Source organism: Camelus ferus, chromosome 8 (assembly GCF_009834535.1).
Source record: "Camelus ferus isolate YT-003-E chromosome 8, BCGSAC_Cfer_1.0, whole genome shotgun sequence".
In the NCBI taxonomy this organism is placed as follows: domain Eukaryota; kingdom Metazoa; phylum Chordata; class Mammalia; order Artiodactyla; family Camelidae; genus Camelus; species Camelus ferus.
The window spans coordinates 7,098,165-7,356,407 of NC_045703.1; the positions used below are offsets into that span (position 1 = coordinate 7,098,165).

At 42.6% G+C, this 258,243-nt stretch overlaps 3 protein-coding genes, 3 long non-coding RNA genes and 2 pseudogenes across 8 annotated transcripts; 2 read left to right on the plus strand and 6 right to left on the minus strand.

The window, feature by feature from the left end:
- Window positions 1-7,676: 7,676 nt before the first annotated feature.
- LOC116665530 lies at window positions 7,677-41,009 on the minus strand (annotated as a pseudogene).
- Window positions 41,010-55,260: 14,251 nt separating this feature from the next.
- Window positions 55,261-97,586, minus strand: LOC102507509 (CD109 antigen-like). The gene is given in 23 exon segments (XM_032485426.1): window positions 55,261-55,442; window positions 57,586-57,684; window positions 63,805-63,842; window positions 63,844-63,892; window positions 63,895-63,978; window positions 66,282-66,426; window positions 67,147-67,362; window positions 68,774-68,887; window positions 71,392-71,506; window positions 72,405-72,546; window positions 75,022-75,082; window positions 75,622-75,696; window positions 80,932-81,084; window positions 83,735-83,911; window positions 84,647-84,709; window positions 84,798-84,899; window positions 85,719-85,949; window positions 88,130-88,239; window positions 88,926-89,064; window positions 89,333-89,361; window positions 89,364-89,428; window positions 97,215-97,299; window positions 97,583-97,586. Coding segments are annotated over 23 exon segments (2,478 nt in total).
- A 1,687-nt stretch (window positions 97,587-99,273) lies between these two features.
- On the minus strand, window positions 99,274-105,733 carry LOC116665514. Its single transcript, XR_004322187.1, has 5 exons — window positions 105,592-105,733; window positions 103,870-104,056; window positions 103,271-103,426; window positions 102,202-102,267; window positions 99,274-99,430 (listed from the first exon to the last, which is right to left on the minus strand). It is a non-coding gene; the product is annotated as an uncharacterized LOC116665514 (long non-coding RNA).
- An 11,331-nt stretch (window positions 105,734-117,064) lies between these two features.
- LOC116665531 (otoferlin-like) lies at window positions 117,065-134,278 on the plus strand. Its single transcript, XM_032485427.1, is given in 21 exon segments — window positions 117,065-117,130; window positions 119,153-119,272; window positions 119,552-119,656; window positions 121,553-121,752; window positions 122,860-123,003; window positions 123,953-124,097; window positions 124,255-124,378; window positions 124,860-124,934; window positions 124,937-125,034; window positions 125,149-125,327; window positions 125,768-125,885; window positions 127,317-127,346; window positions 127,770-127,913; window positions 130,742-130,808; window positions 131,660-131,796; window positions 131,920-132,011; window positions 132,013-132,052; window positions 132,416-132,559; window positions 132,862-132,983; window positions 133,090-133,278; window positions 133,826-134,278. Coding segments are annotated over 21 exon segments (2,724 nt in total). The 3' UTR covers window positions 134,211-134,278.
- Window positions 134,279-156,912: 22,634 nt separating this feature from the next.
- On the plus strand, window positions 156,913-167,833 carry LOC106729559. 2 transcript variants are annotated; one of them, XR_004321773.1, is made up of 3 exons: window positions 156,913-157,714; window positions 158,379-158,446; window positions 159,336-159,829. It is a non-coding gene; the product is annotated as an uncharacterized LOC106729559 (long non-coding RNA). The 2 variants fall into 2 exon arrangements; XR_001365981.2 differs by lacking the exon at window positions 159,336-159,829 and adding an exon at window positions 166,311-167,833 and having other exon boundaries at window positions 156,927-157,714.
- LOC116665253 lies at window positions 163,333-172,924 on the minus strand. The gene is made up of 3 exons (XR_004321774.1): window positions 172,914-172,924; window positions 169,863-169,865; window positions 163,333-164,550 (listed from the first exon to the last, which is right to left on the minus strand). It is a non-coding gene; the product is annotated as an uncharacterized LOC116665253 (long non-coding RNA).
- A 10,789-nt stretch (window positions 172,925-183,713) lies between these two features.
- Window positions 183,714-208,123, minus strand: LGSN (lengsin, lens protein with glutamine synthetase domain). Of its 2 annotated transcripts, none has more exons than XM_032484431.1 (5): window positions 207,759-208,123; window positions 196,507-196,636; window positions 194,508-194,705; window positions 188,105-188,271; window positions 183,714-185,377 (listed from the first exon to the last, which is right to left on the minus strand). In XM_032484431.1, the coding sequence occupies exons 2-5, from the start codon at window positions 196,595-196,597 to the stop codon at window positions 184,178-184,180; spliced, it is 1,656 nt and encodes a 551-aa protein (XP_032340322.1). In that variant the 5' UTR covers window positions 196,598-196,636; window positions 207,759-208,123; the 3' UTR covers window positions 183,714-184,177. The 2 variants fall into 2 exon arrangements, with proteins under 2 accessions (XP_032340322.1, XP_032340323.1); XM_032484432.1 differs by lacking the exon at window positions 207,759-208,123 and adding an exon at window positions 207,385-207,461.
- Window positions 208,124-220,810: 12,687 nt separating this feature from the next.
- On the minus strand, window positions 220,811-228,003 carry LOC102504931 (annotated as a pseudogene).
- Between the last annotated feature and the right edge of the window lie 30,240 nt (window positions 228,004-258,243).

Genomic DNA, 258,243 nt, shown 5'->3' on the forward strand with positions numbered 1-258,243 from the left:
AGGCCATCACTGTCTCTTCTGGGGAGGTAAAGGTGCCTTCCCCGCTGCCTCCAGTTGTACTCTCGGGCAGAAAAGCCTGACTCTCAGAGATGGTGCATTTGTAGTAAGGAATTGAGGCTAGAAGGGAAAGTGCCCGCCGTGAAAATGCCTACTTCCCTGCAGGACCAATTTGCACCACAGTCCTGGCATCATGTTCTCCATCCCGCGGTGGGTCGGTTCTGCCCTGGAAGCTGTCAGAGCTTCTTCTCTGTCTCATCACACACCGTGGGATTTTCCACATGAGCTAAAATCCCGTTGGTGTTATTTGCAGGATTGAGACTTCCCCCTTCCCTTTCCCATAGGACAAACGTAGTGTGCTTTTCCTAGCGAACTTAAAATCCAGACATCCCTGCGAATAAGGATGATTGTAGCGGAGACTGACTCCCTTCTGAGGACAGCCTTGTCCCCTCAGAAGCACTTTGCCAGCTCCCCCACAGGACTGCGGGATGCCCAGCTCCTCAGAGCTCATTGCGCCCAGGGGCAGCTCCTGCATGGCAGAGGAGGGCCCTTTGTGAGCAGGGAGTAGAGAGGGTCTGGCAGGGTCCTGCAGACAGAGCAAGTACCCAGGCGCGGCTCTGATTCTATGTGGAAAACCAGGCCTTCACTTCCTTTCTTTCTCTGTGTTTCTGGTTCATGCAGACCATGCTTCTGTGGAGCTGGGGAAGGTGTCAGGGCTGGGTTGTCCTGCACAGAGAGGCTTCCTGTTTGGGAGGTCCTACTTTTATCAATTTGCTGGAACCTCTGTACATCGTCTCAGGCAGGACTCTCGCCTTCCTCCACTTACAGACACCGGCGGTGTCGTGTGGCAACAGTGTTTTATCCCCAAGGTCGAGTGTGTGGCCCTGTGCTGCTGTCTGGGCACCCGGTGGAGGGGAGGGTGCCCGGTGCTGACAGCTGCTGCATTGGGTTTCAGGTTCTGTAGGTGTTGTTCCTTTTGTCTGTCATCCAACACAGCTCTCTCTTCTGTCTGCAGGTAACTGTGGATTCCCGATGTCCCGGTACTTGTGCAGGACCACTTGGTGTGCCTCGCCCGATGGGACACCCAGCGTCACTTCTCAGAGGCTACTCATCACCGCCACCCCCACCTCTGTTGTGGCCTATGCGGTCTCACCCACCGCCACCCCCACCACCACCAGTTACAGCACTCGGTAAGATGAGAGCATGTGCTTCTGCTCCCTTGTCGAGTCTTTGCAGAAGGGGAGATGGCACTCCAGGGCCTTGCGATGCCTGAGGAAATCTGACTTGGGACATTGTGACGTCTGTCTAGCTTCCCAGCACACACATCTGATGGACTGTGTCATTTCCCCGTCCTGACCTGGGAAGCAGGTGTCTCTTGTATAGAACAGAAGAGACTTTTGACAGAATATCAAATGAATTTGAAGTCCCAGTTTGGCAGATGTGCCTCTTGCATGGACCATGTGATGTGCTCTGTGAGGGGTGAAGCACACCCCTAACTTCAGGGGCTCATGGGGTTGCCTCAAGGGGTAAGGGAGCGAGTGAGGGAGAGAGACATTCACAGCAGACAGCTAGTCACCATAGCAGATGTGCCCGTGCAGGGCCTCAGAGTGCAGAAGAGGGACACGTGAGCCACACAGGAGTGAATAAGAGGGTGTGGAGGGGAAGAAAGAAATTGAAGGGCTGCCCAGTGGGCGTTTGTTGGGTTCACTCAGATGGAGCTGGAAGGTCACTCCTGGCAGGGCGGGCAGCTCAGGTGGGCCGTGTGAATGCAGCGTGAGGTCCACTCAGAGCCACGTGTGTGTGCAGGGGACTCAGTGCAGCCATGCACATATCCCCTTCAGAACCCAGTGCCTCCAGAAAGCCCTCAGTTCACAACCTCATATAAAGATGATTGTTCTCTTGGGTTTCTGAAAGTTCTGGGTCTGGATGAAATCTCTGGATATCAGAGAAACTGAAATTTAGCTTGTTTTTTTCAGGGTATTTTGTGTGGCTGAAGTTTTCTTTTGCCCCAGTGATTTGAAAAGTGCAGGCAGGATTTAGATCAGCTGAGCAGGTGCCTTGCCCTTCAGCATGAGGCAGGTTCTTTGGGGGAAGTCAGGGGTGATCAGGAGACACCCTGTAGGACCCCTGTCCCTACACCCCTGCTCCCTCCTGTCACCATGCCCACTGTCAGCTTGGCATCTCCACATTTATGTCACAAGATCCAATTTCTGATTCTTTGAGTTCTTGCAGTTCATCCCCTAACACCAAGACTCAGTGGGGCCCCCACAGGGTCTCAGCGTTGTTCTCTGTGAGCCGGGGGGTAACGCTGGTCCCTGACGTCATTGTGAGGAGGGTTGGGTCAAGCACACACATTGTTTTGCAAAATGACTGGGACATATTTCTCACTCAGCATTCTCATAGTTTAAAAGAAAGTGTCTGCACACAGAATCATCAAAAGAGACCTTAGGAAGTACATTAAATTAAACTGAAGATATAAGAGCTCAGGCCCAGAGCTTACCATTCTCTGCTTTAAAGATAAGGCAAAAGGTCCCTTTCTTCTATTAAATCTTAGGTCTTACTAGTTAAAGAAGGAAATATAATAATGAGAATGTGCACATTTTGAGATCTGTGTCTGAGATGTGAAAATAATTATTTTCATTCTGTATAGACACGGAGATGCACACACAGACTACAGTGTCCGTCAGAGGCCATACATACATTAGAGAAGACAAAATCAGGAAAAAATAAGATCCTATTAAAATAAATAACTCTTTTTGCCTTACAGCACAGTCCATTTGCCAACTGAAGGGGCCCCTCAGCTGTGACAATGATGTGTTTAGAGAAGATGTCAGAGGTGCATTAAGGCCCGAATGTTTCCCTGCTCCAACCTGCCCCCTCTGCTGTTCTCTCCTATTGTCACCCCTAATGAAATTGTCACAGTTCTGTCTGTGTCAGTGTCTGCTTCCTGGAGGACCAGTGGTCACACCCTCTTGAGGGCACGCAGTGATTCACGGGCACACAACTCACAAACCAGCAGGAACTAAGATGACAGGGCAGAGCAAGGTTACCCCTTCAGGGCAGCAGTGACCACAGGGGCCCCGGGGCTCCTCCTGGGTGGTGGGTACAGCCTGTGTCTAGATCTAGTGATGGCTGTGCTGCTTCAGTCTGTAAACACTCACTGGGCATGTGGGGCCTGTCAGTCACAGGGGTGTCCGGTCGTGAGCTAGATGACCAGAATGAAGTGGCCGTGTCTCATGGTGAGGAACGGATGAGGTGCAGGGGGGCCATGGGCGTCCAGCGAGAGGCCCTGCACTGACCAGGCCCGTGCCCCCACCCCGCATCAGCTGCCCGGCAGCCCCGGCTCCAGGCAGACCCTGAGGGGGGCTGAGGGCGGCAGTGCTCTCAGTGGGCCCCATGAGCGCCCTTCATCCTCCCACAGCCTCCTGACTCTGAGGTGGGCGGGGCAGGGTCAGTGGTTGGGGTGCCACCACTGCCAGGGAGAAGGTGTTGGGTATAAAAAGAGTCCACTCCACTCTGTGCCAGCTGTCCCTGGAGCCCACGGGGCCCTCCCTCCTTCCAGGTGGGGGAGGCAGCCAGCCCTGAAGCAGCTCTGGGGTCCAGGCTGGGCCACAAACAGGTCAAGGTGAGACTGCTGCGCTGCCCGGGAAGTGGGGGGATCAGCGATGCAGCAGCAAATGCCAGCAGGAGCAGCTCTGTAACCGGGCTCCTCCACTGTGAGCAGAGCTGGGGCTGGAACATCGCTGTGAGGGTGGGAGGGCTGGGAGAGATGTGGCCCTGTGGCTCTGTGGCCCTGGACAGGGCTAGACCTGAGCTCAGGGCCTGAGGGCCTGGGGGAGAGGCAGAGAAAGACACACGCAGGGAGAGACAGTGTGTGAGTGAGAGAGAGAAAGGTGGGGGTCAAGTCCTAGAGAGGGACAGGAGGTGACAAGAGAGGGACACCAGGTGGGGGGAAGCAGAGACAAGAGGAGGCAGAAAGGAAAGAGGGAGCCAGCCCAGGGTGCGTGGTGGGGGACGATGGGCCAGGGTGACTGGGAAGGGGAGTTGGCCCATCCTTCACCAAGCCGTGTAGCTGCCACTGTCAGGGCCGCAGGGACCAGCAGCCCGCCCAGCTAGACAGGCACCATCGGCCCTCAGGAAGGGCCCTCCGGCCACTTCCAAGGTAAGGAGGACCAGGAGGGCTCTCCCCAGCACCACAGCAGCACCATCTCTAGCTTCACAGAGACCCTGTGAGCAGGCGCCGTCCCGTCCCCCGTTCCACAGAAGGGAAACTGAGGCTCGGCCAGCCAGCCAACTTGGCCCTGTCTGCAGGGTTATTCACTTTCCCGATGCTTCTTTCCCAGGCAGGCCTGTGCCCCTGTCCTAAGAAGGGGGCCTGTGACAAGCCCGAAGGCCTGGGTCCCACCCGACTGCCCTCCTGTGCTGGGTGACCTGGGCAGGTCTCTTCCCCTCCTTGGGCCTCGACTGTATGACCAGCGGCCCTTCTCCCCATCTTCCTGGGTAGTGGGACCCCAGCAGGGCCATCACTCCAGGCCTCCCAGGCCCCTGGGTGGGTGTGGGGTGAGCTCTGGCTCTCGGGGGAATTCCTTTCTGGGCGAGGCGATGGCTCACGTGCGCTCACCACTTTTTACGGGGTCACATCCTGCTATTTCCGTCTGGAATGGGACTTATCTACCATGGAGCCTGAAACTTGGTTTTCCACATTTTTCTAAATTGGCCCTTGTGCAGAAGAGTGGCTCCCTTGGCCGGGGTGACAAACTCAGTCCTGGTGAGGAGGCCCTTCTTACTCCCCTCACCTCACTGCTGCTGGTCACCCCCAAACTCCAGAGCCGTGCTCACCCCCTTGGATTCCCTGCTCCCCCCTCCCCATGCCAAGCCCAGCCACCTCCTCCTGCCCCAGAGACCCCTCCTCCTGAGGGAAGTTGTGGGGCCCTTAGGGTCAGGACTCTAAGCCCTGTGTCATGGCAGGGAACACCCCAGCTGATTGGTGACAGGCCTGGAAGCAAGGGTGGGGCCCTGAGCCCCAAGACGGGCTGTGTGGCCTTGGTCAGGTCACAGCCTCTCAGCCCAGCATCACAGCCTCGCACACCCCTCCAGGCCCACGTGCCTGAGATGTCACTCAGTCACACACACAGGCTCCAGCCCCACTCCCCACCCCCATGCAGGCACATGGAGGGCACACATGCACACACAGGGACATGTACACACATACAGGAACATACACACATGCACAGGGACACACACACAGGCTCATCCCCCAGCCACCAGGATGCCACTTTTTCATTCTTACATGTTGCTGCTGCAATAAAATAATTAAAACATGAATATTCAAATGGTAAATGCTAGAGAGGGTGTGGAAAACAGTGAACCCTTGTACACTGTCGGTGGGAATGTAGTTTGGTACAGCAGTTATGGAAAATGGTATGGAGATTCCTCAAAAAACTAAAAATACACTTACTATATGATACAATAATCCCACTCCTGGGCATATATCCAAAGGGAGCCTTAATACAGAAAGACACCAGCACCCCAATGTTCATAGCACTATTTACAATAGCCAAGACATGGAGACAGCTTAAATGTCCACCAACAGATGACTGGATACAGAAGCCATGTCATGTATACAATGGAATACTACTCAGCCATAAAAAATAATATCATGCCATTTGCAGCAACATGGATGGCCCTGGAAAACATCATTCTAAGTGAAGTAAGCCAGAAAGAAAGAAAAACACCATATGACAACACTCATGTGGAATCTAAAATTAAACAGACATAGAAAACAAACTCATGGTTACCAGAGGGGAACAGGGTGGGAAGGGATACACTGGGAGTTCGAGATTTGCAGATAGTGACTGGTAAATATAAAATAGAGCAACAAGTTTATACTACACAGCACAGGGAACCATAGTCAGTATCTTGTAGTAGCTCATGGTGAGAAAGGACATGAAAATGAATATACGTATGTTCATGTATGACTGAAGCATTGTGCTGTACACCAGAAATTGACACAACATTGTAAACTGACTATACTTCAATAAAATAAAAATTTAAAAACCTGAACATTTAAAACGACCCTTGAGAGAAATGGCCCCATCTCACCAAAGGCAGGAAAACGCTGAGACACTACGGGGAGGAGGAGGGGAGATGGCGCTGAGAGGCCGGGGGAGCGGGAGGGCAGCTATAGAGGGGCACCAGGCAGGGGGCAAACGCGGAGAAGAGGGGATAGCTGCTCTAGCCCAAGGAACGCTTGCCAGCCAGATGTGTGACATGGCCCTGTGGCATTTGGACAGGCCAGGGTGGAGCAGGGCTGAAAATGGGCCACGGGCTGACCTGGGCCTCTTTCTGGCTTCCAGCTGGGCTGGGGATGGAGGGACACGTGTGACCCAGCCTCCCCTAGCCAGTGTGAGCTGCAGACCTCCCTGGGCACAGGCTCAGCCGGGAAGGTCTGAAGCTTGGCCCCTGCCTGGGTCAGCTGTGTGCTTTCTGAATGACTGCTGGACCTCTGGTCTACGTGCCACCCCACACTGACACACGTGCGTACACACACACACACACACCCTCCCAGTAGAGTGCCTTGTAGGAGATGCTCCATTTGGGGCCACCAGGTGACATAAGCTGGCAGTTGGGAAGAGGTACACACAGTGTGTTTGTTCCATTTGTACTTTTTGTTTCTTTGGTCAGGTTGGATATATTATCATTTGTTATGCTCCTCTTCGTTTTTATGTACTGAAATTTATTTATTTTTTGAATAGAAAACATGACAATTAGGCAAGTTAAATGGCTGAGGGGTGACACACACACACCGGGGTGCATCATGAACCTCCTGGATCTTGGCTAATGATGGAAGTGGACACATGAAGGATTCCCTGGTGTGACAAGTGAATGTGAGCATCTTGAAGCCCAGTCATGTGTGTTTCTACCTTAATGTTCTTTGAAATAAATGATTGCCTCCCCATGTTCCTGCTTTACTGAATTACCCACCGCGTTGGTGAGTCAGCCTCAGATACCAAAAGCTGCAAAGTAATATACCACATCATATGCTTTCACTCATGAAAAATAAATGCACTAGCTTCCTTTTTTTGAAGTAAATCATTTTAAATTTGCATCTTATATTTGGTTATCAAGAGGCACGCAGAACCCTCCGATTTTAATGAGAACAGTGCTTTTGTGTCTTTTTATCACATATCTGCTTAATGTTAGGTGTGGTGTTGCTAAGTCAGATCCACATCTAGTTGGTTTTTTTTTTTTTTTCAGCATAATAGGAAAATCCTGCTTCACATAGGTGCATGGTAGTAAACGAAGCAGTACACAACCTGCAAGCATTGCAACGCTTGTCTACTCCTGACTCAGGCTGCTCCAAAAATCATTTCATGAAAGTTCAGTGAAATTTTGCTTCACCTGGGAATCAGATGTTAAATCAATCAGGCTCTCATAGTCCCATGACACTAATGAGGTTGGGTTAGGTTACTGTAAATAAATTTCTAACCCAAGCATTATTACCTTTTGTTACAGGAAAATATTAACAGAGTAGAATGCAAATCCCTGCGGTGCTGCACAGCGGCCCTGAAAGTATCTCCATCAACCATAGGATTAATTTCAGTCAAGTCACTGAGTGTAGGAAAACAAAGTTTTCTTTTGATGACATTTTATCAAATACTGTAAAAACTGTCACATTTTCCCCTTGCATTGACAGATTAACCTCATTTAATTTAGTAAAAATATCTGCAAGATATACAAGTCTTAGCAGCCACGATGAATTTGTTAAACAATCAGATCTTCAAAAAGCAGAATCCATGAAAACCAATCGTTCACGACGAAGCTCAAAAAGTCTTACAGGCTGCTCCAAGCTCATGTTGACGGAGTAGGGGGCAGGAAAGAAGCTGGACTGGAGGGTCTGATGGGGAGTTGGGGTCACCTCTTCCAGCCTAGTCCCTCCTCGGGCCCCAACCCCGGCCCGAGGCCTCAGCTCCTTCATGGTGTCGATGGCGGCGAAGCACGTGGACCGCCAGTCCTGCATGCTCTCACCCGGCTCCTCCTCCTCCGTCTCTTCTGAGATGCCCTTCTCCTTCTCCTTCTTCTCATCCTCATCAGCCTGAAGGGCTGGCCAAGTCCGGAGTCCTGCATACATCCCCGCACCCTGGTCATTCCCAGAGCCCTGGACCATCTGGGAGTCCCCCTTCCATTCTGACCATCTGCTCCCCGGAAGCCCTGGGCTCCAGGAGGCTCTGGGGGGCCCCCAATGTCAAAGGGGCAGGGCCTTGATTTGTGGAAATGGATGCCACGGCCCACAGAGGGTCATGACCTGCCAGCATGAACCACCAGCCGAGGCAGAACCAGCACCCGGGGGCCCTGCTCCCCAAGCAGCTCTCTCCAGCTGCCTCTCCGGGGCTGCGTGCTGGCCGGAGTGCCAGGGGCTGGGGGTGTCTCAGTCCCTGAAGCTGCTCCCCTTGGCCTGATACCTTGCATGGTGTAGGGTCTTCTCTCCCCAGAACCCCCTGTGGTCCCCACACTCACCACGTCCACCGTGATGGCCGCATCAGAAGTCTGCAGGGGGGAAGCAAGGAGACAGGGACAGGCCTTAGCCACAGGGCTGGACGTGGAGGCAGCGGCCCAGCCAGGGAGGGAGGAGGAGAGGGAGCTGACGCAGGGACGCTCCCTGTGCGCTGCGAGCGCCTCTGCTCACACAGCCAGTTCTGAGGCCGTGAAGGCTCTGCCTCGCAGATGTTTCCTCAGACCTTCCAGGGCGGTGGCTGGCAACCCTGGCTGCACATTAGAATCACTGGGGGCTTTCAAAAGTGACCGGTTTCAGGGCTCCACCGAGTCTAAATGGGGGTGCTGGGCCCCGGGATGGCTGCGCACTGGCCAGGGGATCCCTGCAGCGCGCAGGCCGCGTCAGAAGGGGAGGCTGACAAGGCACGTGGCCGGCGCTCGGTGATGTTGGCTATGGGGGGGTGCAAGGGCCTCAACAGGGAAGTGGACGCTCAGTGACACAGCTGAAGAGGATCCTGGTGACACGGCCCCACAGGAGCCCAGGGCCTGTGGGATGATGGGGAAGCTCGGGCCAGTGCCGTCCTCTGTTCACTGATGGCCTGGACACCCTCAGAGGGAGGTCAGGAGGCTGGGAGCTGAGGGGGGCTTGGGGTCTCCAGGTGCAGCCCCAGAGCCCTAGCCGTGCCACCCGGGCCTGTGGGCCAGGCCTGGGCCTCAGCTGCTCCCCTTTCCCCAGAGCCACACCTGCACTAACTCAGCTGGGACTCTCTGGGGACCAGGATGATGGGGGTAAGGGAAGGTCCTTTCAGACCCAGCTCAGGCTTCAGAAGCTAGGGGGCACCCCAGGCTGCATGAAGCACACGATGTGAGGAATGGGGTACAGAGCAAGTGATGGGGTGCTGGGGGAAGGCCCGAACTCTTTCCTCCACACTGTCTGGATTCAGGATGGCCTGTTCCAGGCCAGCCTCCATCCTGCCCTCCTTGGCAGAGGCCACCTCCACACCTGAATCCCCAGGTCTCCCTCTGGCGGATAAACAGCCCTAGTCCCAAAGGACGAATAAGGAGCTTCCACCTGGAAATTCGTCCCCAAGCCAGGCATGGGGAGGGTCTTTTGTGAATGGCTGGGAAGGAACCCAGGGACCCTCTGGAAAGAACACTGGTATTCACACAAGGAATCCAGTGCTTATGGTGTTTGTTGGAATAAAAGTAATTGCAGGCTATGACTTCACATGGTCACTGTTCTCCCTGCCTCTCACACATGCGTACCATGCGTTCAGGCATGTGTCCCCAGATGCACGCACGCACACACACACAACACAGCAGAATTGAGTCCTCCCTCCCAGGACAGTCTAGGACAGGGCTCTGTGCACATGCAGTCAGGGGAGGCCCTGTCCCATCACATGCTGAAGGGGAAGTGACTTAATGTACTGTCTCACAGGTGGACTGGCCTGGCTCTGGTAAAGTGTCACATGCAGGTGCACATCCACAGCCAGCGTGGGACTGACCCCAGGCACCTCACTGCGTCCAGCTTCACCATGGTCTCCAGCTTCTTGACGGGCACCTCTGGCTCCATGTTCACCACGACCTCCCCTGCGGGGTGGGAGGAGGACCCCCCCCATTGTACAGCACACGGCAGCCCCGGGGAGTCTGCCTGGACAGAGAGATGGACAGACAGACAGGGAAGAGCAGGAGTAATGGTGAGAGTCAGGGGTGGATGAAATGACCGGAGGTTAAAGCTGATTCTGGAGCTTTCTGAGGGGAGAGGGAGGGAGGCGACAGCTGAGGGAGAAAAGATGGGCACAGGCAGAGGACGAGGTGGCCAGAGAGGAAGGTGGGCTGCGGTGAGTGACACAGTGGAGGCTGGGAGGGGGCCTGGGTCTTCTCCAAGACCTGGCAGAGGAAGCCATCTGCCCTCGGGCATTCTAAGGACGCCGGCCCTGGCCCTTTCTGGCTCGAGAGTGAGGGGCAGCCCGGGGCAGCCTTCCTTGGCCCCTGGGTGGGTCCTCCCTCCTGGCCTCCCTGACTCTGACTAGGGGATGAGCCCAAGGAAGAAATCCTTGGAGCCCCATCCGTGGGCCTCTGGGGCATGGCCGTTCCTGTGCTGTTCCAGGTGGGGGCTGAGTGGTCTGGGGGCCGGGAGAGGAAGCACTGCAGGGAGCTGATGGCTGGGAGCCCCCCAGGGTGCTGCAGCCAAGGCCCGGCAGCCGCCACGCTGATGTCCGAGGGCAGCTGCAGGAGCTCGTTCTCCGGGAGGTCCTGGGAGTGGGGGCTGGCACGGCCTGAGCCCAGAGAAGGGCCAGAGGCACCTGGCCCTGCCCAGCTGCCCGGCTGCACGCAGCTCTGCCCAGCGACCCCGGGGCCCAGATCTACCACTTCAGACCACTTGACGAGGGTGCTGAATTTGGGGTTCTTCTTGTAATTGTGAATCAGGGGCGACTGGCACCCCCTTCCCCGCACACTCGATGTCCACCGTGGCCGGTCCACCTGGGCCAGGTTCATGTCCTTGAGGTCCCACAGGCCCCAGAACAGCACTTGCGTGAGTTGGAGGGAGGCGGGGGAAGAGGAGAGCCCCTCAGTCAAGGGCACCAGCTGTGGGTGCCAGGCCACCTGAGGAGGACTTGGCCCCTGGGTGGGCAGTGCGTGGGAGGGGGCCGGGCGCCGACAGCTGATGAGGGGCGGGTGTCCTGAAGGGGCTTCAGGGTGAGGGTGGGTGTTGGGGGCAGATGGAGGGCTGGGATAGGTCCTGGATGGCAGCAGTGTGACAGTGCAGAAGGGGCAGGCACTGGATGGGCAGCAGTCTGGGTCTGCTGCCGGCTCCTTGGTGTGACCTGGGGCCAGTCACTTCCCCTCCTTGGCCTTCATCACCCTTATCTGGAAAATGAGGCATGGCCTGAGGTTGCCGAAGACCACTGGACTCTGATGCCAACCATATAATATGTGCACAGACCCTTGATAGGGAGAGAGCGAGGGGGCCGGGAAGCCGAGCACATCAGGGCCTGTTGCAGGCAAGGACGGGCAAGGTGTGCAGTCCTCACACACCTCGTCTGGTACTTGCTGAGCATGGGCCAGATGCCAATGGGCACAGGCATGATGGGACCTCGGTCCACGTCCACTGGACCATTGATGGGCAGCAGGTCGGCCTTCCCTGCTGGTCCAATCTGGGAAATGGGGGACATAGTGTCCTAGCCTGGGGAGAGCTCCCTCTCCTCATGAGTTATTTGCCACGTGACCTGGGGAGACAGGGAAAGCTGAACAGCCTGGGTTCCCAAGAACCACATCCTCAGCTTCCATCACAATGGGCCTCACAGCAGGATGGGGAGGAGACTGGCCCCCACTCAGTCCCCTCTTCCCTGCAGCCCCACCTGCCAGAGCTCGAAGGTGGCCAGCAGGTCCCCTGCAGTGGCGCTGCCCCGGTAGATCTGGTAGGACTCAAGCGGGGGCGGGAAGCAGGGTGGGCAGTATGCCTCACTGGCCAGCTTCACCACGGGCTTGGCAAAGTTCCGGCCCATGTAGTCGGCTTTGCCCTGACACGACAAACAGCCAGGGTAGCCTCTCAGCGCTTGAATTTACCAAGCATGTTGACATCCTGGATCACATTCAGTCCCCCACAGCATCATGTAGCTGCAGGGGTGATCATCCCATTTTACAGATGGGGAAACCAAGTCTCAGGCTAGCTCAGGCCAGGTAGGTAATGAACAGCAGATGCAGTACTCAGACTAGAAACGGGTGCGCCTGCCTCTAGTCCAGAGCTCACTCGGGGCACCCCAGTCCTCCACTCCCCCACTCCAGCGCTCCTGTGGAAAGCTGGGCAGCTGACTGTGGTAGGTGTGGGCAGGGGCCGGGGAGTCCCTGGGGTGGGGGAGGCAGGGGACAGCAGGCCTTACTGACACATCTCTTGAAGATTCTGGGCCTGAGTTTGGGCTGTCTGTGCTGGGAGGCAGGATGCCCTGGCCCATCTCCTCCCTGAGGCCCCAGAGTCCCCGAGCATCAGGAAGGAGTCAGACTGAAGTGACAGGCCAGGGGACACCTGAGGTGTCCTGGAGGGGCTGCCCAACCTTCCAGCTTCCCAGCAAGCACCTGGCCGAGGGGCTCAGGGGAGAGCGGGGGAGGGGGCCACCAGTGCGGTTGTAGTGAGGGGACGTTGGAGTGGTCCCTGGTGCCGAAGCCCACCTACACCAGTGTCCTGGCCATAGATTTCAATGACAACGATTGGGGGGTCGTCCAGGAACTCGAGCTTCCCCATAGCACTCAAGGGTGTCGAACACCAGCACCTGGTCCCAGGTGGGGCACAGGGTCTCATTCAGCACCTGTAGCTCAGGGCAGGGGGGATGGGTAATCAATGGTGGTGGGTGGGCAGATACCCGAGCAGGAGTCACCCCCAGCCACTGTGGTTTCCAGGGGACTCGGGGGCGGGAGGGACATATTCCCTGACTCTTCTGGGAATCTTAAAATGAAGGTTGATGTGAGGTCTGCTCCTGACCCTGTTCCCTCAGCCCCTGCCAGGTCTTCCCTGTCCTCCATGCAGAATGTAAGTGCATTAAAGCCTCCACCATGTGGCCCGGGTCCCCAGGTATCTGCCAGGCTTCCCTCTGAGGGTCTAGGGTGCTGGCTGATCTGTCTCCCCAGGCCCTAGAAGCTCACAGGCCTCCCCCAGTGCCCTGCAAAGCCAGTGCCGCTCCCTCCTCCCCCAGCCCTCACTTCCATGCACTGACTCTGGTCGATAAAAAGACTCAGGTGAAGAGCCTGAGAGGCCACTGCAGTCAGCTGTGCAGAGGCTCCGAGCCTGGTACCTGCGGGCAAGGGGCTGGAGGCCTGCTTCTCTGTGGGGAGCACAGGCCGGGAGGCTGGGAACAGGTGGCCCTAGCGCTCTCCCAGGGTGAGGGCTGGAGCCAGGGGCTTCCCTGGGCCTGGCTGCAACCTGCCTCACTCACTGGTGCATACCAGGCTCCTGGGCAGGAGGGAGTGCAGGCCCAAACCCAGGGCCGACTGGACTCCCTCGAAGCCACAGTGCAGGCCCCACAGGAAGTCCCTGCGCTGCCTGCTGTGGCCCAGCTGCAGGCAGGGCTCCAGCCTGGCTTGCACTGCCCAGCCCACCGCGCCGAAGCCCCACTTCCCAGGCATGCTGGGGGTGGGCACAGGGTCAGCTGCTGGAGCCTGTGGGGTGAGGAAGGGGCAGGGGGCTGCAGCAGGCCGTGGTCAGAGGGCCTCTGTCCCTTCGCAGCCATTCCACTGGGCTGTGGGTTTGGGAACAGAGTGCCAAGGAGGATGGGTGGGATGGGACCAGCTGTCATTTCTGCTCTCTCCACCTCTTCTCTGAGCACCCCATCAGCTCAGGCCAGCCAGACCCGGGGTGGGCACGCTGCTCCCTCCAAGGGGAGACTGACCCCTTGAACAAAGCCCTGACCCCACCACCCTCTAATCTCGCTTCCCTTCTGGCACCTTGAGGAAGAGTGCCTTGATCTGGTGCGGTCCTCACCCAGCTCCTCCCCCACGATGGAGAAGAGCAGGTCCTGGGGGGGCACCAGGCTGAGGCCATGTGCTTGTCGTCGCTCATCATCCATATGAAGACATCGGGGATGCTGTGCGGGCCTGCGGTGGGCAGGTGGGGGCCCGTAAGGGAGAGGTCCTGCCCCTTGGCCAGCCCTGGACCCACGGAGGGAAGGACCCCTGATGCTGGGGTTTCCTTCTCCTCCCACGGATCCAGGGGTAAGAACACCCAACAGGGTGAAAGGCTTGGTCACCCCCGTCCCCTAGCGGCTGTCAGAGCAGGAGGGGCCTCCTGGGTGGTCTGGCTCAACGCCTCCTGTGCAGCCCCACTTCTGCCTCGGGTCACTTGGGTTTGGGGCTGGCATCCCCTCTGTGCATGCCTTCGGGGGGCACACCTTGTCTGCCAGGAAGTGCAGCTTCTGCAGGAAGTTCTGGCTTAGCCTCAGCTTGTCCCACACTGTGTGCCGCTTCACCTGTGCCCGCAGGGACTTTGCCTATTGCCCCATACTCTCCTGCGGGGTCATGGGGTGTATGTTGGGTTTAGTCCATGACTTGTGATGGAGGCTGGCCCTAGGGGCTGTGACTTCAGAGCAGATGTCCCCCCACCTTGAGTTCCCTTTCCACCTCCAGACCCTGCCCTGTCCCCCATGTGGTCCAGCGGCATCCGCACCAGCTCCCTGCACGCGGGACTTGAGGCACTCTCCGTCTAGCCTGGTGTGGGACGAGGAGCCCTGGTGCTTGTCAGCCAGTGAGAGGAAACGGCTGGGACAGAAAGCGGGGAACAGGGACTTAGCAGAGCCCACCTGCCAGCAGGAGGCCTGCAAATGCCTCCTTCTCTGCCAGCCCCCTCTTCTGCATGCCGCGCCACCCCCGGCCCTATTCAGCAGCCCTGTGGCTCACCAGCAGCCACAGCTCGGCTCCTCCAGGATGCCACGCTGTCGCTCAGGCATAGGACTTGTCCGTTTTGATCATCATCCAGGCCCTCTTCCTGTGAACCAGGAGTGTGAGCCCCAGCCTCCATCAGCTCCCCCAGATGTCTTACCCCGTTCATAATGGGGACAAGGGGCTAGCGCCCTAGGACCTCCCATGAGCACTGTCCCTGGAGTGTCCCATCGTCATAGGGAAACCACCAGTTTCTCTGTTTTCAGAGCCTGGAGGCCTTCATGTTCACAGGGCTTCAGTTCCTGAAGGAAGAAGCCACTTCTGGCCTGAGTCTGTGGTCTGGTGGACTCACAGGGGCTGGGTGGGACTCAGGTCTAGATGTGAGCGGTGGAAGGTGTGCAGGCCAGAGACAGAGGGATTGGCCAGCCGCCTCCAGTGATCACAGGGGCTGGGTGGCCCTCAGGCCCTCTTCCACTCTTAGGACTTGGGTGGGGACAGAAACTCCTGCTGAGGCCGTTCCTGCAGAACTTCACCCACCCGACAGCAAGCTGCTGGGCAAACAGGCCTCTTGTGTTGCGAGGGAAACTTCCAGGCTGAGGGAGGTCATCCGAAGCATCCCCCTCCCCAGCTTTCCCCTCCCTCCCCGGCCTGGCCACGACCAGCTTGTCTGCGATGTGTCCACGATGCTGGCTCTGCAGAGGCAGTGGCACTGGTCTGGCCATCAGCTTTTGATGCAGATGCAGGGCTTGCACTCCAAGTATGGCAGGTGGAAGTAGTTCCTGGGGGGTGGGGAGCAGGTGGGAGGTTGAGGCCTGGGAGCCCAGGGAGGTGGCAAGGGGAGCGGGCCATGAGAGGATGGGGGCAGCAGGCAGGGCCTCCCAGCACCCTCTGTCCCGCTGGCTCACCAGTTGGTGGTCTGGGGCCGCATGGGTGGGGTGGAGGAGACTGAGGCTAAGTCCCCAGCCTCGTCAGACTTGTCATCACTGTTGTTCTGGATCAGATCAACCTCCTTTTCGTCCCCTGGATCCTTCCGAGGCCAAGGCCGCTGAGGGCGTGACAGGCCATCAGCTTCATTCCCATAGTTGCCTGGAGGCAGAGGAGGGCTTGCGAGTACCTAGGGTCCCCACCCTGCCCTCCAGTCCCAAGCTTTGTGGAAGGGAAGAGGGAAAGTCAGGGAAAGGGGAAGGTGCTGGGGTCAGAGCCAGCACAGACAGGACAGAGCACTAGCCAGAGAAAGAGACCTCCCTGGGGCCCCGATGACCGCTGAACTCAAGGTCCCGCCCGGGAAGTGCCCCGGACTCCCACCGTCTCCTCGCCCACCTGGCAAGGCCTTGCTCCCTTCTGCAGGGGGCTTCTTTCCTGCCCGTGCTCCTCACACAGCCTAGCCCTAGGCGGAGCTAAGGTGCGCCCGGTGGGGCACTCAGGGACGGACGCTGTGTGCTGTGTGGGCCCCTGAGGACACGCGAGGGAAGTGGTCAAAGTTCCCCTCCCCCCAGGGCTGTGGCGCAGGGCCTGGCAGTGACCACCCAGCACCCCCCCAGGCCTGAAGACCCCTCTGTGAGCCCAGCTCTCACCTATGGTGACCTCACAGGTGATGGGCTTGTCTCCATTTTCCCAATCGATCATTGAGGCCTCCAGAAAGGTTCCAAATAGAAAGAATTCTCCCACCTTCCACATGCAGCTCTGTGGAGAAGGTGGTTCAAAGCATCCTGAGAACTTAGCCGGGATGTTGGGCCTGGGGCCAGGCCTCCTCCTACCATCTCACAGACAGGCCCTGGTGGCTAATGGTGGGGGATATGCTACCCAGCTGTGGAGCTGGGAGCCCGGACACTGAAGGTCCAACTCCTTTTGCCTCCCAGCCTGGATGTCCCTGGGGGAAAGGCTGCTCTGTCCAACACGAGGACAGCCACCTCCAGGAACAGGGCAGAACACCTCAGGACCTCCAGGCAGAGCAGTCGCAGGCAGTGGAAGGGGACACTGCTTCCTGGGCAGGGAGGTCTCATCCTGGGGTCCAGCCCCCGAGGCAGGCAGGGTGGCCACAGGCTGAGCCCATGCCCGGGCTGCTGGGGCAGGAAGGGGACTGAACAGGGGGCTCCGGAGGACAGCACAGCACCCCCACCCCCCCAGCAGGGGCCTCACCTCTGAGACAGGCGTGGCCTGCTCCCCCTGCACCTCTGAGGGGCCGGTGAGCTCAGGGTTGGAGGTGTCCAGGATTTCCACCCCCAGGCCCCGCATGAGGTGGGCGAGAAAGGACACGGCCTCCCCCAGGCCCTCGTTCCAGTCCTGGTGCTTGTCGGGCAGCGTGTGGTTGCGTGTGGAGCCGCACACACTCACCCAGGAGGGCCCAGCGTGGGCAGCACGCCTGCGGGCGGGGTCAGGGGGTGGAGGGGCTTGCTCGGGGTGGGGGGAATCTCTTTGGGGGGCTCCCAGCCTGCACCTCCTGGTTGCTGAGCTAAGGACCTCATGCCTGGCTCGGGGAGTCACCCGAGGCCAGAGAGGGCCTGGGGGGCGGCTTGAGGCTCTCAAGGGGCTGCGGAGAGAGCTTGTGTCTGCTGTGCGCGGTGACGGGGTGGCTTTCTCACATGCATGGGGCACTGTCATGTGTCACCTTATTCCCTATGGGGCCTGAGCCAGCGGTGGCACCCACGTACACCCACATCCAAGTCTGTGCAGCGAAGTCGTGCTGCCCGCTGCCTGGTGCCTGCTCCCGGGCCACCGACAAGCCACTTAAAGGACGGCTGTGTTCCACCACAGTCTCACCTGCTTCCGCAGACCCCTCCCCTCCTCTCCAAAGGTCCTTCCTCTCTGCCTCTGCCTCTGCCTGTTAAACGCTCTTCCCCCACGAAGACCTCCCGTTTCCTAGTCCCAACTATTTTTCTTCTGTTGGGATTTGTCATGGCTCATGTGAAACTTGGATCCAATTCTGCTTTGTGTCTTTTCTTTGGTTTTGTTCTGCCTAGTTAATAAAAAAATTACAGCATTTTAAAATTTGAGATATACTTCATGTAACGTAAAATTCACCATTTTAAGTACACATTTCAGTGTTTTTTAGTGTGTTCACTATGTTGTGCAACCATCCAGGACATTTCCATCCCCCTCAAAACAAACCCCGTAGCTTTCAGCAGGTCATCCTCACTCCCCTCCTCCCACCCCTGGGAAACCATGAGTCAATTTGCTGCCTCTATGGATTTGCTTATTCTGGATATTTCATGTAAACAGAATTGTACAATCTGTGTGGTCTTTTGTGCCTCATGCCTCAGGTTTTGCACATTTAGTAGCACATCCGTCTCCCTCATCCCCAGTGAGCACTGTGAGGACAGGATGGATTCCTCCCTTGCTCTGTATCCCTTACCCAGCTCAGTGCCCAGGTCCTAGGAGGGGTGAGACTTTCCAAGTCGCCACAAGTGTGCAGGTAGTTTCTAGGGGGGCAGTACGCATGTGTATGTGATGTGCATGTACATATGCACACATAGATAATTGTCATTATTTCATCATTTTACAGATGCGAAAACAGATACAAAGCTCACACAGCTTCTCACTGTCAGAGCAGCTGATCTTCGAATCCAGGCAGCCTGGCTCAGACAGGCCCAGGCAGCTCTGTGCAGAGCTGAGTCATGAGTTTCCACCCTTCCCCTGAGGCAGAGGCTGCTGGTAAAAGCCCTGAGCAAGCCCACTGCCGCTCCAGCCTCCAGCCAAGGTGCGGGATGGTGGGGGCGTGTGTGGGAGTCTCACTGACTCCGCCCCTTCAGCCCCACCCCCACCCCACCCCCCGGCCTCCTGTTACTCAGCTTTGTCTCTGTCATTGGAAACCTTGAGCAGGTCAGTGAAGTGGGCACCCTTGGGCACGTCGTTGACCTAGTCCGAGTCCCGGATCTGTACTTTCGTGCACTTGCAGAGTTGGGGGACAGGTCTGTAAAGACCACCCGCTCATTCCACAGTGGCTCATAGCTGCTCTTCTGCACTGAGGTCCTGCCCTGGTTGGAGGGGGTGAGAGTTTGCATGTGTGTGAGCACGTGTGTCTGCGGGTGAGTGGGTATATATGTGTTATGTGTGGCTCGTAGCAGCTGTGCACGTGTGTATGTGTGTGTGTGTGCACGCTCCTCTCCTCACTCTTCCCCCCTACCAGCCTCTCAAACACTCCTCCCTCACAGTGTCCCCCCCATTCAGCTCTTGGTCTCTGTGACCTGGGGGCAGGGAGGAATCCCTAAGGCCCAGACTGGCCTGGCCCCCAGCCCCTCTGAGCTGGAGCTCCGCTCATATCTCCTCACTTCCAGAGGTGAACGCACCAAGGTGATCGAAGTCCAGTCTGGTGGCTTCTGATTCTGCCTCATGTCTGTCCCCAGGACCCCTTGACCATCCCTCTGCACCCTGGTGCCTGTCACCCCACGCCCCAGCCTCCTGCTGCCTGTGCCCCAATCCCTTCTGGCCAGCAAAGATGACTTGCACATAGGGGTCAACCAGGTCCTTGTTCTCACCAGTGAAAGCCTTCTTCACGTCAGCCATGGGGCCTGTGTTCGTGTGGGGCAGCCCCTTTGCTCGGTAAATTTTCACGTAGAACCGGGCCCACTGGCGTTCAGGGGGCACCCCCTCAGGGAGCAGCAAGTTCCTGCCTGCGCATACAGTTAGGACTGTGGTGGCCAGACCGGGCGCCCAGACTCCTGCCCCAGCATCTGCACACCCCTGGGGCCCAGGACAGCATGTGAAGGATGGCTGAGAAGGACCACACTAGGACTGAAGATGCTCAAGTTGACGGTTCCTGGTCTCTCATGGGATCCTAGGCAAATCTCCCCAACTCTCTGAGCCTCAGCTTCCTCACCTGGAAGACAGGAATAACAGCCGCCTCCCAGGAGTAGGATAAGGCTCCCTTCCAGGAGTGTGATAAACAGGTTAAAATACATGAGCACTTTGTAAACTGCAGAGGGGGAGATCCATCCTGGTAACACTGTCCCCTTTCCTAGCTGGGTGTCACATCTTTTGTCTCCCACACAGAAACCTCACCCGTGGCCACCACGCTCCCTCCCCGGCCCACCGAAGTCATGACTCACTGGATCCCAGCACTTTCTCCCTCTGTGTTCAGACAAGGTCCCAGAATACTTCTCAACAGCCACTGTCAGCTGCTTAAAATTGGCACAGAAAACAAAATGGCTTTGCCCTCCTGGGTGTAGACTCAAGATCCAGCAGCTCTGGGAACCTGCCCCTTTTTTTCCCAAGTTTCTCACAGACAGAAGTCCAGATGTCAAATGACTGTCATTCCTGACTGTCCCCTGTGAACCCTGCCCGCCTGGCCTCAGGCCTTTCTGTCCCATATGGAGAGTCCGTGGACACTGACACTGGCTCCTTCCAGGGACAGCTGGGCCATCTGAGTGTGTGGCTGAGGGAGACAGAGGGAGGGCACAGTCTCTGGGCCAGGTCCACCCCAGGACGCCCCCTTGTGCCCCTGGAAGGGCCGGGCCAGGTCGCCAGGGGCCGGGGGAGACAGGCGCCTCAGCCCTTGATGCCATCCTCGTCCATCTGGCTGGCCTCGTGGGGTGGCTTGGTGTCGGCCCCCTTGCCCACCACGGCGACGTCACACCTCCCGTGGCCCCTCGGCCCCGCGGGGACGTGCGCGGGGGCCGGCAGGACGGCCCGCCCGCGGGGCAGCCGGGGCTCTGAGGAGGTGAGCGGGGCCCCGAGCCCGGGCCGCTCCCGCCCTCGGGGCCGCCGCGCAGCCCGGAGTGGAGCACAGTGTTGGTGCGTGGAGTCCGGGCTGTCGGGCCCAGCGGCACTGGGGCCACAGCTCCGCCTGCCTCTGGGCCAGAGGACACACGGTCCCCGAGCCACAGCCCGGTCATGCCACCGGGGGTGTGATGTGGCGGAACTGGCGCCTCAGGAGCAGGGGGCTGGGGCCTAGGCTGCTCCAGAGCGTCAGGGTCTTGCTGGAACTGATGATTGTGGCACGGATACAGGAACAGGTAGCCAGACGGCTGGGTGGGGAGACGGATACAGGGTGGGTGGGGGGCTGCCAGGCCAGCTGAAAATGTAGACGGATGGATGGGTGGATGGTAGATGAATAAATGGATAGAAGATGGATTAATATGTGGACAGGCGGGTGGGTGGATGAGTGGATACACGGGCAGGTGGACAGGTGTGCGCATGGCTGGCTGAACTGGGCGACATTTAGCAAGGAAGGAGAATGAGACTCAGGAAGGACATAAAATCTGCCTTCAAAGGTAAAGGCTATTTGAAGAGGGAGTGGGTTTATTCTTTCTGTCCTTTCATAGAGAGATCAGACTAGGTGTTTTTAAGGTCTCTTGAAGTTTCCATGTTCTATGGTTTTGTGATTTTTATGTGTATAATCTTGGGTTTTGAACTTCAGTTTCCTGGCCTGAATGATAGTTATAACGTGCACCAGCCAAGTGTCTGCTAGGGTGAACCACAAGGAATCGCCAATTTGTTCAACCTAGTAGTTTAGTGGCACCTCTGAGACACAACTTCTCTTGGCCTCATTTACCTCTTCTGTAGAATGGGGAGGAACGCTGATGCCTCCCTCACTGTTTGCTGAGGGTCAGATGTGATAGTCACACATTGTAGTGTCACTGTCAAAGGGCTAACGAGGTCCTTACTGTACCGCCAGTGACAAGTCCACTTGCAGGGCTTGGGTGGAGCCCAATGCCAGCTTGTGTGCCTGTGGTTCCTGGGCTGGCCGTGTGCTTAGCTGTTGTCTGTCAGGTCAAGGGCACTTTCTCTGCCTGGCCCAGCCATCATCACCAGCCCTCTGGGCCACCCCTCGGAGTTCCTTCACTGACCCCATGGAGGTTTGACTCCAGGTTACCATAGACACAGCACCACAAGGCTGGTCTCAGGTGGCCTGGGTCCCTTGATGGATGGTCAGTGGAAGTGTTTGAGGGCCCAGCGTCACTGCATCTGGTGCTGAGAACTTCACCACCGACCAACTGGGTGACTGGGGAAACCCGGGTGCTGCTCTAAGGTCCAGGCTCCCCAATTGTAAAAGGGGGCGATGCTGCCTACCTCGTGGGGCTCCTGTGAATCCCGCAGACTGGGTGCAGGTAGTCATTGTTTTTGTGTGCAGACAGGGCTCCCCATTGCCCTGCACACCCCATGGCTGTGTGTACTTGTGGCCCCACCCGAGTTCACGGTCCTGGCCAGGCTGAGACCAGGGGCTGGCAGGGTGGGAAGGACAGCATGCCCCACGCTCCCAGAGCCGTGTGCACCCACACTGACCAGGCCATGCGACTACACACCAGGCTGGCAACACGTGGTTCCCACGTCCATCTTGAAGGACCCCACAAGGGTGCCACTGCGCAGCAGGTTCTTGGAGTGAGTCACCTTCCAGGCAGATCCACCAGCCGCCAGTCAGGAGGGATGGGTCTGAGGCTTTCCACTGGGCAAAGAGTTGACTTCCAGTGGTGCCACCTCACTTTCTGGGGACCTGAGCTTCATGGAAGCAGGAGAGCATCCGGCAGGGCAGGGGTGGCTCTCTGGGGCTTAGCATCAGGCTGTCCTGCGTTCTGTGTTTTGTGGGCTCCCAGGTACAGGTGAACAGGTTGTACACTCTCCAGAAGCATCTGGCTGATGGAGTGAGTGGGGCCCAAATCCAGCCAGTGCTCGGCTTGCTCAGATGTGTGTCTGGGTGCAGGTCTGCTTTTCTGTGGCTGGCCCTCCCAGAGGGGGTGCCCTTTGCAAGTCTGCACAAAGGTGCAGTTGGAGCCCCACCTGCCAGGGACTGTGCGCCACTCACCGAGGTCTTGATGATCCTATCGAACATACCATCAGGGGAGATGTGGAAGTCAGAGATGAAGCGCTGGAGAGGGAAGGCCCCAGACCTGGTGTCTCTGGGCCGGCAGAGGCTGAGTGCCGGTCCCCTCCCTCCTGGCAGTGCCTGTCTGCACCCGGGCCATGTCCCATGAGCCCCAAAATGTGGATGAGCAGGAGGAGCAAGAACCACTGGACCCTGCTGACCCTGATGCAGCTGAGAGCTGTGTGGCCCTGAGCAACACATCCTCTGAACCCCAGCTTTGTGAGCTGTCAAGTTGGGGTAATGACCCACCTTAGAGTCTCGTTACCGGGCTTGATGAGGCACACGAGATGCTGGAAGGTACACTGTGGCTATCAGGGTCCCACAGACATCACCATTAAAGTACAATGCTGCCTGCACGCTGCACCCCAACTTCAGAGGTGTTAACTTTTACAGTAAGCTGAGCCTTAGAACTGAGAATGGATGAACTTACTCGGCTGTCAGTGTAAATGCGGTGGCTGTGACCCGTCCTCCCCAGCTGGGAGCTGCCACGCACAGGTGCAGCTCCCCATGACTTCTCCTGACCTCAGCATACCAGCGCTGGGAATAATGAGGGTGTGGGCAGTGAGCAGAGGGCCCACTGCTTTGGTGAACTTGTGGGAAGGAGAAGGAAGAAATGTGGTCCAAGTACTTGGAATAAATGAGAATCTTCTCCCAGCTGCTGGAGGCTCACGCTAGAGCATTGTGGGTAAAAGTGCCAACTTTAGAGCCAAAAAGCCTGAGTTTTGGGGCAAACCACTTCTATCCTGGGCCTCAGTTTACCCCTCTGTGACATGGGATTAATGATCCAGAGCCACCCTGGGGAAATGCTCCGGGGCACCATTCACGAGGTTGCTGGGAGGCGTGGTTATAAATCTAAATGAGATGATCCCAGCCAAGCACTCAGCCCAGGTCATGTCAGGGCACAGTGCATGCCAAGTGCTGTGCATAGCAGCTCTCTGCCCAGGTGGTGCTGACCACGGGGGCTGAAGCTCTGGAGAGGCGGGTGGTCCACGCATCTAGAAACACAGACGGTACCTGACCCCTTGGGGAGACACCCCAGGCGAGTAGGTGGGAAATTAGGAAAGAAGGTGGCCCAGGACAGGGCTCCAAGCAGCAGCAGCACTTGAGCAGTGGGCAGAGGGAGAAAGGCGGTGAGGACAGGAGCTGGCGAGACAGGGGAAAACGTGAGAGGGCAGGAGAGGTCCCCGGGGCGGGGGCAGCGAGAGGATGGAAGGATCTGGGCAGTCAAGGGAGAGGGGACGATGGTGGACCCTGAACTTAGGAACAGCCAAGTCTGTGGTGAATTGGCTGTTCCTAGTTTCAGGAAAGCTGGGGGTCGGGCAGACGTGACTGCAAGGAGTAAAGTGAGGGAAGTGTGGTCACTAGGAGGTATGGGGGACTGAGGAAAGGCACAGCTGGACGGACAGACAGACACACGTAGGCAGGTAGATGGACAGAGAGATGAAATGCTTCTAGCTCCTGTCCTCGAGCAGGACAGTTCTCCTCGCTGCGCTTAGACTCTGGAGTGAAAGGCCTTGCAGGCCAAGGAGGAGCCAGAAGCAGAGCAAAGGCAGAGCCGGTGATGCAGAGGGGAGGGTGTCGTGCTAGATAATCTGGGACGTAGAGAGTGATTCCAGACAAAGGGGAGGGGGGGTTCTAGGTAGAAGGAAGATGCTGGTGGGCAGGACTGGATGCACCCACGGAGAAGGGGTCTTGCTCTGGCCTGTGGACAGCCAGGTTGCTCGGGGAGAGTGATGATTGTGAGCCTCCCTTCTCGAAAGACAGGTCTCCCTTCTCGACAGCCAGGCAGGAGGGTCAAGGCCAGACCCAGTGCCCCAGAGCTGTGCCGGCCCTGGTGGAGGGAGGGGCTCAGCTAGCACTCTGAGCCATCTGCGCTCATAGTTCTTGTATCTCTGGAGCTGATTTCCCTTTTGTAATTACCTATGTGATGTTGATTATTTTCACCTCCCTCTATCATGTTTAGCGGTGTCAAAGGCAGGTTCCCATCAACTCAGAGAATTAGAAGGAAGCAGTCCACCTCTGGGACCAGGGGGATATTATAACAGGAAGAGGAATTTAGCCCAGAAAGAGAAGAAAAGGGAAAGAAAATTCCAGCTTCGGGGCTGGAAGGAATCATGGGAAGATAGTTTAGAGCTCTGGTTCTCAGCTGGGGGCAATTTCAACCCCTAGGGTGCATCTGGAAACCTCTGGACACTTCTTGGTTGCTACCCCTGAGTGGAGGATTGCTACTGGTGTCCAGCGGGTAGAACCGGGGACGCTGCTCAGCATCCTGTGATGCACAGTGCTGAGTGAGAGGAGCTCGGGGTGAGAGGAAAGAGAAATTGAATAAATCTGTTACTTGGGTTTGTGAAAAGGAACAAAAATGTGATCAGGTATAAATTGAAGATAGTCCAAAGATGAGCAGAATAAATAGTCTTAGTGGATATAAATTTAGAGTTTGGAAAACAGATTCGAGGCTAGAACTAGGAGGTATCCTGTTTGCAGCCCTCGCGTAGCCAGGCATGAGCCTGGTGCACAGCAGGTGCCCCGTGGCTGTCTGTTTCTTCATTTGGGTAAGTATCCATTTGTCAGAGTGTCACCAAAGACCTCCAGGTACATGCCAGTCCCTGGGCTGGGCTACAGCGATGCAGGAGACCAAGAGCCTCCCAGTTTAAGACATGAACGATCAACTGCAACTCAGCAATGTTACTGTCAGAGAGAGAGGAATGCCCTGATCTCTGACCTAGAGAGTGCATGGAAGGCTGCTCAGTGCAAAGATATTTGAGCTGGGCCCTGCAGAGTGAGTAGGAGTTTGCTGGGGAGCCACAGAGTGGGGAGAACAGCTCCGTGTCCTTGGAAAGGAGGAAGGCATTTGAATGAAACATGAGGTGTGTGGGTTCAGTGCAAGGTGAGCCCTCCAGTCACCCCAACATGGCCTCGCCACTATCAGATAACCACGGAAGGCTGTGGGTGCCCGTCTCCATAGCTGTTCAGGAAAATTAGACCTTATCGGGGCTGGAGGCTTTTCCAGTCAGGGATAAGTCCTGACATGAGGTCAGAGATGGGAGCCTGAGTTTCCTGGATCCTGGGAAAGTTGCCACACGGGGCTGAGGGGCATCCTGAACAGTGAGGTCCCAGTCCTGCGGGAAACCAGCTGTAGGAACAGGGCCCATCTGTGGTTGCTTAGGAGACTTCGGCCAGGCCCCGGCCATAGCCCGTGTCCCCGTGAAAGGTGGCTGCGTGCTTTCTTCCTGAAGGGGCGCAGCTGGAGGCTCCCACAGCTGCCTAAGGGACGTCCTCTCACATGTGGCAGATGGTGCCTTCCGCCCTCACCATTCCTCAGGAGACGCTGAGGCACGGGACAAGGATGCCTCACGTGGGCTGGCCTGGCTCCCCTCACTGCCTGGAGCCGCCAGGAGAAGCAGGCGGGAAGCCCCTCCAGAAAAGGGAGGGCCAGGGCCCCCCTCCCAGTGATCTCTGGCTTAGTCCGATGTGCATCAGGCGTCTGCGTGGCTTCTCTCCCCAGAGCTGACTATGATGGGTCCCTCCCGGGAGCCGAGGCACAGTGCTGTCTGGGGTGGCCTTCCAGGGTGGCAGGCAGAGAGCTGGGCAGAGACTGGACAGTTCGGGCCCTCCTCTGTCTATAATGATCTGCGATCCTGGCGCTTCCCAGATGGAGGCCTCAGTCTCCGCCCCGCAGAGAGAGGTTCAGTCACCCGTGACGACAGCGGGCAGGGAGCACATGCACACAGAACTGACTCTGTCACTTAGCACCTGGGCCAGGTCCTTCTCCAGGAGCCTCAATGTCCCTTGTGTAAAATGGGCTTGATGGTGACAACTTCTGACAGTTGTGAGAATCAGAAGACATAACGCCCTTAGAAGAATTTAGGAGATGGCACAGCACATCTCAGGTGCTCGTTATGGTTCTGGGTCCACCATGGGCCAGGGCCACCATGGGCTGGGGCCCGGGCCTGGGAAGCAGCTGGAAGCAGGTCTCACGGGAGCAGGGCTCACTCACAGGCACTGCTGGGAGCGGCGCAGGAGGCCCTGGGGCAGTGTTCCTTTCTCAGGGCGGCTCGTGCTCAGACCAGTGTCAATCTGGGATCCAGACCAGGGGTTCAGAGGACAGGGCCCTGCACATCAGTGTGCTGGGGGTTGGGCCAGGGCCGGCCGGGGTCACCCCAGCTGGTAGCCCTTTGTGACCCATGACTCCCAGCTTCTCCTGTTGGGCACGATGAGCCGGTGCCCAGCCCCGGTCACCCTTTAGAGGTCCCTTCCCCGAGGGCAAGGACACTGACCTCGTTGTAGGAGGGGCAGTTAGCACACTCCTTCATGGATGTGCACTTCTCGTCGTCCCCACCGCCCCGCACACCACGGGGTCCATTTTCAAGCCCACCAGCTGCCGGGCCCCGATCACGGTGACATCGACCTGTGCAGGTGAGGGTGGGGGGTGAGAGGGAAAGCCAGTGAGGCTTGGAGCTGGTCCTGTTGGAGTCGGGGGCTGGGACAGAGGGCCAAAGGGGGCGGGAAGCTAGCACTGGGCTTGGGTGCCAGTCTGAGCGTTGCCTCTAGCCTGCTGTGATCCTGGGCTCTTTTCCCACTGAGCTCAGTGTCCTCATTTATAAACAAGGGGTGTGGGTGGATCACCTCCCAGTCAGCGAATTACCAAGGGGGAGGGCGCGGCAGTGCTTGAAGACCCCGAGGCCCCGACCACACTCCAGACCAACCCGATCCAATCTTGGTGGATGGGGTAGGAGGCGTGGGGCCCAGCATCAATATTTGTAAAGCGCCCAGTGGATTCCAAGTGCTCTGAGTTCTCCCCCGGCATCAACGACCCGGCCTCACAGAGGACTGCAAACTTACGTCCCAGGTTTCACGCACTCAGGAATGAAGCTTTCTACATTAACATGAATTTCATTTTCTGCTCCAGCATGTCCCATCTTTGTGTGTGTGTGTGTGTGTGTGAGGAGGTAATTAGGTTTATTTATTCATTCTTAGAGGAAGTACTGGCGATTGAACCCAGAACCTCCTGCTTGCTAAGTATGCACACAACCACTTGAGCTACAGCTTCCCCTCCAGCATTTCTCACCTTAACCCTACCGGCCTCTTTTTCATTCCTGGAATTTGGCCCCCTTTCCACATTCTTAGTTTCCCCTCTTTTGGAGAGTTGGTATTTTATTGTTTAAACTGCTAAATATGATTTTACTACCGAGAATGTCTTTCCCTTTTACATAAAAAAGAATAACCATGAAAATCATCATCTGCTGTGTCCATCAAAGTCTCATAAATATTCTGAAGGCCAAGGAAAACCCACACATCAAAACTAATGATGCTTAAAAAAGAAAAATAAGCATCTATGTCTATAAGAACGTTGTCAAGCAAGTATATAGAACTGGAAAGTGAATATGTACTAATTGAAGTAACCCTTGAGCTGTGAAAGCGAGCGTTTCTGTGTGGAACTTGGCATCCCAAAGGGCATGGAGCTGACCTGGCGCAGTCATCACTGCTCCGTCAGGGAGCTTAGAAGGAGACAGAGCCAGCTCGGAGGAGTTTATTGTGAAGAAAGTAAACAGACACTAGAAGACCTTCCAGAATATGCTTAGCATAGTACATGATAGAGTTTTAATCTCTACGAAACTTCTTATACCAAAAGTTTTTAAAAATCTTATTTTTCCCACAATGAACCCATCCACTCCTCTCCCTTAAAAATAATCAAAACCAAACAAACAAAAAAACTGTTTGTAACTTAAGACTGGGAGGCAGACAGACACAGTTGGGCATTATAAGGTGCTAAACATGTTCCATCAGGAGACTGACCTTCCCAATGTGAGTGGTTGGCTGGTTTTTATGTTTTTCATCCAAAGGCCTAGCCATAATGATAGGCTTTTTGCCTCCAGTCCTTTCCAGGACCCAGAGTTTCCACCTTTCTCCACTGAGCAGAGCCAACAATGGTGGACAACCCAGGCTGGAAGCCCTGAGAGCCAAAGGGTAGGAGGTAGAGAGGGGAGATGGCAGAGTGTTGAAAGGAGAAAAGGGTGGGGTGGGGTGAAGATGCTCCAGCGGGTGATCTTGGCTGGCAGAGAGGTGGCTCTGAGGGGACTCTTGAGGGTGCATACTGGAGGTTGCTGCATGGTATTAGATGGGGAGGGGAATGCCATTCCTGCCGCCCCCCCCCCACCTGGGGTGCTATGGAGGGGAAACATATAACATGGACTAGAAATTTTTAAAAAATTCTGAGGAAGGGGATTAACCATCCTTTCCTTCCATTCTTCAGTCATCAGCAGAGGACTCGATCTCTCTAGGATGGAACATGAGGTGGCAAAGAGAGACAAAAAGGGACCAAATGACCCACCGACCCAAGAAACTCTTTTGGTAATTGGCTAGTCCATCCTCTCCTTCCAAGACATAAGGGACATAATCTCCAGGTGGCTTCATGAATGTCATCACAGGGAACAATGAGTATAAATCTATACCTCTGTCCTGGGAGAACCCAAGTCGTGGTGCTCTGTGGCCAGCCTCTGAGGGAGCTGATCATGCTGCAGGGACATCTCTGGCAGCTGGTTTGAGGGATGGTGGACCAGATAGTACTGCTCTTTTGAAACATCCTTTACCTTCCCCCATCTCCAGGTGACAGGGATAAGACATGCCCAGATTTTCATTTTGAAAAGGCCACCCCAGTGGCGGCATAGAGGATGACACAGAGGCAGCAGCATGAGGGCAGAGAGACCAGATAGGAAGTGGGTGCCATATTGCAGTTGAGTTGGGGTCTAGGGTCAGTTGTGGTGAGATGACATGGAAGTGAAAACTGGAGAGATGTTTGAAGGAAAAAAACAAATATGGTCTTGGTGCCAGGAAGAGAGGGTAGCGACTGGATTCAAGACTCCATGACCCATCAAGAACATCTCGGCCAAACTCCAAGTTTGCCCATCTGATGTTGGAAACTGCATATTCATAGGAGGAAGCTGCGGCTTCTCTCTTTTAAAATGCCAGTAATCAGGAAAACGTTTCCATATTACATGCATCCTAAACAGATGAAACAAAGGGTATAGGTACCCCATGGTCTTTTCACTTCAGGACCTCTTTTCAGTGCCACCCAACCTGTAGGATGGTTCTGAGCCCCGAGGATCCTTCCCGGATCTGGGTGTAGCTAAGCTCTCCCCCTTTCATGGGCTGAGGTCTTTCTAACTAAGCAGAGCCAAGTTCTCCAAGACAGTGAATTTCATCTGATAGCTCTTCTTGCTTTATGCATTGTACTCATTGAAAGCAAGAAAGATTCCACATTTGCATCTGCATCACTCTCTCTCCAAGTGTGTTAACACTCACACTTGAGATATCTACCAACCTGTCAGGGAATATTGTGTTACCAGGTTAAATACAATCGTTTGGTTCAATTCAGAATGTTTACAAAGTGTTTGGAGGGAGACCATTCCAGTTCACTCAATAAAATTGAGGGTGTGGCCCTGCAAAGCTGAGGATCAGGTCCCAAGCTGGGGAGGCTGCACTGGGTCCTGTTGCCCTGGGTGGCCCTCTCCCAGCAGCAGCCAGCTGTGCTGGTGCCCGGTCCTGCCTGCACAGTGGCCACACTAACAATCTGACAGTTACAAGTCTCTCCTTTTCTCAGCCATTTGGTCTCCAGTTTTAGAAACACACAAATAAAAAAATTAAGTGTTAATTTTAGAAAATACAGTGGAACAAAAAGAAGGGAAAACAAAGCATCCACATTCTCACCATCTATAAGTAGCCAGGACTGACATTACTTCCAACATTAAAGTAATACAAAATGACAATTTAAAAAACACACTAAAAATCTTCTTTTCATAGGTACTTGTATTCTAACTGCTGGAACGTTTGTGTGCGTGTTCGTTGGCCTCTTTATAGATCCCCAGCTCCCTCTCACTGACGCCGCCCGTTGCTGGACGCAGCACCGTCAGGGGGCCTGTTCTCAGGCTCCTGGCTGGGGTTGTGCTTCTCTACTTACAACACTGCTGTGGGGCCTCCCAGGAGCAAGCTCACTGTGAGAACTTGCATTCAGCGTGTGGTTCTCTGTGACGCCCAGATCCACGCCTCAACATCTAGCCGTAACCCCCCACTAGAGCAGAGCTGCAAAGGCACAAGGCATCCAGTTGCCCCACCTAGCTGGTAATCCTTGGGCTGCCCAGCACTTGGCTCCATCTCAATGTCTGGCTTGGATCTAAGGAGGAGAATGTCCTGTCAGGCTGGGTGTAAGGGGACTGCTTGCAGGGGAGGAGGAGGGCACTGGCAGTGGTTAGACCTTGGAGAAGGACAGGACAGAATCATGGTCATCAAATCCTCCAGGACTGCCAAACACAGTGGAGATTAGTTGCTCTCAGAGGTTCCAACGAGTGGCAGAAGTGACAGGGAGACAGACATTATGTCAACAGGTTCCAGTGTGGGGCTGGGCAGCTCTGTGATTTCCCTTTGCCTGGAGGTGTTCAATGATCTGGGAACAGGCCCCGGCATTTGTAGGAAGAGAGATGAGAAAGACTTCCAGGAAAAGAAGAAAGGGGCAGAGTTATGCAGGAGCTGTCCACGGTGTCTGATTCTACCCCACCCAAACTCCAGAAAGGGCAAGCTGGGTCCTGCCTGACTGGATGAAGGCAACTGTGGCTGGGGGGGCTCCTGCCCTCTCGCCGCTGTTGGAAACGTTGTTGGTGAGCGCTGTGACGGCAGCTAGAGACACAGTCAGGATCTGGCCCATCCCCAAGACGCATGGCCAGGCAGTCAAGGTCCTCCCTCTCCAGCACTGCTGGTTCATCTAGGGAAGATGAAAGGAGGGTTAGGTAGGCTGGATGATGCAATAGTGACTGTCTCTCCCCATTGGCTTTGGCATCCAGAAAGCTGAGAGTCAAATTCCAGGTTTAGTTGGCAGCATCTGCATAGAATGTCATGATCGTTATATCTGCAGTGTTTCTGACCTAATCTTGATCTTGGATTTTAATTGATATTTGATCTGGTCTTCTTTCTCTGTTTTAATTGAATGTATCCTTTGTGGAAGAAGGTAGAGAATAAAGAACCCATACTTACGTACCTCTCATTTCATTTACTGAGAGGCTACTTTGTGCCAAGCACAATACCAGGGACATTTTGCACATATCTCTAGTCCTCACAGTCACATCCTGCCAAAACAGACACTATTCTCATGTCACAGGTGAAGAAACTGAGGCTGAGGAAGGAACTCATCCATGTGAAATAGCTGATGGGATTCAGAACCTAACCCTGGACTGATGTATATTAATCCAGTGAGATAAAGAAATAATGATTCTGAGATGGTGGGTTTGGGACTAAGCCAACAGCTCAACCTTCTCCAATGGAGGAAGGAGACGGGCACAGTTGGAATTGGCATGGGGGTCAAGAGAGAGGGAGAGAGATTCTGGGACCAGTGGGACACCCAGGGGATGCTGAGGAGGGAAGCCGGGAGCCCTGAGGATGGGCGCGTGGGCCCAGACTTGGGTCAGAAAGCTACACACGGCTGCCCTTTACACTCCGTTTCTTCCCTATCTTCCATCTGTCCTCCTTGGCTGGTCTTCAACTGCTGTCTTGCCCACTCCCGCACCTCCCGTTCCAGTGTCACCAGTGCCACAGGCCACTCCATCCTTCCAGGACCCAACCTGCCTCTCTTGCCAGGGCCGTCCGTCCCTGGAGCTCGATGAGAGGGCACGATGGGGAAGAAGCAGGACCGTATGTCCAGACAGTGACCAGGCCGACTCTGGTTTTCCCCCAGAAGTAAGGAATCGGCCAAACAACTTTCGTTCTTTGTTATTCCCTCCTCTGCTTAAAAACCTCTAGCTTTCTGTGTGGAGAAGAAAAGTGGGAGCCAAGAGGGCAGGAGGAGTCCACCGGAGAGAAGGTTCTGCCCAGTTCGAGACCAGAGGAAATGCGGTTCCCACCTTCAGCCCTCGGAGCGCTCCCTTCTGGAGGACCACGGTCAGAACCTGGCTCCTCAGCCAGCCAATGGGAGGCCAGGCCCCGCCCAGGCGGCCCCGCTGGCCAATCGCAGGAGACCCTGTTGGGGCGCTGCCCACGGAGTGGGGGCCTTTAGTCCCATTGAAGCGCAGAGAGAGGGCAGGAGGGCCTGGGCCCTGCTGGGGTCAGGGATGCACCTCGATACCTTGTCTTTGGGGTTCTTCCCTGTGAGGCCGGTTCTTGCTGAGCTTCATGGCGGAGATCACGCTCCTCCCGACTCTGTGAAGGGGCCGCAAGAATGAGGTGGAGGATGGACGACAGGAGGAAGACCCACAAACACAGAAGAGCAAAACCTGAGAAAGCACGTAACAGGGAGGGAGAGCCCAGCTTGAGCCCCTCACCTAAGGGTCGCAGAATATACTGGGGGCCAAACTTCCCACATTGGGAGACATGAGTGGGACATAGCGCAGAGGAAACCCCACCACTTCCTCCGTCCCCATGCACTTCACCAGTGAGGAGCAGGTCCGGGCCGGCGACCAGAGAAGGTGGCCTGCAGAACCGTTTTCATTGGGCTGATCCCAGCCCCTCAGTCCAGTCTTGGAACTCAGAGCTCTGCCAGTGCCACCAAGCTCATCTTCCCTGTCCGTGCACCCCACCTCAGCTGGGTGGAAAGAAAGCCAGATGATCAGACACAAGCATGAGAACAGAAGGGCAGGAGCAGCACTCAGAGGGCCAGAGGCTGATGAGGAGGTGAGACGTGTGGTTGAAACTAGCTGCTTAGTTCTCTGATGGCTCTGCTGCTCAGAGCCTGCCTTGTCTTTCCCAACCTCTCCTTGCCCTGGGATTCTCCTTGGCCCCCAGTGAAAAGGAGGCGATGGGTCCTTTCCCATCTATCTTTGTTCCTGGCTTTGCTCTCTCTGCCTGTCTCTACAGAAACTCCCTTTCTGCCAACTCCTAGGAACATACGGCAGGTTCCATAGATCCTACCTCTTCTTCTGGCTTGATGTGGCCTTGTGCCCCCAGGGGAAGGGCCTTGCAGTCAGGGGGGCTGAGGTAAGGGGGCAGGGGGTCCTCACTGTCCCTTCAGTGATGTCCTGGTAGCCAAGCTTGCAGTCCCTGGTCCAGGAGGGACCAGGAGTAGGATCAGCAGGGGGTGAAGTGCGGTATTCCATTACCCCATTAACATTGCATGAGCTGGACACCGGATTCTCTCCATTTCCCAATCTCCATCCTCCCAGCTGCGGCCTGTCATCCTGCAGGCCAAGGTGGGGCCGGGGGTGGACTCTAACCCTAAGCTCACCTACAGCAGAACCCACCCATGTCTGGGGTCAGGCAACTCCCATGCACAGGCTTCGATATGGTTCCCCAAGGAACCCTGTTCTTTATGCTGGGTCATATGAGATTGGGGAAACTCTTTTTGCCCCTGTAGAGATGTCCTAGAAAACTTAGGCCTCTCTACTCAGGGCTAGGGAGCCAGTCTCATCCCCCAAACCTGGCCCCATCCTAGCTCTAGGCCTTTCGTTTATTCTTCATATGCCAGATAAGACACAGAGGGGTGTGTGTGTCTGTGTCCTGGTGAGAGGTCGACCAAGAACCACCTCTTTCATGCAGCATCAGCTCACAGTTTAGGGGACCCTGGCATCTTCATGATTTCCAAAACAGTCCCAAGGCAGGTGAAAGAAGGCTGAGGTAGCACTGACCTGTCTACATTATCCAGCTTTGTGTTATCTGGGACAGACCAGTGGGAGGAAGAGGGAGAGAAAAGCACTCTAGAAACGGGAAACGGTTGCCTTTGGAATTACCTTGTTTCTCCCCAAGATGAGACTATATAATCTTTCTCGAGGAACTAATCATAACCAAAGGCTTTGTCAGATATTTGCACATTTCATCTTCCTAGCAGTTCTGGGAGGGCCACAGGCTTCTCATTCAACCCATGAAACACCTGGGGCTCTGAGATTTGGGATCGAAGCACACAGCTCCCACCTCCCAGGCTGACAACACTCCCACTGCGCCCTCAGTGCTGTGGGATTGCACTTCTCTGCGAATGTGATTCCCATCCTGACCACTTGGAACTTTGGCAAAAAGTCTACTCGTTCCAGCACCGATTGCAGACGGGGACGTTGTCTGTGAAGAGTCCCATGGACCATGCCTATGTTTACAGAGAGGGACCTCATTTCAAAATAAAGCATCAATACATTTTGGAAGAAACTTACAAATATTAAATTACTGATGAACTAAAATGGAACAGATCAATGAGCCCATTAGAAACAGCCATGTCGGGGGGAGGGTAGAGCTCAATGGTAGTGTATGTGATTAGCATGCACGGGGTCGTGGGTTCCAACACCAGGACCTCTCCAGGACTTCTGTTTAAAAAAGTAATAAAGAAATGAATAAATAAACCTTATTACCACCACCAACCCCAACAAAAAAGGAAAGAAAGAGTCCTGTGGTGATGAGAAAGGAACCATCCTCTGACATTTCTCCCTGCCTGGTGGCCTGAAGGGGACAGGTGTCAGCTGTGCTCTGACACTTGCAGCAGGTAGTGGGCCTGTTGTGGGCCTGCTCTCCAATTCCCATCTCACTAGCAAGACAAATAAAATAATTATAAATTCAGATGGCTACTATAAGAAAAGAGAGCCCCATGATCAAGTAACAGGGCTTGGTCTAGACTGGGCCCAGGGAATATCCCCCAGGGAAGAGATGGTCACACTGGGAATGAAGGATGAGCAGGAAGCATTAAGCCCAGGAGGAAGCAGGCCACCTAGAGCGCGTGCCTGAGGCCTCCCGCAGGTGGCTTCCAGCCAAGACGGAGGAACAGGCACGGACGGGCCTGCCTCCTTGAAACAAGCAAAATGAAAACACACAAAATACATGAAAAAACAATCTTCAACACAAAGGACTTCAGGCAATGAAGGACAGTGATCCCTAAAAACACATGAAGTTCTCCCCAGTGCACAGCCTTGGGAGAATATCCAGGCTGTGACACAGGGACAGGGAACAGAGGTAGGAGGGCCCACCAGATGCCCTCAGTCGAGGTGACAAAGCAGAGAGTCGGGTGAAACCAACGCAGATAGAGATCAGAGGAGAGAGGGCTGGAGAGGAGGGAGCGGAATAGAAAAAGGCCCCTGGAGATCTGCAGTGGGGCTCCCTTGAGAATTCAACTGAGTAAAAAACAGTGCATAACAGGTGAGAAAACACTTGACAATAGAGGGTGGGTAGATACATTTCAAAACAGGAAACAGTGCATATTTCTCACGCACTTCGAGGAATAGAATCCATTCTTCTGATCAGGGGTGGCCCTGAATAGAGCACCACTGAATCAACTGTTCGTATAAGAAAGGGACATACTTCGTATTAATTACCATACTTTATTTCTTCTAAAATGTCCATGCAGCTCTAACTGAAAATATAAAATTTTGAAGGAAACAGGGACAGGTTTTAAAAGTTAGAGATGAAAACAGAAAAAATAACAACAACAAAAAACCATATTCCTTTTAATCAAATGTTTTTGACTGAATTACTGTAAAATTTAACACATAAATTATAAAAAAAGAAAAACATGGAAACAGAATGACAACTACTTCAGAAATTAGAGAAAACAAAGGTGAAGAACCCAAACGGAATCTACACAAATACAAATGACACGTTTTTGAGCTATACAGACGGGTTTAATTAAACGAGGGGGAAAAAATTAACAAAAGGATACAACACAGAATATGACATTTAATCCCGCCATATGGCATCAAGGACAGCTTTATATAACAATACAAGTAGTAAATAAATTCCACATACACATAAGATAAGCATACAAATTCCATCATCAAAAGTCTTTTTGTTCTGAAGACTTTTTCCTTTTGCAGAACCTCCAAGGGCTTTGGTATCATATTCAGGAATTACATATTCTGGCTCACTGAAAACTTCCTGTAAAAACAAAAAAAAGGAACCCCAAAACCAACCTTGAGAAACCACCCTAATCATGCACTTGGCCATTCAGTTTGTCAGTCAGTGAGGCAGGAAATATTCACTGTGTCTATCAAATCATAGGCATCATCCTGGCAACAGCTGGGAAGACACACAAAAGACGCATTCGGCTCTGTGTTGTTACCAGAGGCAGGGACATGTGAACACCCATCAGCACAGAAAAGGACAATACAGCAGCTCTACAGCCGGAGTGAACGGACAGGCAGGGCACAGAAGAGAGAAGAGTCTGGGGCAGGTGTTGGCTCGGGGAACGCTGGGAAGACCGCACCGTGTCTTCAAAGGCAGGCCGAGCGCAGAGGCGGCAGGGTGAGGGATTCGAGGAAGGGCAGCATGAGCCAGAGGACGAGGTGGGAAACGGCATGGGAAGTCCCATGGAAAACCGGAACACACTGAGAGGGAACGGAATGGGAAGACCCCACTGGCAGGACTCAGTAAACTGAGGCACCAGTCCACTCATCGAAACCGAGGAGTGCCAAAACTACAAGACCAAACGGAACACATTTGAAACCTCACCGAACTTGCACGGGGAGCTATCTATATGCAGTAACTTGGACTAACCTACCAGGGAAAAGTATTGGAAGCAAAGAACGTAGACACAGACACCGCTTTCCATAGGTGAGTGTGCAAAACTAACACAAGTGTCCTGTGCCATCGCGAGACCGAAAGCACAGAACGACTTAGTTAGCTGTGGATTAGAAAACGGCACTCAAGAATTGTGACGGGAAAACGCAAACGTCGGGACGCAGGGGCGACGCATCCATCCGCTTCTGTACTAGCGACCCTCGATGGCCAGATGTTACAAGAATAAGAAAAACAAGAAAAGGAGACGGTACCTTTTTGACAGTGGTGTGTGCGTCTTCCTCCGGTCCCGAGGGGAAAGGTGACGCTTCACCTAGAGGGTGCAGTCACACAGATATTAATGACAACACTGACCGCTTTGAACTGTACACACACACACACGTGAAGTCTAACTCCATTCAAGAACCTTTCCGTAAACTAACGTGGCCCAAAAGAATTTCAGAGGACTGAGGGATTTGCTCGAGGGAACGCCTGCTCGTGTTTGGGATATGTGTGGAGACAGTGAGCAGAAGGAAAACAAACCGCAGTACTGCATTGGGTACGTGGGCCTACAGTCCTGAGGTGTTTTAGATCAGCATTTAATTTCTTTCTTTGGAAGGAGGTCCTGGCGATGGGACCCAGGAACTTCTGCATCCAAAGCATGCCATCCATCTACCCATCAGCTACACCCTTCCCTGGCCCCACAGTAGCCTTTAAGCACACACAGGAGAAAAATCACCCTCCGTGGATGTTCACCAACGTACCGGACATGTCAGGTTGGTCTGCCGCAAGCACAGACGTCAATGTCTCGTCCTCGGTTGGCTCCTCCGGAGCACCTTCGTCAGCGACGTGCGTCTCAGTACAGGTGCCGTCCCGTTCAGCTTCTGGCTCGGGCACCCCTTCCTGTAAAAACAAAACAAAAGAACCCCACAGGCCACCTTGAGAAACCACCCTAATCATGCACTTGGTCACTCAATCTGTCAGTAAGTGCGGTAGGAACTATTCACTGCGTCTATCAAATCATAGGCATCATCCTGGCAACAGCTGGGAAGACACACAAAAGACGCATTCGGCTCTGTGTTGTTAGCAGAGGCAGGGACATGTGAACACCCATCAGCACAGCAAAGGACCATTCAGCAGCTCTACAGCCGGAGTGGACGGACAGGCAGGGCACAGAGGAGGGAAGAGTCTGGGGCAGGTGTTGGCTCGGGGAACGCTGGGAAGACCGCACCGTGTCTTCAAAGGCAGGCCGAGCGCAGAGGCGGCAGGGTGAGGGATTCGAGGAAGGGCAGCATGAGCCAGAGGACGAGGTGGGAAACGGCATGGGAAGTCCCATGGAAAACCGGAACACACTGAGAGGGAACGAAATGGGAAGACCCCACTGGCAGGACTCAGTAAACTGAGGCACCAGTCCACTCATCGAAACCGAGGAGTGCCAAAACTACAAGACCAAACGGAACACATTTAAAACCTCAGCGAACTTGCACGGGGAGCTATCTATATGCAGTATCTTGAACTAAACTACTAGGGAAAAGTATTGGAAGCAAAGAACGTAGACACAGACACCGCTTTTCGTAGGTGAGTGTGCAAAACTAACAGAAGTGTCCTGTTCCATCGGGAGACCGAAAGCACAGAACGACTTAGTTAGCCATGGATTTGAAAACAGCAGTCAAGGACTGTGACGGGAAAACGCAAACGTCGGGACGCAGGGGCGACGCATCCATCCGCTTCTGTACTAGCGACCCTCGACGGCTCGATGTTACAAGAAGACGAAAAACAAGAAAAGGAGACGGTACCTTTTTGACAGTGGTGTGTGCGTCTTCGTCCAGTCCCGAGGGGAAAGGTGACGCTTCACCTAGATGGTGCAGTCACACAGATTATTAATAGACAACACTGACCGCTTTGAACTGTACACACACACACACGTGAAGTCTAACTCCATTCAAGCACCTTTCCATAAACTAATGTGGCCCAAAAGAATTTTGCAGGGATGAAGCACTTTCTTTAAGAAAACCCTGGTCGTTTCTTGGCTATGTATTACGGTAGTTGGGAAATGGAAAAGAAAGTGTAATGGATATGGTATCTGGAGCTATAGACTTATATGTTACAATAGCTTTTGAATTTTTGTTTTTAATGGAGATACTGGGGATTGAACCTAGGAACTCCTGCATCTGAAGCATGTGACCCATCTACCACTGAGCTGTACCCTTCCCTTGCCCAGACCAGCTCATAAGCACAGATATGAAAAAAAATGAAACTCCATAAATCTTGTAATTTAACAGCCATGTCAGATGTGTCTCTTCCATCCACAGAGGTCCATTTCTTCTCATCTGTTGGCTCCGCTGGAGCACCTTCATCACCTGCGTCTGTCTCCGTACCAGTTTCTTCTTTTTGAATTTCTGGCTGTGTCACCCTTTCCTATAAAAACAAAATAGAAAACCCCACCTTCAGAAGCCATCATACTCATGCACTTGGCCATTCACTCTCTCAGTCAGTGAGACATAAAACTTCTACTGTATCTATGAAATAATAAGCATTATCCTGGGAGAACCTGGTAATGTAAAAGAAAGACAGATTTTTCTCTCTGTTGTACAAGAGGCAGGGATATGTGAAAACCAATCAGCACAGAAAACGATCATTCTACAGCTCTACAACTGAAGTCAACGGATAGTGAGGGCACAAAGGGGAGAAGAGTGTGGTGCATGTCTTGGCTCAGGGAATGCGGGGAGGCCGGGGCTGTGCCTTAAAAGAGAGGTCCAGTCCATAGGGTGAAGGGACAGGGATTCCAGGAGGGGCAGATTGATCAAAAGGCGACTTGTCAGAGGTTATACCATGTCAAATGGGAAACTAGAACAGACTTAGTCGGAATAGAATGGAAAGATCTCATTTCCAAGATTGAATAGGAGACATCATTTGATCAGTCGAAAATGAGAATTGCAAAAAACAAACGCAGAACATAAAAAAGAGAAGGATCTTCAATATACAGCTAGCTTGCACTTGGAACTATCTATATTAAGTATTTTGTACTTTGTAACAGAAAAGTATGTGAAGCACAGAATTTAGATACAGACACTGCTTTCAGTAGATGAGCGTGGAAAATTAACACAAGTGTACTATGCACTCGCATGACTGAAATCACAGAATGACTGCATTAACTGTAGATTAGAAAATATGTGAATTGTGATGGGAAAATGTAAATGTCAGAACACAAAGTCAAAACATCCATCCGCTTATGTTTTAATGAACCTTGATGGTTACGTATTAAAAGAAGAAGAAAAATAACAAAAGGAGATAGTACCTCCATATCAGGAGACTGTGCATCTTTGTCTTCTGCTGAGTAGACAGCTGATGTTTCACCTAGAAAATGTAGTCACACGTATATTAATGACAACACTGACCACTGTCTATAATACACACACACATATAGGTCTATGTCCATTCAACAAGATTTCCATAAAATAATGTTACACAAAAGAATTTCAGAGGGTTAAAGCATTTTCTTGTAGAAAAACCTGGTTGAGGTTCAGATACATATGAAGACAGCTGGCAAAATGAAAGCAAACAGTAATGGGTGTGGTAAATGGATCTACAATCTTCAGATATTTTAGACTAGCCTTTCTTTTTCCTTTTTCTATGCAGGTACTCTTGATTGAACCCAGGAACTCCTGCATCCAAAGCATGCAATCCATCTACCAATCAGCTATTCCCTTCCCTCGCCCTATAGTAGCTTTTAAGCACAGAGAGAAGAAACATCAAACTCCATAGATTTTACTAATTTACTGGCCAAGTCAGTGTTGTCTTTTCCATCCACAAAGGTCAACTTCTCATCTTTTGGATCCTCTGGAGCACCTTCATCACTTGCATTCGTCTCAGTACCGTTTTCTTGTTTCTCTATTTCTGGCTCGGTCATCCCTTCATATGCTTTAGGTCATGACCAGAGAGCCCTAATACTCAAACCTAATCTTCTTGCTCTTGTGCTCAAAATTCCCCATGGAATCCCTGCAGCACATATTGCTGATTTCCAACCTGACAGCCATTCTTTTTCTTCCTTCTTGTTGCACAATTGCAACTTTACTTTGATATCATTTTATTCCAATATACAAAGAAGGTAACCTCCCCCCAGCTCCCAAAAGAGAATTGACTATTCTAAGATAATCAGTGGAACTACTTTTCCTTCACCAGAGTCTCATTTAGGAATGAGTATGTGATATAACCCAGCCAGTAAAATGTTCGGGGAAGGCTATTGTAAGCATCTTGCTGTTCTTCGTTATTTGTAGGAAAAGAGGTAGACAAAAGCAGTCCTTCCGGCCTTTGGATATTGCCATGTGAGAATATAATGCGAGGAGCGGCTGCCAACCAGCAGACCAGGAAAGGAGACGTCAAACACCGGCAGCCTCACAGCTGAAGGAGGGACATCTGAAGGCATCATGAATCATCTACACAATCCTACTTCTTATTTTAGCCACTGCCCCTCAGAGTCTATTATTCTTTACAGCAAGCAGCATTCCGATACATTTCCCGGGGTCTACAGGAGACCTACTCTTCTCTGTAGAACTAGAAGGGCTTTCCAGAGCATGCCTGAGCTGCGCATTCACCTCGTTCCAAACCAGGCTCACGGCATCCTTTTTGGACCAACAACATGAAACTCATGAATCTTCTCGAGTTCCCTGGCACATTTTTGCCTCTGCACTGCTGTTCCTTTGGCCAAATGTCATCTTGAAAGATGTTCCTCCTACCAAACACTGTCCTTCTGTCTGCTTCCCCGGCAAACTTCTACTCGCTCTGCATGCTTACCTCAAATCTTGCCCACTTTTTCAAAAGCCATTTCCTCACTATGAACTTAAAGTATTGAGCACATATGAAATACCAACAAAAGATACAGAAGGACACTTATGAAGCCCTAGGGGCCCTGGGATACAGGGAGCAGAGTCACCGAGAGGGAATCACAAACATGACAGTAAGTGACATGCTCCTGGGGGGCGGGGCTGCGTGTTAAATGTTTGCATTTTGTAATGTCAGGTTTGTGCTTAGCACCTACGAGACACTTGACAGCCATTTACGTGGGAAAAAATGACTTAAAAAGTGGTAATAATTATCAGATAAATGAGAATGCTTCCTTTCAAAATTCTATTTAAAAAAACACAGAAAACAACCAGGGACAACTCTACTGTATTATGATTCCCTTAAGGACAAGAACTATCAGTTCCATCTTTGTGTCTCCCATAACTGGTAATGCCAACCAGCAGATGCTCTTTGCTTGCCAGGGGCCTGCTATGTTACAGGGGCCCTCACACAGCGCAGACTATGCAAGTGCCAGGGCTCTCATCTAGGCGGCACAGCCGTGTTCATGTTCATGGGAAGCATTTTTGTGCTTTTACTGGAATTTCTTAAGTCCTGTGTTGAGCTATTTGAATATTTATGATGAAAATCCTTTAACTGATGGCAACAGAGCAGCTTGTTCTAACAAAATTAGTTTCATGACAAGTATCCAAGAATAAGAAGAGGAAGAGGAAGAGGGAGGAGAGAAGGAGGAGAAAAAGAGGAAAACATCTGGTTCTCATTAGGTCAGCATATCTCATTCTGCTTGCTCTTATGAGGAATGAAGTTGGTAAGAGTGAGACCTGGTTGGTGTAAGGATGGGAAAAACGACCAGTGCTTCTCCACAAGGCATTGCTTGCCGGACTTCTGTACTGTCGCTGGGGACTTTTCAGCAACAATCTCTTACTGGTGTGCTGCGCACTGGCTCAGCTTTGCAGTACTCACGGGTTGCCACGGCGTCAGAGTACCAGGAAGGGATTGCTGACTTCCCACTTTTAAAGACAGTAACTTTTTAAGTGAGACGAGTCACTGTGCAATAACTAACCTTCATTTCCTAAGTGTAACCCATTTGTTTTGAAGATTATAGATCCAGTTCTATGAGAAGTCCAGTGCATTATAGTGTGGTTGATGGAGGAAATGTACAACAAACTTAAAGATCTGTTTTCCTTCTTTACACAAAGACAGAACATGGGATTTCAGGGGCTGTGTTTAAATACGTGAATTTCTTTCCAGACAACACTGTCTCAGGGTTTAAATGACCTACAAGTAACTTCCTAAATAATTTGGAATACTACAGCATTAAGGGAGAAACTAATTGTAAAAATCAAGGTAGACATGAAATTCCCACACTGGCTGTTCTGACTGCTCTGTCATGATCAGCACTGCCTCCCTCTCACTTTCTCCATCTATGGCAGGACCACAGACAGTCACTTACAATCAGAAGTCTTGGCCAGGCTGGGATTTTGAAAAGGCATTTCACATCTCCTTTTATCTTTGTGTTCGCTATGTTAAAAAAAAAGTAATCGATAAATATTACTCTTGAATGCTAATATGAAAATAATGACCAAAGATACTAAATTCTTACATTATTTCAGACAATAGCAGAGCTAATATCAAACCTTCAATGGTCCTGTATACCTCAAATTTGTAAGTTCTATAAACTTGTCCTTTAGCACGTAATTAAAGGAGAAAAAAAGTCAGGTTAAGTAGTCATGAACTGAGGGCAGGATAGCTCACGAAGTGAACTAGACTTAGTCTGACATACGGAAAGGATCTTGAACTCAGAAGTCCTAGCTCTGTAACCAACAGCTATTTGCTCCTGGAAAAGTTGTTTCTCATCAGCTCAAAGTCTTCCTGTATAAAACTGGGATCTTACAGCTTTAATTCCCAATAGTATTCAGAGGATTGATTTAATGACATAATATACCCCCAAAATGCTCCGAGAAAGGGTGATGAAATTGAATAAATCCTTCCTGAACTTTAATGCCAGAACTAGTTTAGCATCCCGAATAAAAACCAATGTGTGTTTTCTCATAGGTGCAACATTCAAAGGTGCAGTTTTCAGAAAAATGTTCCAAGTTATGGTGATGAGCCGTCCTTTTTTCAGGGTTTACCATTCAGGGCACCTCAGCCATTACATGTTTTGTAGCTGTATTTGTAAGTACAGGACGTTACACAAGCAATGCATGAGAACTAAACAAGCTGTCGCCCTGCAGTCTGAGCGTGGGTCACGAGGAAGGCTGAGGTACGTGGGTCAGCAGGGGCGTCCTGGGAGGAGAGGTCACACAGGACAACTGCAGGGCCATGTTCTGTTTTCTTTTCTTCTTTTAAAATGATGCTATTAAAGGTCTTTAGAGAGCAACATGCACAGCGCAGACCCAGCTGCCAACGAGACCCTGTTAAGACCAGTTTTCATACCGATGCTGCAGCAACAGAATCGAGGAGCACAACAGAATGGCTAGAAAGCCCTCCTCCCCACCCCAACCCCAGTGACCTGTGGAAGACGGGTGTCACTTTGACCTCAGGGAATCCCTTTGCTTCTTGGAAGATTCCAGAGGAAGAGTACAGAGGAAAGCCCTCAAGGCAAAAGACAGGATTTTCTTCTCAACTAAACACTTTAAGACCCAAATAGCTGCTTAGAAAAATCAGTTATGACATTGTTTGTACCCCATGCATAAGGGATACACTTGGAATCAAATACAGAACACGAGGATGCTGAAGGACAAAGGGCTCAGAGGCCCTGAGATAAAGAATCCTGGGCCACTGCTGCATCTCACTAGTCTGGCCTTTGGCGTGATTTCCAGCTCATGAAGGGGCACAGCTCACTGCCATCCCCCAACTGCCTGCACCCAGCTTTGAACTCTCACCTGTTGTGTGACAAGTAACACTTATTTTCAACCCCAGTTTAGTGATCATCGCCATTTTAGTGTAAACACTTACATATTAAAACCACTAGTAAGAGCATATCCTTCTACACTGCATGCCTAGATATCTTGAGAAAAGACATCAATGCCTTGTTGAAGAAGAAGCCTGATCATATTTGGTGATTAATCACTTACAGCAAGCATGAGGGCCATTCTAAAATCAGGGAAGAAAACTCACCCCCTCCCCAAGGAATTTACTTAACTTACTTCAACAGCTAATTTGATATATTGTATCTTGACCATCTCTGTAAGACTGACCATATACATGCTCATGTGTTCATCTCGGCAAATTACCTCAAGGCCAAAAGCAAGCCACAAAAAAGCAGCCTCCTGTCCTACTGGGGTAACACAGAGACGAAATTGCAGATTTAAAGTCCTCTGATGGATAAGAAATGATGCTGAAGTCACTTATGTCAAGTAGGGAAAGATTTAAATAAAGATTTCCCCATTTCTTACTGAGTCTCAAATATTATACTTTAAAATCAGCTAGAGGGCAGTAAAACAAAAGCTGTTTGCAGGCTTCAAACAATAATGTGAATAATGAAAATAGTCACGGTTGCAGTGAATCACGCTGAAAAGTATGTGCTTGGCCCTGAATTAAATACCGTATGTCTTTCTTTCTTACACACAACCCCCCATAAAGGAGGTACTCCTGTCCTCCTTTACATATCAGGAAACCTATCTGTCGATAAGTCATGTTCCCCAGAGAACACACCTGACAAACAGGAAAACTAGGACTTAAACCTGGGCTGGATCTAAAGCTCAACTCTTTCCTCTTTATCATCTACCACTGGCTTGTCTGCTTTAAAGGAAATGTTTATTCAATCACTAAAGCTATCTTTCCGCTTTCTACCATTATCAATTAAAAATAAAATCATCAAAATGTACAAGAATTGAAAAAGGATAAAAACGGATGAGCCCATAGGATCCGGTAATGGTGATGAATACTCGTGTGTGATAACCTGAAAATATCAGTATTCTTCAAAGAGTCATTTCAAGCTAATAGTCATCTAAAAGACAAAACAAATTCCTCTACATTTAATCTTCATCTTTTAAGAAAAAACCTATACACAGTAGAAATTTAAAAATTATTATAAAAGAGTTCAGATATTCAATGTTCTATCATAAGGTCAATTAAAATTGTAATTCATACTAATAAAAAGAAAGTGATCTCCCTGACCTATGAGAAGACCATATGATCAAAAGAATCAGGTTGCAAATGACATCAGTCAACATTATAAAGGAAGATGAATCCTGCTGTATTCTGTTCTTTGTGACACCCAGTTGGAATTGCTTTTCTCCCTAACCGATGCTGTGTGGATTGTAAGTTAATCGTTTTATTAATTTAAATTTTCTAACTGATACTACCCGGGAACAACAGCAAAGGTTTTTTTTTTTAAAGATAACAAACTACTGTACCTTTTCGTCTTCTCAACTGTATGTATATTTGCCTGTTTTTCCTTTAAAAATTCTGCCATTTGCTGCCTGTTTTCCCTTATGGCAATTAATAGTGGTGTCAAGTCATCCTGTAAAACAGTAAGAATAGTCTATAATGTACAAAATTACATATTTCAAAACTGAATGTAAAAATTTGTAAGTCTCTGAACATAAACATATCATGTAAAGTAAATACAAAGTAGCCTCTTCCTCCTCACCCCTCTGGGCTCCTACTCTTTAAAACACTCCTCCTTGAGCTCTTCAGAAAGTTCACCGTGAAGTCATTCTCTAAAACTCACTTCAAGCACTTACTGGTTCCAAGAACCTTTGCTTCTGCCAGGCCTTCTGTCGCCCCCTTACTGCCCTGCGACTGCGCTCAGTGCTCTCAGCGCTGCTCCGCAGGGAGCCATGTAGCTACTGAGTCAAGCGCAGCTCTAAGGAGCCACGCGGAGGAGAAAGACATCACACCGTCTGCCGTGAGCATAACCTGTCAGATATGACCACGACCAACCTCATCAGGTTTACAGACATTCCGATGGGAATGATTATTTGCATATTCATGAAAAAAAAAGTTTGTTTTAAAATCAACTTATAAGTTCTAATTTGAAAAATTCAATCCCATGCGTGAGATTATTATACAATATGAAATAGATTATAAATTTAATATAGACTGCCATTAAAGTTTCAAAATCATTTTCAAAATATACTATAAAACAGGAATTGTCAAGTCAAATGCTTACAGAGGCAAAGTAGGGGACCCATGTTCAGTGAAGGTCCCAGGTGAGGACAGCAAAGTGGAGAACACACACCCCACTGACTAGGGGCCGCCTCTGCACAGCAGACCACACGGGAGCCTGGGCTCATGGGGGACTAGATTTGTTCCTTTAGTTGAAGTCTGAAATGTAGATTTCTGCATGAGTCTCCTAAATTTTAAACGTTGACTCAATGTGTGGAGGCCAACTGAAAATATCCAGGGGCCATGTTTCGTCTATAGCCCACTTGTGTTTGTATGTTTGCTGTGTTTCCAAACAGTTGGGTATAAAGCAAATATTTGGATGTAAAACCTTTCCTTCCTTTAGTATCATATGTCCTACAAAAACAAAAAAAAAAAAAAAAAAAAAAAACAACCTGGGCCCCAACATGTCATAAAAAGTGCTGTAAAGACTCGTAATACCCACTTTAAGAACTTTTCCTATGCCTACTCAGACTACAATCTGTATCTCAGTCTCCCTTATTGTTAATCATATGGATCTCTAGTTCATAAGATGGCTGAAACTACATTATTAAAATAATTCCCTTCTGTTAGTAACTTCCTGGGTTTTGATGTTTAAAACTGCCATCTTGCATGGTATATTCATATAGAATGGAATACTACTCAGCCATAAAAACAATGAAATCATGCCATTTGCAACAACATGGATGGGCCCAGAGATTATCATCCTGGATGAGGTAAGTTGGAAAGAGAAAGACAAATCCCAGGTGATATCACTTAATATGTGGACTCCAAACTATGACACCAATGAACTTACTGAAGAAACAGAAACAGACTCACAGATGTAGAAAATAAACTGATGGCTACCAAAGGGGAAAGGTGGTGGAGGAGGGGTAAATTAGTAGTTTGGGATTAGCAAACACAAACTACTGCATATAGAATAGATAAATGACAAGTTCCCACTGTACAGTACAAGGCCCTGTATGCAACATTCTGTAGTAAACCAAAGTGGCCAAGAATATGAAAGTGTGTGTGTGTGCATATATATATAACTGAATCACTGCTATAAAGCAGAAACTAACACAACACTGTAAATCAAGTATACTGCAATTTTTAAACAAACCCACCATTTTAATGATGCAGGCGCTCAGTAAATCTAACAGATATATTGCAAGATTCGGTCACACAGATTTAACCAACAGAAGGGTCATGATTTACTATTACTGCACTCAGGAAACCCTGCTGGCCTAATGCCTTGGTTGGTAACAAAAGGTGCAAAATCCTTAAAGGGCTCTACTTATTAAATCATTCACCAGAAGCAAATTTCTAAGACTCTTTGAGTGCCACTGAATGATCAGTGATTGGAAGGAAAAAGGAGTTATACTTCAAGCCCACATATACTGCCAATAATACTCGTTTTAACTTGTCAAGCACTGAAGTAGAGATGGATAAAAGTCAGGCTTCTGTGGCTGGAAAGGAGAGCACTGAAGCCAGCATCTGTCAAACTCCCACTCTTCTAGAGAGGCCTTCTTTCCGAGAGCTGTGAACTGACACGTATTACACGGAGCCATTCAATAGTTCTCACCCAAGGGTTGTATCAGAATCTCAAGGAAATCTTTCTAACTACCCGTGTCTAGGCCTTACTACATTTATTCACTCAGAATCTTCAGGGGACAGCCTAGGCTTGTACATTTTTGGAAATGCTGCCAGGTGATTGTGGTTCACTGTCACGATTTAAGCTGAGAACTCGCACAGGAGACAACCGACCAGTTCGGACTCATCGCTTACCCACGTGGCCAGTTCCTTCTCTCATTTGAGGATTTGCACAAACAAAGAAAAGTTGAGACATAAAAGTCACTTAACAAAACTGCATTTCATTCTCCTGGGTAGACAGCAGTACAACAGGGACTACTCAATTCAGAAGCAACTTGATTTCATTATCTCTGCCTTCTTTACTTCCCATCAAGACATCCTAGATTTGACAGCCAAGTCTAGACTCTTATCTAAGGGTCTGTTTCTGCCAGAATAGGACACTGGGCCAGTTCATTATCTGTTCTTCTCTCTTATTTCCCACTTACTCACCCCCTGTTCACCACCAGTGTCATTTCCTCAGAGTCCCCGTAAAACTGATGTCTCGGCAAGTGTACAGTTCACTCACACTCTTTCCCAAGATGACAATGTTTCTCCCAAACAGTGAAGAGCAGGTTGCCCAACTACATAAACAGAAGGAAAACAAAAACCTCCTCTTGCTATTTCCCAGTTGCCCAACTTCCACACTAGCCTGCATGTTTCAACTGCTCAATCCATATTCTGTTTCCTTTTATTTCCTCTTAAGCCTTGGGCAATGAGACAGAAATCAGTTTTAGATAAATTCTTTGTTTTAATAAAACAGAAACTTGTCCATAGCAGCAAGGAGTTGATTACACTGTCAGATGTTTTTGTTTTGCTTCAGTGTTAAGACAAAGTCTATTTCCAAGGCAAGTTTTGCTTTCTTTGATTTTTACACCAATCAGAAAAAAATGTGAGTGGGTAAAAACAGAAAGAATTTTTTTTTACCTGCAACAAATGCAATGTTTGCACAAATATCTGCCATAAATAAGCAAAAGAAAGCTGTACCTTCTAATGCTTCTTTGGAAATCTCATTATTTAAAGTGAAATCTTAGACAATTAAGTTCTTTCCAAATATTTTCACTCAGGAAGTGCCTGCACCTCCAATAATACGTAAAACTGCACCTATTATGTCAGCGGAGGGCATTCCTGGCAGGGCTGCAGTGGCGGGAGGTAACGGATGTCCCGGAGGAAAAGCAGGCGGACCAGCTTTGCCATCACCTGCTGCCCACACAGAGCCACAGCCCCGCTGAGGAGCTGCACCAGGCTGAGCACGGAAGACCCTGGGGTGTACGTGGTGGGCCGCGTGGCCACCAGCACCAGTGAATGCCCCTGCTGGTTGTCAAACACGACCTGACCTCACTTGTCCTGATCCTATTACTGGGGGTCCTGGGGTGCTCAGGGCCTGTGGCCTGCTGCCTCCCCTGCCCATGTGCACTCACCCAGTTCCCCTGCTGCATACTGGGTCTCCCTCCTCCCACCCATCCCCAGTAGCCACCCCGCCTCTGAAGGCAGCCAGCCCCCATCATCACTTCACTCCCCCAGGCCTTCATCTTCTGTGGCCTCTGAAACTACCACCCACTCCCAAGCGCTTCCTAATGGGGAGCTGTTCCTTCCGGGGTAGCACAGGTGCTGGGCGACAGAGCTCTGCCTTTCCTGTGGGCGTCACCTTTCTCTGGCCCCTGGCCTTGGCTTTGGACTTGTTTCCATGGTAACAGGGCCTGATGTAGTCTATTCGGTACATGTATTAGAAATAAAACACCTGTGGCTACAAAAGAACCTGTATTTGAAATAGTTTGTCAAGAAAGCGAGTGGAGCTATACCTGGTTTTTCGCGTCCATGTCCGCGGCGTGGGACAGCAGCTTCTCCGCGATAGATGCGGTGTCAAGGCGTGCCGCATAGTGGAGCGCGGTGTTGCCAAGCACATCTGCGGCGTTGACGTTCGCTCCACTTTTAAGGAGGATGTCCACGCACTCCTCCGCCTCGCACTGTACGGCCTGTCGGTATCATGCCAAGAAACAGACTGTAAGTGCCAGGAATTCCAAGTCAACATGCCACAAGTCCCAGTGGTTCATTATACTTAAACCAGATCAATTCAGTTTTAAGTCATTACATGGAATCCATCTCATGTGGGCACGGCTGGCTGCTACTCACCTTGATCAGCGCCGTCCTTTTCTTCCTGTCCTGCGCATTGACCTGGCAGCCTCGCTCCAGGAGAAGAGTCACCACGCCTCCGTGGCCACTGGCAGAGGCCAAATGGAGGGCCGTCCTATGAATGGGAGATGACTTTTTAGGACATTAGAGCAAACTAGTTCAAACATACCATTACTCATGTCATTGGCAACATTCAATAGCATGCTCTTCCTACCCCTTTAAAAGAAATACTCAGTTTTCTTATGCAGAAAGAACACTATTTATAAGCTCTTACTACTCACCACATTAAAGGAAGAACAACCTGTTTGAATAGTAAGCATGACCTTGAGATTCAGCTCAACTTGGGCCGGACTTCTACTTTAACTGTCACTTACTAGCTGCCACATAGCCTTTCTGTGCCTCAATTTCCTCATCAACCAAACAGGGATGAAGTAGGAGTTATCTCACAGGACACGGCTGTAAGGCTTCAGTGAAAATCTATGCACAGTGTTTACAACAGTTCCTTGCACAAATAACAGCTCATTTGCTGTCAGACAATATAGTTATGACTCTTACTACTATTTTAGAAAGACAGCATTTCAGTGAAGTAAAATGGTATCACACCTACTTTGCTGCTGTAAGGATTAGAGAGAACACTGGACTTCAATGATCCTAAGATGTTCATTTTCTCACAGTTTAATATCTCTGGCATGGGAAGGCAATTTAAAATTCATCATGTCTTACCACTGTAATTGGTAGAATTTTAAAAAAACTCTTTCTCATTTTTCCCGTTGGTGTAATTATTGGGATGTCTTTTTGTCTCTGGTTGCATTTTTATTGTCGTGGAAGTATAGTTGATGTACAACATGATGACAGAAATTACAGGTGTACAATTCAGTGATTCACAACCTTTCAAAGTTACACTCCATTTGGAGTTATTGCCCAACAGTAGCTATACTCCCCGTGTTGTACAATATATCCTGGTAGCTTATGTTAAACCCAACAATTTGTGCCTCTATGTTCCCTACCCCTATACTGCCCCTCCCCACTTCCCTCTTCCCATTGTAAACCACTAGTTTGTTCTCTGTATCTGGGAGTTGGCAGCACTTAACAAATTTCCTTATTGTGGCATAAAATAGTGGGGCATCTGACAACCTATTGTGCCTTCCAGTAAGTGCAATAATGGTCTATGCCACAGGTCTAGTGCACTTCTTGTCACATGGGTGGCATTTAAATCAACTTTAGATCTTAAAAACATGATAGGCAATATTGTAAATCAACTAAACTTCAGTTTAAAAAATCATAAAATAAAAGCATTACAGGGAAAGAGAACTCAAATAAACAAAACAAGAATTTTTGAAAATGGAACTCTTACTCTGATTTTCAAGAAACTTTAAGCCAAAGGAAATTCAGGATTCAATTCAATCAGGATGGCTCGTTTTATTCAATACTTAGATGTGTACATTGTATGAAAGCATAATTTCCAATGCTCAATATCAAAATTACATACTACTCTAAATGTTCAAAGGGGAAGGTGAATGTCAGCTTTTACAGTTTCCTCCCTTCAGACACTCTTTTGTTTGAAAGAAGGGAGGAAAAGTTTAAACTGAAATGAAGTTTTAATATTTCAGTTTTAAAGTTCTCATCTTGCTCAGAGGAAGCAACACGGAGTTTTTAAGGAGGAAATGGTTCTGACAGACAGATGAAGAATGTATCTACTACATCATAGTATTCAGGTTACAGTTGAGGAATAAATGGATTAAAAGAATGAATAAATATCTTGGCGAGTTCAGTCTTTTTAAGAACTCTTTTATAAAGAAAAGCAATACTTTTGCAATAGGAACACTCATTGACATTGCTATTTTTGACTTTCTTGTCATAAGGACACACCTAAAATTTTACAAACTTTTGCAACAGTAATAATCATTTATATTTACTATTTTTCATTTCCATAAGAATGTAAAATGATTACTCTATAATCATTAACATATGATACATAATAAAGCTACATATATTCCAAAACTTGGGCATAGAATATATTCCTAGTAAAATCTACAAGCACAGATAACAAGATTCCCTTTACTTGTAAAGAGGCTAGAAGTTGTCTCAAGATTCAAATCCTCAAAAACATTTACAAAATAGAAAGTGAGAAATCATTTTTATCTGTGCAAGATTCATATTCTTGCTCTTTCCCAGGAGTATTTCATTCATAAGAAACATTTACTAGAATTTGTACTTCTTCATTGTAGAAATCAGATTTTTTTAAATGGAAAATCTTCACAAAAAATGCAAATGCCCAGAACTATATTTTTATCACACTTGTGTACCTAGTTTTGGCTAAGAGAAGACCATAGCCTTCTTGGGTTTATATATAATAAAATTGATTTTTTTTTCTGTTTTTCAATGATCTTCAAAAGGAGATCTCTGCAAGTCAACATACATCTATTATCTATGCCACCTTCCATGGTCAAAGATGGCTCCATACCAAATGCACTGCAATTGATTTAAAAATCCTTTTGTGAGTTTTCCTTTATACATTGCTGTTTTAGGTAGTCTTTGAGAAAAATAAGTTGTATGCTATTTATCTCTAATTTAGCTCTAATTATTTATCTCTCATTCATATAAATACCATTCATGTGTAAAGGGAATACACATTTTTTAATGTAGTACTTTTCAGGAAACTGTCTCTTTCAAACTCAAAAGCAACTTAAACTTGAATCAGCAGTAAAAGTACCACCGCTCTTCATCTGGATGAATTTTGTGAAGGGAAAATGATATTTCATTTCTTTTCACTTAAATTCCTTTTCTGACCAGAGATATTAAATATTTTCCCTGTTATCTATTGGTCACTTATAGACAAGAAAAAATTGTACTTTGCCCAATTTCAAATTAGGGGCTATTTTTGCTTGTTGCTTTCAAAGACTTGTCAGTAAAAATGAAGAATTCGTCTGACACAAATACACAGCACATCTTTTAAAAGCATATTGTTTTTCCTCTGGTTAATATTATTTTCTAATCTACAGAGTTTTAATTTTTTTATGTTGTTAAATCAACCTCCAGAATTCTTGCTTTTGAAGTCCTTCTTAGGAATGTCTTTGTCAGCATAAAAAATGTATAGACAGGAATTTACGTTTTCTTCCGGTACTTTTCTCACTTTCAATACTTAAAAATGTTAATCTATACATCTGACACTTGTTTGTGAGATAAAAACCTAGCTACTATTCTCCAAATTGATTATTTCTCCACCATTCATGAATAACTTCTCTTTTCCTTATAGGAAATTTCATCAGTAACAAGTTCTAAAGTCTTACATAGACTTGGGTGTTTGGGCATGTTCCGTTCCATTCATTTATCTGTTTTCTCAACTGTTGGTAAAGCAGTAATCTGTGGAAATCTACAGCACATTTTGATATCAAGAACGGCAAAGCTTTGTCTTTGTCTACTACACAGAAATTTGAATTTCATCACAAGAATTCAAAACAGCATGCGTAACTCAATGTTTTTAAAAACTCTGATATATTTACTTGGTTTATGGAAAACTGAATAAATATGGGAAGACCACACATTTTAAGAAAATGAGTCCACCTGTTCAAGAGCACAGCTGTCTCCCCACTTCAAAGTTGTCCTCTAAGGTCCTTCAGTAAAGAACTTATGTACAAACGTGTACACTGATATAAAATGGATCTTGAATTTTATCCCTAAGAAGTTTTATCCCAGAGGCGCATCTATCATGGGAATTATTTTTCTCATTACACACTTTCCTCTATATAAAATTGTACATTAGAAATAAGATGCCATTTTATCTTTATGTTTAATTTGGTTTATATTATTACTGACATGTAGTTAAGCAAGTCACTGAAAAACTGTCAGGAAAGTGCTCTCTAAGGGGAATTATGAGTGGGTCCAAAACTAGTTCAAGCTTTAGCTGCCTATAAAGTTTGCTGGGCACTGGACCCCACGCTGGTTTCCAGGAGCCTCAGAGGGAAACTGACAGCTGGGCCCGGCCCCCGGCCCCTCCCAGACCCGCCCCACCCTGTCCCGCCACCCCTGTGACCTGTTTTTTCTATCAGGCTCGTCCAGGCCATTCTGCCTCAGGAAGAGTACTCGCTGGACGTTCCTGACATCTCCAACAGAGGCAGCTCTGTGGATTTTTTTTAAGTCTCTCCTGCGGATGTGGTAGCCAGGCTGCGAGTTCCTGCAGTCTCTCTCAGGGCTGATGGTACAGCCCACGGGTGACTCACAGTTCGCACGGCAAACGCAAAAAAATCGGCTCATCATCTCTACGAATAGGCTTTCCACCACCACTGGGGTCTGGCTGGGAAGCTGTGTCCGTTGGACTCTATCCGTACACAGTAACCGCAGCCTAGCAACACCGATGCAGTGCCCGTGCGCCTCGGAACCCCGAGCCCCTGCCCGTGCGCACAGAGGCCCTGAGGCCCAGCACGCCCCGCCCGCACGTGCCAGCCCCAGGCATCCCAGATCTCTGCCACTGCTTCTGGGCCACACTGCTTTCCTTTCAAATGTTGATGCTAGTTGGCTGGCTGGTTCAGGACATTTGAAGAATTTAGACTCACCCGACAAAGACGTGTTGGCATGTGACTGGTCATGGAGTGGCGTGAAGCTTCAGGATGCTGAGGGCCTCGTCCCCCAGAGAGCACCCCCCCGATAACTCTTTCTGTCTCTTCACCCTTCAGTTTATTCCCATTGTCGACTGAAATAAAGTCACACAATGTGAGAGTTCTGGGTTAAGTCATATTGATGGCAAAATGAAAGCTCTGAGAAACTCTTCCAAAGAGGCAAAGGGAAAACTCAGTGTCATACAGGATTTCAGTGAAGAGGGCACATGCAGTCAAGCACACACTCAGGCAGAGGGTGCTGCTAGTCACGAGGAGCAGATGTCACCGTCAATGATTTTCGTACTTTTCTAGATATGAGATGTGAGACTTTGGGCCATAAAATCTTCTCCTGAAAATACCTAACTGTCTGAAGGCCTGTTCAGCCAGTTTTCAGAGAGCACAGAGTGCCTCACTCGTGACCTCCGTCCTGAACTCCTCTCACGGAGTGCTGGAGGTCAGCGGTGGCAGCGGCTCATGATTGAATCCAAGCAGAGTTAGCTGGCGAGTGCCAACCTGATCCGATCCTTGGTGAGGCAGGTGGCAAGTGCCAGTTTTTAGTTAGCACTGCCCACATGCCTCTGGGTCCCAGCCGCTCTCCATGGAATGCAGCAGGTGGAAACAGCAGAAAGCTCTTTTCATGGTTTCAGAGACTGTGGCAATGTGGGTCATTCAGTGCAAACTTAAGAGAAACTGATGCACGTTCTCCAGATGAAATGGAAACGCGTTTCCACGGGCCTGCTAACCCTTCCCTGTGGCTCAGCCTTATGTTTTCACATTTGCTTCACTTTAATTTTTTGCTTTGATTTTCCACCAAATACATCTTTCATCAATCCAAGATTTGTTTTGGAGCATGGGGTAACATTGGAGGACGTTTTAAAAACGATTATCCACTTGTCCCAAACAACCCATCTTTTCTCAGCTGTACCACTTCAGCTTGCATTCAGTTCTCAGAGGTTTTTTCCATTTCTGGGTTTTCCATTCTGTTCCACTGAATGGTCTGCTGCTTCTAGTATCAGCAGTACATGTCCAAATGTCCCCTCCTCATCCTTCCTCTTCAGGATTCTCTCGGAAATATTTACCTCTACATTATTTGACCGGAATTTTTAACCATCACTATGCCCCCTTAAAAAGAATTCTTAGTTTAGTGAGACTTTGGATGGTAATTATGTTAAGAGAATTAACTTTCACTGAGAATCAATCTTCTGTTAACAGTGTATCCAGGTACATGATATGTCTCTCAATTGGTCTTATTTTATGTTCTTCTTTAGCTTTTGGTGTCTTTTTTCCTTATGTAAATCCTGTATATTTCTTGATATATTTATATACAGGTTTTTTCCATTTCTTTATTGTGACGGTATATTACTTTTTCATTACAATTCATAAATGACCCTTGCATATCTGTGGTTTCATTTTGTTTTCTTTTGCTTTTGATAGCAAGAGTGAAGAAAATGTTTAAGCATAATTTTGTAATAGGAGACGGAGGAGACAGTTTCTGGCAATACTTAAGGGAGGCACAGACCGGTTGGTGTAGATTTCACCAGATGTCGTAATTGAAGAACAGTATGCAGATGAAAAAAAAATCAAGTAAAATGCAAACATGGAAGGCAGAGGGGAACAAAGAGGATTGGGGAGAACGTCTGAAACTGAAGAACAATTCTAATGTTTCTGGCCAGGCCAAAGGAGAGTCCTGGAGCCTAAATCACCCAATAAAGAAATCCCACTTCTTCCAGAAATGGGCTTGTACTGTTACCCCTACCCTGCTAGTCAGAGGCTAGGAGCACTTGTGGGAAACATGGTCATGGTACAGACACAGATGTGGGTCCAGAAGGACAGCCGCTGGGGCGTAGTAATGTGTCCTAAGTGGGCTCTTGGGTTTGCCCAGGACTGGGGGATTCTTGGGGCCCAGGACTAAATCAAGACAGTCCTGGGGAAACTGGCATGGTTAGTTCCCCTCTCCCTAACACTGCAGACCTGACCTGAGCATTTTCTTGCCTGGCATACCCCTCATCTCTGTGGCTCCTCTTGGGATCATTTCTGTTTATCATGGCAGCTTACAGCTGGAAAATGTTTTCACCCTCTTCCTACTTTGGCCATCTAGCCACAGCAGACAGCATCTGTGATTCTGAGATTCCTTCCTCAGAATGGGGCAATTGTAACTTTTCTTGGTAGCTCTCAGACATTGAAACTCTCAGAGAATGCAAATTAAAATTTCAGCTCGGTCCTGTGTTACTTCCATACTTCCCTGTCGAATCCAGATGAACCCGTGTTGTGGGCCCTCCAGCACTGTGAGGGCACTGAGAAGGCCTACTTTAACCCTCCCACAAGGGCCTTTGCTTCCTAGAAGAAAAAGGCAAACGCTGGCACTGAGCTTATTTCCTCAGGACTACAGTCAGCCCCCAGTGCATTTCCACCTTCAACAAAAATGGGTGAGCATCTCTGCTTCACAAAGTCTTAAGCCATTTTTATTTGCTCCAGAATCTGGGCCAAATGTAGGACCTCTTAGATTTACAGGGGTTTGGTGCCAAGAAATTGTTACGACCATCCTCTTGGTGGCCAATGCTTTTTTCACTGGAAACAAATTGAGTGGCTCAGCCTCCAACCTGAGACCCAAGTGGGTCCTTGTAGGGGAAGGAGGTAGGCAAGAGCTTAGCATCACTCTTTAGAACCTGGCATGTGGGGGACTCAGTGTTAGCAGAGTGAGGCACACCTACATCCACTGGGACTACTGAGGTTTTCCTTGCCTCATATGTATTTTCTTTCTCATGTTTCCTATCTTTTTAATAGAAAATATAGGTTGCTTTTGCATAGATATATAGTGTGATTTGTTCTAGTTAAAATGATAAAATAGCCTTAAACATGCATACAGAAATATGAGATCAATTAAATTTTATCTACTAGATTATAAACTATATAATTAATAAATATAAAATTAAATACTAGCCTATGGAAAAATAACCGTATTTTTGGAAAACAATATAGAGTTGAGCACTTGCTAACAGAAACTACCCAAATCAATCAGAGTTATATGGATTATTAAGTCATGGATGGGAAAAATCAATTCATGATAATACCTTTTTGTTTTAAACATTTTTTATTGATTTATAATCATTTTACAATGTTGTATCAAATTCCAGTGTTCAGCACAATTTTTCAGTTATACATGAACATATATACATTCATTGTCACATTTTTTTCTCTGTGAGCTACCATAAGGTTTTGTGTATATTTCTCTGTGCTATACAGTATAATCTTGCTTATCTATTCTACAATTTTCAAATTCCAGTCTATCCCTTCCCACCCTCCACCCCCTTGGCAACCACAAGTTTGTATTCTATGAGTCTATTTCTGTTTTGTATTTACGCTTTTTTTTTTTTTTTTTGTCTTTTTGTTTTTGTTTTTGTTTTTTAGATTCCACATATGGTATTTTTCTTTCTCTTTCTGGCTTACTTCACTTAGAATGACATTCTCCAGGAGCATCCATGTTGCTGCAAATGGCGTTCTCACACCAGTCAGAATGGCCGTCATTCAGAAATCCACAAATGACAAATGCTGGAGAGGCTGTGGAGAAAGGGGAACCCTCCTACACCGCTGGTGGGAATGCAGTTTGGTGCAGCCACTATGGAAAACAGTGTGGAGATTCCTCAAAAGACTAGGAATAGACTTACCGTATGACCCAGGAATCCCACTCCTGGGCTTATATCCAGAAGGAACCCTACTTCAGGAAGACACCTGCACCCCAATGTTCATAGCAGCACTATTTACAATAGCCAAAAGATGGAAACAGCCTAAATGTCCATCAACAGGTGACTGGATAAAGAAGATGTGGTATATTTATACAATGGAATACTACTCAGCCATAAAAAACTGACAACATAACATGATAAGAACTTAATGACACATCTCAACAAACACATCAAAATAAACTGCCAATTAGTAAAAATGTTTAGGCTTTTCAATGAAACCATTAAATAATTTAGAAGGAAATATGGATGAGTGGCATTATTTACAAGTGTTAGAAGATTTTCCAAGCGTAAACAGTGGAAGTTATAAAATAAAACATCAATACCTCTGGCCACATAAAATTGGGACCAAACACTTCAGTGTAAATGCAAACACAGAAAAGGCATTCACATACACACTTAATAAAACATTCTTACTTGGTTTACAATAAAGGAAATAACTTTTTTTTAATGACCAAACGATACCCTCAGTTCACAAATTAACCATTGGTACCAGAAGCTTTCTATTCTTACTTGATAGGAATAGTGGTTCCACTTCACTGTGTTGAAGACATTTGCTCTTTGGTTCTGTGAGAATTTAACCCACTGGGATCTTGATATTCTCGCTATTTTACAGGACATCGAATGTACCCGTTAGGCGGGGGATCCCACGCTGATGCTATTAGTTGCATAGAAAATAGGAGATAGTTAGAAAGTCCTGGGAAAAAATTATTTTGCCACTTATAATTTATGTCAGTCCTCTTAAAAACAAATCAGCATTATCCATTTAAAGAAATATTTCCCCCAAAGTTAAGCACAAATTCAAAATGTCACCTTGGCATCACATGTAATTTAGAACAGACTATATTAACAGTGTTTTCTAACACCGACCAACAGCTTTGGTGGACAAATGAAATTTGTGATTTGGGGTATTGAGACGCATAGTAACAGCTCAATTTTAGAAAAGGTGTTTTCTCTGTTTTGTTTATAAAACCTAATCGACACAGACATTCTTTTTACCTTCTTTGAACTGTTCTAACAATTTTCTTCAAATTTTATATGAGAGGATTGGAGGAGATCTTATGACACTAAGAAGCAGCATGAACTTCAGAATCTTAACATCGAACAAGGACCAAAAAGCACACAGAATATGCGGAGCACAGGTAAGCACTTGCCCACCTGTCAACTTCCCAAACAGAAGGGAAAAAATCACATGAGGTTTTGATGAGTTTGGAAGTCAGCTTTCTTTTGTGCTGTCACAGTAGAAAACATTATCTTTCACCCAAATTTAAAATAAACAATGACGGTCATCGTGGCACAGTTGACACTGACATGAGACTCTGCCCGGCGGTGCTGGGCTCCATCTCCCCAGGAACATGCTGCACCAGGCCCTGCTCGCTTGATTCAAAATTCCTACCATCATTCAGTCACTTCAGATTTGTGGTTATGGTTGGTTTGGGTTTCTTTTTCGATAATGATTATTTCCAAATACTATAAAAACAGAACCTCTCTTTTGTTCTTCCAGGAAATCCTTTAGCAAACATCTGCTCCAATCCTCTACATTTTCCTCTTCTTTCTCCATCTTTGCCCATCTCTGCCTCTTTCATAACCTTCAGAATTTCTACATGAGTTATTCAGGCATTACTGACATCTCAAGGTTACCAACGACTGCTCTTTAACAGGCCTCAGGACTGGGAATGGGGGCGATGGGTTGATCAAAGATAAAATACATCTTGTGTGAAATCAGTCCAGGATACCTGAAAGAATTTCACATGTTGTAGGTCTTAAATTTATCATTTTAGCCACTTAATAAATCCTTCAGTGTAAAACATGCCGTTGGCCTGGCACGCAATCCTACTTGGCATATCATCTCCTCAGAAGGATAATACTAGAAGGCTAATATCCTTCTAAGAAGGGCAACACTAGAAGAACGATGGGAAAATCACTACAAACAACCCCTCCTGGGGTCTGCAGGTCTCCAGTCTCCCTTCATGCACGTGGCCAGGCATCCAGTAGAGGGCTCTCAACAAGCAGTGCCCTCCTGCTGAGTATCAGGGGGTCAAGTCCTGCTAACAGGCCTTCTGTTGCCAGCATCCCTCAAGCACGCCGAGCAGAGTCGGCCTCACACAGCAGCACTGGCTCTTCCTTCTCCGGGGAATGCTTTGCTGCCTGATCTTTGGACGGCTGGCCTGTGTCATTCAGATTTCAGTGTGTTAGCTCTTCAACCTCAAGTAGCTATTAGTTCCACTCTGTCAATGACCTCTCTTTGAATTCTTTGCCAGACATATCTCTATCTGACATTTTTCTTATTGCCCGATGTACTGACTGATACATTAACCATCTCTTCCTAGTCCTACCATAGCGTAAGCAACATGAGGGAAGGGAACTCTTTCTTTTGTATTCCCAGTGCCTGGCATACAGCAGGTACTCAATAAATATGTGTACAATGAAGGTCTGAATGAATGAATGAATGAATGAATGAAAAAAGACCACCACCCTACCTACTTCACAATTCTGGCTCTATTTGGCCAAATGAATGACCCACGAATGACAGTCTCAAAGTTACTAGCCTCTGACTACAGGCTAAGTGAATAGGATGACCCTCCATACCTCCAAACCACTTTGAAAAGTGTATACAGTAGATTCCAGAGCCACACAGGGGTAAATCCACATAGAACAGAGTTGGCCCTCTGCATCCACAGTTCCTCTGCATCCCTGAACTCAGCCAACCACACTGTGGAGTATTGTAGATTTAATATTGATGAATATCTGCATATGAATGGACCCATGCAGCTCCAACCCTTGTTGTTTAAGGGTCAACTGTATTATAGATCAGTTGACAAGGTGATCAAGCCCCCTTTCCTCTATGAAAGCATCCTGGAAAACTCAAGGCCTCACTGGTTACTCACTGATTACCCCCCTTACTCACAATCAGCCCTTGTCCAGGGTCAGCCACTCAGGGAGAGCTGCCTGCCACTCATCCCCTTGGATCCAATGCCTTACAGCTCTGTCTGGTCCAACTTGACTCCCCAGATTCTAACCTCTGGTGTCTCCTTACCCACAAGGCCACATGGTGCTCCCTTACTATTTTATCAGAACCCCCACAGAGACCTCTGGCAGGCTGGTCTACTGAAGCATCTTGGCCCCATCCCTGGTCTTACTCCATCACATCCTATTGCTTCCAACAACCTAAGAATGCTGCCAAGAAACGCTGTCCCATAGTGTTCTGAGCATGGACCCCAGAGCCACACCACCTGCGGGCAACCAAAGGGAAGCTATTTAACCTCGTGATGCCCCAGTTTACTCACCTGTAAAATGGAAATGATAACAGTATGCCTACCTCCCAGGGCTTTGTGAGAACTAAATGAACACATTTAAACAGTGGTAGTTATCATTAGTACATAGAATTTAGTTTAGGATAAACAAGTCTCTATACACTGAGGGAAACCGGAAGAAAAGCTTACATTAAAATAATGTCTTTACTAAGTTTTCTAATTCTTAACTTTGGGAAAGCTAGCAAAACCACTAACAGGTTGCCTCTAGTGACATTTAACTCATTCACTGGGAAAATAAAAAGTCAAAAGGTTTAGGAGTTTGAAAAGTGTTGATTCAATTTATACTTTATACTGAGCAAGGATTTTCCTATCACTTTGCATGAACTATTCTAATCCTCATGAGTTTGACGGACAGCAAGTATCCCAGACTCTGCAGACGGATCAATTCGGTCACACAGAGGTCTTGCTAGAGGCCCCTAATGGCAGTGCAAGACTGAGAGTGGGAATTCAGGTGGCTGGCTTTGGGAGTTTTTGAGGAAATCAAGTTTACATTACTATTAGTCACAAGGCCTCACAACTTTTCATTTTCTCCTAAGTATGGACACTAAGAGCATGGACTCAGGGGCCAGACAGGGAGTTGAAATCCCAGCCCTGCCACTCACTTGCTACGTGATCCTAGCAAGTTAGTTAACTTTCCCATGCCTGAGTTACCTCATTTGTAACAACACAAGGACAATCGCCACACTGACTGTGACCAGGAAAGGAGATATTAGATGTAAGGTGCTTAGGACACCGCCTGCCACATAGTGAGCACTCAACTGATGTTAACTGTTGTTATTAGCCAGTTGTAGATACAGAGCATCTGGTATCTGCAAACAGTATCAGCCTCTGCAGAAGGCAGGGCAGAGGAATCACTGGTGTGGCATTTCTAAGGGGCCAGAAGGGCCTCCCCATAAACACACTTCTCTCCTAACCCCCAACTACCTGCAATGTTAAACGCACTGAGAAGGTCCCCACCACATGGCACCGTGGCGTTTGTGTACACACTTTCTCCCCTGTGCAGAGACTTCCTTGAGAGCAAAGGCCTGACATCCTCCACCTCCTCAGCACTGGACCTGACCCTGGCTCTAAGAGATGCTCCATGAATGTGGAATGAATCAGTGGACACTCATTTTAAGTGGCTTTAAATTTCAGGTCTCTTCTGAAAATACACATCCCTTAATGAACTGAATGAACAGAACTCCTCAACAAACATCTTCACGATGATTACTGAGCACTGAGCTGAGGGAGGACAGTGACAGCTTCCCACTGCTTGCAGCTCTGGCACATTCAGCCCCGTGTAGTCCCACAATCACAGAGGCAAAAATCTGTCCATTTTGAAATATGGTCTAGAGTCAATTCTGGCTGGAAAAAACAAAACAAATTTATTTTTACAAATAAAAGTATGTTTCCAAAGTGCTTACCTTGCCTCATAAACGAAAGGGCTTTTTCTCTTAAATCTGGTCAGTTGTTTCTCTTTAGTCAGGCAATCCAAAACACAAATATTTGGAGAAAATTTATTATGTTCTGTTCAGCACAGCAATAAGGCATCCAAATTAGTGAGGCTAAGCCATAGATGGAAGAACCAAGAATATCTCCTGAAAGCACAAGATATTTAATATGTTCAGCAAATCCTCAAATAGCTGTACCTACTCATGGCAAAGAGACTCCCTGTGAGAGCAGAAGGCACCTGACACAGAAGCAGTATCGTTATTCCACTGCCTGGAGCAGAGTAGAAACTGTATATCAAGCTTTTAGGAAAACTGGCCAAATGAGTGATAATACAGTGGTACTGAACTTGCAGGTTATGTGACAAATTAGTAGACTTTTGGTTCAAAGTCATGGCATATCTAAGCAAAAAGGAAGTTTAAAAAAATTCTTGGACAAAAATGTCAGGAATCAATCATCAGGAAATCATCATTCTTATATAGGAAAAAAAGATTTTATTATTAATATTCTTCACAGAAATAGAATTTTATTCTGATTTCCTTACTAATACACTACAAGTTCTTGAGAAATTATGTTTCTAAGAGCAGGGGTTGTGGTATGTTTCAATGTGCTCTATTCAGCAACAACAAAGTAGAACTAACAAGTGTTTCAAGCATTTCAGAGAATCTCAGGATCAAAAAGGATCAGAAATATCCTTCAAAGTTAGTTATGTAAAATTATACAAAACACACACTTTACCCACATTCTAACACCGTAACTCAGGAAAATACATAAAAGTTTACACATATAGAGGCTGAGTTCTAATTCTGACCCCACTATGGTTGAACTGCATAGAATATCCATCATGTGGCTTATTTTAGAAATTTACACCCTTCCAAGTCCAGATACCTCGTGAAAATCTGCTTCTTAAAAAAACTGAATCCACAGAAGAGAGGAAGAGCTTCATGTGAGTAGGCTGCAGCCGTGCGAGCGTACGATGTCTTAAACTTTAGATGTTAGTGCAGAGAGGTAAACACCGCTGCAGGCTATGCTGTTAACTATTATTACCACTGCAGCTTATGTTTTTAATATTCAAAGTGAATACAGACTCTCAAAAATTTCAAACAGGCAATAACCTAACATTCACACATCTGCAGTACCAAATAGGTTTTTTAAAAATAAATAACCGTATAAAAGTAAAGCTTTAAAATCCATTACTGAAATAAAGCTTTATAATGAAACCTCAGAGCACTTCAATAACCATAGGCGGACTCTTTCCAATGTGAAGAGCAGTGGTGTCATTTAAAATTCCAGGCTTCTTCCCTCCTATGTGCATGTATGCGTGTGTTATGTGTGTATGTATGTGTGTGTGTTATGTGTTTATGTATGTGTGTATTTGTGTATGTCTGTTATGTGTGTATGTATATGTGTAGCTGTGTGTGTGTGTGTGCACATCAACCACAGGTGTGTTTGCTGCATCACTCAGCATCTCAAAACTATGGGAGGTGCTTAGGCATCTCTGAGCATCCCTGAGAAGAGAGATTATTTAATTCTTTTTAAGAATTTTATCTAAGGCTCCCCAAAAAATCCTCGCTAGAGGCACTGGTTATTGGGGGTTATGATAAAAAGTATTACATCTACAAATGACATTCAAAAGAACATCTGAAAAAGTGCCCCCGGTCCTGACACCTCACAGACCTAACAAACTATTTAGATGTCTTTAATCTACACACGGCCTTCAGGTATGTGTACAGCACAACTCTATAAATAAACCACTTGTGTGGAAGCTCTGTTGAACACTTGAAAGTACTTTTAGGTTGGCTATCAAAAGGTAGCTAGGAGAGGGGGACCATGCTAGTGGGCAGCTCCTGCCATGAAGGTTACTTGTGTTCTGCATAGAGAACTGCTCAGGCAGCAGTGCTCAGCATTTGGTGATCAGAAGCACTCATGGAAACTTTTCAAAATATGCAAGCGCAGCCACAGTCCCAGAGACTCTGACTGAGGAGACTGACAATAGAATCCAGAGATTCGTGTGTTTGCAAAGCCCCACAGATGGTGCTGACATTCACCAGTGGTCAAGAAGCTCTGCCCTTAGAATAACCCCTCCCTCCAGCCACAGGCTAGTCTGGTCTGGCTGCTCAAAGAGTGGTTTGCATGCCAGAGGCATCTGCAGCACCTGGGAGCTTGTGAGAAGTGCATAATCTGAGGCCCCACCCCAGGCCTCCTAAACCAGGATCTGCCTTCACCCAAGCTCCCCAGGTGCTTCATGCACACACTGATGATTGACAAGAACTAGTCCAGGACACACATCTTGCGGCCTTGCTACTGTCATAAGCACTGGGTACCTACTAAAACCTTTTTGTAATTTTTTCTCATTAGGACTAACTAAGAAAATATACCTATATACTGATGAAAAAAATTAATTATTATATACAAATAAATCAGTAATGATGGTGATACACTGTATTCTTACCAATCGCAGTGATCTGAACTCTTTCACTACCGCTCACTGTATCAGGAGGGAAGGAGAAACTCAGAGTTTTCAGGGAAGTCTGTCGCCTGCTGTCCATCAAGTCTAGTAAGATGGATTGTGAATAGGATTTTTCTATTCCTTCAGCCTGTTGATAAAAGGAACACAATTAACATGGTCTCTACTCATCTGTTTACAGAGAACTATATGCAGATAGTAAATCTGGCCTGTGCGTAGTTAGATAAGTACCCACCATGTCTTGATTCTTGCTTCAAATCTGTTGATAAATGTTTACGTTCCAGTTAAATTCAACAAAACATTTCATGGAATGGCAATGGAAAAGACAAAGGAGAAGACGAAAAGGTGGTGAGAAATCCTCTTAGATGGGTCCTATTATCATCAAAAGAGGCAGGTCAAATACCTTGTCCAAAGACACCCTTGACAGAGAAAGGATGCAAACCCAGGGCTGTCTCACTCCAGAACACAAGCGCTTATCCCCTATTTTGAACCATCTGTTTGCATACTCTCTTCTCTGAAAAAAATCTACAAAATCTCTTCTACCCGTACTGAGGAATCCCAAAATTAAAAATCTACATACCAACTTGGCATGATTTAATAGGATCCCAACGCCACACAGTTTGTGAATGTAACTGACTTACTTTCTAGTCACCCTATAAATTTAAAGGAGACATTGGCAATTACTTATAAAACATACATGGGATATAGTTTTCCATTCAGATGGAAAACTGCCAGGCATTGCCAGGAGGGTAAAGAGATTGCCAATAGATTTAATCAAGAGAAAAACCACCTTCTCTTTCCTTTTCAGTTATGAATTTCCATTCCATTTATTGAGACTTCAAATCCTTACCTTCACTAAAAGCCTTTGGGTGACGGCATCAGAAGCAGCAGGTGAGACAGCCGTGACCGTGACAGGAATTTCTCCCAGGTGTGCTGGTGTAACTGGGAAAAGATTTGCCCCATCCTCACTGGGAACCAGGACAGTCTGCTAGGGTCCTGGGGCAGTGATTTCATTTGAAGCCATCAGAGTATCAAAATCATCACTTTTCTCAATGATCACCTTAACCTGGAAGAAAAAAATCATCAAAAGTTTGGCATAATAAATGTTCCTCAGGAAAATGTTGTTTTAAGTGGGGTTCAATCTGTGAGGCTCAAGCTTAGAGAAAGATGAGACAGAAAGGTTCAGCCGAGGAGAAGGTGAAAGGGTATCAGAAAAAAGCCTCATTTCTTTCCTATGCTTTTCCACTCTACCTTAAGCCACGTGGGGAAAGGGCATTCCTCAGCTCCATTTCTAACGTTAAACTCCTATGAACATTAAATTCTCTTATTTTCCAAAGCCTGTGAGTGGTAAGGGTGTGCCCAGAAAGGTTATTTCATGTCATGGTATTGCCACCAGCCTGACTCAACTGTGTCATCCTGGGACACTGGTCCCATTAGAAAAGCCTGACTCCAACAGAATGAAGTGTTATTACCCTCATTCAAAGTCTCTGCTAATGTTATTTCAAGAAAAGTATGACTCAGACATTAGTCCTGAAAGCGTACGTTGGTTGTAAATTTTTGTAAAGTGTGTCAAAGTTGCCAGGCTCATGAAGAATAACATTTCTCTGGGTCTAAGATTTTATTAACTGTTTTCCCACTTATTATCTCATCTGTTTCTCAAAAGAGTGCCTGTAGGAACACCGATGTGTAAAACTGGGATTAAGTTACCTGCTTGTAAGTGGAGGAGCTGGACGTTGACTCCAGATCTTTTGCTCTCTACACTATAACGTGTTGAGACGATTAAGAAGCGAAATTAGAAAACTGGAAGCAATTTACTCTGCAGACATAGTACTTATGAAGATTACGGCATTATCAGGTCATAAGGTTAATGACACATCCCAACTTGCTCTGGGGGAAGAATCATTTTGCTAACACTATTACTATTCAGCACAACGCAAACAGAGAGCCTGATCCTGCCTTCCAGGGAACTGAGTGGCTAAGGAGACACCAGATCCATGATTCAAAACACAAAACCTGCAAAGGGGAACGCGCTGTACAAACACGGGGACAACAACCATAACTGAACGGGTGATTTCAAGACCTTAGTTTCAAACCAGGTGTCAAAAGGAATAAATTTTTGCCAATCACAGTGGGCACAGAATGGCGGTGAGAAGAGGCAACACACTTTGAATGTGGGAGAAGACGAGGGAAAGACTGCAGGGAGGCAGGAAAGAAAAAGATGTGCCACAGAAACAGCAAGGAAGTGGTGTGGCTAAAGCAGAGAAGCTGTGTGGGAAACTAAGGTGAGGATGCTCAGATGGGGTGATGACGCCCTTCGACATGAACAAGAAGGAATTACCGGCAATGTACAGCTGTTTTCAATCTCCCAGCAATGGATAAAGTGCTTAGATGCCCAAACACACATAACTTAATCCCTGCGGGGTTTCTTCATTGTTTTCTGAAATGGAATTGATGAAAAAAAACCTTTAATATGTTACCTCAGTGGTATCTTTTAAATAATTGAATATGGTTACTTCCAAAGCAAATTCTTCACCTCTGATGACAGAGTAGGGAATATTCAAAAAGATGAAAAACAGCTGGAAGGCTTGTAGCTGGAAAGAACACAATAAATACATATTTTATTCAAGTCCAAGTGCTTCCTATTTTACACAATTAAGAGCAAATCTCACAAAACCTGTGAGGCTTATGACTTCATATAGAAATGTCCATTTGTCTACCAACAGAAAGCAAACAGCAGCTTATCCCAAGTGAACAGGGATAAACTGATTTGACCTATGTTATTTAAACAGAAATCACTATATCTTAAGTGCCTGCTAGGGACCAGGGACTTTACACAGATTTTCTCATTTAGTCATTACACCTATAGAAGCAGGTGTTATGCTTAGATTTTACAGAAATCTGAAGTTCAGATACCTCTGGAACTCATACAAGGTCATGCTGCTGGCAAGAGGGGGAGCCAGAATGGGACCCCAGCACGTCTGAGGCTGAAGTCCAGCTCCTCCTCCACCACTGCCATGCTGATGCCACCAATCTTGTTAAGCCTTGGCCACACCGAACAGCACTTGGCTGAGACTCATGTGGAACAGCTAAATGATGTTTTGCCTGCCACCCTGCAACATACACAGACATGTGCTTCCTCATTGGTCACCCAAACAGGTGCTGGTGTTGGATGACAGTGTTGGCCAGGTTCTGCAGGGAAATCTGAACCCCTCCCCTGCCTCTGAGGATAAACCTGGATTTGTGCAGGCCAACGGTTCTCACTGGCAGTGGAATTTCCCTCTTGGAGGTTTATCTGGACATTTGTGGGAGTGTTGTAGATTTCACAGTAGGATACTGTTGGTGATTTGTGGGTGAGGATCTGCATGCTTAGGACAGTTCCAGATAATGAAGAACTGTCCCGTGTTCCTCATGATTCTTTTTATTTAATTGAAGTACAGTCAGTTGACAATGTGTCAATTTCTGGTGTACAGCATAATAGTTCAGTCATACATATACATACGTAGATTCGTTTTCATATTCTTTTTCACTATAGGTGACTACAAGATACTGAATATAGTTCCCTGTGCTGTACAGTATAAACTTGTTGTTTATCTATTTTATATATAATATTTAGTATCTGCAAATCTTGAACTCCCAATTTATCCCTCCCTACTCCCTTTCCCCCGGTAACCATAAGTTTGTTTTCTAAGTCTGTGAATCCCTTTCTATTTTATAAATAAGTTCATTTGTCTTTATCTCAGATTCCACATATAAGTGATATTATATGGTATTTTTCTTTCTCTTTCTGGCTTACTTCACTTAGAATGACAGTCTCCAGGTCCATCCATGTTGCTGCAACAAGCATTATTTTATCCTTTTTTATGGCTGAGTAGTATTCCAGTGTATAAATATACCAAAACTTCTTTACCCAGTCATCTGTTGATGGAAATTTAGGTTGTTTCCATGTCTTGGCTACTGTAAATCATGCTGCTATGAACACTGGGATCCATTTATTTTTTTGAATTAAAGTCCCCTCTGGATATATGCCCATGATGTCCCTCATGATTCTTGAATGTCCGTTCAGTCATTCATGTTAAATACCTGCTTAGAATGACCAGGGCTTATAACCTAATTCCAATTTACACATAAACCCAAAGCATTTGTCAATACACACTGACTTTTTCATGAATACAACTATTTTCTAAATTGAGAGACTACACTTTGTTTTGTTTGTAAGTTACCAAAAGTTGTTCACAGTTTCAAATTTTACATCACCACAGGCAGCACCACTCAAGGTGTTTGAGTTGCTAAAACAATATGTGTATATTGAACTGCATTTGCAGCTGTTACATACAAGGTGATTCTATGCATGGAGTAAATATTTAAATATTACTATGCCTTCTGGTGAAACTATGCCTGGTCATTTACATACTGAAATGTGTATTGTCTTATTATACATTCCTTTTAGTTTTCCTTAGTATTTTACTTAGGGCATTTGATTTTTTTTTTACATTGAGTACATAGGTATATTGTATTTTCTGTATTTTTTTACATTGAGTATATAGGCATATTGTATTTTCTGACTATATAGGTATATTGTATTGTATTGTATTTCATTTTGGACAGTAGAGAGGCAAAACAAAATATCTGTTACAAAAAGCCAGATTCAGGTATGACTGAGGTGAAAGCTATTGGTCTAAGACCAATCATGGTCATTACTTTCCTCTTGTCAGTAACCAGTTTAGGAAGCAACAAGGGATGGAATTTGACCAAAGAGATGTGAAGGTATGTTTGCAAGGGGACATTTTAAGAAGTTCAGCTCATCCTTAAAGAGGGACATGGAAATATTCTCTACCTTCTGGCCTTTGGAAGTGGCTGGACTCAGTAATAATAAACTTTCTATCCAAATCCTAATACACATCTAGCACATTTAGCAGTTTAATACAGCTCAAATTCTAAAAGGTCAAACAGATGAAAAACAAAAAGAAAATGCCAAGGCATCTCTAAATTGTGACCAACATCATAAGCAACCATTTTTTTTAAATCCTTTGAGGAGTAGACACTTGTCTCGCTTCGTGGCACTGTAACATTTAAAAGCAGCCCTTCAATAGACTACCTCCACTGGAGCAATTGTCAGTCCAAGACCTAAATCCTCAGAGATCACAAACGCAGTTGCAACCCAAGAAGTGATAGAATCAGGTACAGTAACTTCAAATTCTTGATAAATCCTGGAAATGGAGTCAAGATAAACATAAAAACCACAAAATCAAGAACTGACATTTCAAAATAAGTCAACATAATCTAAATCATTTTTTTGGAAGAATTTTAATTTTCCAAATCATTTACATTTCTAAACTTTTTAAAGATTAAATATAAAACAGTAGATCTCAAGTTCTCAAGGAACAGGTTATAACACTGCTTATTGATCCATATTCCAATAAAATCTCTCTATAATGTTTGTATCTTCACAACAAATACCATTTCATAAACTTTGTATAGATAACAAATATATTTTTTTCCAAATTGAACTCCCATTTGTTTCTCTCAATAAGCATTGAAGTCTCCCTCTGTATCCCAGTCAGCACTGTTATTTGGTTTTTTGACTTGTGTCTTACTTCTAGTTTCCATAAGTGGCTGACTATAAACAGAATGTGTAGACATCATGATGTACTGGCTTATGTATCACACCAGGCAGCACAGGGTTTGTCAGCTAAGCTGAATTCCTTCCAGCGTCCACATCCCTTCTTCCTGTGGCTCACGGGGATGTTTTATGAGGAGCCACAAGGCAGAGGAAGTAAGCATGGGTGCTTCCCACCTGAAAGCAATAAAAGTACTTTTAGTAACCTTTCCCCAGTGAGAACCATGAGACTTCAGGGAAGTTAAAATCACCCTTCATTAGAAAAAGGCCTATCTTTCCCTTGATAATACTCTCATTGCTACAATTTCCATGCAGCTTTATTAAATGCTATATTTAGATACAACAGACATCATTTAAAAAAAACAAAAACCTCTTGGTCTACTTAGATCTTAGTCATCCTATGTTTGTACTTAAATATTAGAAAGAGGGCAATACTTCCTTAAAACTAAGATCAAACAAAATATATATGGGCAAAGAACTCTGTAAATTTTTACCCCATGTTGGTGTCTAGCCAAATCCAGGTCTCTGGAAAATGCTTTCTGACACGTGGACTGCTACCTGAAGAAGAGTCATGAAAATTGACCAAATATCCTTCCTGTTTCTCCAAAAACTGGACCGGATCTATACCGTCATCTAAAAATAAACATTGACAAGTGTTAGGAAAAAGTCCAAGTGGAGAATGATCGTAAGCTCAGTCCACAGAATCACAGCATGTCTCAGCTGACGGGGCCTTTAGAGTTTGTCTCGTCCAATCCTCTCATTTTACTCACTTTACAGACCCAGAGAAGTCATGTGATTTATCCCAGCCCATGTGGCCACTTATGGCAGAGTCAGAGCCAAAAATAAAAATAAAAACTGCTCGATGCCCCTACATCCAATACCTAAAAAATGACCTACAGTTCAGTTGCTAAATAATAAGTTAAATCTCATTTTTAAAGCTGCCTCCAATTTTTCTATTCTCCTCTTTCTAGATTCTTCATGCTGATCACCTCTGGCTACACCAGCCATAAGTTGCTCCAATCATCCAGTTTATTAGCTTCTTTCTTATATATAAGAAAAAGACATATTGACATACAGACACTGGATCACCTATTTCTAGTCTTTCAACTTTTCTCTGATTCTAAAATTATTTCCAAATAAAATTTAAAAAATTATACTGTAGAAGGTACCAAAGATACAAAGATGAATGCACTGTGCTCCACCTACTGTCCATGGAGAGACAGACAAATGCATTATACTAGTGCTAACACACAGGCTAAACGTCTACCATGCAGCAAACAGCTAATTTTACGCAGAATCTGAATGATGCAAAGAGCATGGCTGGGGAAACATCCACTTTGCATTTTTTTTTTGCATTCTATTTTCCTTACATCTCCAGATAAAGAGTATCCCATACAAGAGGGAATACAAGTAAGCTAAGTACAAAGGCATGTCCAGGTAAGAGTGACATAAAATGAGAAGATTAAGAATGGTGGGTCCAGATTTTAAATTATCAAATATCCCATGCTGAAGGATCTGGGCTTGCTCCTTTAAGCGATGATGACCTATTGAAGGTTTTAAAATAAATTAGATGCATGATCTAACCCACGTTCTGTAATGATAGCTCTGGCTCAGTGTGAACAGTGAGTTAAAGCTGGGGGAAATGGAGGCAGGAGTAGTCAGAAGGCTGCTGCAGTGTCCAAGGAGACGCGCTGATAAGGGGCTGAAGCCAAGCAGAGGAGAGGAAGGACAGTATTGAGAGACAACAATGCTCTGCCACTTGGTTGGAAGACCTCTGTGTGGGCCCACGGCACAGTGTACTTCCACACACTCTTCTAATTGTGTGTTGGTTTGCCCCACTAGACCAAGCTGGAATCCCCAATGCCTTCTAATGTTAGGCATGCAATTAAAATCATCACCTACTGAATAATGAATGAAAAAACTGGATCTGAGGGATAAAATAACAGGTAACTGCAGACTTTTAAGTGTCCAACATGCTGGGCATTTTACACGCTTTTGGATTTAACCTCATAACAAGCGTGTAACACAGGTTAATATTATTAATCCTACACATCAGGGGGATACCTGAGGTTTAGAGAGCTTAATGGATTTTCTCAGGGTCATAAAACCAGAATTCAAAGCTAGAAGTATTTACATTGATGAAGGAAATTAAAGAAGACTTTAAAAAATGGAAAGATATCCCATGCTCTTGGATTTGAAGAATCAATATTGTTAAAATGGTCACACTGCCCAAGGCAATCTACAGATTTAATGAAATCCCTATCAAATTACCCAGGGCATACTTCACAGAACTAGAACAAATCATAATAAAATTTATATGGAACCATCAAAAGACCTAGAATTGCCAAAGCATTACTGAAGAGAAAGAAAGGCTGGAGGAATAACTCTCCCAGACTTCAAGCAATACTATAGAGCTACAGTCATCAAGACAGCATGGTACTGGTACAAAAACAGACATATAGACCAATGGAACAGAATAGAGAGCCCAGAAATGAACCCACAAACTTTTGGTCAACTAAGCTTTGACAAAGGAGGCAAGAATATACAGTTCTAGAGCCTTTCAAGATGATATTCATATAATTTTACCTAAAAGAAAAGAGAACAACTTCTAGAATTAACCTTTCTCATTGATACATTTCCTTCAGTCAAAACTTTGCATGACTTCTTCCTAAAAGCACATTTACTACTGTTAGCTGGGTGGTCATCTCCACTTACCAATCCAGGGAACTAGGATGTACAAATGTGACCCCGCCCAGGAGGAACTCAGTGTGTGTTGTGTCTAATTCGAAAATAACAGCACAGTTTGTAATACAAATTGGAGGCAAAGGATCTTCCAATAGGTCCAAAAATACAACCATGTCAAGAAATAACAGAGCACATGGAAAGCATTCATTACAAAGATCTAGACAGGAGCCAAAAACACTCTACGTCATGGCCCAGATGTACTTCCAAGTACAGTAAACTGCACATACTGTAGGATCCAAGAACAGAAAGTGAAAATCACAGCATCCATGTTCAACCAGGAAGTACTCACACCTGCATAAGTAACTTTAATACCTGAGATGAAAGACCTAAAGACTTTAAGTCACATTGCCAGGTTTGACTTACAAACACCATCAATGTCACCCTTCGCAAGGTTTGCATCTGTCAATATCCAGAGGCTACACTCCTAGAAAGAATAATTTTAATTTTCTTTTAAAATAAAAGTTTAAATGTTCTCTAAATTATCATAGTCACCCATATTCTTAACTCACTCTTGTTCACTTGTTTTTGTGCAAAATGTGAAAGTATTTCCCCCCCTTTTTTTTAACTATTGCTCAGTTTTGAGAGTTTAGGCACACATATGAGCATACATTCTCTCATACCCAGACACACATACACATATGCACACACACACACACACACTCTCTCTCTCTCACACAAGCAGAAACAGCCATTTCAAAGTCAACAAAAGTGGTATTAAAAAAAGAAATTATTCATTCAATGACAATTCCATTATTTCTCTAACAGTGAATTTTTCGTTTGCTTTTAAAACCAGAAGGGTGATTATCTTTCCACCTCAAATTACACTTACATAACACACTGCACTTCAGCAATATATGTAATAAAGAGTTAACATACCATAACTGAAATCATTAATTCTGAAACTGTCGGCAACAATAAAAATATATTAGTATCTTTTTAAGTGATATAGCAAACTAAACATACCTGAAAGACTGCAAAAGAATTCATAAACATCCCTAAATAGTAGCCTGTGTTATAAAGTTCCAATTCATGGGCCACCTAAGGAGAAGATAAAATACATGGAATGAATGGACTCATATAAACATGTTTTGTCTCTGCAACATTTCTTACATGTAACTTAGATAAGAGACAGCCCACATGCTTATCAAACTTGAAAATGAAACAAATGGAGGAATAATGCCATGTTTATAATTCAATCAGCCAAAATTACACTTATTTAAACTTAATTTTATTCTATTCAGTAATCCAGAGTTCCTAAGAAGTGTGAGATTGAGTTTTGCTCAGGGGGAAACTTATATGTCACTATCTGGCAAGACCAACACGTAGAGATCAGCATTAAAAATGACTCATACTTTGGGAAAAGATAAATGGGTTAAATTTGATGGTTAATAAAAATTCTGACAAACATCAGTTAACTAAATTCTTTAAAATAACACATAAAGAAAACTCACTAAAGAGGAAATGCATATTGTTAGTAAGCAGAAAAAATTCTACCTCCGATAATCAAAGTGATGCAAATTACATCAATGAGATACATTTTCAATAATGAGATATTTGCATGTGTCACATTAGCAACGCAGTTTCATTCAGTTTTCTGTTTTTAAGTGATGTATAGTTGATTTGCAACATTGTGCTAATTTCTGTATACAGTATAGTGACTCATTTTTATATACTTATATATATTCCTTTTCATATGCTTTTTCATTACAAGTCATTACAAAGTATTGAATACAGTTCTTGTGCTATACAGTAGGACCTTGTTGTTCATCCGTTTTATACACAGTAGTTTAGTATCTACAAACCCTGAGCTCCCAAATTAACTCCCCACCTCCATTTCCCCCCATAACCAAGTTTGTTTTCTATGTCTGTAAGTCTGTCTCTGTTTTGTAAATAAGTTCATTTGTGCCTTTTATTTTTTTTTTAGATTCTACATATAAGTGATACCATATGGTATTTTTCTTTCTCTTTCTGTTTACATCACTTAGTATCTCCAGGTCCATCCATGTTGCTGCAAATGGCATTATTTTATTCTTTTTTTATAGTTGAGTAGTATTTCTCTCTCTCTCTCTCTCCATATATATATACACCATAACTTCTTTATCCAGTCATCTGTCAATGGACACTTAGGTTGTTTCCATGTCTTGGCTATTGTAAATAGTGCTGCTATGAACAGTAGGGTGCAGGTGTCTTTTCAAACCAGAGTTCTCTCTGGGTATATGCCCAGGAATGGGATTGCTGGATCTTAGGGTAAGTCTATTTTCAGTCTTTTGAGGAATCCCCATATGGTTTTCCATAATGGCTGCACCAAACTACATTCCCACCAAAAGTGTAGGACGGTTCCCTTTTCTCCACAGTGTCTCTAGCAAACAATGCTGTTTTTTAAAGAACAGTACTCACTGCTAGCTAGAGTGAGTAAAATAGGCTAAAAGAGTGAATAAAATTGGCACAAACACAGAATTAGAATATGACTCAGCAATTCCACCCCAAAGGAACTGAAAACAGGGACTCAAGGAGGTATTTGTACATCAACGTGCCCGGCAGCATTAGTCCCAAGAGCCAAAGGACAGCAACAACCTAGGTGTCCATCACTAGAACAAACAAAATGTGTCCTATTTACACAATGGAATATTATTCAGCCATAAAAAGAAAGTTCTGAAATATGCTACACTACAAATGAATCTTGAAAATATTATACTAAGTGAAATCAGGCAGTCACAAAAGGACAAATACTGTATGATTACACATAAAGGACTTCTCCACAAGAGGCACATTCACCAGCACAGACGTAGATTAGCGGTGACCAGGGTTGCTAAGGGAAGTGGAGGATTTGGGAGTTAGTGCTTCCTGGTCACTGAGTCTCTGTTTAGAGTGATGAGAAGTTCTGGAAATACACAGTCATGACGGTTGTACAACATTATGAATGGTCATTAATGCCACTGAATTGCATTTTTAAAAATGGTTAAAATGGAAAATCTTACATTGTATATGTCTGCTGTGATAAACATTTTAAGATATTATACCCTTTGGTGTAACTATTTTGATATGTTTCCCTGATTGACATTAGCAGCATAACAAACTAATCAAGAAAATGCCAGAATAAAAATCATGAAGGATTCAAAGTTTACAAAACTCATCAAGTTGAAAATTAAACAGCCAAACCACTGGTTCTGCTATGCTAACAATAACCACTCCTACATCTATGGTAAGTAAACACGGTGCCAGAACAGGCACCAAGAAGAAAACAACAGAAAACAGAAAAGTTCATAATATCTCAACAAGCCAGCAAATGCAGTGAGCCCAACTGCAGACAAGGGAGCCAGCACCAGGCGTGCCGGAGGGGACGGTTTCAGCTCTGGGACTCCAGCTCTGCCACAGAGCACCCGCGGGTGCCCGACGGCCTCTGCTGACACTCGGGAGTGAAGTGACAGGACTGTTGAGGAAGAAGCATCTCCTGCAGAATCAAGTCCTCCTTTCCTCACTGGCTCAGTAAACAGGCACTGCCAAAGCGGTGGCAGGGGAAGGCCGGGCTCTGAAAATTTGTCCTGGAACATCGAGGACACGTAAATGATTCCAAGGGACTCAAGAGGCATACAAATTTAAGAAGCAGCCAGAATGGTCTATTATAATAGGCTCCTGATTCCCTCCTGGAAAGCCAACTCTGGACAAACAAGAAAAGCAAGCAAGAAACCCAGAAGAGCAGAACGAGAAGACCCCAAGAAGAGGGAAGGTTATCTTGAAGTGGGGTATTGGAGGAAGGGGGTGGCAGGCGGCCGCTAGAGGTAGCAGTCAGATGTCAGGCTGAAGGAAGATTTTTAAATTCTGCTCCTGCTTCTCTTCAGGGGTCGGCCTCAGGACAATCACTTCTTGCAATTTCACGGCCAACACCAGCCAGCAGCAGGCAGGCGGTGTGGCCAGGATAATTCCAGGTCAGCAGCTCTGCCCCTCTGGTGTGAGAAATCAAAGGAACAGGTGTCTGGATATATCCCTAGCCCTCGAGCACTCTCTCTCTCTCCTCTCCTCCACCAACGCCTCAGAGCTGGTGAATCATCACCTCAGGAGACTGCCTCCTCCTGGGCTGTTTTTCCCTAAGAGTTTAAAAGGGAACCACTGAGTGCAGCACACAGGGAGGCGCAAGAGTAGTTCTCTCATCCCTGAAGCTCAACCCCTCCCCTCTCTTTAAACTCACAAGACTGATACCGATTGGAGCCTGGTGTCCAGCCTTCCCCAACAGACATTATCAGAGTAGCTGCCAATTAACTAGACATCCAAAGAGTATAATTTCCATAAAAGACATTCAACTGGACAGCATACAGCATGTGAAGCAAAATACTGAAGGCCACTCAAGAATTTAAAATAAACCTACTAAATATACATAAGATAGGAAAATATTAGCAACATGAAACAACAAAAGATAACTACCAAATGAAAATGACAGGTACTAAAAATATAATAGCTGACATAAAAGTAGGACATCTATCAAAGTAAGACAGACAGAGACGGTGACTGATCAGTGAGCAGAAACAGTCAGCTGAGGAACTCTCCCAAAGAAATTCAAAAAGAGATTAAAAAAACATAAAACAAAAAGGTAAGAGATACAGAGAAAGGAAGTAAAAGTACCAAACTCTGAATAACAAGAGCCCCAGAAAAAGAGAGAAGTCAAACAGAGAAGAGAAAATATAGGAGGAAAGAATGGATGCAAATTTCTAGAATTAAAAAATAAAGGGAGAGCCCAGATTGAAAGGGCAAGCCATCGTGACACAGAACTAGAGTTCTGCACAAGAGCAACATGACGTGGCCAGGGCTGGGGAAGGAGGTGGAGACAGGGGAGAGACAAGAATATGAGAACACACTAAATCATTTGTCTTGCCACATGAAGCACAAATACTGATAACCTTAAGAAATCAACATAGATAAATAAATATGTGCACAGTTCATGAGTTAAGGGCATCTTTAATGGGGACAAAAATAGAATGTATAACTTCCAAATCATGGAAAGAAGAAGACTAAAAAGAAGTGAAAAGAGAGTAGTCTAAATTTATAAATATGAAATAAAAAAGCAGAAATAAGTCCTAATTACAACAAGAATTACTATACTCGTAAATGGGTTAAATAAGCTTATTAAAGGATACTATCAGATTAGATTTTTAAAAAGCAAAATAAAATAATATGCTACCTACAAGGTATACTTAAAACAAAAACTTACAAAAGATTGAAAATAAAAAGATGGAAACATATGCCAGTCAAGTGTGAATCAAAAGAAAGCTGGAATAGCAATCTTAGTATCTGACAAAATTCAATGTAAATGTATAGCAAGATACGAAGACAGAGACACTGAGAGAGCACGTGTGTGTGTGTGTGTGTGTGTGTGTATACACATATATAGAGAAAAAGTGAAATATTATTATTTATTAAGATATTTGTAAAATGTTGTAAAATGAGAGATACTATATTCAGTTAAATCAAATGCAAAATGCCACAGACTTTTTAGAATAATGTGAATTCACTTCTCTTAAGTGAAGTCAAGAGAAAAAAAGTGACCAATTGGTTTTTAAGGAGTTTAAGAAAAATTAAGTGGATAGAACTGAGGAAATATGTCTAATTATTTTCCAGGTGAACTGCTTTTACAACAGGATGACCAAATTAGCCTAAACATATATATTTCTCTTCCTGACATGTTGTTAATCACTGTGCTTAAATCCATCAGTGGCCATAGGTTTCAACTGACAATGGTTACGTGGCTTTATCAAGGATCCACAACTAGAAATGAAATGACTAGTGAGTGGGGATCAGCTAATGTGACACTAGATGTTCACGTTTCTTGGTCTGTACATTTTCTGCAGACGAACATGATTTTACTCCTTCAATATACAGCAAATTCCTGATTCAACAGGGATTGTAGTTATTTACAACCATTCTGTACAACCAAAATAGAAAGTACCTCAAAACTAAGAGCTCTCTTCAGTGTCATTCAGAATTGCACAGGTTTATTTCCTAGTATTTTCTCAAGAGTTTTCAATTAAAATACAGTATGAAAATGAGGGAAAACTCGAGGTGGCATTTCGCATGGAGGACAGTAAACACACCTGCCCACAACAGCCTTTTGTCTCCATAACAACTGGAATGCAGATCCTTTTCATCCCAAAGCTTCACTGGTTACTGACTTATACTTGAAAAGGATCTCATGAAATTTACTTTAGATACTTGAGGTAATGCAATAAAGTTTTCTTCTCTTTTAACATGTATTTTTGTAAGAACAAAAAAAGCTAAACTCACATTTTCCATTGTGATATCATTTGAGACATTCAGCAGATTCACACTTTTGTCGACAGCTACAATCCCAACTACTGAGCCTGGCTGTGTCACAGAGATCCACAGAGAGACTTTCTCAGACGGTTCAGCATTAGCTTTACTCCAAAACAGCTGTATCTGAGAAAGGGAGAAAACAGGACTGATATATTGTACTTTTTTTTTAAAACACATTTCTTACATATCTTATCCATAGCAGATCAATGACAAAATCTAGCAAAGATTCTACATTTGCCTTGGCTCAGGGACCATTCTAAAGCCAAACATAAGCCTTCTCTAGGGAAAGGAGTAAAAAGAAACTTTGCTCCCAGTGTTTGCAAGTCAAGGAACCTCTCACGGTGGCAAAAATCTGAATTTTCCTTCCTTTCTCTACCTTTCTCCTTCCCTTTTTCCATCTCTCACCCCGCCTGCAGCCAGTGCTGAAGAGAAGATAGTGTCTGGCTTAGCTGGGGAGGGCCAGTATCCAGGAGAGGGGACAGGGAGGACGAAAGACACTGCAGACATCTGCACATTGGCCACCTGGACTCAGAAGTGAGTGCATGCAGGTGAGAGCACTGGGGACTCACAGAACTGCCTGGGCTGGGGTGGGGTGTCTTTCCAAGGGAGGAGATGTTCAGACCAGACCCCAGGCAGGCCCCATGCTCTGTCTCCAAGGCTGCTTCTGTCATTACACTCAGCAAAGCACAGTGCTGAGGTCCTCCGGCTTCTTCAAGTGCGTCAATCCTCTCATCACAGCTGAACTGAATGGCTATGTCATGAGGCCTCTTCCTATTAGGAACGTTCATCCTGTCCAGCTCAGTTTTGACATTCCACTGCCCCAGAGACCTTACAACCTGACCAAGATGGCTTTAAATGTTCCCTTCAGCTTACCTGAACTTTAGACAGCTTCTTCCTGTGGCTAAGTCCCTGAGTAGAAAGCCTGCAGTTGTAAATTTTTTCTCTGGCCTTTGAGGTGTAAATCTTTACCCAGCCTCCTGCCAGTTTGACAAGCAGTCATGTCATTCTCAAGGACCTGGGAGCCATCCTTTTGAAGTGTGATCATCCAGAAAGAACCCTGATGGATCTCCCAGGCTTTATGGGCCCAGACGAGCATAATGGACAAATGCCAGCTGGGAAACACATAGTCTGATCACACTGACAGCTCCGCCCTAGTGTCCTCCAGTTCTTTTCCTCCTGCCTTCAGTTTCAGTGGAGTTGAGTTCAGTCTTGCTCCTCTGTTGCAACTGTCTTGAATAAAGTCTTCCCATGTCGGTTTAACTTGTCCAATGTAATTTTTCTTTGATATGCCTCTTGAGCCACTGTACCCCTGGTTTACTTTTCTTCGCTTACACCTCAAATAAGGGCGGAGCGGACAGGGGGACCATCATCTTCAAACCTTGAACTTCTCACTCTTTACTCTGCACTTCAGGGACCCCATGGCTCCAACCTGCACTTCTGTGTGGATGACTTCTAAACTTACATCCCTTGCCCCTTCCACATTTCATTCACTGATCCCAGCCACTACTGAACATCCACAAAGATTCACTAATTTTCTCGTGCTGAAACATATTTTATTTCCAAATACATAATTCCTTTGGGAGTAAAACATGGTAAACATGATCATATAAAAATCAGAGGAAGAGTTATCTTTGCAAACACTACTGAAACTAATTTCTTATCCCTCAGACCTAAGACATTCCTTGGAAGTATGTTATTTACACACTCTGCTTCCTCAAAGCAGAAGACCTTTTACACTGCAACTTTTTTTTAGAACCGGGTCTCACGTTCAGAGATCTGTGCCTCCATACTCCATATTTAAGCCTTACTCCTACTTTAAAATTAACCTTTATCAGGGGATTAATGGAGTCACTAGAAGTCAAAAATAGTGCTCTGAAACTAACAGAGTATAGCATTGTCTTTCACAAAATTATTTTCATAAGACAGAAAATTTGTATTATATTTTGATAATCAAAGTTAGATGTGACAGTTCTCAATAAAAGAAGGCATGGATGGTGACTGCTACTTCTCAAAATTTTAATGAATTAAGGGGAAAAACGCTATCAAAAGAACTACATTCTGCAATCACTACCTTAAAATAATGATTATTTCGCTTCAGCACTCCTGAGAAGGCAGCAGCTTTTAGTGAGAATGATGGCTCAGTTTAATATGAATGAGATCATTCAACTCCACGAGTTAGTCTTGCAATGGTGACTTCTCAGAGCTGGGGCCCAAAGGGGTTTCCTACACAAGCTATACACCTTAGGTTATAAAAGTCACTGCTGCATTTGGAGACCAAATTCCACATGGATCTCCACATGCAAAGTAGTCAGGCTCACTGTAAATTTGTCCTGTGTTTGTTTCCAGGCTGATGAAATGAATAAATGAAAGCCCAGCTCTGCTTCCACACCTCACTGCAGATGGACTCACTCCCTCCTTCACTTCACTCCCACACCAGTGTCAACACCACATAGACTCTAGATTGCCACTGGAGTTCCATGCAACACAACACTGACACCACCGTTTGGGAAATCCTGAAAGAGCTCCATGGATTTGCATTTAAGTCTAAAGCCAAGAATCATAACTTACAAAGAAGACTCACAGTGTCCAATAATTCCATATGTGAAGAAGGTATATATAATAATTAAATATGAAGAGGTTTATCCATAATTCTAGAAATGAATATAAATTTCTAAAAATTTAGTTTAATGGTATTTTTCTAAAGAAGGATTACATTTCTCAGATTTCACTAATAGGAAGTTTTCTTTTTAAACATCATTACCGCAAATCTTACCTTATTTTTAAAAACAAGCTGAACAGGAATTCTGAGAACATCATTTATAATTTCCCCATCATCTTCAATGTAATACACAATGATGCAGGCTTTTGGAGCCCAAGAATTTTCTGGTGTTAAGGAGAAGGTTGTTGAATTTTGCTTGCCTACAGCCACCAACTGTCCCCTGGACACCACCTGAAAAGAACAGTAGGTGAGTCTCATTTTATGCTAAAGCGAGTGACAATCTCAAGGGCAGCTGACTGATCATAATTTTGTGCATATACACAAATCCTTCACTTAAACCTACTTCAAATCTTTTTTGAATACAAAAAAACCCCAAAAACCTCCCTGAGCAACACAGAGAGTATAAGCTGGTAATTACAAAAGGATAAAATAAAACAATAAAAATAACTGAGGCAGCAGCAGCTTGACAGTCAAGAATCTAAGTGGAAGGAATGCAGAGCACCATTGGGAGAGTAGTAATTTTTATTTTTTGCTTTTCTTTTTTTTTTAATTGTTTTAATTATTATTTGGGGAGGAGGTAATTAGATTTATTTATTTATTTTTAGAGAAGGTGCTGGGGATTGAACCCAGGACCTTGTGCATGGAAAGCATGCACTCTACCACTTGAGCTATACCTTCCCCTCTGTTTTTCTTCTATTCTATAATTTTCCACAATGAATGTGTGTGTCTTATCTCACAGAAATTTAAATTTTACACATAATGCAAGATTTCACTATCCATCTTAAACTGAAAATGCAAATGTAGGTGAAGAAAGCAAAAAACATAGTTTGATTTCAATATAAAAAAGAGGCTAACAAGGTGTTAGGCTGAATTTTAAAAAGCAGTCAGTTTAGTTTAGATATCAGGTAGACATTATTTGAGAATATTCTGTAATAGATTATAAATTTAGATTCTATAAGAGATTACCATATAGCTTACCTCCTTCAATTGCTTGTTGCCACTAACCACCAACTCAAAAGGTGATCCCACCTAGAAAAAAAGCACTTAATTAATACACACATGTCAATGGCAAGACAGCCCAATTACATTGTCATTATCAAGTGACTGTAAGCATTACCTTTATATTTTCATCTCTTGTTTTTAGCTGGATGTATGTTTTGCTAGGAGATTTAAACATGAAGTGAACTGCGATGCTATCCACACTATCCAGAAAACAGGCCTAGAACAAAAGACAGGGGAGCCATAAACTTTCATCTTTACAAACCCTTGGAGAAAATGTTACCTGCTAAACAATCATGGAAAGGCAAATTCACTTTCACTCTTCTTTCATGCAAGACACAGTCCCCAGACATTGGATCTTCATCATTTTACAGCTTATACTATAAACAAAGTGAGAGATGTAAGCCATGTCAGATGGTCTTCATCACCATCAAGTAAAAGGCAAAAAACACAGTCCTAACTTATTTCAGAAACAAAGGCTTAGTACCAGGAAGCACACTCTGAGGAGAGAGCACAAGGTGAAAAAGGAATCCTTCCCTCTCCCCACAACACAGAGCTCATCTACAAGCAAGAAGTCACACTGGCTCACTCAGTCCTCCACTGGTGAGAGTAAAACTCAAAGCCACAGCTGTGGCAGGGCCAAGTGACCACCAGAAAAGTAGCAGAAATGGTTGGGGAGTCTCAGACCAGCATAGGAGTATAAGCGCCAAAAAATATTTTTTCCCTTTTCATTTCAGCTCCTGCCAAAATACAATTTCACATGATTGAAAATCATCTAGACTGGGAGTCTGGGGAGCTTCTCCACCCTGCCTTCAGATCTCTATTTTGCTGTGCTCTTCAAAATGAATTTACAAGGAAGCCTTCGGTCTCACTCTCAGCCACTGTCATTAAATCACTTTTAACCGTTTCCCCTGTTCTTTTCAATAAAAGTATGTGTCCACTTCCTGTGCACTTTGACCTCCCAACAGACCAAGTGCCTAGCACAAGACAATTTGAATGCTGCTGTTGCAGTAACATAATGATGGAAAACGGATGGCACCTTCAATTGCAGCTCACTGCTATCGTCCAGGATTCGGAATTCAATCTTGAAGATTCCATTTTGCGGGACAGTATGATTTGTGACCTGGACAGTCCCTATTTCCTGATCTGTCCTGTCCCATCTGCTCCAGTATAGTTTCTCAGTATAGATTCTCTGTGTCGCCGTTATGACTACATGATTGCTTCTTTCTTCAGGAGTCAGTTGACGGCCATCAGAACGGGTTACCTTCACCTAAGGTCAAAAGGAAACATTTTAAAATCATTGGATCCAGTCCCCATCCGTGCTGTTCTCATGAAACCGAACTCTCAAAAATCACTGGTTGCACCCTAACTTCCAGTTTAAGTGGTCTCTCTAAGGCGGCATCCAACTCCACTGACCACTCCCTTCTTGATATTATGGCTTCTTTTGCCTTCCATGGCTCCACAATAACCTCCTTCACTTACACCCCTCTGTCTACATCTTCGCAATGACTTTCTGGTTCCCCTTTCCTCTCCCTAAATGTGAGAAATTGTCAAGCTTCATTATCATTTATCCCCAAAGATCTCAGCACTCCTGACCTGACTCTGGAGTTGACACTCCACACCTCCAAACCGCTGCAGGAAACTTCTGCTTGTATATCCCTGACATCTCAAATTCAATATATCTAAAACTGAAAAACCATCTTGCCCTGCCTATCTTCGCTCACACCACAATTTGGCCAGACTTAACATCTCTAAATTTCCCCTCTTCCAACTTTTCACACCCAATAAGCACCAAGTCTTGTAGGTCTCTGACATCTTCCCCCACTTCCTTCACCAGGAGGCTCCTCGCTGCCTCATGCCCAGGCTGCTGCCATCCTCCCACACGCAGATCCCCCAGTCCCCCAGGGACACTGCTTTTGTCCCACCTCTCCCACATTCATTAAGGGTCTAGGCTCTTCACTGCCTAGAGCATAAAGCTAAACAAAAGGTGACGCCCTGAGGATCCTCTGCAAACTCCCTGAGCTCCACCTCCTGTCTTCCCTCTGACCCCTCCTGGACAGGAAACACCAGCTCTCTGCTGCCACTGCCCTGTCCCAGTCGCTGTCACCTGAATGCACCCTGAACTCACCAACCAAAGTGCTCATGTCTGTCTCAGCTCATCTTGTTCCCCACCTCCAACTCACACATCCCAACACTGAAAACACGACTGATCTTTTCACAAATAGCCTAAACCTTCCCCTTCCAGAAAGCCTCCCTGAATGACCTCACCCCCCTCCCAAAGCCAGCCCTCCCTCCCTGAACTCTCATTGTTTCCCTCTCTATTCATTTGGAAATTATCATTTGCAACCTTGTGTTGTTTTCATTTTTGTTTTTAACTTACCTTTCCCAACTGTCTAAATTATAAGATTATTAAAATCAAGAGCTCTCTAAAACTTTTCTTCCCCCTGACTAGATCACTGGTTTATTATAAAAGGATATTGAGCCGAAGGGAAGAGATGCTTAGGGCAAACACAGTATGAGGAAGGGGAACACAGCTCGCATGCCCTCTCTGAGCACATCCCTGTCCCCAAATCTCCACAGATACACCAACATGGAAACTATAAATGTTCTCTCCATCTATTCAATAAGCAGTGATCCCTCCTTTCTTTAAAACAGGGGTCAGCAAGCTATGCCAGGCAAGGAGGCCAAATCCAGTCTCTTTGTGAAGGTTTGTTGAGAAGCAGTCACCCTGACTTGGCTACCAAGCTGCAGGGGCTGCTTCACCCAACAGTGTCAGAGCTGCACAGTGGTGACCCAGACCAACGGCCCACAGAGCTAAAAATATTTACATCTAGCCCTTTGCAGGAAAAGTTGGCCAATGCCTGTTTTAAATCCCTATAGAAATGTACTCATGACGCGGATCTTTTCGTGCCCTGAGTCACAGTTGTGTGTCTATTTTCCCATCACTGTCACAGACACTGTGACTCCAGGGGAGGGACTGGGTCTCTCTTAGGTCTCAGAGCCCCGCCCAGCAGCATGCCCTGCTCAGAGTCAGAATTCACTCGGGTAATAAATGGTAATTCAGTATTCTCTCAATAAGTGAGAGATGTGCTGATCATTTTTAATGCTACACCTTTGCTAGAAGTAAAATTAGTCATTATAAAAATCAAATGGAAATTAAAAATTTTTGACTAGCATCTAACTCCTTTACAAAGCTTCATAGTTGTAATCCAAATCTAACTTTAACTGCTTATTAAATATATTTTGAGGAAAATTTTTTTGGAAACTACTTTTTGGATAAAGTAGATAAGAGTCATTTGGAAACAATTCCACATGCCTCATGTATCTAAAGAGGGAAAGTTACCTACTTTGGGCTTAAACTTTTTGAAAAGCACTGAAAATACCATTTCCCATTCTGTTTCACTAAACTGAACTTACTGCTTTAGACCATTAAGAAATATACCAACTCACAGCAGCTGTGAAGTTGAGAGATGGCTTCAAGACCGTAGCATAATAAAAAAATTCGATGATGTAATCATGTTGCTTGAAAAATACATTGGAGCTTGCATTTCTTGAGATACCTGTTTGGGAAATTACACCTTTTAGAAAGTAAAAGTAATGCTTTACAAGCAACAGCTCCTATCTACCAAATCTCCCCATCTGTGCTACTTCCCAAACTGGTTAGGATATCAAGACACAGGAGCCTCTCTGGCTTTGGCACTAAGAGGACCATCAGGTCTATTCTGTCCTCTGTGGGTCCCTTCTGAGCACCACTACTGATCCCCCCCATCAATGACATGTGCCCCACACATTCAGGCCACTGACACAATCGTCCTTTCACTCTTTCAGGGATTGGTGAAAGCTATTAAAATAGCAACAGAAAGATCCAAGGAATTAGCCTTTATTTTATTACTAAAAGAGAAAATTGCCTAGAAACCACTGAGATTTCAGAAGATGTTATATAAAAAAGGAAAAGAGGATGGTTAGTCAGCTGAAAATGTACCCTTTCCATGTGGTTTTCAGGTTGGAAAAAAAAGCTTATGAATACCTATCACACATGGCTGAAGTACAGAATTCCAAAGAAAGTAAAGTCTCCCCTTCATTATGAACACATTCTGCGAGTTAGACTAATAGTCATGGCAACATCAGCATTAAACAGCATCCTTAGGCAGCGACGGCCTCACAGGAACGTGCCAGCTACCATGGGGAAGATGATGGAGCAGCAGCACACAATTGTCTCTACCTGCACTTTTCCACGTCTGCAGACCTGTGAGTGATTCTGTCACCGTGGCTAAAACTTCTACTGGCCCAGGAGACGGATACACGTGTTCAAGAGGCTCATCCAAAAAATCCATGACCGTTTTCATCTCTTCTTCATTGAAAGAGAAGTTTGCAGAGCCATTTATCTGTTTGGTTAAAAAAATTTCAATTGCATTCTTCACTTTAGCAATTCACATCTAAGAAATAAAACTCAACCTAAGTCACAATGATACAATGGCTCTGTTTCCATCTTCATTATTTTAACAAATGTGTACATTCTCACTTGTCTGATGCTAGCAAGATCTTGAGCTGCTTACACTCAACTTTTGTTAATTCAGTACCAAATCTTTTTTTCTAGAAAAAGTACACTTACAGTTTTTCCTGATTACAAGTTGCAAGATATTCTTGAGTTACCTTAAATGTTTTTCTAATATTTTTTTCACACCCCAAAAGGATAAAGGTAAAAATGTAAGTGTGACATCTCCTTTCACTGGCTTCCCATACGTATACCTGGAAAGTAATAAATGGGGCTTAACATGAAAGAATTACATTAAAAACATACTCTTATTACACATTTTTTAAACTGAAAGCATAGTCAGGAATGTCCTTAATAAATAATAACCCTTGAAATTAAGTCTCCAAAATGGGAAGATTCTCAATTGCAGTATCTCAAAACAGTTCATAACCCATGCTTGGCCTAGCCCCTAGAGAGCCCAGAGAAAATATGATCATAACTAGAAGTGACAGTTTCTTGTCAAAAGATTTTTAAAAGATTATGAAAATCTTTTCTTCCTAAACAACTGGATTGGCCCATTAACTGCATGCCCAGGAGACTTTGAAGCTTTTGAATTTTTTTTAATTGAAGTGTAGTTGATTTGCAATGTTGTGCTAATTTCTAGTATACAGCATAATGATTCACTTATATATATTTCTTTTCATACTCTCTTTCATTATAGGTTATTACAAGGTATTGAATATATATAGTTCCCTGTGCTATACATTAGGACATTGCTGTTTATCTGTTTTATATACAGTAGTTAATATCTGCAAATCGCAAACTCCCAATTTATCCCTTCCCATCCCCTTTCCCCTCTGGTAACCACAAGTTTGTTTTCTATGTCTGTGAGTCAGAAAGTTGTAAATGTTCATTGAAACTGCATTCACCATGGCCACTGCTGCATGTTCCAACATTAACCAGCTGGATTTATGAGACTAAACACGCCAGGGCACCAAATGTGCTCATGGGTATTAAAAACTCACTTTTTGCAGAAAAACTTAAAAAAAGAGTAATTTTTTAAATCCATCGCACCAACATTAACTCCTTGAGTCAAATCTCATCTCTGCTGCTTTGCATTCTAGGTATTAGCTTTATCCTTTCTCATGATGGGACTGTCTTTTTGTGTGAAGGAGAGACAATCTTTGGCAGACCATTTTACTGTCAGAAAGCCTTTTCTCAGTGCATTTCCTGGGATCCTTCCATTTCTATTGTGAAATGCTAAGCCAAACGTGGAAGTTGTTTTTACTTTGTGCTCTATAAATCTGACAGTAAACTCCTGCTTCCTGAATCCATTAGTTGAACACAGAAACAGCCCCCCTGCATCTGGATCAACTCAACTCAAAAACCAATGGTAAAATACAGCACATTCCAAATTAAAGAGAAGAAGACAAACCATCTTCAAACATACCACCCTTCCAAGTAAAAACAGTTAAGTTAGTAGAAACCCTGGTTAGCAGCTTCAGCATCACATTCATTCATTCAAGAGTCCTCAAAACCTAACAGTGCTTGTATCTTGTCAAAGATTAAACAAATGCATAACTAGAACACCAGAACATTACACTTTAACTTATATCACATGATACTGTACTTGAGAGCTTGAAAACCTATACATAATTTAAAGTATTCTCAGGCAAAAATATTTTTTATTTTGACTTGAATGTGAAGCAGATTTTGCTTTCCAAGCCCCAAGCTGATTATACTAATCAAGAAACAAGGACACTGACAGTTATGGTCCTAAATAGAATCTGGAAATTGGGGAGATAAACTAATCATTCAGAAAATAATAGCTCAACAACCTTTAAAAAAGCAAACCAAAGATATTCTGGGATAGTTTCATTAACAAAACAAGGATTTTTTTTTTTTTTTTCAAAAAACAACCACATCACAATAGGTTTACAAAATAAGACCTAAAAAACTTGAACTTATCATTACAATTCATGTTTCTGCTCACCTTTTTTTTTTTTTGCCATGTCATTTGCAGGATGCAAATGTCTCAATTCATCAAATAATAAATACATTTAAATAAACCTTAAATTAACTAATTTTTTTTAAATTCTACTGTCCACAGGAGTTACGTAAGTAACTAGATGTACGCCACGTTATTTTCTTGACAACCCTCAAAACCTACTATGATGAAGGGAAAGAATCTATTATTTAATGAGCTGAGAATAGTGAGCAGATGTTCACATCAGAACTAATAAACAAATGTAGGTTTCCATTCATCTCAAATGAAGATTTCAGAATTAAAAGGACAGCAGTAACCCTCTCTGGGAAATTGCCAGTAACCCTCTGCACATTAACTAACTATGCCTTGATGGGACAGATAGACACTAGCAAAACAGTGACCTAAATTGCTTATCATCCACTCAGAGAGGTGACTGTAATAGCTAATATGAAGTAAATGTTTAAAAATTGTATCTATAACTTAATAACAGCCACTCAAGTGGTAAGACAACAGAACTCATCTTTCCAAGTACATCCAAGGAACAACTGGAGTTCAAGTCCTACTCCTCACCCCCTAATTCAGTGACAAGACCAAAACTATTGCCCATACAACTTAATGTGCTTCACTCAAAGTAACAGGATTTTGACCGGTGATGAAGGCCTTTGTTGTGCTACATACAGCTCAAAACTGAACTCTCAGGCGTCACGCTGCTTATCCATTCATCCTTTCAATGAGCATTCACTGGAAGCCTACTCCATGCCTGGCACTATACTAGGTACCAACTTGCAGCAGCAACCATGACACACACACACCCTCAAAGAGGTGGACTAGCTGTGTGTGCTTAGTGCTATGACAGATACAGGATAGAAAGTGCGAAGGGCAAGTAGCCAGGCCTTGAAATTGCCTTTGCCAAGGCCCCATCAGAAAAAGCACTTTGCATCCTTGGAAGCACAGGTAACATTTGGGAGGGTAGAGAAGGGGCTGGGGGAGATGTTTCAAAAGACAAGAAATAAGAAAAGAACTCTGGAAGATATTCTAAAAGTTCTGAACTTCACTCTCAGGGCAGTGGTCTGAAAATGTTCATATAAAAGAGCCATAAAATTAGATTGGTCTTTTAGTCAAAGAAGAAAAGAAAGAGTGGGGTCGAGGATGAGGAGGAGGAGAAAAGAAGAAGAAAAAGAGGAAACAAGTCTGGATGCAAAGCAGAGAAAAGATTGAATAGGGTGAAAATGGAGCCAGGAAGAACTTTTAAGAAACCACAACAGCAGTCGAGGAGAGAAAGCTGACATTGGCCTGAATCAAGGAAGCGGCAGTGGAGAAAAGATGGACTTGAGACACATTAAGGAGACAAAGCTGGACCTGATGCGTGCCTGCACTGGGTGTCGGTTTGCTCTATAGGGGTTGAGGGAGTTGGGTGAGTACAGCTGACTTGGGCAGGTAAAGAGATGGTGGTGTGGGCCACCAAGAGAGGGAAGTAGAGGAAACCAGGTCTGGGGTTTAAAGTCACTGTGGGACATCCAGTGGGCAATGTCCAGTGGGCAGCAAGACGTGAGGATCCAATGGGCAAGCTAGAAATGTGGGCTGGTGATACGGGATCTAGGTTTCAACAAAATAAATAAACAATAGCAGATTCCCTAGCCACAAAGAAGAAAACTCTGAGAAATGTTGAAAAAAAAAAAAGAAAAGAAAGAGAAGAGAGCCAGAGGTGGAGCTCTAAGGAACAAAAACATTTACAATATGGACAGAAAGGAGTTGCCTGCAAAGAGTCTTAAAGGAGTGGCCAAAGCAAAAGAAGGAAAATCAGGAGGAAAGTGGGAGAGGACAGCAATGTCCAATCCTGCAGAGGGGGGCAAAAGCTGTAAAAGCCCAAGAAAGCCCCTCCAAGATTAGGCAAGAAAGAGGTCTTTGTGTCCTGGGGACAGCGGTTTTATCTCAATGGCATGATGAGGGGAAAAGGCAGAACAGAGGGGGCTAAAGATGGAAGAGATGTGAAGAAGTGGAAGATGCAGCTGCAACTCTGGGAGGAGGCGAGACAGGGCAGCGGCTGAAGGAGGCATGAAGGTCAAGGGAGGGTTGCTTCCTTTAATGATAGAAATGTTGAAACACAGTGAAGCCACCCCCAAAGAGCAAAAGGTTAAAAATAACAAACGGAAGCAGCAGAGACACAGGTGAGAGGGAAAGTGGGACTAGGATTCTCCGGACAAGAGACTGAAGCCAAGACCTAAGTGGAAGGATCAGCCTGAAGGGGGTTAGACGTGCTTTGCTTAGACAGACACAAGGCAGTGATGGCTACTGTCATCAGCATCACCTCCATCTTCCCCAGGATGCAGGATTTACAGAATAGGTCTATGCCGATTCCTAGAGGCTGATAAAAGACCTTGCTAGTAAAAAGATTTCCTGAACCTGTTGTCAAGTTGTAAATTATATCTGCAATCTGAATAAAAGCAAACCCTCCTGAAACTTACTGGTAGGCTCAGAACTCATGAAAGCTGGGGTGGAGGAGGAATGTTTAACCACAGGCCTCTGGGGAAAAGTCCTCGGCTATGCAGTGTCAGGTGTGACTCACCTAGATACACACACAACATCTTGCTGCCCTGGGACAGAATCACGTTACTTTGCCACCACTGTGGACGTTATCCCTGCACAACTGAAGCCTGAAGGAAGGAGCTTTGATAGGAAGGAAGTACTGGGAATGGACTACAGGTCGACCCCATTGTAATGTGCCTTGCTTTATTGCACTTCACAGACACTTGAGTTTTTAATCAGTTGAAGATTTGTGGCAACCCTGCAAGGAGGAAGTCTATCAGCATTTGCTTACTTTGTGTTTTTGTGATACATTTTGGTAATTCTCACAATATTTCAAGCTTTGTCATTATTATTATATCTGTTATGGTGATTTGTGATCAGCAAACTTTGATGTTGCTACTAGAAAAAAATTATGACTCAAACACTCAGAGGATGGTTAGCATTTTTTAGCAATAAAGTGTTTTTTAATCAAGGAAGGGACATTAGGTTTTTTTAGACATAATGCTACTACACACTGAATAGACTACAGTACAGTATACACATAATTTCTACGAGCCCTGGGAAACCAAAAAACTTCACGTGACTCACTTTACTGTGATATTTGCTTTACTGCGGTGGTCTGGAACTCAACCCATGATCTCCAAGGTAGGTTGCATTATCAGAAACTAGCAAGATCTGAGAAATTTAAATGGCAGCAAGGAAACTCACTATCTACAACAGAAAAACCAAACACTAAGACGGTCTTCCTAATAAGTCGATTTCACTAAGCTGAAGTCCCTAAACACTTAAACACTAATCTAGGTGTTGAGGGGAAGGTATTTTATAGGTGGGATCAAGCCATACTCAGTGGACTTTAAGTCAAGGGGATGATCCTAGATGATCTGACTGACCTGATTCAATCAGTTGAAAGGCCCTAAAAGCGGAGCTGAGACTTCCCTGAACAGGAAGAAACTCTGCTCGTAAACAGTAACATCAGTACCTGATTGTCCCAGCCTGCCTTTCCTGATGACCTGCCCTGCAGATTTGGGACTTGTTAGCCCTCACAATCAAGTCAACTTCTCACAATAAATCTCCTAATATATATCTCCTGCTGATTCTACTTCTCTGCTTGAACCTTGACAGATACGCATACTAAGGAAAATGATGCAAATACAATGCAGTTGAGCACTAAAGAAATGCCAGGGGGCCATCACAGTTGCCAAGTCATTCTCAGCCAACAGTATCTCAAAGTATCTCCACAAATGGGAATCAGGATGAAACTACAAGGGTTCCTGTGCTGGTGGGAGGAAGTTGTCTACGCTGTGGCTGCAGGGGATCCACACCCCCTGAAATTTAGTATATAATAAATTTACTAGAGAGCTACCAGAATTTAAGGATCACCATTTTAACTGGTTGCATTAAATCCCTGGCACACCCCAATAACTACAACAGAAGAAAAGAAGGTATCCACTTTTAGCATTATCCATGCAGACATTGATGGTTTATATGGCTTTGCAGTCACTAAGTTTTATACGTGTTAGCCAAAGAACTCAAAATAAATCACAGACAGAATGCTTAACCTTCAGATAAGATCAAGGGCAGGATAATAATTATGTGGGGGGAAAAAGGCATTTATGTGTTTCTAAACCATAAATCCAGCCACAGTACCCAAATTCACATCGGAAATAACCTCTTAGTTGAATTAACTTTGTATACAAATCATAGACATGTTTTTGCCTTTGTGTCACAGGGGTTTCACATGATTTTTTTTTTTTTTTTTTTTTTTTTGCTAAATAGAATCTAAAGCAGGCATCTTCAAATGTCCTGGTGTGTGGACTGTTTCTACCAGGAGATGTACTGCCCACCACTGGCCACTGCCACACACTCTCACCAGGAGAGGAATATTGTGATGAGACAGTGGTGAGATGGGGTCCAGTTTTTACCAGCTATTACAAATAAAGTCTGAAACTAAATAAATTTCAGAAACCAAAGCACTGATAGTGATACATAAAAAATGTAGCACTATATACAATAGCCAAGAAATGGAAGCAGCCTAAATGTCCAATGACAGATGACTGAATAAAGAAGTTGTGGTATATTTATACAATGGAATATTACTCAGTGATAAAAGAAAAGAATAAAATAATGGCAAGTGAAGCAACATGGATGGATCTGGGGATCGTCATTCCAAGTAAAGTAAGCCAGAAAGAGAAAGAAAAATACCATATGATATCATTCATATATGAAGTCTAAAAAAAGAAAGAAACAAAAGAAAGAGGACATTAATGAGCTCATCTACAAAACAGAAACAGACTTGCAAACATAATAAACAATCTTATGGTTACCGGGGAAAGGAGGTGGGAAGGGACAAATTTGGGAGTCTGAGATTTGTAAATGTTAACCACTATATATAAAAACAGATTTTAAAAAATTGCTTCTATATAGCACAGGGAACTATAGTCAGTATCTTGTAATAACATTTAATGAGAAAGAATATGAAAATGAATATACCTATATATACATGCATATGTATATACGCATGACTGGGACATTATGCTGTACACCAGAAATGACACACTGTTAACTGCCTATACTTCAATTAAAAAATATAATAAACACTACAAGGCATACCCTTCCTTGGGAGGGAAAAGCAAGCACCTCTCCAAAGGGGCTGCGGAGGGCACCAGGGAGCGTGGTGAGGTCTACTGGGATCCAGGGCAAGACCTTCTCTGGTCTGGAAGAAGGGGGTGGCCAGTTGAGCCGGGAAAGGTCCCCTCAGAGATGTGGGTCCACCCCTAGCCTGCAGGCTGCTCTCCTGAGGAGGCTTAGCCACCCAGGCCAACTCCAGCCCACTGACAGGTACACGAGGATGGGCTCGAGTCCTAAGTGTTGCCCCAGCCAGGTCCTTCCAAACCCCAAAGGATGGGGAGGGGCAAAAAAATAATTTTTTTTAAATGCTAAAAGAAATCAATCCTGGATTTGAGGACAACCCCACTCTATGTTTGGAGAACCACTGGTCTGAAACTCTGAGAGTGCTTTTCAGCTCAGCAAAACAAAATGCTCTGCTGTTCGAGCCAGTGGATCAAAACCACGAAAGGGACTACACATCGGGGTGGGCTGGAAGTCTCTGTGTAAGGATGCTGAAATGGATGATGAATGTGGATTATTTACTCATCAGCTACCTGTAATAAAGCAATAACACTCCTCCCTGAAGATTCAACCTCCATTATTGACAGGGAACAATTAGCATCTAAGAAGTAAATTGCCTTAATCCATGTCAGCTGAATGACGAATAAAGCTACAACTTTCTTTTTAATCTGACACCATCTACACTGTAAATCTTTTGATGACTCTTGGAAAGACACCAGCCTTTTAGGACTGAAGCAGCTTTGGAGCAAAGAAATGAGTGCAAAGATCTACCTAGTTATTATAAATATTTGTTTCCCATCCATTGGGGAATTTTAGTAAGTGAAACAAGACATTGTGCTAATGTTCTGGAGTAAATAATGAGCTCTTTGTCATTCAGTTTCATAACAGTTTCTAGTCGTAAAAAGAAATAGGATACTTACTTTGCTGTGATGGTACCATTTAAACTCTTAGCATTTAAAGAACAATATAATGGTATCTCCAAAGCAACTTCAAATTTTGGTAACACTAGAAAAGAAAAGCAAGGATATTTCAAACAATCTATTTTCCTATCATTTTCAGCTTAGCAAACTAGAGACTAGAATTGCTCTAAAGCAGTTAATAGTTGCTACTGTTTGAACTTAGATTTTTTTAGGCTCCAAATACACATTAATACATAGACAGAAAGCACTTTATTCCACTCAAAATCAAAAGTCCTACAAGGCTGGTGACTAGACAGTGACAGTGGGGGCCAGCTGCTGTGGACATTTGTGTCAGTGGAAGCGTCCCACTGATAGAACCTAAACTGTACCCATAACTCTAGATGCAAAACCATCTGAGAGCTGAAAGACAAGGCTTTTTTTAAAAACACCTTTATTATAGATATAAATGCACAGTAAACCACATATTTCAGATGTACAGTTTGATACATTTTGATGGATGTATACACCAATGAAGCCACCACCACAATCAAGACAGCTAACATTTACATCACTCCCCAAGAGGTCCAAATTTCAAATTCCCAAGTTATCCCTTCTCATCCCCTTTACCCCCTGGTAACTATAAGTTTCAATTGTCACCCATTAGTGTGGACTTACTGCTTGTTAAAATACTTCCACATCACTTGGAAAAGAGCCGCTTCTGAGCGGCCCCTTCCCTAAATTTTCTCCAATTTGGTTACTAAAAGCACGTCCTGAGGTCCCCAAACTCTCCTTCTTCTGCATGGCAACAAATATGCAGTCACAGAGAATCCCTGTCCTCTGAGACTATCAAAGGTCAACCTGGTGACAATCTAACACAATGATAAATGTAGGTGGTTGTTGTTTACAACAATAATAATAACAACTTGATATTGTTGTTCTGGAACACAGCCCAGTTGCAAACTTAGTAAGGTATAATGGGAGTTCTACTTTCTTCTCAGCTGGAAAGGAAGCCACTGCAGAGATTCTGATAATCCCGTGCGGCTGGTCCAACATGCCCAATAAGGTCAGGGAGGGGGCAAACACATATGACATTTCATACCAAAATCAGGAACAAGAAGGCCCAAGATAGTCCAGATGGTAGCAATAATGGAGGAGGTTGGGTTCAGGCAGTGGCTAAAAAGGTTGACCCCCTGGAGGAATGCCCAGAGATAACCTTGAGAGCATCTGGCAGCTCAGGACCACAGCCATGATTTCTAGCCCATCGACAGCCCAGGTTCAACCAGACACTATGGGACACTTAACAAGGGCAGGCAACAGCTCCTCAGTGTCAGCACATCTTGCAGGAACACCCAGCTTAACACCAAATCATGCAGAGGTAAGAGGATAGACTGATAAGGAAGAAACTAAAGCCTCTTGATTCAAGAACTTTCTGAAGGGGTTGCTCTCAAACTTGGGTGTGCAGTAGAATGAGCAAGACCCTGAATCTGTGAAGTCAGCAGTCTTGAGGTGGACGCCTTTTCCTTATGACTTAATAAGATCCTCAGATGCTCAGGACACAGACCAAATTTAAGTCACCTCAGCAAGTACTCCCAGAAGGTGGAAGAGCCTAATTTCCCAACATGAGGACCTTTTAAACTGGAATATTTTCACTGTATCTAAAAAAACTATTCTCTTCACTGAATTTGCATGCTTTTATTAAGGCTAAATATGAACCTGATATAATTATTTAACAGGAAAATGACCAACAGAAATAACCAACTTTGGAGTATTAAACATGATTTGTGAATTTAAAGCTTTTATAAACTTGAGTTTTATTAAACTTCTCTATTCAAACTTGTTATAAATACAAGGAAAACCTATAAATAATCTGGACATGTTGAGAAATAAATACTTAAGTATAATTAGCAGTACTTCTAGTCTGTAATCTGAAATGTAACACATAACTGAAATCTTTCTTAAATGTAACTCCTTATATTGATATAATTAGATAACTATATATATGTAATTACATTATAAAAACAACATATATTTAATCAAATCTTCAAAGCTATTTTTTTAAGGAGAAAGAGGAGGAGGAGGGACTTAGATACCAACCTTGTGCACACATTCAAATCCAAGGGATTGATACCATCTTCATTATCTTTTATAGCAACATCTAAATCAAAGGCTTCTTGATCTTGGATCGATTTTCGGACTCTAGAAGATCCAGACTCTTTCACATTATAAATAATATTAAGCTGCAATAAATAACAAATTAGTATAAATAATAAATTAGTAGCAATAAACTGCCTTCATTATACATTCTAAATATTAGGTAATGATTCTCTTTGGGACAAACCCAACTAAATTTGTAATTGTCAACGTAGAAAAAAATTAGTTTTACTAACTAAGTATCATAATCAACAAATATAATTATGAACATTTATAAATAATGATTTTTTAAATTGAGAAATTGTTCCATAACATTCCAAGTATCCTAGACCATTGTGAATGATATTGATGGTTATTGCTTTTTCAAAGAATGTAAAGCCCTTGAGGGTAAAAATGAAACTACTGCCAACTTTCTTGAAAGCATCCACTAATTCCTAACTGGAGCATCCAGCTGCCCAACTGGAGTCATTTTTCAGAAACTGGAACCTTACAAACTATCAGTAAGATAAATCAACATGTCTTCATCCAAGATCCTTGGTTGAACAGAAACTTGTTCAACTGCCAAGGATTCTTTTTGATCATAAAATGCTTTCCAAAGATGATGAAATACACGGGGGATTTCAAGTCAACTAGGTCTTTTTCGGCAACACCAATTTGAATGGTGCTGAGGGGACACTGTGGGGCAGTGTGAGGGCCAGTGTTTTTCTCAAAGAGATCCTAAGATCAGAAGCTTGGGAGTGTACTCAAAATTCCCTATGCCTGCCTTATGCCAACTTGAATAGGAATCTATTTAAATTCTTTACCTCTTCTGCTTTCTTTGATACCAAGATTCATAAGCCTTACAATTACTATGTAATACTGTATTTTATTTTACTTATACTTAAATCTGTCTCTCTCTCACACACATATACCTCAGAACTCAACACTTAGCATCCACTGCGGATTTACATACTTTAAAAACACCTCTCTCTAAGCCTTCATCTTTCAAACCTAAGAGTTCCAATTTTTGATTGTGCCTCACCTAGATCATATAATCCTTCATTCTCTTCATCATCTGGAATATCTTAGTCTGGACATTCTCCAACTTTTCCTAAGCTACAATTAAAATTGTAGGATATTCTTGGAGTATTCTTGGAGTCTCTCATCAAACTGGAGAGACAGCCTCTGTGATTTCCCTGCCCCCTTTCCTGTGACATGCAATTTTCCTTTAGAGACCAATCTCATCAGGAAATAAGCACAACTACGAGGTTTGTCCCCTGGGCCACAATTAACATCCAGCTACAACTAAGTGTTAAGAGTTTACATTTGGCCCATAGTAGAGATCAACTACTCACTCAGAGAACTTCAAGAGATCTTGCAGTTTATTTCCAGTAGATTGCTTTCCATCACCCAAAAGAGGTGAACACTGACTGCAAACCTGAGTTTCTTTGCCCTCCTTTTTCCTAGAGCACTTACAAAAATATCAACTAAAGGAAATGTCAGTACCTATTCCCAGGTGACCAGCATTTTTGCAGTTTTCTTCTCCATTACATGAAGTGCCTAGTGGTCCCTCCCTTTGTCTTCTGCATGTAGGTACAGACATGGGACTGATGAGTGTGCTGACCAGTAGGTGCCATATTTACTGCAGTGTCCTTCAAACCTCAAATAAAAACTGTCTGGATTCAGTCATTTATCTACATTTGGCTTATAAAGAATGAATTCCAAGCAATATGGTGGTTTAAGTATACATAATTTTTCAATTGTATCTAAATATATCCAATGTGTTTACTTTTGGATTTACTCTTTGCTTTGAAAGACAGCTCAGGAGTGACAGTTTTCACATTGTCTTTGTCAGTAAAGATCAACACAAATTATTCGCTCTTTCTGACCTTTTCATTGAATACTTTGAATACTGTTCCTTTTAACTAGGATTTTTCCTTGGTTTTTAAAAGACATTTACTGTGTGTTTTGAGTATCGTACAAAATAATCTTCACATTATTTGGAAGCTTCCAAATTATACCTGACTATGTGCCCTACTTTGCTAAGTGTTTCTGTTCCCCCAACTAGAACAGTTGTACTGGTTTTTGAAAAAGCACCTCTTCTCTATAACAGCCTTTTTTAACTTTCTCAGTAAATCTTTCAAGGTTTGTTTGGATTTTTTTCTAACGAAGCAAATGATCTTTTTTGGCACTGTTACATATTATTTTGTGTCCCAAGAATATGGGAAGTCCCTATGACTTTCATGTATTAAGTATAATAACTTCCATTCAGGATTTTACCTACTGATTCCATTTTATTCCAGCCCAATTACACCATAAAGGGTCAATTTCTTCAGATTTCCTTCCTACACCAGAGCACTGAACACATCATGCTCTACTTGCTTTATTTACTATAATATAAAATTTTACATCAAAGGGGCACATTTCCTATCTTCAAGTCAATTACTTGTAATATCATGTTAACCTTTATTTTTTAGATGAACATTAAGAAATTTTAAGTAAAATGCTACTTATCAAATCACAGTAGAAACTCTACCAAGTGTCACAATTTCTGAGCTGTATTTTAACAAAAAAAGGCGAGATTTCCCAACAATTCACATGAATCATATTGGAGGATTTTAATTCTCACTTCAAAAAGCGTATAATACTCAAGAATAATTTCTTCCAAAGGATTATCAAACCATATAGTTGCCGTCTTCTCACTAGCTAGTAATCTCTCTAACTCCTTTTATTAAAGAGTGATTTATCTTGCCTAAGTCATAGAAATTAATCATTAAGAATTTTACATTATCTAAGTTAAAGATTGAGCAGTGCCCCAAACCAAAGAATTATTACAGCAAGTCATAGTTAACAAACAAAAACAAACATGATTACATACCTGACAAATAGCAAATCCAAAACCAGTTGCAGAAATATTAACTGCCATTGGCTGCACCACAGCAAGCTGAATGAAGTGGGAAAAAAGTGAATAAGGCTAACTGTCCATATCGAGGTCCTCAACCAGCACAAGAGACCACCGTTACCCCTCCCTGGGAGTCTAAGAAATCGGCACTGTAAAGCTCTAAGAAGTTTACAACACACCCTCACATGTCAAAACTGATGGGTCAACCAGATAAGGGAGGGGAAGGCCGAGGAAGGACACACTCGTGCTGTGGACAGGTCTGTCCTTCTGCAGAGGCCGAAGCATGAAAGACAAGAAACAGAAGCCATTTCCCTCCTCACGCCTCCCTCAGCATCAAAGCCCCTGGCCTTCCTGAGAATGCAGTGGGACATCATCACTGACTAGTCCAACGTTAGTCCTTCCTTGTCCTTTGCCGTCACTCCTCCTCCTTAGTTTCTAGTCCTGAAGTTATCCATTACCTTCAACTTCCTACAAGGTTAACCAAGGGAATAAGTTAGGGTCTAGCGTAGTCCTTTATTCCATTTGAAAGAAAGAATTCTACTACTGGTTTCATTAATTCTCTTAAGAGGACATGTGGTGCAGCCAAAAAGAACATGGTCTTTGCAATCGTGGGTTCAAATCCTAGTTCTGCTGTGACTAGTAACATGATCTTGAGCAAGTTATGAAAACTCTCTTAACCTTAGTTTTATCATGTGTCCCTTGGGGATAAAAGTGCTTACTTCCTAGTGTCAGTTTAAGAAGTAAATGCAATAGTACATGCAAGGAAATCCAGCACAGGGCCTGCCAAGAACAGGAACTCAGCAGGTGTTCATTCCTTTCCCAATAAGACAAGGCCCATGTTTTCTGCTTTTCCCAATCTTTCCAAAGTTCTCAAACCCTCCTCCCCTCCCCAGCTCAGCATATTCAACCAAAGGACATTCGTTCCTCCAGGACAGGGCTGGGAACAAGCCTTTGTTGAAATCAACAGAATGGAAACAAAGCCCTATTCCAGCAGAAGGAACCATCTACACAGAAATTCAGATCACCAACCACCCCTTGTCCCCACCTCTGCCGTCTGGAGGAGGAAGCGGTTCTGTGTGTCAATCAGAAACTTTACAGGACTCGGTGAGCTGGGCCCCATCACAGTCACTTGGAGGTTTGTCCTTTCTGTGTTCATGAGGGCTGCAGATTCAGACAGGGCCTTCAAGGCCACAATGGTGTCCTGCTGAGAAAAGAAAAAAGCTTGTGCATGTGAGTATCTATCAAGTTCTCCAAAGCATGAACTTCAGTTTTGTTTAGGACACCTCTACACATTCATCCATCTTCCTTGGGAGTGAACTCTCCTTGACTCATCTTTGCATCTGCTTGACCTGGAGTACAGGAAAGGCTCAGAAAACATTTGCTGAATGAAACTGAACTCCTACTGCAATAGGTACCATGGATGAAAAATGGCTAATAAGACAAGGAATCAATTTATCCCAAGTAAATATCAGATATGATGTTTATATCAGTGATGAGAAAAAATTAAAATTAGCAACTTAAACATTTGATTTGTAATATATATATAGTTAGTTAACTAGTTACGTTACTTTACATATATACATACAGTATATACACAGATACATATACATATAGTTAAAGAAATTTAAAGTGATCATGACTCACCTGGGTAGATGCAAAACCTCCGAAGCTATTTGTGCGCTGAGCCACCTCATTATCAGGACTCCCTCGGCAGCCTGATGCTGCTGGAAGTGTGACAGCAGTGCATATGCTGCAACTTCAATATCCAGGGAGCTTGGCTGCCAGGATTCAGAAAGTTTGGACACTGATGACACCCAGAATTGCATGCCTCCTGCAAAAGAAAAGTAGTAACATTCTCACCAATTACAGAAAAATTACATTTTATACCATTAAACACTCCTACACTGGTCCAAGATCTCCTTTACCAGCATAAATATATATATATTTCTATATATGTGTATATTTATGCCAAGCAAATATATGTATATCCATACACACACCAACATGTACTTACATGTCCCCTTTAAAACTATTACAACATATAAATTTTCATCCTTTTCCTATTACTTATATTTGAGGACGTTTTGATGGAAATATTTTCCCAAGAGAAATTCCATATGTTTGGCTAAGACCAAACAACTATAAATTAAAAAAAAATACTGTATTCCAGACCATCCCAAAATATTTTAGGACATACTGGAAAGAATCCTGTTCTGGGAGTCTGTCGTTAACCAGCTCTAATGTTCTGGGAAAGTCTCTTTCTTTTTTTCATTAAATGAAAGTTGGTGTTATACATTCAAAATCCAAGACCCCAGGAAAAAAATGAGGAACCCTGGACAACTCTACAAGCTTCCTAGAGATATTTCTGCTAGCCCCCCAAGGGACATCCCAGTCCATACACCCTCCTCTCTCTCAAATATTACTACTCAGAAGATGACTACACTTGGGTGGAATGTGAAATAACTACCACTTAGCCAAGCAGAGAAGCAGAAATGCCAAGGCCTACTTCAGGTTCTGTGCAATCATCTTCTCATCTCCAGCACTGCACTAGCTACTGAGGATTTAATCTAAATTACTGCTAATAACAAGGCAATACTTCTTACAGTCTCAGAAGTCTCTAAATATTTTCCACAGTTACCCTTTCTTGAAGTATAAGAGATGTGAATCAGTCAACATTACCTAAAATTATTTCTGCCCACCCATTCCCCCCTCAACACACACACACACACACAAAACCCGGGATCTCTGACCACAGAGGCCGTTTGGGAAGTAACAACACCTACACTTGTCCTGTTGTAGCCCATAAGCAGTCCCCATCCCAAAACTGTTAAAAAATTACACACCCACCTCACAGCATCTTTTTTGGCATTTGTGTTTCCATTAATAAAATTAATTAGCATTTTAATTCACATTTCTGAACACTTGCTATATGGCAGTCCCTGTACATTATCTCATTTCATCCTCACAGCAACCCGAAAATAGGTGTTATTCCCATTTTACAGTTAGGGAAACTGAAGCTCATAAAGCTAAATGACAAGAGCCAGAACTTGAGCCTGAGTCTCTCTAAAACCCATGGCCTTAGTGACCGCCGAAGGCCACCAAACCAGAAATGACATCACACAACTCACAGGGTAACTGACACAGGGCAGAAATATCTAAAAGAAAGAAACACCCCAAGACCAAAATTGTCTGGAAAACTCTTGGGGAGAGTAGCAGCAGATGGCTACATCACACCCATTCTGCCGTTTCATTTTCAAAAGATGTAAACGAAATCCACTTCATACGAAATCTGCTTTGTATCTGGTTTACAAAACCTGCTCCCATCACGTACATGACCTGGAGTACAGGAAAGGCTCCCCGCGTTACCTTCTTGTTCCGCTCTCCCCGTCAGCATATTCAAAGCTTCCTTGGCTTTAGGGCTCCTCACAGATGACAGCGCATAAGTTACAAGAGCCAGCGTGTAATTGTCTGAAATTCCTCTATCAAATTCAGACTCCAAAAAGTTGACAGACTCCTGCATATCAATATTAGGCTGGAAAGAAAAAAATATATATATTCTACTATTCAAAATAACCCATTACCACATTTTTAAATAAAAAGCATTTTCAAACATTCATTCAAAAAACAGTTTCAGTGTCTGTTAAGCACCTGACTTTGTCCTAGGCAATGGGAACCACTCATGATGATCACAGACATTTAAAGATCTGCCTTGCATTTTGAAAATAACACTGCTTTTCAGGTTTTACATGCAAATAGGCACTATTCCTTAGAGGGAATAAAAAATACAAAGTATTTGCCAGTATTTCTCCAGTTGACTATCATGAACTAAGAAGGGAGCATTAAACACAGCCTGAGAAGGATACTGCTCATATTTGATCTCAGGTGTTGAAGCTCTAAATACAGCTGAAAGTTTATCCTCTACATGTCCAGTAATGGGCTGGGAAAACAGCAGTAGCTTAATATAGAGAACAGCTGTTTTTGATCATTTGCAGTCTGCATGAAACAGTAAAGGCGTCAATCACTGGGACAGCTCCGAGGCAAAATTAAGCTCATTAGCATAACTTTCCATGCTCACTCGTTTTCACCCAGACATCCATGCCCACTTCAGACACTTTTTAGAGTGTGGGTGTACTTTTTTTTTTTTACTAAATTAGCAGACATTATAACTGTTCCATGCTATTTTAGAAATAAAACAATCCTTCACAACTGAAATTTGGAAGAATTTTCTCTCCCCTAAGAAGTTAACTTCCCAATGATAAAAGATGTACTGACTTTTCACACTAGTAACAACATCATTTACATTAGGACATATTTTTAGAATTCTCTCAGTTACTCTAAAAGAGTGGGTCAATGTTTTCATTCTTAGATTTTCGAACGTGCCCACAAATGCAAAGCGCGAGAGTACTCAAATTCAAGACTTCGAATGTGATGTAAAGCCGCAAAACTCTATTTCCGGATGCATATTTGATCCATCAAGATTTACCTTCCTTGTGATTTTCTACCTATTATTTATTAAATTACAGATTAAATACCTGATACTTTTTATAGCCCAGGAGAGAAGTCACAGTAGAAGCCGTAAGGGTTACGGGACTTTTATTGCCACCTTGAAGTTCACTGTGGATCACTCTTCCAGGTTCCCAAAATTCACCACTAGACTTTTGAGGTCCTTGGAGCCAAGTGTATGTTCTGTGTAACACGTTCTGATCAATGTCTATGTAAGGATCAGCTTCAAGGAAATATTGCAAAACAAAAGCTGACAACCTTGGTGAAAAGGGGGGGAAATTACATAAAATACACTTTATAAAGGCCTCCAAATTACACTGAGCAAGAAAACGTCAACATAACAAGACATTTTTCCCCATCAGAAGATTGAACAAAGGGCAAATCCCTGAAGAAAGAACAAAGGGAAGACAGACGACAAAGAGACAACAAAGTAAACAACTCAGCTGGGCCAGTGGGCGTGGTTTCCACTTACAATGGCCAGGAAATTCCCCGTCAACTCACAAAATATCAGAGTTGGGAAAGAACACAGAAACCATCTAAGCCTGCCTCATTATTTTATAGGTTGAGAATTGGATACTCAGAAAGAGTTAAATAAATTGTCCAAGGTTATTTATCTTTGGACTATTCCCGGTATTTACCAAGGAAGATCTCATTACATACTTTGTTCAACCCTAAAGCAGTGGATGAAGTATACATAGTTCACAATCAAACTGTCGTACTTTGAAGTAGAGGAAATGGACATTTTTTTCTCCTACAGGACAGGAATCAGCACATTCCAGCCTGTGGGCCAAACACAGCCCACCGTGTGTTTATATGTGCCTCCCCCTCACCAACCCCCAACCCTACACCCAAGAATGGTTTTCAAAGAGAGAAGGAAAGGGAGAGAGAGAAAGGAAGGCAGGGAGAAGAATATGCATCAGACTCTATGTGGCCTGCAGTGCCTAACATATTCACTATCTGACATTTACGGAAAAAATGTGCCAATCTCTGCTACGAACACTCAATATTGAGGCACAAAGAACATCATGCAATAAAACCCTGAGACCTATTTCTGGATCTATATCCATTCTATTTATGGATCTATAGCCTGACTCGTGCCAAAAGAAAATGTGAAGCAGATCTGTTTCACCCTGTAAAAGACTTAGTGTGGTGAACATTACTAATATGCAACATTATGCAGTTCTCTCCCACTCTGAGTATGCAGAATTTGCTTTCTTGCCCTCTTGAAGTTAGGCACGGACATGGGACCAGCTCTGATCAGAGTAAAGTGGTAAATATTACATTGAGGCTGAAGCTTCTAATTGCCAGCACTGAATACGCCAGCCGTCGGTCCCCAGGCTGACAAGCCTGGGGCATCTGGTGAGATGGTGAGATGGTGGCTGAAACAAAGACTGCTGTGCCCCCTGCTGACAACACACAATGGAAATGCAGCTTGAGCACAAGAGAAACTTGCGGATAATAAACTACTGAGATGTAGAGGATTGTTGTTACCACCACACACCTTGTCTAACCCTACTGATACAACTAGTCTTTTTCTGAGTGAAAAATGAAACTGAAGATAGTACAAGGAAACTAATCATCCAAAATCAGCCACACAGAGATTTCATGCTGGAGCAAACTCTGGATGTTCATGACTTAATCCCATCACTGTGTTTTTCACAAAAAATAACCTTAAAGAAACTACACTGAATTAACACAAAGTTCATGTTGACTGTGTCTGATTAAAAAAAGAACTATGTTACAATCACCCTGTATTTCTAACCAATTTTTCTTGCCAGCTGCACTATTATCATAAAGTATTTTATTGCAGCTTTTCCCACCAAAAAAGAGGATTTATGACTTATCTTCTCTAAATAAAAACATCTGATTTATTACGGTTTTAAAACCAGTTTTTAAAGGGAGAATCTCTTTTAAAGCCATGGTATGGGAAAAGCAGCTTCCAAGTTGATACACAGGCACTTCCATCAATTTCATGGCCATCATGACCTAGTGAGAGCCCATTCTGTGACATGTATCTGTTCCATTAGCAAAAACACTTACCACGTGCTCCCAGAAGGGTCACCATCCCCAAAAGCACTGAAAGAGCCATCTTCCTTCTGATAGAGAAGTTCTCTCTGGTAACCTGAAGACATCAAAATAGACAATTAATGTATCAACTTGCAATGAATGGAAGCTTCTCATCATGACATCATATGGGGAAACATGGGCAGAGAATGAGAAAGAAAAAAGACATCAAATCAACTAATATTGAGTATTTTCTATATTATGTGCTGTGGGAGATTAAAAGCATTAATAAGACTTTTCAGACAGAATGCATAAAATAAGAACTGCAATATCCCCAAATTAGAATAAATTCAGAAGAATACAACATAGACAACTATTCTAGCCATTCCAAAGCAAGTAAATTAAAGGCAGAGTACTTAACTCTGTAGAGCTAACTACGATGGTTTCAAATGCTACCTATGAAAAATGCTAGCTATAGTATCATAATTAAATTTTAAGGCTAAAACAGGAAGTAAAAATACTTTCTATTCATAGGAGAGCAATAAAGAGGAGAAAGTTGCTAAATAATCTAAGACAATGGCTCTAGGACTTTTTGGTTATGGCCAACTGAGGTAAACCCCAAAACCAACTGGTCTGCTCAAACATCAACTCAAAGTTCTCACTAAAAAAAAGGAACATGGTGGTGGTAATGAAATCTCACTACAGAACTAAATTGGGGAGGGGTTTAAGGCACCTGTATCTGCTTTAATAAAACCAGATGCTTCATATCTGCAAAGATGGTTGCAAATAAGCAGATGCTTCATATTTGCAAAGCAATGCATGCAGATCTCAAAGTCCAGTGACTGGGAAGTCACAGGCCAAAGACTGAAAGATTCACCAATCTCAACAAACCAACCTGCTAAAAATGAAATGAAAATAAAATGAAATTAAAATTTAATTTATCATTAAAAAGCAAGCATAAGCAGGAGCAAAAACATTTCCAACTCAAGGCTTTATCAATGATTCTCTGATCACCAAGAATTCTTCCTGCAAACTACAGGATTCCACCACAGGAGGTGAGTGCACACAGAATGCACCCTGCAGCCCAGCCATGGAGCACCTGGCACCATGATTATTTGTAAAATGTTGAATTCAATCCCTAATAAACTCTAGTAACAAAAAAAAAATTTACTGTATGAATACCTCATTTTAGAGGCATCAATAACTATAATTAATTATTCATATTTGACTAACAAAACATGAGCATTAATAGTTGAAAATTACAGTGCATCTGCTCTTGCCATGTCCAAAACTTTTCTCCTTCAGCCTTTCCACCAGAAGCCGCAGATCTGAGTATCTGACTTAAGCTACTATAAGACAAAATGGACAAAAAACAAGACCCTGTTTCATGGTGGATCTTTAAGACTGGTGGTAAAAGAAATGTAAGCAGCATTTAAGTGGTGACAGAATTTTCTTAATTGAAGAATGGGGTGTTGGGTTATCATCTTTACATTTAAAACTGAAATATCATGGCACAAACTTAAATAGCCAACCTGTATCCAACATTATGTATCAGGAACTGGTCATAGCCCTTTTCCACTATGAACTCAAGTGACTCTCACAACTCTATGAGGTGGAAGCTATTGTTATTCCCTTTCTAGAGATGAAGAGACTGAAACTCAGAATACACCCATGTGCAAGGTCATACGGCTGGTAGGGACTGAAGATAGGCACCTGCCAAGGCCCACCTGTCTCTTTCAATGATTAATATGTGAGAAGTCCTTCACTGAGTAACTTTTACACACTCTCAATAAACAATAGGTATCACTCCATAACATGGGTTTAGAAAAAGGCTTTCTAACCATCCAATTTTTAAGAAAAAAAATTGACTACATAAATTTTGTTTTAAACTTTTCCATGGCAAAACACTATAAGAAAAGCTAAAAGACAGATGACAAATTAGGAGAAAATACTTGCAACTATGTAAGACAGATAAATGGCTAATCTCCTTAATATTAATATTATATAGATTTTATGTATATGTTTATATATATATTTAAATACAATGTCTACATATAGATTATATAAAGAATTATTTTTTAATTTAGGGGAAAAGAAAAAATAGAAAGAGAAAAAAATGGACAAAAGACAAGTACAGACATTTCACAAAAAACAAAGACAGAAAGATAGACATTAAAGTAGGAGAAAATGTTCAACTTCATAACAGGTGAAACACAAATTAAAACTACATATTGAGATACCATTTCTCACCCATCACATTATTAGCAAAGATTCAAAAGCTTGACCATACACTCTGCTGGGGAGGCTATAAGAAAACCAGTACTTATCCACTGCTAAAGGGAATTCCAAATAGTACAGCTCCTATGTAGGAAAATGTCTATAACTTTTGACCCAGTAATCCCACTTCTAAGGATCTAACCTGAAGATACACCTCCAACATGACAAAAACACGTATACATTTGCTATACTTCCAACATGACAAAAATGATGGCAACGTTATTCATAACTGCAGAAATAATTTGTAAACTACTTAAATGCCCCTAAACTGGAGACTGGTGGAATAAACTGTGGTACAAGTATACAGTGGAATACTATGCAGCTGTGAAAACAAGAATGAGGACTATCTTTCTGAAATCATGCAGAGCCATTTCCTGGATATATCATTAAATGAAAAAGGCAAAGTCTAAAATAGCACACACAGTATACTATCTTTTGTGTACAAACAAGAGAAAATAAGAAAACACATGTTAATTTCTGCTGAGAGAGGAAGAGAGGGAGAAACTAGAAACTCATGCAGAAAGTTACACAAAGGGCACAGAGAAGGGATCCGAGAGGGAGAGATACCCCTTTGCATACACATTTTAGAATACGTTTGACTTTTGGAAGCATGTTAATGTTCTACACATTCAAAAAATAAACAAGAATGGAAAAGGATTAAATGGCAGGCACTATTAACGTGATCTTAGTTCACTCTAACATGTTTTAGTTTTCATATAACCTTAAAAAACTCAATATATAATCTCTTCCTTTGTCAGAGCTGGTTAAGGATCACAGAAAAGCAGACTAATTTTCTAATGTTCACAAAGGAAATGAGCGAAAGAGTCCAAGACATTTTCCCTTAATTTCCAATTCAGGACTAAATCCACCAGGAAGCAGAGTTTAACAGTGAACTCAATCTGATACAGGCAGGAAGAGGAGGGGAAGGGAAAAAAGAGAAGGGAAGTTGTTTAGCTCCAGGGCCCTCCATCCCCAGAGGAGTTGCTTCTGTGAGAAGATGGACCAACCCCGAGGAAAGGACCAAATGTCCCCAAGGCCCTGAATCACATCAGCAACTGCAATTCCAAGTGTGAGTAATTTTAAAACCGGTCAGAGAGATAAGATCAAGGAGATGAGATCAGTGCTCACGGAAATTACCCCTCAGGTGGCTGACCTCCAAGAGTCTCAGTTAATACCAACAACCAGCACAGTTCTCCCACCGGGCAGCCAGCCCAGAGGAGGGGGAGGGCTCGCAGGCAGTCTCCAGGTATGGAGTGCATTTCTTGAGCTAGTTTAGATAAGACTGAAAATCCTAACCTCCAGCTCTGCTCTCTGGGTAACACAAGGAGGGACTCAGAACTGAGCGAGGGGGCCTATACAACTCTCCCCATGAGTCTCCTGGGAGGCTTCCTTCCTCATCGTAAGCCAGCCACGCATGTCAGTGACTTGAGAAGGTTTCTAGGAACATGACACACTAGTAAGAGTATCAAGCTGCTTCTGCTACAGTGGAAGGTAGAAGAAGGTTCCTGGAAAAGGTAAAGGACACAAAAGTATTACTACGAATAGAATGAGTATTGCTGTGGGCATCAGGGTTCGGGAAGTAAACACGAACCAAGGTGAGTAAAGGCTGAACCTGACAGAGAGAGAGTGGGAAGGCTGTCTAGGAGAGATGATTACATGAGGACAGCTAAATGGGCCACACGTCTTTTAATACATGCATGATATCACAGAGTCTTTATAAAATTGTTCTTTTAATTTCAGGACAGACACTCAGCTGTCCAGTGGTGGCAAGAACCAACCTAAAGCTGGAGAGCCTGGGGCTCAGTATGCAGTAACTGGGAACATCTAACAGAATCAGGGAACTCATGGATAGAAACTAGGAGAGTTCTAGAGCCTTTCAAGATGATATTCGTATAATTTTACCTAAAAGAAAAGAGAACAACTTCTAGAATTAACCTTTCTCATTGATACATTTCCTTCAATCAAACCTTTGCATGACTTCTTCCTAAAAGCACACTTACTATTGTTAGTTGGGTGGTCATCTCCACTTACCAATCCAGGGAACTAGGATGTACAAATGTGACCCTGCCCAGGAAGAACTCAGATTGATGGAACAGTGTGTGTGTGTTTAATTCCAAAATTACAGCATAGTTTGTAATACAAATTGGAGGCAAAGGATCTTACAATAGGTCCAAAAATACAACCACATCAAGAAATAACAGAGCACATGGAAAGCATTCATTACAAAGATCTAGACAGTAGCCAAAAACACTCCATGTCACGGCCTGGATGTACTTCCAAGTACAGTAAACTCCACACACTGTAGGATCAGAGAACAGAAAGTGACAATCACAGCATCCATGTTCAACCAGGAAGTACTCACACCTGCATAAGTAACTTTAATACCTGAGATGAAAGACCTAAAGACTTTAAGTCACATTGCCAGGTTTGACTTACAAACACCATCAATGTCACCCTTCGCAAGGTTTGCATCTGTCAATACCCAGGGCCACACTCCTAGAAAGAATAATTTTAATTTCCTTTTAAAATATGTTTAAATGTTCTCTAAATTATTAGTCACCCATACTCCTAACTCACTGCTGATCACTTGTTTTTGTGCAAAACGTGAAGATATTTCCCCCCTTTTTTTTTTACAATTGCTCAGTTTTGAGAGTTTAGGCACACACATGAGCATACATTCACTCATACCCAAAGACACAGACACACATCCTCTCACTCTCATAAGCAGAAAAAGCCATTTCATAAATTAAAGTTTAATAAATAAATAAACTGTACATCAACAACTGACTTTTTAATCTTAAATGAAGGATACAGTTCACTTCAAAATAGAAGACAAACATAACTAGCTCCCTCCCTCCTGCCTAAAGTGCCCACTCCCAAGGGCACTGTCTGGACCCCGCCGAGGAGGGAGCACTGGGGGCTGCGCTCCCCACCGCCGAGCCCTCCCCCAAGAAGCCCGGCCGGTTCCCAGCTCGCCCACCTCCCCCCGGGCCCCACTCCCGCCGCACCACACGCACCACTCACACCTCTCGGGCGACTTCTGCCGCCAGCCCGGCCCGCCCGCCCGCGGCCCCCTCGCCCGCGGCCCCCTCGCCGCCCCGGGAGCCCGCGGCGCCCTCCACCCCAACCCGGCCTGTGGCGCCTTCCCGCCCGCGCCTCGCGCCGCCCGCGGGGTCCTCGCCCCACATCTTGGCGGCCGCCGCCGGCGGCGCTGTCCCCCCCGCCGCACCGCACCCAGCCCGGGACCCCAGCCCGCCTGGCCCCACCCGGGCAGGGGCGAGCCGGCGCCGCGAGGCTGCCGCCGAGCCGGGCCGACCAACCCCAACGTGGAGCGAACTTTACCTCAGAGGCGCGGCCGCCAGCAGCGGGGTCGGTCCTGGGCGCGAGCGGAGCTCCTCAGCCCGATCGTCAGTCACCGACGGCGGCGGGGGCAGAGGCGGCGGCGAGCGGCGGCTGCAGCAGCGACGGTGGGGGCATTGGTAGCAGCGGGGGCTGCTGCATCGGCGGCGGCGGCGAAGGCAGCGGCCGCGGGAGCAGCGGCGGGGGCACATCGCACTCGCCGGCGGCGGGAGGCGGCAAGCGAGCCAGGCAGGGAGGGCGCGCCCCCAGTCCCCTCAGCAGCCTGCGGCTTCGGCCGGCAGAGCCCGCACTCCGGCGATGCGGCGGCGCGCTGCTCCGGGTGGGCTGGGAGCTCGGAGAGCAGCCCGAGCGCCGGGGCCCACTGCGCGGGGCTCGACAGAAGAGCGAGGCCTTGGCGGGGACCCGGGAGGGGGCTGGGCCGAGGGGCGAGACAGAGCCCGAGCCGTTGGGCGCGCAACCGCCGCCTGTCCCGCGAGGCCGCTGACCTTCCACCTGCGGGGAACGCTTTAGGGGTGGGGGAGGGGCTCTGCCACCCGCCGGGAGCGCAGCGCGCGGTCCCGCGCCTGAGGGACGTGGGAGGGGCCGGCCTGGCCTTGAGTGGCCACGTGCCAAGGCCCGATCCCCTCACCGAGCGCCTCTTGCTAGTTCTCCTGCTTACACAGGGGCCCTGCCCTCAGCTTTCCTGGTGAATGGGGTGGGGGTGGGCTGCCTTTGGACATGAATCTTTTTCTTTTTTTTTGGTCTCACATTGCAGGTTCATCATAAAAAGAATTAAAAGATAAATCACATATTTTAAGAAGACAATTCTATCACACATAACAAACACAGGATTAATATCAGGAATATATAATAAAATTTGTAGATACTGACAGGCATATACAGACTAGACAAACAAGACTATACTGTAAAGCACAGGGAAATATATACAAGATTTTGCGGTTTATGTCAATGAATACATGTATGTTGATGTATAACTGAAAAATTGTGCTCTACACTGGAGACTGACACAACATGGTAAACTGACTATAACTCAATAAAATAAAATTTTTAAAAAACATTATAAAAAGATAAAAATTATTAAAAATGGTATCACTTATATGTGGAATCATCGTGTGTCAGCATGACAGTGGAGGAGGAGCGTGCCCAGCCCTAAGACCCCGCATCAGGCCACTGGAGCCACCACTGACTTGGCTGAGCGGTGTGTTTTATGCAACCACCGTTTAGACAGTTTTCTGTCACGCGTGTATTCCTGTATTTACAAAAAAAAAAAAGGAGAATGAAATAAGGTAGTGTTTGGAGTAAACCTTCCTGGGTTCAGCTGTCACCCCCACCACTTACTAGCTGTGTCACTAAGTTACTCGCTCACTCTGGGTCTCACTTTCCTCATTAATGAGGCAGCACATATCGGAAGTTCCTTCTGTGATGGTCTCTATTCAGGCTTCAGTGATATTGCCCTGCTTGCTACCATGCCTGGCACAGGATGATTCAATAAATGCTTGTCATTTTTATGATTATCTAAATAATTTGCACTTTCAAAGCACATAAGGAAAATCAAAGACACTGTGTGTGATTTCCCATAATAATGTCCTACAATAAGTAAGATTCTTGGTATCGCACGTGGAGCATGTAATAGGGATTCCATAAATGTTGTGAATTAAATTGGAAGCACAGTTATTTTGAGGTATAAAGTAAGTGAAGGCAATTTTAGCTTCAGAAACAAAAGCATTAAAACAAAGAATCATGTTGGAAAAAATCTGATAAATGCTATAATATTAATGGCAATGATATATTGCACAGCTTTGTCAAAAACTTCATGAAATATAAATGACATTTCCATTAAATTCAAAGTATATCATGTAGGTTTGCTGAACTGGCTGATGGTTGACAATTTATGGAATATATCAAGGTAAATAAGAAATATCTGAAGGGGGAAAACCAAAACATATTGGGTGCTATGAAAATGCTTAAGAGAGAACGTCCTGGCAATCTTCTTTTGTTTAACCTTGATTTCTAATTCCTAAATTTAAAAAACATTTTGGGTATCAAATAAAAATGATTCAAGACATGTTTTTAATGTGTTTTTACATGACAACAAGCTAAATAATCTCAATATTATGGTTTTATTCTCCACCCCACCCTGGGCATTAAACACTTAACCTATACTTTCAAATTTCTCACTTTATTTAGCAAGTGGAAACCAAAGAAGTCCTGCTTAAGATGCTCTAATAAAAAAAATTGATAAACCATTCTCTGGTATCTAATGCAAATCAGACCTGCTACTTAATTACTGTGCTTGCATGTAAGCTTCTATTGCTAGGTCTTGTTTAGTGTGTGTGTGTTTGTGTGTGTGTGTGTGTGTGTACAGTCTTAATGTCGATCTGTTTCTATGTGTTGCTTTGTTTGTTTGGTCTCGGATCCTTCTAGTCCAGTATTAAACTACAGGAACACCCCTCAGAGCCCAGGGTGGTTCGCAGCGGGTGCACCTGGAGGCAGTGCCGGGGTAGCCAAGCCCGTTTTATAGACTTGAGGAACCCAGCCTGCTTGATGGGAAGGCAATCTCTGGAGCTGGGCTGTTTGTGTTTTGCAGACTTGAAAAGCTGGAGAACAAGGTCAAGACCAGCCAGGACAAAATGGATGAGATCACCGTCAAGTGTGAGGAGGCAAGCAGAAAAGCATCCCCCAGGAGCTGTGGGAGATGCTCAGCGCCCAGCAAGTGCACTGCGCTGGGCTGATAGAGGATAAGAGCCAGCTGATCAACGAGGTACTACAGGCGAGAGCCCAGCCCGGCCCCGCCCCAGGGCATCCAGCTTGCTTTCCCAGAATGGAAAAAGGTGGAGGTCTGACATCATTACCCCGCAGGTGGAACGGCTCAGGCAGTACAATTCTAACCAGAAGAAAAAGCTCTGGAGTCATTTTAGAATTATTGGCAACCTGCTAGAAAGATGTACTGTCAGAGCAAATGCTGTTCCCTATTTTATGTGTTTAGCCAAGGAATGGAACTTAGTCTGCAGTCGGTGCTTTCCCACCTTGGAACCTGGGCATTCATTGCTCAACCGGAAGACCCTAGGCTTTCCGGGAGCCTGCAGGGAGATGTACAGCAAGTGGTCATCGAGGGGGAGGAAACCTGTGCTGCTCAGAGAGGGTCTGTCCTGAGCTGAGCCCCCTCTGCCTGACAGGATGGGTCCAGGTGGGGTGTGCTTCACAACCTCTTGCTTCTGTGTCAGTAGGTGACCGACCTTTGACATGCTCTCTTTTAGGAGTTAAAAACAAAAGATGACCAGTACATAAGGATTTGAAAAACAGTCAGATGACATCTGCCTGCTCCTGGAGTGGATGGAAGAGCAAGTGAAGAACGTGATGAGAAGCTTTCACCAGGAGCGCTGTCACATTGAGGTGACTGATGGGGTCTGAGAGAGCTGCCCTCTGCCCCTGGGAGGAGGCTGGCTCTGTCCTAACCACCAAGGAGGGCCCCAGATGTCTTGGTCTTCTGATTTCTGTGCCTGTTCTAGGGTTTCATTCATTCAGTTACTCATTCACTCACTCACTCATTCATTCACTCCTCCAACAAATACGTGTCCGGTGTCTATCATGTGCTAGGCATGGACCAGGGTTCTGGGGATACAGCCACGGACAAAAGAAAGTTTTCAATGGAGCCTGTATTCCAGCAGGAGACAGCTAGACACTAACCAGATAAATGGCTCAGTATATAATGTGACAGGTGGTGATAAATGCTTGGAAAGGAAATAAAACAGGGTAAGGTGAGAGGAGTGGAGGGAGAAGATCAGTGCTCCAGACCCATCAGACCTCCTGAGCTGTTTGTCTGACTGATTTATGACAGTCAGGGACAGAGCGGGGTGGGAAAGGGGCAGGCCAAACAGGACCCGGGAACCAATACTTTGAATTGGAATGAAATGTTAAAGATTGAGATGGAGACAGGCCTTTCCAAAATGGAAGAGCCAAGATGGTGGGGCCTCTCTCTTTGGACTGCTATAGATCCATTTCTGCATTCCCAGGCCCACCCCATCCACTGCCCCACTTCTGTGAGCTCCATGCTGCCTTTGCTTTGTGGGAACCCCAGCCAGAGCAAGGCACCAACCCGAGTCACAGCTGAATTCCACGCCAGGGCTGGCCCTGGGACTGCAGGACACCAGCCTTCCCCCAACGTACAGACTTCGTAACAGTTTCCAGGCAGCTCCTTCCTTTAGGTTGCACGAAACTTGGCGAGTATGCACTTGGATTTGACTTTGTGTCACTTGTGCTGTTGTCTGAGAGTTCTTTGATGCAGTGGGTCCTGTCTAATCCAAACAGACAGGTCGTACAAAGCATTTGAAGTGCAGTGGCCAGAGCTGCTGACCAGTAACGAGAAGTGGGAGCGAGCCTGCAGGCGCACAGCACCAAGGAGGAAACAGGGCGGCCAACAGTGGAGTGGGCAGGTGTGTCTGGGTGATCAATGGAGTGACACGGGTGGGTGGGGACCCATGACTGGATCAGGTCTGCACTGCTGGCGGGCACTCCAGTGTGGCCCAGTGGCTTGTGGGTGAGACAAGGCAGCATCCTTCTGAGGTGGCGGGAACTAAATCTGTCACGAGGACTGGCTTTGTCCCTGGGAGGGGCTCTTAGGCATCCCAGGATGATGTTCCTCTGGGGACCCCACTCCCCAGAGTGCCAGCCCTGCGGTTCTGCTCTGTGGAGGCGTGCGTGGCTGGTTACCCAGAGTGGGGCTGAGGAGCCGGGGACTCATCCTGAAACCTGTCTCTGGATGTGCCGCCTTCCTTCTCCTCAGGGTCTCCTCACAGGGGAAAAGCTGCTGGGCCTTCTCCTGCCCCTGGAGAAGGGCAGGTGTTACCTGCTGAGGAGGTGCCGCCTTCTCAGTGCATCTCCCAGCATTGCCTCAGCCCCGGCAGTGGGACGGCTCTCCTGGGGCTTCGCTGGACCCACCGTGTCCTCCTTCCCTTTACCTGCTCTCCTCGCAAAGCACACGGGCCTCAGAGCCGCATAGCTGCCGCCTGTCCCGCCCCTCCCTCTGCTGGCCCCTCTCTGCTGGGACCCTGGGAGCTGGGGATACTGAGGGGAGCCACTCTGCCTGCTGCTCTCAGGGGCGGGGGCGGGGGTCTGGTGACCCTGGCTCCGGAGAACTGGCTGCCTTGGTGTCTGAACTGGTCCTTCTGCTGTTGTCCATCAGGCCCTTCGGATTGAAAATGAAGATGACTTGTCTAAACTTCCTCACATGCCAAGCTCATCACTCACCTCCCCCCCATGTAGGGTGAAGCTCAAGGAGAAAGAGAGTGTAAAAAATTCTGGAAGTTCTGAGAAGACATCACTGCTTTTGAATACTGCTTCTGGAGGCATAGAGAAACAGCAAGTGTTTTATGTCAGGGACCGCTAACTTAGCATTTCCCGCATTATCATAATGTTTTTGTATTTGCAAAGGGCAAGATGGCTGGGGATGAGATGCTGTTCTTAGGCTGAGGCCCAGGGGGTCTTTTGCTGGGACTCCCTCAGGGCCAGGTCTCAGCCACATGAAACCTGGGCTGACCAGGCCCTGAATATTTTGATCTGTAACACTTTCCTGCAGAGCAAGGCCAATTTTTAATGCCTGTCTTTTTCATTTTTGTGTATATGTGCATGGGAGGAGGTAATTAGGCTGATTTATTCATTTATTTTTAGAGGAGGGGCTGGGGATCGCACTCAGGACCACGTGCATGCTAAGCATGCGCTCTAGCACTTGAGCTCTATCCTTCCCCTAATGCCTATCTTTTTTGTTGTAACTAAATGACTATTCTGAGGATGCGATCATGTTAAAAATAGTACATAATTTTAATTTTAAAATTAAAAACTTGAATTCAAAAAATGTTTTTCAGTATTGCTAGCCCCAGGGTACATATGCTTCCAAAAAGAGTTGGCTGAGTGGACAAAACCCAGAAGCCATAAAGAAAAAAAAAGGGACATATTTGACTGGCTTGAAAAAAAATTCTATAGGGAGAAAATCACTAGAAGCAAAGTTAAGATACCGATGACAGGAGAGAGAAATATTTTTAATTCACATCAGAGTTAAGGGCTAACTTCCTTCACATACAACGAACTCACATAAACCAGTAAGAGTAAGACCCACAACTCAATGGAACACACCAAGGATATGAACAGACACCTTTTAGAAGAGACAATACAAGTAACTTTTTAACATATGAAAATACATCAGGCTTTCTTGTAAGAGAAATGTGAATTAAAAGTGCTGAAATTCCATTTCTTCTGTCAGGTTGGCAAAAATCTCCAAGTTTGGTAACATGTAGTGATGGCTGATGTTTAGGAAGTAAGCATGCTCATAATTTGCTGGTGTAAATGTAAATTGTTGGAGCCTCCATGGAGAAGAGCTTAGCAGGATAGATGACCAAACTGTATAGTACACTTGACCCTGTGATTCCTCTTCTAGGATTCTATTCTCTGTATATCTCAGTACAGTTGAAATGATGTGTTTGTCCTAGCTTATTCACTGCAGCATCAGGTGAAATAGCAGAAGACTGGAAATGACCTAAATTTCCATCATTAAAGAATTGATTAAATAATATATGGGGCATCTGCACCATGGAATACTATACAGGTGTAAAAAAGAACAAAGAAATTCTGTATATACTTATGTGAAAAGCTCTATAAGGTTTATTGGCATGTGGAACTGTCCTATGTCTGTAGTAGAGTATCATTCATGTGACAATGGGGAGGAAAAGTGTGTGTGCTTCTGTGGACATGTATTTCTTTGGAAGGATGTCTAAGACATGGATAACACTGGTTTGCCCGTGGGAGGTAAACTGAATGAACTGGGAGGCAGGAGGAGGAGGAATACTTGTTTAAATTTTAAAATTCAAATAAAATTTAATTTGTATTATGATTTGATGATATTTATATCGTGGAAGCATTACGAGTGTCAGTAAAGTGAACACCTGTGATCCGGATTTAGAAATAGCACATTATCCCTGTTTAGATGCCCCTCCATGTGCCTCTCCCTGGTCCCATCTTCCTTCTTCCTCAGTCTTCCTCCTTGTGGTTTCTTCCCTTGTGTAAAGATCTCCTCTGCATCTTTGCTGTAAATTCTCTAATCTTCTGTAAACTTTTCTCCATTTCTTCTCTTCCTGTCTGTCTTCATGTACTCATGCAGGTGTACCTACAAACCCCTTGTACCTTTGTCCAGATCAGCCCCCAGCATCTCTGTCACCCCTGCAGGAGCAAACCAGTCTGGCCTCAGCATCGGAGCCAGTGGAGCAGCTGGTCCTCCAGGGAGAGAGTCAGGGAACCACAAGAGCAGGAGCCCCCGCCTTCTCCCAGGCTCATCCACCCCAGTGACATCCTCAAGATCCTGCAGGCCTTTGTCATGGGTCTGAGGAAGCCCAGGTGGGCTGCGGGGCTGGAGGGCTTGCCCGAGAAGTTGGGGAGCTGGTTGGGATGCGCGGCCCAGCAGATGCCAGCGAGGGGAGAGGAGGCTGCTGAGCCAGGTCTTGGGGGAGTGAGTGGAGGGGTGCCTGGAAGGAAGGCAAGAGGACTCTGTGGACGTTACAGTGAAGGACATGCATGTAGAAGCGATTTGCCTGTTTTCACTCAGGATTGATTCATTCAGTGAACATTTGTTGGGTCTGCTGTGTGTGCAGGCCTCTTGGGGATCATGCCTTGTGGTCAGAATAGTGTCAAAGCATGTACGAGGTGTCACGTGCTCTGAGGAGGGTGCAGTCACCTCCATTTGGCATGTCACAGAGGGCTTTAGGAGGGGATGACACCAGAACCGGGCTTTCCTAAGTGGACAAAGTAGGGGAAAGGGTCTTTCAGGATGTCACAGAACAGGGAAAGGCCTTGTTCAAGAATCATGACTGGAGAGAGGTGTGGCTGGAGTGTCAGGATCTGGGGAGTGGGACCAGCTTGGCTGGAGGAGCCAGGCCAGGTCCTGAGAGCCTTCCCCAAAGTGCCCAAGGTCTTGATCTTCCCCCTTCAGTGGACCGGAGCCAGAAAACGATCTTAAGCCACGGGACTGTCATGGTAGACTTGCGTTTTAGAAAGATGTCTTTGGTGGCAGGGAGAGGGCTGATGCTGGGTGCAAGGAGAGTAGTCGGAAGGTCTGTCTGGGTGGGAGGGGCTCTCCTGGATCAAGGCTGTCCTAAGACGAGGTGGGGAGCAGATGACAAACTTTGAGAGCTGTTTTGGCTGCATTTGCAGAGGAAATGGGCAGAGTAATGAGCTGTAAAGCCAGTGAGGTAAACTGAGTGAGAGAAAGAGGGTGAGTGAAGCTGCAGGGGTGCTTGCACAGAAGTGACAGTGGTGCCAGGAATCAGGAACGTTGATGATAAGCAGGTGTTCTTTCTGAGAATCTCCCGCACAGCCTGCTGAACTCATACAGCTGAGAGGGAAGGTGACAGGTGGAAAAGCAGGACGTCTGCGAGGGGCAGGCACTGCTTGGGCACCTGGGTGAAGGCAGGTGAAGACGAGCGTACCAGTGCTCTCAACCTTCAGGGCCCTCCGGGTACCAGTGAAGTTGCTGAAGGTCGTATGCAATGACTCAAAGGACCCCGAGTACTGGAAGGCCCTGAGCACGGTGCTCCCTCCCACCAAGCAGAGCCTCTGGGCGGCTGTATTTACGGCCTTGGAGAAATGCCAGTAAGTGTGCATGTTATGCCCAGGAGGAGGAGGGAGCCGGGCAGGTCGGTGGGAGGAGGATCGTGCTTGGAGTGGCCACATTTGCCACCTCCCTGTCCCATGAACACTTAGAGAGAACAGCTGCCTTTGGCAACCCCTGCTGTGGAGGCGGGGTGGGGGGTGGGGTGTAGTGTTGGGGGCGAGCCCTCTGGCACTGCCCTCCCTGTCCTGTTCCAGCTCACCTGGCTCCTTCAGTGCGGGAGGACTGCTCTGCTGGGCGAGGCTTCTGGGGTACCCTTCCACCTCCAACCAGAATAGAAGTGCAGAGATCCTGGCTCCTACTTGGTGGAGGATGGAGGATCCAATGGGCCGCTAACCGATTTTTCTGCCCAATCCTCTTCCTGACCCAGGGGGCGGAGCTGCTGGTAGAAAACCAGCCTCCGGAGAGAACTGGCAGGACACGGAGCTCCAGCAGCCGCTGCAGCGGTGTCTGGACTGCAGGGTGGGTGACAGAGCCCTCCAGGGAGGGCGGGCAGGATGCTAGGGGAGGCAGTGAGACCGGAGCCGACATTAGGAAGTGAGGTGTCCCCTCCCCGGCCCAGCCCAAGGCAAGGGGCTCTGAGATGCGGGCTGCGGTTGTGCCCCATAGATGTCCGCAGTTTTTGGCACCAGCTGCTTGTGGGACCGCTCTTCAAGGCGGTGACAAAGCCGGGGATGGCTTCAAGCTTAGAGCCCTTCCTCGTGGATTCTTCTCTTTGGTCCTAACACCCAGTCTGTGAGGCAGAAAGGGCAGAAAGGATTCTCCCCTTTCACAAATAGGAGAATCAAAACTCAGAGACTCAGACTTGCCAGGAGTGAAGGCTCTTCACTCTCTGCCAGCCAGGCTGTCTGGCCTGGAACGTGGGGGAGGGGGAGGCTCCAACGGGGACCAATATTCCCCTGCCCCCACTCGCGCCTGCTCCTGTGACAGCTGGGACAACTTGTCCACGGCCTGGCAGGAGGAGGAGTCTCGCCTCCTGCTCCAAAGGGAAGAGCCCATTGGCCACACAGCTCCGGCAGGTGGGGCTGCAGGGAAGAAGGGACTGGGTGGGGGCCAGTCTCCTCCCCATCCTACTGTGAGGTTCCTTGTGACGGAAGCTGAGGATGTGGTTCTTGGGAACCCGGGCTGTTCAGCTTTCCCTGTCTCCCCAGGTCAGATGGCAAAAAACTCATCAGGAGAGGGAGCTCTCCCCAGGCTCCCCAGGCTAGGACACTATGTCCCCCATTTCCCAGATTGGACCAGCAGGGAAGGCCAACCTGCTGCCCATCAATGGTCCAGTGGACGTGGACCGAGGTCCCATCATGCCTGTGCCTGTGGGCATCCGGCCCGAGCTCAGAAACTACCGGATCAAGGGATGTGAGGACTGCGCTGGGCCCCTGCCGTCCCTGCTCGCAGCAGGCCCTGCTGTGCTCCGCTTCCCCGCCCCCTCGCTCTCTCCCTATCAAGGATCTGTGCACATATTACATGGTTGGCATCAGACTCCAGCCATCTTTGGCAACCTCAGGCCATGCCTCATTTTCCAGATAAGGGTGATGAAGGCCAAGGAGGGGAAGTGACTGGCCCCAGCTCACACCCAGGAGCCAGCAGCAGACCCAGGCTGCTGCCCACCCAGTGCCTGCCCCTTCTGCACCATCACACTGCCGCCATCCAGGACCTATCCCAGCCCTCCGTCTGCCCCCGAAACCCACCTCACCTTGAAGCCCCTTCAGGACACCCGCCCCTTGTCAGCTTTCCCTGCCCGGTCCCCACCCATGCACTGCCCACCCAGGGGCCAAGTCCTTCTCAGGTGGCCTGGCACCCACAGCTGGTGCCCTTGACTGAGGGGCTCTCCTCTTAGCCCATCTCATGCAGGTGCTGTTCTGGGGCCTGTGGGACCTCAAGCACGTGAACCTGGCCCAGGTGGACCGGCCAAGGTGGACATCGAGTGTGCAGGGAAGGGGGTGCAGTCATCCCTGATCCACAATTACAGGAAGAACTCCAACTTCAGCACCCTCGTCAAGTGGTCTGAAGTGGTAGATCTGGGCCCCGGGGTCGCTGGGCAGAACTGGGTGCAGCCGGGCAGCTGGGCAGGGCCGGGTGCCTCTGGCCCTTCTCTGGGCTCAGGCCGTGCCAGCCCCCACCCCCAGGACCTCCCGGAGAACGAGCTCCTGCAGCTGCCCTCGGACATCAGCGTGGCGGCTGCCGGGCCTTGGCTGCAGCACCCTGGGGGGCTCCCAGCCATCAGCTCCCTGCAGTGCTTCCTCTCCCGGCCCCCAGACCACTCAGCCCCCACCTGGAACAGCACAGGAACGGCCATGCCCCAGAGGCCCACGGATGGGGCTCCAAGGATTTCTTCCTTGGGCTCATCCCCTAGTCAGAGTCAGGGAGGCCAGGAGGGAGGACCCACCCAGGGGCCAAGGAAGGCTGCCCGGGGCTGCCCCTCACTCTCAAGCCAGAAAGGTCCAGGGCCAGGTGTCCTTAGAGGGCCTGAGGGCAGATGACTTCCTCTGCCAGGTCTTGAGAAGACCCAGGACCCCTCCCAGCCTCCACTGTGTCACTCACTGCAGCCCACCCTCCTCTCTGGCCACCTCGTCCTCTGCCTGTGCCAATCTTTTCTCCCTCAGCTGTCGCCTCCCTCCCTCCCCCCTCATAAAGCTCCAGAATCAGCTTTAACCTCCGGTCATTTCATCCACCCCTGACTCTCACCATTACTCCTGCTCTTCCCTGTCTGTCTGTCCATCTCTCTGTCCAGGCAGACTCCCCCAGGGCTGCCGTGTGCTGTACAATGGGGGGGCCCTCCTCTCACCCCGCAGGGGAGGTCGTGGTGAACATGGAGCCAGAGGTGCCTGTCAAGAAGCTGGAGACCATGGTGAAGCTGGACGCAGTGAGGTGCCTGGGGTCAGTCCCACGCTGGCTGCGGATGTGCACTTGCATGTGACACTTTACCAGAGCCAGGCCAGTCCACACCTGTGAGACAGTACATTGATAAAGTCACTTCTCCTTCAGCATGTGATGGGACAGGGCCTCCCCTGACTGCATGTACACACAGCCCTGTCCTAGACTGTCCTGGGATGGCATGCATCTGGGGACACATGCCTGAAAATGTGGTGCGCATGTATGAGAGGCAGGGAGGACAGTGACCATGTGAAGTCATAGCCTGCAATTACTTTTATTCCAACAAACACCATAAGCAATGGATTCCTTGTGTGAACAACAGGGTTCTTTCCAGAGGGTCCCTGGGTTCCTTCCCAGCCATTCACAAAAGACCCTCCCACACCTGGCTTGGGGACGAATTTCCGGGTGGAAGTTCCTTACTCGTCCTTTGGGACTAGGGCTGTTTAACTGCCAGAGGGAGACCTGGGGGTTCAGATGTGGAGGTGGCCTCTGCCGAGGAGGGCAGGATGGAAGCCGGCCTGGAACAGGACATCCTGGGTCCAGACAGTGTGGAAGAAAGCGGTAGGGCCTCCCCCCAGACCCCCATCACTTGCTCTGTACCCCATTCCTCACATCGCGTGCTTCATGCAGCCTGGGGTGCCCCCCAGCTTCTGAAGCCTGAGCTGGGTCTGAAAGGATCTTCCCTTACCCCCATCATCCTGGTCCCCAGAGAGTCCCAGCTGAGTTAGTGCGGGTGTGGCTCTGGGGAAAGGGGAGCAGCTGAGGCCCAGGCCTGGCCCACAGGCCCGGGTGGCACGGCTAGGGCTCTGGGGCAGCACCTGGAGACCCCACGCCCCCCTCAGCTCCCAGCCTCCTGACCTCCCCCTGAGGGTATCCAGGCCATCAGTGAACAGAGGACATCACTTGCCCAAGCTTCCCCATCATCCCACAGGCCCTGGGCTCCTGTGGGGCCGTGTCACCAGGATCCTCTTCAGCTGTGTCACTGAGTGTCCACTTCCCTGTTGAGGCCCTTGCCCCCCTGTAGCCGACATCACCAAGCGCTGGCCTCATACCTTGCCAGCCTCCCCTCCTGACGCGGCCTGTGCACTGCAGGGATCCCCTGGCCGTGCGCAGCCATCCCAGGGCCCAGCACCCCCATTTAGACTCGGTGGAGCCCTGCAACCGGTCACTTTTGAAAGCCCCCAGTGATTCTAACATGCAGCCAGGGTTGCCAGCCACCGCCCTGGAAGGACTGAGGAAACATCTGCAAGGCAGAGCCTTCACGGCCTCAGAACTGGCTGTGTGAGGACAGGCGCTCGCAGCGCACAGGGAGCGGCCCTGCATCAGCTCCCTCTCCTCCTCCCTCCCTGGCTGTGCCGCTGCCTTCACGTCCAGCCCTGTGGCTAAGGCCTGTCCCTGTCTCCTTGCTTCCCCCCTGCAGACTTCTGATGCAGCCACCACGGTGGACGTGGTGAGTGTGGGGACCACAGTGGGTTCTGGGGAGAGAAGACCCTACACCATGCAGGGTATCAGGCCAAGGGGAGCAGCTTCAGGGACTGAGACACCCCCAGCCCCTGGCGCTCTGGCCAGCACACACCCCCGGAGAGGCAGCTGGAGAGAGCTGCTTGGGGAGCAGGGCCCCCGGGTGCTGGTTCTGCCTCAGCTGGTGGTTGACACTGGCAGGTCACGACCCTCTGTGGGCCGTGGCATCCATTTCCACAAATCAAGGCCCTGCCCCCTTTGACATTGGTGGCCCCCCAGGGCCTCCTGGAGCCCAGGGCTTCCGGGGAGCAGATGGTCAGAATGGATGGGGGACTCCCAGATGGTCCAGGGCTCTGGGAATGGTCAGGTTGCGGGGACGTATGCAGGACTCCGGACCTGGCCAGCCCTTCAGGCTGATGAGGACGAGAAGAAGAAGAAGGAGAAGGGCATATCAGAAGAGACGGAGGAGGAGGAGCTGGATGAGAGCATGCGGGACTGGCAGTCCAAGTGCTTCGCTGCCATCGACACCATGAAGGAGCTGAGGCCTTGGGCCGGGGTTGAGGCCCGAGGAGGGACTAGGCTGGGAGAGCTGACCACATCTCCCCATCAGACCCTCCAGTCCAGCTTCTTTCCCGGCCCCTACTCTATCAACATGAGCTTGGAGCAGCCTTGAAGTTCTAGCTCAAGACTCACTTTTTCCAGAATGAAGGGCCAGTCCTCCTTCACGGGCTTGGTTTTCTCTTGTCTTCATTCATTTTCTGCACAAATATCTCTTGAGTATACATGATCAGACACCAACCTGGATGCTATGGGAGCCTAAAGATAAGATGCCGTACCTGCCCTGGGTATTTCCTGGACATGCAAAATGGACATGTAAGCAGATCCATCATGGTGCAATAACAAAGGCAATTCAGTGCCTGGGGGAGTCAGGGAAGGCTTCACAGAGGAGGTGACCTTTGAGGATGAAGAGAAACATGCACTCAGAGGCCAAAAGGGAACAACTTCTCAGTAGCACCTGCACGTCTATTTCTATCTAACACCTCACGCTACTTTACTTTACACCCCTCGGTCACCGTTGCTGTGAAACGTTCTTCCCTATCGTGTGCACGTGGGTTCTGTCTGCTGAGCCAGATGGCAGTTTCCAGAAAGAGCATTTCTCCTCTTCCTCATTTGTCTTTCCTCCACACTGCTGACCGAGCTCAAGGCACCCCCTGACTGACTGGCTGACCAGGAGGGACGTGTGCCTGTGGTGGTGTTTCCTCAGCCGAGCTGATCCAGCCACACTCTCCCCCCAGGCCCTTTCTGGGTCCCAAGTTGGGTGTACTGCTTACCATCCACGTTAGTCAGAGCACAGGCTAAGCTGCTGTAGTAAGTTAGATTGGTGTAAGCAAGGAGAAGGTGGTGTGGTGATTCCATGGTGTCAGGGAGCAATACCCTGGCATCTTGTTACTGGCATCTGTGTGGCTAGAGATGGCTTGCCATCACATCCCAACACCAGTGCACAGGAATTGTCAAGACAAGAGGAGGCTTCTCCCTTCCCTTTAAATGCCCAACCGAGAAGCTGCAAATACCACTTTCACTCATGTTGGCTGGAATCTAGACCCATAGTCACACTTGGCTGCAAGGGAGGCTGGGAGATGTCATCTTAGCTTCACGGCTGTGTGTCCAGAAACATGTTTGAAGGGCAGGAGAGCTGATAACTGGGGACACCTAGTAGTATCTTCTCCCCCCATCACCTCCTGGATTCAAGTTGGCCAGGCAGGAGCTCCATCCATCCAAGAGGCGGCCTTGTGTCTATTCCTGTCATTTGCACAGGCTACCACCAGGTGGCGGTGGCACCTTGGTTGAAACCTGGTGATTTAGTGTCCAGTGTGTACTGACTGAAGCACATTTTCTTTTTCTTTTTTTTTAATTGAAGAATAGTCAGTTTAAATGTACAATTTCTAATATACAACGTAATAGTTCAGGCATACATATATATACACATATTCGTTTTCATATTCTTTTTCATTATAGGTTACTAGAAGACACTGATATAGTTCCCTCTGCTATACAGTATAAACTTGTTGTTTATCTATTTTATATATAGTAGTTGGTATCTGCAAATCTTGAACTCGCAGTTTATCCCTTCCCACCCCTTTCCCTCCTTGGTACCCATCAGTTTGTTTTCTATTTCAGTGAGTCTGTTTATATTTTGTAAGTTCATTTGTCTTTTTTCCAGATTTCACATATAAGTGACTTCATATGGCATTTTTCTTTCTCTTTCTGGCTTACATCACATAGAATGGCAATCTCCAGATCCAACCATGTTGCTGCAAATGGCATTATTTTATTATTATTTATGGCTGAGTAGTATTCCATTGTAAAATATACCACAACTTCTTCATCCAGTCATCTGTTGATGGACATTAAGGCTGCTTCCATGTCTTGGCTATTGTAAATAGTGCTGCTATGAACGTTGGGGTACATATATCTTTTTGAATTAGAGTTGCCTCCAGATATATGCCCAGGATTGGGATTGATGGATCATATGGTACATCTATTTTTAGTTCTTTGAGGAATCTCCATGCTGTTTTCCACAGTGGCTGCACCAAACTACATTCCCGTCAACAGTGTCGGAAGGTTCCTTTTTCTCCACACCTTCTCCAGCATTTATCATTTGTGGACTGTTTAAGGATGGCCATTCTGACTGGTGTCAGGTGATACCTCATTGTAGTTTGGATTTGCATTTCTCTCATAATTAGCGATATCGAGCATTATTTCATGTGCCTATTGGCCTTTCTATGTCTTCACTGGAGACTCGCTTGTGTAGGTCTTCTGCCCATTTTTGGATTGGGTTGTTTGTTTTCTTTTTATTAACTTGTATGAGGTGTTTATATATTCTGGAAATAAGCCCTTGTCAGTCTCATCTTTTGCAAACATTTTCTCCCAACCTGTAGGGTGTCTTTTTGTTTTGCTTATGGTTTCCTTTCCTGTGCAAAAACTTATAAATGTAGTCAGCTTCCATTTGTCTATTTTTGCTTGTATTTCTATTGCCTGGGTACATGGCCCTCGGAGAATATGAAACACATTTTCTTATTTAGTTGTATTCTTCTACATTAAAAAAGTACCTCTAAGAAGCAACATTAAAGGGCACATGTTTTTCAGTGATACACAATTTAAAGAATCATAAACTTCTAAGAACGGTTAAGCCATATTGTACATATCATAAACTTTTTTAACCCACTTAAGCAAAGCTCATGGTGGGTTTGAAACCCAGTAGGAAAGAATTTCTGCTTCTAAGCATTGAAGACTGGTCTGAGACCACAGAGTGGGGTTAACAGTCCCCTCCTCAGGAAGGGGACTGTTAACCCCTTCCCTGTTCCTCATCTCATCTTTTGGCAGCAACTTCAACAGCAAAAGGCCCCAGGAATTGACTTGGAGGAGAAGGAGGAGATGGGCAATACTGAGGGTGAGCCCTGGAGCCCTGGAGCCCTGTGGGGTGGGAAGCTCCCCTGCCTGTCACACCCCGGCTATTTCTCTTTCCCCTTCTCATGGGCCCCTAAAGCTGCAGCAGCCAATAGCAGATATCAGGCATCCTTGGCCACCAGGAAGCAGGCTGAGGCCCTTATCTACAGTGGCTTTTACTCTGATCAATTCAGCAGAGTGATGGACAGACACTTAAAGCCACAGAGCATCAGAGCTGGAAGAGACCTCAGCGCTCATTCCATTCAGCATTTCTAGACATTTTCCATGGAACACTATGAGTGGGTATTCTGGAGGGAAAAGGGAGTTCTTGGGTCAAATGGGTTAAACATGTCCTTGGGTACAGGACTTCTCAGTGCCTTTAGTATACAAATGTTATTCTCAATCTCTAAAAGGAAGACACAGGATAAATTATTTCACCAACTTATTTTCTGTGTGTGTGTGTGTGTGCGCGCGCGTGTGTGTATACTTTCTTTTAAAGCATTCCAAGAACTCCTACACCTGGTGTTCCACTGAATGCTGTTTGCAAAATGCTCATATAGAACAATTCTCTTAATGTTAAAGACAGGTGGACTGAGGCCAGAGAGCAGAGCAAGCTGGCACCAGAGCCAAGCTTCTTCCATGCCCCTGTCAAAGGGCACAACGTAGTCTTTGCACATTCCCGGCATCCTGGGTCCCGGCCCCGTGGGAGGCAGGCATGCCAGGCAGCATTGTCTGCATGTTCCAGATGAGCACACAGAGACCTGCAAAGTTAACCTAGCAAAGCGCCGGAGCTGGGTGTCCAACCCTGGCCTTCCTGTTCAGATCATCTCCACCTCCATATCTGTTTCTGGCCAGGCCTGAAGGGGCTGATGAAGGGCAAGGAGAAGGCGAGGGCTGCAAAGGAGGAGAAGGAGAAGAGAACCCAGAGCCTAGGCCCCAGTCAGGTGTCTTAGGCCCCCGAGAAGAAGAGACTCAAGATTGATGAGCTCAAGGTGAGGGTCTGGAAGCAGATGCCATCAGAGTGTGGGGGTCACACCTGGGGCACCAGGTGGCAGATGGGGCAAGACGGAGGTCCAGGGACTGGCCTCAGTTCCTGATGGCCAGGCCCTGCTCAGGTGTACCCCAAAGAGCTGGAGTCAGAGTTGGACAACTTCGAGGACTGGCTGCACACTTTCAACCTGCTGTGGGGCAAGATGGGAGATGATGAATGGCTCGACTGAGGAGGAAAGCATTGTGGGCCAGTTCAAGGTCAGGCAGAGAGTGTGGGTCCAGACCCTGAGCCCCAGGCCCTGAGTCCTGAGCCCCTTACCAGCTCCTCTCCCCACAGCCAGGTGGAACCATCGGCTATCCTGCTTGATAAAATATGAAAATAATTCCATGCTGATTGACAAAGAGCATCTGCCCTGAACCCAGCTCCCCACCCCTCCTCTCGTAGAATTGCCTCCCTGGCCACTCCTTCCAGAAAACCTGACTCCCTGTGATCCAGCAACTAAAGGGTTAAGGCCCCACCACAGCAGGGCACAGACCCTCAGTGCTCTTGGCTGTTTTGAGTGCCACCCCTGCCTGTGCCCATGGGAACCTGCACCCTGACCCACGCTTGCCTCACCCCAGGGCTCCCTCTGCACGAACAAAGTGCCCCTCCCAGAGAACGTGTCTTGGAAAGCCGGCTACAACCCCACCTATGGCATGTCACAGGGCATCCCCAGCAATGACCCCATCAACGTGCTGCTCCAAGTCTCTGTCACCCGGGTGAGAGTCCCCTCACATCCCCTCCCCGCAGCCCCGCAATCCTCCCGCCCAGGAGGGGCTGAAGCAGCTGCAAACTGACAGCCTCCAACTGGGAGGCACCCTAGAGGTCAGTGAGTCTGGTTCCCATAATTTATAGGGGAGGAAGCCAAGGCCCAGAGAGGGTTGGCATCTTGCCTAGGGTCACAGGAATCTCTGGTCCAGTGCTCTGCCCTTCACCATCACGGGGCCATCAGGGAGGGAGCAGGGGCACTGGGAGATGAGGAGGGTGTGGGGAGCCTGCTCAGGACCACCCCTCCATCCCAGGCCAGAGACCTGCACCTGCAGACATCAGTGGCAAAGCCGACCCCTACATCATTGCACGGCTGGGCAAGACAGATGCCCGTGAGAAGGAGAATTCCATCTCCAAGCAGCTCAAGCCTGTCTTTGGGAAGTAAGGCCTCTTGCTTCCCCACCGCCACCCCAGCCTGACCTCCTCAGCCCAGACTACCTCCCACCCCACCCTGACCCTCAGCCCTTCTCCCAACCCCTCCCACCAGGTCCTTTGACATCAAGGCCTCCTTCCCCATGGAATCCATGCTGACAGTGGCCATGAATGACTGGGATCTTGCAGGCGCTGATGACCACATCGGGGAAACCAAGATCGACATGGAGAATGGCTTTGACAGCAAGAATTGCACTGCCCGTGGCATCGCCCAGAACTATCCACATGCACGGGGCAGGGTGGGGTGGGGCTGGCCACACCTGCTGCACCTGGACTCTATAAATGAGATTCAGACCATGTGGTTTGGGAAGGGAGACCTATTATGATTTCTGTCCCAGCCAGGCCTCCACCCCTACAGGCTCTGGGCTCAGCCTTCAGGGGCCAGGACAGCAGATTCCAAGACAGAGGGGGCAAGATGAGGAGAGAAAAGGGGGCTGAGAAGAGGGGCAACACTGTGTGCTGGGGAGAGTCCACAGGGCATCTGGCCGGCCTGTGGGCTGTGTGACCCTGATCAAGCCCCTTAACCAGTCTGATGATCAGTTTCCTCATGGAGTCTTTGACACTGTGGAGGAGTGGACACAGTGGGGGAATGGTGCAGGCCGCACCTGGGGAGACAGGATGCTCGTCCTTGGGACACTGAGCACGTGGGGTTGGAGCCCAGGGCAGGAAGCCCTAGTGTCTCAGCCGATCCTGGAACACAGGGCAGGACTCACTGACATGGAGCAACAGCCAGCCCAAGAGAACTGGCCGGGACCATTTCCCCCAGCAAGCCCGTGTGTCTCCTCCCACAGACATGGCTGCAATATCTGGCAGGACCTCATGAAGCCCAGGCAGATCCTGACCCATCTCTGCAAGGAAGGCAAAGTGGATGGCCCCCACTTCAGCCCCCCTGGGAGAGTGAAGGTGTCCGACTGCGTCTCCACGGGACCCTCTGAGATCGAGGATGACAATGGTAACAGGAGGCCGGACGCAGCCATGGGGATCTCAGAGGCCGAGGAGGGGCCCACAGTTCCCTGTGGTGGGACAGCCCCCCTGATCATCACCCTAGCATCCCCCTTCTGTCCCCCCAGCCACTGCCCTTCCACCCCACCCCACACAGCCTTGCCCACTTGTTGCCTTTTCTCTTCCTCTCAGCATCCCTGTGGGGTTGGGAGGGTCTCCCCATTCTGCAGGTGAGAAAACCGAGACCCAAAGGGTTTCAATGACTTGCCCAAGGTCACACAGCTCTTCGGAGGCAGAGCAAGGGTGTGGGCTCTGGCCATGCTCTGCTCTCTCCCCTTCTGCTCCTGACTGACCCTAATCTGTCCCCATGTAGCCCTACGTGGTGGGTCATGCCTGTTTCTAGGGATCTGGGAGTAGAACTTCCTCCTTTATGACAACCATTACCATGTCTTCATGTCTAACCATACCTGATTAAACAAATCCTGGGCACATTTTAATACAGTACCACACATACTTGATGCCGTATACACAGGTAATGATGACTTTAAAGCGATTAAATGCTTTAAGTGAACATTAGACTGTCAGGATTTATTGGCCATAATACATATGCTGCATTTGACAAACATTAAAAAAGTTGTGTTAATTTTTTTTTAATTGATCAGTATGCCTCTTTTTCTACTTCTGCCTATCCCAAAAGTATCCGTTGGGTTTCCATACTATAAATTCCCACGTGAAATCTCCAGACTGATCATTTATAGTTTTGTTCTTGAAATCCTTGGGATTTTAAAAAATGGCAGTATTTGTTTTGGAACCAGTACTTGTAAACTAAACAAATTCCTACGTTTGACATTAAAGGGTAAGTGAATACTTAACTTTAGTGCTTGCAATCAACTTCTAATAATTTATTAGGCTAGGTAGAGTCTATGGCATAATTTTATTTTAAATGTATTGACTATTCACTGAATGAAAGATAGGCTTGGTTTTTTGTTTTGTTTTGTTTTTGTTTAGACATGATGCTAATTATAATGCTATGCATTATCCTTTTTGTATTTTTGGTGCCAGTATTACTTTGTCAGATTATCAGAATGTTTTAACCTTTACTTTTTTCAATTTAAAGAAATTAGATGGTACTCGTTTTTCATTTAAATGACTGTGTGCAGTTTAATGGGCTAATAGTTTTTATGGGTATTTGGCAACTTAATGTACATGATTACATATTTAAAGTTTTAATAACAGCTGTAATAGAATGAAGAACTGTAGGTTTGGGACATTGTGGGAAAGATTATCCCAGGGTTGCTAAGGAAACCAATCTAGATTTTTATTCTTTTCTGCATAAAGTCCTCTGGAAAAGGGAAGCTGTAATCTGTCTCTAATGGCCACCTTTATGAAGCACCCACTTTCCCCCTTAGTCTCCTCCTCCTTTTGCTTCCAGAGGACCTCTAAGTGATGGATTGTGTGCTCTATGCAGTGGTCAAGGCTGGCTTCTTTTTTTTCTGTCTTCATGTATGTGAGTCTGGGGCCAGATTCTTCTCTTATTTCCTCTTCTTTGAGCACTGGCTTTGAAAGCCCAGGACAGCCACAGCATCTCCTTTTTATCTTAGCCTGGAGACTAATCAGCAGAGAAGCAAGAAGGAGAGGAACCAGTGGCAGTAAACGTGCCAGGAATTGACCAAGCAGGCAGAGGAGCGCAGAATCTCTGGAGAGGAGGCTGATGGCAGAGCTGGGAGCCGAGGCAGCTTTACCCTCTCTCCTTTGCCATCCATTCCTTAAGTAAGGCAACCAGAGGAACAGCTTTGGTGTCTCCTTTTTACCGTGCCTGCTGTGAGTTCCACTAAATAGCCAGAAAGGAAATGGGACTCAGGGAGTACCTACTCATTTAAAACAGAAAGGGCAAGAAAACATTTTTCCACCTCTGAATTAAGCAAATTGAGAAGATCTACTATGTTAAATTAAAGAACAAAAAGATCAGCTGGGGAAGGAGCCACTGTCACCATGGGGATGTTTTATACTTAAGACCTTGAGTTTCTGTTGAAGAAACAATCAGTTTTATTCTTTAGAGATTGCCTTGAAATAATCAGGATCAAGAATTCACACATGTAGCAATGTAACAATGTTAATCATTTCTTGTAGCAACCTTGTGAAGCTGTATAATTTAATGCAGAATTATATGGAAATAATTTAATGCAAAATGATATGAAAAGATAGGAAGGTATAGAATGAAATAGATGTGCTTTCCCTCTCACAAGTGAAGTCAAAATTTACTTCCAAGCCACCTCCTCTCTTTACTCCTGGCTCTCCTCCCTGAATGCTACTTGAGCATCTACCACAGTATATGGTATAAGTAGGTCCTTTGTAAATTATCTTTGAATGAATGGAAGAGCCCTTATTATAGCCTTTATTTCATCTCAAAGTAACAAGCACTGATGGGACCGTTATGTCAGGTCAGGTGTCTAAGAAGTGGCACTATTGACGTTTTGAACTTGATAATTCTTTGTTGGGGGAAGTGGGGCTACCTGTACATGGTACGATGTTTCACAGCATCCCTGGCCTCTACCCACCGGATGCTTGCCCAGTTCTGACAATTAATAATGTCTCCAGACACTATCAAGTGTCCCCTGAAGGCAACTACTCCCCTTTTTAGAAACTGCTGATGTAGGACAATTTGGCAATGATCATGTACTACCTTAGGGATATTTATAACTTCTGATGTAGCAATTCCAGATTGCCCTAAGGAAATTTTTGTAGGTATGTGCAAAGATTTGTCTATATGAATACTCACTGCTGTATTATTTATAATAGTGTAAACATATCAACCCAAACATCCAACTAGAGTGTTGGATAAATAGATTATGGTACATCATAAACTGGAATATTTAATCAGAGGAAATTGCTCACAAAACATTAAGCAAACAAAGCGTATTTTCAAAACATATTTATGAAACAATAGCATCCCAGTTTTCTTAACAGTAACAACAACAAAAGCAGGTCGTAGTTAGGTACTCAGTACGTACTGGTTATATATATAAGTGAGGAAAAGGAATGTAGTTGAGAATTTGGTCACAAGGGCAAGTGGCCTAGGTAACAGTACCAGGTTACAAAGTCAGATTAAGAACAGGAGTTTAGCTAATAATGCTGAACTAGGCCACTTGTAGGCCAAGGGTCCTTTCATTAAACACAGGGAACAGTTGGGTTCCCAGATCAAGTAGTCAGGTATGGGGCTTTAGTGGTCCAGGCTGTGAATGTTGGAGAGATGAAGGCACGGGGAACCAAGCAATTCCTCTATTATCAGTAGAAAAGAGGAATTAGCAGAGTTGGGAGGATGAAAGCAAGAGAAAAAAAAAAGATAACAGCTATGATTAATATAACAGTCCAAGGGTTTTGGAAAAATAGTGATTATATAGTTAATAATGGCAATGTTGGAGCAAAGGAGATATATTCTGCTTTTCATATGTTTATTTAAATGGTAGTAGTGATGTTTTAGGCAAAGCAGAGGATTCGCTAGGGAGAATGTGAAAGGTCAGATTGGGAGCTCTCTGATTTAGGAGTGGTAATTTAAACCAAATTCGTACATGCAGAGAGCCTAGCACCAAGCCTCTGATGAAAGCAAATGCACCCCTTCCCTCCCTACCACCACTTCCATTTCCCCCCGAAGAACCAGAAGTATTTATACATCTCTAGTCTGTATTTGTTTCCAGGAAGCATCCTCCAAGATGGTCAGTTTCTTTTTTGGACTCTGGATATTTTTATTTGGATTATCTACCATTACCTTAAAAAAGATTCAGTCCTTTGCCAAATATGTAATTCTTCTAAAGTCATCTGTGACCAGTTGTGTTAAATAGTTAAATGACATTCCCAAAGACAGTGATGATAATTGTTAATGCTTCAGACTCAGTGGAGCAGTAGTGTCCACTAGTGCGTTTAAGGAACAGAGTTCAGAATCCTCTGAACTGCTGGCTTGCCTCGCCTCACCTGCTATCCTTTCCCTCTGTCTTCCTCTGTTTCTCTTCCTCTCTCATGTCTTTGTCTTGTGCTTTCCATTTCTGCTTTTCTGACACTCCGCCCCTGTTTTCCATTTGTGTAACTGCTTCCCCTTGTCCCTCCCAACTTTTCCTCTTTTTTCCTCCCCCATCCCACCTTCCTCTGCCATTCCATCTTGGCCTCTTTTTCCTTATTTTTCTTCTCTTTTCTCTGTCTTATTCTTGTCTTCTCTGACAATACTAGCCTTAACATAAAACAGATATAATATGAAAATGTTTTTCTTCCCAGTTTTTAATTTCCAAATCAAAATTTAAAATCTCATAGATCTCTCTCAGAAAGCAACTGAATTTCTTTTTCATTTCCATGTGGTCTGTGATTAGTATCTTTCTTTTAAATTTTAAAATCAGATACATGAAATATTTGTCTTTCTTTTAAAACACACAGATTTTAATTACATTTCAAACTGTTACCCTATGTGGTCCATGGTTGTAATTTAGTTCCTGTGGGTCAATGCCTTGCAATGTGAAAAAGACCTTGCCCCGAAGTACATTCTAAGCAGGACAAGTGACAGGGAAATTGGTATTTAAACACTTGGTATACAACATCCAGGCTTTTATTAAAATGAGAACAATGATAAATATTATTTCTTTGGTATATCTTTTAGCCTCTGCCACTCCATCTTTGCCTCTAGTGTCAACCGAGAATTCTTAGCAACAGCAATGCAGAAGTTACAATGCCAGCAATTCTCAGGCTGATTGATTAGTTGAGGTTTTGCCTCTGTTAATCTAAAGTTCCTGTTGGTGAATGTCCCCTGCAGGGTTTTTTTTCCCCCCTTTTGTATGCAGAAATCTTTCTCATCCTCCGGAATCCACCAGGAAGCATGTGGGATTTAATCACCTCTGTTATTACATTGCTTCTCCCTCGATGTATTAATGCTCTGAAACTTGCTCAGTCATTTGTAAAATTCAGGCACAGGACTTGCTGCTGCCCTTCTGTGACAATCCTTCAAGAGGAAAGCCCACCAAACTTTACAAGCTGTGTGACTCTGTTTCCTAGAGCTGGCATTTTCTCTTGACTGAAAACCACACTGAACCTTAACCTGTCTTGCTTCATTAATTCCAGCAGAACGTAGTGCCTGGTTTGTGAGTGGAAGTGTATTTTTTTAAAATTGTCATTCCAACTTTATGAAAGATAATTTTTTCTCATCCTTGATAAAGGAATCTATTCATTATGAAGGTGTTTCTAATTTATAAATTCTGTATAAATGGACAAGCTAAAGAATAGGGTAGTATTTCAATATTCGAAACAGGAAAATTTGAATAAATAAGCATTAGACTACTTTTTTCCCTTTGTTTTCCTGCATGGCTGTCATCTTTGATAAACCGCCTTTTGCCTAAGGAGACATGTCTAATAAAATATCTATAACAATTATTATTACAATAGAAGTATTAATTTGTCCATTTTTTGTGTTCTCTTTGCAGAAATTCCATCTGTAAGTTCAGTAATCAGTGCATTTGGAACTAAAAGTAATGCTTCCTATATGGAACAGTAATTTGAGCCTGGCACTTTTACAGAATTATCTCATGTGATCTTCATCATAATCTGGTCAGAAAGAGGGAGCGGGTGTTATCCTCTTCCTTTTATAGATAAGGAAGCAAGTACTGAACATTTTTCTGAGGCCACAGAGCCATAAGCATTAGAGTTAGGATTCTCCATTCTTCCAGAGTTCAGTCATGCATTGTTAAATATTCATCTCAGTTTTCCTTAACTCTGTATTTTTTGGAAAAGATGTATGCTGTAAATACACATATACAAGCATACATTTGTATATACATCTCTTGGATATATACTCTCATGCTGTCTGCTTCATATTTGGACAATTTTCTTGATTTTGTCTTTACCTGTTAAGTCTAGTTTGACTAACACAGGAGTAAAGAGAGAAGAATATGACACATTTTTCAAAAATAAATGTCAATCATCTGATGTTTTCAGATCTGGTGATTACAGTAACCATGCTTATTTCTAGGTCTGTAAATACGATTATGTCAAGATTTGGTGTGGTCTTTTTTCTGAGTCTAAATTGTATGGCAAATTTTGTGGTGCTGAAGTGCCTGAAATGATCACATCCCAGTTCAACAAAACGAGAACTGAATTCAAATCTGATAGTACTGTATCCAAGAAGAGCTTCAGAGCACATTTCTTCTCGGGCATCAGTATCCTCATGCTGCATATGTGTATTATGGATTTTCAAGGTGGATTGGCTTAAATTGTATGCTATCCATTGTTCATAGTTTTGGTGTAAATTAACTTGGAGGTGCACAGAATGCATGAACATTTATTCTAGTTTAACAATTTTCTACTTAAAGTTAGGATATTAACAGTAAAGTCCCTGATGAAATGCAGCTCTCAAAAACTGGGATCGTAGATAAATTCTAGTCAAATATTTCAAAGGCTAGTAAAAATAACAAAATTATTATGGTAATATTTTCATACAGTGACTGTCCTCTTTACAAGTGTATAAGGATAGTGATAGGAGACTTCCGAAAAGTGGCAGAATTTTTCAAAATAATTTATCTTTGTTTTTGGAATATGTGGTTTCATTTTAGCAATGTATTTTTTATTCATACTGCTTAGCAACATGTTTCTTATTCCTCTTATCTTGTTTTCATTCTTATTAAATAGCTATTAGAATCATACTTCACCTCCTCACCATAGAAATGAGTGCAGTAAGAGAGGTAGAAATATAGGAATTATAATTTTACTAAAAATAATGTTATCAGATATATTTAGCAGTTGACATGTCTTTGTCGGAATTTAATGTTTAGTTGAACCAACTTACAGTAAAAATTCCCTCTTAAGAAGTGAAATTTGTTTAAAGGTCCCTAAATTTTAAGAAAACAGAAACATCTTTGAAACTCCCTTTTCAATTTCAAGATTGTACCTCTAAAAATTAATATTCTGAAACTGTTAAAAATAGATAAAATTGTGATAAGCCTTAGTGTAGCGCCTTTCAGACTGGCAAGCAATTTAAAGCAACTGAATTCCAATTATGTTTTAATTATTAGGTACTTTGGATTAAGTTCATTCAAAATCCGTTTGTTCCAGTACCCATTTACTTAGAATTAACGAGATTTACAATGCCCAGAGTCTGTCTGGGGCTTTCAGTGTAATTGAAATTAATGGTTCACAAGTTCCGCTGAGGTCTAAGTCATACATGAAAATACAATCAAAATACAATGAATCTTGGCTCTCTTGTTCTCATTCCTTCCTTCCCTCAGATTTATCTGCCTTTTAAAAATTCTCAGATACGGAGGGGAAGCCTATCCTTTTAGGAGCTGAGGGAGAACTGGTGGACGACGGGCTCCTCCAGGGCGCAGCAGCAGACACAGGGCGTGAGAGGTGCGCCCTGGGGTGCAGGCTGCTGGCAGAGGGGTCCGGCCAGAGAGCAGGGGGAGGCTCCTCCCGGGGCGAACCCGGTACTTGGTTCTCCCCGATCTTGGCGCGGGGGCATCTTCCTCGCCGCCACTGCCTCTACTCTGCAGCGTCGGCCTGTCCCATCCGCGCGCTTTCTTTTTTGGCACTGCCCTTTGCTCTCCCGTGGAGCCATCTGCTTACTCTCTCTCCTTTCACTTCTAGTCACCCACAGGTCACCCTCCAGTCACCCGTTTTGTCCCCTCTCCCTTCTCTCCTCACTCTTCACCTCTCCCCGGGTCGCCTTCTCAGACTACTCCGCCGAGAAATGCCGGGCCAGGGTCTGCTCGCAGGAGAACCCTCTGTCCACCTTTGCCCCCTCCCCGGGGGCGCAGAAGGCAAGTTTCCGCCCCGTCCTTTCCCCGGTGACAGGACTTGGCTGCGGCCACGGCCACGGAAGCGCAGGGAGGGGGTAGCCTGGCTCCCGAACCACCTCCGCTGCTCGCGAGCTCGCGCGGTCTGCGTCTCTCTCGGCAAGTGCGGAGACGCGGCGGCGGCGGCGGCGGCGCAGGGGGCGGCGGCGCAGGGGGGCGGGGGCGCGGCGCGGGGGCCGGGGAGGGAGTAGAGGGAGGGTCTCCATGGAAATAACCAGGCAGCAGTTATTAACACGGGAACGCGGCTGCCGCAGCCACAGCCACAGCCTCGGCGGCGAAGGTCAGCGCCGACCGAGCCGGTAACCGCGCCTTCCCCGGGGCCCGCGCGGGCGGCGGGAGGCGGGCAGCGGGCGGGGGGCGCCGCGTCCCCACCCCCGGCCCCGACTGCGCTTCCTGCGCCGAGCCGGGCAGAGCCGTGCGCCGCGGAGAGGGCTGTTTTGTGTGCGGAAACCGCTGCCCGAGTGCGCGGAAAACGAGACTTGCATCCCAGAGGCGCAGCGAACCTGGAGAGTTGGGGTTCGGGGGGTGGGCAGAGCGGTAAAAAAATTCTAAGGTATAGAAAAACAAACTAGGGGTTACCAGTGGGGAGAGAAGAGGGGGAGGGATCGGAGAGGGGCAGGCGACTAGGAGGTACAAACTATTGTATATGAAATAAATAAGCTACAAGGATGTAATGTACAGCACAGGGAATATAGCCAGTCTATAAAAATGTTGAGTCACAGTGTTGTACACTCGAAATAAACATAGCATTGTAAATCAGCTATACCTCAATAAAAGTAAGTAAGTAAATAATAAAAAAAAATTATTCTCATTCACTTAAATTTTGTTATTCAATGTAGAATTTTAATTTTATTTCAATGAGAGGAAGACTTTCTTAGACTTCAATATTTTATAAATATGTATTTTACAAATTTTAAGTGATCCAGTGGTTAGAGATAAGGCTTCTTAGAGGCACCTAAATATTTATTTTAAAAATATTTAAATTTTATCATAATATTAATATTTAGACTCCTTTACTTTAATTATTCATTTCATTTAAAAAAGATGCATGCTACGTATACTGGTGACAAAGTATGATTAAATTAATATTTAAAATTCATTCTCTGATATATCTTTTCACGCAGAACTTTCCAAATCGTAAAGAGAGGTTATTTGTCTGTGTCTTTAAGACAGTAATATTGAAATGTAATTAAGTAAACTGAACAATGAATTTCAAGGGGAAATTAACCCTCCAAACTCTTACGGTAGCTGCCATTCTGAGAACTTATTATGGAGTCATTATCTCTTTAAGAATCAAAGTAAAGCTGTAATATTCTTACCGTTATATTCATTTGACAGATGAAGGCACTGAGAAGATAAGTAAACTGCTAATTCACAAAGCATTTAAACCCCAGTTTGTCTTAGTTTTAACCATAAGAGCTGATCATGCCCTTTATAAATGGTGTTAGTTACATGTTACACTCAACATATTTGTGACCTGGAAAGCAACAGATAATACTTTTCACTTCTTTATTAGATTATTATTTTATAAAGTCCAAGATAATTAAGTATAAACATTCAGTGTTTTCTTTTTGATTCATTGAAAAGTCTTGGCAGTTTTTCAGATTCGTATTTAAAACACTGTAGACCCAGATAAGTAATTAGATCTATTTCACATTTAAATTCTTGGGAGTTTCTGTTAGTGAGGAAAATGTTTGCTCAGGAAAAGGGAAGATAAAAACATATTTGTGAAAAAGAGCTGGTGTGGTACAATAAAGAGATGGCAAGGTTATTGAATGTCCTGATTATGACCATCTTACCAAATTATAAGTTACAAAAATTGCCCACTTGAGAATATAGGTTCTATTCACATTTAAAATATTATTTCAGAGCTCTAATAATGCTGTAAGTGTAATATATGATCATGTATTAAAAGCTAAATAACTCGTCATATTTATTGGGAAGTAGGCATGTACACCATGGGAATATTTCACAAACAAAATTACAGGATTTTTTTAACGCTAAAATTCACTCAGGGGAATTGATAAAACATTACTGGGTTTACTGTGACAAACTCTCTAGAAATAAATTTAGCATAGGAATCAAGAGTTATTACAATGACTATCCTATTTGCCTCAGAAATTCCATTCCTGGGGCTCTCACACAGAAGTATTTCAAAATCTGAAAGAAGGATTTTCAGTGCACTGTGATAGGGACAGAAATTGGAAACGAGCTTCAAATGCACTGTGCGGACTCTTCACGCCATAAAGATGGTTTAATGGTTTCACGGTGTCAAAAGCTGCATGTGGTAAGATAATGAAAATCCAGGATTAAAGGTATCTGTGCACTGTGCACACAGCTAAGCACGTGGCTGGGGCAGCTCTGAAAGCTGCTATGTAAAAATACCAAGAATGTTTGTGCTAAGGTGGGAAGGTAGTGTAGTGTAGGTTTTCTCCAGTTTTCTCAGTTTTCATCTAATTTAAATATAAAAATAACTTTCGGAGAAAAACATCATATTTCTACCTGTTACCCCAAATATTTTCTAGATTTGGAAACATTATCTAATAGACTTTGATCGCTGAGAGTGAAGAAATTTTTTAAATTTATCTGTTTATTAATTAGTCAATAAATAGTAATACAAGTGTTTTGAATGGAGCTAAACTTTATCATTTTTATTTATATAGTTTATAATATCTTACAGCAAATTTAGTAACTGTTTGCTAGATTGTGTATGGTAATCCAGAAATATTTTATGAGACTTAACTCTTAAGTGGCTCTGTTTGCAACCAATGTTCTAAAAATTTTAGAAGGGGTTATGAATTTATGAAAACACAATGAGAAAAATAACATTTAGCTATTTTTCCACATACTTTTTCCAAGAAATCTTATCAAGAAATTCAACTGAAAAGAAACTATTTATTATAGATGATTCCACATTACTTGTAAAGGAAAACTGTCTAAAAATAAATTCTAGATTTCTTGCAGTTAAGTGATGCATCAAGGAAGAAAAAAATACCAGGAAATATATTTAGATTTTTAATGAATACAGTGAAACAAACAATAGCATTATTTTTTAAAAATACAATTACTTAATGAAATAATCATATTGAGATTTTAGTTACTTTTGCACATAGCCTCAGATTTTAAATAAGCACTTTATAGACCTAAGAAATGGAATTGGAAGAATGACTCTCAGAAGTTAATAGCAGAATAATTAATATCAATTTCTGTCACTTCTATGTTCATCAAAGTAAGAAAATATCACATATAAATTCTTACTTAATATCTTAAATTAATCATGAAAGTGCTGTAGCTTAAAATCTAGATGTTACTTGTTTATACCGCAGAAAATCCACAAGTTCCTCTACAAAAATCAGTGTCATATACTTCTGATTCTAAGGGTATATTTATAAACCAATATAATAAAATAATATCAAAGCAAATAAGGAAATTAGGACAGCAAAGTAAAGCTATTTGGACACGATACAGAATTATGTGCCAAATGTATTAGGTAATTTAGAACACAATGGTGTAGCATTTTCTAGAAGATATCTGGTCCAACAATATATTACTGTTTTTTTTTTTTTTTGGATGGAATGAAGTTTGGTTTTAGATTAACAATAATTACTTTATATGACAGTCAAACCAAACTTCATTTTGTATGACTCTGTATTTGAACACAAGTATACAAATCTGCACAGGTATCCATGGTATAGTTTACTAGTTGAAGTGATTAAACAAAACTAACTGTATTCTACTCAGAACAAAGTTATTTTTCTTAAAACAGATTAAACTTAGAGGAAATATTAGTAGGATTTTACGTATGTACAACCAGCAACATTTGGGGAACTTGGCGTGCGTGTAGCAGTCTAACTGCAGTGTTCATTATTTGGGAATAATGTGACAGATGACTTCAGGCAGTGGGAACTGGGTGCGCATACATGGCCCACCTTCCTGAGGCAGCCCCGCAGTGGTGGCCTCAGTGATGAATTCTGCAGCTGCCAGAGCAGAGAATTTCAGGGATAAACCTCATTTAACGGCAGTCTCCCTCACGGGTAACTTAACGGGAATGTGACCTTTTCCTGATGGACCTAGTGACTTGCATGGTTGCAGAAGTGCAGTAAAGCCCTAATCTCTTGACTCCCAGTTTATTTCTGTAACAAACACAGATGTCAGATGAAATGAGTTGTGCAGTTTTTCTACCTTGAAATTCAGGTGGTTTCAACTAACCTGCTCCTCATCTTATCCACCATTCATTATTTACAGACATTTCTTACATTGTTCCCCCCCCCCCCCACCGTACGCCGTTTCTCTCGTGGAATAGTCATGGATATTTTTAGAATAAATTCAACCTGATATTATTCTAACAAAACTTTGAATATTAGTGTGATTAATTTCAAACAGTAACACAATTAAAACTGTCCTGTGATTCTGAATCCTGTTCCAAGTTTCATGATTAATTATATTTAAATATTTGCATATTTTTGGAAAGAGCAAATTGTGTCATAACTCTCACTAGACCTTATTTATATGTGCTCTTTGGAAGGTGATTATTTTTCAACAGTTTTGTGTTGAGACCTTGTACGTGGGCTCACATGCATGGGGCGTATGTGTGTGTGTGCATGACGTATATCTGCCCATAAATGTTTCTGTTCTGGTGTATGGAACCTTTACTTCTTTTTCCTACAGACAAAGAAGCTTTCTGCAAAGAGAAAATTTTTATTTTTGAATCTTGCAAGAACTTGATACAGGTTGCCACTTCAGTTCTGTCCAGTATGGATTATTCATAGACTGATGGCCTCTGATAGCCTCAGAGATTCTCTGCAGGCCTCTGATGGGGAAATGCCACCTCCTTTCCCCCTAAAGATGGACCTTTCCTTCATCTCACACGAAGGGATGGAAATCAGGTATGTCCATTCCGAAGAAGGAGGCTAATTTCCATCTTCAAAAATAAATGTTTTTATTTCTACTCAATACAACATTTGTTTCTCTTACTAATAAAATCTACTTTTAAAAACCATGCCCACAGAATGAAAATGCTAGAAAATTTCAAATGAATCATTGATAGGATTCTCAATTATTGAATTGTTTATGCAGACATTCTGAGAAAATTTTAAAACTCTGTATCCTCCTCCTTCCTTCTCTCTTTCTTTGGATTTTCATTGTTCAAAATATTTGTAGTTTGTGTCCTAAGAGGAGAAAAGGAAAGAAAGTGAAAACAATCATGTTGGCTATAATTTTTCCCAAGTTTGATGACCTTTCATAGTAAGTCCAGAATATATTTGTGGAATTCATCTTTTATGATCTTGCTGTTTTCTCATCAACATAGATAACCTGAAATTGCCTTCACTTTAATTAGAATAGTTTGTTTTTTTACTACTAAAGCATGTCTTTTAAATAACCGCACTGTATTTGCTACTCCCTAGACAACTTAAAATATTAAGTTAAATAAATAGCTTTCTTTGTCTGCATGGTGTAAAAAGTCTGGATAATTTCACATACTTCAGTGTTTGCTGAAATTTTCTCTTTTCATATTGAGTACTTGGCTTATGCAGGCACAGTTTTACTTGCTACTTTGCTGGGCAGGATGACTTTTCTGCTTCTAGTTACTATTTTGATTTGTCCAATTTTGAATTTTAGCTAAACTTTTGATTAGCTTATACATATAATCTAGCAGTGTATTTGATAATTCTCAGTTTTCATGTGACATTGATTATATTAAGTAATGTTAGATGTAGGAATGAAGACAGGAAACATTAATCAACTGGGAAACTGAAAAATAATACTTAGACAATAATGACGATATAAAATAGGAACCCTTCCTCCTCTCCTCATTTTCTTCTTCCTCTAGAAATTATTTTTAAAGTATTATTTTTCCAGCACAATAGAAGGATGAATAATTGGCTACAAAAAACTACTATCCAAATATTAATGGCTTCACTTTCAACTTTATTTCACTTTATTTATGATTGCCAAGAGTCAGATTATGTTCTGTCAAATCTAAAGAAAAGAATTCTCCTTAGAAACATAACCTGGTACCTTGAGATTTCTACTAGAATGAAGTTTAAATGTTAGACATATTTTAGGTTTTGGAGTTTTCATTATAAAATGACTATGAATTTAAAATTTGAGCAATACTAACTTGTGTTCATGTTTGTCCTTACCATTTTTATAGCTCCCGTGTATGGCAGTGTAAACAGATCCAAATGAGTGACTCAGTCACTTTCTTGATAGGTTTGTCACTGAGCAACCTGTTTACTAGTCCACTGCAAATGTCAACTCACTTTCTCTAAACTAGTTTACTTACAACTCTTAGATTTCCAACGAATTCTCAGATATCTGGTTGACCCAGATTACAACCAAAGTTCACTATACCAGGTATTAAGTTCATCAAGCAATCATTATATAAACATTTTCATAGAAATATGTGTACTCCAGAGTAAGAAATTCTAGCACCAGAAATTTTTAAATTGGCTCTTTTATTTAACAATGATGAAGGGTATTTCAACATCAACGCATGAGGAAGTATGTTTCCAAAGCATCTTAAGTAAAGAGCCTCTGGAAAGGTGCATTGAAATAAGACATTTAAATCATTTACTGCTTGACGGTCTGAATTAGGAAATGGAAGTAGCTGACAGCATAGTGGCAGGAAGTGCTGTTCGCCAGTCCCCCAGTCTGCAGTCCCAGCTCGTTCACAGCTCATCGTCTGTAAGCTTCACTGTTGATACACTTATGGTGATAAGACTTCCAAATTATTATACATTTCTCTAAAATTAATTTAAAATTCTCTAAAAGAATTTTCTTTATTTTTTTATTTATTTATTTATTTTGCTTAGTCTATAGTAAGTATTAAGAATGTGATGAAAGTGTTAAGGGCAGGCGATATCAAACCAATCACAGACATATAGATGCTGATATGTTCTTTAGAGCTCTGGGACTGCCTGTGTGTGTTTGGAATATTCTGATATTGCCAGTGCATGAATATACCCCAGAAGAATGTAGGTGCTCTGTCATGTGATGTCTCCAAAATGGGAAAAACACCTGTATCCTTTAAAATTACTATCAGATTCTTGGATAAAAAATGTCTTTCGTAAACCTATCTCCATAGAGAGAATCTTGGTTTGCTAAAAAGGCAAAAATAACATTTGCTCTTTGTGTGCCACCATGAGCTCACAAATTCTCACTAGAAAAATCAGTTGACAGTGTAAAGTTTGAATTCAGCGTAAGCTCTGATGTGACTGCTCTGTGTGCTTTTCCTTCTCTGTGCTATGGGTGTGATGAAGGTCTGAGTGATGTGTCATCATATGTCTGTGTCAGGAGCACAGGCCAGTTTTGACTTTAATGTACAAGCCAGTCATGGAATGACGAGTGACATAATATGGTGCCTGACGCCTCTCACTGACTGCCTGCTAAGAGAGCGGCACTTCTTCCCCTGCAGTGAATTTGTTGGCTATTTCTTAAAGCTCATCTTTCCTATTCTAACTTACTGGGGTATTACTTATTAATAAACTGGTCTGCTGGAGTAGATTAAAATATATAAATTAAATTTCTTCTTTAGGATAGTCTAATGATGACTTTTTCTGCCTTGGAATATTATAAAGTGCCCAGATTCATTAATGCTAAGCATAAATGCAAAGTTAATAAAAAAATCAACTACAGTATTTATACCGAGTATTTTTAAAAGTGATTACACACAAAACTTGGAACCTTGTTTAGTGTCTGTCTATAAGCCATGGTTAATGTAGTGAAGGATTTTTCTCCACTTAAATGCCATTTCTTGTGTTTATTCAAACTACCTACAATTTTTCATTGATTTAAAAAATTGGCAATAAGTGGTTAGGAGTATTTGGAAAAATATTATCTCATCTCCTCTGCCCTACTTAACACTTCTCCAGCATAGAAGTGAAATAGGTGCAGTTAAGCCAATTTTCTCTTCTTCATTTCTTAATAGTTACAAGTGGAGATTAAGACTGTTTATGTTACACAAAGGTAATAGAAGCTGACGGAGTAGCTTTGCATGAGAGGCAGAAAACCAGAAGTTTTGGTTTGCCACGTCTTCAGTGCTCCTGTCCATGGGAATGGCCATAAACAGGGTGTAGGTAGGTACGTAGATGGACAGACAGACTTATCCAGACATCCAGCCAACCATCCATGCAGGGTCTTCTATATTCCATGCACTGCCTGTCTACTCTGCTTCACTCTCTGCCACTAGATTAAGAGATTAACAAGTGACAAACCTGAAGTGATGATGTACTTTGAATGTTGTGCCTCAGATTAAATAAACTCTGCTAAAGTCTCCTTCTTCACTATGTTTTTCTGCTCCAGTTTGTTTCCAGTGAGATCCTTCTGTGCTGTACTTAATCTTTTTTGCACCATCCAGTGTCTTTGATTGAATAAAATGAATATTCCTTTTTACTCATAATAATTATAACAAATCAAATGGGACCTAATTAAACTTACAAGCTTTTGCACAGCAAAGGAAACCATAAGCAAAACAAAATGACAACCTACGGAATGGGAGAAAATATTTACAAAAGATGAGACTGACAAGGGCTTGATTTCCAGAATATATAAACAGCTCATATGACTTAATAAGAAAAAGCAAACAACCCAACTGAAAAATGGGCAGAAGGCCTACACAAGCAATTCTCCAGTGAAGGCATATGAATGACCTAGGCACGTGAAAAAAAATGCTCAATATCGCTAATTATCAGAGAAATGCAAATCAAAACTACAGTGAGGTATCACCTCACACCAGTCAGAATGGCCATCATTTGAAAGTCCACACATGATAAATGCTGGAGAGAGTGTGGAGAAAAGGGAACCCTCCTACACTGTTGGTTGGAAATGTAGTTTGGTGCAGCCATTATGGAAAACAGTATGGAGATTCCTCAAAAGACTAAAATTACACTGACTGCCTGCTAATCCCTGTGATCCCACAATCCCACTCCTGGGCATATATTCAGAGGGGACCTTAATTCAAAAAGACCCCTGTACCCTAATGTTCATAGCAGCACTACTTGCCACAGCCAAGACATGGAAACAACCTAAATGTCCTTCAACAGATGACTGGATAAAGAGGTTGTGGTATACTTATACAGTGGAGTACTACTCAGCCATAAAAAATAAAATAATGCCATTTGCCACAGCATGGATGGACCTGTAGATGTCATTCTAAGTGACATAAGCCAGAAAGAGAAAGAAAAATACCGTACGATACCACTTATATCTGGAGTCTAAAAAAAAAAAAAAGGCAAACAGACTTAATTACAAAACAGACTCTCAGATACAGAGAAGAAACTTGTGGTTACTGGGGTGGGGGATGGGATAAATTGTGAGTTAGAGATTTGCAGATAGGTACTGACATATATAGAATAGATAAACAAGTTCATGCTGTATAGCACAGGGATTCAATATCTTGTAGTAAGTTATGGTGAAAAAGAATATGAAAATGATTATATGTATGTTCATGTATGACTGAAGCATTGTTGTGTACACCAGAAATTGACACAACATTGTAAACTGATTATACTTCAATAAAAATATATACATATACAAAAAATTAGATTACATACACTTATGATCAGACAAATTATATTAAAAGTAAAGATATTCTATACTAAAAAAAAAAAAGCTCTCCATGGAAAAATCCTGACTAAGGATAAAATACATGGTAATTAGAAGGCCTCTCACCTTGCTTACTGAAAAGAAAGTACCTTTGAAATATGTCAGAGGAATGAAAAGCTCTAATCAAGAGATAGACAATATTTCTGATACAGAAAATAAAACAAAAAGGAAAAATAAAGAAATGGGCAATGAAGAATCCACAGATAAAAATATCAATTCTTATGGGAAAGGGGCTTATGATAAAAAATAAGGAGGTTGGAGATACCCTAAATTACCATTTGAATAGAGAGATATAAAATTAAGCTAAATTCCTTCAGATTTTGAATTTATTAGCAGAAAGTTTATTTACAATAAATGTATCTAATTTATAAAAAAAAACCATTGTCTTGGCTCTTAAATATGTTGAAGCTTTGGGTTTCAGTATATTTCATCTTTAATTGTCTTAAGTAATGCAGTGGTTAGTATTTTAAAGATCACAACTGTGTTTGCATCTTCTGAAAGTGATTAACAATATTTTTATTACACTCATAAAAAACTTGGTAGTCACCTGAGTATTTTTAGTTTTAACAGTACAGGTCACATTGGAATCCTGCAAAAGATGGTTCAGTGAGCTAATATTTATAAATACTAAGGATGGTCACTGTGTTGTGAGAAAATATCAAGCATGGTGATATTTTAACTTGAAAACACGATAAGCTAAGAAGTATATCTTAAATGTATTATAGATAATTTGTATTCCTTTAAAGCCAGAAAGGTGAAATTATAGAAAATTCTGATTTTGACATACTTAAAATATGAAATTTAAAATAATTTATTTTAATACACCTCTATTTACTTTTTCAATATTTTCCAACTAATTTTACATTCTAGGTATATTGTCCACATATAACAGGTGTTTTGTAAAGATCTTTTGCACCAGAGAGTAAGTGAATAGTTCAGTGCCCTTGAGCATAAGGGGAGGCAAACACTCTTCTGTGCCATGAACGCAAGTAGACAGTTTTATAACCTTTTGGAGGGCATATAATGAAAAAATAATTAAAGTGTGTTCTTAATTGTAAATGTTACCCCCTTTTGCCCAGAGACTCTGTACGTCTCAGCAGGCAGGCTCCCGTATCCCCAGCTTGCCCAACTTCCTGGTCTGGAAGGTTGCTCTAACTTGTGTTTTTCATTTCACAATTATACACATGGTTCCGTCTCTGAATCTGTGCAGGGTTTTCTCTGACAAAACAAACCCAAGTCCATGACAACCCCCATAGCATGCATTTCCTCCCACCAAGCACTTAAAGATGGGCTCCTGTTATAAAATAAACCTTAGTAAAATGCTACCTGCAAAAGTAGAGAGTAAACCATGCGAGGGTGTCCAGAAAAGGAAGGCTCTGGGCTGCTATTTAAGAAAAAAATCTCCTTGGACAAGCGCTCCACAGCCCCTCCTCAGATGTCCGGGCACAGACAGCAAGCCCCCTTTTCCTGCAGGCGTGGCCACACGCAGGCACTTGTCCCAAAGCCACTGTGGTGCCTTCACAGTGTGTCCGGAGGAAGAAAAATCTCTCGACCTCAGGGAAGAATGGCCACCAAGTACGCGGTGGATTGGGCAAGAGCTCCGCACACGGCCGAAAGGGCGGCTTCTAGCTCCACCTGCTGGCCACTGAGGGCAGAGCAGGATGCTCAGAACTAGAGGAGGACAATGTGCCCCCCGCCACTGGATGTTACATTGCTCAGTATGTCAATGTCCCAGCCTCTTTCTTGATGGCACTGGTGACAGATATCACTGCTGCAGCCATGCCTGCTCTCTTGACTGGGACTGACCTCACTCTTTGGAGCCATAGCCTGGAGAACAAGAGAGTCATAAGCCTTTTGGGCCACCTGAAAAAAATCCCATCTATTCAGCCCCTAGAAAAGAACTGTTAGTTTCCACTATTGGATTCTCCACTGGATCATCAACCTATTAAGCACAGGGAACCGCAGCTCCGCTTAGAATAAAATCCTCCGTGATACACTGCTATGCAATCTTGTTCGTAATCACAAGTAACCGAAGCAGAAGATGAACATGAAAACCCTTTGAACTTGTCCCCATCTGGGAATTGAGACCCAGAGGAAGCAGTAGGTATCTGGAGCAGAGGCATGCAGCTGTCATGCCTTGGAGCTTATCAGAGGGAATCAAACTGCTTTCCCCTCATTTAGCAATGCCTCTCAAAATATGAAGAAATAAGGAAGAACATTATGCTCATGACCCTTTGTATTCAACTATATTTTTATGCACAAGAAAGTAATCTGCACTCATAATAGCTATAAAATAGATGAAACAAAATAATGGTCATAGATTTAAAGTATGTTACATCTTCAATATCAAAAAATTACAACATGATCTATGTTTCTTTTTTTATTGAGTTATAGTCAGTTTACAATGTGTCAATTTCTGGTGTACAGCACAGTTTTTCAGTTATACATGAATATTCATATATTCATTTTCATATTCTGATCTATGTTTCTTAAATAAACTTAGGAATTATATTTTTACTTTATCCTTTCAGAACTTCAAGTGGTATTTGCTGTTTTTAGATTTTGGCATAGCCTTTTTATTGAAAAACTTTCTTCACAACATTCTTTTATTTCTGACTTTAAGTTCAGGTTAGCTGCTGTAACAGATATACATGAAGGTATCTGTCATCTGATCTTTTAATAAACTTCTGTTTGTTTCACGTAACACCTCAACATAGGCTTTCAAATAGCACATGACTCTGTTGATTTCCCTCCAGTCAGAGACTCAGGGGCCCAGTGACCTTCAATGTGCGGATTTGCCATCATCAACATGTTGCTTCAACTCTTGGTAGATCCCTTGGGTTTATTCCACTCAGTTGTAAAGGGGAAATGAACTTGTACATGGCAAATATCACTTCCACCCTTATTGAATTGCTGAGAACCACTTCGGTGTGAATTCTCTTTGCCCTCAGGGTACCAGAGGATGTGGGCGCTTAGATGCTGCAGGCGGGAGCATCACCAAGAGCTCACCTCCTGAGCAGAGCCCTTAGTCCACTGCACATGCTTGTGCAAAGAGGTGAGTCTCAGAGGCACTCGCTGTTCTGGGGCCTGCCTGTGGCCACTTGTTTGTCCTGGGACCTCGGCAGGAGTCCCGACCACTCTTGCTATATGTTCACCTTTATCTGTCCTTGTGAGGGGTCATGTGCACCTGTGTCTGCCTGAGTCCACACACACCAACAACCCATCCAGGGTTGATGATGGAGCCTGAGGACATGCCCACCCATACACGTGCTTATGCAGTTATGCATCCAAACTCTCTGGGGAAACCGAGGCCCAGAGGGAAGTAGAGACTGGCTTAGGGTGTGATATGTGGGCAGAATCCAGAAGAAAAGTGATGATTTCAGCTTCCTAGGCCAGTACTTAATCCCTCCTATCATATTTAGTTTGGAAATAAAAGACCCTATGATCTTGGTGAACCCCTACCATCACCTCCCAATTCGGACCATTTTTCTTTCTGTATTTCCATAATCACATAGGCATGCACAAACAGAAACAGACTGCAGTCAGGGGCCTTGGGAGGAACAGGCACAGTGTAAGTGACAAGGGAGAGAGGAAAAGGAGGTTGGAGCAGCTCTGCCATGGAGCAGGGACATCCATTCCCCCGGCAGTGTGTCCAGCGGCCCACACCACGAAAGGAATTCTCCAAGTTCTTACAGCCCCGCCTGGGCATGGGCCATTTCCACAGTGTCTCCAGGGGACAGGGCCTGGGGTCATAAAGCGCATCACTCTCAAGGCCGAGAACTGGGCTGGCACACGTCCCATCTCCCGGTACACTCAAAGAGCACAGGTGAGAGGGACCACTTCTTTCTTTACAAATCGAATCCTTGCCTTGGCTGCCCCAGGGGTTCTGCGCGCTTGGGAAGTCGGCTGACCTTGATTCTCCACCAGTGACCTACTGTGCTGTGTGAGCTTGGGGAAACGCTTTCCACACACAGAGGTCCCTCAGAGGAGACAGGAGCTTGGGGCTTTGGGAGCGAGGACGTGTGGTGGAGCAGAATGGGTCAGAGCCATGGACCAAGAGTCATGGGTCCAGGAATGAGACCAGTTGAATCCTTGGGGTCCTCATTTGGAAGTGTCGGCTTAAAGAATAATACACAACATAAGATGTTGGGGGACAGTTGGTGGAGCCAGTGAGATGGGTTGGTAAGAATTTACCAGAAAGGGAGAATTTCAAGAACAAAGGAGAGTTTAATAATATGCTGCAAAAAGCAACAGTGATCCACACAGGCAGGAGGTCCCTGAGTGTCCACCAAATGTGAACGTGCGGCATCTTTTATTGAGGAAGGGGCCGTGAACACAGGGGCTAGGGGAACAGATTTCTGATTGGCTGTAAGTGAGGTAGGGGGTTTGGTATATGAGAGGATAGTGGATTTGTAACTCCAGTAAGATGGAGACATGGGCTGGTGCAAGCAAGGTAGTGGAATTTATAATTCTGTTAAGGAGGGGGCGTGGGCTGGGACAGGTCAGCCTGAGCTGCGGCGAGACCAGTCACTTCCCTGGGCTGTTAACTGTGCCAAGGTGAACACCCACTGGGGTTTATCTCCCAAAGAGGAGCAGGCAGGTGCCTAAGGGCTGGCACCTCAGCTGGCACCAGTTTGCACTGCACAAAAGTCACGAGTGTAAGTTTTATCAGGGTCTTACTGAAGATTAAGCCCAGGAGACAGCCGCTCAGGAGCTCTGAGTAAACCGCTCCAGAGAGGTCGGGGAGGAGCCAGTGTGGATGTGAATTTTTTGGCTGGGGAAATACATGTGGTCAAGTATACATCTTGGTAAAAGATTACTGCTAGTCACAAAGAACAGATATCTCAAAATAATTATTTTATTGCTTTTCTTTTTTTAAAACATTTTTAATTGAGTTAAAGTCAGTTTACAATGTTGTGTCAGTCTCCAGTGTAGAGCACAATTTTTCAGTTATACATGAACATACATGTATTCATTGTTGCATTTTTTTTCGCTGTGAGCCACCACAAGATCTTGTATATATTTCTCTGTGCTATACAGTATAATCTTGTTTATCTATTCGATATATGCCTGTCGGTATCTACAAATTTCGAACTCCCCGTCTGTCCCTTCCCACCCACCTCCCCCTTGGCAACCACAAGTTTGTATTCTATGTCTATATCTATGTGTCTGTTTCTGTTTTGTATTTATGTTTTGTTTTGGTTTTTGGGTTTTTTTTTTTTTTTTTTTTTTTTTTTTTTTTTTTTTTTTTTGGTTTCCACATATGAGCGATCTCAAACGGTATTTTTCTTTCTCTTTCTGGCTTACTTCACTTAGAATGACATTCTCCAGGGACATCCATGTTGCTGCAAATGGCGTTATGTTGTCATTTTTTATTTTACTGTTTTTCTATGTGTGGAAAGATGCAAGAATCTGGGGGTCATTGAAATTCTTCCTAACATATACATCTATCTATCTAAGGGCCTATTTACTCACACCACAGAGTGCCTCATCCTGTTTTTTTCACCCTGAATTCCTTTCAGAATTCACCATTGGCGGACAGCTACAGTGGGCTTCAACTTAACCCTTGATGAGCAATGCTCTTTGCTTTCGTTGTTGTTGGGTACAGAAGTAGCGGGTATTATTTCCATGTTTGAGGTGAGGATGTCTAAACACGACATCCCAGAGGTGGGAGACAAGGAGGGGAGAGAGTGGCTTCTGACATCCAGTCCACAGCCCAGAAGCCTGCAGGTTGTCAGCCCTGAGGCTCTGGCGAGCTCAGCCCTGAGGACATTCAACGAAGATTCAGGCCGGGGGCGTCAGTGTTAGTGCTGGCCACTAGGGGGCAGCCGCCTCCCGGGGCAGAGCTGCCCGCTGAGCGTTCCCGGAGCAGACACAGCGCTGCCGAGGTGACTCTGGCCATGCCCCCGCCTCATGAACCATAGGCGCCTCCTGTTGTGAGAGGTCATCTCTGCAGACTGAGGTGGGCAGACGCAGGGGGAGAGCGCCGCGATCTTTCTCACCGTGCTCTGAGCGCGCGTGCTTGCCAGGTGAGCCCCTGTGCAGAGCTGAAATGGCCTCTCCCAGGGGTCTGGGGGAGGGGACAAGAGCTCACAAGCAAGACGAGGAAGAAGAGAGCGAGCACTGCCCCGAACTGCAGGGCGCTGTGAGGAGGGCTTGGCAGTCACCGGGTGGGAGGGTCTGAGCGTCCTCACTGAGGTGGCATCTCCTGGGACCAGAATGGAAAATGGGAGCCAGCCCTGCACACCAGTCAGGAAGAAGGCTCCACGGGGGCGGAGACTCCCAGGCAGAAGTGAGCTGGCCAGCGGGGTAAGTCAGTGGCCGGTGTGGCTGGAGGCAGCCCAGGAGGAGAGAGCAGGAGGCGGGCTGGGTGCTGGGGATCAGGTGCTGGCCCGCACCTGTCTGCTCCTCTCTCATAATATTACCGCCAAACTTAGCGCTTACGAAGCATGGATATTTAATAGCTTCCAGTTCCCGTGGCCCCGGAGCGGCTTGGCTTGATGCCTCTGTCTCCGGGTCTCCATGCGGCGGGGGCCGGCGCCTCAACTGAGGCCCAGCAGTAGAAGGCTTTTCTTCCAAGCGCGGGCACTTGACGCCTGTCGGGCTTCAGTCTGGACCCACAGCCTTAGTTCCTCTCATCCTGTTGTCAGCGGCGCTCCTTCTGTTCTTCCCTGTGTGGGCCTCGCCAAAGGGCAGCGCTTAATATCTGTGCTCTGCCCCAGATCCAGGAATACGACAGAGAGAGAGACACAGAGATATAGACAGAGACAGAGACAGAGCGAGACAGCAGGAGGCTGACCGAGAGAACAGCAGAGGGAGGGAGGTCCGGGGACGGAACACGAGGGAATGCGTCAGAGGGGAGGGACAATCCCTTTGTTATTAAAACTTAGATGTGACACCCCGTCATCTTGACGTATTCTCTTGGTCAGGAGCCACTTACTAACTAGTGGTTACAGTAGCATGTGTATTCCAGGACTGGAGCCACTGTGGAGTAAATACAGCGATATATTCACTGCAACTCACTCAGAGCAAGAAATTGAGGTAAGACTTTGCATTAATGGGTATTATTGAGATTAAAAGTTAGAATGTGCTCTTTGGGTGTCATAATTAGGGTCTCATCAGGCCCAACATAAATCTACATTAAATATAATTTAAAAGCCCAAGGGCAGCAGTGAAGTACAGTGACAGCAGCGAAGGAGCCGTGTTCTCAGTGTTCATATAAAAGGCAACTCCCAGGACATTTTATGTGTAAGAGAATTTTGCTTAAATAATTCATATTAAAGCTATGCTCCCCTGGTTTTTAAATTCTACAAGGTTATGTGTCTTAATAAAGTAATTAAACAACTTCTTTCATTGCTTATATGCCCATTGAATGTCAGAGCTGCACAAGCTTTTTGGAAATATTTAGCATCCCTTTCTATCTCCATTTTACAGATAAGTAAGCTGAGGCCTAGGGAGGTCACCACGTGAACAATGACACAAAGTTCTCTGACACCTGGTTTACATTCCTTGCTTATTGAGGAAAAAAGAACTTTCCTTTCTCAAAGTTCAATGGACAAATTCTGTGTCATTTTTAAAGAAGAGTGACATTAGTCAACATTTGAAAGATACAAACAAACTTATTATCTTAAAGTTAGGTTTCATGTTTTTTTCCCAAAATGTAAAATACAGGATAATTATTGTTCTTCCTGTTAGCATCGACACGTTAGGTTATTTGAGATGCGGGAACTCTCTTGGAATGTTGACATTTTCAGTTCAGCCCTCAGTAGGTTTTTAAAAATGTCCTCAGCTTCAGTGCTTTTGCCCGTCTAGTCAATCCTGGTCACCGTAACTGGGTTGCAACACATTTGTTTTTCCCACAAGTCACTTTATGCAGGAGTATCAGGGCCAGCGGCAAGGCTTCCTACACACGTACGAGCCTCTCTCTCAGGTTCCTGCCGGGGTGGCACAAACAGCAGTGGAGGATGGTTTGGTGACACTCACTGGGTCTTTCGCCTGTTGGACGGCCGAGGTCAGCATCCACATCTCATTCACAGAAGGGAGGTAGGACTGCAGCGCGCCTGTGCATGTCTCGTTCATCTCTCCCACGCGCAGACTGGAAGGACTCCGTGGGAGTGAGCAGGAGCTGCAGAGAAAAGGCCTCAAGTTCTCACCTGAGTCCAGTTCAGCTTGTGGATAACAGACAGTTCAATCTTTGGGTTTGGCCCAGTCTCTCCCAGTAATTCTAAACTCTTCTAAAATTTACTCCAGACACTGCATTTACCACAATGAGAGGTCCTATGAGTTCCTGGGTACAGAGGTCACCCCACACTCTTTATTACCCTGTGGCTACAAAGTAAGCTCTCTCCTGGGACTGAGATACTGTAAACCTCAGTGGAAACAGTGAAATGAGTGGCTACCTTTGAAGGTGAGCTGACCTCGGGGGTAATTCCAGCCTTATTTCTCACTGTTCCCACCTGTGCCTATGTAGACAGTGTACAGATTGAAGAAGGCATCATGTCATGTGCTCATCTCATCGTGTCATGTGCTCATCTCATCGTGTCATGTGCACATCTCATGCTTGCCCACCTGCTGTAGTCCTCTCACCTGCCTTCACATTATCATGGCCCCCTCCTCATGCTGTTGCTCCTAGGGTTCAGGCTGCTGTCTCACTCTACCAACCAGAGCTTTTTTACCTCTAAAATTGAAGCTCAATAGTAATCATTTTTAGCAACTTGACAAAGCAGATTTTGGCAACGATTTAATGACACCCAAAGCAGAGGCTATTTTTTTTTTTTAACTTACACATTGGACTTCATAAATATTAAAAACTTTTGTGTCTCAAAAGACATTATCAACCAAATGGAAATACAACCCATAGAATGAGAGACCATACTTGCAAGCCATGTATCTGATAAGGGATTAATATCTAGAATAGATAAATAAATTTTAAACTCAATTGAAAAAGCAAGCAACCCAAATGAAAAGTAAGCAAATGATGTGGAGGGACATTTTCTTTCTTTTTTTAATTGAACTGTAGTCAGTTACAGTTTGTCAGTTTCTGATGTACAGTATGTTTCAGTCATACATATACATACATATATTTGTTTTCATATTCTTTTCATTACTAAAGATATTAAATATAGTTCCCTGTGTTATACAGAAGAAATTTATTTTTTATCTATTTTATATGTACTAGTTAATATTTATAAATCTTGAACTCCCAATTTATCCCTTCCGACCTCCTTCCCCTGGGTAATCATAAGTTTGTTTGCTATGTCTGTGAATCTGTTTCTGTTTTGCAGATAAGTTCATTAGTGTCTTCTTTCTTTCTTTTTTTTTTTTAGATCCTTCTACATATAAGTGATATCATATGGTATTTTTCTTTCCTTTCTGGCTTACTTCACTTAGAATGATGATCTCCAGATCCATCCATGTTGCTGCAAATAGCATTATTTTATTCTTTTTTATGACTGAGTAGTATTCCATTGTATAAGTATACCACAACTTCTTTATCTAGTCATCTGTTGATGGACATTTAGGTTGCTTCCATGTCTTGGCTATTGTTAAATAGTGCTGCTATGAATGCTGGGGTGCATGTATATTTTCAAATTAGAGTTCCCTCCAGATATAGCCCAGGAGTGGGATTGCTGGGTCATATTGTAAGTCTATTTTTAGTCTTTTGAGGAATCTCCATACCGTTTTCTATAATGGCTGCACCAAACTATATTCCCACCAACAGTGTAGGAGGGTTCCCTTTTCTCCACACCTTCTCCAGCATTTATTGTTTGTGGACTTTTGAATGATGGCCATTCTAACTGGTGTGAGGTGAACGTCACTGCAGTTTTAATTTGCATTTCTCTCATAGTTAGTGATATTGAGCATTTTTTCATGTGCCTGTCGGCCATTTGTATGTCTTCATTGGAGAACTGCTTGTTGAGGTCTTCTGCCCATTTTTCATTTGGGTTGTTTTTTGGGTTTTTTTTTTTTTTGTCATTAAGTTGCATGAGCTGTTTATATATTCTATATTCCATATATAGTCCCGAAATTAAACCTTTGTCAATCACATCATTTGCAAATATTTTCTCTCATTCCATAGGTTGTCTTTTTGTTTTGCTTATTGTTTCCTTTGCTGTGCAAAAACATATAAGTTTAATTAGGTCCCATTTGTTAATTTTTTGCATTTATTTCTGAGAGACATTTTCTTAAAGAAGATATACATATGGTAAATGAGCATATGAAAAGATGTTCAACCTCACTAATCATTAGGGAAATATGTCATTACACAGTGAGGTACCATTTCACATCCATTAGAATGACCCATCAGAGAGAGAGAGGAGAGAGAAAGAAGAATAGGTATTGACAAAGAAGTGGAGCAACTGCAAACTTCATGCATGGCAGTGGAAATATAAAATGATATAGTTGCTGTAGAGATCAGTATGGCAGTTTCCAAAACAAAATGACAAATAAAGTTCCACTTCTGGGTATATACCCAAAGAAATTAAATGTGGTCTTGAAAATGTATATGAACATATCTGAACACGTTCATAGCATCATTATTCATAATAGTTAAAACATGGAAGCAATCCAAGAGTCTTTCCAGGAATGAATGGATAAGCAAAATATGGTATAGACACACATGTAATTAAATATTATTTATCTTTTAAAGGGAAGGAAATGTTGACATATGCCACAACATGGATAAACCTTTAGGATATTATCCTAAGTGAATAAGATAGTCAAAACCACAAACCTTATGTGATTCCATTATAAGAGGTACCTAGATAGTCAAATTCATAGAGACAGGAAGTAGAATGGTGTTTGCCAGGGATGGGAGAAGGGGGTAATGGGAAGTTACTGATTGATGAGTACGCAGTTTTCATTTTGAAATATGAAAAGAGTTCTGAAGATGGATAGTTGTGATGGTGGCACAACATTAATGTATTTAATACACTTAAAATGTACTTAATGACATGTACACATAAAATAATTAAAATGATAATTTGACATTATATGTACTTTACATCAATAAAAATATTTTTTTTAATTTAAAAAGTGAAAATACAGAGAAATGAGCAGAGGAAAATTTAGTCTTGCCATTTTTAGTCTTCTATTTTGACCCTGCTATTTTGTCTCAGCCATTTCACCTGATATAATTTTGATCAAAAAAAGTATTCTGAGTCTATGCCTACTAAAACTTAGAAATCAAAATTATACAAAAGAGTAAAACATTTGTTGAAAAATTATTTTTCAGAGGTAACTTAATAAGACATTTTAATTCCTGGATCAATTTTTCTTCCTAGCTAACATTTGCAAATTAAATTTAATATAGAATAAAATGTAAGTTAAAGAAATTGGACTAGAGACTCAGTAATACATTCAATACACCAAAAAGTTAATAACAGATCATACATTCTAATATGATGTGATTTTGTCCTCATTATTAACATATGTAATTCTGGCCAAAGTATTTAGTTAACACTTGAGCTTGAAGGAGTATAAAGCAAACTAACAAACTGACGTCCCTGATGCAAAACTGTTTGCTGATTCCTTCTTTACTGAGAATAACTTAATCCAGGTGCTGTGCTCCAGGAAGGAGATGACAGGCTGGTAATCTCAGAAGGAGGGACAGACCCTCCGGAGTTCCTCCCAAAGGTTCATTGAGGTTGAGAGAAACATAGCACCCTGACTGTTAGCACCTTTTCTGTTCCATCCAGTTTTTTATAAAACCTCGAATCCCCAGCCCTGAGACGGGCTCACAGCCGTTACGGTATTAGCCTGCTATGACTCCCTTTGCTGGGCACAGCAGCAAAGCTGCTCTTTTTTTTGCTCCCAAAACTCTGCCTCTGAGTCTGAATTCGCTTTTCGGGGTACAGAGGTGGATTTTTTTGGCAACAGCTCATAAAATATTGCAGCAAATTCTAGATTAATAAGGTGGCTTTTTTTTTTTTTGGTATTACTTTTAAAATATATTAGATAAATCTCTCCTTTACTGTTCTTTGGATTGGGGAATTTTCATTAACCATATTATAAGGCTTGATTTATTATTGATTTATTATTTGTTTAGTGTTGCCTGGAAGCCTGCATTAGCTTCTAGATCCTTGGGGGCAGGCAGTGGGGCCCCAGGCCCACTCAGGTAACTGGGGTGGTTCTGGCTGGGGTTCAACAATGTGTGTTAAGCACTGACTGCATGCAGGCACTTTTCTACATGCTGAGGTGACTCAGTGAGTGAAGCAGATACAATTCCTGGGGCTCAGGTCTAGTGTGAGAGTCGGGCAGTCAGTCCAGGTACCATAAGCATCCATGTCCACAGCACATTAGCTGTGATGCCCTCCTGGCCTCCTTTAGATATGGATGTGTCCTCCCATGTTCTGACCTTGATGATGAACCACAGGACCAACTAAAACTGTGAGAGGTTTTTAAGTCCACAAGGAGGGCCCCCTATCTTCACAGAACAAAGAAGGAGAGTGTGGGATCTGTGGCTGAGCAGGGACTGACAAGCCTGGATCTCACACATGTCTTGATTGTCCTGGGAGAGTTGAGGTCTGGGAGCTTCCCCCTGAAGAAACAAATGACTTAAAGGGAGGTGTGCGTGGGCCCCAGCCCCTTGGGGGAGCAGCAGGGGAGGTGGCGGAGTCAACCCCTGAGAGACACGTTCCCTGCACAGTCTGTCTCCCTTTCCTTCCTTCTCCACATCCATCTCTTCTGACCGCCACACCGAGGCCCAGGACAGGAGGTGTGGTGAACAGCCTGCTCACAAAACTGTCTCACACTCGATCCCGATGTCCATGTGCTTGGAGGCTGGGGTAGGCTGTGCCCATGACCTCGGGGAGAAGAGTCTCAGTAGAAAGACTGGACTCACACAGGATCTCTGTCAGACTTGCTCCATGACTGGGCCTCCGCCTGCCAGGACAGCCACAGAGGGGCTGGAATTGGACGGGAGCCATAATCGGGGTTCCAGACCCAAAGAAAGGTGCTGTGGGAACACACTGTGAAGTAAAGGGCCAGGTCCCTGACTCTGCCCAATACATGACTCCCCACAGAGTCCCTCTCCTTGGGCCCCTGGCCAGAGCAGTATGTGCAGCATATCTCGCAGCCCCTGACCTGTCTCTGTTTCAAGCTAAAGCTGGCCTATGTGTAAGTCAGCTTTCCTGGATCAGACCTGACTCACCACACTCCCCTTTTCCTAGTCAAGGCGTAACTTCTAGACCTCGCTGAGGTAGAGCCAGAGGGTAGGGGGGCTGCAGGCTGGGCTGGGGGCACGGGCTGGGTGCTCCTTTACAGGCAGTGGGATCTTTACTGTTTTGGGAAAGGCACAGGGAACGTCAGTTATGTGGTTGAACCTTACTCTCTTTCTTGCTCCAGCATTAGCTCTAAGGGATGTTTCCCTGCTGCACCCTTAGAGCCAAGTTTGGACCTAGAAATAGTTTTACCTCCATTCCTCCCACCACATCTAGTGCTGGAGTCAGGCTCACCTCCATCAGCTGCTCCAGAGGTGGGACAAGCCCTACCATCTGCTCAGCCTGACTGCCAGGTCCTGAGCCAGAGTCAGCTGGACAGTCTTCTCTAGTGGGAATTCCATCTCCAGCTCCAAAAAGAGAGACAGAGCCAGCTCCAGCCCCAGCGTGTCCCTGCCTCTAACATGTGACCAGAAAAACCTGGTTGAGTAAGGAGAGGCCTGACCTCAGGGCCTTCCCTCCAAGGCTGGTGGCAGAGCAGTTGACTCTGATGGCTGCGATGGATGTGGTGAGAAGCTAGGTTCTCAGTGCATGTCTGGGGCAGGGCTCCCCTATTCCATCAGCTGCCCCAAGCTTGTCTTTCCCTGATCCAGATCCCTATGAAATGTGTCCAAAGCCCAGACTCACCACTTATCAGCCATGTGGCCTGGGCAACTTCCACAAAGCCCAAGCCTTGCTGTCTGCATGAGGCCAGCAGAGACAGACAATAACAGGCTTGCTGCGCAGAGTGGCCGTGCAGATTAAATGAGCTGGAGTAGCTAGAAAGCCGTGCAGGGGGACGGGAGCTTACTGTGTGCAGCCGGGTCCATGGATCACTCGCTCATCTGCTCAGCAGCCTCAGCACTTATTAGGCACCTGAAGTGTATATATAATTACAAACAAAGCCCACAGTTGTAGCTGCCACAGGGAGAATGTACATATGAATGGGGAGTCAGACCAGAGGAGCAATCAGCATGGGTGGAAGATGCCCCCTTGGGTTGAGCAGAACTGAGTTGCCTTCAGGAGCTTGGAGTTAGTGAGTATGAACTGGGTGAAAATACCCCTCTCCTTTCCTCATCAGTCTTGAGTCCTGGGTGCTTCTGTGCTGAGTGCTCTCAGGGGACAGAGAACAAAGCCCAAGGACTCAGACAAGGCTCAGGCCACATCCTTGGCCTCCTGAGCCCCAGTTCTGACCAGTGACCCCTGACTGGAATGCAGATATGGGGTGACACTCCCCCTGTTCCCCTGGGGCTGTTCAAGAAGGTGGTTCCCTCCCAGTTCCCTGAGCTCCATCTGATCCCATGGGATCCAGCCTTGCAATGAGCACATGGCACCCACTGTGCCTGCCACCACCACCCAGTTCAGCAAAGTGGCCAACCTGCCTCGATGACCTGAGAAAGACAGTCCAGGACAGGGCCAGGGTGAGGAAGCACCGAGTCAAGGGTTTGCCATGGGGAGCCCGGTGTGTCGCCTCTCCAGAGCCTTGGTACTGTCTGCTCTCTTTTATCAGCTCCGAGATTGAAGTCTGTGATCTACGGCTCCACACAGCCCTTCCTACCAGGGCCATGTGGACCTTGACTCAAATGTCCCAGCGGTGGGTTAGTTACTCCCACGTGGCTCATTTTTTGGATGGAGCTAAAATCTCCCTTCCTGTAGATTTTTAAAATCCTCCTTTCTTACTCACTGGATCTCATCTCTGCCCTCCCCAGGCTCCCTGGACATCTGTATCACTCAGGGTAGGAGAAGACAGTGAGGGTGACTGGAGCCAGAGCAAGCAGGGCGGCAGCTTTCCACCTCACGTCTTGTTCCCGTCTCTTCCCGGGAGTGCCACGTCCTCTGGACTTCTCCTCCCTGCGTGCTGTCCTCTCTGCCTTGCGGGGCACCTCGGCTCACTGTCTGCAAGTGGCATGGGGGAAAGCTGCCAGGTGCTAAGTGTCTCCCTACAGGAGGTCCAGGGTGGATGTGGGACCTGTGTGCGTCACTGCCTTCTAGGTCAGGCGGGACCTCCTAGACAGCAAAGGACAAGGACAGGGGCTTGAGCGCCGAGTCTCTAAGCCTTCCCCAGGTGATAAAACAATATTCCTACTGCTTTTGGAATCAGTTTTGTTAAATGTCAGATACTGGGCTGAGCCAAATTGGAGATCTTCAGTTGACTCCTTTATAGCAACAGAGCTATGTCCAGTTGAAAGTCAAACTCATCAAAAACAGAGCTTTTCAAAGGAAATGGAAATAGAGTTCACCTGGTGACCAACATGAGCGCTCCATCCTTAGTCCCACAGAGTCTTAGAGGAGCCCAGTGAAAACCCTCAGCCAGCAGTCTGATTTTTTTTTAGGTTCTCAAATGAAAGGGTTTGTATTTTAATGCCCCCCTCATATATTTTTCTACATCTCCTTTCTTCTTTCCTTTCTGCTTAAGAAGAGTTCCTGAAAAATCTAAAAAGCTGTGTAGCAAAGACAACTCACTGAACAGAGAACTACTCATCACAGTAGCATAGAAGCTAAAGGTCTGAAAAAAAAAAATAGGAGCGGTGAGAGGAACAGGGGACTGAGCAGGATTTTTTGTTTGTTTGTTTGTTTTTTGTTTTTTTTGTTTCTCACTTAAAGACTCTTGGAAAAATTCCAGTGTTCTCTGGATTAACAGGAAGAAGGACCTGCTTTGTCCACAAGTGGGTCAGGAGGCCCTAGTAATGAGATACAGTGGTGATGCTGGGCTGTTCCAGGAGGGGACTGAGAGCAAAATCAGCAGGTCTCTGGCTTCCATGCTGATCCATCCTGCTGGCACTTAGCTTTCTCCAGGCCGCTGGGGGGATGGGATGGGGAGAGGTAGCTTTCCTCCCTAAACCAGCCCAGTTGGTCCTCGGGAGCCCTGCTGCTCCTCTGTCTTCACCACACTTCCAAATGGAGGACACCCTTCTTGCCCCAAGGATGGGCACTGCAGGGGAATCCCATGGGCTGGATTTACAAATGTGCTGCCTGGCCTTGGGTCCAAATGGCTGGACCAGAGACAGATATGTGTGCACGGTGTCCCTGTACAGTCGCCACTGGTCAGAGCCAGGATTCCCACCTGGGTGCCTAGTCAGTAATGACACGTGCCCTGGGGGCTTATGAGATGTGTCTCAGGGACTTAGTGGATGAATTCTTAGTAGATCCTTCCTGCAAAGGACCTCAGAAGCTTCACGCAGAAGAGGAAGCAAAATGGCTGTCACCCTCTACCCTGTCAGTCAGTGGTGGCACCTCAGGGGTCTCATTCCTGAGTGGATGAAAAGAAACTGCTATGCGGGGGGGGGGGGGTGTCCTGAGCTGTTCCTGGGGAGGCGAAGGTGTTGATGTGACTTTGGTGGGTGGCAGAGACTCCAGGCAGAGAATTCAACCAGGCCTTCAAGATACCTCATCTTGCTCCTTCCACGGCCCCACCCAGATGGGGGCCTGGACACAACTTGAGAGCCCAGAGGACAGGGCATTTCCGTCTGGGTGGGGCTGGGATGGCATGAAGGAAGCCGTAACATGTGGGCCTCCAAGGTGGGTGCAGCCTCTTCTCTGTGGGCCCCTGAGCAACCCATTGCTCCTGTTTGGAACTGTGTCTCCTCATCTGGGAAGCAGAAGGATACGGGTCCTCTGGTACAGGCCTCATGAGGCTATAATGAGGTAAAAGAGAAGAAAGGGAGGTGGGGGTTCTGTGCCTGCCCCACCTGCAGGGCTGAGGGCAAGAACAGTGCTGATGGGAATGACAGCAATATGGCACTGAGTTCTCAGGAGAACCTGTGTGGCAGGTGGAATTCCCACACTTTCCAGATGAGGAAATAGGCTCAGGGAGGCCAGGCCATGGGGCCAAGGCCACGTACAGAATGAGTGTTGGAAGTGGGGTTAGGCTAGAATCAGAGCATGCTGGGAGACTTGGGTCAGATGTCCAGGTCTGTGGTCAGGGATACTAGGGGAAGATGGGGTGAGGGGCATACAGCCTCAGTGACGCTGTCCTCAGTTCTGGCAGGAACGACCCTCTGCCTTTGCCACCCTGATGATGACATTCCATCATGCACAGAAGAGGTTGCAGAAGAAGACAAATGTCCTGTAGGGGAGGGAACTCCCCCACTCAGCTGGAGGCCTCCGAACTTAGACAGGAGGGGACTTGCTCCTTCATCCTGCCTTCTGTTGTCGCATTGCCTGAAATCCTCCTTTAAGATGACCAGCGGGAGGATCTGGAAGAGCTTGTGCAGGATGGATTTTGGGGTGGAAAAGGGGACAATGATCAAATACCATGTGATTTGTCAAAGGCAGGCCTTGGGAGGTGATTATGGGTCTGGTATTCTTGGAGGTTATTAAGGGTCTGAGACCGCTCCATGAGGAACCCCTGGGGTGGGGCCCAGAGCTGAGGGCGAGAAGTTTTCAGGGGAGGGTCCGCAGGGGAACCTGAGACCAGAGGCTCATCCCACCCCCTCCCGATGGCACAAGATGCTGTCCCCTTAGCACAGTCCTCACTGACCTGATGGTGCTGGACACGGTGACGGAGGATTATCTAAGGAGAGTGAACTTGGGAGCTAGACAGAGGAGACCAGGATTGAGGCTTGGAAAAACCCCTGAGCTGTCAGCACTTGGCAAACTTCCTCTCAGGAGAGCCTCACAGCCGCCCCTGTGGGCTGGAACATCATGTGAGCATTAGGGATGAGTGAGAGGAGGCTCCATGTGAGACACTGACCCCAGTTCCCAGGGCTGGTGAAGCAGCAGAGCTTCCTGACTGCAAAGCTGCAGGAGGTTTTGTCTGACCTGGACTCAGCCTCTGCCCCAGGTGATATCCACGGGGCGAGAGTGCAGCGGGGGCCTCCCCATGTCCACCAACACAGAAGAGATCAGTTAGCCTCTTCCTGCCTGAAGGCTCAGACTCCTGGAGAATCAGCAAAGAGGGTTGTGCTACAAGGTCCCTGAGACTCAGCCCACATGTCACACTCTGGGGCCAAGGCTCGGCCTAGGTCCACACCCTGTTTGCTGTGCATTCTGGCCCCTTTGTGAAGCCTGGTGGTAGTGAGCCTAGGGGGCTAGGACTGACTGGAGGGCTCCTTCTTGTCTGTCTGTCTGTCTGTCTGTCTTCCAAGGAATTGAGATTAACAGCCAGAAACAGAACAAGGTGAACAGCTGTATCTCTCCCTGTGGAAGAGGGCATAAGAATGGAAATCAGAAGCACCCCTGGGCAGAAAACTCCTTGGCTTCATCCCCTGAATCTTACATTTGCTGGGAGAATTTGATAACAGAAGGGTGGGAGGCCCAACCAGCTGATGGGTAAGGGAAAGGGCATGGCATCAAGGAAAGCTTCCTGGAGGAGGGGCTCTTTATTCCATCTCTGAGAACAGGTAAGGCCTGGATGTAATTGTAGGGAAGAAGGGTTCCCAAGTGAGCAAAGACTGCAGGACCAATCCCCTGCCTCACTCTTCACCCCCTTACATCATCCACTACGCAGGCCCTGTCTGCATCTTCTCCCTCCCTCTGGTCCCAGAAATACAAAATCATGGCAGAGATCATATTGCTCCAGGTAGCTGCAGAAAATTACAGCCTAGAGCCCAAGGAGCAATTTGGTGTCTGGTTCTGGGACATGGAGCGGCTCAATGAGAATGAGAGGTGAGGCCAGGCAGGAGACGGGAGAAGGCAACGGTGGACTCTTCCTGCCAGCCAGTCCAGAGAGCCTGAGCCCACATGTGCCTGGTCAGCCCCACACCTGGTTGGCCACCACTGGGACACCCAGACTCCAGCTGCTGGGCGGACACTGTGAGGGATACCTGACATGTGATGGATACCACTCCCTCCCATAACTGCATCCTGTCCTGCTGGCTGGAGCCCCGGTCACAGCTGGGCAGCAGAACACTCAAGGCCAGGAAGAACAGGCCACCATCAAAACCAGGAGGAAGTGTGTGTCCAGGAGCAGCAGTGGTCTCCACTGTGGCAGGGACATGGCAGGAGCACCTGAAGTCAGCTAGCTCTCCCTCCCTGACACCTCATTCCGAGGCTCATTTACTTATTTGGAAAGGCAATATTTATTGTCATCATAGTACAGTGAGATTTGAATATTGTTATATTAAAACTGTTTAATTCACAGACTGGGAGTTGTGGGGTGTTTTTTTCCTGTGCTAATTCAAATGATGTGCAGACCCTGACATTCTTCCTAGAATTAAAATTAACAAGTGCTACAGGACTGCTAAACAGTTCACGACATGGGTCACTGACTGGGTGTCACTTCCTTTCACTGAAGAAAACACTGTGCCAACAGTTTCCTTCATAAGCTTGTAAGAAATCTCTCTCTATATCTAATGTGTGAACAAGTCTTTATGTGCAGGTGGAAAGAGCTTCAGTTCCCTACGCTGTCAAAGCCCTGGGCTGAGCCCAGCTTCTAAGGAGCCTTAGAAACAAACACCAGTGCTAAACAGCTCAACGCGTGGACCACACGTGGGCACAACCGCTTTTTGCCGAAAGACTGCAGTCCCCCAGATTTCTTTCATTAGCTACTAACTGCGTCTATAGGTGCCCTACGTGGGACAAGTGTTTATGTGCAGCGGGAAAGACTACCGCATCCATTTCGCTGTCGGAACACTGGGAGTGCTGCAACTGCTAAGGAGTCTCAGCAGCACCGCTGTTGCGGGTCTGTTAAACAGCACTGCCTACGGCTCCCACTGACTAAGAACGCTGTGCCAACAATTACGTCATGTAGCTTGTATGTATGTATATGTATATATATGTGTGTGTGTATATGTATAAAGAGTAAAAGATGTATCTTTATAATATACATATAAAATAAGGGAACAAGCCTTTCCACGCAGACAAAAAGGATTTCACATTTCTCACTGTTAGAACTCTGGCCTTTACTCAGCTTCTAAGTAGCTTTAGAAACACTAGTGTTAAAGGTCTGTGAAACAATTCAAAAATGCAGTAAGTCACACATATAACTTGCTTTCACTAAATGAACACTGTTCCAAAATCTTCTTTCATATGACTTATAATAAATATTTATATATGTAATATGAAACAAGAATTTACATGCAATCAAAAAGTCACATCCATTCCCTGTGAGAAAACTGGCCTTAACCCAGCTTGCCGTATTCTTAGGAAAGCTGTTGTTGCAGGGTCCTTACACAGTTCAGCTTGTGACTCACTCACTGAGTATAACCACCTTCCACTAAAGAACACCTTGTTAAAACTTCTTCCACACAGCTTGTAGTAAGCGTCTGCATACATCTGTTGTAGGAGCAAGTCTTTATATGCAGCCAGAAGGGGTTTCATATCCACTGGCTTTTAGAACACTGGGCATAGTGCAGCTTCAAATGAGCCTTAGCAACACTAGGACTGCAGGTCTGTTAAACAGCTTCACTACACGTATTCCTCATTGGAAATAACTTCCAATGATATGGAAAGAAGCCATTCCTTGCAGATGGAAAGTAAAGTACATGCTTTCCCAGTTAGAAAAGCAAGCTTTGGGCAGCTTCTAAGTAACCTTAGAAACACTCTTCCTACAGGCCTGTTACATGATTCACTACGTGCATGACTCACTGTCCTAATTCCTATCGCTGAAAGAACAGTGTGCCTGAAATTTCTTTCACGTGACTTGTAAGATATATATATATATAAAGTGTTTCATTCAGACTTGAAGGCTTTCAAATAGATTTGGTTAGAACGCTGTGCTTAAAACACCTTGTATGTAGGCTTAGAGTCACCAGTGCTGCAGGTCTGTCACACAACTTAGCTACATACATGACCGCTGTGTATAACTTCCTGTCACTAGAACGACTCTGTGCCTAACATTTCTGTCATATAGTAGCAAGCCTTCACTGGTAACAAACTTCTGTATATATCTAATATAGGAGCAAGACTAAATCTGTGAATGTGAAGGCTTTGACATCTATTCATTGTTAAAGTTAAGCTTTTCAAAATCAAAATAGACTTAGAAACACTAGAGTTACAGGTCTGTTAATTCACGACATGCATCTCGCATTGGATATCATCTCCTTACTTACAGAGAAAGAACACTGTTCCTAAAACTTCTTTAATACAGCTTGTAACAAACTTATAAACAAAGCTAATATGGGAAAAATGATTTCCTTGTGGATGGAAAAAGTTACCTCATTTTCCTGTGAGAAAACGGCTTTCACATCATATACGTAGCCTTAGAAACACTCAGGCTGCTGGTTTGTTAATATTTCATGTAAAGACTTGTTCCCCATTAGATTGATACAGACTTTTCTAACAAGTGATATGAAAGAAATTCTAGAAAAGTGTCCTTTTAGTAAAAGGAAGTTAAACTCAGTAAGTCATGCATCTAGTGAATTGTGCAACACATCTGAAGAGCTAGTTTTTAAGGCTACCTTGAAACAGGGAAAAGGCTAGGCTTTAAAGAGTAAAAGGTACATCTTTCTTTTCCTTTGGTAACTATTTTTCTCTCTAGTTTTTTATAGGAATTTCTTAAAGCTACATGAAGGTAATTTTGGACACCGTATTCTTTCTGTGAAAGGAAGTTATACACAGCAAGTCATACTTACAGTGAATTGTATAACAGACTTGTGACACTGCTGTTCTTAATGCTGCTGTGAAGCTGCAAAGTGCCCAGCTTCCAAACAAGGAAAGTGTACTACCTTCCGACTGCATGTAAAGATTTGTTCCCAGTCACATTCATTTAGGCTTTTTCTTTTTATATTTATTACCATAAGTTATTATTTTTATTTTTAACACCTTTATTGTGGTATGATTCCTATATGGTAAACTACACATATGCAAATGTACAATTTGAAGAATTTTGATAGATGTATATACATCAACGAAACCACCACAATCAAGATAACTAGCATTTCCATCACTTCCCAAGAGGTGCAAATTTTGAATTCCCAATTTATTTCTTCCCACCCCCCCTTACTTCCTGGTAACCATAAGTTTGTTCTCTATGTCTATGAGTCTGTTTCTGTTCTGTAGGTAAAGTTCATTTCTGTCCTTTTTTCTTAGATTCCCCATATAAGTGATATCATATGGTATTTTTCTTTCTCTTTCTGACTTACTTCACTTAGAATGACCATCTCCAGGTCCATCCATGTTGCTGAAAATGGCATTATTTTATCCTTTTTAAATGTTGAGTAATATTCCATTGTGTATATATATATACACCACATCTTCTTTATCCAGTCAACTGTCGATGGACATTTGGCTTGTTTCCATGTCTTGGCTATTGTATGTAGTGCTGCTGTGAACACTGGGGTGCATGTGTCTTTTTGAAATCTATTTTCCTCCAGATCTATGCCCAGGAGTGGGATTGTTGGATCATATGGTAAGTCTACTTTTAGTTTTTTGAGGAATCTACTTACTGTTCTCCATACTGGCTGCACCAATTTACACTCCCACCAGCAGTGTAGGAGGATTCATTTTTCTCCACAGCCTCTCCAGCATTTATCCTCTGTGGAATTTTTAATAATGGCCATTCTGACTGGTGTAAGATGATACTTCACTGTAGTTTTGTTTTACATTTCTCTAACAATTAGTGATGATGAGCATGTGCTTTTTGGCCATATGGATGTCTTCTTTGTAGAGCTATCTATCTTCTTGGGTCTTCCTCCCATTTTTTGATTGGGTTGCTTGTTTTTTATATTAAGCTCTATGAGCTCTTTGTATATTTTGGAAAATAGTTGCTTGTCAGTCACATTATTTGCAAATATTTTCTCCCATTCTGTAGGTTGTCTTTTTGTTTTGTTGATGGCATCTTTAGCTGTGCAAAACTTTTAGGTTTAATCAGATCCTATTTGTTCATTTTGCTTTTATTTCCATGCCTCCAGGAGTTGGTTCAAAAAAATATTGCTGTGATTTATGTCAAAGACTGTTCTGCCTATGTTTTCCTCTAGGAGTTTTATAGTATTTTATTTAGGTCTTTAATCCATTTTGAGTTTATTTTTATATATGGTGTTAGAAAGTGTTCTAATTTCAGTCTTTTACAAGTACCTGTCCAGTTTTTCCAGCACCACTTATTGAAGAGACTGTCTTATCTCCATTATATGTTCTTGCCCCCATTGTTGTAAATTAATTGATCATAAGTGCATGGGTATATTTCTTGACTTTCTATCCTGTTCCACTCACTGATCCATGTGTCTGTTTCTGTGCCAGTACCATACCACTTTGATTACTGTACCTTTATAGTATAGTCCACATTAACAAATTAAAAAATAAAAACCATATGATCACCTCAACAGTTGCAGAAAAAGCTTTTGATAAAATTCAATACCCATTTATGATAAAAACTCTCACCAAAGCGGGTATAGAGGAAACATATCTCAACATAATAAAAGCTATTCATGACAAACCTACAGCCAGCATAGTACTCAACAGTGAAAAACCGAAAACCTTCCAACTAAAATCTTGTCCACTCTCACCACTTCTATTCAACATTGTCTTGGAAGTCTTAGCCACAGCAATCAGGCAAGAAAAAGAAATAAAAGGGATCCAAATTGGAAAAGAAGAGGTAAAATTGTCACTATTTGCAGATGACATGATACTATATATAGAAAACCCTAAAAGGTCCACACAAAAACTACTAGAAATAATCGAAGAATTCAGCAAGGTAGCAGGATACAAGATTAATGTACAAAAATCAATTGCATTTCTTCACACTGATGATGAATCAACAGGAAAATGAAGTAAAGAAACAGTCCCTTTTAAAATAGCACCCAAAATAATAAGATACCTAGGAATAAATCTAACCAAGGAGGTGAAAGACTTTATACATGGAGAACTACAAAACACTGATTAAGGAAGTTAAAGAAGACTTAATAAAATGGAAATATATCCCATGCTCCTGGGTTGGAAGAATCAATTTTGTTAAAATGGTCATTCTGACCAAGGCGATCTACAGATTTAATGCAATCCCTATCAAATTACCCAGGACATATTTCACCAAACTAGAACAAATCATAATAAAATTTGTATGGAATCACAAAAGACCCAGAATTGCCAAAGCATTACTGAAGAAAAAGAACAAAGCTGAAGGAATAACCCTCGCAGACTTCAGACAATACTATAGAGCTAAGTAATCAAAACAGTATGGTACTGATACAAAAACAGACATAATGGATCAATGGAACTGAACAGAGAGCCCAGAAATGAATCCACACATTTTTGGTCAATTAATCTTTGACAAAAGAGGCAAGAATATCCAGTGGAATAAAGACAGTCTCTTCAGCAAATGGTGTTGGGACAACTGGACAGCAGCATGTAAAGCAGTGAAGCTAGAACACTCCTTCACACCGTACACAAAACTGAAGTCAAAATGGCTTAAAGACTTAAACTTAAGACAAGACACAATAAAACTTCTAGAAGAAAATATAGGCAGAACATTATCTCACATACATGTCAGCAATGTTCTCTTTGGGTAGTTTACCCAAGCAATAGAAATAAAAGCAAGAATAAACAAATGGGACCTAATTAAACTTACAAGCTTTTGCACAGCAAAGGAAACCATAAGCAAAACAAAACAACAACATTCAGAATGGGAGAAAATATTTGCAAATTATGCAGCTGACAAAGGAGTAATTTCCAGAATATATAAACACCTTATAAAACTTAATAACAAAAAAACAAACAACCCAATCCAAAAATGGGCAGAAGACCTAAACAAGCAATTTCCCAATGAAGACATATGAATGACCACTAGGCACATGAAAAAATGCTCAATATTCCTAACTATCAGAGAAATGCAAGTCAAAACTACAATGAGGTATCAGCTCACACCAATCAGAAGGGCCATCATTCAAAAGTCCACAAATGATAAATCCTGGAGAGGGTGTGGAGAAAAGGGAACCCTCCTACACTGCTAGTGGGAATGTAGTTTAGTGTAGCCACTATGGAAAACAGTATGGAGATTCCTCAAAAAACTAAAAGTAGACTTAGCATATGATCCCGCAATCTTACTCTTGGGCATATACTTGGAGGGAACTCTAATTTGAAAAGTTACATGCACCCAAATGTTCATAGCAGCACTATATATAAGAGCCAAGGCATAGAAGCAACCTAAATGTCCATTCACAGGTGATTGGATAAAAAAGTTGCCGTATATTTATACAACAGAATACTACTCAGCCATAAAAAATAATAAAATGATGCCATTTGCAGCAACATGGATGGACCTAGAGATCGTCATTCTAAGTGAAGTAAGCCAGAAAGAGAAAGGAAAATACCATATGATATCACTCATATATGGAATCTAAAACAAAAAAGATAAAAAGAGGACAGTAATGAACTCATCTCCAAAACACAAAGAGACTCACAGACATTGTAAACAATTTTATGGTTACCAGGGGAAAGAGGGGTGGGAAAGGATAATTTAGGAGTTTGAGATTTGCAATTGTTAGCCACTATATATATATATAGAAACAAATAAAAAAACAAATTTCTTCTGTATAGCACAGGGAACTATATTCTATATCTTGTAATAACTTTGAATGAAAAAGAATAAGAAAATGAATATATGTATGTTTATGCATGACTAGGACATTGTGCTGTGCACCAGAAATTGACACATTGTTACTGACTATACTTCAATTAAAAAAGAAAAATAAATAAAAACAAAAAGCACTTGTAAACTTAAAAATAAATCTGATCATTCTTTTTTACTTTAGACACTAATGACTAATAATTTCTGATTACCTCATAAAAATTTACTTGGCACATGTTTCCTGATGGTCTCAGAAAGAAATTTAGCACTTTGTAAGATTTATTTAATTTGTATATTTTGGAGGTTTTACATAGTCTGATTCATTTCCATAAACCTTCAAATAAGTAACAAATTAGAACCAGATTTTTTTAATCATTTGTTTCATAGTTTATTAAATACTAAACATTTCTTCTTTAGTCATTTTCAGATGTTTTATTCCAAAATTCATTGTAGAGTAATCCAGAATTTTAAAAACCTACATTAATTTCAGGCATCACATAATGCAACTAATATTTCCATGGTTTCCTATTTCTAATGGCTTTTGAATATACCCTTCAGTATTAGTAATATTAATGCTTTATTCTTCCAATCCTCCTCTCTCCTCTCCCCTCTAATATTGAGCCTGTACTTAATATCTGTCAGCCTAAATATATTCAAATATAAGTCATGTGATTGGAAATCGTTTCTGTTGTTACTATTTTTAATACATTGTTTATTTTGAAGTATAATTGACCTACAACACTATTTTAGTTCTTGGTACACAACATAGTGATTCAGTACTTTCATGCATTTTTAAATGATCATCATGATAAGTATAGTTACGTTATGTCACCACACAAAGGTATGATGCAGGTGTTACTATATGTCCCACACTGTACATTTCATACTCATGACTCAACTATTCTGCAACTGGAAGTTTGTATCTCTTAATCTCCCTCACCTATTTCTCTCCTCCTCCCACGCCTCCTCACCTTTGGCAATCACCTGTTTGTTTTCTGTATCTATGACTCTGTTTCTGTTTAGTTATGTTTGTAGATTTGTTTTGTTTTGTTGTATTTCACATATAAATTAAACCATACAATATTTGTCTTTGATTTACTTCACTTAGCATGATGCCCACCAGGTCCATCTATGTTGTCACAAATGACAAGATTTAATTCTTTTCTTTGTCTGAGTAATATCCTGTTGTATATATATGCCACATCTTCTTTATCTATTTATTTATCAATGGGCATTTAGGTTGCTTCCATATCTTGGCTATTGCAAATAATGCTGCAGTGAACATAGGGGTGAATATATCTTTCCAAATTCGTGTTTTTGTTTTCTTTGGATGAATACAGGAGTGGAACTACTGGATAATATGGTAGTTCTTAATTTCGTGAGGACTCTCCATCCTGTTTTCCACAGTGACTGCACCAATTTACCTTCCCACTTACAGTGAATGAGGTTTCCCTTTTCTCACATCCTTGCCAACACTTGTAATTTGTCTTTTTGACAATAACCATTCTGACAGGGGTGAGGTGACATCTCATTGTGGTTTTGATATGAATTCTCCTGATGATTAGTAATGAATCAGCTGATAATACTGATCTTAAAAGGAAAAACTCTAAAAAAAAAAAAAAAGGAAAAGAAAAAACTATTTCATTGTGTGCCAGGTTCTCAGCCGATTCCCTTTTCACTTCATTTTACACTTTCTCCCTTCAGGTAAGTTGCTTTTTTTAAAAAAAAATCAGTATACTTTCTTATGTGTTATTCCTTCAGCACCATAGAGGAGTGGCAAATCTTTTGTGCTCTCAGTGAATACAAGACTACTTACTGCCAGAGAAGATTTCTGAAGGTGGGACAAAATAATTTCAGTTTAAATTCCAAAGACCGTTAGGGATTTCAACCAGGTATCTTTATATTCAAAAAATTGTAAAACTGTTCCTGGCTTGAATTACTATTCTTCTCTGAGAAAAGTTCTGAATGTAATATAAATACTGCTAGAGCATCGCATTCCTTTTTGATGAGATTTCCTAGCCTGGGTAGAGTTGCTGGCAGAGAGCTGTTACCTGCACAATTGCACATCTGGTTTGCCGAGATTTGTTTGTAATCAAACAGATTGACTAAAACTCAATGATACTACCTTAAATAACCAAAAAGAAAAGATCCAATTATTTAGCCATCTAACAAAAGCACCTAACTTGTTGGTTCCCAGAAGCCTTAAAGTTGAAATATAACCTGCAGCATCCTTTTCAGTGACTTGGCTGGAACTCTGTAGTGAATGATGTTTTGGAGCACAGCTCAGGGACCATGAGTCTCAAAAAGCGGGGCCTGAATTCAGGTCCCAATTTTCTCCATACTTAACTTCTCTGAGTCTTACATCTTTTCCTATTAAAATAATGGGCATAACATTCTCATGAAATTGTAGAGAGCATCAAATAAGGCAGTGGGTGAGAAAGCACCAGCATGAGATATGCTCTATACAAGGAGCTTCATAAGCCTGTATAAATCTACATCTAATACAAACATTGATTCATTCCTATTCTTTTGATTAAAGAGAACTCCCTGCCTTTCTCCCCTCCTTCCCCCTCATCAAAGTATCTTGCTCTTTGTGCATCCTTTTATAAACTGTTTTCAGTCATGATTACTTTTTGCAAATTCTAGCTAGTTTAAGCAGAAAAAGAATGTATTCAAGGATATTAGCTAAATCACAAAATCTGGAAGGGTCAGAAAATTAGGTTTGGAAGCTTCCCCTGACCGCCCCAGAGAGGCCCTCAGCCACCCCCGGTGGCAACAGTACCTCCAGGACCCCGGGATGCTGCCAATGGGACTCTTGTCAGTGCTGCCTCCCTCAGGCTTACCCAGAGTGGAGGGCACTAAGGCTGAATAATTGCATCTAATTGGCAGTCTTTGTACCATAGTTGCAAGAGAAACTGGAAAGGTGAGGTTCTGACTCTACCTTGGAAGACAGGAGACAAAAGGAGGGGAATTCCACAAACATAAGAAAGCCATTGAAGGGTTCCATATGGCCAAAAGTCATGACCAATCCACGCTAAGCTCTGTTTTTTTATGATTCCCCACTGAGCTGATCAAATTGGGTTACTCATGAGTTTCCAGAAACAGAGGAATCTGAAGAAGTTTATCTAATGGCAGAAATTTTAGGGCCAATAACAAACCACAAATCACTGATTCACTTAGCTGTCCCCATCTCTATTTCTCACTCCCTGTGGGTATGTGCATGTGTGTGACAGTACCATACTGTACAAAGATAGAACTGTGTTATGCTTATAACATATAAGTTGACTGAACAGTCAATTGATTGATTGGTTAAATAGTTATTGAATTCTGGAACATCTACAAAGAATAAAAAAAATATAAATATGAACAAGACCTGTGTTCCTCATTCTTGGAATTCACATCCTAATTAGAAAATCTGTCATGTAATCTACTAATTATAGGCAACGTAAGAAGAGCTTTAACAGGGAAGATGCCAGGCACAGTGCACACAGGCGATGCTCAGAGATACAGGTTTTACCATCTGCAATTGGAAACCCAAGATTAAATGTGTTGCCCCATAATACTTGTATCACAAACACATTGGTAGGCTGTTTTGTTAAACAAGTGACTGAAGATAAGTCAATAGACTGTTGTGTGTTGCCGATAAGTTCAGACTTTGCTGTGTGCTCTCAATTTACATTTATATTAAGATTCTTAAATCTTTCATTGTCTTCAAATTATCCTTTCATGCTTCATTGTTATTCAATTACTATAAAATGAAATTTTGAATTGTAAATTGTTCTGGAAAATGGAAACTTCTCACTATGATACTAATATTTCCTTCTCTAGTCTCAAAACATTATAGTCTTTAATTTACATTTCTTATGTATACTCATTTAATAGCCAACTTTAAATTTAGTAATCACATTTCCCCCTAATCTTTGATTAGAATAATTATAGTAAACGAAAATAAGGGTGAAATTTCATGAATAAATTCGTAAAACACACCTTTCAAGTCACTAAGCAGACTTCTAAGTAGTTTTTTTCAGTATTAGGGCTACAAAAAATTCTTTTTGTTCATCTTAAGATACACAGATCCAAAGCCCATTCATTGTCTGCTCATCTTTGTCTTGATCTCTTCTAGTACTATGAGCCCCAGCAGAAGGTAAGCACATAAAAGGTGTCTAATAAATGCTGTTGAATGACTGTCTGGCCCTCTTATCTAGACTAGGAAGGTGGAAATATGAGAAAGTCTCCTCAAAAATACAAAGCCTTTGTACAGATAAACACAAAAGAGACAGACAATTGAACTTTTATGCCTACTCCATTTTTTCCTTAGCTCTGAACTCTCTTAGCCAGTGTTTATTTTTGGTTTGCTTTAAAAACAAAAACATATACACCAGCACACACCAAAGGGGAATCTCCGTGAAGACTGACAAACCAACTTATGTTATAAGCTGATTGGTAACACATGGCTGAGTATTTTCTGTCAACTCACTACTGTATACTGAACATTGAAGATAATGTTCCCAGTTACATGATTTCTGTAAACTGCCTTCCTGAATATTATATATTTTAAAATTATGCTAATATAATGTACAAGGAAAAAAATAAAGGCAGCAAACACCTTTGATTAGCAGAGTTTTGTAGCATCTGTTACCCACTGTGGTAAAACCAAGCCAAAGCACTAGACATGTTTCACGAAGCCCCATGAACTATGGAAGACGTTGGTTGACTGAAAGAAAAATGCACAATGTTAAGAGCTGTGAGTTTAAGTTTTATCTAGGGTCTTACTGAAGACTATAGTCTGGGAGCTAGCCTCTCACACCGCTCTGAGGAACTGCTCTCAAGAAGTAGGGGAGGAGTCAGTATATACATGATTTTTGGCTAAGGAATATGTGCAGTCAAGCATGCATCTCAGCAGAAGACTGCTGCTGGCCACAATGAACAGGGTGACTAATGATTTTAGGGCTTTTCTGTGTATGGGAAGATGCAAGAATCTGGGTTCACTAAAACTCTTCCTGGGATATACATCTAACTACCTAAAGCCTGTATTTCCAAAGCACACGGTGCCTCATCCTGGTTTTCATCCTGAATTCCTTTCAGGAGGCACTGTAGGTCGGTGACTGCAGTGGCTGATGACCTGATCCTTGTGGAGCTGGAGGATGGGCAACAGTCTTTCTTATAGGTCTACACAGCTCTGGTAGGGTGGGTGACAAAACATTTTTTTTGCATGTGTGAACCCCTCTAATTCAGATTCTCTTTAAAGTAGAAAGATTGAGGAAGTGGTTTTTCACTGGTTCTTTTATCGTTATTCATTCATCTCAGAATCCCTCAAATGTCATACACACACACACACACACACACACGCAAGCAAGAAAGGAGAGTTAACAAAGACCCAAACCACTGTACTTAAAGGAGGTGGTAGTAAGACTCCGAATGTAGGCAAACCATGCTCTGCTCCACAAAGCAGAGCTTCTGCCTGTTTCTACCCTTTGTGTGAGTCCATTCCCAAAGGGGCATCACGCCAGCCACAGTACCTGCAGGTCAGCTAGCAGGGAGGGTAAAGACAGAAAGATGGGGAAAGGACAGGGAACAGAGAACCCCTAGTTTAAGGAAGTTTCCCGGAGCTTCCATTCAACATTTCACATTTCTTTGGCCTGAACCCAATAATGCGACCACATTCAGCCACAATGAAAACTCAGAACTGTCATTTTATTTTTTTATAGTGTGTTCCCAGCTGACACATTTCTCTGTCATCACTGAGAACAGAGGAGAGAGTGAAGACGGGAAGATAAGCGGCAAGCTCGTCCCCAGGCTCCTTCCCGGGGTCTCATTCTCAGCAGTGTCAGTGTACTCCTTTCCTGTTCCACCCACCCCATGCTCCTTTCTCTCTACCTCTTAATTCACTCAAAAGTCCTATCCTTACATATCCAAACACACTTCTCCTGCTCAGAGGAAAGAGCGGTGAGCAATTAGCAGAGGACAGGCTGACTTTCACTATTAAAGCTCCTGAGTACTCTGGATTTGAAAAGGAGGATGTGAGCCACATTCTGATCTTCTGTGGTGTGTGTTTGCTGTCTAAATTGAGACTACAGTCCATCTTAATCGAATGTAGAATCTCCTATTTGCTCCTAAGCATTGGAATAGGGTTTTCATTTACTAGTAAGTGGATTTTGAATTTCCTCCCCAAAAGAAGCTAAACTTTACTGATAGTTACAATATTGTCTCTTTCAAACATCTGGAACATTTAATATTCTCTGGAGAGATATCAACTTCTGTGGGCAGGAGAATAAGTAATTTAAGTACAGTTTTAGCTGGAAACATTGCCCTGGCTATCAAGATATTTGTCCTCACACCCCGCAAAGCACGAAAGTTATCTTTGAACTCTCCAGTCTGAGAGAGCGAAGCAGAGTGCCCACGCACCCTCCGCGTTTCCACTGACTCTGGGTTTCATGGATTGGGTTTCTATATGAGACACTGTTTAAACATTTTCATTACTTTAAAATATTTGACCTTATTGTTCCCAGCTCAAAGTCTATTTCTTGTGGATTTGTTTCTTGCAGACATCATTCCTTGAAGTTGCTAGGCCTTTCAGGAACAAGAAGAGACATATGTGGAAACTTCTGCTAACTTATCATCATGATATATTTTTGTAAAAGCTATTTAACTCATTTAGAAAGAACGCAATGGTGATTGCAAAATAGATCCTCAATATGCCTTAATTAGTGAGATGATATTAGCAAGTATTTTTTTCCCTGACACTCACACCCTATGTGTATAATTGAAATTATTTCTTCAGCTTCTTTTTTCAGTCATTTAAAATTTTCTAATTCTTAAGCCTTTTTATTATGTGAATATATTTGTTGCCCCCCCGAAACCTGAATATTTCTATCTAGGCCAATATACGCGAGGCAATGACCACTGACCGACAAGACCTGGTAGGTTTGCACATCACAGCTGCACCACAACTTTATTGTTTGTTTGTCATCAGAATCCGCTCAGCAGCCCCACTTCATCTGTTACATATTCCATGGGGACAAAAAAGAGAGCGTACATGTGTAGTCTTGTTGTTATAAAAATCCAGTATTTTCTTTCCAGTAGATCAGCTAGGTAAGTCACTATCACATCGCTAAAGGAATGGTTAAGGTTTCCACTCTAAATAAAGTACTCTAAGAATTTATTTCTCTCAGCATCTGTTTCTTCATTTTCCAACTCATATTTCTTCATGGCAACAAAATATCGAATGAAAGTTTCTCCTAGAGCCTGTCTCAGGCATTGATCTTCCTCCAGGGCCATGAGGGCATCTTCCAGTTTCAAAGGGATCTCAGAAGGTTTTGGTTGATGGAGGTCTGTGCTGTCCTCTGGACCAGCGAACACACCGTCAGTGCTCTGAAGTCCATCCAAGCCTGCAGCAACAGTGGCGGCCAGCACGAGGTAAGGATTTGCCGTGGCTGAGCCCAGTTTATTTTCTATCCTGGTGCCCTTCTCACCATGACACTTGATATTAAAAGCACAGCTGTTGTCGTTGTACCCCCACGTTGTAGGCACACTCTCCTTCTGCTCTCTACTCTCCTTGGAATAGCGCTTCCGACAGCTGACAGCGGGAGCCATCAAGCAGCTGAGAGCAGCTGAGTGCTTCAAGAGTCCTGCCAACCATTTCTCCCCAGTGATCGTGAGCTGCTCAATCCCAGAACTGCTACAGAACATGTTTTTCTTCCCATCAAGATCCCAGAGACTATGAGACAAAATTCCTGAGTTGCAGAATCCAGTCTCAATGAAAAAGCTGGCGATGTAATTGTATTTCCTTGCCACCTCTTTGACACCTGTTCTGAGGGTAAATGCGTTATCAGCTGAACTGATGCCAAATTCCGGCAGAAAACAGATTTCCATCTGGCCCGGTCTGGTAGAGGAGGAAAAGCTCTCAACATTGGCTCCAGTGTGATACAAACCATCAACAAGTTCCTGAATGAAGGGCTGGTCGTGATTATTCAGCAGTGTGGAAGCAGGAAGAGATATGGTCTTGGAATTGATAATTTCAGGCACACCAAAAATGCAAAAATCATAGATGAAGGCAGAGAACAGGGAAAAGCCAAAGTCCTGCAGCTGGCTCAGCTGCCTCTTTGCAATATGCCTTGGAGAGGTCAGCAGAGGCTCGCCAGTCACAGTGAATGTGTCACATATCACCCTTGCCGTTCTCTCTGCCCATGGCAAAACTCTAAAGGTCGATAACTCTGGCATCAGGACTATGTCACTGTTAAAACATGTTGCTCTTATGTGATCTACTTCATTGTCCTTAGGACTTGGTATCAATTCAAGATAACCTCGTGGCATGTAAACACCATGGATCACTTTTTCCTAAAGAAGTTAAAGAATAGAGCAATCAGATTTTGAAATGTGAAAACAAAGAGATGGAGGAGGTTGACTGGATAAAGAAGTTGTAGCAAATTTATACAATGGAATACTATTCAGTCATAAAAAATGACAACATAATGCCATTTGCAGCAACATGGATGTCCCCAGAGAATGTCATTCTAAGTGAAGGAAGCCGGAAAGAGAAAGAAAAATACCATATGAGATCACTCAAATGTGGAATCTAAAAAAAAAAAAAAAAAAAAGAAGAAGACAAATGAACTTAAATACAAAACAGATACAGACTCACAGGCATAGAATACAGACTTGTAGTGACCAGGGGGAGGGAAGAGGGAAGGGACAGACTGGGAGTTTGAGATTTATAGATACTGACAGGTATATATAGAATAGATAAAGAAGTTTATACTGTATAGCTCAGGGAAATATATTCAAGATCTTGTAGTAGCTCACAGTAAAAAAGAATATGAAAATGAACATATGTATACTTATGTATGACTGAAAAATTGTGCTGTACACCAGAAATTGACATAACATTGTAAACTGATTATAACTGAATTAAAAATAAATAAATTTTAAAAAATGTTTTTAAATAGAGGAGGGGGAGCAGTAGGAGAGCCTTCCTAATGAGAAAAAGATGTTTAACATCTGTTGGTTAACACTAGCTTAATATCAGATAAATTTTAAATCATTTAAAATAAAGCCCCTGAAGGTAATTTACAAACACATCTTAATAGTCAGCCTTGAAGGCTTTATGTGCTCATAGATTTGAAAACAGCAGTCATAAATAAAAGGTATAATGATAAAGAAAATGTCTTCATAGCTAATAACAAAGGTAAAGTGTCATGGAATTACTTGAAATGTCATAACCAAAAAGACTTTTTAAAGCACTTTTATCATACAACATAGTTGCTAATACTCAAGGCTTTATTTTGGCTTATTCCATTGTAATCCCCATTGTTAACTGACTCTTCAAAGTCTACGGTCAAGAATGCTCGTTCCTTCTCAGAGAGCTGGCTGTGGTCACATGTAGGACACACAGGGCAGAGGAGCGGGGTCTTCTGACCACAGCCCTTCCCTCTTTATTCACCTTTACCGCCCACTAAAGAAACACAACCTCACAGACTCGCAGAGTCCCAGAAACCTTGCCCATGCATGTGGACCTGTATCTCCAAAATTATAGTTTCCAAAATGTTACAGCCTTCGAGTCAGCATGACCCGGGTGTCTCCAAACCTAACTTTCAGCCCAAGCTCTTGTATTAATTGCCTGTGTGAAGTTGGGCAGGTCACTGAACTATCGGCCTCAGCTTCCACACCTGTGAAATAAAAGTGCTGGACTAGGTGGCTGCTGGGACACTTTCCAGCCATATACCTCTCGGGGCCAATGGATTTGGTTTTTTATTTAACTTTTGCTATGTACCAGACAGCAAGAAATTAATAAGGTTATACATTTGAACAGATAAATTTAAAAATTTCTAGAAATTGTGTAATAAGAACATTAATAAGCTTTCATGTGTTGAAGTTTACATTAATGGGTGGAGAAAAAGCTGACTACAAAGTTTGGTTCCCATGATGTCAGGGACATCATAAGGTTAATAAAACACTAGCATTCTACAAGCCAAATTGGCTTGGGTACCAAGGAGGGGCTGGTGCTAGCAGAAGCAATCTACTGACCCACTCTTTTGCATTTGGCAGTGAACCACTACACTTCACTTCCCACCATCTCTATACATTTCAAATGCCATATTACCTGCCTGATCCAAGTCTGCTTTTGCCAGTAACTAAGTTGCACAAGTAAAGCACTATTCAGTGCCTACTCAATTTTTCAACTCACTCAAGGACCTGTATATATAAACTTTGTGTCCTTTGTGTGTGTGTATATGCAGGCAGATCTAAAGAATTTTTTCAGTAACAAATTTGTCTTTTGAAATTTTTTAAAAAGCATTTTGAAGATGCCCAGTTTTTCCCAATGTAAAGCAAATGAGAAGAATTACAATTTAATATTGAATAAGTAATATATATTTAAGAAATAATCTTAGAGGAGGCTTAATTTTTACACTTTTGTATGTAATACTTCCTGATGTTCCTTCCCAAGAAATGATGCTTTAGTAACACAATAAATCAGTTATTAAAATAAACCCATGACATAAGCTGAAAAAAATCTCAGAAAGTCTCAAAAAATATCCAAAAATACAATATTCCTTGATATTACTGTTCTTGAGAACTTAATAACATTCATTAAGTCATCCAACAACAATAAGGTATTTTCTTATCAGAATTCGAAGCTGAAAGGGGTATGCTTTTTACTCAGCAAATTCTATTTAATCTTTTTTTTTCCTTTTATATTTGCTTCTGAGTCTTCTGTAATTTTCTCATATAAAACAAACTATAATCTTCATAATTACAGTAAGAGAAAAAAGATAATTCTGTGGAGTGAAATTATTCAAGGCAGAAGGACTAAAATTACCAACGAGTCTTAATTAGTTTTGTATTCCTATTGGGTCAATGAATTGATGTTTGGGAGCTGAAAATACATGCTCAGCTCCTTGGGGAACAATAATGTGTTTGGGGAGGGACAAGGGAAGAAATAAGAGAAATGATTGACTTTCAGCTTGAATTGCCATATAGATTATGATAAAATAAGAAAGAGTATTAAGGACCATTTGCTTGCTAACAGTCATGAAATTACATCCAATCTTTACTCGCAGAACTCACTTGGAAAAAGTGTGCGGGGATGCTCTTAGACCTGGACACACCGTGGAGGTCTGTCGCCTCAAATCGCACAAACTGAAGGTGATTTTTGGCCATCTCCTGTTTGATGTGCTTCATTCTAGAGGAGAGTTGAGGTGCAGTAGGCATTTGGGTGCTGTCATTGGAGTCATCTGGAAAATAAAAAATTGTCTAAACCATTAGATCATGATGCACTGACAAACCATAGGAGGCCAGAGAACAGTGAATTACTCATTACAATCAAAAGCGTCATATTTTTGTGCCATTGGCTTAGAGTTGGAAATCTTACCCTTCTTACTCTGCCTTTACCATATTCCCAAGAACACTGTCTCTAAACAGCCTAGTCCATGCTTGGGACTAGGTGAAATTAACATTATTTGCATAAGTATGTAACAATATCACGTGTAAGTACTTACTGAAAATGCCTTTGCTTATGGAAATTAGAATATATTTGAATAACCCGACAGCTTTGGCACCATGTAAGGCTCTATATAGATGACTATCATTGAAAAGACTTCGAGCTTCATAAACTAACTGGTGTCACCTAAATTAAAAGCTCCTGCATGATTAAAGGCAAAATTATTTGTTAGTTTTTGTTTATTGTCTGTGGGTTTGCTTTTTTGTTTTCTGTTTTGTTTTGTTTGCCAGAAGGGCTTTATACCTTTAGAGTGGCATCTGAATCTAAGACATCTACATCTCTTTGTCAAATTGTAAATTTGCATAAAAGAGCAAAGAAAAGTATTTTTCAAGAATGAGAGTGTAGGAGATGAAAAATCTAGACTAAATGCCCAATTTTAAAAATTAGAAAACTAAAAATAAATGTTCATGTCTTTTAAGAGAGCCTAAAAATCGAAAACTGCAGAATTAGAAGAGATTTTGGAGATAAATTATAATTTAAACAACTCATCAGCATGAGTACCAGAGAAGTATAATGGGGTTTCCTGAACCACGTTTTCAGTCCATTGCCAAAATTGAAACTAGAATGCAGACCCTTTGATTCCCCATGGGTAGCTCATTACCACAAAATGACTGAATATATCTAGAGCATACAGAAGAACCGGGCATACAGGACACATCATCAATGTTCGCTACTGTCTGAACTTTTAGGAGAGGAAGCAGATGGTAGTGATTCAGCACAAGCACTGAAGCTCATCTCTCTCCCTCCAAATCCTGCCTTTGCCTTGGTAACTTTCTTATCTCAGCTTTCTTATGTGCCTCAGCTTTCTCACTGACGCAGTATTAGCTACTTCACAGGCTTGTGATGATAATTAAACAGTTATTTAACAGTTCCTGGAAGACAGTAAGCACCATCTCAATGCTTCTTAAATGCACAAGGTGAGCACAATTACTCTAACCCTGTAACGGCACCATGATCGTGTCTGAATCTAAACACCCATTGATCTGTCACATCATTGATGTTGAGCAGCTGGAAGTTTAAAGTGATGTCTGAGTATTCTTTTCTAAGATATGATTAGGCTTTAAAAACATACAGATTTAACAGTTTAAAAAAATAGAGTAAGTAGATTTTAAGTACATGAAGCATGTGGAAAACAAATTACTGGTTCTACCTGTGCAAACATATTAGAGACGCTGTCCTGTCACTGATACACTCACTGACACATGCTGCTGAGGCTCCAAGGCTTTATAATCACCTTCCATTTAGACAAACAACTAAGCTGTAGCAACCACAGTGTTTCACCCTAAATTAGCAGTTGCCCTCTTCCCAACCTATTCTGAAGTATTGGGTGTTCTGCCCAAGATGAATAACTCTCCTTAAAGAAAAAAAATGTATAGGCATTTCAAAATATAGACATTTTCAGATAATCTTCTAAACACAATAAGCAATCACATGTAAGCTATAAATACATTAACAACATGAAAAATCAGAGACATCTCCTATTAAAGGAATAAAGTTGTTTTATTGGTTCACCAATAATATGATCATAGGTAATCATATTAGTTCTTTGCCTTATCTGTATCTTCTAAAGTGTCTACAATGTGTGATTTTGAAATAAGGAAAATGTTTATCCACTCAAATTATGTATATATTGGTTGCCACACACTATTTATGTATCCAGGAAACTGTAAGAAAAAGCCCTGCCCTTAGAGAGCTTTATATTATTGAGCGAGGGAACGATAGACAGTAAACATGCCATCAGATGTAAAGGTGAGATCATTTACCATAATGAAAGTGCTGGGGCAAAAAAACCAATCACCTGAAGTACCAGTTCTATGAGAGTTTATCACAAGGTGGACAGGTCCAACCACAGGTTCATTCTAAGATCACCAAGTTGCACTATGTCTGGACAGCAAGTGTATATACTAGTTTGCTCAGGCTCCCGTAATGAATGCTGCAGGCTTAGACAGAAATTTACTTTCTTACAGCTCTGGAGGGTGGAAGTCCAAGATCAAGGTGCCAGCAGGTTGGTTTCTTCAGAAGGCCTCTCTCCTGGGCTTGTGGATGGCCACCTTCTTCACACGGCCTTCCCTCCTTGTGCGTGTGTTTCGTGATCTCCTCTTCTTACAGGGACACCAGTCATGTTGGCTTAGGGCCCACCCTACAGATCTCATTCAACACTAGGTACCTCTTTTAAAACTCCATCTCTAAACACAGTCGTATTGTGAGGTACTAGGGGATTAGGACTTCAACATATCAATTTTGAGGAGACACAATTCAGGCCATCATACATCAACCAGTTTCCATTTTCTTCAGGGCCCTTATCGCCGTCGGCCGCACTATAGTTACACGTTCACCGCCCGTCTTCCCCGCTTGCGGGTCAGCTCGCCAGGAGAGGAGCGCTTACTTACTTACTTACTGACCGCTGAGTCCTCAGTACCCGTAGCAGTACGGCTATGTCATAGACATGACTCACTATTCCTTTAATAATTCAATAATTAATTAAGGCATCCTGTGTGATTTGACCTTGTCTAGTTAAAAAGTAAAAACTGGCATCACATATGTTGCTGTGTATCCTAAGTATTGATTTTCATTTAAAAGTTCAATTTGTCACCAAATATGAGGACCTTATCCAATTCTAATTTCATTTTTAAGGTACCAACTAACCTGAATCGTCTGAATTTCTTTTCTTCAAATAAATCACACTTGGTAGCTGCAAGTGGGCCTTTTGGCCAGCCCTCCCCAGATGCACGGGAACAGCAGGCAGGCAGCTGGCAGTTCAGGGCTCACTTGCTGTTCTGACACTTGGCTCCTGGGAGTTGCTCTCCATTCCCATCCCCTCAGAGCTCTAATAAATTAAATCAATGTGCTTTTATAGAGAAGGTTTTACTGCTGTGAGCGTTTAGGGGGAAAAATACAAAAACATTAAAAAAAAAAAATCCAAGCAAGCATTGAGGCTCTCTAGCCAGCAAAGGCCTTGGGGAGACATCCGTGTTCAGTGACAGCGAGGGCACATTTCAGTTACAGAGGGCGAGCTGTGGTCACTTACAAAGGCAGGTGGAAGGGGCCTCTGGGCTCTCAGAAAACTAATTTCAAAAAAGGAAAAGTGCCTGAGAGTCCACGTTCAGCACACGGAGCACGCGCCTGGGGTGGGCTGCACGCCCCTCTCCTTCACCTTCCTGGCCGCTCTGAGAGCCACCCTGTGACTGCAGGTGGGTTGCCCCACCCTTTGGCCACATCACACTAGCCCAGCAGCGCTGGAAAGCTCAGGTGTCAGAATAGCCTGGTATAAAAGCCGGGGCAGAAACAAAACCAGTAAGAAGTGGGTGTGGGGGAAGCTTTCTTTGGAAAAAAAAATACATTATTTTTTAAAATTCAGAGTAGCTATTGCAGAGAAGAAAATACTGTGTTTGAAGAAATTCCTTACATTTATTTTGGGGGTTGCTTTTTATATTTATTTTGAAATTACGTATTGGCGGTTTGTTTGGAGTTTTAAACTTTTTGATACTTCAGGCCTGTGGAAAACTCAATCTAGCCCCGGGCCACAGAGGGAGATTCTGAGTTAACCAAGTTGAGTCAATGAATAGTTGTACCCATCCTCCTAGCCGTAGTCAACTGGTACAGAGTGAGCTCATGACACAGTTCCTTCCTCAAGGTATTTTGACGTGAGACTAAAAAGTGGTAAATTCCATTTCTCTCTTATGGCTGAAACTATACAAAACAAAGGCCAAAAGCTATGGAGAAGCCAATGTGACCAGGAGATGTTTTCTCATTAGTCTTCCCAGTGTTTGGAAACTTTTTTGAATGAGTTGACACTTAGATAACAGAAAATTTTATATAAAAGTCTTGAGTTCAATCTTCTCTTGAAAAAAACTAGATTTGGCAACACTGGGTAGATACTTCTTCACAGTAACCATTGGCCGGAGCTCTGAGGTGGCCTCAAATGGGGAATGCATCTTCTAATTCATGGGTTGGCAAATGTTTTCTGTAGAGGGTCAGATAGTGAACACTTGCAGCTTTGCAAGTCCACATGGTCTTCTGTTGTAATGATGCAACTCTGCCATCATAGCACAAAAGCAGCTGTCGAAGATCCACAAACTTTATTTACTAAGACTGGCCAGTAAGCTGAACTTGGCCCCTGGCAGTAGTTTATCATCCTCTGCTCTAGTTCCCACACGGCCAGCACTCACCACTTTCTTACACCAGCTCACCTCGCTCATCGGTATTATCTGCCCAGCCCCTGTGGCATCTGTATGGAGAGTCCCTGATGCCTGGAGGCTGTCAGTGCTGTGCTCTTTACATCATGGAGAAATTCACGAAGCCAAAGCATAGAGAAATGTAAAGAGATAAGAGAAGGTGCGAATTCGCCCCGCAAAGATAGTCACACCGTAAAGCCTAGAACCTGTAGAGTCTGTTGAACTGCAGGGCAGAAGGGGCTTTGCAGACGTGATTAAGGTTATGGACCTTAAAGCAAGGATGTTGTCTTGGATTATTCAGGTGAGTCCTTAAGAGCAGAGAACCTTCTCCAGCTGTAGGCAGAAAGGAGGTGTGGAAGAAGGGAATTCAGAGAGATTCCAAACACAAGAAGGATTTGAGGCACTGCCGGCTCTGAGACAGAACAAGAGGCTTTGAAGAGCTAAGTTAGCAGCCAGCAAAGAAACAGAAATATCAGCTCTACAACTGAAAAAATCCCTGAAGTCTTCCAACAATCTGAATGAACTTGGAAGCGAATTGTTCCCTAGGGTCTCCAGCTAAGAATGGAGATGGCCAACACCTTGATTTTGGCCTTGCCGTACTTGAAGCAGAGAAATCAGCCAGACTTCTGACATACGGCACTGTGAGATAACGAGTTGTGTTCTTGATGCTAAATTTGTGGTACTGTGTTACGGGGGCAATGGAAAACTAATATACCTGGAGTCCCAATCGTATTCAGTCTTAGGCTCCACCTCCTCCTTAGGCCCTGTGTGTGCTACAGAATTTCACCTTGCCCAGAGACAGCTCTGGCCTTTCCCCTTGGCCCTGGGAGGTCATCGCTAAGCCCTTGGGTCGTCCTGTCTGACAAGAGAGTCCTGTGTCTTTGTTTTCCTTGCGCCGCTGGCCACACTAGGAAATCTAGCAAAGCCATTTATTATCAAGTCATGTGGCATCAACTTGACCCTAGTGGGGGCTGGAGATTGAGGTCAGCCCTGGGGCCCACTGACTGTGGAACTCCAACAGACTCCTCACAGCGAGGCTCGGGTGAGCTTCCCTGGTTGGCAGCACTCTGCTTATATTGTCACATGTCATTGCCAGGAAAACCATGCTGTCCAGGACTTCACTGGGAAAGGACAAGAGGGAGATCCATGCTTAGAATTTTTGTGGACTCTTCATCATGAATCTCTTCCCTTGATTGACTTTAATCTGTATTTTTCCCTTGCAATAAACCAAAGCCTTAAGGATAATGGCATTCAGTGAGTTCTGTGAGTCCCTGTAGCCAATTTATCAGAGCTAAGGTTAGTCTTAGGGAACTCCCAGTCCTGAAATTGGTGTCAGAAGCGAAGGTAGCCTGGTGAACATCGTACCTCTAACTTCACACTCTACTATATTTCTACCTTTCCAAACCTTGTTTATTGAATCTTTTTATCATGAGTTCCCTTGTGGAATTAAATAACTTTCTAAACTGGTTTCTATCACTTGGATCCCAGAGACTTCTAACCAATACACTCATAGGCCAAAATAGCTGTATCACTACTGATAACTCAGAAATTTAGAACAACAGAACTTCACTCTTAGAAAAGACTTGAGAGGTCACCCACTGCAACGCCTCCATCTTCCAGCTTAGAGGATAAAGAAAACTGTAAGACATTTTATAAATGATTGGTGTATACATTACTTTAAGTATTCTGACTCCCAGGCTGGCATTCCTCAACAAACATCGCATTATCACTAAGTCAAATACTAATTTGGGATTAGTGGCTAGAGCCATTTACCAGTTCATCCCAGAGACCTTACCAGGAGAGCTGGAGTTTGAGTGAAATTCACCATCAGGAGCACAGACTGATGTTGCAAGGGGCAATGGTTTTATCAGTATTGTGGGATCTTTGGAGTCCTTGTCATCTTGTGGCAAAAGAGATTCAGCAGAGCCAGGTTCCATGACTAGTTTACTAGTATCCCCCAATTTGTGGCACACCATTTGGTTTCTGATCTTTCCTGTAGAAATAAAGAAAAAATGTTAAGGTCTTCAGCCCATCTTTTGATTAGGTTGTTTATTTACTTTTTGATATTGAGTTGCATGAGGTGTTTGTCTGTTTTGCAAATTAACCATTTATTGGTCGCATTGTCTGCAAATATTTTCTCCCCATCTGTAAGATGTCTTTTCATTTTATTGATGATTTCCTTTGTTGTGCAAAAGCTTTTAAGTTTGATTAGATACCTTTTGTTTATTTTTGCTTTTATTTCTTTTGTCTTGAGAGACCGATCTAAGAAAATATTGCTATAATTTATGCACCGAAATGTTTTGCCAATGTTCTCTTAGGAGTTTTAAGGTATCGTGTCTTATATTTAGGTCTTTAAACTACTTTGAGTTTATTTTTGTATGTGGTGTGAGGGAGTGTTCTAATTTCACTGATTTACATGAGGCTGTAACACCACTTGGGTGAGGTTCCCAACACCACTTGCTGAAGAGACTGTCTTTTCTCTATTGTATATTCTTGCCCCCTTTGTCAAAGACTAATTCACTACAGGGGTCTGGGTTTATTTCTGGGCTCTCTATTTTGTTCCGTTTATCTATATTTTTTGTGCCAGTACCATGCTGTTTTGATTACTGTAGCTTTGTAATATAGTCTGAAATTTAGAAGAGTTATGCCTCCTGCTTTGTTCTTTTTCCCCTCAGTATTACTTTGGCAATTCTGGGTGTTTTGTATTTCCTTATAAATTTTAGCATTATTTGTTCTAGATCTGTGAAAAACTTCATGAGTAATTTGATAGAGATTGCATTAAATCTGTAGATTGCTTTGGGCAGTATGGCCATTTTAACAAAATGAAGTAGACTTTCTCCAGAGAAAACATATATATGGCCAACAGATACATGAATAGATGCTCAACATCACTAGTTATTAGGGAAATGCAAATCAAAACCACAAGGAAGTATTCAACCTCACACCGGTCAGAATGGCTATCATCAAAAGTCTATAAATAATAAATGCTGGTGAAGATGTGGAAAAAATTGAACCCTCCTCACTGTTGGTGGGAATGTAAATCAGTGCAGCCACTATGGAAAACAGTATGGAGGTTCCTTAAGAAACTGAAAATAGACTTACCATATAACTCAGCAATCCCACTCCTGGGCATAAATCCAGGAAAGATAAAAACTCTAATTTGAAAAGGTACATGCACCTCAGTGTTCACAGAAGCACTATTTACAAGAGCCAAGTAATGGAAACAACCCAAATGTCCATCAGTAGATGATTGCTTTAAGAAGCGGTGGCATATATGTACAATAGAATATAATTCAGCCATAAAAAATGAAACATTGCTGTTGCAGCAACAAGGATAGACCTAGAAATTATCATACTGAGTGAAGCAGGTCAGACAAAGAAAGACAAATATCATATGATATTACTTATACATGGAATCTGAAAAATAATACAAATGAATCTATGTAAGTTTGATCCACACCTTTATTGTGGCCTCCATCAGTAATGACTTTTGTACTCACTCTCAGAGCAGAAATATGCTTCTCTTCTTACTCACATATTCTTTCTACTGTGAAATCTTGTTTCCCCACTACTATTACTCTAGTATCCTATTTCCCCCTTTAAATTTTAAATATTTTGATTAATTTTATATATTTATATTCTAAGCCTATATTTACCATCTTTTATGTTACCCATGTAGGGGTATATTTTATTTCTTTTTTGTTTCTCCCATAGAAGAATAGAAAAATGTTTTATGAAAAGGAAAACCAAACAGAGACTGTCATTGACCACACATTCTTGAGGAATCAAGATACCTTTTGAGTCAGATGTGTCCATTTCTCCTATTTCAGTTGAAAAAGCATGTAGTTTTGTGACTTTCTTTCTTGTCCTTTTTAATTTACTCATCTTGCTGGCTTTAGTCTCATTACTTTCATCTCTTGTGTCCTGTAATAATGAATAAATAAATGTCAAATAACAGATCATGCATACAACTAAATTTGGATGTCAAGAAAGAATGATGATTGGATAGCTAAATTTTAAAATGACATAGGAGACTTTTAAAACAAGGTAAATTTTGTCATTTCCAAATCCACTTGAATAATTCAAAATTAAGAAGCTCAACATTTTACTGACAGGATGGATTTCCTGTATTTCCTTTTATATATGGTACAGAAAATATCACAAAATAAATTAAGATCTTGCCCAAGTAGTCAAGGTTTCTAGCTTTATTTTTTGTTACTCTGGGAGTAAGAATTTTATATTGTTTATTGTTAAATAATTTCACCAAACCCATTTTAAATTAAAGAGTCCTTTTTTAAATTTCTTTTTTAGAAAGCAACTTTAAAATATCTAATGTTTTTGACCAGAGGCAGTATCTGAGGAATTAGATTCTCTTCTCTCTTTATCTTTAACCTTATCCTAATTGAATCAAAATTTACTTCAAAAAAGAATTTGCATTCCTAAAATGCTATTCTGTGACAGTTTTTTTTTTAAATATATGTAAAACAATGTTATGCTCAAGCTATTTTATAGCTTGGGAAAACCTAAAGAAAGAAAAACATTTTAAAACAAAATAACCTAACTTCATCACTCTAGTTATAATCTTTGACAGGATCCCTTGACAGACTTGTCAAGGGCTATTCCCCATGTGGAGCTGAACAGTGAGGCCTGGGCTGAGGGTGGAGAGCTCTGGTGTCTGTCTCTACTCCAGCAGTGGACAGAATCAGCACTGCAGTCCTGGGACACAACTGAAAAAAATAATAGCTTTTCAAAAAATAAAAAGCTGACACTAATTTTTTTCTGTTTATCCACTTTTAGTTTTAATTCACCAAATTAATGTTTATCAGGATCAATTAATTTTACACAAATGGCTTGATACTTTATACACCTTTTAATGTATTGACTACAGATTCTGTTGCTTTAAGTTGTGTTTAGGTGTCATTACTTCTAACAAATCAACTTTTCTGATTTTTTTAATGAGGTATAATTGACTTACAAAATTATATTCATTTTTGGTATACAACACAGCAATTCAATAATTTTATACATTACACTTCATACAAAGTTATTATAAAATATTGACTATGTTCCTTGTGCTGTAAATTACATCCTTGTATCTTATTTATTTCATGCTTTGTAGTTTGTACCTCTTTATCTTCTACTCCTATTTCACCCACCACACCCCAACATCTCTCCCCTTTGGTAGTTTGTTCTCTTTATCTGTGAGTCTGTTTGTATTGTTACGTTTGTTCATTTGTTTTATTTTTTAGATTCCATATATAAGTGAAAACATATGGTGTTTGCCTTTTTATGTCTCAATTTATTTCACTAAGGATAAAACAGCATATGTATTTATACAGTGGAATATTATTCAACCATGAAAAAGAATAAAGTTTTGCCATTTGTAACAACTTGGATGGACCTGGAGGGAGTTAGGCTAATACTGGTATTTTTAATTTTTTTTTTTTTTTTTTTTTGCAAACTCCTAATAGTGATTTGAAAGGAGAGGATCAGGGTCAAAATCTATATTCTAAAATTTTTTGAGCTATTTTCCTTCTGAAAAGCAATTTCTGAAAGTTTCCAATCTGGAGGCAAGTCATAAATACATGTCCAGAGTGGTTGCTGGCAAACAGCTTTACCCATCTGTCAACTTAATTCAATTTCTGAGGGCTAAAAGAGTAAAAATGAATTTAACTTTCTTGTGTTTATATGTAATTATAATACATTGTTACTGTTGCTACCATGATTTTAAAAAGATATGTTTTATGGGATAAAGCCTTTGTGTGATTTTAAAGTTTCACTTCTTAGAAAATAGTGGTCTCTTACAGATAATCTTATATATGGATCATATGATATTTATTGCAAAATATAATCATTTATTTTTTCTAGTTGTTTATAATTTAATTCAAATATTTGTTTAAATTTTCCTAATGCACTTTGGATAGGATTCTGACAGTGATATACTAGCCTTGTATATATTCACCATTTCTAAAATTGCACTGCCAGAAATGTATATTATGTAATTATAATTTTGGTAAATATTTTTAATATATTCATGTCTCTGGTAATATTTACGGAGTCTTGTTTAGAAGATGAAATACTTGGCCAGTTACATAAATATCAAAGGAGACTGAGCAGAGTGACTTTTGTATTAGTTCAAGTCATTACAGATTGAAGACAGATAAAATGAGACAAATTCAAGATTTCTTCTGGGTTCAAACTCACATTGCAACTAAATAACAATGTTAAAATTGAGTAGTCTTGTCAGGGACATTGCCTTAGCATAACCCTCAGGGTATTAGACTCTTCATTCTGCAAATAAGAAAAGTGAGACCCAGAGTAATTTGCCCAAGGCCACAGAAGTGAATGGAAAGAAGAGAGTCCAAGCAGGCCTTCTGATTCCTGAATGCCAGAGACTCAAGCCCAGAGAAAGTTTATTTTAGTAGAATCCACCTGCTTCTGTATAAACCAGACCAAAAGGGAAAGCTTATTAAGATAAAACAAGAGCAATTTATCTAATTCCTAACCTGAGAATTTCACCAATAAAAACCCTAGAACTAAGTCATAGTATGTGCCTCTGACTCCAAAATAGATGCTCAAATTTTTTTCTCAAGTGAAGAATATATTTAGTTCAGTCTTTTGCTTTTCTATATATACTAAGGCGATCAGAGTGTAGATAGAGCTCTAATAGCCAAAACAAATTCAGTGGACCCCCAGTTTATCCCACGTCCAGTAGAGTATTTTTATGCTCCTTAATCTCTCAAGTATGTTTAGTTACAACGTGAATGATGTTTCATTAAAAAAAGAAATCTTCTAGCCAAGATTCATGTGATTTGAGGTCTAATTCCGACTTTTCCGCTAAGTAGCAAGTCACTTGGGCCTTGATATTTTTATCTGTAAGCACACTACAAATGCAAGTCCTACCCCACCAGTGTATTAACATTTGAAAAGTATTTTTAAAATCAAGCAATGTTTAATATCTCACTTAATACTCACAACAATATCCAGGGAACATTTATTATTACCTACATTTTGCCAGGCCAGAAACAGGTTCACTGGGGTTAAATGATTTGTTCAAGAAAGCATAGGAATTATTTGGGGAGCTTCCCACATCATCACAGCAGACAGTTGAACTAGATGAAATGCCACTTCAATTTTATAATATAATCTGTGTGACTCATAAAAACTTGTTCACTCAACTTCCTCAATTATGTATTATTTTACAACTATATAGGTTTTAAAAATAACTCTTTCCTGAGTAAGTCACCATCAGCTTAAACTGCATCAGTCCAAATAATGAGGACTCTGGATAAGGCAAAGTCAAAGACATAAGCAAAAATAAAACATGATCCCTTTCATAAAGAATCTTACAATCCAGTACAGGCAATAAAATATTGCTATGGAAGTTGCAGGCTTCCATGTTGTAAAGAAAGAAATATAGTTAGGTTACCCTAGTTCAGGGACAGCAAACTCAAATACTAAGCAGATAACAAAGAGACACAGTGGGCTGGTTGGTGAACACCAGAGCTGACACCCTTCCCAGGAAGGGGCCAGCATGTGACTCTAGCCAATCGCTGCCATAACAAAATGGGGCCCCAGTGATGCCAGTTTTCCACATTTCCAAGGAATGCCAGAAATCTGGATTTTTATTTGAAATGTTATGATTTTTAAATGTTGATAATCAATCTAAAATATAAAGTAGGTAATAAGAAAATAAAATGTCTCAACTCCCATATAGCCAGATCTCAAAAAGACTGGAATGCTGTTCAGAATAAGCAGCAGGGCTAGAAGGCCCCTGGGCGCAATGGTGGTAGCAGTGACCACCCACCTTTTCCCCAGGAGTGGTATCTAATAAGGTGCTGAGACGCGATGATCAAAATATTTGACTGTTAGTACAGATACTAAAAATAACAGACGCTTTTATTTTACCTACTACGGATCAGATCTCTTCTAAATGCTCTGCATCTAGTCTCAAAACAACCTGTTGAGATAGATACATTATTATCTCCATTTTAGAGATGAGTGAAGCTGAGTCAAAGAAAGACTAGCCCAAATCACACATCTAGGATTTGGCGCCAGAGCACAGGTGCTTAACGCATCCTTAATGAATGCTGTCGGTCAGAATGCCCTGGAATCATTGTTGGGGTGCTGGGAAGCCAGGGCAGTGTTCTTGAGGGTCCCTGTAGGTCCAGGTGTTAACTCTTTAGTTGATGGGTTATGGAGAAGTCTAAGGGCCCCCAAAAAACAGTAGGACAGCTAGAGAAGTTCAGAGGGTTGGGAATATTCAAGGGACTTTTGTCAGCAGCCGTTCAGCAACCAGTTTAGAAATATTTATCAAGTAGTTGGAATTACAGTTGCAGCTGACAGATCTGGTAGTGCCATCACATTGGACAAGCTGTGCTGGGTGTGTAGTAAGTACTAACTAGATGTTAGTCATCATTGTCTTCAGCAGGCACCATGCATTATTGGGTGGGAAGGGGTGTCTCTGCTGGGCAGATGCCTTGTTCTAGATAAACTTATGAGCCCTTAATTCATGGGAAGTGACTTCCATTCACTCAGACTCCAATCTCTTCCTTATCTAAGCATCTCTAGACTTTGAACATAGTAAACCAGGGGACCCTCTCACAGAGGTGAGGGTAGGTCAGCTCATCTGAGGGTTCTCAGAGGGAGTGGTGTGACCCACACACTGGTGCTTGTACTCCACAGTACTGCTGTTAAACAGACAGATTCTCTTATAAATAGAATCTTCAGATAGCCAGGGAAGCTAGGCCAAGCTTAAACAGAAGAGGAGACACCTTAACTGAAGACAGAAAGAGGTGAATAAACCAGGTTGGAAAAACCATGACTATAAGCACAGATATGTATAAATGTGCAAATCTAATTCATGCTTAATTTAGACAATCTCAAAATTCTACTGCAACAGATTGATTCTGATTTCTTTTGACATTTCCACCAGTGAAGATTTTCCCACTTCAGAAATGTTTCTACCATCATTCTATAAGCTGGCTTCAGTTCATACTCATGTATGGTCTTAAAGAATGTTTTATATTACCAATTACTTTCATAATTCTTATTTTTCTCATTACAGTATTTCTTTTTGAAAGTTGTTTACATGGCTTTATATAAGTTTGTCATTTTGCTTTTCAATTCAGCGGCTCATCAAATTAACTAAAGGGTTTAACCTAAAGGATTGTGCCAAGCATTAAATTTAGACCTAATTTGACTAATAAGTTTCTTTCCAATAAAGTACCCAGTATTCTAAATATCACTGATTCTATTCATTTACTTTTAATTTTCTCTAATAGTTACCTTTTTAATGTCTATACTTTAAAAACTTTTGTGTTAACTCCTGTATACTGGTTATAGTCTGGAGTAAAACCATTAATGTATTTACCACATGCTCTGATTTTGTCAAGTGAGGGAAGGCATGTAAAAAAGGGTCAGTGACTATCCAATTTAAAAGAATACATCAAAGAGAAAAGAATTTCAGTTTCCTTAAAGTGCATTCTTCAAAGAAAAAGGGAAGAAAATGTATTCAAAGTATTTGCAGAAAAGATAATTCACAGACCACATCACAGACTTACATCTGCTAATCTAATATCCACACCTGTTAACCAATATCCCTGCTTCTAGCAACTTGGTCTAAGAAAATAATCCAACATATGTAAATTTATATGCATGTTCAGGGCCACCTTTGTTGTAACAGTGAAAAACTGAAAGCAGCATAAAGTAGGAAGAGTTAAGTAAACATTGTGATAATTCTGTTCAGTGATTCACTAGATGAAGCAACTAAACAGTTTACTAATTGTGATGAAGGAGACAATGAGTTATTTGAACAGGCTACAAAGTTTAATAAGGGATCTACTTTGACTAGGGAGTTCAGAAAATTGATCATCTTTGAATGGGATGGCTACAGCAAATCATCCAGGGGGTGAATTTTGAGCTGTGACCAGAAGAGTAGATAGCTATCTCTCTAAGATAGGCTAGATAATTAATAAGAGCCTAGGCAAGATGGAAAAAAATGTGGGCAAGAGGAATGGTAGAACTAGTTTTGTATATATTCTGGTTTTTGAAGCTAAAAAAAAAAAAAAAACAAAAACAAAAAAAACAAAAAAACCAGAATGAAGGGCCGCAAATGGCAAAGTAGCCTTTCTTATGGGTGAGTTGTATTCCATTATATACGTGTATGTTTCATCTTCATTATCTATTCAACTATTGACATGCACTTAGGATGCTTCCATGTCTTGGCAATTATAAATAACGTTGCTGTTAATAGCAAGGTGTATGTATCTTTTTGAATTAATTCTTATTTTGTGGTTGGCTTTATTCCTTTGTTAACTATGTACGTTTAAAAAGCTAAAGCTCTAAACATTCTTAGAAACAATGAACAGTACATGCATGTAAATTAAAAAATATTTGTGCAGTGAAAAAAAAGTGCTATCAAGCCATGAAAGACATGAAAAAAAACTGAAAAGACATATTACTAAATGAAAGAAGCCAGTCTGAAAAGGCTACAAACTGTATGATTCCAACCAAATGACATTCTGGAAAAGGCACAGCTACAGAAACAATAAAAAGATCCTGGTTTCCAGGGGTTTGGGGAGAGGGAGGGAGGGAGGAATGAATAGATGGAGCACAGGGGATTTTTAGGGCAATAAAATTACTCTGTATGATACTATAGTGGTGGCTACATGTCATTATGCATTTGTCAAAGCCCATAGAATGTATAACATTAACATTGAAACCTAATGTAAACTACAGAATTTGGTTGATAATAATGTGCCCATGTTGGTTCATCGATTGTACCAAATATGTCACACTGATGACGGATGTTGAGGGTAGGGGAGTATATATGTGGGGGTAGGGAGGGCTATGTGGGAACTCTGTATTTTCTGCTCAATTCTGCTATAAATCTGAAACTGCTCTAAAGAAAAATAAAGCCTATTTAAAATTTTTTTAAAAAAGAAAAAATAACTAGCTTTGTATAGAGCGATAAGATTATGTGTGAAAGTGACCAGCTACAGAGCCCAGAGAGGTTGGTTAAGGCTGGATTACACAAGGCTTCAGAGAATACTGACTTGAATTTTTCCTGAAGGTGATGGGAAATTGTGGAAGTATTCTAAGCAGAAAAAACAAGAGCAAAGTTGTGATTTTGAGAAGTGATGGGAGTGGTCTGTAGGGTGGGTAGAAGAATGGTAACACTGAATGCAGAGTACAGCTGGAAATGACTCTGGTAACCTAAGTGGCAAAAGATTGCAAATGGAAGCTCTCACTTTGGGTTTCCTCTTAGAAAACTCAGTGTTCTGTAAAATAATTTTCAATATAATTAAAGTAGATTTCTCTCATTTACATACTTTTTAATCTCCAAACTGAAAGGCCGTGATTAGTTTAGCCCAAGTATCAAGACTCCTTAAGTGATAAGGTTATATTTAGGTGCCTCTTGTGGAATTAATAACCCTTGCAGCCATAAACCAAGGAACAACTTAGACCCCCAATATCCACCTGGGCAATCTAGGGTAGAAATTACAGTGATCTGAGCTAGGATAATGGCTGTGGAGATGGGAGGGAAGTGAGTATACTATAGGTAGAGTCAGGAGATAGATTTGGCAGATTGGTGATTGATTTGATATAGGAAGCAAAGGGGACAGAAGGGTCAAAGATAACAGTCAGGTTTCTGACCAGGAAACCCAAATGAGGAGGAGAACTGAGAGAGGTACATGGAATCTGAGATAACTGTGTCATCTGGAGGTACCCAGCAAACATTAGCCATATGGGTCAGAACCTAAAAGATACAAAGAAAACAAACAAACAAAAGCCCTGACAATGGCTGGAATCATCCCAAAAAAGAGCAGAGATTGAAAAAATAAGAGGACTAAGATAAAATAGAGAATAATAATATTTAATGATTAAATGTAGAAATTGAATCCCAGAGAGAAGTCAGAGAACAAATGACAATAAGGGAAAAGCTGGGACAAGATGGTTACATTGACCTCAAAAGATAAAAACTATTAAAAGAAGGGAGCAACCAAGAGGCCATGCTACTGAAATGATAAATAAGGTTAGGATTAAAACTTGTCCATTGTGTTTTGCAACCAAGTAACCGGGTCACTAGACTCCTTGATAAGAGCAATTTCAGTGGAAGAATGTGAACAGCAACCAGACTGCAGTAAATTGAGGAGGAACGAGAGGTGTTTAGTTCAGGGTCCGCACACAATTAGTGAGCATGCCTGAAATGTGTCCCCTGCTACCAAGTGGTGACAGTCGGGAAATACAACTCAAAAGTATAAAGAGAGTAAGACAGAGAGTTGGGCCAATGGAAAAGTGTGTATGTTCAAGAAAAGTGTATGTTGCTTTTAGAAAGAAAAGAGTTACAAATATTTAAATGCTTAATGAAAGGAGTCAATAAAGAAGAGGATGTGAAAAGAGGAGGAAAAAGATAAAGCAAGATCTCTGAAAGGGCAAAAACAGGTGGGAACAAGAGCTGAAATGAAGGAATTAACTTTAATATATCTCCTTCTACAAGAGGAATAGGAGACTGATAGAAGGTTAAAAACAGAAAATATGGAGAAAAAGGAGAATTAGGGAGAAAAAGAAGGGAATTGTTAACATTTAATGAATGCTTTTCAAATGACATAATCTCAATAAGATTAATTGCACCTAAAAAGTGACAGTGATCTTTCTTACCCATTCTCGAGATGCTCAGACAGTAAGGACAGGGAAAACTAAAGATATAAGGAGAATGGAAGTGGTGTGACATAGTCATAGCAGAGAATGAGAAAGACCCAACTTAGGAAACAAAAATGCTGACTGCTCCATGGGAACTGAGGACTTGAAAGTTTTAGTGGCACCAATCAGCAGAGATAGATTATTTTTCTCCAGCAAATCTCTGTTGCAGTTGTGAAAAATACAGGTTTGTGGTTTTGTGAGGATACAAACTCAGGAAGACAATGACAAACACAAGTTGAGGATATTGGCAAGTAAGAGACCAAAATAATAAAACATGAAATACACGATAGATATAATAAGAAGTGAGATTAGGAGACACTGACAAGCAGAGCTTAGTCAGGGCTTGGAGAGTCCTAAAAAGTGCCATTTTGGGTATCTTTGTACTTAATATATAGACTAGAATAGAATGAGAATTGAATATTTTCTAATAAATGAATGAATGAATGGCAACCAAGGCCTACCATGTTGAAATATAAGGCCAAAAAGGACATTTGACTCAGATCTTCCCTTCATAAATAATTCCAAACGAGATTTCTTTGACTATCCAAGAGGACTTGACAGTAACCCAATAGGTCAATATAATCGAAACAGCTTTCCTAAATAAATTATTACATGGATTCATTCAAAGTTTTCTGAAGAAGGGCTTAGGGAAAGAGAAGCTTCTGCTGGTGACAAATGGCTCCACAAGGACTCTGCATCCTTACCCCATTAATTTCACCTTTACTTCAGGATTTTTTTCACTCTATTTTTCCTCGAAACCACTCCTTGTCTCCTGGGTTATGATTACTCCCTTCAAAACACGGGCAGAATCTTATTCCCTGTGCTTCCTCACAGCATGTCTAAAGCATGCTAGTATTTGAAGAGAATTTTCTAAACATTAAATAACAATATGAAAGAAAATAAAGAGAATACAGAGACATTAGCAAGAACCAAGTTTACAAAATATTCACTTTCTATAGTCCTGGTAGTTGACTGTGTTTGTACGTTGTGATTTGTTTTGTGTCTTACTCAAGACCCTGCCCAGAGTAGCCTCCTTTTTAGTTATCTGGCTCACCAGATAATTAAGCATGGCTGGGAGCTGATTTAAAAACTTAGAGACTTCTTTATGGTCTACTAAGTGATTCATTCCTTCCCCCAAGACGTTTTTGCAATCACTTTAGTTTTACACTAAATCTGAGAGTCCCTGAGATCATTATGCACAAGGACCCAAAGGGCCATCATATCCAAACTTACAGAAAATGAGATCGTTCTACAAAGATACTACCCACAGATCTACTTAGTCTAAAAACTAGACCTTCTTCTGTATATTTTTAAAGAACTTCAATCCTTAAACTGTATTGCATTTTAGGAGGCTTCTTCTGAATACATGGAATCTCTGGGGAATTTTGTTGTAATTTGTTTTTTTATCACAAATGTAATAATCCGCATTTCAAAATTCAAAGGTACAGCAACTCAGAAAGTAAAATGGAAAACTAAAAAAAAAGTCCTTTGTTTTTCCTTTACCTTTAGATTTTTGAAAAGTAAACATTTTCAGAAAGAGTTGTTTCTTGTTACTATGAATAATTATTGCAATAGCTCATTTCCTACTGTAAGTTCTATTTTAATATTATTTCTAGTAAAGATTGAATTTGTCAATACTGGTTGGTACCAGATACATTTTTAAATATATCAAAAATAGAAATTGAAGAGGATGGATAAATACATTCATATTCTTTGTTGACAAGTGATACCACTCTAATGTGTATGAAATCCATTCATTTATTCAACAAGTAAGAATGCCTAATATAGACCAGTCTGGATCTGGATGCTCTAAGAGAAATAAAAATGAATTACTTATTGTTCCATGACACATAAATATAATACATGGTAAAAAGGCTAATGAGTCTGTGTTATATGAATGAAAAGTGCACTACTAGAACCATTTTCTTGCTCAGGCAGCTGAATCTTTGAAAGATATAGTAACTCACCAGACTTCACACCTGGAAAGTAGCAGAATCCAAATATGTTGTTTGAAATTCTTTTTCATTTCTTCATGCTGCTTACAAACTTTACAGGCACCAAAATATTGAAAACTAAAGATGTTGTCGTTAAGAATACTAAATACTGAATAGTTTTATACATAAAGTGGCAAGAAATTTGAGTCCTGTTTTAAAACTGCACATTTCAACCTATGCGTTCAGTAGCATCTCTGTCCTTTGAGGTGAAACTAATCTCAGGTAGAAAATACAGATGAATTTCTTGGAAGCTACACAGAATCAGAATTTTACTTGATATAGATACAGTGGGCTAAAAATGGTATGGGCTAATTAGAAGGGTGTGAGTTTCTCAGCCTCAAGCATACCTGTGGAGAGGTCAGTCAAATGTCAGGGATGACCCACGTGGTCTCCAGTTCCACCACCATAGATGCTCGACCACTTGTCAAATAAAATAACCTAGATACTATTCCACCTACTTTCCCCACATCCACCCGAGAATTATTGAGAAACTATCATGAAAAAAAGCCTCTGTGTGAGAGAAGTGCTGTAATAGAGAACAAACCTCACTCCACATAGGATATGTTTCTTTAGTTTTAACCACCGTGCCCTGTTTTTTAGGCTCAGTCTTGCCAGCTCTGCACCTTTTGTGAAACAATGTTGCCTTTAGCCTGAAATATACAGGAGAGCCTATTCTTGGGGCTCTGACCTTTAAGGATGTCAGCACTTCTGCACTTCTGCAGAGATGGCAAGTTGCAAAACAGAGAATAACCATTGTTTTGTTGGAGGTTTACAGGGACACCTGACCTGGGTCACATGGACAGCTTCAGCAACAAAGACCTCCTGCAGCAAGAAGTTTGCAAAAACCAGCCACACCCGCATCCCTGTTTTCCTGTATAGAAAGGAGCCTGTATTCTGACTGGAGTAGGGTGGTTATGCAAGACATTAGTCTGCCGTCCTCTCAGTCTGCCGGGCTTTCTGAATAAAGTCACTATTCCTTGCCCTAACACCTCATCTCCCGATTTATTGGCCTGTCGTGCGGTGAGCAGAACGAGTTTGGGCTCGGTAAAGTGTCACAATGTAAATGATGTGACTGTTCCCGAAGTGAAGAGACCTTGCTTCCATTCCCAACAAAATGGCAAAATAAGCAACAGCAACACCAAACCCAGCGCAGATCTCAACTTTGGGGGAAGTTAATGCAAAATCTGCAACAGAACATTTTCTATGAGAAAATTGTGCCTCACCAATAGTTTCAGAGAAGGGGGAAAAATGATCGTACAAAGCTCTAACACCATGTTATTTTCATAACATGAAGCTAAATAACAAAGGAAGCTGAAATAATAAAGAAAGCAAAAAGTTTGGTCAATTCCCTGGGCATGGTGCTTGTATACCATTCTTACTTAGCTTTCTCACATGTGAACTAAAAAAGAATTCTCCATATTTTTCCAGAGAAATGAAGATTTTGCACCTAAAAGTATATTTATCTGTGTAGATAGAATCAAAGTAATTTTTGAAGGCTTTGTGGATGAGCAGGAAAGCAACAAACATGCTTCAATAGTAAGAAAAGACTTGAAGAAAAATTTAAATGTACATTTAGTATATTTTATGTATATATACATTTATGATAATGGATTCTTGTAATACTGTTGAAAGAAGATCCAAGAACATTATAGAACTGTCAGTGAAGATATCAGTTAACAGGCTGCAGCAGATAAAAATGCTGAGCCTTTATCTAAAATAATACTTTAAATATGTCAGGAGAAGGCATTCCATCTTTTTAAAAATACAATGTCCCTATAAGTAGAATACTAAATATTGTTCTTGTCACTATACCTCAGGAAAGCCTTAGTGGGCTAGAAATGGATAGATGTGTATTTATTTCTATAAATGTATACCACATGTAATTGTTACCATTATCACATAGAACAGCAAATAAAATTCTACCACGTAAAGGAAAAAACTCCTTTGTGAATGTGAAACTCTTCAAGGCTGTAAAAATGAAAACTTAGGGGAGATATTACTAGTCAGTCTACAACATAAGAAGGTATATATGATAACACCTGCTTTATGAGTGCTCACTGTGTTGGAAGCACCATTCAAGCACTTCACATGTATTAACTCATATCATCCCTTTGCAAAATCTCTTCCATTTGGTACTATTAATGTCCAAATGAAGCACGGAGAAGTCCAGTAATTTGCCCCGTGTCACACAGCTAGTAAATAGTAGAGCCAAGACTGAAGCACAGACATTCTGGCTTCAGGGAATGTGCTCTTTATTAACCACAGCACATGAAACACAAACCTAATTTTTAGCATGGAGAGAGGCACGCAGTGAACTGGAAGGAGGTAATCTGAGGTAAATAAAAATAAATATGAAATATAAAATGAAGTAAAAACCTTGAAATCTGAAAATAAAACTTGGAATCCTAGGAGACAAAACACAGTTAAAATATAAAAATAGAATCAAGAAGTCTTTATAAAGTTGCCCAGACAGCAGCATACAGCAGGGAAAGGAGGGTAACTTGGGGCAGGAAAACCTGTGGCCTTTAGCACAACCTTGGTCAGTCACAGCCTCTCCCAAATGCTGCGCTTGCTGCCTTGATGCACATACACACACAGAGAGGCTACAGGGCAGGGAGAGCCTCTGGTCTCATCCCAGCTGGCATTCATTTCTCCTAAAATGTGGAGCCATCAGCCTTTTGTGTCTACCTGTGTGGAAGTCTCTGTACTGAGTAATAATCACCTATGAAGCAGAGGACAGATCTGACCCAACTCGCTTGGCCTATCACCCAACTCAGTACCACACTCAAGGTTCTTGAGAAATAGATTTTACTTCTGATAAATAGAGACACTGCTATTTTCCTCAATTTCACAGTCACGTACATCCATAGGGTCTATTTTTGAGGAATAAGAATGTATTTTTGGTACATTTTTCTGTTCATCACATGGCTGAATGCATGACATTGTTTTGAATAGGGAATATCAGTAAAATATTCTTTAGGGAAACACCATATCTAAGATTAAAAGCAGTTCATTTTTACTGAAGATTCTTCCAAAGAATTTGTTCAGGTTGGGGAATGGCCATCCTAGGGACTGTCCTCATATACACAATCTGCCTTTCTGAATCCATCAAGCCTTTGTTTAGCTGTCGTGTTTTTTGCAGTTAACCCCCTGCTGCTGCTGCTGTCATTACAAGAGTATCTGGTATGGGACACAGTCATTGTCCTTTCCTAGACATCAGTTAACTGGAAAAGGAATGTCACACACCATCTCCCTTGCTCCTCCCATATTCTTTCTCTTCCTGAGAACGGGACCCTATGCAGGAAAGCACAAAGGAGGTTATTCAGCGAAGAGCTGAGTCAAGTGGAAACCAAAACTTAGCTTTATTACATCTATTAAATATAATGTTTCATCTTAGTTATCAAGGAACTTTTCCCCAAAAGACAAAGTATGTCTTTTGCTGTGAAAATTGTATACTTTAAAATCAGGTTGTTGGGTTTTCTATACTCCTGAGTGAACAACCAACATTGGCTCTAGATTGGGGATTTTCTAGCCTGGCCTTAAGGATGTTCAAGAAAGCTGGGTCACCTGGAATCCTTAACTAACATTGTTGAAGGTGGAGGGGAAAGCACATTTCTACCATGGGCTCAGGAGTAGTAAAAACAAATCCAAGAAGAAGTTAAATAGTTAGAAATTGCAATTTCAAAAAGCTAATGATGTGCATACTGACTTTTTTTTCTAATCCGTCATTTGCAGCTTCAAATTTACCTTCAGATAAATTTGTTCTCTTACTCAAACATGTCTATTGTTTGATGCCTTTGACAACAATGGGATACTTTTTTTTTTTTTAACATTTTTTATTGATTTATAATCATTTTACAGTGTTGTATCAAATTCCAGTGTAGAGCACAATTTTTCAGTTATACCTGAACATATATATATTCCTTGTCACATTTTTTTCTCCATGAGCTACCATAAGATCTTGTATATATCTCCCTGTGCTATACAGTATAATCTTGTTAATCTATTCTATGACTTTGAAATCCCAGTCTATCCCTTCCCACCCTCCGCCCCCTTGGCAACCACAAGTTCTTGATAAGCCACAGCTACTCCTCAGTGGGTGCATACTTCATGTGCTGGAACCCCATTTCATTGTGGAAAAGACTTGTCTCAATCCAAAAGCACACTGCCTATAGTCATGCATAGCAGTGACCCCATCCTGCCTTAGGTTTTTACCTTCCTTCTCCACTAGAGGGAGCAGTGGAGATCAGGTTTGTTCTCTATTTGCCACTATTTCAAACACTGCATTGGTCTACCACCGAGCCTTACACGCAGTAGGCGTGCTTCTTGCAATTTTCTAAATTTCATCTAAAGAAAACCCACGTCCTCCCAGACTTGACCACAGCATGCCTCCCAGTCTACATTCTAGACTTTCAGGATGGTCTGTAAGACGTAGAAGTTGGGTACGTACACATTAATAAGTAACTGAGAAATGCTATATATTGACAACTGCGTGTTTTAATATATCCTAGAGCAGATGAGTGCCTATTACTATTTAAAATGAAGTGCATTTCAAATATAATTTGAAAATGGGTTCTCACCTTTAGCTTAACCTCAAAGCATTTTTGTTAACATGAAACAAAAACTGCGAAAAACAAAGATCGTGCTCTCCATAACAACCACAACAGGCATAATAATTGTTAGATCATACTTCTGCTTCAAACTTAGTGCCTAATAATGTTATATTAAATGAGTATTCAAATGGAATTTAGTTTGTATTATATTTATAAATTCCATGTGTAGTAGAGAGTTTCTTCACAAACTTCCCCAATGCAGACCTAAAACAAGTATCATCATGTTTGCTCTTATTCATACTGGCACTCAAATAGTTGACATAGAATAACAAAAAGCTTTGCTGTCAGTATTTTGGTAAATAACATTTTAATTATTAACTTCATACCTCCTTCAGAAGGTCCCCTTCATCATTCATCTCACACTTTTTAACTTAAGTTGGCTTTGGAAACCACAATATCCCCAACAAATGCGTTCAACATGTATTTATATGTATACCTGACACAAACACTGATGATGAATTCTGTGGAGCTCTTTCCAGAGGGGTCTGGCAGTAATAAAAGATAAACACCAGTTTCTGATGTGTCATGCTGAAGGCACAGTGTACTAGAAATGCACTAGAAGAGTCAAATGACAAATGCTCATTTATGCCTGACTCCCTACAAACAAAGGGCATGCAAAGCTTTAAACTGTGTTGATTGATTTTTTCTCCAACACACTGAAGTTTTGTTATATGACAATTGTATTCTGGAATGAAACCTATTGTTAGCCTGAGATAATGAAACATTTATTAGACAACTATGCTATTCTAAGTCCACAGATAAAAACACAACTGGAAAAATACAGCTGTAAGTGACCCAGATTTTTACCAATGGCAAAGGCCTACTCAGTTATAATTCCCATTTTTATTTTCTTTTCTAGGATCACTTCTGTCCTCTAAATTACTTCTCATCCTTTGTTATATAACTACTATCATCATTCTTTAGCCTTTTCAGTTCTCCAAATGTTAGTCTCTGATGAACCCCTGCCCATCCCAGCTGTCCACAATGAACACAGAATTACCTACATGGTCCCAGAGACAATCCTAACTCAGGCAGAGGAAAAATGAAGTACTTTCTCAAAAGACAGTTTGCTGCCCACCACTGACACTTAAAGTCTCGTTGATGGAGGATGGTAGGAAGCTTTTCCTGAATCAAATCAAACCCTCTCTAAGGCTTTTCCATGTATGATGTACAGTTTCCACAGCTGACCACTCTTTTCCAGGCCGTCTAGACCTTAGGGAGTCCAGGCCCATCCTCCAGCTGGTCAACCATCATTACTTTGTGTTTGTTGCCATCAACTCTACTTTCTCCTTTACTTCTTTGGTCATCTTTCTACTTATCTCTGTTTCTCTTTCCTCTTTATGAATTTCAGTATTTTCTCAGTTTAGCCTCTTCATTTCTTTCTAATCAAGCTGAATATAGACTATATTGCCAACAAACTTTGATCTCTGTTCTTAATTACAAAATGATTATCTGAAAGATTTTTCTTTCTTAAAGCTTAAAAAATTAAATTGGGCCTATTTACCTCACTTGGTTGATTTTTCAAAATTTCATCCAAATCTAAATGCTGATTCTCTTTATTAAATTTGATAACTATTTATTTTATAAAATCAAGATGTAGTAAAAAATTAGAACTGAAGTTTCCAGATAATCAGTATTATTTAGCTAAAACATAACAATCTAAACACCATTTGCATCCATAGCTATACCCTCTTTCCTTAACCTTTCAAATTAATAATCCTAATTCTAATATTTGAGGTAAAATGGAAAAATTGTTGTGTCATAAAACAAGGAGTTGGTACATATCTGACAAATAAATCAGATAAACAATCAGATTTGACTAAGTTATTGGAACTTAGTTATCTTTCATTTATAAGAGTTTTCATGTCATGCAGAGCAGTCTTACCTGACCAGTAGTGGCACAACTGCACATTATTAAGTCAGAGAGATATTTTTTTAATTTAAAATCTTCTTTATTAGTAATTAATAATTAAAGTCATTAATAATATTAACATAATAGTAGCTGCTACTCCTTCGGTCTCTTGTCACTTTCTCATTGTCACAACAGTCTTGTAAGATGGACATTTTATCTTTTTTGGTGTCAAAATCTTTTATTTATTTTTTTTTCAGTTTTATTATGTACAATTATTACAGTTCAACTGCACATACACATTATATTGCATGTACTAACATATATACAGTATACTGCACTTTTTTTTAGTTTTCATATATGTACTAATTATTGTTTCTAAGAACAGATTAGATCTCTAGCTTTTTAAATTTACATAGTTATAAAAGGCATAAAGCCAAACACAAAATAAGAATCAACAGAAGGCGGTAATCCAATCATAAAGGAGAGTCAGATGTGCTTACACATATTCAAGAAATCAAAATAATAATTAGTTCACTTGTGTCATTATTATTTTTATTATTTTTTAGATTCTTCATATAATTAATGTCATATGGCATTTTTCCTTCTCTTTCTGGCCCACTTCACTTAGAATGACAATCTTCAGCTGCAAAGGGTATTATTTTATTCTTTTTTAATGGCTGAGTAGTGTTCCATTGTATATATGTACCACATCTTTTTACCCAGTCATCTGCTAATGGACATTGGGTTGTTACCATGTCTTGGCTATCATAAATAGTGCTGCTGTGAACATTGGGGTACATGTGTCTCTTTGAATTTTATTTTTCTCTGAATATACGCCCAGGAGTAGGATTGCTGGATCACGTGGTAAGACTATTTTCAGTTTTTTAAGAAACCTCCATACTGTCCTCCATAGTGGCTGACCCAATCTACACTCCCACCAACAGTGTAGGAGGGTTCCCTTTTCTCCACACCCTTTCCAGCATCTATCGTTTGTAGACTTCAACGATGGTCACTCTGGCCGGTATGAAGTGGTATCTCATTGTAGTTTTGATCTGCATTTGTCTGATAATTAGTGATGCTGAGCATTTTTTCATGTGCCTATTGGCCATTTGTATGTTTTCATTAGAGAATTGCTTGTTTAGGTCTTCTGCCCATTTTTGGATTGGGTTACTTGTTTATTTGATATTAAGGTATATGAGCTGTTTGTATATTTTGGAAATTAGTCTCTTAATTTTGGAATTAGTCTCTTAATTCAGAAATTCTCTTTTCTAGTGACAACCTATTCACTGAGAACCTTTCCAATTCTGCTGCACTCACTGGAGCTGTACACCATCATCTCTAACCTCCTAATCAAATTACCTTTAGCACCTCCTCATTATAATTAGACTCTCCTCATTCTAAACCTCAAGATTAACTGTTTTAACAAGCCCCTTCCCCAGCGTCCTCTCCCACCAGCCCAGTTATATACCAACTGTGCTTATTTTCAAAATTGTTCATCCTAGTTGCACTGGTTATTGCAGACATGCAGTTTAGTTACATGTTATGTAAACTAAATGAAGAGAGATATTTAATATTTCTTCAAATCTAAGCTGAATATTTTAGAAAGTCTTGAAAATAATACATGTCCTAGTTCGGGCAGCTGTAACAAAAAAACCACAGACTGGGTAGCTTATCAAGAACATGAATTTATTTCTCAACATTTTGAAGAGTGGGAAGTTCAAAATCAAGAGCAGTTTCAATGCCTGGGGAGAGTAGCCTCCTGATTCATAGGTGGCAATCTTCTCCTGTGTCCTCACATAGCAGAAAGGGTGTGGGGGCTCTCTGGAGTCCCTTTTATAAGGGTACTAAGTCAGTTCATGAGAGATTTAGTCTACAGGAGTGCATATCTAATTCAAATTGTTGAATTCCATTTGGGTGATACAACTGTAAAATAATTAAGAGAATTTACTAAATTTGGAATTTTCTTTCAGACTATCTCACAATAGTTTTTACAAACCTGCATCACACACACACACACACAAATCTTGTATTATTCTTATATGATACACTCTGATAATGGTTTGTGCAAGAAAAACAATGCAATTCAAATCAATGGATGTATATTCAAAAAAAGGCATTGTTCCAAAGTCAATAAGTTAGCTAATAAATATGTAATCATACAAGTCAATTTAAAAGAATATGTTTAAAATATATACTCTTTCTTATGATTTCTTATTTCTGCTGACTTTCTTGATTAATCAATCAAATTTTTTACCTGATTGTTTGGGATAAAAATACCCTTTATTGTTATAAATTTTTCTTTAAAAAGTAGATGAGGCCTTTGGGGAAGAGATGTCAGATTTAATACATGCATCTACTTTTGCCCATTAAAAAAAAGGTAACTAAAGGTCATAAGTAAAAAAAGGAGAAAAGAAAATGAAAATGAGGACAATAAAAAAAAATTGAGTGGTAGAAAGCAGTTAGATAAATTGTACCAAACTTTTAATCACAGAGAATTAATCCATGTAATCAGTGAGGAAAACCAAGAAACAATGCAGTGAACCTCATAGAAATTTCCAGAAATTAGAGAAAGAAGACAAAAATGGAAAATAAGATAGAAGGGATTAAAAAGAAAAAGATGACCAATCCAGGAAGTTCAACATATGAATAATAAGAGATTCAGAAAAAGATAAGAGAGAAAATAGAGGGGAAACTTCAAAAACATTAATTACTCAGAATTGAAGGGCATGACTTTCCAGAATGAAAGGACATTGAATACCTGGCTAAGTGGATTTAAATTGATACAAGACTCACTATCATAAAATTTCAGAATGCTAGCACATACAATGGATGAGGAATCAGAATGAACTCAGACCTCTAAATAGCAACACTGGAAGCTGGGAAACAATAGAGAAAGTTTCAGAATCACGTAGGAAAATATCTAACCCACAGTTCTATACTGAGTTAAGACTAATAACCAAGTAAAGAGCGAAATGAAGACATGTTTCACATACCACTCATATACATTTCTCAGAAAACCAATGAAAGATATGTTTCTCTGAAATAGGGAACCAATACAGAGGAAAACTATGGATCCAAGTAACATGAGACCCAAATGGGGGAGAGTAAGGAGAATCCCTGGGAAATTGACAAGGTGAAATCTCAGAATGACAGCTGAATAGCAACAGTAAAGTACTATCATATATATTCAGGACAAAAGTCCAAGAAATAATTTTCAAGAAGAATAAACTAATAAAACACCTCTTGTGTATGAATAATTCAGGTTGAATTTCTAACATATACATGGGATACTGGGGGGGGGGGAAGCAATTATTAACTCGTTGGAAAAGATAAAATTATATTGGCAAAGAAAAGTTACATAATACTACTACGTGGCTTGACTGTAAATAGCTTTACATAATCATAACAATGTAAGTACTAAATACTGATCCTACTAAAATCACAATATTTTATCAGGATGATTAGGAAAACTGATGAAAATTGGAGGGGTAGAAAAATGAATAAATTGTTGATACTCATTCTTCAAAGAGAAATTCTTTCCATTGTTGTATTTACTTTCTTTCTTTCCCTCTTTCTTTCTTTGATAGGAGATCTTATTTAATTTATGTACACTTAGTTACTCTATCCTCTGGCTTTCATATAACTATATAGTACTTACCAAGCTGTAGTGTATTTTACCTGTTTTTACATCTCCCACATGAGCTATAAAATCCTGGAGTTTCTACATATCAGAGCATTTGCATCTTAGAGGGTGGATTCCATTTTGTAATTTGAGCACCTGGAACACTGCTTATTTCATAGTAAGAGATGGATATACTTTTGCTGAATGAATGAATGATATATAAAAAATTGAGTTTATTATCTAGGAAAAAAGATCACACTACAATTATGAGAATTAAGTATGTATTGCCAAAGAACAAATAATCTCTTATGACATACTAAATCAAATTTTTATGATGACTTAGTGTCAAGTAATATTCTATTTCCTCCTGTCAGTCACTGTAGCCACTGAGGCTATCATGTGTGCTTTCTTTGTATTATAGAAAGGACTGAAAACCTCTGTCAGATATCTTCACCCATAAGTAACTATTTATATTCATAATTGTTTCTTAGATAAAGTCGGAGGCCTTCACACAACTGACATACCAAACACTTCAGTGTTCTCTAGCCACATTCCTGATTTAGAATGTAATCTGTATTATCTACTCTTGCTTCAGGTTTGGTGAGAATCAATCTAGGAAGCCCATGTAAGAGAGATTCACAAAGTGAACTCAGTATCCCCACCACACTGCCTCGTAGAATGTAGACAAAATTAAAGTTAAGTCGTACCTTCTACTTAAATCTATATGACTTATGAATAATTTTTCAATAAAACAGATATAATTGTAATCCACATACAATGTATTTTAAAAAAACATAAAGATATTAGACTCTAAAATAATAGGGCTGAATCTCATTTGAAAATTTTTTTTCATTGTATACTGGCTACTATAAAGGATGCTAGGTGATAATGTAAATGGTATATATCTCCTGTCCATTGTTGTTTTTTATGTTACAGCACAAATAAATAAGTCTTTGATAGCATCATAAGTTTTAAAGTAATATGCCTTTAATTAAGCAAACATACTTTAGAGAAAGAAACAAAACTTTTTTAAAACTTCCAAAAATACTCTTGCTTTGGCTCATTAATTGAACTTCTTCAGTGAAAGCCCATGTGCCTACACAGTGCAGTGTGTATCAATCTCTTCACTTCGGAATTGTGACTTAGATAAAGCTGGAGTGTTCATACTGTTTCCTCAACTTCAGTTGTAAAAGTTTTTAATTACAACAAAAGCTTTAGGAATTTTACAGATATTTAGCACTGCTACATTACTGTAGTAAATAAAATAAAATACACTTAAATCGTTCTTAGTGTGAATCTCTAAGTGCTTTACAGGTAGTAACTCACCTAATCTACCAAAAACCAGTGAGGTACTACCATTACTACCCCCATTTTACAGATGGGGTAACTGAGGCCCTCTTGTGGAAGCCTCACACCTAGTAAGCGGCACAACAGGAATCTGAACTCCAACAGCCTGTCCCCAGAGTCCATACTCTCAACCAGACAAGATGGGAAGGAATTCAGGCTTTTTGAAAAAATGCAGCACCTAAGAAAACATAAATAGATGCATAAATATAAGCTCAGAGAACTTCAATAACCTTTGTCTCTTTGCATTAGTGAGGACCCATCAGGAGCCATACAGATTAAAGAAACTACTGGTACCATTTGTTGGTCTCTCAAACAGTCCAATCTGACTGGGGGATTTATTTGATCACTTGCAGCAAAAATCAAACTGTCACCCTATCTTAGGAGGGCACAGGTGCTTCTTAGTTTTTAGGAGTGATGCTTGATATCAAACATGAAGCATTTCTAAATACTGAAAACTTCAGTTGGAAGTCTACATAGGAAGAAATAGATGATTCTATATAAGAAGAAATAGATTCTTCCATTTGTAGAAAGTGAATGATAGTTGAAAGTTTGATAAAGGAGGAAGAATTTCAGAATGGCATTTATAAAAAATTTGAAACCAAGATGTATTTCATATATTTTTGTCTCTTCTTTTTCAGAAATTGCCAATTTGATATTTTTCCTCAAATTTTCAGAGAGAAAAAAATTTGTTGAAAGGAAAAGAATGTTTAAAAAAAACTATTTAAAAGATAATTAGCATGCATATGTGAATTGGAAGAATAAACCCTGAGCTTTTGTTGTTTTTGTTGTTGTTCTTGTTGTAAATTTTATAAAATTTTGATCATATAAGTAACATAAGACTCCATAAGGGAAAAAAATAAATTCATTTAACTATTTCTCTGTAAGTGGGTGATCTAATTGTTTTTTTTTTCTCTTAAAGTGGATTGTATTCTTTTTTCTAATCAAGATTTACTTGTATAAATTACAGCTCTACAATATAGTCATTCACAATTTTTAAAGGATATAGTACATTTGTAATATTATAAAATATTGACTATATTCCCTGTGTTTTACAATATATCTTTGTAGATTATTTTATACATATTAGATGTACCTCAATTCATTATCCCTATCTTGCCCCTCCTCTTTTCCTTCTCCCTACTGGTAACCACTTGTACATGGTTTGTATCTAAATCTGTGAGTCTGTTTCTGTTTTCTTATATTCATTAGTTTATTTTTTAGAGTCCACATAAGTGATACACAGTTTTTGTCTTTCTGTGTCTGACTTACTTCACTGAGCATGATACCCTCCAAGTCCATCCATGTTGTTGCAAATGGCAAAATTTCATTCTTTTTTATGGCTGAGTAATATTCCATTGCATATATATACCATGTTTTCTTTATTCGTTCATTTGCTGATGGACATTTAGGTTGGTTCCATACCTTGGCAGTTTAAATAACAGTGCTATGAACATTGGAATGCATGTATCTCTTTAAGTTAGTGTTTCTGTTTTTTTCAAATATATACTAAGGAATCAAATTACTGGATCTTATGGTAGATCTATTTCCAGTTTTTTGAGAAACCACCATATTGTTTTCTATAGTGGCTGCACCAATTTACATTTCCATCAACAGTGTACAAGGATTCCCTGTTCTCCACATCCTCACCAACATTTGTTGTTTATGATCTTTTTGATGACAGTCATCCTGACAGGTGTGAAGTAATATCTCATTGTGGTTTTAATTTGCACTTATATGATAATTAGTGATGTTAACCATCCTTTAATGTGACTATTGGTCATCTGTATGTCTTCCTTGGAAAAATATTTTTTAAGCTCTTTTACTTTTCCTCTTCTTTAATTTTTAAAAACACTTCAATATTTTAATGTCCTGACCAGCAGCAGTACAAACACTAAAAACAAGGGGGTTTTTTTGTTGCTGTTTCTTTGCCCAGAAAAACAAAACAAAAACAAACAAAACCCCCAAACAGGAAAACAAACAACAAAATCCCCCAAACCACATATTAAAAACGGCAAGCTTTTTTATAACAATAATTAAAGTAATAAAAACATACAAAACTTTGTTTTGTTTTGTTTTTTAATATATATACACAGTACAAAGCTAAAGCACCTTTGAGTTTTCCCTCAAAATTCACGTTTGTATGAAAACACCAACCACTGCAGTAACAACGCAGTGTTACACACAGAGCTCGGTACATTCTCCCTCCCACCCTCACAGTAATAAAAAGGTACCTTCAGTTTGTTGATTTGCTTTATCTTTAGGTACAGAGCTTTTCCAGGCTTCAGTACTGTTGCTTTGTGTGCTCCTAGGATCTGTTACTTTGAAGGGAATTTAGCAGAAAAGTAACTGAAACAAAGAAATAAACCCTTTACTTAAAATGCACCCCAACTTCCTTCAGCTGAAGCAGGTCTCCTCCGACCCGGGGAAGAATGAGACCGGCCCCGACTGCAGCGAGAGCAAACTGGGTTCTCGAGGCCTGGGAACAGGGCAAGGAAGGGCACAGAAGCCGTGGGGTCCTATCTGACACACCCAGGGGCTACAAACGATCGAGTTCTAGTGTTGGTAACGGAGCCTTTGTTTTCAGATTAAAAAATGAGGGCCTGGGGAAAGAATACAACCGCCTTTAAAAAGAAAAAACTACGGGCATCCTACATCGGTTGCTCGCTGAATTACAAAGGTGATGCAATTGCACTAAAGTCAAGGCGAGTTCGTTCTTTTTCTGTGGAGCCTGGAATCCTTTGCTTCATGCATGGCACATTCTCATTTCTTAAGCTTCAAATCTGCCAGTGAAAAACATTAAATATTAAAGGTAATAAAACAGGTAATATCTCTATACTATAGGTTCGGCCTACTGCCCGGGAAACCGCCACCTAGGATATCCCTTAAAGTAACCCCTACCCAATGCATTGCAGGCAACGCAAGGCACTTGCGTAAGTGATCCAGCGCTGCCTGCAGTCGCTCCCTTTCTGAAACACTCTTCTGTTTCTGGCTCCTCGACTCCGCCACGCTGCGGGAGAGCTGCTCCGCGCTGAGGCTGAGGCCGCGGTGCTGGGCCTCCGGCCGCCTGCCTGCACTGCGTCTGGAACACCTGCCGCTCCAGATTTTGCTCTTCTATGGATTGCTGGTAAGCTTCAAAAATGGCCTCAATCCCTTGCCCCTTGCGCCTGGGCGTGGTCCTCATTGTCCTCCTCCCCGCCATCCTTGCTGTCCTCCTCCGAGTCCTGGTCCCTCTCCTGCGGGAGGGGCCCCTCCTCCCAGCGGTGTCTCCTGCTGCCCTCTGTGCTGGGGCAGGCAGCCGACTCCAGGCCTGCAGCTCAGGAATGTTGTCGTGGACGGACGTGTCAACCTTGTGGTTCTGCTCTGCAGACAGCACAGCTGCGGTTCCTTTATGCTTCCGCAGGGCCTCCTTGGGGGGCTGCAGGACGGACTCGTGGAACTGATGTGCAAACTCCTCGGCCACAAAGGTCTTCCATGGCTTGCTCTTCCCGTTGATGCTGTGAGACAGCAGCACGGGATGTCCTTGGGCGCGGGGGGCCCGGTTGTAATGAAGCATGTTCAGGCTCTTCCTGCCCCCGGGGCTCTCACTCAGCCTGGCCTTCTCGCCGCTGGCAGGAGCCCTCTCCTGAACTCATGACAGCCTCTGGGGCCGGCGCTGCCCCAGTCCCAGGCTCCGTGGCCTTCGCGATGTCAGACAAGGAAGCAGCGGACATCCACAGGCTTCTCCGTATCCAGAGAGGCTTGCTGTGTGGCTGGTTTGCTCAGGGAGAGAGCCGAACTGTCCTTCTGACGGTTCCTGAGTGGGTCTGCCACTGTTGCTGAAATTCCTCAGAAAAAATATTTATTCAAGTCCTCAGCCCATTTTTTAAAAAAATTTTCTGACACATAAAATGCAATGCATTTTTTATATAAAAATGTTTTCATTTTACCTTTATCTTTTTTTTTAATGGAAGTATAGTCAGTTTACAATGTTGTGTAAATTTCTGGTGTACAGCACAATGTTTCAGTCATACATGAATATACATGTATTTGTTTTCATATTTTTTTCACCATAATCTACTATAATATATGGAATACAATTTTCTGTGCTATACAGTATAAACTTGTTTATCTATTTTATATACACCAGTCAGTATCTGAAAATCTCAAACTCTCAATTTATCCCTACCCACACCCTCCCCTCCTGGTAACCATAAGTTTGTTTTCTTTGTCTCTCAATCTGTTTCTGTTCTATATATAAGTTCAGTTGTCTTTTTTTTTTTTTTTTTAGATTCCCCATATAAGTGATACCATATGTTTTTTTTTTTTTTCTCTTTCTGGCTTACTTCACCTAGAATGACATTCTCCAGGGCCACCCGTGTTGCTGCAAAGCACATTATTTCATTCTTTTTTATGACTGCGTAGTATTCCATTGTATAAATATACCACCACTTCTTTATCCAGTCATCTGTTGATGAACATTTAGGTTGTTTCCATGTCTTGGCTATTGTAAATAGTGCTGCTCTCAACATTGGCGTGCAGTTGTCTTTTGAAATAAGGATCTCTCTGGATATATGCCCAGGAGTGGGACTGTTGGATCATATGGTAAGTCTTATTTTTAGTTTTTTGAGGAACCTCCATACTGTTTTCCACAATGGCTGCACCAAACTGCATTCCCACCAGCAGTGTAGGAGGGTTCCCTTTTCTCCACACCCTCTCCAGCATTTGTCATTCATGAACTTTTGAATGATGGTCATTCTGACTGGTGTGAGGTGATACCTCATTGTAGTTTTGATTTGCATTTCTCTGATAATTAGTGATATTGAGTATTTTTTCATGTGCCTATTGGCCATTCATATGTATTCACAGGAGAATTGCTTGTTTAGGTCTTCTGCCTATTTTTTAGATTGGGTTGTTTGTTTTTTTGTTATTAAGTCTTATAAGCTTAAATATTCTGGAAATCAAGCCCTTTGTCAGTTTCATCTTTTGAAAATATTTTCTCCCATTCTGTAGGTTGTAATTTTGTTTTGCTCATGGTTTCCTTTGCTGTGCAAAAGCTTGTAAGTTTAATTAGGTCCCATTTGTTTATTCTTGCTGTTATTTCTATTGCTTGGGTAGACTGCTCTAAGAGAACATTGCTGAGATGTACATTGTGAGATAATATTTTGCCTATGTTTTCTTCTAGGAGATTTATTGTGTCTTGTCTCATGTTTAAGTCTTTAAGCCATTTTGACTGTAGTTTTGTGTATGGAGTATTCTAGTTTCATTGATGTACATGCAGCTATCCAGTTTCCCCAACACCATTTGCTGAAGAGACTGCCTTTTTTTCATTGTAGGTTCTTCCCTCCTTTGTTAAAGATTAATTGACCAAAAGTTTGTGGGTTCATCCCTGGAGTCTCTATTCTGTTCCATTGATCTATATGTCTGTTTTCATACCAGTATCATGCTGTTTTGATTAATGTAGATCTGTAGTATTTTCTGAAGACTGGGAGAGTTATTCCTTCAGCCTCATTCTTTTTTATCAGTAATGCTTTGTCAATTCTGGGTCTCTTGTGATTTCATATAAATGTCATTATGATTTATTCTAATTCTGTGAAATAAATCTTAGATAATTTGATAGGGATTGCATTAAATCTGCAGATTGCCTTGGTCAGTATGACCTTTTTAACAAAACTGGTTCTTCCAATCCAGGTGCATGGGATATCTTTCCATTTTATTAAGACTTCTTTAACTTCCTTAATCAATATTTTGTAGTTTTCCATGTATAAAGTCTTTCACCTCCTTGGTTAGATTTATTCGTAGATATTTTATTACTTTGGGTGCTATTTTAAAAGGGTTCATTTCTTTACTTTCTTTTCCTGTTGATTCATTGTTAGTGTAAAGAAATGCAACTGAATTTTGTACATTACTCTTGTATCCTGCAACCTTGCTGAATTCTTCAATTAGTTCTAGTAGTTTTTGCGTGGACCTTTTAGGGTTTTATATATATAGTATCATGTCATCTGCATATAGTGACAGTTTTACCTCTTCTTTTCCAGTTTGGTTCCCTTTTATTTCTTTTTCTTGCCTGATTGCTGTGGCTAGGACTTCCAAGACTATGTTGAGTAGGAGTGGTGAGAGTGTACAACCTGGTCTTGTCCCAGATTTTAGGGGGGAGGTTTTCAGTTTTTCACCATTGAGTACTATGCTGGCTGTAGGGTTTGTCATAAATAACTTTTATTATGTTGAGATATTTTCCTTCTATACCCACTTTGGAAAGGGTTGTTTATCATAAGTGGGTGTTGAATTTTATCAAATGCTTTTTCTGCATCTATTGAGATGATCATGTGGTTTTTGTCCTTTTCTTGTTGATGTGGGTTATTACATTGATTGATTTGTGTATGTTGAACCATCCTTGTGTTCCTGGGATGAACCCAACTTGATCATGGTGTATGATCTTTTTTATGTGCTGTTGGTTTCTGTTTGCTAATATTTGGTTGAGGATTTTTGAATCTATGTTCATCAGTGATATTGGTCTGTAATTTTCTTTTTTGGTAGTGTCTTTGGTTTTGGTATCAGGGTGATGGTGGCTTCATAAAATGAGTTTGGGAGTAATCCCTCCTTTTCAATCTTCTGGAAGAGTTTGAGAAGGACCAGTATGAGTTCTTATTTGTATGCCTGGTAGAATTCCCCAGTGAAGCCATCCGGTCCTGGACTTTTGTTTGTAGGGAGATTTTTTACTGCTAATTTGATTTCATTTCTGGTGATTGGTTTGTTCAGTGGTCAATTTCTTCTTGATTCAGTCTTGGTGGACTGTATGTTTCCAGAAACTTGTCCATTTCTTCTAGGTTACCCATTTTGTTTTCCTATAGTTGTTCATAGTGTTCTCATGTGATATTTTGTATTTCTGTGGTATTGGTTGTAATTTCTCCATTTTTCTTTCTCATTTTGTTTATTTGTGTGCTCTCTTTTCTCTTTTTGATGAGCCTGGCCAGAGGTTTGTCAATTTTGTTTACTTGTTCAAAAAACCAGCTCTTGGTTTGATTGATTTTTTTCTATTGTTTTTTCAATCTCAATCTTATTTATTTCCTCCCTGATCTTTATTATTTCCTTCCTTCTGCTGACTTTTGGGGTTTTTTGCTTTTTCTAATTCTTTTAACTGCTGGGTTAGATTGGTTATTTGACTTTGTTCTTCTTTTTTGAGGAAGGTCTGTATCACTATAAACTTCCCTCTTAGCACTACCTTTGCTGCATCCCATAGATTCTGTGTGGTTGTGTTTTCGTTGTCGTTTTTCTCAAAGTATTTCTTAATTTCTTCTTTGATTTCATCATTGACCCATTGGTTTTTGAGTAGCATGTTGTTTAATCTCCATGCTGTCATTTTTTTCTCCTTTGTTTTTCTGTAGTTGATTTCTAAGTTTAATGCCATTGTGGCCAGAAAACATGCTTGAAATAATTTCTATCTTCTTAATATTGTTGAGGCTTCTTTTTGTGCCTGAGTACATGATCTATCCTAGAAAATGTTCCATGTGCACTCACAAAGAATGTATATTCTATTTTAGGGGTGTAATGTTCTGAAAACTTCAACCAAGTCTTACTGTTCTGTTGAATCACTTAATTTTTCTGTTGCCTTATTAATTTTCTGTCTGGAAGATCTGTCCAGTTATGACAATGCGGTGTTCAAGTCTCCTACAATGATTGTATTCCCATCAGTGTCTCCCTTTATATCTGTTAGTATTTGCTTTATGTATTTAGGTGCTCCTATATTGGGTGCATATATGTTAATGAGTGTAATATCCTCATTTTGTATTGCTCTTTAATCATTATAAATGTCCTTCTTTATCTTTCTTTATGGCCTTTGTTTTAAAGTCTATTTTGTCTGAAATCAGTATTGCTACTCCTGCTTTCTTGTCATTTCCATTTGCACAAAATTTCTTTTTCCATCCTCTCACTCTCAATCTATGTGTGTCCTTCTCCCTAAAGTGTATGCAGCATATTGTAGGTTCTTGTTTTATTACCCAGTCTGCCCCTCTATGTCTTTTGATGGGAACATTTAGTCTATTGACCTTTATGGTAATTATTGATAGATGTGTGTTTATTGGCATTTTGAACTGAGTTTTGTAGTTGATTTGGTATTTCCTCTTTGTTCCTTTTTTTTTTTTTTTTTTTTTTGGTTTGATAATTTTCCTTTGTATTATCTGGGTTTCTTTTTAGTTTTTATGACTCTTTTCTCAGCTTTTGTCTTGTGATTACCCTGTTTTGCATGTATATTAACCCATTACTATATCTATTTGTTTTAAGTAGATAGTGATATAAGCTCAAACCCTTCCTACAGAAGAAAAGAAAAAGGAAAAATATCTGTAATTTTCTTGCTCCCCTCTCCCACCCTTAATGATTTTGATGTCCTCTTTTACAAATTTATGTTTATTCTGTTGTAATTCATTGTTGTTATCACCTTTCCAACTATGGTTTTCTCCTTTATGTAGCATCCTGCTTCTTTTCTATTTAGAGTAAACCTTTTAATATTTCTTTTAGTATAGGTTTAGTCTTGCTAAATTCTTTCAGTTTTGTTTTTCTGTGAAGTTCTTTATCTCTCCTATTGTAAAGGATAGCCTTGCTGGATAAAGTATCCTAGGTTGTATCTTTTTCTCATTCAGGACTTTGAATATATCTTGCCACTACCTTCTGCCTGTAGTATTTGTGTAGAGAAATCAGATGAAAGCCTTATTGGGTTCCCTTAAAACTAACTCTTTGTTTTTCTGTTGCTGCCTTTAGAATCATATCTTTATCTTTAACCTTAGCCATCTTGATTATAATATGTCTTGGTGTGTATCTGTTTGGGTTCTTCTTGTTTGGGACCGTCTGTGTTTCCTGTACTTGGATATTTGATTCCTTCTTTAGGTTTGGGAAGTTTTCGATCATGATTTCTTCAAATACCTCTTCAATTGTTTTTGCTCTTTCTTCTTCTTCTAGGACTCCTATTATGCAGAGATTGGCAAGCATTATATTATCCCATTGATTCTTTATATTGTTTTCATTGGGTTTTACTTGTCTTTCTCTCAGCTGTTCTGATTGGGTGCAAAGTCACTTATTCATTTCTCAGCATTATCTAGCCTACTTTTCACAGCCTTTAGCTCAGCTCTCATCTCAGCAAAGGAGTTTTCCGATTTTAACTGGCTCTTCTTTATAGTTTCAATTTCCATTTTGACATATTCTCTGTCTGTATTCACAGTCTCCTTCAGTACTTTGATCACTACTTTTTTGAAATCATGATCTAGTAGACCATCAGTGCCTATTTCATTGATCCATTCTTTCAGGGAATTTCTCTTGTTCTTTTAATTGGGAGTGGTTCTTCTGCTTCTTCATTTTGTTTATATTTCTCTGGCACTATATCTTATAGAATATCAGTTATCTACTGTGGTCCTGAAGGTGTTTATTTATTTAAAGTGGATGCATAAATAAAACTAAAAATATATATAAAAGAAGAAAAAAAGATTTGAAAGCAGAGTATAATTAAGAACAGAACAATACAAAGAGAAATAAAAATCAAATTAAGACAATTTTTTAAAAAAATTTAAAAGAAGAAAAAAGATTTGAAAACATAATATAATCAGTAACAGGAGAACAAAACTAAGAGATAAAAATCAGATTGAGACAAATTTAAATTTTTTTCATTAAAAAAATTAAATTTTAAAAGGGATTAAAAAATTAAAAAATGAAAAAGAAAAAGAAAAAAAAAGAGGATGTGTTCTCACGAAGACTGTATACTCCTAATAATTTTGTTGTGAGGTCTTTTTTAAGTGTGGGTGGTTGCCAAGTCTTCCTTCTATGCCTTTTGTTATCCCTTTGGTTGGAGGTGTGGCCAGTGTTGTGTGGCCAGAGCCTGCCCTGGCTATTAAGCAGGGTCTCCTTTTTGCTCTGAGGTTGTCACCACTCCTCCCCTCGCCCTGCTGCACAAACTCTGCTTGTCCCAGAGGTCCTCAGGTAGCACCCCCCGATCTGTGCTTCTCCCAGCACCATGTTCCAGCACTGGTAGGTGGGCAGGTCGCTCCCCTGTTCAGTGCTGCTTCGTGTGCCACATTGGGTCCCCGCTCAGTGGGCAGGACCTCAGAAATCAGCTGCACCAGCCCTCGCCCCTGCTCTGTGCCAGAATTCTGCTCCTTGTTTCTTTGTCTTAGAAGCCCAAGTTCACAGAGGCACAGGGCAGAAATGTCCCCTCTGCCTGGGGCTGTAAACAAATCTCAGTCCCATCTAGGAGGTTTCCGAGCCCCCAGGTAGGGATTCAGGTTTCCACCCCTCCCCTGCCAGGGCGCTGCACACCAGAGGATATGGTGGCTGTGGCTGAGCCCCGTCCCTCTTCTCCCAATAACGTGCCAGTAGGTGCCTCCGGTCTGCGGAGACAAAGGCTACAGCATCACTCCCCCCAGGGCACACCAGCAATGTTGCTTTGCTTTTTTTTCCCCATGTTTTATGGGGGACCTAGGTTGTTCTGCTCTGTATACCGTCCAAGCCATGGTGCACAGCACCCTGCAGTCCCCTGAGGTTGCCTCTGTACCACCGGCCCCAGTCCTCTGTCCAGCTCGGGCAGCCTGTCCCATCCCCGACCTGCCACTTCAAGTCTAGAGCTGGGGGTTGCAGGGCCCTGCCCCACTGACCTCTCCACTGAAGACGGGGATCCCCGGCATAGGAGCACTATTCCTCCTTTACCACTCCCTCCCCATGGGACTGGTCCTACACTATTTTTCTTTTTCTTCTTTATTTTTTCTCTTTGTCCTACCAGATTTGTGGCGTATTTTGTCTTTTGAAGAAGGCGATGATCTGTCAAAGTTGAGCAGGTGCTCTGATTGGCTGGGTGGGTCCGTGGATGTCAGTCTTGGTGTGTTTGTGGGAGAGGGTGAGCTATGAGCATCCTTCTACCTTGCCATCTTAGCCCCTCTGCCTAATATATCTTTTAAATGGGGTTTCAATTATATACACTGCACGTCTTTTCAAACCTGAAAATGATTTCATCATATTGGAGAAGATTTAAGGAATATTAGGTCACTTTCTCAGGATGACCCTTTGGATAGAGTATGTTAAGAGTAAGTAAATAAATCATTCTAAAAGAAGAAAGAATTGAGATTAAAATTATCTTTGAGAAAAAAGACATGCAGAGGGAAGAGTATTGTTATATAAAGTGGATTATATGAGTCAGTTTCCAGGCAAACAGTAGGTGGCAACATCTACACAGTTTTGTTTTTGAAATGATTGTGTAACATGAAGATAAAGCAGGCTAATTATTCATGAAATTGGCACTTTCCAAAACTCATGCATTAGAAGGGACATTTACGCACAAACACATTTTGTTTTAATCCTTCCTATTTTAGAATATCACGCTTCTGCACTATTAAAAGGATTTCCCTGAGATCATTAATTTAAAAATATTTTATTTGTGAGTCATATTAGATTGTTCATCAAAACGAAGGGGTAGGATTTTTTTTCTCACATGAGTTGGCCAGATGAGGTAGTTGAATTAGATAAGAGTGAGGATTAATGGAACTGTGGATAATTTTTTAATACAAACAAATAAATCCATGGTGTGACCTCCATGACTAGAGTTTGCAGCAAGTTGCTGCGGGAGGTGCATCCTGGTCAAGTGAAGGTGGAAGGTGCACCCAGTTTTTTTTCTTTTGAGCTCATGCAGTTCCTATCTGCCTCTGACAGTAACACTGAAGGCTGAAGACACGTGGCCCTGTGTGCAGTTCTCACAGACCAACTTTCAACCCTAAGAAAATCACAGAAGTCACTGTGGACTTTGAAGCCTGGGGGGATTTTTATTTTCCAGAGCGATGAGCTTTATTACTGAATGTTTTCCTGGTTGCAAATTGGAGAGCAGGTCTACTGGTGAGCGGATGTGCTGCTTCGTAACAGCAGAGTCGGTAACAGCAAAAGGGAAGGAAATGGACCAGTCCAGCCAGAACTTGCTGCCTCTTTCTTTGAATTGCACAATCAGCATTTAGGAGGTCCACACACATGGGGATCACCTATCCTACGTACCCAGTATCTCCTGGGCCAGCAACGTCTCCATCCCGGTCACAGTGCTTTCCTGAACGTGCTCAGAGGTGCTTAAGACTCTCCTTACACTGAATTAAATCCTACCACAGTATTTCTTGGGGAACCATAACAGAATATAGAGTGAAATTTTCCACTGTATTTTCACAATTACTGAAATTTTTTCCTACCTCTCCAATGCTGGACTTGGATTAATTTTTAGAAGGAACAAATAGTAACCAAAACAAAGCAAAAAATGAAAGGGAAAAATAAAATAGTTTAGCTTTACATTCTTTCAGCAAATATTTATTGAGTGTCAGGCACTGTTCTAAGTACATGAGGTACACAAGTAAAGGAAATATATCACATCCTTTTCTGCATGGAACTTAAGAGTCTGGTAGGAGCAGGGCAGAAATTAAACAAATAAATGGTATATCATATATCAAGTGGAACCTGCAGAGAAATCATCCATGCCTTTTCCTCGCTTCTAGTGGTTTACCAGCCATCCTTGGCTTGTGGGTGTGTCTCTAATCCTCTGTCTTCACATGGCATTCTCCCTGTGTCTCTTTAGACGCTTCCCTCGATATATGTCTATGTCTGTGTCCAAATTTCTCCTTCTTATAAGGACACCAGTCATACTGGACTAAGACCCACCCTAATAATCTCACCTTAACTTAGCTACGTCTGCAGACCCTATTTACAAATGAGGTCACAATCTGAGGCACTGGAGGTTAGGGCTTCAACATATACGGGGGGGGGGGGGCGAAATTCAACTAATAACCCCTATGATGAAAAAATGAAGCAGAGTAAGGGAAATAGAAAGTAACAGGCAAGGGAAAGGGAGGCACTTTGAGATAAGGTGGCCAAGGAAAATGACATTGGAACAGAGAAAGTGAAATTAAACAAAGAACTGAGGAACGGGGGCATGCAGGTAACTGAGAAAAGAGATATTTTTGCTCCTGAAAATACAAGATTTTTAAGTGCCAGAATTGTAATATGAGCAATTGTCTTTATTTTTAAATTATGTTTATGATTGTAAAGAAAGGTTTATTAACATCACAACCATAATCATTCTTTTTAACTCTGAACAAGTTGATTCATTTTCAGTTAACTCATCCTTAGCAAGAATAGGGGGCCACTAATTGTAAGCTTAAATGATTATTCTTTAAAAGAATATTCATTTTTGCAGCAAATATTCATTTTGCACACTTCTAGCTCCTGAAGGAAAAAAAGGCAATAAAAAATGTAAAACTCTTTGCCTTCATGGAGATTATATTTTAATAAGGGGGAGCTGAACTTGACTTTTCATGGTTTTTCCCCCACTGGTTTGGAAATTGAAGATACTTGCGAGTAAAAGTATGTCTTGGCAGCAACCAAGCATCATGAGATCTTATGAGGACCCATAAACTTCGTCTGGTCCAAGTATTCATCTGATGGTGGACCATTTATAGATTCTCTTTAAAATGGCACTAACTTGTTCAGCAACAGAAGTCCACAGTCCCTCCAACCTCACCATCTACAGGAACTCCTTTCACCCTTGCTCTTTCTATTCCAAAAATACAGTCTTGCTGCTTTTCCTGAAAACACCAGGCTCTACCCTTGCTGTTCTCCAGGTATCTTCCTGGCTAGCTGCTTCACCTACTTCAATCTTTATTAAAACATCACCTTCTCTCGTAAGCCTTTCCTCATCATGTCCTCTACAACCTCGGCAGTCCTTATCCCTTCCCTGCACTTTTCTCCAAAATATATATCACCATCTAATTTTTTTTTTAACTCTTTGGTCTTGTTTATTGCCTGTTTCCTCACATTGGAATGTCAACTCCATGAAGACAAAGATTTTTATTTTTATTATTATTTTTATTTTTTGTTGCTATGTTCCCTGGAGTGAGAAGCATGCCTGGCACAAAATAACTGCAAAATAAGTATTTATTAAAGAATGATCATTTGAGCTTATAATTTGCAGCCCCTCCATTTGTGCTAAAGGAGAGTTGAGTGAAAGCCATCAACTCTCCCAGGTGGGCCACATCTGAACACTAGGAGCACTCTCTCCAATTATAGTCATGGGAAATTCAAAGACATTCCTTGAAATTGATGTTGCTCCTATTTCTCTTTGTTAAGGGTGAGGATGTGTCTTTAAATCTTAATAAGGAAGGGAAGATCAGTTTAAGTGTGTGATATGATGATGAACTAACTCATACACAGATAAAACTTGGAGAGCTCAGGAATTTTTACAGTTATTTGACCAAACATTCAGCTTGATCTGTAGATGGAATAAATCATGTGACGTGTGTGTGTGTGTGTGTGTGTGTGTGTGTGTGTGTGTGTGTATATATACAGTGCTTTTTAAAATGTTAAGTAGAAGTTCATTATGATTATTAAGTATATATGAGAAAAATAATTCTGCATTAGCTTGAACACATTCATATGCAGATATAATTGTGAACATTAGGTATAAATAAAGCTAGGTGACTAGAAATTTACTCTGAAAATGAAAAGGCTTCCATTGTACAAAAATGTAGCCCCCATCATGCTACTCAGAGTTATAAGCAAAGCAGTGGTTCCTGACCCTGTTTGCAAATTAGAATCACCTGGGGAGGCTGGTAAGCACTAATGACTAGTCCTCACCCCCAGGAGTTCTGCTTTAAATAGTGAAAGGTGGGGGCCCATAATTTCTTACATTTCCCAGGTGATTCTAATGTGCAGGTAGGTAAAGAGCCAATGCAATAAAGAACTAAATATTCTCTAGAAAATGACCAAAGAAACTGTTAGGTTTGTAAACAGATGGTGCCCTACTTATAATGGCTTGGTTTACAGTTTTTCCATTTTATGATGGCACAAAAGCAACTGCAGTAGAAACCATACCCAGATTTTGAAATTTGATCATCTCCAGGCTAGTGGTGTGCAATAAAATTCTCTCCTGTGATGCTTGGCAGTGACAGGGAGCCACAGCTCTCAGTCAGTCATATGATCATGAGAGTAACAATTTACAACCATTCTGCACCCAGACAAGCATTCATTTTTCATTTTCGGTAAAATATTTAATAAATTGCATGTGATAGTCAACACTTCAGTGTAAAATAGGTTGTATATTAGATGATTTTGCCCAGCTGTTGGCTAATACAAATGTTCTGACATAGGGAGGTGAGGCTAAGCTATGATATTCAGTAGGTTAGGTATATTAAAAGCATTTTCAACTTATGATATTTTCAATTTATGATGGGTTTATTGGGACATAATCTCATCATAAGTTAAGGAAGATCTATTTTGAGTCTACAGAATTATTCCAGAAGTGCACTGTCTTAATGAAACCATGCCCCCATGAGTTAAAAACCCATCATGAAACTGCCCACAAGGTTAACAGAAACTGGTGACTAACAGAAATTCTTGAGATTGTCTTACAGAACAGCAAATAATGGAACAGCTTGTTAAAGAAGAAAACTTTCTGCTTGTAACACTACAAAACTGGCTGAAACCCAGTGGAAACAATAGGACTGATCAGAGTGTGCAGAATAGACTGGCTTACACATTGGTGACCTTTCAGTATCACAGGCCCAAATTCCCTTGCATGTTTTATACCAACACCCCCTAAAATTGCACGTGCATCCCATGAAGAAACTCAGTTGTACTTGTGCAGAGTGACAATTAATTCACCTTTTCCTGCCTACAGTCACCTTCCCTTTCACCTCTGAATATCCTATAATCTTCACCTATAACTTTCCCCAGGCCCTCATATTTGGGGAGGTGGATTTGAGATTTCTTCTCCAGTTTCTTCACTCAGCTGCCTTGTGAATAAACCATTTCTCTGCTGTAAACCTCCAGCATTTGGCTTGCTGTGTGTCAGGCAAATGAACCTGGGGTGGTAACATTAACAGGAATAGAGTCCTCTCAATAATTCAAGAAAAAGAGGCAAAGTCACAATTCTCTTCTAGGTATTTACAATATGAAGATTTATAGAAATTATACCTCCTAGAAGAGAACCTAGACAAAACATTCTCTGACATAAATCTTAGCAATGTTCTCCTAGGGCAGTCTATGCAGGCAATGGAAAGAAGTGCAAAAATAAACAAATGGGACCTAATTAAACATATAGGCTTTTGCACAGCAAAGGAAATCATAAGCAAAACAAAATGTCAACCTACAGAATGGGAGAAAATACTTGCAAATGATGTGACTGACAAAGGCTTAATTTCCAGAATATATAAACAGCTCATATAACTTAACAACAACAGAAAAAAAAAGCCCAATCCAAAAATGGGCAGAGGACTTAAACAAGCACTTCTCCAACGAAGACATCTAAAGACCATCAGTCTAAGTTAAGTAAGCCAGAAATAGGGAGAAAAATACAATGTATCACTTATATGTGGAATCTTAAAAAAAAAAAAAAAGACAAATGAACTTATTCACAAAACAGAAACAGACTCACAGACACAGAAAACAAACTTACGGTTACCAGGGGGGAAGGAGGTGGGAAGGAATAAACTGGGAGTTCAAGATTTGTAGATACTAACTACTATATATAAAATAGATAAACAACAAGTTTATACTGTACAGCACAGGGAACCATATTCAATATCTCATAGTAACTTGTGAAAAACAATATGAAAATGAATATATGTGCATTCATAAATGACTGAAGTATTGTGCTGTACTCGAGAAATTTGCAGCAAGGACCTAAAGATCATCATTCTAATCATTCTAAGTGAAGTAAGCCAGAAAGAGAAAGAGAAATACCATATGATATCACTCATATGGGGAATCTTAAAAAAGAGAGAAAAAGAGGACACTAATGAACTCATCTACAAAACAGAAACAGACTTGCAGACATAGTAAACATTCTTATGGTTACTAGGGGAAGGAGGGTGGACCGGGACAAATTTGGGACTTTGATATTTGCAAATGTTAGCCACTATATATAAAAATAGATTTAAAAAACAAATTTCTTCTGTATAGTACAAGGAACTACATTCAATATCCTGTAGTAACCTTTAATGAAAAGGAATATGAAAAGGAATATATGGATGTATATGCATAACTGGGACATTGTGCTGTACACCAGAAATTGACCCATCGTAACTAGCTGTACTTAAAAAAAAAAATCTCAGTTACACTGGAAGTAAAGTAGTTTCTATTTATTCAGGAAAAAAATATATGAAAGGTGAAGACTGTCTTGATGAAGTGCAAGCCCTCTGGCTACTAATGCTGAGATCTAGAAAAATCAGTATGCTTAGATTCAATATTCTGTGCTATAACACCCTAACTCAAGTGAATGGCAAGGGATACACTCGGTCATTTCTGAGCTTCTAAAAAACATTCATCTGTTGCATTTCTCTTTAATTTCTTTTTAGTTATCTGACTGCCTCTTACTTGAGCCCAGTGGAATTTTAAATATTTGGATAAACCATTAGAGAATAGGCTTACAATAAAGGGGAAAGTGGAAAATTAGTTAGTTGGTTTTTTTTTTTTCATCAACTTACTTGCTTTCAGCATTTGAATCAGTTTGCTAGCTGGGACAAGATATCTGGGTGAATAGCTTTCATTAAAACATATGGAGTACATTTTAACAATGTTGTACATCCACAAATGGCGACTATTTTTATCCTAATATTACTCAGCTGAGGGAAATCATGTCCCTGGATTGCCAAATCCAGAAGAAAACAGAACAAAAAAATATATGCTATGTGGGATGCCTTCTTGAGGCTTTCTAATCTGGAACCGACTTCCCCATTAAAAAAGAAATTACTTGGAGTGCAAAGGGCACTTCAAAAAGAAGCAGACAAATATGACATTAAATTGACAATATAGCAATCAGTTTTAGATTAATTTTCCTCTTACTTAGAAGCAAAATATTGCTAGGGGAACAGCCTGTCTTCCTCTTGATTACAGGAAACATTTGCCACTTAGTGTTCAGGAGCCAACTGGATTTTTTAATCACTGGCCATAGGGGTTAACACATCTTTGATAAATCATGGTAGGTTAGCAAGGAGAATGCAATGTCAGGAGGGTGCAGGGGGCCCAGCCGTCAAGCAGGCAGCAGAGGGGGGACAATAACCATCATCTGCATGCCCTGAAGGCAAAACGTTGGCAACCCTCCAACTGCTGCCATAGCCGCGTCCCTCGCTCTACCTTTGCCCTAGCTCTCTAAACCCAGCCTTGGTGAGTTTGTTCATTCAGTCATGCAATTCAAAAAATACTCATTGAGACTTACCATGTGGTCGGTACTATTTTCCATGTTAAGAATGTAGTGGTGCCAAAGTAGATACACTCTCTGTCCACAACTGTTTACAGCTCAAAGGAACACAAGGGGAGGTAATTCCCTCGTGATGTGGTAATTACAGGGGATATTCAAGGTGCTCTTCTAGAAAGGGCATCAAATGCGGACTTAGATCAAAAAATGTTTTCTGGAGGAAGTGATTTTTTGACTGTGAAAAGGAGGATAAAGGCAATCTAAAAAGGGAACAGCCTTTGCAAAGGATCAGAGATAAGCAAGATCAAGGAACTTGAAGTTTCAGTTTGGCTGTGCCTCAGGTGTAAGGAAAATGGCAGCAAAAGATGAAGTGAGGTGGGCAGGCAATTCTACCTGGTCAAGATTTTCTAGGTTACACTCAAATAACAGCGAAACATCAGAATATCAGTGATTTGACACCATAACAGCTACCTCTCTCATACATACAATGTAAGTTGGAGGCAAGCTGATGGCAGTGGGATGCGCAGAGCCACTTAGGGATCCAGAGTGGAGATTCACAACTAGTAACTGCAACACCAGGAACATCTGGCTTTCGTGTCCACATCAGGGAGAGACATCTGAAGGTCTTCTATATATTTCAGCCTGGAAGTGACATACATCATTTATTCCCACAGCCTATCGGCTAGCTCCAGTTACATGCTCCCTGTCCCCAACAACTGCAAGGATCTCAGAAATGTAGGGGAGTTGATGGAATGTTTAATGCCTACTCTTGGTGTAGGCATGATTATTGATGGCATTTGTAAGCCATGTTTAAGCAGTTTGTGCTTTATTCTTAAGGCAATGAAGAGCCAGAGAAGAATTTTAAGCAAGATAATTAAAGGACCAGATTTTTATTTCTTTGTGTAGCGCTGCTGTGTTTCCTGTGCCATGGGCCCTTCTTCCTCTCCCTCATTCCTAATGGATAGGGATTTAATTGAGCTGAATTCTACTTACAGAGTAGAAGTCATGAAATGATGCTGTTACAGAATGAGAGATAGTTTAAAATCAACAGGAAAATGATTGATTGCCTTCCTATCCCTCCATTAAAAACTTGTACTTCTTTGAGTTCTTCTTGTACTTCTTGAAAGCAAATGCCCCAGTAAAAAACTGAGCTCCCACTTATGATGTAGCAGCCCTGGGGAAGATGGATCTGCCAGGCACAGGCACAGACATGCCTTTGAACATGAGGAGAAACTACTGTTATTGGCGTATTCCTTCATTTCCTCTAGACACAAGCCTCAGTCAACATCCAGCACCATCAGGTCACAGTTAAAGAAGGCTTTTAGCATAGCACCCATCACACACAGCCCCCTCAGGATGGATGCTGACATATGGGAGGATAAAGAGAAAGACGAGTAGATGGACATGTGATGATGTTATTTCTTTCTTTAGCTATATTGTCAATAAAATCACTTTTTTTCATTTTTCCCAGTGACTGATATTAAAAAATATTTGTGTGATGTAGGTGTGTCAAAGCAGACCGCAGCAGGTCTTTGCCTCCTCTTGCCCAGTGGTTGACACCTAGATGATTATCAGAAACACCTCAGAAGGCTTTGTAAAATACATGGTCCTCAGCTATGTACTCAGTTTGCTAAATCAAACTTCTGGAGTTGGACCCATGAAGTTGTCATTTTTTTTTCCCCAAAAATTTGTCAGGCTTGAAACATGTTGCTTTATCTTAATGTAGGGGAAATCCATCAAGACATTATTTTCTATCTAAAGACCTAGTCGTTTAGTCATTTGCAGTCTTTCTCATTGTATAAATGTGGGTATCTCAGTTCATCACTCTTAAAAAAAAAAAAAAAGCCTTCAAAAACCAGAACCCTTATCTTCCTAATTCTGAATTTCTGTGTCATTTTGTGCACTGGAAGGCACTCAACAGACATCTCAAAATACAGAACAGAGAGCAGTAAAATCAAACTGAATCAGTATTCTGCACAGAGGAAAGCCTGCAGGCGCCTATCACAGGGAAGAACAAGACTCCTCCCTAGGGCGCAGAACGGTTTTAATATTCCAGCTGCTCTCCTTTGGCAGACAGCGCCAGCAGCCTCACCAAGCTAAATCCGCCCCATTTTTGATAGGTAGACTTGACTCAAGAAGATTCACTCCCTAGACGTTTTTCTCAGCACTCACAGCGAAGTTATAGAAGGAGCATTTTGGTTTTCATATTGCAGGTTGGCCAACAAGGTAAAATTGTGTGTTGTTGTGCGTCAAGATGAAAAACAGTTGTTTTCTCCTTTTTCCCTAAATATGTATATGTGTCCTTGATCCTCATTCTACACGTCACAAGTTATATTTGCCTTTCACATGTATGGTTTTTTCTTTGCATTTCATGCAGGTTTAAATATTTTCAGTGATTTTAAGTCAACACAGAAACCCTATTTGGAATTGGATTTCACTTTGCAGAAGGAAAGTAGGAAAAATTCTCTTTCATTTGAGAACCAAGCAAATAGCTATTAAAAGTGATGGTTATTAAAACCTGTGTAATAACACTGAAGCTTCCTATTATAAAATGTTATTATTTCTTTCCAATTGCAAAGATAATATATACTCAATGCTGAAAAACTTAAAAAGCATCAAATTATAAAGGAGGAAACTGAAATCAGCTTTTGTGTTTACGTTGATACATGGGGTCAGAACTCCATTCCAATCCCCTATAGCTTCCCTCAGCATTTTGGAGACTGGCGAGCTGAGGGCTAGAAGACTTGTTGAGCTCAGTGTCCATGCATGTCCCAGCTTCCACCAAGCAGATGACCCACACAGATCTGGAAGGTGGGAAGAGGTTGTGTCTGCACTTACTTTTTTTTTAATTGTAGTATGGTTGAGTTACAATATTATATTAGCGTCAGGGGTACAACATAGTGATTCAATACTTGATAGATTACACATCATACGAAGTTATTATAATAATATTGAGTCTATTTCCTGTGCTGTACATTACATCTCTGTGACTTGTTATATAATTGGTAGTTGGCAGCTCTTAAGCCCCTTCACCTATTTCACCCATTTCCCCACAACCCTCCCCTCTTGCAACCACTAGTTTGTTCTCCGTATCTGTGAGTCTGTTTCTGTTTTATTATATTTGTTCATTTGTTCTGCTTTTTGCTGTCAAGCACAGTCCTGCTGGCATTCGTTTTTCTGCCTCAGTGATAACAGAGATAACAGAGTCTATTCCCTGGATTAGTGGCTGCACTATTTCACTGGTGTGGCTCTCAGCTGAGCTTACCTGATGCTCGAGCCAACAATTGTGGCAGCAGCTTCCAGATCATGGCAGAGGAAGCAGCCAAATTGGCAGGTCTAGGAGTCATTTCTGGAAGCTCAATCAAGAGCCTGCTTCTCCAGCCCTGCCAATGATTTTGTAAGCACACAATTCTCTTAATTTCCCTTCTAGAATGTCATTTGTCCTGCGATTGAACCCAAATTGTTTTAATGATAATCTCATAAACCAGAAGCAATTACTATTAATCTTTCATTGTCTCTCTTTGTAGTTATATCTGTACATAGCCATGTACATATAGTCTTTTAATGAATTGGTATAGAATATTCTGTTTTTCAGCCTGAATCATCCCCTAGCTGTAGACCATAACCATTTTTCCTAATCAGTATACTGACTTCTACAACATAATTGTAATAGCTAAATGTAGTTACTTTGTGTAGTTATACCACAATTCATTTAACCAATCATATTTTTGGACCACTATTTTTATGCCCAAGTTTTAGAGAACACTGATGAATATTTTTAGTATTCATGAAGATGATAATATCTTTGCTTTCCTTTAAAATTTTCTAGGCACTGTGGTGCTAGACAGAAGCGTATGTGCATATTAAATATTCTGTTATATCTTATCAATGGTTCCATTAGAAATTAACAGGTTTTACTCACAAGAGCAGAATGAGAACAAATTTCCTTAGCTGAAAAGATAAGGCTAAACAATTATATATACAATATGGTTCAACTATTCAAACATAAATTACATGAGGAAAACAAGTAAGAAATACCTGAAAGAGTAACAGTGATTTTATCAATGTTGCAGGCTTATAGATGATTTTAAGTCTTTTGTTTATTTCCTACGTTTCTATAATACCACTTTTATAATTTAAAATGCATGTAAAACTTATAATAAAGCAAGTAATCTAGCCTTTAATTGTGTATCCTTTAATTTAGCTAAAGGTTTGTCAATTTGGGTTATCTTAAAAAAAAAAAAAAACCAGCTCTTGGATTTATTGATCTTCCCTAGATCATCTGTAGGTCCATCCACGTTGTTGCAAATGGCATTATTTTATCCTTTTTGATGGCAGAGTAGTATTCCATTGTAGAAATATACCACAACTTCTTTATCCAGTCATCTGTCGATGGACATTTAGGTTGCTTCCATGTCTTGGCTATTGTAGATAGTCTCTCTTTAATTTTTTCCATTTTAGTTATATGTCTTGATGTAAGTCTGTCTGGGTTCATCTTATTTGGGACTCTCTCTGCTTCCTGTACCCAGATACCTGTTTCCTTCTTCAGATTTGGGAAGTTTTCAGCCATAATTTCTCTAAACACATTTTTTATCACCTTTTCTCTTTCTTCTCCTTCTGGAACCCCTATTATGAACAAGTTCCCATACTCTATATTATCCTATAGATCTTATATGTTGCTTTTTTTTTTTTCATTTGACTCTGTCTGCTATTCTAATTGGGTGATTTCCATTAGTCTATCTTCCAGATCACTTATTCATTCTTCCTTGTTAGTTAGCCTACTATTCATCGCTTTTACATTGTTTTTCATCTTCCCTTACTTTGCCTAGTCCTGAATCCCCATCTTACTAGCAACTACCAGTTTGTTCCCTGTATTTGTAACTCTTTTTCTGTTTTGTTATGTTTGTTCATTTGATTTTTAGATTCCACATATAAGTGAAATCATACAGCATTTGTCTTTCTGTCTGACTTATTTCACTTAGCATAATACCATCTAAGTCAATCCATGTTGTTACAAATGGCAAGATTCCATTTTTTTTAAATTAATATTCCATTGTATACATATATCACATCTTCTTTGTCCATTCATCTATTGATTGTCACTTACATTGCTTCTATATCCTGCCTATTGTAAATAATGCTGCAATGAATACTGGAGAGCATATATCTTTTTGAATTAGTGTTTTAGTATTCTTTTATAAATATCCAGAAGTGGAATTACTGGATCATATGGTAGTTCTATTTTTAGTTGTTTTTTTTTTTTCCAGGAAACTCCATTATTATTTTCCATAGTGGCTCTACCAATTTACATTCCCACCAAAAGTACACAAGGGTTCTCTTTTCTCCATATCCTCACCAACACTTGTTATTCGTTTTCTTTAAATAGATAATAGCCATTCTGACAGGTGTGAAGTGATATCTCATTGTGGTTTTGATTTGCATTTCCCTGATGATTAGTGATGTTGAGCACTTTTACTGTGCCTGTTGGTTAAACATGTATCTTATTCAGAAAAAATATTCAGGTCCTCTGCCAATTTTTTAATCACGTTGTTTGTTTTCTTGATATTTCTTGACATGAGTTTTATGAGTTCTTTGTATGCTTTAGATATTAACCCCTCATTGGATATATTGTTTGCAAATATCTTCTCTCATTCAGTAGTAGGTGGCCTTTTCATTTTAATAGTTTCCTTCACTGTGCAAACTAAGAAGTTTGATGTAGTCCTATTTGTTTATTTTTGCTTTTGTTGCCTTTGCTCTGAAGACAGATCAAAAAAAAAAAATGTTGCTAAGACTGATGTTTTCTTCTAGGAGTTTCACAGTTTAAAGTCTTACATTTAACTCTTTAATCCATTTTGAGTAAATTTTTGTTTATGGTGTGATACAGTAGTCCAGTTTGATTCTTTTGCATGTAGTTATCCAGTTTTTCCAAAACCATTATTGAAAAAGTTGTGTTTTCCTAACTGTACATTCTTGCCCCTTTTGTCATAGATGAATTCTTATGTAAATATGGGTTTATTTCTGTGCTCTCTGTTCTGTTCCATTGATATATGTGTCTCTTCTTGTGCCATTACCATACTGTTTTGATGATCATAGATTTGCAGTATAGTTTGAAGTCAAGGAGCATATTACACCTCCAGTTTTGGTCTTCTTTCTCAAGACTGCATTGGCTATTTGAGGTTATTTGTGGTTTCATACAAATTTTAGGATTATTTGTTTCAGTTCTGTGGAAAATGTCATGGGTACTTTGATAGGGATTGCATTAACTCTGTAGATTGTTTTGGGTAGTATGGACAGTTTAACAGTATTAATTCTTACAATCCATGAGCATGATATATTTTTTCATTTATTTGTATCATCTTCAATTTCTTTTGTCGATGTCTTACAGTTTTCACAGTATAGGTTTTTCACCTCCTTGGTTAAACTTATTATAAGGTATTTTATTCTTTTTTATGCAATTGTCAGTGGAACTGCTTTCTTTATTTCTTTTTCTGATAGTTCATTATTAATGTATAGAAATGCAACAGAGTTCTGTATATTAACTTTGTATCCTGCAGACTTTACTGAATTTGTTTATTAATTTTAATAATTTTTATGGAGTCTATGGTATTCCATATATAATGTCGTTATCATCTGCAAATAGTGACAGTTTTACATCTTCCTTTCCAATTTGGATGCCCTTCATTTCTTTTTCTTCTCTAATTGCTGTGGCTAGTCTTCTATTACCATGTGAATAAAAGTAGCAAAAATGGTCATCCTTGACTTGTTCCTGGTCTTAGAAGAAAAGCTTTTGACTTTCCAACTTCTACACTTCTATGTCTCCCAACACTAGTCTCTTCACTTGTTCTCTCTCCACGTCAGGGTATCCATCATAAGGTTTCTACTGCCTTGTGACTTCTGAAGCCTCATGGATCTCTTTGTTTCTGCTCTCTTTTTAAAATTTTCTTCCAAAAATTGCAAAAAAGGAGATCTACTTTGCAAGCTAGCCATCGCCCAGTATTGACCACCCTTATTGAGCCAAGGTTAGTAACAGGTGTCTTCATGGGCTAATGGCCAGGGCTTTAGCTCTCCATCTTGGTTCAGGGATTAAATCCTTCAACTAAGTTAACTGACTCATAAAACCAGGAGTCATAGGATACAAAGCATGATGGTCCAATAAGCATAAAACACTTAACAGCTGTTTTTCAAAAAAATAAGGCTATGGACATGTCAGCTTTTCCCAGAGGATGACCCTGAGTGTGATGGACACACAAGGAAGCATCGCCCCCTCTCCAACATTTGCCTAACTTAATAAGTTAGTCATTATTAAAATGCACAGAGAATATGTAAATAAAGTTGGATGTTTATAGCAATCTGGCCATAGGTAAATTCAATAAATTGTTCTGTAACAATGTCCTGACTATGCACAAGTGTAGTTGTTTGTGTTTTCTAGCTATTAGGCTTTTTACACACAAACATCTTATTGGTTCTATTAGGATTAGTTTATTGTCATTTAGTTATGTTTTTTCCTGGGTTTGACATATCAGGTGTTCTATGAGGTAACATATGTGGTTTTTTTTTGAAAGCTGATTCTTAAGAATTGAAGTACCCGAATTTTTTTATTTTTGTCATATTTACTAAAGTACCTGGCACAAAATGCATCAAAACCTGGAGCAGAAGCTTTATGTAAATGCTTATGATATTGTATTGTTACTATAGTTGTCAGCCTACTTATAATTTGTACAATAATGTATGTATGTAGAGATAGAGTTGTCAGTAAGAAAGTAGCCTCAAAAATAATGCATACATACATCTTATTGATTCTGTGTGTATAGACACACATGCAGATATACAGATATTCAGAAATTAGATAGCTAAATAGATAGATGCAACCTATTGGTTCTGTTTCTTTGGAAAACCCTAATACAGGTAATAAACATGGATATCAAGGTCAAGGAAGCCTCTAAAAAACTACCCTAGGTTATTACCTTAAATAAAAGTTTGCCATTATGAGCTAGCAACCGTGAAGTACTTGGGATGGTTGTCTGAGATCAGGTGCATGTAATGCTAAGGTTTGTGGTGCTTTTGAGGTAGGAAAAGTCAAGAAGATACACAGTGTGTATCAAAATCTATGAGATGACATAGAAGGATTTAGGGGAAAATGTATGGCACCTAACACCTTAAAAATAAGAATAAAGATCTCAAAACAATGACCTCAGCTTTCACCTTAAGAAACTAGAAAAATGAAAGATCAAATGAAATCCAAAGTAAACATAAAAAAGAAAATAATAAAGATCGAAGCATAAATTGATTAAACAGTATGGAAAACCAATGACGCCAAAAGCTGGTTCACTGGGAAGTTCAATAAAATTGATAAACTCTAGCAAGACTGATTGGAAAAAAGAAAAAAAGCACAAATTAGCAATGTCTGAGAATGAGAGAGGTGACATCACCATAGATTTAATAGATAGTAAAAAATTTAATTGGGGAATGTTATGGTGGTGAACAGAATTTAAGATGGCCCCATAATTGTCATATCTTGGTGCCAAAGACTTTGTATAATCTCCTCCCCTTGAGTGTGAGCAGGACCTCTGACTTGCTTGTAACCAGTGGAATGTGGGGAAGGCAATGGGCTGTAACATGGATGTGATTACATAATACCACGGTGCTTTTCTTTTTAGAATCTCTCTTCCTCCATTGCTGGCTTCAAGAAACAGGCAGCCATGAATTCTACAACCACAAGAAAATGAACTCTGCCAACAACCCCGTAAAGCTTGGAAGTGAATCTTTCTCTGGCCAAGCCTCTGATGAGAACCCAGCCCTGGTCTATACCTTGATTACAGCCTTGTAAGACCCTAAGCACAGGACCCAGAAAGGCACTCAAGACTCTGGATCTTCAGAAACTGTAAGATAATATATGTGTGTTTTAAGTGACTAAGTTTGTGGTAATTTATTACATAGCAACAGATAATTAATACAACTACAAATAAATGTATGCCCATGTATTTGTTAACTTAGATAAAATAGACAATTCCTTGAAAAATACAACTTACCAAATCTCACCCAAGAAAATAGATTACATACTATCTAAGAATATTCTAGAACATATATGTGAGTTTAGCAAGATTTCAGACTATATGATCGACTTACAAAGAATCTATTTTACATCTATATATTAACAGTCATTAATCAGGAACTGGAGTTCTTAAAAGTATCTTTTATAATACCATGAAAAAAATTACTTAATATCTGACAAAAGTCATTAAATGTCTCTTGAGACTGGTATTATCTTTCTTTAGATACATTAATGGTCATAAGGCGTTATCAGATCAGTCTTCTCAGGCTCTTTAAGATTGTTTCACATGTGTCTAAATTTCTTGATCAAGTATTCATTTTACATAACTCTCAGACACAAAGAATGTATCTTTTGATAAGTTTGAGCCATTTCCAACCATTATGGTAGTTCTTAACCACTGAACTTTGACGTTGTATGATCTTCTTTTAAATTCCAGACTGACATTTGATAGTTATATAATCTAAAACATTAGATTTTACATTATAACTAATATACCATTTTGTACCTCAATTTCCCGATTTTTAAAATTTGGGTAATATTACTTAATGGCTCTGGTGTCAGATGCCTGTGTTTTTGTATTTTTTCTGCCACTTTCTTACTATACGATTTGGGACATGTTAAATACTATTTCCTGTCATCAGTATTACCTCATCTGTAAAATAAGATAATAATAATACCTACATCATAATGTATGTATGAAGAAGAAATGACATAAAATATCTAAAACAATTTATATTAGTACCAGGAATGTAATAAATGTCAGCCTTTATAAAATTCATAAAGGCTGGTACAGATTTAACACAAAGTCTCATAATGTTGGTGGCTATAACTCTTTTTTCCTATTTTCTATAATTGGGCCATTTCAAAACTAAGTGAAGAATACATATTTGTCAAAATGCTTTTCTTATAGGCATTTAATCAAAAGTAGGATTTTACAATATTATAAAATTGAGTAAAGTCTTGATGGAATGAATATATGAATATTTAGTATGACTGAAACAAGAGATACTTGAGACCATTAATTTTTAGAACTTTATTTAGCAGCAGACCCTTTTCTCAAATAAAATCTTACTTGGAAGATATATATATACACACACACACATATATATACACACACATACACACACACATATACATCAAGTATATAAAACAAATAAAAAGGAAGTCCTTTCTTAGTTGAACCCTAAGCTCACAAGACTACATTTAGTGAGCATTTTTATGCACCAGATGCAATTTAAAAATTGTAGCAACTCCTATGATGGCTCTGGGATGCCCCTTAGAGCTCTGAAGGGCAATGCACACACTTTAAAACCCACTCCTTTGAAACTGTCACTCTAGGACAAGAACCTTATGATGCATATTTTAACCAAATAGCTAGTATAGTATTGGGAACCTAGTGAGTGTTGAGTAAATATTGTTGGGATTGGCTGACACAGAAGAATCCAAGGGAATCTAGTAAATGGATGGCTGTTGTCTCATGCTCCAAACACACCACTTTCTTGGGGGTAAAATCTGTTCCTTTCTAAGTCCCGGGCACTGAGGTTTGTGATTAATCTGGGTCAGAAATCTCAGTCCAGTTTATGTCCTAGGGATATTTAGAAACACAGACTGGGCCATTACTGAATAGTATGAAACTTCAATTGTGCCTAGAGTTATCCTGAGTGTTTCTTTCTCAAGACACACAACTGTAGTCCATCTCTGAATGGCTTTAGGACTCCAGGTGACTCCAGGAACCACTTCCTGAAATTTACTAAAAATCTTTCAAACTCTCCAACGAATAATATTAAGTCTGCCGAAGAGCGCCGAAGTTTTCTTGGTCAAAGTCTACGGGTCATGATTTGGAATGTTTCCAAGCACCAGGAATTATGGTGTGAGCTGACATTTACACAGGCACTGTTCCAACTGTTTTCAGTTTTCAGTTTGGAGTTAGATATCAATTAAGGGGCTAGCAGGTGAGGGGAAAGGTAGGCAAGGGCATTTGAGATAACATAGACACGTCAGGACACAGCCTTGGCTTATGTGTTGTCTCCTTCCCAAGTGCCGTATCTCCTCCATTACTGAATTTCAAGGTCTGCTCTTAAGGACAGTGTCTTTGACTTACAGTCCTATTGCACTGCTCATGCCTAATGGGTCTAGTAACAATTAACTTGATTTTTTAAAATGAAAGCTTTATGAAGTGTCCAATACAGTGCTAAAATGCTTATCAAGCATTATTAAATGTGCAAGTACTTGATGAATATTTGACGATTAAAAACTCTATAACAAAGTGTTTTATGTAGAAGTACGGGTAAATTAAGCAAACAAAATTTTAAAAAGAATAAAATGAGGTTTTTTTTTTATAACGTAATAGATAAGGTGAAGAAAAACACTAAAAATAGTGATTTTTTAGGATTGTTTTTAGAGACTTGAAATGAGGACAAATTGGGAGGAAGAGATATTGATTAGAAAATAATTTTCTGGCTTAAAATAATGGAATGAAAACAGAAAATTTTAGAGGGCAATGTAATTCCTATAAATCATTATAAAAATTCTGAAAATTAAAGACAGTTTCTGAAATAAAATATCATTGAAAATCCAGACTAATAAAATATAAAGTAACACCATATATCACAAAGTTTACTCAGTAGCATGAGGATCAATATGATTTATAACAATCTTTAATTCTTTGGCACCAATCCTACAAATCATCCTTGGGCTCTTACCAAATGATCTGTAAATATGACTTTTATGTCAACAAAGCACTGATAATCAGGAATAGTCATATACGTTTCCCAAATCTATAAAACCTGTCTCTGAAGAAATTGATAGATATTATAAAATTAGATCAAAAGAAAGATTAATTGGCATAAATACATAAATTACATAAACAACTGTTTCTCTTAACATCTAATTTTCACTTCTTTCTTCCCTAACTAAAGTAAGTTGTGACTAATGACATTGCTTTATGAATAGCCTGAGCCCTGTTTTAATTAAGTGTATCATTGGCCTAGAAATTGAGATTACTGTGCTATATTTCTAGCTCTGATTACATAATCTAATTAACTAATCAATTAACTAATCAGTTCTGTAGCCATAGGCAGCCTGGTCAGCAGGAATCACAGATCATCCTAATCAAAACTAAAATGTCACTTCCCGTCTATAGGATGTATTACATAAGAGTTATTAAATGAGTAGCCTCCTTTATGTAAATAATATAAATTATTGCAAATTAAAATAAAATGTCATAAAATTATTTCTACATTAATGTCATATTTCATAACTTATGCTTTAGTATGTAAACTGTATTATGTAACTGTATGTAAAAGTGAATCAGGGAAGATGGTAAAGTAAATGTGTAGCTGTCAGAGGCTGTTAGATGGGAGGATGGGAAATGGTGGCGGAAAGAAAGGGAAGGCTAACATTTCTTATTACAATGTGGGAAGACAAGAAATATTGTCCATGGTAAATATAGTCACAGAGACTATGAGCATAATTTGAAGTTTCACAGGTGACCTGAAGAAGAACTGGGATTAATGACATATGACAACAATTAAGAGAAGAGCAAAACAGAAGACAGTGTAAGCAAATTAAATTACTTTACAATATAGCAGGATGATGTTTAGAAATGATAAATTTAAAATAATAGAATAAATGTATTATTTAATTATACAGAGGTGAACCTTGAATTAAAAACAGATGATTAAAGTTTTATCTCTTCAAAATGATACATGCACCCCAATGTTCACAGCAGCACTATATACAATAGCCAAGACATGGAAACAATTTAAATGTCCATTGACAGATGACTGGATAAAGAAGCTGTGGTATATTTATACAATGGAATACTATTCAGCCATAAAAAAGAATAAAAATGTCATTTGCAGCAACATGGATGGACCTGGAGATTGTCATTTTAAGTGAAGTAAGCCAGAAAGAGAAAGAAAAATACCATATGATATCACTCATTTGTGGAATCTTAAAGAAAAAGAAAGAAGATGACACTAATGAACTTATCTACAAAACAGAAACAGACTCACGGACATAGTAAACAAACTTATGGTTACTGAGGGGAAAGGGAGTAGGAAGGGATAAACTGGGAGTTTGAGATTTGCAAATACTAACTACTATATATAAAACAGATAAAAACAAATTTCGCCCATGTAGCACAGGGAACTATATTCAATATCTTGTAGTAACTTATAATGAAAAAGAATATGAAAACAAGTATATATGTATATGCACGACTGGGACATTGGGCTGTACACCAGAAACTGACACACTGTAACTGACTGTACAATAAAAAATAAAGTTTTTATCTCTGAGGGTCAATACTAAAGACATGCAGGAGTGGAACAAAAGATAGTTGTCATTCCCATAAATCTTTCCATTTAAGTTTTAATATTTTATTAATTTGATTGTTTAAATGTAAATTTTAAAAATGCAAGGAAAGAAACTTTCACTTCTGGAATGATGGAGTAAATTATTTGTCCCTATTCCTTCCACTACTTACAATTAAAAACCCTGAACATTATACATAAAACAAGCTTAAGAAAGCTCTGGAGGGAGGAGAGAAGAAGGAAGACTGACTAGGAAACTCAGGACCCAAGGACCAACACAGTGATGAGACCCCTGGGTTTCCTTTTTGCCTCATATACTCCAGATACAGAAGTGAAAGAAAAAACAACTGGGAAAGACCAGTGAACACAGACTAAAAAGCCCCAAGAGGGCCTGTTCCTTTGAGCCAGGGAGCCTGGAAAAGGGCAATGTAGCAAGACAGAAAGCTTACCAAAAACAGCTCTTCTACTCTAGCCAAACACCACAGAAAAAGCTGGGCCTTCCTCCCACTCATGCAGCAAAGGAAGCTAAATTTCCACACTCACAGAGTCAGTCGAGAACACGTGGGGCGGCTAAACTTCCACCCCAGTCCAGCAATAAAGAAGTGTCCTTCCCCTTCCCCTCTGGGTGACGCCAGAGGAGGCAGAGTAAGGAGTCAGGACTTTGCACACCATCGAAAGCTAATGAGGCCACCCTCCCCACACCCCTCACCCCACACACCACCCCATGGTGTTAGCTGAAATTACATGGAGAGCAGTAATAAGACACTGAGAATTCTGGCTCCTGAAGAAAATCCTGTGTGTGATTTTTAGACCCAATCATAGGAAGTTACGAATGCTTACCTGGCAGTCCTTGGCAGGGAAAGCTGCCCTCCCCACACCAGACTTGGGGCCCAGCCAATGCAGTGCAGACTCGGAAGAGACTCAGTCCCACCCAGTCTTGCTCCTGTGTGTATCTGCATTCTTAGGCCAGGGCCTCCATTTGAAAGTCTTCTTACTGGGGAAACTTGGGGATACTTTTCCCCACTCTGACTCAGTACTCGGTACTTTTCAACTCCTAGTCTTTATCCTTCTATTCCCCTCTTCCCCTGGGTTCATAAAATGGCAGGAGCCTTTTGTTCAGGTCTCTCTCAAGATGGTAGGTACCCAGACTCCCTGTGTCTCTGTGTCCCCCTGGCCTTCAGCGGGGAGCCAGCACTTTCTGGTGCAGCCCCTGTCACATTGCCAATACGTGACTAAAGGCCTGACTACTGCTTTCACCCGAGCTCAGCCCCCTTCAGCTCAGCTAGTACCCCTCCCAGCGAGGCAGGTATCACTGGGAATCACAGGTATCAGAACTTCACACCCACCTGGCAGTAGCAAGGGGGTGTCATCCATTCCCTGCTGGAGTGGCATCAGAGAAACCTAAAACAGGTTTAAATAAGATCTGATGTTCAAGTTTCCATCAAAAATCATTCAGGAACCAGGAGGATCTCAAACTGGGTCAAAGAGGAAGTGTCAAAGGAAATTTTAAAAAATACTTTGAACAGAATGAAAATAAATATACAATATATCAAAAATTTGTGGTACATAGTTAAAGAGTCCAGCATAAAATGCATATATTAGAAAAAAGGAAAATCAATCATCTAATTCCCACATTAATAATCTAGAAAAAGAACAAAATAAACTGAAAGAAAGAAAAAGGAAGTAAATAAAAGAAATAAAAGTAGGTATTAATAAAATTGAAAAGAGAAAAACAATAAAGAAATTCCATTTTAAAAGGTGGTTCTTTGAAAAGCTGATTAATATTGACTAACTTCTAGCAAGACAAAAAAGAAAAAAGACACAAGTTACTAATGCCAGGGGTATCACTCTAGACCCTGTAGGCAACACTAGCACCACAGATATTATTATAAGCAGCTCTACGCACGTAAATCTGAAAACTTAGATAAAATAGACCAATTCCTTAAGAAAAATACACAAACTACCATAACTCATTCAATATGAAATAGGTTATTCGAATATCCTTATAATAAGGAAAATTTAATTCATAATTTTAAAACTCTCAAAAAAGAAATCTCCAAGCCAGATGGCTTCGCTGGAGAATTCTACCAAGTGTTTAAAGAAGAATTAATCCTATGCACTCTCTTCCAGAAAGTAGAAGAATGAAGAACACATTCCAATTTATTTTATAGAGTTAGTATTACCGTGATACCAAAACCAGACACACACAGTACAAAAAAAGAAAACTATAAACCCACATTGTAGACAGACCACATATCTACGAAGGACTAAGATCTGAAAAATAAACAACACTCAAAACCCACCAGTAAAAAAAAATATATGCAATCCAATTAGAAAACTGGCAAAAGATATGAAGAGACCTTTTACTGATGGCTATAAACTATGAAAAGATGTTCAACATGATTAGCAATCAGTGAATTGCAAATTAAAACCACAAGGAGATATCACTACACACGCATCAGAATGGCAACAATAAAAAACAGTGACACTGAATGTTAGCAGGATGTGGCGAAACTGGACCACTCACTGTTAGCTGATGGGCACATAAAATGGTACCACCATTCTGGAAAAACAGATTGGCAGTTTCTCAAAAAGCTAAACATGCGATTACTACACAACTCAGCAATTGCACTCCTGGGCATTTATCCTAAAGAAATAAAAACCTATGTTCACACAAAAAACCTATACATGACTGTTTATAGTATAGAAGCTTTATTCGTAACTGCTGAAAACTGGAAACAACCCAGACACCTGTCACTGGGTAAATGGTTAAATAAACCATGGTACGTCTATAGCATGTAATACTTCTCTATAACAAATATGTGTGGACCTTTGATATGTGCCACAACTTGCATAAATCTCCAGGTAATAGTACTCGGGGGCGGGGGGGAGCTAATCCAAAAGGTTACATACAGATTGCATTTGTATAACATTCTTGAAATGATGGAATTATAGAGATGGACAGCAGGTTAGTAGTTATCAGAGGTTTAAGAGAAGGTAGTGGTAGGAGGGAAGTGGATGTGGATATAAAAGACAACATGAGAGACCCTGGTGGTGACAGAAATACAGGAAGGGTTGTATCCTGACTGTATGTCAATGTCTTGGTTGTGATGTGTACTACAGTTTTTGCAAGATGTTACCATTGTGGGAAACTGGATAAAGGGTGTGCAAGACCTCGCTCTATATTTCTTACAATTGCATGTGAATCTACAATTACTCAAAATTAAAATTTTCACTGAAGAAATATTTTAATTTTTTAATACGAAGGAAAAGACTGCAGCTTTCAGACAGTTGACATGACAAGGAAATACTTGGGAAAAAGGTGGCAGTGACTTCAAGTCATTGACTATGATATCATAATTTTTCTCAAACTACAAAGAGGATTTACTATAAGTTGAATGTCATAAAATATATTAACTCCCTAGCATTCAATTTTTATGATCCACAGGGATTTGATACTTCCTTCTGAATTCTGCAATTCTGATACAAATTAAATTTAAGCTGATCCAACAGGGGGTTGCTAAATGTGATAAAAGCAATTATGGCCACAAAGAAATGCTGTAAAATTGATATTAGAACTATTCAACCCACAACTTCCTTCAATACCTCCTTCAAACACACACAGGCACGCACACACACACACTCACACAAGTGCTTGTCTTCTAGGCATGTGCTCCCAGGTAATCAAAGGCTGCCTAAAGGTATTGATTTCAAATTCTCCTTAATTAATAAACACTACTTTGACTTTCTGAATAACTGTAGCATAAAGTAGCTCATGAACGAACATTCCCTGTTTTTCCATCTTTCATACATTTGGACTCTGTCCTTTTGCATTCAGATGAGTAGCTCAAAGCTAAGAAACAGTTACCTAAAGGTTGACAAGTGGGAATTAAAGATCTTTCCTTTTTTCCACAGTTACTTCTTTTCCAAGAAAATAAATACCATGGTCATTTTCTCCTGAAAATTTATATTTTTCCTCACCCCAGGTGTGGAAAATGAAAAATATAAACAGAGGCAGATTATAGGGTGAACAATAGGCTACTTCTAATTGTAATAGAAAAGAAAAAAATCTGACTCCACATTAGGTCTGTTTCTTTGGCTTTAACTCTGTGCCCTGTTTTCTAGGCTTAGTCTTGCCGGCTCTGCACCTTTTGTAAAAGAATGTTGCCTTTAGCCTGAAATAGACAGGAGGGCCTATTCTCAAGCCTCTGACCTTTGAGGATATTAACACTTTGCACTTACATAAAGATAACAGGTTGCAGAATAGAAAATAACATTTGTTTTGTTAGAGGTTTTACATGGGACACCATGACCTGACCCAAGCGGACAGCTGCAAGAACAAAGGATTCCAAGAACAAAGAATTTCTACACCAAGAAGTTTGCACCAACCAACCAGAGCCCCTCCACTTTTTTCGTATAAAAAGAGCCTGAATTCTGACTGAAGGAGGATGGTTCTCCAAGACGTTAGTCTGCCATCCTCTCGGTCTGCCTGCTTTCTAAATAAAGTTGCTATCCCTTGCCCCAACACCTCGTCTCCCAATTTACTGGCCTGTCGTGTGGTGAACAGAACAAGCTTGGATTCAGTAACATGATCTAACTTGACAATTTAAAGTGTCTTAAGGGGAACAAGATGGTGGAGTAAGAGGACATGGATCTCACCTCCTGCCATGACAAAGATACATGTGGAACAATTCTCATTGAAATCTAACTGGAAACTGGCAAAAAGAACTCCTGTACATCCAAAGCTGCAAAAAGATACACGCGTAATAAGGTACAAAGAGAAGAAAAGTGATCAGATTGGAACCTGTGCCCCTAAGAAAAGACTCAAAGGAAAAGGGAGTTTGCACAAGCAGACTAGGGAGTGAGTGTTTCAAGCCACAGACTGGGTGCTCCCATTCTAGGGTCCTAAGCTGGGGAGACAAGACCCCCGGCTGGCTGGAGGATCACTGGGACAAACAGAATGGCTGTGGGAAGCTTGGACTCTGCTCATAAGGAGCACACCCTGGCTAGCACCCAAGACAGGATGGAGACAGGTCTGCTCTAGCAGCTGCAGGATTTCCCACAACCACCTCACCATGCACCCCAACCTAAGCTGAGCAAATGCTCTGGCCCCATTCTGTTCACACCACAGCACAGCACTGGATCAGGGGCAGCCACAACTGGGAAAAAGACTCAAGTATGGGAAGCAGAGGGGACCCAAGGCAGAGGCTAGGTGGGGCAGCAAGCAGCCATTGTGGTACTTACTCAAGTGGGTGCCTGGAAGCAGCCAAGATTTCTAACAGGCCCCACCTGCCCTGGAGAGCAGATCTACAAGAGGGAGTAGGGAGCAGAAGCTGGGGACAGTAACTGGCTGTGAGAGACAAAGGGGGCATGCACCTAAGGCTGTCTGAGCAGAGCCTTGGGCACCTGCATAGGCAGTGCATCAAACTTCTGTCAGCGTAAGATCCTTTCTTGCTCTAGCACTCCTCTCCTCTGAAGCCAGGGTCCTGGCACAAGGAGAGGGAAAACACACACACTTAAAGGGAACAGATCCAGCTCAGATTGATCTTCAGGCTACTGCTCCTGCAACTTAGGTTCAGACACTGATCTTGATAGGGTGGTGATGGCTACTGAGCAAAGGGGAAGTCCCACCTCACACCTGGCTCCAGCTCTAGCCCCCTCCATCTCCAGCCCCACCCCCTGCCAAAGTGATGCCTGCCAGCACACCCTGAGGAAAGACATGACTTGCATCCACATCAAATCCAGCTCTCACCCAAAGACGCTGGGAATACACAGTCTGTATAGGGATACTCCCACATAGAAACACCCCTTCAACGCTGAAGTAGGTAAATGTTTCGCCAAAATTCATAAAGGCAGAAAAAGTTATATAAAATAAGAAGACAGAGGAACTGGTCTTCATTGAAAGAGGAGGAGAAAACCCTGAAAGAACAACTAAAGAAATAGAAGTAAACAATTTACCCGATAAAGAATTCAAAGCATTGATAATAAAAATGTTAACTGAGTCAGGAAAAAGAATTGATTTAAACACTGAACATTTTGAAAAATAACTTGAAAATATTAAAACGATTCAATCAGAAATAAAGAACTCAATAGCCGAAATAAAAATACACTCGAAGGAACACATAGCAGAAGAATGATACAGAAGAATGTGTACGTGATCTGGAAGATAAAAAGAATAGAAATCACCCAATCAGAGAACAGCAAAAAGCAAAACAATTTCTTATAAAATGAGAACAATTTAAGACATCTCCAAAATAACATTAAGCATTCCAACAGTCACATTATAGGGGTCCTGAAGAAGAGAGAGAGGCGATTGAAAATGTATTTGAGGAAACTGTGGCTGAAAACTTCCCAAACCTGAAGAAGGAAATAGATATCAATGTACAGGAAGCACAGAGGGTCCCAAATATTATGAATCCCAACAGACCCACACCAAGACATAACACAATTAAAATGGAAAAAGTTAAAGATAATCCTAAAGGCAATGAGAGAAAACCAAAAAGTCATATACAAGGGAATCCTGATAAGGCTATTAGCTGGTTTCTCTGCAGAAACTTTGTAGGCCAGAAGGGAGTGGCATGATATATTCAAAGTGCTGAAAAGGAGGTGAAAACCTACAACCTAGGATGCTCTACCCAGCAAGGTTAACTTTCAAAATTGAAGGAGAGACAAAGAGCTTATCAGACAAGCAAAAACTAAAGGATTGCATCAATATTAAACCTATCCTAAAAGAAATGTTAAAAGGTCATCTCTAAGTAGGAAAGAAGAATCTATAGGAAAGGGAAAATCCTGCTAGGAAAGGCAAATATATAGTAAGGATTGAGGATCAACCACTAAATAAGCCAATACAAAGATTAAAGACAAAAACTGTAAAAGCAAAGAACTGCAAAAAGCAGCTATAATTGCAATAAACAGGTAAAGGATAAACATGAGATGTAAAATATGACATCAAAAACACAAAATGTCTCCCACATTATTCCCAGAGGGGAGTAAAAAAAAAAAAAAAAAAAAAAAAGGTAGATTTTTAGAATGTCTTTAAACTTAAATGACTACAAGTTTTGAACAAGTAGATATAGTTATACGTCAACATATATGAAATGTATGGTAACCATAAATCAAAAACCTTCCATAGATACACAAAAAGAAAAGAATGTAAGCATACTACTAAAGAAAATCAACAAACCACAACGGAAGAGGAAAAAAGAAGAAGAAATGAATTGAGAAGAACTATAAAAACAACTGGAAAACAAGAGTACATACCTATGAATAGTTATTTTAAATGTCAAGGGACTAAATGTTTCAATCAAAAGACACATTGTGACTGGACAAAAAATAAGAATCTTCCATATACTTCCTAAAAGACATTCACTTCAGAGCTTAAGACACACATAGATTAGAAGCAAGGGGATGGGAAAAGATATTTTATGCAAGTTGAAATGAAAAGAAAATGGAGGTAGTAATACTCATATCAGAGAAAATAGAATTTAAAGCAAAGGCTGTAACAACAGACAAAGACGGGCATTATGTAATGATAAAGTGCTCAATACAAGAAGAGACTGCTATACTTGTTAAATATATGCACCCAATATAGGAGCACCTAAATATATAAAGGAAATACTAACAGGCATAAAAGGAGAAACTGAGAATACAAAATAGTAGGTGACTTTTAACACCCCACTTACATCAATGGACAGATCATCCAGACAGAAAATCAATAAGGCAGCAGTGGTCTTAAAAGACACAACAGGCCAGTTGGGCTTAATAGATAATTATGGAACATTACATCCCCAAATAGAATACGCATTCTTTTCAAGTGCACATAGAACATTCTCCAAGATAGATCACATGCTAGGCCATGAAA

Excerpts from the sequence above, each read along its gene's own strand:
- LGSN (XM_032484431.1), bottom strand. The coding sequence starts at position 196,597 with ATGAGTAAATTAAAAAGGACAAGAAAGAAAGTCACAAAACTACATGCT. Across the intron at positions 194,706-196,506 it reads GGACACATCTGACTCAAAAG|GAAAGATCAGAAACCAAATG; the intron begins GTATCTTGATTC and ends TTATTTCTACAG. Across the intron at positions 188,272-194,507 it reads CTCAAACTCCAGCTCTCCTG|ATGACTCCAATGACAGCACC; the intron begins GTAAGGTCTCTG and ends TTTATTTTCCAG.